Source organism: Delphinapterus leucas, chromosome 8 (genome assembly GCF_059928025.1).
Source record: "Delphinapterus leucas isolate spDelLeu-1000000601 "Yukka" chromosome 8, BTC_Dleu_Yukka2, whole genome shotgun sequence".
NCBI lineage: Eukaryota > Metazoa > Chordata > Mammalia > Artiodactyla > Monodontidae > Delphinapterus > Delphinapterus leucas.
The window spans coordinates 16,633,360-16,921,717 of NC_143136.1; the positions used below are offsets into that span (position 1 = coordinate 16,633,360).

The following is a 288,358-nucleotide window of genomic DNA, read 5'->3' on the forward strand; positions in this document are numbered from 1 at the left end:
CAGTGAGAAGAGTCACTGTTGGAAAATAAAACAGGTTCTTGTTTTTCCAGAACAAACTTAAGATATTTATACTTATCATTATAAAGGTGTCCCTCAGGCTCATAGAGAGGTCATAGGGCACAATGACAAATTGCAACATTTTATTCAGTGCTAAATATTTATTGGATGCTAAATATTTTAGCAGGTGCTTGTATACATTCTTATTTACATACATTCTTATTTAATTCTCACAACAGTCAAGTAATTATTATTATTCTAATTTTACAGAAGAATCAAGGTTGAGACCATTAAGCGATTTTACTAAGGTCACAAACCTGATAAACATCAAAGACAAAATTCAAACCTCAGTGGTCTTCCCAACTGGCCCGAGACCATATTCTGAACTTCTCTAGTGTAGCAGCCACCTCGGAATTCAGCAGCTCCAGACGAGATACATTTGGGCAAAGGGCATTTCCACAAGGAAGAAGCTTAGCTACAATGCCTATAGACTAGATTTTGTCCACACATTTAAGGACAGTTTTCTCTTGGACTAAATCAGAAAAGAGACAATTGCTAAGGCAAGAGATATGGGAGAGAACATCACCAATGCAAATTAGAATTACCCTAAGTATTCCAGCTTCTCTTGGGTTCAATCTGCACCAGACCCAGGGCTCTTCCTCTACACTATTTGCTTCTGCTCACCTTCTTCTCCTGTTAGGAAAGTCATTAATTTGATTTGAAAACCCATAAATTAAAACTCACTGCAGTCAAGGATTCCATTAAAAGGCCCTATGTGAGACTGTGTGAGCAATGTGATAGACATGCAGTTTCAGCAAAGCAATAAAAATAAGCAATTAAAAAGAGCATGTAAATATTTGAATGCAGCCTGTTATGTGTGTAAAGCTATATTTATTTGCAAAGTTACCTTCCACTGCTTTATGCTGCCTGAGAGACCAGAGCAGCCAGTTCCAAGCATTTTATTCCCACTCCTTCCTAGAGATGGTTTCCTTGGATTCGAGTGAAAAGAATTGAGACAAGGCACAGCAAGATACTGATTGTATGTTAACTTACTTTCTAGTTAACTAGATTGTCCCAACTGAGAGTACAGGGAAGAGTTCTTGGTAAGAAAGTGAAGAGTTGAGAGTGGTAATTGAAAATGAGGAGGAGGTCTGTTTGGTTCTTGGTGCACTCTGTGGAAGAGGGTTTTGTATTAGTGGTCAGGAATTATAAGGGTATAAGAGGTAGAAGGAGGCTGTGACAACATAAACCACAGAAGAAGTCTGGGGTCCCTATGCAGTCAAGAGCCTGTGCTATAAGAACATGAAGGAATAAGGATGGAGTGTTATGTTTTTCCTCTCTGTTGATTTTATTTCCAAAAACTATATTTTATAGTTATATTGACATTATTATAACAGAATTTTTTTAAAATGGACTAAATCAAGTACTCCATCAAATCAATAATGTTTCGTGTTTGAAAGGGCTTTTTCTTCAGAAATACCATTTTAGTCTTCCACCAGTTTTGAGAGAACCATAGTTAGTTTTGGGTTTTGACTTTTTCATTCCCTATTCTCTTTAAGGAAAGCCTAAAAGGGATCTCTTCTCCTGGGTAAAGAGACAGGAGCTCCTTCTTGAACCTGTGAAAGATGTCCTCCCATGGATTATAAAAGTCCCACCTCTAGTCTTGGAATCACTTTCAATGATGCTCAATCCTTCGACCCTCAGTCAGTCACCAAACCTTCAAGAGGGATCTCGGATTTATCCCTGCCTTCCTTCTTCCTCTTTAATGAACGTGAGCACAAGTCCTCAATGCTGCATACCTACCTTTCTCTAACTTATCCCCCAACCTATGCCCTGTTGAATCAATTTTGTGCACCAGTGTTGCTTTCATCATGGATCTTCCTTCCAAGAATTTATCATAACTCTACTGCATGTGGCATCAAGTCTAAATTCCTCTGTTAAGTTTTCAAGCTCCTTCAATCTGTTCCCATTATACTTCTCCAATCTTATATTCTACTCTCTTACACTTAAAACCTAGGTTTTGTCAGAAAGGCCTCCTGTCTACACTGCCACTTTCCTATCCCCTAATACTACTGTGTCCTCCCAACTTTTTATTTATTTGTGTTGCTCTCCAGATTTGAAATTACATCCCCTCACTGTGATATACTCAAATGTTAAGACTTAAAATCCAGTTCAAGAATTATCTCTTCAAGGAGATATTCTCTGAGCTTGCCAACCTTCATTTACCTCCTTCTCTGAATTATAAAAGCACACTTAAAGTCCACACCAAATAACTCCTCTCCCTTGATCAGACACCATTGTTTATCCCTCTGCAGTTGTTTTGATTAAATTTGCATTGCCATCCAACCGCACCTAAACTGCTCAACAACAGTATAGCAGCACGTCATCTTCAATATAACCTTTACAGGAAAGAGCACTTAATAGGAGCTCAGTAAATTCTTAATGGTTGACACACAATCCACAGATCCGTAATTTGGACTAATCTAATTGAATCTCTTCAGTATGCCATGTATATTCCGATAGAAGACTTTCTGAAGTTTTGTGCTGGAACAGAGAAGCACTCATGGACAGGAGTTCAGCTGTACAATGTTCTGGAACATTCTTCTGACATGTCCACAAAGACATGCCTTGCCTAGGGAAATTTTCTCCCCTCCAGCCAAACATTGAAGAACAAGTATAAAAGAATTGAGATTTTTTTGTAATGCGAAAGAGAGAAGCATATTCATTGATGAGTATCCTTTGTCTAAAATTGTTTCCAGTTCTATCCTAGATACCACAACCACAGCAGTGATGCATGAGGTAAATATTTGCTCAACTATTAATAGGTTTGGGCAGAAAATCTTCACAAAGTCACTAAATATGCTGTGCCTTGAAAACGGCCAAACAACTGGAAGGTCAGAATGGCTGTGACCTGCAGACAAGTCTTCTGACCATTTCAATAGAGATCCTCCCTCTAATGAGGCTTTTACAGAATATTTGTGCCTTGACAGCTCTCAAAATGGAGATCCCAGAGGCAAAATGAATATTTGGCTGCAAGTGAGAAGCTACACCTCTTCTTAGCTTTTCTGCTTTCTTTTGGAAACTCTTTTTCATTTAAATAAGCAAATTAGGCATTCTGAAATTCAAGGGCCTATACAATGAAAGCAGTTGCTGTTCATGATGGATTAGTCTGATGTCTAAAAAGAAGGCAAAAAAAAAAAAAAATGCCAAACAAGCTGTCACCACTAGTTATATGAGAAATAGATCACAGGTGACACGGGCTTCTGTTTCATCTGTGGGAGGTTAAGAAGAAATACATTCACAGAAGAATACATTTCACTCCAGGTATAACTGGTGGGAAGCTCCTAGGCTGTGTTTGTATATTATTCTTTTGAGAACATATATACACCCCCTGAAATTCTAGCTGCTTAGAATATTTTTCATCTCAAAACTCAAAATCAGACTCAGATTTATTGAGAAGAAACCCCATGATAACCTTCTTCTATAATATGTTTTCTAAATCCTTATACTCTAAAAGACAGTAGTGAGTCACTTTGTTCATAAAGGCTCAAATAGTTTAAGGGGAAAGAAGTCTCTCAATGTTGCTTTCAGGTTCGGAAATGAGTTAATTGCTTATTCCACCAAGCATATGTAGGTCTATAGATTATATATGTCTAGGTTATTGGTTTGAAATGTGAAGTCTAAGGATTTGTGGCTTTTGTTCAGCGTGTGGTAGCACACGCACAAAGTGTGTACAAAGACTTCCGTAGGGTAGTTATTTACCCTCCCAAACACATTGACATTGCCTGGAGTGGACTGTGGCAGCTTCTAGCAACTTCTAAGAGTTGATGTGTACCGCTCTTTGACATCCGCCCCTAGTGAGCCCAGAAGAACTGCCTCCATCTTCTAAATGATCCCTTCTCCCAGCAGCCCATTGACTGCCAGACTGATCCGTCTAAAGAAAATTTCTAACCAGCTACAATGCTATCTACCCCCAGTCCTCCACCTCTATTAAGTTCAAAATGCCTAAAAAGGCATACAGGAACCTCAACCATCTGACCCCAAAACAATTTAGCTTTAGCTCAAGGGGCAATTTAACTTTCTTGTACCCTAGGATTTAGCAGCATTTACTACTGGCTGATCTCTCAACATGCCCTGAATTTTTATGCTTTTGCGTCTTTTCTTATTCTTTTTTTCATGACTGTGGAACCAGAGTCCTAGGTTCAAGTTCTGCTGGTACCTTCCTAGGTATGAAAACTTTACAGATTACTTAACTCTTCTTAGTCTCAAATTCATTAAAATGGGAAGAATAAATCTACCTAATAGACTTCACAAAGGGTTATAAATACTAAATGAGCTAAGGCTGGGGAAAGAAGACATAATATGCTGGAAACATTATGGGTTGGGTTAAGAGGCTACTCCTGACAGACATGCTGGTCAGGTCTACCTAAGAAGAACAGCCCATTTGGAGAGATGGGGATATCAATTTATTTGGGGATGATGGTTTACTTTGTTAGCAAGGGTTTTCAACCTCAGCACTATCGATATTTTGAGCTGGATACTTCTTTGTAGTGGGGAGCTATCCTTTGCATTGTAGGACATTTATCAGTATCCCTGGCCTCTACCCACTAGATGCTAGTAACAGCCCTCCCCCAAAGTTGTGACCACCAAAAATGTTTCCAGACATGGCCAATGGCCCCCTCTTTATCTCCAGGGCAAGGGACAAAATTACCCTGTTAAGAACCTCTGTTAGAGATTTTAGAGATATATTATGTCCACATCAATGTCCTAATATATTGAACACAGTTTTCTAAAAGGACACAATCCTTGCCTTAGGGACATTATGAACTAGGGGGCAGACACAGTTGTAAGCAACTCCTTGTAAAACATGTCCAAAGCAAATGAATGCTATGAAAGAAGCACAAACTCAAGGCATTGGAGACACAGAAGGAATCATCAAGATTTGGACAGTGGAAGTTGCATTCAATGCAAAGCGCAAAGAGAAATTTGCTTCAACATCAGTCTGAAAATTAGAAAGGCAGCCTTTGGCTCCTGGCTAGCTCACCACTGATGGTGAATTTCAATACATTTGTTGCTAAGGGGAGGTTTTTGGGAGACTAAACAGGTGAGAGCTTTTGAAGAGTAACTTTAGGGGAAGCAAGGGCAGAAAGAAAGAATGGGAATGGAAAGGTCCAAGAGGAATGTCAGACTTTGTAAGACTGTCTTTTTCCAATTTTTTAACTTCTGTGCGAAACCAATCATCTCTACCCATTCTGGTAGCCCCTTTTGCTTCCCTTTCCTTTTCACTATTTCTCCTTTCTAAGAAATGATTTTTATATACTTAAAGTTCAGGTTCTTGAAAGTATTGATACCCTACCCTAGCCCAGTCCTTGAAAGTAGTGATAGGCACACACACACAGCTTGGTGGTATTGCAGTGAATCTAAATTACTGGAGGATTCAGGTCAGCCATAGTTGTGGCCCTTCTTGGTTTATTGCAGGCAAGGAGATAATCAACACTGAGTGTGCAGCGTGAGGACAATTGGAAACTCAGGTTTAAGGTGAGTCCTCCATCCTTGTCTATAAGAAACTAGAAAGGTAGTCAGTTTAATATGGGGGGCCAAATTACACAAGCTAGTGCGTAGCAATCCATCTGGTTGTCAGGTCAGGGATTCAAAGAACTGAAAGCTGGAGAACATGCTATACTGACAATGCCCAGCCTGGGGCTTTTGAGGTCATCGCTACATGATACCGGCCTTTTATCCCACCCTGTGCAGAAAATGCTGAGAAAGTCAGGGAGGGTGTAGATGGTGTGATGTAAAACATGATCACTGTAAATAGCTCAGCATGCATCTTGCTGACAGTAGGAAGTCCAGCTCTGGAAGAAACACTGTCAGCAGTAGCATCTATTTATGTGAAAGATTAAGCTAGAAAATGCTTATTCTTGTTGATATTTTTAGTAGTTCTCCCAGAATTTTGAAACAGTTTTCAATACGTTTTTTTGCTTGCTTAGGTTTTCATACTTATAACTGATTCTACTGAATGCATCCCTAAGGGTTGGATTGACCAACAGACACTTGATATCTAAATTAAATAGCATTTGAGTATTTGAGTGGTTAGAAATACTGAAAAAAAGGTCTTGCATCAGTTGTTAGGGAATTTGAGTTTGAACATCAGATGTATCAACTATAAAATGGTTCACTTTGCAAAAGTCACCAATCTAATTTGTAATACCCAAATATCATTCTAGTGGTCCTATTTTTAGGATATCTGTGAAGATAAAGTAAATTGACATATGTGAAAGCATTTGGAGACCCTTCAGCCAGAAAGAAAGAAAGAGAGAGAGAGAGAAGAAGGGAGGAAGGAAAGGGGATGAGAGGGAAATCACCTCACATATTTACCTATTTACCTTTTTTTTTGGTGAGAATATTTAAGTTCTACTCTTAGCAAATTTCAATTATACGATACAGTGTTATCAGCTATTGTCATCATGTTTTCTTTAGATCCTCAGATCGTAAACATCTTATAGATGAAAGTTTGTACCTTTTACCCTTTACCAATCTCTCCCTATTTCCCCCAACCTCCAGTCCCTGGCAACCACTTTTGTACTCTCTGTTTCTATAAGTTCATTTTTTTTTTTTAGATTTCACATATAAGTGATACTATGCAGTATTTATCTTTCTCTCTCTGGCTTATTTCAATTAGCATAATGCCCTCCAAGTTCATCCATATTGTCACAAATGACAGAACTAACTTCCTTTTTAAGGCTGAATGTATAGGGTTGGGCAAAAAGTTCATTCGGGTTTTTCCGTAACATGTTACGGAAACCCAAACGAACTTTTTGGCCAACCCAATACATACACACATACAGATGTCTCTCTGAGCTAATGGCTACATCAAACTAAAAAGCTTCAGCTCAGCGAAGGAAGCCATCAACAAAATAAAAAGGTGACCTATGGAATGGAAGAAAATATTTGCAAACCACATATCCTATAATGAGTTAATAATCAAAATATACAAAGAAGTCATACAACTTAATAGTGAAAATCAAAGCAAAGCAATTAATAAGTGGAGAAAGAACCTGAATAGACATTTTTCCAAAGAAGATATACAGATAGCCAACAGGTACATGAAAAGATGCTCAAAATCACTAATCCTCAGGGAAATGCAATCAAAACCAAAATGAGATACCTTACACCTGTTAAGATGGCAATTATCAAAGAGACAAGAAATAACAAGTATTGGTGAGGATGTGGATTAAGGGGACACTTGTACACTGTTGGTGGCACTGCAAATTGGTATAGTCATTATGGAAATCAGTATGGAGGTTCCTCAAGAAATGAAAAACAGAACTAGCATGGAACTACCATACTATCCAGCAGTACAACTTCTGGGTATTTATCTGAAGGAAACAAAACACTCTTTAGAGTGAGGTCAGAAATATTTCTGAGAGAGCTACTATATCTCGTTTAATCACCATCCTGTCATAGACTGTGCTTATGTTTGTTTGTTTTTCACTCTATTGTCTTCACAACGTTTGGTGGAGAGAAGAGGGGGTAAGCAACTTCCTTTTTATGTCCTAGAAGCTTGGTTAATAACCAAATTGTCAAAACCAACCTAGATATACAACTTGGCTGATGGATCTTCTCTGAATGGATGAAGCTGTTCTACCTACAGTAAGACCATCTGGGGAGACTTATTGTTAGGAAATGCTAATGTTTTATGTGTTTCCTTTAAAGGGTAAATAATAGCTACAGAGCTAGGGTAGTAATCTCATTGCATATGACTGAAAGGGTCAGTTCTGAGTGACACAGGTGGTCACAAAAACAACAGGACAGGCCTGTTTGAGCCCCAACTCTTCTTGAGAGTAATCACCTAGAAAGAACATTTAAATTTTGAATAAGCAAATCTATTGTATTTTATTTGATCATTTTTTATTGGAAGGGGGCACAGAGTGATAAAATTGATTCACAACACCCTAACAGTGGAGGGGTTTTTTGTTTGTTTGCTTGGTTAATTGAGTGAATGTTATGGTTGTTTACATTTTCCTATGATAAGTGACAGAGCACGTATTTTTTTCATTTTTGCCTCCCATCCAAAGGGTTTCTTACCATCAAGCCAATAAGATCCAGATGTAATTTCACTGATGAGCAAGACATCTCTGCCAACTGAATTCCTATTGATTAGCATTTGATTTTGTTTGTCAGCAAAAAGAAAAACTTATTCTTTAATGGCATGTTTTGGTGCATAACCAGCAGGTGTGTGCTGAGAGGGGAGGGTGTGGACAGAGGAGGGGTCTCCTTCAAAAGCTGGTGAAAACATTGGTGTGTCTGATCATTTCTGCTCTCAACCCTGTAAATAACCTCTGTAATCTTAAAGCAGCCAGTTTCTTGCCCTGAAGATGAAAGGAATAGTTGGCTTGATGTTCTTCAGAGTTGGAAGCTGTCATGGCCTGAGATGGGGGACATGATGTACTGACTGTGGGGCCAATGTGTCTCACTGTCCACCCAGTTCCCTGGCTCTTCCTCCCTGGAGGGCTTGAGGGGTTATACACAGCCAGTCATTCTCAGCAGGTGGGAGGAATGACAACTCCTAATAACCAATTACAGCTGTTTGGGGAGATGTGACAGCATGAAGGCAAGTTTCTCACCAGAATAGTCTGGATGGGGATTTTCTGTGGTCAAGCAGAGCAAAGCTAGAATTTTATAAACTATCACCCACACGGACAGACTACAGTTACAGAGTATTAGAGGTGTTTACCAAGGACTTTTCTACATATTATTTCATTTAATCATGACTACAACCCCATGAGGTAACTATTATTGTTATATCTATTTTACGGCCCAAAGATATTCAAGGCCCAGAAATAAGTTACAGACTTGTAACTTACAGACTTAAGGTTTGAGCCCATGCCTCTGGTCCAGTGCTCTGTCTAACACAACAGACTTTCTATCTCACTTTGCTAAAGGTATATATTTTCTATCCTTTTCAAGCAAAACTTTTGCTTCCCATTGGTAAGACTTTTCTTTTTTTCTAATGAGGACCTTTTATTACTAATCATATGAAATTTCAATAATTTCTGAATGCAGATAAGGTGTTACTTAAGTGTCATAAAGAAAGAACATCAGAAATCAGTGTTAATATTACAACTAGCCCATATATCTATCACTTAAAAAGTTTGATTTCTTTAGCAAGTGAATATGCTTCTTTCACATTAACCTGTGTGTCCTTACATCATGAGAGGGAAGCAAAAGTGTGCCCAGCATGATTAAGTAATACAGAAATTTCCAGTAATGACTTAAATGAAATAGATTTTCTTAAGTGATTGACGGAAGGCCTAGCAAGAGTTCCCATTCAATTCCTGTGCAGTCAAGACTGTTTCTGGTTAATTGTAGCCCTCAAGGAATTAAGAGGTCAGAATGTCCTTGCAGTGCTAAGATAAAATACAGAGGAACAAGAGAAAACAGGAAAATTGGCATAAAACTATGGGACTATCCAGTGTGTATAAGCTCAAGATTTTCTGAGAGAGCCTACCTGCTCTCAAGTGGTAATAAGAATTTAGTTAGCTGAAAATGGGCAAGCTCTCAAGCAAATGAGATGCTATTTCATAAAGCAAAATCATGAAGCATGTTTTAATACGGAAAATATTTTTGTAATAGAATTTTTTAATGGAATTTTAACTATGTGGGAGCATGCAGGAGACTTTAATTTTTGATTGTTGATCCTACTCCTGTTCAGATTACCTTTCCCAGTAATTGTGTAATTTACTGTCTTTTAAGCCATCTTCCTCTTAAGAAATTCAGACTTCTCCAAGACACAGCCATTCCCTTTAGGTCTTGAGGGGATTTTACAATGAGCAGTCAATGGCACAATGATCTTCCTTTCCTTGCCACTAGTTCAGAGTCCCTATTACTCTTCTCCCACTGCCCACCCCACTAGTCACATGCCTAGTTCATAATTTCTTCTTCTTCCCATATAATTATAACTGCATCTAATATCTTCTTCCTCTACTTTGCCCCTGAACTTGATGCTAAGTTTGTTTTATCACACTATAAGCATGGTGGCAAAGCACCTGTGACGATTTCTAAGGGGTGGCTAATTATAATTTTCAAGTGTCTTTTTAAAAATTTTGGCCATGCTGCGCTGCTTGAGGGATCTCAGTTCCACTACCAGGAATTGAACCCCGGGCCATGGCAGTGAAAGTGCTGAATTCTAACCACTAGACCACCCAGGAACTCCCTCAGATGTCTTTTCTTGATTCAAACAGTTAGCTAAGGTTCTGGGTGGTAATCTTGATAGAAGGAAAATTCTTTCTAATTAAAAAAGCAAAAAGTTATATATATGTATAGTTACTATATGTAAATATAAAATAATAAATATGAAAACAAATTCATATATTATATTACCTTTATAATTATAATATATTATATATAATATATACATATAATATAACTGGGTGGGGAGAGAGAGACAGAAACAGCTCCTTTATGTACCTAATAAGGTATTAAAAAACAGAGTGTAACATAAGATCTCTTCCCTCAAAGATCACTCAGTCTTACTGATTTGCACTTCAATATTATGTATTGAACTTTTTTCCATATGAATTTCACTTTCGAATTTCTGTGAAACCTTCATCTCCTACTGATACAATATGAAAAAATGTTTTTGGCATTTGTCTTGAGGAAGAAAGCAAAATAAAATAAGAATTTTCTTTAAAAAACCCGCACAAATTTATGTAACCTGTCACATTTCATATTCAGCTTGGCTGTTAGGATCCATAGATCCAAATATTGTGCTTAATTACAACATATATTTAAACTATGGTTGGCATGTTTGTGTCTTGGTTTTTTCTCAACTCTTTTTTTCTTTTCTTTTTTTTTTTTTTTTTTGCTGTACATGGGCCTCTCACTGTTGTGGCCTCTCCCGTTGTGGAGCACAGGCTCCGGACGCGCAGGCTCAGCGGCCATGGCTCACGGGCGTAGCCGCTCCGTGACATGTGGGATCTTCCCAGACCGGGGCACGTACCCGCGTCCCCTGCATCGGCAGGCGGACTCTCAACCACTGTGCCACCAGGGAAGCACGTGTTTTCCTTTTCAAAAAGCAGCTTAAAGTCATTTTTGAAAGAAGCAGAGTATAGCTAAGTTAAACAAATTGATTTAAAGTGTGCCTTTAAGGAGAAAAATCTTAATTAAGGGAAAGTGTTTTTTTATGGGATGACTATATGCTTGAGATGACTATATAGGTTCAGAAAATGTAGAAATAGTACAATTAAAAAGATAGGAGAAGAACAAAGAGACAAGCAAAAAGTTTTTAATTGTTATCAATAGTCATATTGGTGGTAACAATATGAGTATTATTATTTAGAGACTATGTATGTAATGTGGAATAAAGCTAATGAGCAATTATGGAATATTCTAATTCCATCGTGTTCAGCGTCCTAGAGAACCAGGATATAGAATAAAGGAGACACATATGTAACAGATAAGAGGTTAACTGAAAAACGCTAGAGCCTTGAATTTGAACTGGAATCGTTAGTATAAATTCATGAAGCAATTTCTCTTAATAATAATAATAATGCATAAATTCAATATAATTCCAATCAAAAATCCCAGTAGAATTTTTTTGTGGAAATCAACAACCTGACTCTAAAATGTATTTGATAAAGCAAAGGAATGAAAATAGCCAGAGCAATTTTGAAAAAGAACAAAGTTGAACCACTCACAATACTTGATTTCAAGACTTGCTATAAACTACAGTAATCAAGACAATGTGGTAAAGGCAAAAGGATAAATGATCAGTGAAATGGAATAGAGTCCAGAAATAGACACACACATATGTGGATTAATTCATTCGTTTCAAAGTTGAAAAGGCAATTTAGTGGAGAAAGGATAGTCTTTTCATCAAATGGTGCTGGAACAATTAGATATCCGTATGCAAATTCAAAGTGTGATCCATATTTTACACCATACACAAAAAAATTAACTCAAAACACATCATAGACTTAATGGGAAACCTAAAACTGTAAAATTTCTAGAAGAAAGCATAGGAGAAAATCTTGGCTCTGCAGTATCGTCTATATCTCCTCCAGAAACAAGGAAGATTTCAGTCTATTTACATTGTCGCCTGGAATTTGCTGGATGTCTGATCCACGGGTAGTAGAAAATGGTGTTTCTGGGAGTAACCTCTGACTATGGGAACCATGTGGTCCAAAATGGCTCCAAACATGCTTCAGCCTTTATGATCCAGCAGCAGCAGTTGTAATACAGCCATTGATTTGGTGCAGTGGAGAAAATCATATTATCCTCTAGCTTTTCCCATTCTTGCAAATAGCCCTACTGGGCCTAAACAGCCATTTGGAGCCAGCCTACTTTTTGTCCTGTGAGTGAGACGGGGGAGCTCTTCTGGCCCAATGATGGAAGAAACGTGTGGCGTTCCTCATTCCCTTCCCTTCCCCACTGACGCTCTGTTTTGCAGCCTCTCTCTTGCTAGTGCTCTGTAGCAGCTGTTCCTTTTCTTTGCTGTGTACATGTCTCCTTTTTATCTTGGCAGACAGGGTCATTTCTTTGAAATAAAGCCCCCTTCTCTGTTGCAAGTGACCTTGAGACATTCAGTGCTATCATTTCCCAGCTGTATTAGTGACTCCAAATTCAATTGCAAGGATTTGAAAGCTTTCCCTTGTCCACCTTGCGTTCACTTGCCTTCGTTTAAGTGTCCTACAATTGCTTTGGGATCCTTGTATCCATTTTAGCATGTGTCTAACTTAGCCAAAGAGAATTGCAGCAAGCTTGGCTTCAATGCCTGGGGGCTGGCAGTGATCCAGGGCATCATAGTTGGGGCCTCTGTCATGTCTTTGGATGCTGTGAATAGCCAGTGATGGGAAAAGAGGAAAATGTCATGCTAGGACCTCGGGATCCAGATCATGCAAATCATTTAACAATAGATAGTAGAGATTCAATTACTCACAGTATATGGGACCAAGAGTGCTTTCCCAACAGTAAACTGGAATAATAAGCAATTATAAGCGTATTTTAAAATGCAGATGCATGCTTCTGTGGGGAGGAAGGTGATCTCCATGTCTTACTCTTCCACCATCTTCCCGGAAGCCCAGATGCATGCTTCTGATTGATGGGTGGGATGGTATTCACAGTGATGCCATTGAAGCATGCTATTTATGGTTGTCATCAATTATCCTGGTGTTTGTCAAGGAACAGCCTTCTGAAACCTAGCTTCCTCATTTGTAAAATTGGCATTTTTTCAGAACAGGACTTCTAGGCCACCTGCTTAGTGAGTATTCAGAAATATATTTGATTCAGCTGCCCATGATTTTGTGTCTTTTATCCCACAAATCCTATCCAAAAAAAAAATGAGAAATAGGTTTCATCTCTAGTGCCCAGGATAATCAAACAGTCAAGGCTGCCTGGGTTGCAAAGGATTCTAAAAACTGTGCTTAGGATCACCTAGGCACAGGATGGAGGAACGGTAGCAGGTATGTTTTTGAAATGACATCCCATCCTGTGGGTTTATCCATATTACATTCTCACGCCCTGTGTCTGGTCTATCTGATTCCCTACCTCCATGGTTCTCCCTCTTGGTGGAATTCAGGCTGCCTGAATAACAGCTCTTCTACTAACAGAATTTAAAAGACATTCACAACCTCCTATCTGTTTGAAATTTTAACAGATTGTAGTTACAGGGGAGACTGACAGAATTAACAATAGAATTAGGGGTTGAAATTAAGCAAAATCTCAAAAAATGAATTATATGCAGTCTTTATTGAAAAGTAAATGGGCTAGTCCTGTATTCTGATATCTCTAAGAATCCTTTTTTGAGCATTCCTGGGAGAGCCATAAACTCTCTTTTTGCCCCTCTTACACTGTTTCATTCCACTGAAAAGAAGCACCATCACTTAGTACTACAATTTTCTGGACATGATCAAGAACATTAATAAATGTCACTTAGGAGGATGGTCAAGGATCTCAATGTTCAAAGGAGATTAATTTATATTGCAAGTGACACTATAAAGCTAATTACATTTTTCTCCAAATTTAGCTACTAATCTCCTTTCTTTAAACAGGAAAGATCACCCTCAGTCATTATGTGGAAATGTACTCAATACAGAAAAACATTTTAAATTCCAGGATTGTCTAATCAGCCAAAATATCAACCAAGATTTGCATGAAAGATTCACTATCATTGACTGGAAATAATTTTTACTGTCCTTTTATACTAAGTGCACGTACTATGTTTTCTCTGTCCATCAGGGCTTTTGGAGTTTTAAATTTCAAATGTTTACCTGATGACATTTAGTGAAATTCAGTCTTTTGATCTCAGGAAAGTGATGCTATCTCTCTAGTGTTTCCTCATGGATTTAGCTAGCCACTTGTAGGAGCTCAGGCCCAGGTGTAGGCCCACACTCAACGTGTATGTTGAGTGTGTGTGTGTGTGTGTGTGTGTGTGTGTGTGAGTGTCTAGATGCTTGGTGGGGTGATTTTCAGTTTTCCCTAGACAGACACACAGGGTGTTGGGAGGATAGAGGTGAAGATGGGGGAGTGAGCCCTGGAGAATCCCAGGCCAGTATAGGCTTGGCTGTATTCTGCTTTGTCCTGCAAAGGGTTCCTGGACCCAGTTCCAACATGTATGGAGACTTCCCCATACCAACAAGCAATTCTCAGATGCCAGCAGGGTGTCTGAGAATTCAACTCAATTCTGACACTATCTACCTAGAGATAGACTCTGATTCAGCAGGTAAAGGGCTCAGTCCCACAAGGCCACCCTTCACTTCCAAGGTAACAAGCCCAAATTGTTACCTCTGCTTCTGACCAACTGACTATAAATCAGAGGTTCTCACGACCCCTTCCTTGGGTTCGATTAATTTGCTAGAACAGCTCACAGAACTTAGGAAAACTCATTACTCACTAGATTATTGATTTATTATAAAAAGATATTAAGGGATGCAAACCAGCAGCCAGATGATGAGAAACATGGGGTGAGGTCCCAAACAAAGGAGCTAGTGTCCCCATGAAGCATGGGGCCCAGCACAGTGGTACACAGCAGTGTTCTGGTTCCCCAATGTGGAAGCTCTCTGAGAAAGGATAAAAAGCTGTCCTTTGGGTTTTTTATGGAGGTTTTATTACATAGTCATGAGTGACTAAATCATTGGCCAATGCCAATTGATTCAACCTGCAGCCCCCTCTCTCTTCCCTAGAAATCAGGGGATGGGACTGAAAGTTTCAACCCTCTAATCACAGGGTTGCTTCTCCTGGCAACCAGGCCCCACCCTTGGGTGGCATGCAAAAGTTACCTTTCCTGAAGCATTTTTCAGGAACCAAAGACAGGAGACCAAATATTATACCATTGTTCTTATCACTCGGGAAATACCAAGGGTTTTAGGAGCTGTGAGCCAGAAACTGTGGATGAAGACCATATATACTTGGTATATATATGATAAATATATATTTGGTCATCCAAATGACCAGCTATATATTTTTCCTATAAATCACAAAACTGCATACCTCTTAGCCTGACCAGGATTTATTCTACTCATTCTAGTGGCTCTCTTATCAAGGGTGTGGAGCAGACCTCTTTCATATTTCCAGATGCCTAAATGTTACGGGTAAATTCCTAAAGTTTACTTTAAATATGGAGAGCATTTAAAAAATATAATGCAGACACCATTATGGGATTCTTGAAAGTAGCCTTTTTAGATCTTGATATTTGTCATGAGACAGTATCTGTACTTATTTTCTTGCCTAAATTAACAATTCTTTTTAGTTGTAGCCCTAGTGCCTGAAATTTAGCACAGTACAGGGTAGACCGTGAATAAATGTCATTGCAGGACTAAAGTTATTCAATATTAGTAATAACGTTTTTAAATGTTATCTCCTTAAACTCATAGAATTCCAGAACTTCAAGAGAACTTGGAGTTTATCTTGCCCAAACCCTTTATTTTAAAGTAAGGAAACTCAGTATATGCATAACTGAATCACTTTGCTGTACACCTGAAACTAACACAACATGGTAAACTGACTCTACTCCAATACAAAATAAAAATTTAGTTAAAAAATGAGTAAATAAATAAAGGAAACCCAGACTTAGAGAATCTTACTTCTAGGCCTTAATATGACGACAGGGAAACTACTTAAAGATCATCTCACAGACAGAAGTAAATCTGGGCCTGGAGCTCAGGTGTCCTGACTCCTGTTGAGTCTCTTATCCTTCCCTCTCTTTGATTTAGCATCCTGTTAAAAATAAAAGCCATATTTCCATTTTTCCTGGTGATGTTTCTATGTATTGGAATATAGGAAGGCACAAAGGGAACCTTTCATGAAAATGGCCTGTGCCCTAGAAAAATGTGAGGGCTACCCTTATAAAAAGATACTATTTTCCTTCCTATTGCTCTGAAATTATTTTTTATAACATCAAGCCCAAATGTCTCTGTCCTTTGTCCCCCAGACGTCTGACAACTCTGTGGAAAAAAGGTACCATAGAAAATGTCTCCCTGTGAGGCCCTTGCATTGAGGCCACCATCATCAGCCATATTTGGGTAGTGAAAATGGAAAGTTACTTCCTTAAAAACAATGACATGATATCCTACATGTAGCAATCGTATCAGTCAATTGTTCACTATATTTGGTGATAAAATTCAGAAGTACTGGGATGAGGGCATTAGTGAGTTATTTTTGTTTAAACTCTCTGCATTTTCCCTAGAGATTCTGCCTTCTGTCAAGATGGAGTTGTTCGGGCTTTAATATTTGTCATCAAACAAATGGCTTTGATCTCATAGATGCCATAGAGAGACAGGGGGGAAGAGCCCCATTACTCAGAGAGAAAACAAACTTCATGGGCTGCAGGCATACATTCTGAATGTCAAGGCCCTATGCCATTGTCATTCCTAAAACAGAAATCGAAGGACCTGCAGAGAAGTATGTTTCCCTAAAAGGCAGTTCACCATGGAAGGAATGACAGATCAGCATCTACATGGTCAAGTTGGGTTTTCCTGATTCAATGCATTGGCTGGGGAATGATCACAAATTCTTGTGCCTTGCCAGATGTCACCTTAGATGCACCTCTGCGAGTCCACGAGACACAGCTATTTAAGGCCAGAGCTAGGTCTTCTCTGCCTTCCCCCTGCTCCAGCCTGGCACACAGTGAGTGCTAAGCAGAAGTAAGTGCTCAGAAAGAACCCATTTATAGCAAATAGAACTGGAGTCTAGGCCAGTGGTTCCCAAGCGAGGGTGATTTTGCCACCACCCCGAAGGCAGCAGAGACAATTTTAGTTGTCACAACTTGGGAACGGGGGTGCTCTTAGTGTCTAGAGAGTACAGGCCAGGGATCCTGCTAAATATCCTACATCGTGCAGGGCAGCCCCTCAACAAAGACGTATCTGGTCTAAATTGGCATTAGTGCTGAGGTTGAGAAACCCTGCAGACACTATGAGAGGGAAAGGCTATCCCTGACTCCTCAGATTCGCTTTCCACTGGATGTAGTTCCATCAGTTCAACCCCACGGCCTTCCTCTGCTCCCCGACAGAGAAGGGGGAGTGTTCCTCAGATTGGCGAGATGTGGCTGAGAACCTGGGCATGTAGAGACCAGCCCTTTCTTCCTGCCTTTATTCTAGGGGATGCGCGGCTCACAAGCTTCTGCTCTGCTCCTCCACAACGCAAGCACTACAGCCCAGGCCCCAGGAGGTCCCACCCAGCCTGAACCTGAGCAGGTGCGTCAGTCTAATTTTGCGATTCAGTACCAGGGAGCCCATTGTTTCTCCACACCTAAGGCAAGTATAAACCTCTTACTTGGTTCAGAATTCAGGCAGGGAAAATAAGCACTATTTATGGTCACCCAAGTTTCCCAAATAGGCCGTGTTTGTATTCATTAAGACCTCTATATTTGTTTCATTAGAACCATCCTGCGCTATTTCATCCCAGGGCCAAGGAGTGCGGGACGTGGATTTTTCCTCAGTGGACAGTCGCTCCCAGGAGCAGGTTCTGCCTAGACAGATATGCTGTGATACGCTCTTGCTATCAGGAAATGGCCCTAAATTATTGGGAAGCAGGGGACTTAAAGATACGTTTGAACTCATCATCCAGCCAGCACTGCTGTGACAGACATGAGTCATTTCAGAAACGGAGGTTTCTGATTAAAGACTGAACTGGATTTGATAACATGGAGAGTGCAGCCCTCATTGGTAGGTTGCAGGGAAGGTGATGTTTGCTCAGACTGAACAGATGTGGAGGGTGGCAAAGAACAGGCCCTTTCCAGGACATGGGCCTCAGATGTCTTCGCTGTACTTAGAGCAGAAGTTTACACATTTTCATTAGACGCTCTAGGTCTGTGAGAAGATTTTTTCATATTGTCACTCTCCCATAATGATAAGTCTAGGATAAAAACATCTTAAAATGCTCTCGCCAAAATGGACAGAGAAAAATGACATTAGTGATTTCCATTTCTCACAGCTCTGTTTAAAGCTTTTCCCCCTAGACACATTTGTTTTATTTTTAGTGTTTTCCCTATAACGTCATTGATTATATCTGATTCATAATTAACTTAGAAAATATGAGTAAGACTTGGGATTTCCATTTAATACTTAGATTTGGGAAAGACAATATTGACGGTTTTGTCCGCTCAAGTTAGTACCTCTAAGTGGACTTTGAGCATTCTCCAGTTTTACTTTACCCGTTTTACTAGATGGAATAAAATTGATATTTGATGTTGAGCAAAAAATATTTATTTGTTTTCCCCCAATCATTATTGTTCATTTATAGCTCTTTCATCATTTCTTCCAGTTGTTAGGATTGAGCTAACATCGCTAACATCCCCAGCAGCATCATTACTATGGTAACAGCCCTCAATACTTGAGTACCTACTTTGTATCACAAATTGCCCTGGGTACTTTACACAATATTTCCTTTAAATCTTATAATAACCCCATGTAATGGGTGTTATATCCCAGATTTTTCAGGCAAGAAAACTGAATCTCAAAGAAGTTAAGTAGTTTACTCAAGGTCATATAACTATGAGGGAAGAGTCTGGATTCAGTCTGAGGTTTGCCTGACTCTTTTATCAGGGATATAGATATAAGATCATATCAACAAGGCACAGGGCAATTCAACCCACATCAGTTAAGTGCTTTTTCTGTGACATGCCCTATATTAGCTACTGCCAGGAATAATTAAATGGCAACTGAAGAATCCCTGACCTCAAGGAATATCCTCAACAAGGAGGTGGAGAATACAGGTGTGGAGGTACAATGTTTCTCAACATTTTTACCAATCTACTACCGAGGGCAGAAAAGATTATTGAGTAATTCAGAGGATCTGAACATGTGGCCCCGACTGACTGCAATGGGCATGGCACATCTTTGAAGTACTGCTGTAGTTAATATATATATATATATATATATATATTTATTTATTTATTACATTTTGCTCCATAACAGATCCATGTTATTTTAATGTTAAAATAAATTTTTAAATTAGTTACCGTTGACTAGAATGGGTGCTCCCAGTAGATGCAGTACTTTCTCCACGTCATTTCATGTTGTCTTGGAGCATCGCACTGCTGTGACTATCTACAGGGTGAGTCAGAAAATTGGAGACCCAGAAGAGAGGATGGGCTAGAGGATGGCCCTTCGGAGGTCTTGTGACAGAGGTGTGTATATTTTTCAAGTGGGAGGAACATTAATAATTGTGAACAAGAGTGTGAGCAGTAGTAGATTAAATTATTAGCTCCAGCACTTCACTCCCCTCTGCATCTATAACTTTTGCCATGAGACTTTGTAGTTCTTCCGACTAGAGTTAAAGGAGTCCCTCTGCCCCCTGTCATTGGCCTTGGACACGTGACTTTTATTAGCCAATGAGATATTTGCAAATATAACACGAACAGAGGCCTGAAATATATGCAGATAACCCAGAATGCTATCCATGCCTTGGCACCAACCCCAGCTGAGCCCAGCCTCAATCAGATGACCTCACTGACCTACAGGAACATGAGTAAGAACACTATCAGTTCATATCTGCGAGACACAGAACAATTCAACCAACATCCATTGAATGCTTCTTTGTGTGTCCCCTCACTGCCCTGTGCTAGGTACTGTCAGGAATAATAATGTGGCAACTGAGAATTCCCTCCAGATTGTTGTTAACCGTTGCATTTGGGGCCAGCTTTTTCACAGAAAACCTAACAGATCTCTCGAACTTCAAATACTATCCTTTTATTCCATAAATATGTGAGTACCCACCCCATACCAGGACCTGCTGGGGATGTGATCTTAAATAAAGCAGACATGCTACCTGATCTTACAGAGCTTACAGTCATGAACCTATCTTTCTTTGTGTTAAAAAGAAAAGTAATTCTTTCATACTGCAAGTCATTACCCTCCACCATCTACTGCTTTTAAAATTAAACTCAAGTCTTGAAAGTATTCACAGTCATAACATTTCAGGGAAAAAAGCTATGGTGTAGAAACTAGACAATGTGCTGAGTTTGGGGTTTTGTTTTTCATTTTTTCTGCAAAGCAAAGCAGTATAATTGGAAAATATAGTGTCTGAATGCAATAAATAGTCCGTGGCTTTCTGAACGTATGGAGATGAGTGTGTGTGTGTGTGTGTGTGTGTGTGTGTGTGTGTGTGCATGTATGCATATCGGAAATCTCAGTAAATGGCATATCATCTATTCAGTTACCCAACTGCAAAACCCACAAGTTATCTTTGACTCATCTTATCCGAGTTTTCCCAAATACCCTGTGAATAAGTAGACTTTTGCCTCATAGTGTCATCCTAACCAAGCCATTACCATCTGACCCTTGGATTATGAGGCAATAACATCTTAACAGGTCTCTGTTTTCTCTCCGTCTTCTCTCCTTGTCTAGTCTACATCAAAAGATTTATCAAAAATATAAAACTGACCTTTAACTCTTATGCATGATGCCCTTTGATGTTTTCCTATTCCTGTAGAATGAAGTCCAAGCTTTTTAGGACACAAAACAAAACCTTCCATATCTCAGCGCTGCCACCTCCCTTCCTATGACTCTGCCTCACACACGGGCATCAGTAAGTAGACACATCATTAGGGCAGGCATAAGGATGATGCAAGCAAGGTGTCTAAGGACACAAACTTTAAGGAGGTACTGACTCTTGGGATCACACAAGCACACCCGAGAATGAGTGCCTCCCTGAATGTTGTGCCCTAAGGGTCTTGCTTGCTTCAAGCTGGTCTCCTCCTTGAACTTCATGCTGTTTTATAGCTTCCACTTCTTGACTCATATGGTTGCCTTTGCTGGAACACTATTTTCACCTTCCTTTTCCTGCCAATTCTCACTCACATATTTTAGATTGGGTTTAACTGAGCATCTCCTGGAAAGCATTTTCTGACTCCCCAGGTTGATGTAAGTTTACTTATACCTTCTACGCTCCCACTTCTATCTTTTTTCTTTCATTTTTTTTTTAATTGAAGTATAGTTGATTTACAATGTCATGCCAATCTCTGCTGTACAGCAAAGTGACTCAGCTATACACACATTCTTTTTTTATCTTCTTTTCCATTATGGTTTTCCACAGGATATTGAATATAGTTCCCTGTGCTACACATTGGGACCTTGTTGGTTATCCATTCTAAATGTAATAGTTTGCATCTACCCGCCCCAAACTCCCAGTTCATCCCTTCCCCACCCCGCCTCCCCCTTGGCAACCAAAAGTTTGTTCTCTATGTCTATGAGTCTGTTTCTGTTTTGTAGAGAGGTTCATTTGTGCCATATTTTAGATTCCACATATAAGTGTTATCACCATATGGCATTTGTCTTTCTCTTTCTGACTTACTTTAGTTAGTATGATAATCTCTAATTGCATCCATGCTGCTGCGATTGGGCTTACTTCAGTCTTACCACTTACCATATTGGGTGAAAACTGCTTATCACCCCTGCCCCAACCCATTGACTCTAAATTCTCTTAAGATGAAGTGTTTTTATGCTCATCTTTGTGACATAAAGCTCTAGGCCAGTCATCCTTGAAACTCTCCCTCTTCTGAGTGATCTAATCTATCACTAAATCATGTGACCATTACCCCCAGACATCTTTCAAGGCCATCAACCTCTCTCCATCTCCACTCAAACCACAAGGCCGTCATTATCTCTTACCTGTACTATTACATTAGCTTCTTATCAGGCCTTCCCATGTCCATTCACACATACCCCCAGCCCAGCACCTTCATTTGTTCTTTTCATTGTAGCCATGGTAAGCTTTGGAAATTGTAAGCAGGATTATGCCCCCAAACTTTAATGGCTTCTTATTGTTCTTAGGACATGAATTTATATCCTTAGGTTGGCCTACAGCCCTCTTGCACAGTCTGACCCTGTATGAACTCTACAGCCAATCTCACTCAATTTGAGCCATTTTTTTTCATATTCCATGCAGTTGCCCCACCTAATGATCTGGATACAGGCAGGTCCCACTGATTAGAATGTTTCACCCCCTCCAGTATTTCACAGGATTAATAGTTCCTTCTCCTCATGTCAGTCCAAGAATTATTAGGTCAAGCCTTGACTCAATCTAGGTCAAGTTTCCTGCTACTCATTTTCCTAGTTCTATGTTCTTTTCCTTCAAAATACTCATCTCAGTTCAAAATCTCATGTTTCTGGGCAATTATTTTTGTTTAATGGCATCTAATTTTCTTTGTGTTCATAAAAAAAAATAAAAATTTATCATGTAAATTTTCAAGCATGTACAAAGTAGAATATAATGGAACCTCCAGTTCCTTCTCCCTGCCTTAACGATTAACAACATATGTATCTTTTATCTTTTGTATCTTTTATACTGCCCTACTTCCTCCCCAAATATTATTTTATCCTTAAATTTTATCCTTAAATACCGTAGCTTGTACCTCTAGAAAATAAGAACTCTTTCTTTAAAAAAAATCCACAAAACATTTTCACACTCTTAGATTGCCAAAAATTAATGGGTTTTTAAAAACTATCAAATATCCTGTTACTGTTCAAATATGATGTGAGATTTATATTTAATTTTTGACACCCGATCACATTAAGATCAGGGACAATCTACCCAATACAACACATGCCACATAGTAGATACTCAAATATTGCTGAAAGTGACTGAATAAATTGATTGTTGCTTAATAAATATTTATGAATATTTATGAACTGGTCACAAGAGCTCAAGGATACCTGGGGAGCAAGTCCCAAAGAAGACCAGTTAAAGAAACTGCTACCCCTTTCTTCACTCCATGTGGGACAAGCCTCCTCTTCAGTTGGCATTCTGGCCCTTGGAGCAAGATGGCACTCTGGGACAGACTCAGAGGCAAGGAAAGGTGTCAAAGCTTTGCCCTTGCGATAACCTGCGCTCACCTTTGAGCGAGACTAATGAATGACAGAGTGCTTCCTATCACAGGACAGCTTTACTTTTGCAAAAATTTAATAAACAGAAACCTCCGTTAAATAGTCAGGAGACCAGAAGCAGGAGCTCTCCCACCCTACTATGATAGCCAAGCCCAAGAGGAAGAAAAAAAGATTTCTTTTCTGGCAACAACTCAACCAATGAAAAGCCATGGAATTTTTGTTTATTATAGCCTTCTCAACTTTCTTTTCCTCCCTATAAAAAATTGTCTTTTCCTTGCCCTGCAGGGACTTGTGTGTGGCTCGCCATGGTCACAGACCCAGAATTACGATTCTTTGTTGATCCTGAATAAACCCATTTTGCTGGAAAAATAACTGGAAGTCTGTTGTTTTAGGTCAGCACTCTCTTTCTTCCCATCAATCTCTTTTTCCCATTCCCAAAGAGCACTGGACTCTAAAAGTAGTGTCCGCTAGTCAGAGGTGGTTGAACCAGGCATTGTAGGGATTGGTGGCTGGTCAGGAAACTTTGTGTCTCTGTACAGACACTTCAACATGGTCTGAGTATGTTATTAAGAAGCTCAGGTTTATCTCATCTCACCACCGGGGAGGAGAGCAGTTATAGTCAAATTGAGTCACAGGAGAAGAAAAAGCTGTAATGCTTATTACTTCTACTCTCTTTTACTTTTATTTTTTATATATATAGTTTATATATTTCCTCTTATAAAAATAGTACTTACCCCTAGATGTGATTTTTCATTCTTTCATAAGCAGTTTTCCACATTATAATAAACCTTTGGTATTATCTTTTACTCCACTATATTCTATTAAATGGCATTTCTGAACTTTTTATAGTGAAAATTTAGTTTGCTTCCATCTCTGAATTATTATAAATAATGCTTTGATAAACAACTTTGTACATAAATCTTTTTCTGTATCAAAGATAATTTTCTTAGGGTTGATTCCCAGAAGTAGAATGACTGGGTCAAAGAACATGAGCAATTTTAAAGCTTATATAAGCCTATTACCAAATGGCTTAGAAAGCATTGTTGTTCATTTTTATAAAATTAATGTGCCTTTAAATTAAATTTAATTTTGAAGTAACTTTTATTGTTTTTCTATTGCATAAATAGCCCATATTTATTATAGAAAACTTAGACGATACAAATACGTAACAAGAAGTAAATTAGAATCAGGAGCAATTCCAACACTCAGAGTTAACCACACAACATCCTATTGCATAGACTTCCAGATATTTCTTTATGTTTATAAGCAAGGAGATTATATTGTGCATATATATATATATCAAGTTCTATAAGGTCTGAAAGAAGAAACATCACAGATTACTACTTATAACAAGGATATGTTTCAGGGGTACATAGAGACACAGAGTAACTAGAGAAGCTGTTTCATCAGAAATATAGTCATTACAGATCCAAGTGCTTCCAGGACAAGGATTTGGCTGGGCCAAATGAAGAAGCAGATTAGGGCATTCTCTTAATACATCTATTCCTAATCCATTAAATGCTTTTAGCACTTTTACTTCCTGAAAGAGAGATTTGATTGGGTTTGTTTGCTATCCTCCATATGGGCCACTTCTACATCACTTTTGGAGAGGGTTCATTTCCTCTTTTATATCCAGCCTATTTATATTTACCTTGTGTTCTTGCATGGAGGCTTTCAATCTGTGGAGAGAGTCATATGACTGCTTTCACTCCTGCCAGGCAATTTATGAAGCAAAGAACTAATTCAGGCACTTTCCTCTGACATGATCTAGGGAGGATGTATATTTTTTAAATGTCACTCACATTAATGTCAGTATAACATTGTTTTGTAATTCACTTTATTAATTTAACACTGAATCTTCAGCACTAACTTTAAGCATTCCATCATTATGAATGTGCCAGAAATTATTTAGGCCATTTCTTATAGCTCAACACCAGGTTTCTTCTAATTTGAAGCTATAGTTTTTTAAATGAGAAAAGAGAGGCTTTGTAGATGAATTATTTTTGGTTTCTTTCTGTGCTAACATGTCTTTACCCATCTCTTTTATTTTAATTTTTCTAAAGCATTTTATTTTAGGTGTGCATCTTAAACAAATCTGCAATTTTTGTTTTTTAATAGAAGAGTTTTCCTATTTACATTAATTTTAATAACCAAATATGTATTATCTATTTTTTAAAATAAATTTATTTAAACAAAACAAAACCAGTTACCCATTTCTTCCACCCCTATTTTCTTTCCTACCTACCTGTTTTGTTGTTTTCTATGCAGCCTGATTGTTTTTCTCCTTTTAATCTCATTTGTTATATCACTCAAGTCTTATTTGGAAATAATATATTGTCTGATTTGGAAAAATACATTCCACTTTTCTGCTAGTTACCTTTGAGGCAAAAAAAAAAAGCTTCTCTAACAAATGAGAAATAACATCTTTGAATGCTTTTCATAGAGGCTCATACATTTAGGAAGAAAGTAATTCCTTTATCTCCTGAACTTACCAACCATAATTTTATAGGAATAAATGACTTTTATAGGAATAAACAGATCATCATGGATAGACACATTTGATTCCTCCTTGCTCAAGAATTTCAAGAAAATGTAAAATTCCAAGAATTTTAATGTTTTCATTAAGTTTTATAACCATTTTTACAACCATTATTTATATATAAATTATGATAAACTGACTTTATCATCGTCATTTTATATATCTTCCTTATTTTTTAGTGCATTATTTTGTTTAACTTAGTAATCAGCTATACTATTTTTTCATTTAATTTAATTAGGAAAGATATGTGGATGCTCTATTTTTTGAGTGCTTGCTTGTCTTAGAATAGGAAAATTTTTTAATTTAATCTTCTAATACCTGAACTGGTTTTCCGTCCTAGCCAATCTGCTATTTGCTGCCTTCATTTCATTTTAAAATTAAACTTGTATGGAAATCCAGTCTTCTCTAACTTTCTTCTTTCCCATTTTATTATTCAATATCCTAAGGGGTTGTATTGATAGTATACTTTTGGTAATTTCTAATTTTTGGTTTTTTGTTGCTTTTAAATTGGTTCCATATAGAAGCATCTAATCTCATTCCTCAGATTGGTCCTGAGGGTCAAAATAGGCCTTCAGAGTATTTTCAGATGTCTTGTGATTTTTTTTCTATATTCTTAACTTATAGTTGATAAAGTGTGTATTAGGGTGCCCTAATAATATTATATATGTAAGTGTGTGTAGGGGGGAGAGGGTCATCTTTATGTATCCAATTCTCAGAGCTTAGATGGCTTCTTTCAGAGATTCTGTAAGACCCTATAAAAACCCTATTTATGCTCAGTTAAGGGAAAAAGAAACATTTACTTTTGTATTATGTGTTGTTGTTTGTTATTGAATCTTTATGTTTGTTTACGTGTGCAGTTAACTCTGAATCAGAGTTCAAGTTACATGTAGGGATTAAATGGTGCTACAGTCAGAGGCAGACCTGTCAAAACATATTGCAGGGGCTTCCCTGGTGGCGCAGTGGTTGAGAGTCCGCCTGCCGATGGAGGGGACATGGGTTCGTGCCCTTGTCCGGGAGGATCCCACATGCCGCGGAGCGGCTACGCCCGTGAGCCATGGCCGCTGAGCCTGCGCGTCCGGAGCCTGTGCTCTGCAATGGGAGAGGCCACAACAGTGAGAGGCCCGCGTACCGCAAAAAACAAAAAAAACATATTGCCGTGTGGGTTTTTTTTTAAAATAAATTTATTTGTTTTTTGGCTGTGTTGGGTCTTCACTGCTGTGCACGGCCTTTCTCTAGTTGCGGCGAGTGTGGGCTACTCTTCGTTGCGGTGCGTGGGCTTCTCCTTGCGGTGCTTTCTCTTTGTTTCGGAGCACGGGCTCTAGGCACGAGGGCTTCAGTGATTGTGGTACGTGGGCTCAGTAGTTGTGGCTTGCGGGCTCTAGAGCGCAGGCTCAGTAGTTGTGGCGTGCAGGCTTAGCTGCTCCGTGGCATGTGGGATCTTCCCAGACCAGGGCTCGAACCCGTGCCCATTGCACTGGCAGGCGGATTCTTAACCACTGCACCACCAGAGAAGCCCTACAGTGGTTTTTCAGTCGTGGTTTTTGTTGCATTTTTTAGTCATCTGTGGCACCCTTCTGAATATTTACTCTCACTCTATGTTTCATCTACGCTGTTCACATAACCTTTGTATTTTTATAGATTCAAACTTGTTAATTGTTTAATGAAAAAAATACGGAATTTCTTGTCTTGCTTATTAGGGCACTCTCCATCTCAGAAGTTTAACCAATATTTGCCTATATTTCCCTTTGATGTTTTAAATTTACATGGCTATTCAATCCTCCTGCAAGTTATTTTTGGATAAATTATGAGATAGAAGTCCTTCACTAGTTTGTCTCAGATAGCTAGCCAACTGTTCCAATGCTGTATTGAATAATCCATCACTTTTCCATGGGCCTGTCATGCTACCTTTATCATGTACATCTTCACATGAACTTGCCTTTATTTCTGTACTTCAGATTTCAATTATATCCATCAATGTCTAGATTTCAATGCCATATTTTGCTAATAATCTGCCATTATCAAAGTCTTTTGATTATAGCTGCTTTTAATCCAGGGTATTAAGTTATCTCTTAAAGTACAGCTAGTCCTCTACAAAAATTCATTTGTAATGCATAGAATTTATTATCATTATTTACTCTGCATTTTACAAGTCATTATTCACCATTGATTTTTATTGTCTTTCCCTATCTTGCATTCTCAATCTGATTTAATTTTCATTGGCTAAAGTAATTCCTCGGGTCTCTATGAGACTTCTTTGGTGGTATACTTTCTGAAGTTCTGTACATCTGAAAATGTTCTCCTTTTTCCGCCACAGCTGAAGGATGTCTTTGCCGGTTATAGAAATCTTGGGATTTACAAGTGCGTGTACATTGTTCAACTATTATTTTAGCTTCGAGGTTTACAAAAGAGAAATCTGATACTTCTCTGATGGTCTTATGTAAGTAGCCTTTTGTTTTGTTTTGTTTTCTGTCTAAAAAGAGGGCCAAAGCACATCTGGCCAGCTGCTTCTTTCAGTCAATAAAGTTTTACTGGGACACAGCCATAGCTATTTATTTACATATTGTCAATAGTTGCTTTCACTTGCTATAAGGCAGAGTTGAGTAATTGCAACAGGAACTATACGGCCCACAAAACCTAAAATATTTGCTACCTGGACCTTTACAGGAAAAGTTTGCCAACGCCTTCCCTAACCTAACTCACAAGAATAACTGTCCACTGAGAGCATTTCGGACCTGAGAGAAGAGCAGTGGAGAAGATATTTTGGAGCTTGGCATCTTCAGACAGTGCACCATGAATATGTCCTCCTACAAATATAGGAGACCAACCTTGCAAACCCTGCTCTGAAAGGATGAACATGTCAGACATATGATACCCAGATGGGTCTGCAGCAACTGTGATTCCAAACAGCTTACCGGTGCCAACTTCATTCTCTCTGAGTGAGGTAGGCGCTGGGAGGAGAGAGGAGGATGACCTTTTTGAATGGCTTTCTGCATTCTGTGGCAGATCCAGCTGTCATGTTATTGAAGTTGCTGATGCCCTGAGAGTAACACTTCATTTAGGGAAGCACAGTCTTGCTTGTGGAAGAGGTTTAATTTATAAGCCGTCTAATTTAATTTTCTCTGTTTGGACAGACTGTAATTTGGTGCTAGAAAGAAACCCTTCAGAGAGTTTTGTTGTCTTAGCAGACAATGACATGGCTTCAAGTTGCCCTACCTCAGAGCCCCAGTGCTCACACATTTGTGGCAGATATACATGCTTTATCTCTTTAGTTGCTATTTCAAATCAGCACTTGGGTGATAGCAATTTAGGCAGACAGGATAGCTCGTCTAATTCTACTTATGCCAAATTACGTTTGGTACAAGGGAGCAGAACAATTTAAATTATAGAAACCAAAAAAATACAACTTCTTTCAGAGCTCCTAATTGGAAAAGGTAACATATTCAGTAATCCCCTGGGACTCTGGAAGAGCTAATTCATCTCAGCAGAAGGAGCAATTATTATCAAAGACCAGTGTGCTTAGCTCACTCCACACAGGGACAGACTCACCAAAGGAATCGGGCTTTTAGAATACTGCATTTAATCTAAATTTGCTGTCTGTTCCATCACGAATTTAACTTGCCTAAACCACTGAGCAAGTAACACGAGTTTCAAGACCATTCTGTAGTTCACTGTTTTCATATGTGTCTATAAATAGTCCAAGAATCTTAGCAGGAGAAGAAATCAAGCCCATCTGTTTTGGAGACTCAGAAAAGCTCCCCTTTCCCATCACTCAGTGCTTTGCATAGAGCTCTGAAAAAGCAGTTTAATTTGAGTCAAGTCAGGCACTCTTCAAATTCTAATTTATTTTATTGAACAAACACTGGCACAGTGCTTACTTAGATGTCAGGCACTGTTCTGAGCACTTGACAAATTAAAATATTTAATCTTCACAACAGCCCTATTAGGACAGGTACTGTTATTAAAATCCATTTTACAGATGAGGAAACTGAGAAACAGAGAGGTTAAGTAATTTGCCCAAGCTCGTGGAAATAGGAAAAGTCAGGATTGGAATTTGTATTCAGGAAGCCTGGATTCAGAGCCCAAACCCTTAACCACTGCTCCCTTGGCGCCACTTCCTTCAGCATCCCTCACCACCAAAGGGAAATCCTTAAGCATCATGGCTTCTGAGAAAGCAGCACCATCGTGAGCTCTCCTACCACGGATTTCCTAGAGCATTTATCAGTTCCTCCAAATCTCCACTGAGGAGTCTTGTCTTGTGCTGTTAAATAACAATTCAGATGATATGCTATAAATCTTACTCTTTAAATTTTCTTGGGCAGGGTACAAACCCAGTACTGTGCTCCATAAATACATACTGACTTCTTCATTGATCCTTTTTGTTTTGGGGGTTATTTGGCTCTGTGGATATTTTATTTACTAAGAATGGAAGTGTGTCTTTGAGATGTGTTTACCTGGGGAAGTCTGCTGGTATAACATTACAGACATCTCCTAGAAAGATGAAGAAATCTCAATCCAAGCGTTTTGAGGGCTTTGAGACCTCTGATTTCAAGGGCCCTTGCCATTTTCAAATGGACATTTGTGGTTCTGATTATCTATTGATAAGCCAAATTCCATAAATAATAAATAATATTATTTCCCCCCTTGGCATGAACTAGAATCACATGTGTTCCAAAGTTGGTGTATGAGAGAAAATCACTGAGCTAGAGAGAGACTTGCTTATCACCCAGCTTCCCTCTAAATGCAGCTTTGTGCCTTCTTTTTTCAACATACGATCTTATCTAACTCCCCAAAAAACTTGTAACATAAGAACACGAATTGGGGACTTCCCTGGGGGCACAGTGGTTAAGCTCCGTGCTCCCAGTGCAGGGGGCCAGGGTTCGCTACCTGTTCAGGGAACTAGATCCCACGTCATGCCGCAACTAAGAGTTCGCATGCCACAACTAAAGAGCCGGTGAGCCACAACTAAGGAGCCCACAAGCAGCAACTAAGGAGCATGCCTGCTGCAACTAAGACCCAGTGCAACCAAAATTTAAAAATAAATTAAAAACTAACTAAATAAATATTAAAAAATAAAATTTTAAAAATTTAAAAAGATAAAATAAAAAAATAATTAAATATAAACAGGCAGTGTAAATTTTAAAAAAAAGAACACTAATTGTGTAGTGGTTATTTGCAAATACTACTTTGAGAATTGTGAGGGTCTCAGGATACAGTCCTGGAGAATATCAAGGTTCTATTATAGTTAGTAATTTATGGGTTGATTCTACCATAGGCCATGAATCTTCAAACACATTTATAGCAGTGGAACTGTCTCTAAAATGAAAAATTACACAGAACCCCAAAACTAAAAGACAGAGCTCTTCAACTTGGCCTCCACAGACTTTCTAGAACACAGTCTGAAAAGAACTGCTGTAGGTCAAGTACACATACTAGTGCTCTGTGTTGGTTAGGCAGGGGACAGTCAGTAGCTGAAAATGGGCAGACACTCCATTTTTTATGAGTTCATGAGTATGTAGCTTTAATTTTCATTGAATACTTTCACTTGCAAAGATGCCAGTTGGATACCCTGGTGGCACAGTGGTTAGGAATCTGCCTGCCAATGCAGGGGGACAGGAGTTCAAGCCCTGGTACGGGAGGATCCCACATGCTGCAGAGCAACTAAGCCCGTGCGCCACAACCACTGAGCCTGCGCTCTGGAGCCCACAAGCCACAATTACTGAGCCTGCGTGCTACAACTGCTGAAGCCCTCGCACCTAGAGCCCATGCTCCGTAACAAGAGAGGCCACCACAGTGAGAAGCCCGCGCACCGCAACAAAGAGTAGCCCCTGCTTGCTGCAACTAGAGAAAGCCCGCGCGCAGCAACGAAGACCCAATGCAGCCAAAAATAAGTAAATAAAATAAATAAAATTTCTAAAAAAGATGCCAAGAGCAGAATTTGTTGAATCTGCTTAGAATTTAGTTTGGATGGTCACTTAGATGGTCATTTACTTTATTCCTACTCAAATTAAGAGTGTTTTTTATAGCCCAGACAAGAACTCATGATCTCTTCTTTTATTGGAAGTAAATTTTGAAAAGAATTGATGGTAATCCAAGAGACGTCTCTTCAGGATGGTTCCATAAATTCATAATTTGAGATATTCATCCATCCTCTCTGCTCCATCACTTCCCAAAGACTTATGAAAAGCAGAAAGGGGTTAGGGGTGGCAGCATGTAGAGCTGAAACCCCTGGCCTGATGGGCTCTGTTGCTGGAAACCAGCAGTAGTGGCTGAGAGTCCAGTTTATGATGGGTGGTAAGGACTGAAATTACCAAGTGGGCGATGAGAACACAGCATCTGAAGATTAGACATGGGGGAGGCTTGCTAGCTTGTGAAGAGAGACCAAAAAAAAAAACCAAAAAGCTGCCCTACTGAATTCCGGGGTCAGGGCTTTAAAAGAAGTTGTGTCCTGACATTCATGTGACCAGGAATCAAGCTGCTCACTGCACTGGATCTGTGACACCCTTGGCATCGCTGCAGGACAGGTCTCCCCAAATTGCATTTTAAGACCTGGTTCTTAACTGGAAGGAAAGGACTTCAGTGGAGGAAACTCAAAATTACAAGACTGCTAAAGACAAAAAATAGAAAAATGAAAATAAAACAGAAACCAAAACTTCCTTCAAAATGAACCTGCAAAGCCAACTTCCAAACCTAAGAAGAAAACTGATGCTAAGAAAGGCAGACAGTAACAATAACATAGGTTTCCTATTCTGTTCCATGAGGTTCTCAGTCTCTCTCTTTGCCAGTTATATGCTTTACCATATATTTTACCTTATAAGACATGTTCTCAATCCCTTACTGTTCCTTTTCAAAATTGTTTTCTTTTCGACCCTTAGCTCTCCCATCATACTTACAAGATAAGCTTGCCACATTTTATTAAAAATTTTTGGGATATTTACTGGGATTGAATGAAATTTAGAAAGAATTTATATCTTTTTTATATATGTAGATGAATATATGGATATATATAACTGTGGACATGAGCTACATATAAGGCTATTTGGATCATTTTGGAAAAGTTTTGTAATTTTCTCCACAAAGGTTTTACACATCTTTTATTTTACATGTAAGCACCTTACAGTTTTTATTAGTATTGTGAAAGACACCTAAAAAATAACATTTTTCTTTCATTATTATTGTTGTGTACTTTACCTTAAAATGAATGGCCATTAGATTTACAGAGAATTCTTGTGACCTATAATAGAGGCCAGAAGACCAGGAACTAATATCTTCATAGTGCCGAGGGGTAAAAATGGCCAATTTAGAACTTCATATTCTGCTAAATTGTCGATCAAGAGAGAGAAAAAGAGAGAAAGGTATTTTCAACATACAAAGATTATGATAGTTTACCATCTACAGGTTCTCCTCCCAAATTTTAAAATGTTCCCACCAAAAGAGAAATATTATGAGATAAATATTGTAACCTCCATTTTACATGTGAGACCCATGAGCTCCCAGAGGAGTCAAATAACCTATGCAAAGTCACAAAGCAAATTATGGATATAAGTACTGGGCTCTCACCTCATTCCTGCTGAAGCCAAATTAGCTAGCAGCCCCAAGATTGGAAGCTCCTAGAGCCAGTAACTTATTTCTTTTTTGCTGCTAAGTAGGAATAAACTGGTTTCACTCTGCCTTTTGAGAGCCTGGAGAAAAGGAAACTCATGATTCTCTCTAGGACTAAAAGGTGATGGGTCTCTGAGGACAAGTTATTCACAATAGGCTGGTGCATAGTAGTTGCACAATAAAGATTTGTTAGGTTGCACTGAACTGAGCCAAATTCAGTTGAATTGAACTTAATTGTTAGTAATGAAGGGAGATGGTGCAGGAATTCTCCTTCCTGAACATCACGGAAGAAACAGGAACCATTCTCCAGGGCTGGTAGAACCCAGGTATCAACAGCTCCAGTGTAGCACTAGTGAGTTATGATCGCTGGGTAAAGCAGTCCTTTTTCTAATTTCATGGATAACAGTGGAACTTGGAAAAAATAAAAGTGGACTTGAGACCCTTTGTCACTTGAATATTTATTTTATTTTATTTTATTTATTTTTTTGTTCTTTTTTACCAATAAGCTCTTTTCATCTGGGAGCAAATGTGCCAAAGAATTTGTTATTATGGGCTTTTTCATTCTGTTCAAAACAAATTGAGGAAACATTTTCCTTCCAGAAAAAGACATCTTAGGTTTTGAATAAGCATCAGAAAATCTCTACTTTTATCAGAATCTTCCAGTATTTTTTGGCTTGCTCTTCATCCCCTATGTACATCTTTTCCTTAACATGTCATTTTTCCAGGTGACAACTGCCTTAAAGAGGCCAGTTTCCCACAGCAATATGTCAGAAATGATAAGCTTTTTTTGGTTACACACAGCTAAACGTGGACTTTAAAACACTGGTCTTTCCAGTCTATTACATGCTCACAAACCTTTCTTTTGCTGTCCCTCAGGGGAAAAAAAAAAGTGTACAAATCAATTGGGCCAGGATTTTTTTTTCTTTGAATTAACTAGTGAAACCTTTCTCTTACCTATTCTTTTCTACTCACACAAACTCTGTGTCTTAATTCCTCCTAATGGTACCAGATAACTGTATTCCATGGTCCTTCAAGTTGCAGTAGGCTCAAAGCTTTGGGCTCAAATCAGTCATAGCTCTACAAATGCGAACAAACTATGGAACTCCCACTAAAATAGCAAAGCAAATTGTCCCTACTTTTAATAATGCAGCTTTGCACATGGAGCCCATATGGCCTTTAAATTAAGAAATTAGTTACATTTCCTTGATAGCTCACATTCTTATTAGCACCGTTGGCGTCCTTACTTGGCCTCCTTCTAATTATTCATAAAATATTATCTTACATGAGATGTCTCGTTTCCCACTAATTTTTTTCAGTTTAAAAAATTATTATTATTAAATGGCATATTCCCAGTATTTATGTTAAAGGAAGAAAAAAGAAAAGAAAAGATCTTTGCTATGGGATGGAAACTGGTAATTATGCTCTGCTAAGCACATCACAGACGCCCAGCTGGCACAATTAAAGAAATAGCTGATCAGTTCCAGTTATTGATTCTGCTAACATGTTTGTTCACGGTTGCTTCTTGTGTAATTAGTTTTTTCTGCTTTCTTAGTCTAAAAGCATACCTTTCCAGACGGGGCTATTTTCAGACATTAGTGAGCAAGGCTTCCTTTAGTTGCTTTCTAGATTTTTTTTTTTTTTTTGATGCAATAGTTTGCCTATTCATTTAGCTAGGCGACGGCCTGAAAGCTAGACTTTCCTCTGAATTCCTTATTGAATTTCAAATCTGGATCTTACATGCTTCTCTTTTTAAATGGATGTCTCCGGAGCTTTGGTACAGCCCCAATTGAAGCTGTTGTCATCAGGGGATGACATGAGGCTAGGGCTGTCTCCACAAACTGGGACCAACTGAAAATGCCTAAAAGTTGCTGGAAGTCCTATTTGGTGAGGCTTGATACAAGCATTCATTCTCTCTTCTGCCAAAAAGGAAAAATTTTAACACATTGTAATTTCCATTTCCGAAACACAGATCGTGCAGGGAGTAAAGACGTTTTTGCTGTTAACAAAAGGCGGGAGGGGGCAAAATGCAGCACCAGTTTCTAGAAACAAAAGCTTATGATCTCTGTCCTGGAAAACCGATGAATGCCACCCTATTGGAGGAGAAAATGCATATGGTCTGGAGTCTTTGCCTTTGTCAAAGTTTGTGGAATAAAGCTTTAAAATACAGCAACAGATGCTGTATTTTAAAGGCAGAGCGTCTGTGGCCCAGCAGATCAGTTGACTAATAAACCCTGCCCTGGCTCTATGGCCGTGCTCAATAGCAATGGCAGCTGTCACGAAGCTCAGGGACGCCGGGATGCTGTCAACATTTTAATCACTCCCGTGCAGGCAAAGAATAAATGTTGCTCTTTTTTAACACTGCTATTTTTTTTCCCCAATGCAAGGTTTAGAATCAAAGGCTTTTGTTTACCTAAGCATTAAAAATGAGGCAACCTTAGAGTATTTCGATAGGAATTTCTATTGTCTCCGTTAAAAAGGATGGGACCAATCCATTTTAATCTGGTGTTTTTACTGTTAACTGCTGATTTAGTTGGTCCTGTTGCTATAAACCTTTCAAACCATGGAGGATGAGCCAATTTTCCTTCTTTAACAAAAGAGCATCTTGCAGATTATAATATTCCATTAACTTTACAGTTTTACTTTAGCACCATATTGAGGCATTGAGACACTGATTCAAATGATAGAAAATTAATTTTCAGCTTTTTATTACATTTTCAGTGGAAAACTACTGATGATATAGCTGCTGTAGCATAAAAATGACACAAGAAATTATGAATTTTATTTCCTTCAGGGAAAAGAAAGTAGACAGTTAAAAGCTTTGCCACTGCTTGTATCCGTCCTAAAAGTTCACAGAAGACTAAAATTTGACCCCCCAAAACCCCAAAACCATGAAAAACTTTAACCTTTTAAAACTTCTGCTGTTAAAATCATTACATTTGGATGTAAAACATGATACAGAACAGGAATAAAAATGAATCACATCAACTCAACAGCAAATAGTTGTAAGTAAAAGCATCTTCAACAGAGGCAGATTTTAAAGATGGGAATATAATTTGGGAACTCTGGCTCTAGCACCAAATCTGGCCCACAGACTATTTTTGTAAGTAAAGTTTTATTGGAACTCAGCCACACTCATTCACTTACACACCATCTATGGCTGCTTTTACACTACAACAGAGAATATATGGCCTGCAAAGCTAAAATATTTACCTTGCTGTTTATGGAAAATATTTGCCAACCCTTGGAAGAATGCATAAATTTTCTCCCTTGAAAAGCAAAAACTAGAAATAAGATGCTCTCTCTCCCTCTTTGTTGTTTTTTTTTTTTTCCACTAAAATATGCACAAGACAATAATACTGACTTAAGATATCAGGTCATTTCCAAAAGGGAATCCCAATGGAAATCAAACCATAAGGGAAAATTGAAACTTTGGAGCATTCCTGAAGAAATGAATGAGCTGGTATAGTTCATTTACTCAGATATTCAGAAAGCAGTGTAACAAATAGGAGATCCTGTCTTCGCACATTTTATTCAGTTTATTAACAATTGGTAATGCTTTAGCTTCTGTACTGTTGCCGAAGTTCACTCATCTCCCCTCCAACTCCTTCCATAGCTTTTGTCACAACCTGGGTTACCTCCTTTACACCCATTTAACTCTATTACGTGGTCACATAGTCCATGTCCTACTATTGTGTGCCTTGGGATAAGTCTACTGGTGTCATCGAACAGTATGATTGTAAGTCTCTGACTCCCCCTTTTTCCGCCCTCATTTCCACCTCAAGCATTTAGTCATTTCAGACTCTGCTCCTTTTTGCCCTTCAAAGCAAAAGGAGAAGGAGAGGACTCAAAATCCTTTCACTAAGGTATGGTACTGGATAGATGAAGACAACTCACCCTCCCTGCAAAAACATTTGATTATAGTATAGGAGACATAATAAATGCACCTATCAGCACTTCAGGCTTCTAAGAGTGGAAACCCCGCCCCCTGGGGGATGCTGTTTTCCAGAGGGTGATCTGTAGAGGTTGGGGAAGTTCACTAAAGATGAGTCTTACATCGTATTTCTAATGCTTCTCAAAGCATATGATCAAGCTACTGCCCACATCTAGGACTTTTTGCCAGCTATATACTTTCTCTGCTATGCCTGCTCCCAGCCTGCCATGTCCCTTCATTATGTGGCACCAGGGACCAAATTCTCCAATACACTGTGAACCACGTCTGAAACATAGGCTTATCGAATATTTAAATGCATGAGCATACTTTGCTTCTCAAAATGCCCCAAAGCCTGCCCTCTTGACTCAGAGTAAAAGCCAAAGTCCTCACTAGAGTCCAAAAGCCCCAACATGGTCTGGCTCTCCTCTGCTTTCTGAACGTCAATCCTCAGCTCTCCCTTCTGCTCATTCTACTCTGGGCACAATGGCTTTCTCACTATTATCCTTGTTTCCACCTCAGGGCCTTTGCACTTCTTGTTTCTTCTGTCTCGTTATATCCATGGCTTATCACCCTCACTTCTTTCAAGTCTCTGCTCAAATGTTATTCTTTCCCATAACCCTCCATCCTCTTAAGCCAATTTCATTTTTCCCATAGCACTTGTTGCCTTCTAAGATAATATATATCTATTTATTTCTCTCGCCATTAAAACATAAACTCCACAAAAGCAGCAGATTTGTTTTTCTTCATTGATGTTTCCCCAGGATGTAGGACAGTACCTGGTACACATCAGGCACTCCATAAGTCATAAGTCTTTCCTGAATGAATTACTTCCAAAGCTTGTGAACAAGAAACAGATTTACCACCCCTCCCTCTTTCTTACCACTTTGACTGCATTGTAAATATGTACAAATGATGGCTAATTTATAAAAATGTGCTTCTTTCTGTTCCCTCACTTTGAGTCTTCTGTTCCATGGACTTCACCTCACCTTCCCTCTGAAGTCTCCTCAGAGTAAAAAGAAACCTTTCTCCCATCTCCAACTCCATGTGTATTAAGACCCTTGTTACAATGGACTCCTTCAAGTCCACGCAGCATTGCTGCCCAGCTTCCTGAAAGAAACCACAGGAACTATATACACCATGTGTACTCTTGGCCCATCCTACTAGGTCCCAGATGGCACAGATCTTCCAGATAGCAAATCTGATATATGTCGAGTCTGAGCAGGCCACAGAGTTCTGTGCCTACAGAGGAAAGAACCTCTACAGAGTGATCATCATTATGTAGCCATATGACAGTCCTCTCCCCTGACATATGGGCTGGGAATTGGGATGGCTGTCACCCCACTTAGTTCCTAAATTGCTGAAGGGCAAAGAGCATTTCTTCAGACCAGGTTAAACCTCATCACAGCTAGCTAGCATGGTGCTTTTCTTCCAGTAAGCATTCAGTACAGAGATACTAATAGGCAATAGGAGTGAGGAAACAAAAGAAAAATTAGGCGACGGCTTAATTATTTGTTTAGAATTATATCTTCACCATATGTAGGTAATGGTTCCAGTGGAAATGTGGCTCTGTGTATAGAGCTGCTTTGACACAGATGCACTAAGTATACAGAGAGATGCAAATGCAAAGAATATGCATGCACGGAGAGAACTCAAATACTTTTATATCTGAATGACTTCATGCTCTTTTCTTATAACATCTAGTATGCAAAAAATAGTCACAGAAAAACATATTCATCCATTTCTATCATTTTTATTGTTATATCAAATTAAAGTATGTGTTTTTCCGGAATTAAATGTAAGATGTAGAATTTCTAAAAGAGGCTTTGAGTCTCACAACTACTAAATAAATTTAAATTTAATTAAACTAATTCAGCCCTTACTTGTGATGTGGTTTATTTTTTTACAGTTGGAAAAAATGACCACATTACCATTGTTCCTGGTAAAAGAACAAAACACAAAAGTATAAATGATTAAAAAATTATGTAGGGGGCTTCCCTGATGGTGCAGTGGTTAAGAATCCGCCTGCCAATGCAGGGGACACTGGTTTGATCCCTGGACCGGAAAGATCCCACATGCCGCGGAGCAACGAAGCCTGTGTGCCACAACTACTGAGCCTGTGCTCTAGAGCCTGAGAACCACAACTACTGAGTCTGCATGCCGCAATGACCAAAGCACGCCTAGAGCCCGTGCTCCACAACAAGAGAAGCCACCGCGATGAGAAACCCGTGCACCGCAACGAAGAGTAGCCCCCGCTTGCTGCAACTAGAGAAAGCCCGCACGCAGCAACGAAGATCCAACACAGCCAAAAAATAAAAATAAATAAAATAAAATATAATGTTAAAAAAGAAAAGATTATGTAGGTTTACTATGGTGAGCATGGGAAATGAAACTTACATTTAGCTTTGCCTGGGGTAACAACTCCAGCTGCATTGCTACAGAAACTCTCCGTTCTTTCCACTTCTATATCAGCCCCTTTCCTCCAGCTACTGTATATCTTACAATTCTCTTTCCTTCCAAGCCCTTATATCCCTTCCACTGTTCCAAACGCCCTTCTTATCTACTTGTCAGTGATGGCAAGAGAGGTGAGGCAGAATGACGAAGGTAAAAGAGGGGCAGCGTCTGCCCTGTTTCCACATCATGGCTAAGAGCCACTCCCTCCACCGCATCTCTCCCTGTCCACCATTGCCTGCTATTTCCCCTGCACCTGCCTCAGGGTCTCAGTGTGCCCCTCATATTACTTGCCTCATTTCAGAGTTCCTGCTGTGGTTTCTATACTCACAGCATGAGGAACTCTTATCCCAAGCCCTGGATCTTCTTTGTCTGGCCATAGGAAACCCCATCAGTACCTTCAAGCCTACAACCAACAGGCAGCTTGAGTGGTTTGAGAAGAAACCTCTGTTCTCACTTCTAGGCCTGCAGTTAAGGGTAGGTGTGCTCCTGATACTCGCATCAGCTGTAGCAATGCACTTCTGCATAGGAACATGGCAATGTTTGGTGATTGGAATCTTCAGTAACACACAAACAAAGAGCTTCAGTAATTAAGAATGGGGGAAGAGGGGATAACCCTCACAAACATTCACACCCAAGTTCACAAGGGAAGAGAGAAACCTTGCAACTGTTGGACAAAAATTTCCCCCAGCTTTATTGAGATATAATTATGTGAAACATTGTGTAACTTTAAGGTGTACAGGTGATGATTTGATATATGTATCAATATCTATTGCAAAATTATTACCATGATAGGGTTAGTTAACACCTCCATCACCTCATGTAATTATTTTGTGTGTGTGTAGTAAGAATATTTACAGTTTACTCTCTTGGCAATTTTCAAGCATGTAATATAGTGTTGTTAACTATTATCACTATGCTATACCTTAGATTCCCAGAACTTACTCATCTTATAACTAGAAGTTTGAACACTTTGACCAACATCTTTCCTTTCTCCCCCACCCCCCAGGCCTGACAACCACCATTCTAGTCTCTGTTCTGAGTTTAACTTTTTTAGATCCCACACGTAAATGAAATCATATAGTGTTTGTCTTTCTCTGTTGTCACATATGGCAGAATTTCCTTCCTTTTTATAGCTGAATAAGATTCTTAATGTAAGTGTTTTTCACTATAAACTTTCCTCTTAGAACTGTTTTTGCTGCAACACATAAGTTTTGGTATATTGTGTTTTCATTTTTGTATGTTTTAAGGTTTTTGCAATTTCCCTTTTTATTTCTTCTTTTAACCCATTTGTTGTTCAGAAGTGTATTATTTAATTCTCAGATACTGTGAAATTTTCAGTTTTCTCCCTGCTATTGATTTCTACTTCCATACCACTGTGGTCATAAAAGATACTTGGTATGTTTTAAATCTTCTTAAATTTGCTAACACTTGTTTTGTGACCTAATATGTGATCTATACTGGAGAATGTTCCATTTGCACTTGAGAAGAATATGTGTTCTGCTGCTCTTGGATGGAATGTTCTCCACATATCTGTTAGGTTCACTTGGCCTAAAGTACAGTTCAGATCTGCCTTTTCCTTATTGATTTTTCTGCCTGGATGATTTACCTATTGGGGAAGTGAGGTGTTAAACTACCCTAATATTATTGTATTTTTATCTATTTTTCACTTCAGATCTGTTAGTATTTGCTTGATATATTTGGAGTGCTCCCATGTTCAGTGCGTATCTACTTATGATTGTTATGTTCTCTTGATGAATGTACACCTTTATCATTATATAATGGTCCTCTTTATCTCTTGTTACAGCTTTGGAGTCAAATTCTATTTTATTTGCTATAAGCATAATTACCTTTGTTGCCTTTTGGTTTCCACTTGCATGTAATATCTTCTTCCAGCTCTTCATTTTGAGCCGGTATGTATCCTTGAAGCTAAAGTGAGTCTCTTGTAGGCAGTGTATAGTCAGGTCTCTCAACTTTTTTCTTTTTTCCATTCAGCTATTCTGTGCTTTTTTACTGGAGAATTTAATCCATTTACATTTAGAGTAGTTATTGATAGGTGAGGGCTTACTAATGTCATCTTATTGTTTTCTGGCCCATGTTCCTTTCTTCCTGTATTTCTGTCTTTCTTTGTGACTTGATAATTTTCAATAGGAGTATGCTTTGATTTCCTCCTTTTTATCTTTTGTGTATCTACTGTAGGGTTTTCCTTTGTGGTTACCATGGGGCTTAAAACATCTTATAGATATAGCTATCTATTTTATGCTGATAACAACTTTGATCATATAAAAAAAGAAAAAAAAAGAAAAACCTCTACCCTTTTAATCTCCTCTTTTATATATTTAATGAAATAGTTTACTTCTTCTTACACTATTATTTATTTTAAAAATTATTGTAGCTACAATTATTTTTAATACTTTTGTCCTTTAACCTTTATACTAGAGTTAAGTGGTTAACACGTCACCATATTACAGTTTTAAAGTATTCTGAATTTGACTATATACTCACTTTTATCACTGTGTTTTATGTTTTCATGTTACTAATTAGTATCCTTTTATTTCAGCTTGAAGATTCTTTTCAGCATTTCTTATAAGTCAGGTCTAGTGGTGATGAACTCCCTCAGCTTTTGTTTGTCTCTCCCTCATTTCAGAAGGACAACTTTGCTGCATAGAGTAGTTTTGGTTGCAATTTTTTTTCTTTCAGCACCTGGAATATATTATTCTTACCTCTTGGCCGGTAAGGTTTCTACTAAAAAATTCACTTATAGTGTTATGGGGGATAGTTTTATGGGGGTTCCCTTGTAAATTGCAAACTTCTTTTCTCTTGCTGCTTTTAAGATTCCCTTTTTATTTTGGGGGGTTTTTTCATTATAATGTTTCTTGGATTTTTACTTATTGTATTTTATTATATTTTTTATTTATTATAATATGTCTTGGAGAAGACATTTTTAAGTTGAGTTTGTTTGGGGACCTATGAGCTACATGAACTTGAATGTTCAAATCTTTTCCTAGATTTGGGAATTTCCAGCCATTATTTCTTTAAATAAGCTTTCTGCACCCTTCTCCTTCTCTTCTCCTTCTGGGACTCCATCAACCACAGATTGTCTTTTTTAGTGGTATCCCACAGGTCAAGTAGGCTTTATCCATTCCTTTTCAATCTTTTTTCTTTGTTCTTCTCTGACTGGATAATTTTAAATGTACTGTCTTTCAATTCACATATTCTTTCTTCTGCTTGATCCATTCTGATATTGATTTTCTCTGTTTTTCTTTTTCTTTTTTTTTTCATTCATTGTATTCATCAGGTCCAGAATTTCAGTTTGGATCTTTTTTACAATTTCTATCTCTTTGTTAAACTTTTTATTTTGTTTGTGTATTGTTTTCCTTATTTCATTGAATTGTCTTTCTGCGTTTTCTAGTAACTCACTGAGCTTCCTTAAAACAACTATTTTGAATTCCTTGTGACGTAAAACACAGACCTCCATGCCTTTAGGGTAGGTTACTAGAAATTACTGTGCTCCCTTCATAGTATTGCCTTGATTTTTCATGTTTATTAAAGTCTTGCATTGTTGTCTTCACATTGAAAGTAGCGGTCACATCCTGCAGTCTTTACTGACTGACTTCAGGAGAGAGATACCTTCCATCAGCTCTGCTAGGTATTCTGAGGCTTTCTCAGAATTTCTATGGATACACCTGCTCCTCACTTCTTGCTCCCTCTTGTGGCAGAAATCTTGAGCTTGTTTGTATTCTCTAGAACCTGCAGAGCCAGGCCATGGGCTGAAACCTCTCTTTTGCTTTCCCAAGAGTGGTCTCTTCCAGGCCTGCATATTTGGGTCAGCTTTCTGTACATGCTTACCAGCTATCTGCAACAGCTTGCTCTTGCCACCATCTGGAACATGCGCAAGAGGTCAACCATGGTGCAGAGGTATATGGGGAAAGTGTGATGAGTGCTGGAGATGCCCGTGGATCAGCTGGGGAGATCTGTAAGCAAAGTATCCCCAGTGGCTCGTGGGCAGGCCTCCCCATTGAGTCTCTGATGTGGTTAGTGGGATCTACGTCCACTTGATATGTTCTGTTCTGAGCCATGGCTGTTGTTCTCTTACCACTCATGCCCCCAGGCATGCAACACAGTACTCTGGATGTGGCAAGAGGGAAATGGGCCTTTTTGGCAGTGTCTGACAAAGATGGGGAAGCCAGGCGCTTACTCACACAGTATCACTTCCCTGCCCTCAGGAGAAATCACGGGCCAAGAAAAGCTCTCTTGGCACTGAGCTGTGCCACCTTGCAGAAGGGGTGATGCAGGTTAAGTCAAACTGTTCCTCTCACCTGCCTGATGCATCCCATCTTGATTTTTTTCCACAACAGGGTGCTAGGACTTCTCTGCTGGAAGAGACTTCCACAAAGGCTCTCTCATTCGTGGATGATTGTCTGAGACGGTGTTCTCCAGGGGGTCCCAGAGGGGAGAGGGGCTGGAGCAAGTTCATGAGGCACTTCTGTGTTCACAGCCAGTACCGAGGTCTGCGTGCCTATTACCTGACACATGGGTGGGTGGAGGCTCCTCCTGGGTCCCAGGCATATGGTGCTGGTGACAGACCAAAGCCAAAAGGGCCTGTAACTGAGCCCTCAGAGGCAGAGAGCTGTTTTCAGGTCTATAGCTGGGACCACAGTTGGCAGGTCAGCTGCCTGGTGTGGGCCTGTCTTCTCAAAACTGCTCTCCTCATTCATGGACTACACCAGGTCTCACCCTTACCTGGAGCTCTGAGCTCCCACAAAGGCACGTTTGTCTATGGACAGATGCCAAATTGTTTGGGTGGGGTGATACAGGCGAGGGATGTCTTATTTGGTCATCTTGCTGATGTCTCTCTCTGGAAACTTTAGAAATTGTTAAAATAACACAGTTGAAACTTGCTAGCCTGAAAAGTCTCACAAAACTTTCTTTTTCTTTGGTTAACATTTATTTGTGTAGATAGCTACATCACCACAATCAACTAAAACCCTTTCCACACCTGTTTTGGGCTGAATTATGTCACTCTCCAAATTCATATGTTAAAACCCTAACCTCTTATACCTCAAAATGTGACTGCATTTAGAGACAGAGTTTTAAAGAGGTAATTAAGTTAAATTAGGTCACCAAGGTGGGTCCTCATTTTGTATGACTGGTGTCCTAATAAGAAGAAATGATTAGGGCACAGATACATATAGAGAAAAGACCATGTGAAGACACAGGGAGAAGTCCATCTACAAGCCAAGAAGAGAGGTCTCAGAAGAAAACAATTTGGCTGACACCTTAATCTTGGAATTCTAGCCTCCAGAACTGTGAGAAAATAAATTTCTGAGGTTTAAGCCACCTAGTCTGTGGTATTTGTTACAGCAGCCCTAAAAAACTAGTACAGGGACTTCCCTGGTGGCACAGCAGTTAAGAGTCCACCTGCCAATGCAGGGGACATGGTTTGATCCCTGGTCCAGGAAGATCCCACATGCCGCGGAGCAACTAAGCCTGTGTGCCACAACTACTGAGCCCATGCTCTACAACAAGAGAAGCCACCACAATGAGAAACCCGTGCACTGCAACGAAGAGTAGCCTTCACTCGCTGCAACTAGAGAAAGCTTGCGTGAAGCAACGAAGACCTAACGCAGCCAAAAAAAAAAAAAAACTAGTACAAATCACCAAACACTGTCACTCACTGGTTTATAAATGATGTGACCTTAATTGGCAATCTAAATATATCTAAATTTGTTTCCATGTGAAATTTTTATGCAAACTCTTAATCTACTAGGGGAAAACTTTTGAAATGTTATCTCTGTTGGGGACTACTACCTGGGGGGAGGGGGCTGGTATCAAGTACTTTTCAGATCCCAGTCTTGTAATCTGAAAGAAACACACTGGATGTGCGTACTTGGGAAATCTTTCAATCTCTAAATTCAGGGATTAGAGACCTGGCAATTGAGTGATGGCAAAGACTGCAGTCAATCAACAATATTCTTTCTCCCCTTATTCCACAGAATAGAGGCTTTAGAGAGGTAAAACCAGCATCAGATTAAGAGTATATTTTCCAGCCTTTATGCCAGTGGGGAGGTTTGGCCATAAAGCTAGAATCTGGATAATGAGATGTGAGTTGAGGTGTGTAATCTTTGAGGCCTATCTATAAAGGAGAAGAAGCATGCCCCTCTTCCTTTTACCCCTGAGTTTAAGCATGAAAATGGTGATGAATCTACCTTCAGGAAAAAAGCAATACCTTCAAGATTTCAGATACTTCAATGGAGACTTGGTTCCCAACACAGCTGAGCTTCTCAACATCCTGGGCTATTTAGACTGTTACATGAGAAAGATATAATTTCTACCTTATTTAAGCCACTGCATTTTGGGATTTTTATAATGGTAGACTAGACTGTATTTTAACTAATACTCAAATGCCATAAAAGAAGAAAATAGATAAAGATCTGGAAAGAAGGGAAAAAGAGAAAAAGAGAAAAAGAGTGAACAGTTTCCCATGTATATAATTTATCAGTGCATTGATTTATGACTTAAAATGAACACTTCTAAAAAAAAATAAGGGAAAGACAGATGGCCAAATAAAAAAATGGGCAAGATACTTGAAAAGGTGCCTTATAAAATAAGATATCCATACAGACCACATACATGTGAAAGGTTGCTTAGTCTCAGTGATCAAAAACAATACGACCTCACAACTTCTGAATGGCTAAAATTAAAACCTTTGACAACACCAAGTGCTGGTGAAGATGTAAAACAAGTGGAATTTTCCTATGTTGCTTGCTGGTGGTAAGGTAAATGGTACAATCATGTTTGAAAACACTAAGGTAGTATTTACTGCCAAGAGTTGATCAGATGCCTCTCCCATGTCCCACCAACTGTAGCACCTAAAGAAATGTGTGCATATATTTCTTAAAAGATACATACTAGAATATTCATACTAGCCCCAAACTGGAAACAACCAAGATACATAAATTGTAGAATGATCATACAGTGGAATACCGTACAGAAATGGCACGTAACAAACTACTGCTACACAACGCAACATGGAAGAATAATCACAAATATAATGTTGAGTGACAGGAGCCAGAACCAAGAATAGAGAAACCCCCTGACTCATTGCTTCCAGCCTAAGTCAGTTTTGAGTTCTAGTAAATCCTAGCCAGTTCTTCTTTTTTACTTCCTGATCCCTTCACGATATCTATACACAAACATTACTTGAATGAGGACATTCAAGACTTAAACAAAGACAAATTCTTCTTCCTAATCTAGTTTGGCCAAATAAAATAGAAGGAAAGGTTAAGTGATACATTATCATAGGGGAAGAAAACTTTACAATTAGAAAATTTATAAGAGGCAAGTTTGTGAGTGTTAGATTACAAAGCAAAGAAGTTAAGTTTCCAGTGTCTGGGTGTAGGACTGGAAGCCGGGACTCATCAAGGAAGGGCTGAAATTAATTGATAAGAGATGATCTGAGCAGAGAAAAGTGTTAGTAATAAGAATAGAGAAGAAAGGCCTTATTAAGAAGTAATCTGAATACGTGGCAAAAAGGAACCATGCTTAGAAAATAAGGTTTGGGAACCAGATGGCCCCAGGTTCTAATCAGGGAAATTTACTATCTGTGTAACTTTGGGCAAATTACTTAAGCTCTCTAAGCCTCAATCGCAAAACTGGGGAATGTTTGTTTCTAACTTGCAGCAATTTTAGGAGAATTAAATGAGGCAACAGAGCACCTGGCATATACATAATACTCAGTAAATTTAGGGTCTATTTCTATAGCTACTAATAAGTTTATTATTATTACCACATGCACAGCTTAGCAGAGATATTGCCATTAAACTATATGATTCTTCATCGTCCTGTTTAAATGATATATAAAGTGCTCGTATGCTCAACACTGCTGAATCTCAGGAATAGACTTCATGTTTAGAAGAGGTATAAACTGAGGTATCATTGCTCCTACAACATTTTGAACAGGTTATATTCGACTCGTCCTTATCCACACACGTTAGAGGTCCCTTAGCTTATATAAATATAAAACTGTAAAACACCAGCCAGCTTTTGTTTACCAGGTCACAAAGATATTTGAGGCCCCTTATATCTCTGTAACTAATTCTGTGCCACACAAATGAATTGAAAAGGAAAATAAAGACAATTATCCACATAATTCAAGGAGCAAACACTTGCTAGAAGGAAATTAAAAGGAAAATTCTATTGAACTATATTTTCTATGAGGAAGCTCACCATGGAGCTATTCAGCTTAGCAATTTCTTGTATTTGTGCCACTTTTCTATGCCTTCTAATTCTGGTTTTACTTGCTTTTATAAAATGATATTTAGCGTTTGTGTAAATAAGCCTCTAAAATATGGAAATCCTATTTATAGATGTGGCTTTATAGAGAAATACCTGTGATAATGCTTACAGTCTAAGACCATTAGGAACAAAAAACCCTCTGGCTTGCTTGCTACAAATTGGAATTTCTAATCTTGCTTCCAAAGAAAGGTGTATGTTTTTTATTGCAGTCTAAATTTATAGACTTTTTTGGATTCTCACATTTCTATAGTCATTTGCATAGTACAAAAAACATATTACATAATGAGTCAGTCAAGCTAAATTATAGGCAGCTCTTTTCAATCAGGCCACTGCAGTTCTGTGTTGCTCAGTTCAGCTCCTGTCTCCCACTGCTCAAATGTTGCCATGGTGACCAATTTTTGTCATGTACATTCCTAGGTCCCGTGCGGCTCCCTTATTCATAACACTTCGCCATCACTACAGTGACCGCTAGCTGTTATCTGATTACCTAATCTCCCCTTACATATCACCTTGAAGCTACCTGGGTGAATTCTTGAAACCTGAGTGTAAATGATATGTTACATAAACAAGAAAATAAATTCATATGAAATAAGAAGATCATGGTAATAACAAATAAATAAGACTCCTTAAGCCATCCATAAGCAGGAATTCTATGAATTTATACTCTTACTATTCTCCAGCTATATCACCGTCCATGTCATTGGAAGATCGATTTGATTCTTTTATGACAAGTGGAATAACAAGATTGCAAAACTGTAGAGCTGAATTTGATCAACCACGTTGCAATCCATCTGATCGTTGAGATTTCCACTGTTATGACAGCTGAAAAGTACAAATTATCAGTATACTGGAAGAAGGCACTGAGGAGGTGCAGAGACAGTCTAATTTATCCATATGCCTAAAAAGACAATGTCATATGGATAAAATAAATTCCACCTCTTTTTACTTTTTAGATATTGTAGGCTGAATCTCTTTCGAGTAAAAGCACAACCTTAAAAAAATCACAAGAAACCAGATCAAAGACATAAATAGAACAAAATATGCACAAGCGATCTCATCCAAGATCAAAGATGTGAACGTAATTGCCATGAATAAGAAGTGCAGAGCTCACCAGAACAGAATGTCTTCAGCACACAGAGAATTCTACCAAAAGAAAAAGAAAAAGAAAAAAAAAAAAAAAAAAAAGAAGAAGAAAAGGAGAAAAACAAGTCTCTGGGAAATCAAGCGCTCCACAAAGCCAGTAAAATGTCTTTATTTTCCCCTTTGCAGGAAGCAAAATTTCTATGCCGTACTGTTGAAATGACCAAATATGGAGCAATGCCCACCAACTCTGAAGAAGGGAAGCACATTAGAACATTTCCACTTTATGGGCTAAGCATCAAAATTTTATAGTATTTTTTCCTGCCCAAATCCACCCCCAAAACTTTAACCTTTAAAAATGTTTCACTGTAAAACAACCAGGTACAGAGAGGGTTTTCAAGATAGTGAAATATTGACATAGTACCATTTGAGAGAGCAGCTTTGCTTGTTAAAATCATGTAATTAATTTAATGCATAAGGGAAAAAGAAAAAAAAAGTAGAGGGAGTTCCCTTTATTAAATATTTATCACTGGAGCCCTGGGTGGATGCCACTCAGAGAAGCAATCATTAGAGATGGGACATTGATTGAAGTGAATATTAAGTAGTACTCCACGCTAAATAACAACTGCTGATTTCTTGGGAAAAAAAAATTCTTGGGAGTCTTAAACGATCTTTTAGAGAGTCCTATTGCATGCACGTAATTTTAAGTAATTCGGTCTTTTAAAAATGTCTCTGCCTCTGACCTTATAGAACTTTCATCTCATTCAAGCCAATGAACTCAACTCTTTTCTACCATTCTACAGTAACAGGGTGCAGGGGAGAGAGGGAGAGGGAGAGGGCGTGTGACACAGTACGAGACAGGGAACACGTGAGAGCAGATGGTTATCAGAAACGCAAGCTCATACCTTCAGAAAGAGGAGAAAAAGCAAATTAATAATCCATGATTTGGGACTTGCCTGGTGGCACAGTGGTTAAGGGTCCTCCTGCCAATGCAGGAGCCACAGGTTCAATCCCTGGTTTGGGAAGATCCCACATGCCGCGAGCAACTAAGCCTGTGCACCACAACTACTGAGCCTGTGCTCTAGAGCCCACGAGCCACAACTACTGAGCCCACGTGCCACAACTACTGAAGCCCCTGCACCTAGAGCCCATGCTCTGCAACAAGAGAAGCCACCACAATGAGATGCCCACACACTGCAACGAAGAGTAAGCCTGGCTCGCCACAACTAGAGAAAGCCCGAGTGCAGCAACGAAGACCCAATGCAACCAAATAAATAAATAAAATTTTAAAAAAATCCATAATTCTATTTATCCTACTAGGGGGAAGACAAATTTATGATTCAAGGTAAAGTTTGATCAAATAGGTTAGCACTGAAAGTGCTAACTTTATTCTCTGTAGCAAAAAACATTTAGGAAGCAATGTGCTTCCTAATGATATTTAGCTATAAATATGTACATTAACAGATATGCACATTTTTGCCCTTAGAATATAGATATAATAATTGAAAATAATACAAATTTGGGGCAATCTATTTCTATGAGGCTAACGTTCTCCACAAATGTACCAGAATTCATTTTGAGGCTATTTATTGTATTGTAGGGTTATTATGGAGAGCAGTATTTTCCTATCCTTCTAGATCCTGAATATTATCTGACTTTTACTGTGACTGAAGTTCTTTCCATGTTTAACAGGCTAGTTTCCTGGGCTTACTTCACCTGCAAGCAAAATGCAGCCTCCGCCTACATAAAACAAAGCATTATTCAAGGACATAGGATTTCTTGCCGCAGAGATTTTCATTGCACTGTGAAGTAGAAGAAAACTACTGCAGAGTGGATTATGCAAGGGGCTATATGTGGGAGGGGAATACAAGACATTTTAAATAAACCTAGAGAGACACTGAGGCTTATGTCTTCTTAGCACTAAGTATGGTAAAACAAACAAAATTAAAATGTGTCCAGAGAAGGGAAGTCACCTCCCAGTAGAAAATATCCCTTTACTATTTGTTGGAAGGATAAGAGTGGACTACTGAAGAGTGAGTCCACTTCCTGCAACATCTGGAATTTCTAAGGGAAATGCTCTTTTCCCCAATCCGTCTATTTATATCAGCATGCCGTGAGCAGTGTGCTTTGGAGGCTACTATTGAATCCATTTTCAGGGATTTTAGAAATGTCAGGATAAGAAAAAAAAAAAAAAAGGACACTGTTCCATAGCCAAAAAGAACATTATTGTACTACCATTGATTACAAACACCCTTGGGACCATTTTCTTGAGAAGCTAGTAAAATAGTCTGGTAAAACGGAATAGCATTCCTCTGAGGGATGCTTACACAACAGTAGTAGTTCTCAGCTGAGGATAATCCACCATCCCTCACCAGGAGACATGTGGCAATGTTTGGAGATATATATATATATATTTTGTGTGTGTGTGTGTGTGGTACGCGGGCCTCTCACTGCTGTGGCATCTCCCGTTGTGGAGCACAGGCTCCGGACGCGCAGGCTCAGCAGCCATGGCTCACGGGCCCAGCCGCTCCGCGGCATGTGGGATCTTCCCAGACCGGGGCACGAATCAGTGCCCCCTGCATCGGCAGGCAGACTCTCAACCACTGCGCCACCAGGGAAGCCCCGCGATATTTTTGATTGCCACAATTGGGTGGGGAGTGCAACAGGCATCTAGTAAGTAGAGACCAGGGATGCTGCTCAACATCTTGCAATGCACAAGCCAGACTCCCCGCCCGAAAAGAAGTATTCAACCCAAAATATCAACAGTGCCAAAGTCGAGAGACCCTGGATTAGACGGTCCCCTCACTTCCCCTCCACTTGTCCTTTGATTTCATGAGAGCATTTTTACCAAGAGATAAAGCTTACATTTTCTTTAAGGATAATCGAATCACAACTTTTCTTAGGTGACAATCACATATTCATAACCCGTTTACTGTAATGATGCTTCGAATTCGTGTATTGAAAATTTAAAGTTTGATAAATATTCAGCTTGATTTTTGGATTCATTATTTAGTAACTGGGCTAAAGCCCAAACTTTTGTCAGGATGAAGTAATTCCCCACACCGTTATTTCACTCTTGCATCCCTCTTGTGACTAGGAGTCTGACGCCCAGAAATGGCTTGGCAGCTCTATGGACCCACACATCTCCATTTTTCTTTGTGTGTGGATTTTCTGAGAGCCCAGCACACTACTGATAACATTTTTACCTTGGAACTTATTTGATTTTTACAAGTTATGGCCTTTACAAACAGAAGTGATTTTCAATCGCCTTTATACCCCCATTTTCTCCTGTAACACTGTAGACAGACGTCTGGGGATTTTTGCAGAGTGCTCAAGTAACTGTTTTGAATAAGAGAATCGCTATAGTCAGAATTTCAAAAGAAAAAAAAACTCTTTTCTAGTCTTTTTGACTCCTAGAGTCCTGCTAATTCAAATCAGAATTCTAGATGTTTCAGAGTTGATAGAAAAGAAGACTTTGAGCTTGCCTAAGCAGTGTAATGTGGCATCTCGTTAGAATGCAAAATCCTCTTTTAGATGTTTCGTAGTTAAATGAGAGAGATGCACTGGACACCCTTTTGGTCTCAGAAGCAAGCCTTGATCCACTCACTTTGACAAGACCCACTGTACGTCAGTCATTAGGCCATTTCATAACAAGGAATGTCCTCATTATAAGTCATTTATTCTGAAGAATTCTAATTAAAACAGACCAGGCAAGACTTTTACTTGAAAATTTCCTTTATTACCCTTGAACTTGAGGCTAACTTTCTTTAGTAATATTCTATAATCCAAGGTGTTCACAGAATCATTCAAAGATATGTATTGTGTCCACTGCCCATTAATATATATGTAAAGTATGAATTTTTGCCAGGCTTACTTCTGAACGTGGAAATATTATCTTAAAAAGTAAACAAATCATCGAGAAAACTTTTCATTTTTCCTTAACTCAGTGTTTTCCAAAATGTTCTGAGCATAAAACAAATTATCTGGTTACTTATTAAGAGTAAAGGCTCTTAGCCCAGCTTAGACCTCTGTGGGAGGACCCCAGGAACCTGTATTTTTAAACAGCACCCAGAGAATCATATGATTTGGGAAACAGTGCCTTAGGAGAATGCACATACATAGAAGGCCACAACAGACACCATATTAAATTATATATTAATAGATTGGGTAGCTATCTTTCTAAAGGTTGCTTGATACATGCAGAACACTTAGAAGAGTGGCACATAGTAAGCGCTGAAGTGTTAGATATTATTATTTTCCCGTCATACTTGGTGTAGATAAGGATTATCATTTAACTAGGTCAGCCTTCAAAAACCATTAGTCTTCTCAGTCAATGGCCCAGAGCCTTGTCTTTTGTCTTTTTCCTCAGCTATTTAACTAAATTCCTGTCTCTTTTTTTATTAACTTTCCTATTTTGATGGCTTTCTTATCTCTTTCTTTAAGTGCATGTTCCTCCTGATACTGACTTTTCCAAGAGTCATTTAATTCTTTATCTGTTCACACAAGGAACCCTTCCTGGGAATTCTAACATTCCACTGATAATCATCAAGGTATGTACCTTGATCCTACCCTCTAAACCCAATTTACCTGTTCCCTGAGACTGATAATTTAAAATTAATCTGAGCTTTCCAGGCTCTTACCCCCTCTAACTAATGTCACTTCAATGCACAAATATTTGAACATTATTCTGGAATATTCCATTTGAGTTTTCTGGAACAGGTTATGTTGAACCTGGGAGCAACCCAGATGACATGTTGATTTTTTTCCCTACTTCAGAAAAATCCTTATGCTCATTCACTGATTTATCCATAACTACAGCTGGTATTCTCTTTTATACAATGCTTGGAACAATCATAAGAAAGGAACAGAAAAGGCCGTATATCAGTCTGCCCCTTTCCACATTATTCATTACTCATTATTGCAGCCTTTCCTAAGTAAAAGATATTTGTTACATAAATCAGACACGTAAAATCTATGTCACTGAGCTAAAGGGAAAAAGAAAGAAGAAGCTATTACTTTGGCCTACTATCAATTCATGTATGTTTAACCTTTGCACTTAATACGAGTATTCCTAGGCTGAATTTCGCAATTGAGAGATCACTTCATATGGTGCTGTATACATACATTCATGTATGTATACAAATGGGTTTATTCACAAAGAGAATATTTTTTCCTTTGTAAAGAAGAGTTTCATTCTGCAGTGAGTAGATAAAAACCATTGCCTTTATTTTATCCACTGATTCTCCCCTTTCAGATCTTAATGAAATAAATAAGTGGTAAGTCTGAAAATTCCCAAATGGCCACAGAAACTACCATTACTCTGTGATAAAAGAGGTTAAACTGCCCAAAGCCATAATTTTGAGTCTTAATTGAATGCTAGCAGTTCAACCGTGAGCAGGATGTCCAGAAGAATGGCAGGTCCTCTGTAGGCCTCCCACAATGGGGATGCGTGGGTAGACACCATCTGCAGCTCAGGGGTGGGGGAACAAAAAGACATTTGAGGAAGAGGGGATTTCTTACTGATATGATTTAATGGGAAAGAGCTGAAAGTCATCCATCATGACTCTGACACACATCACACCCAAGATCAGCCAAAGCCACTAGATGTCACGTACCGCCTGCAGCGTGTCAGGCCTTCTGGCATCAGCACTTTTGTGCATCCTGCCACCTCCCCTTTCTTGCTGTACTGCATGGGGAGGCCCAGGAATGCCTCTGCCCACCCCACACCAACGTTTGCTAATGCAGGCTTTATTATCGCACACCTCAACAACCACTCAGGACAATTCATCTGGTGACAGGGAGCGACAATCAGAGCTGAACAAGGGTGCCAACGTCACCAGATGCTGCTGGATCTCTCATAAACTGGGTTAGCACGACCATGCTGTTCCAAGAAGGCCAGGACAACATGGGCCAGGCAAGCACACATAGGTGCTCAGAAGGACTCACGGGGACAGCTGCTCAGAGACACAGAGATTAGGCCCAGACTCGCTTCCACTTCTTTCAGTTTTCCTTACAGATCTTACTTTAAAGTAATTATCTCAAATATACAAAATATGGCATTGGGTTAAGACGAGCAAGAAAAACAAATAAGCTATGTCTCCAGATCACAGTATGATGACAACCTGTCCTCACATCCAAGTGTTTTTCATTTAATTTCAAAGTATGAAATGGCATGAAGACACACACATTTGACATTATAATGTGTTATAATTAAATTTATATTATATTCTCTTGTTTTAACTTCTTAAACTATTTGTTTTTATCTCATCTTCCAACAAAATTACAAGCTCTCCAAGCGCAGAGGCCATGGGTAGTGGTGCCCCTTTGGTCCTCACAGGGCCTAATTCCATATTAAACACTTACTGGTTGCTTGATGACTGATCAGTTGGTTTTAAAAGGTTTTGCTTCTGTTTTTGTTTTCAATATTTCCAAAGACTGTATAAGAAAACTGAAGACAGCGTGCAGAGTGAAAAAAAAAACAAGGTTTGAAATTATTGACTTGGACCATATCAAAGAAATATAAAGGTAAGCAGTTTGATTTTGTCACTTGAATCGAGGGTATTAGTAACCTGAAAGCCCTGTGCTTCTTCAGAATAATTTTACAGGTTCAAACCCTAAAAACTGTGCCCACACTTCATGTTCTAGGCTTGTATATACCATAGTAAAAATAGCCCATTTGCAGGTGCATCTAGGTGTATTCGTTACTAAATCATAGGAATACATAAAACTACAAATAAAGGACAGTTCTCTAAGACAGTAACTTGTCTGAGTGCAAAATAATTGGGACTCTTGCTGACTGAATGCATTGTTGTGTTTGGAAACAACCCTATGAAAATACCAACCATATCCTGAAGCTGGCACTGCAAGTTTATCGGGAAAATCCCATAGCACAGTGCTTTCATCACTAATCCCACATCCTTTGAATATACCCATATTAATTACTTTCTTCCTAGGTTTTTATTATTCTCGTTTCTTCTAACATTTTCCACACACACACACACAGAGTTAACTTATATTGTGGTCAAGTTATTGTCTCCATTCCTGAATATATTCTCTTGCTTGAGCTCCAGAAGTTGGTACAATGTTAATATTGTATTGCATCCTGAAACAACTTTTATTTGGGGGCATTGGTGCAATAAAAATATTTCATATTTATCATGTATACTAAGGGTAGAGATTACCTGGTGGAAATGACAAGGTCTTACTCTGTTTGTGAGAAAATTCCGATTTGGTTCTCATTTATAAATTGTGAACCAAAATGTAGGTTGGGAAACGTAACAGAGCAAAATTAAGCACATGATTATTTCTAAGTATTAAGAGCAAATTGATGTTATTCAGGATACAATAAAAATACCATGTATAACCCAGTTCTTAAAATCCAAGTCAAAAAAAATACAAACCTAAGGACAAAAGAATTTATTCACTATATGTTTCCTATAAACAATGTTTTCTTGTTAGAATTAAGCTATAATTTAAATAACCAGATCCAATGCAAGTAAGAGACTATGCTAAAATATTGATAAATTAATTGACATTTTAAATATATCTTCCTTTTTGATCAGGCACTTGGAGACTGACATTCTAACTTGGATGAGTAAGGGTTTAACTCAGCATAAACATATGTATGAAAATGTAATTTATATATTGCGTATGTAAACACTGTGGGCACACCAGAGAACACAGTCCATATGTGGATATACGACCTCATCTGAGCGGCCTTCTCTGACGTCTTACTCCTGTAGCTGCAATGTGCCTCCACCTTCAGCTGTCATCACCTTTTTTTTTTTTTTAAACATCTTTATTGGAGTATAATTGCTCTACAATGGTGTGTTAGTTTCTGCTGTATAACAAAGTGAATCAGCTATACATATACATATATCCCCATATCTCCTCTCTCTTACATCTCCCGCCCACCCCCCCATCCCACCCCTCTAGGTGGTCACAAAGCACCGAGCTGATCTCCCTGTGCCATGCAGCTACTTCCCACTAGCTATTTTACATTTGGTAGTGTGTATATGTCCATGTCACTGCCATCACCTTTATGCATGATGCATAAAGGGATTTGCATGATGTGATTTGCTCACTTGCTTTATTGTCCCTCTCCCCGACTAGAAGTGGCCTCTAAGAGGACAGGGACTTTGCTACTTGCTCCCTACAGCAGTCTTAGCACTTCACATAGTGACTGGCACTCAAAAAAATACGTGCGAATGTTAGAATATATATGAAATACATGTGTTCTTTTGGAAGTAGATAAAAGAAGAACACCAAGAAGACTTTTCACGCGTGTAATTATGATCTTCTAACGTCAGTTGTAATGTAAAATATTTCTTCATTCAAATGAAGTGCTTTACGCAGAGTATTTTAGTATGCATTGCACAAATAATCTTTTTCAGTAAATCATTTTCAATAAGCACTTTTCCACAGAGCAGCTGAAAAGGAGTAGGAAAGAAGGTTATAGATAAAACATAATAAAGCTTTATGATTAAAATTTCTAAAATCCTCAAGGTATTATTCCATGACTCATGAAATAAAGGCCCTTAAAATCAATTAAATGAAACCAAGTTCCGCATGTTGTAGTCGATACTTAGATTCCTGAATTTTATATAGTGTTCACGTTTGCCAAAAAGGATGCATTATTAATGCCTACATTAGATTTGCTGATGGTAAGCGACTACAGTGATGAATGGGGAGATTTTCTTGCACATACACTATTTTAAAAGTTTCAGTGAGTGTGTGTACTTTTAGAATAATTTAAACTGAATTAAAACAATCTGAAATTTTTGTATGTAGTAAACACCTCTAATTCTAGTTAGCTCCAAATGCATAGATAGATGAAAATGTTGATAAAAATGGAAGGTAAATTTCCATAATGAGAGACTTCAGTTGTTAAAAAGTCTTTCTTGTAGGGGACTTGGGATTATACTTTGAACAAACTAAAAAAAATAGATGATTCCAAAAACTTAAAATCTACTTTTCTTACCAATTATGTAAGATACTCCCCTTCAGGACACTTACTTATGACACTATGTTTGTTTAACTTCAACATCCAAACAACTGAGACAGTTAGCAAAAGACCAATTTTGTATAGCTCCACACCCACAGATAATGGGTCTTTAAAACCATGCACAATGCCATTCTAGAATTCTCTCTTTGAGAGAAAACCACAAAAGCATTTTTTATTTTCCAGCTCTTGCCTTTCTTTAAGCAAAAGTATTTAATTTTTTGCAAAAACTAATAATACATTTATATGAGTCAAACATCAAAAAGCATGAAAGGCATATGGTGAAAAGCCCCTTTCTCTTACAAAGTAAATATTTTGGAGTTGGTTTCCCAGTTTCACCAAGAAGTAAATTTGCAGCTTTGTTTTCTGTTCTACCTCTTGCTCTCGGGAGTTTCTAGGAAGAGTTTCTAGTTTCTTGGGAGTTTATAGAGGGATGTTCATCCCAGAAGCTCTGCCTTCTTGCTTGAAGGATCAAACTGGGGCCCGTGATCTTTCTGCAATTCCCTGGCCCCTCTGTTGTCTCTTGATAGCTCCTGGCTGCCTGCCTGAAAACTTTCTCTATTATTTCATATCCTAAAAAGAAAATTCTTTCATCCTTGCCATTTTCCAAGTTGCCCTAGTTCTCCTGTAGCCGTCAGTGCCAGAGTTCTTCAAAAAATAATCCAGACTCATTGCCATCATCTCTTCATCACCACCTACTCATTCCTTAACTTTATGAAATCTAATTTCTGCACCACCACCACCATCAACCCCCTCCGACACACACACACACACACACACACACACACTCTTACACGCACACATGGAGACCTATTCATCATCCTAACCAAGAGCACCTTTCGCAGTGGCAGCTCAGCCACTCCTGGAACCATGGCCCAGCGCTTCCTCCACCCAGCTCCATCCATAGAGATGCTCACATCACCCAACCTAGCTTCCTTTTCCTCACCTCAGGATCCTGCCTCTGTTCCCTTCATTGGTGTTTTTCCCTCTTTCAAGTTCTGCTTACTCCAGAGCTCTGTGGGGTTTTTGTTTGTTTGTTGTTGTTGCTCTAAATCATCACCAGAAGTATCGTCCACTATTGCTTCTTTGGGAGATAATACAAAATCTTCATACTGAGCTCTTATCTCTCTCTGGAATTTCAATTATGCGCTTCCCAGATCTCCTGGATATTTTCACTGGATCGTCCCACTACTGCCTCAAAACCTGCTAAACTCACATTCTATCTCCCTCAGCCAGTGGTTCTCAGTGGAGGGTGATTTTGCCGCTACCCGTCCCCCCACCTCCTGGGGACATCTGGCAATATCTGGAGACCTTGTCACACCGGGAAGAGCTGCTACTGGCATCTAGTGGGTAGAGGTCAAGGGTAATGCTGAACATCCTGGGGTCCAAAAGACAGCCCCCATAACAAAGAATTATCTGGCTCAAAATATCAAAAAAGTCCAAGCTGAAAGTCTGCCCTAATCTAATTGCCACTGAAACATCCCCATTTCTGTCACCTACTCACTTTGACAGAAGGTCCTGCATTTAACCCTGAGCTGTTCCTCTTCTTTTCTGTTTTCCTCAGGTTTCCCACTCCATTCAATATCCAGAGTTTCACTTGGGTTTTTTCCTTGGAAATTTCTGTTCATTGATTATATTCTTCACTCCTATTACTGCAGTATTTGCATGCAAGCACTTGGGTAAAAAAAAATAATAGTTTAACTGCTCTCAGTAGCTCAAGACTCTTTTCCCTCCTATCCTGACACTCTACTGCTAAATACTGCTAATACTGTTTCTCCCACATCAAAGATTTTCAATGGCAACTTTCTGGAGCCTCTTTGTCTTAACATTCCTTCACAGGTCAGCCCTTACCACCACCTTCCTTTTACGCTCTGTGCGAACTTTCCATTCTGCCAGACTGGCCTATCCTTTATTCCATCTTTTGCTCTAAATATGATAACTAAATAAATAATTACACTAGATTAGTAGCTCTATCAAATAGACAGCAAAATAGTTGATTATTTTGCTGTCAATAAAAATTAACCATTAACAAAAACCGGTTTATCTTTTTGAAGATTCTATCCTAGACATTTTGTAACATATCAGAGAATTCTGTAGCCAAGCTAACTGAATCAGTTCTTGTCTCTGCCACTTCTGAGCTTAGGCAAGTTACTTTATTTCCTCATCTGTAAAATGGGCTAACAATAAAGCTTACCTTATAAAGTTGCTGTGTAACTTAGAATAGTCCCCAGCATGTAGTAAGCACTATAATATTCTCTATTATTCCAAAAGAAAGAGAAGAGTGCTCTATTATTCCTTTATAAACCCACATTTGCAGGCTATTACTGATGTATACTGCTAATAATGTTATTCTTATTGGTGTGGTGGTCAAAGTGATACACCCTTTAATACACATCTAATTGTTTAATAAGCTGCTGAATATTTTCTGAAAATAGCAACCAGATTTTTCTTTATGTGTATGTATATATATATATATGTATATATATATATATTTTTTTTTTCCCAAGAGACTTTAAAAGATTCTGGAAACCTAGAAGTTCCTACAAGATGCAAAGCCTCAGTATATTCAGTGTTCCCACATCAGCCAAGTTCTCCTTGTTGCCAGGGTTATCAAGTTTCTGAAGTTCAGCATTCAACATGTTCACTGTTAATTAATACATGGCTCTGATCTACTTGGGGAAACTGTAAAAAGCAATTAAGAGCAAACCAGACTGAAGAATAAAGGACAGGCTTTCTTCTTTTTATCTCTTCCCAGAGTTTCAACGTTTTTCACTGTAGCTCCCCATGGGTGGGTTGAGAGGTGGAACAGTTCATAAGCAATTTATTTTGAAATTGGTGAGGGGTCGGGGGAGGTGTTAGCATTTCTCCCTAAACCTGGCCTTCCTTGTGAAGTTGCTGCTGTCTCCCTGTTCTTTGCGTCTTTCCCCTGGGTGGTCTCTCTCTCCCGGAGTTATGGTAACAGCAGGGAAAACGGGAAATGTGGATCTGTAACTACGTGACTTTATTGCCTGGTGTACAGGCTCCAGATACCATTTGATTTCATAACTCAGATCCTTTCCTTTTGCTATCTCCTCTGTTCAGTATCAAACTCTGCCCAAGTCCTCTCTCAACCACCACCACCACCCCCACCGTAAGTGGAGCTAGTAGAACAAGTGAGGATCTGCCTGTAATTACTGCTTAATTCATTTGCATGTGGATGTTCTCATTATAATGTCATTAGCGTGGGGAGGGAGTTTGGTTGCCAGAGCAACCAGGAGTGGGGCAGGTGCAGTTCAGCCTCAGATGGATTCTCGGCTGTTTGGTCGAACTCCACCTGTATTCCTGGCCCTTATCACTCTTGTGGTTACCAGAAGAAAACATTCCGCAGCTTTATCCTCTTTATTTTGGCTGTGTCTTTGGAGTGTCTTGGTAACCTGTACAGTTCTTCCTGATTTTACTAAAAACTTCTTTTATTTTAACTAGCCATGCTTAGGGATTTAAGCTCCCACTCGCCACATGTGGCTTTTGAGCCCTTGAAACGAGATTAGTTGAAATTGAGATGTGCCATAAGTAACTGTAATATACACAAAGGTCTTCAAAGACTTAATATGAAAAAAAGAGTGTAAATTATCTCAATAAATTTTTTAATTTGGATTGTATATTGAAATGGTAATATTTCAGATATATGGGGTCAAATAAAATATATTATTAGCTTTTTATTTTATAAAATGGCTACTAAAACACTTAAAATTACATATGTGACTCACATATATGTTCCATATTATATTTTTATGGACAACACTGTCCTAGATGATAGATTTCTCTTCTAAACCTCCCCTCTGGTCAGTACTTCCTTCTTTATCCTTACAGACATTTACAATAGCTGGAATCCATGCAGAATTTCCATACCTAATTCTTTCTGGATTGCCTAGCAATTTGCTTGTTTTAGCCATCATTTCATAAATACTCTTAGAGGTTAAAGAATTCTGTTTTCCCATCAATACAGGAATTCCCTCTTAAAGCAATGCTGATGGATGGCTAACCAGGCTCTGCTTGAGTCTTTCCCTGGGGCCCCTACTTTACAGAACATAAGATAGAGGAGAACTCAAATTATAAGAATGCTTTTCCTTACATTGGCAAGAAATCTGCTTCCTTCATAAAAGCTACCCACTAATCTTAGATCTGCCCTTGGAAAAAAAGTAGAGTAAGGGTGCTTCTCATCCACATGTCAGCCCTCCATTTACTTGAAGACAGCTGTCATGGCCTGCTAAGCTAAGCTTCTTTGTTAAACATTACCCACTCCCCTCAACAATTTCTCATAAGTCATGGCCTCGAGGCTCAACCATCCTTGTTGCCCTCCTCCAGACTTTTGTCATTTGTCAATGTCCCTGTAAAAATGAGAGATCCAGAAGAGGACATCCAACTCCAGATGTGGTGCACACTGTGTAGAAACAGTAAGACTATTCCATCTCTTCTACCCGACACAGCCTAAGACTGCATTTGTTTCATCACCTCCTCTGTCCCATTGTTGACACGTGTTGAACTTCTTGTCTGCTCAACCTAATAGATACTTTTTCATATAAACTGTTATGAAGTCATAACTTCTTTATCCCAGACTTACATAATTGATCTTTTAACACTTGAAACCCAAGGCTTTATGTTTACCTCCGTAAATTTTACTTGTGCGCTTTATTACCAGGTAATTTTGTCTGCTTCTTTCTCAGTAAATTAGCTGTGCTTCTCAGCCGTGTGCCAGTCAAAGGCATGATAAACTTGCTTTCGATGTCATCTCACTCACTGATAAATGTACTGAACTAGACGGAGCCACCTTGTCCATTAATAAAGAGACTTTGGCAACTGTTTTTCTAAAATCAGTATGCACTGTGGTGTTATCTGGACAAACTATTCCACCAGAAAACAATAGCAGTCAGTAACGATTTATTGTGCGCCTACAATGGCCAGAAATCTTCTAGACATTGAAGTATGATTTGAATTCAGTGAAACAATTCTGATGCCTAGTGATCACCTCCTCCTTCTCTACACGTTCCCAAGCTGTATCTTTAACAATCTGTTAGGACTGTTAGGACATTTTGCCAGACTTCGTTATTGATCTTGCTGGTTTACAATTTCTGTAGTTCAACATTTTAACTTTTCAAATAACAAGACACCATTTGCAGCTTGCCACTTTTTCCATATTCCATCCATCCTCACGGTGTCTTAAAGGTTATCAGCCACTATTCCACAATCATACCTGTAAGTTATTTTATTTTCCTGGGGAAGAGGTCAACTGTACTTGGAGATTTATAGTTATTTAAAGTTGCTCTCTCCTTTCTTCTTTCTTTCCCTCATCCTGGGGAAACTGTATCTGCCGTGGTTATCACATTAGCCTGGCATCTAATGTAGAGACCAATTTTTGACTGCTTAAATTTTTAATGTTTTTTCCCTCCTCTTTCCAGTTTGAAAGTTATCTCTTCATCTCATTGAAAAAGAAGGAAAATTAAGCCAAATAGGTCTTTTGCCTTCTTTCTTTTATTATTAATGTTAAAGCATTTTTCCCCAGGCATGATCAACAATTATGTTCTTAATTCATTTTCTGAAGGCAAAAGGTACACCTCGTTTTCTAAATAACTTTCATCAAGATAATGAGACTAGATTCCAGGAGACTCTTGGTTTCTATACCTGGATTTACTAGTAGATCATTTAGAAATTTTGTATACTTCTTTTTCTCCCATCTATACTTATAGTATGTTTCTGACTTATAAAGATGTAAAAATGTAGTCAATTAAAATGAAAAAATTATACAAATTGTCATCAGATTTTCTATAGAAGCAATCCAGTGAATTTCTAATTTAGGACTGATTCTCTCTCTCTCTTTTTTTTTTTTTTTTGGTAGCCTCTGCAGAAACATGTAATATCTTGACACTATTAGATGGCCTGGTAAAATATTGTTAAACTCATTATTCATTTAATTCTAAGCCCAGTGTTTACATTGTTACCTATATTACATGTGTGTATATGCCACAGATGCTGGCAATAGTTGTATGGTTATAATGGTCTAGCGTTGCAGGTTGAAATCTTTTTCAGGCTAAAGTATAGCCAGGCTAAAGTGTCCCAGAGAAAAAAGTTCTCAGTAGGTGCTTTTGAAGAAGAGAATGATAAATTGTTACTATCTATGTTGCCAAAAAGTAAGTGATTATATATAATTGAATGAATCTTGAAAGGTACTGTAAGCTATGAGTTTAGTCTTCTGCATTTATAAATGTTACATCCACACTTAGATTGTATCTACTAGCGTAATGAGAAGGCAAACTGTGCAAGAGTAATTTGACTAATTCAGTCATAATTATCATATCAATCATTTGGATATTTCAGAAGAAAGTTTTAAGTGCCTGAATTATGGAAATAATTACTCCATTTCTCCATTGCCTTTACTCTGTGCATATGAAGAGATAATCTGATAGACCGTTTTTTTCTTTTTATAAAAAGACAGCTTTTAAAATTCAGAACCACCCAGTATAATCTCTGAAAACCTTTCACAGTTTTGCATCTGGGTTCTTTTGATAAATATTATCTTCTCATTTTTATAACAATTTTTCCAAAACAAAGGGCATCTTTTTCTAAAGTTATTTGTCAGTATAATGCAAATTAAAAATTGCAGCTTAATATTGTAGATTATTTCCTTACAATATTGCAAAAACAGCCTTGAATTGAATTAGATCATACTGGCTGCTTACTTAATTCAGTTAAAATCAGTAAACATGAAAGAAACTAGATTCTGATGGTAATTTTATTCATGTCTCAGATTTACAATAACCTCAAATTATTTTGTTTGATTTGTTTTTCCACCAATAATTTAGTTTAATTTATCACTTTACAAAACCTGAATAGGCTATCAAAGTATTGAAATATAAATTCTTTTAGGAAACCTGTCATTCTGAGATTGTCCTTATTTTTGCTCCCAATAAAAGATTTGTTACCACCCGCAGGAAAATTTTCTAACCAAAAGATAGCAATAGATTGACTAATTAAAAATGCATCCATCTGTTGGTCTGCTTGTTGCCTTGCTATTTGAAGAATGCAGATCTAAGTGGGTTGTTTTATTTATGAAGACCCTCTAACTGTGAGAGTTATGAATTCATAAGCTTGCATTAATCAACACAATAAAGGTTAACATTATAACAAAAGTTAAATATATAGAGCATTTCATATATTTCTTTAATAGGTTTGAATTTTTAAACATGTAATTTTAGAAAATAGAGCTTTTTTATATAAAATGCAAAATAGGTTTTAACTGTTCTTATAGAATTTTAACAGAAATTAGGATTTACATACAAAAACATCAAACATATGAACCATTTGATGTTTGCTTTTCTTATGAATAGCAGATAATTACTTTGAAGTGACTGAATATGAAGCTTTATTCTTCCTCAAGGAAGAAGTGTGAAAATTGGTAGAACTAGGATTATGTTATTTTAGCATTGAAAGGAAGATGATCCTTTCAATCATCTAGATCAAGATGCTCTAGATTGAAAACGGAGGCTTAAAGAGATGTGATTGCTTGTCCAATATCAAACAATCCAGAATCTAAGATTCTTGCTTTCTTAATGTGGCGTTTCTTTCACTGTTTAACATGTTCTTGTAGTACCCTGAGTTAAATTGTTTGATTTTTATGCTCTGCTTTGTTACGTTATACATAGAATCTACATTCCATTAGTTAAGATTTTGTCATCTGTGTTTGGGAGAAAGAAATTTTGACTGATATCTTTACTTCCATGTAAATTTCAGGTATAGGAAAGAAATCAAGACTCACACTTTGTGATAGCCAAGCAAAGAAGCAGTTTGTGTGTGTGTGTGTGTGTGTTCACCATGTAAGATATCTACATATAAAAACAGATTAATCTCTGCAAGAGATGGTACACAGGAAGAAGACAATTCCCATGGACCAACAGTGCGTCTACCTCTGAATTTAAGACTAATAACAAATGGAAACAGTAAATTTTTGGTGAAAAAGTACTTGTGAGGCTCTTTAAAAACATCTTTCAGACAATTACATTAAATAATAAAAATGTATGGTCCAATTTTTAAAAAATGATTTACTGCAGTTATCTAGCACCTCACCAAATTAAGATACAATAATGTTAACAACAAACCATTATTTTGTGCCAGGCACTATGCCTATGGCTGAATATAGAGTATCTCACTGAATTCCTATAACAATCCTGAAGTGGGCACTATTATTAGTCCCATTTTACAGATGAAGAAATTGAGGCTCTCACTAGGGCATACATTTCCCTCCTAGAATGTGATAAATGTAGAGAGTTACTGTGTGTGAGAAGAAGAACAGAAAACATGAGAGCTGAGATGAGGTTGAATATCAGATGGACAGTTAGGGTCTTTTAACTAAATGATTCTCTCTCCTGCTTTAGCCATAGATGCACAATTTGAATTTGGGTCTCAATAAAGTTACAAATCACATGTCATGGGCAGTCAAGCTTACTCTCAAATGGTCAAACCTTTCACCGTTAAATCTTTCTATGAGTCTATAATGTCACATCCATGGAGAAATAGGTTTTTATACAATGCTTAATTCTGACAGTATTTTTAAAAGTTCAGACAATTCTAAATTTTCTTTGATTCCTGACAAAAAGTGAGAACAGGGGAAAAAATGAAAAAGGATTAGTTTCTCTGAACCTCATTTTAATCACGAATTTGAATCTTCTAAACCACCTAACTTTTAAGCACACTTGCTAACAAATAGCTAAGCCATTTGTGTTTGTTCTGCGTTTTATTTCTCTCTGTGTTGGGGGCAGGCAAATAATCAGCTAAAAAAAGAAGCTAATGCTGGTGGCTTTGGGGGACAGGCTTCAAGCTCCTGAAATCAAAAGTGGACTGCAGAGACAATGGGGAATGTAGTTAGATACTCTGTTTACGGAAATGGGCACATTTGTCCAATATGGTGTAACCCAAGGCCATCCATTTTGGTTTGGCAGCAAGCAAGTAATTGTATGAAAAATCTGCATTTATTCCCCAAATGGCTATAATTAATGGGCCCCATAAAGAAAGTCAATGCAAATCCTATGTGGTCACAGAAAAGAAGCAAACCTCCCAAACTTTTGGGAAAATTTTCACCATCAGCTAGTTCAATTTTATAGCATCGGTTAATTACAACCTGATTCATTGATGAATATACCTAAAGGAAAACACCTGTCCACACACAATATGACTACCTACTGAAATTCATTTTTTATGGTTATTTCCCAAATTAAATACCCTGAACATAAATGGAAAAATGTATGTTTTCCATGGTGAAGAAAGAATTAAGGAGAAATTCAATAATATGGACTTGAAAGGGAAAATCAATAACTTATTTTGAAGTTACAAGAGGCAATTTTATACAGATGCCAATTTTTAAGGAGTTTTTTTTTTCTTTAATCAATCATCCTTCCCCCTTTCCCCTATATAAACTGCTTTTATTCTGAGTTAGAAGGCAAGATGGTATTACTCGAAAGCATATTCTTTATAGAGATAATTAACCTCAGTGGCTTGCCAAGAGTATTTCTAGGCTTGTGTGCGTTTGTTCTGATGTGTATGCGTATTTGTACAGATAATCTCCAAGCACACTTTGTATTAAAATACACCAAACCAACCCAAATTGAATTCTAAAGACCAATATTATTCTTGGCGTTATCTTACCAAGAAGACAATTTATTGAAAGCCCATTTCTATCCACAACCAAGTGTAATTTATTGGGGGTTTCCAAGAGCTTTAAAATATTAATTCCGAGTACTACTTCATTTGTTCTCACCAATTTCATCAGTTTGAAAATTAATCAATTGGCAAAAATGTTGAACTCTAAGTGATATTAGATTTGAATTATGCATGTGAATTTCATCAGAACATGAAGAGCAAAGCATATTACAGAATTATAAATAGGTAAATTATCTTTGAAGAAGGATCTGTGTAAACTGAGAATAATCAATAATATGGCTTTAATTCTAAAAGTTTAAGGCTTTTCTATCTTTGCAACTCTTAGTTTCATGTGTGTATATTTTTCCAGAATTCTTTACATTTAGATTTGTTCTATTTTTTTATACTAAGTACCGAAAGAAGCACTGTTTTTGAAGATTCGCTGTGTTTAGAAAAAAAGAATCACAAAATTATTTCCGTGGTAATTATTAGCTTTGCACTCAACAGGTTTAAGGCATTGGTGAATCAAACATTTGCTCAACATTCCCCATGGATTTGCCAACCATCTGTGTTAACATCCCAAGTAAGCTCCAGGGTTATAAAGTTATTTGCTCAGGTTTATTGGTTACACTCTTGCCCCTGAAAAACTACTGCTTGCCTTTTGCCTGGTAGACCAGAAACCCAAATGTTATAAGCGACAGTGCTCCCAGACCCACAGCAAAACAGATCATTTACACAAGATGATAAGCTATAATATTCAAATCTATACCTTTCATGCGTTTTACTTTTATATCTTCTTATCTCCAAGAAAACAAAAAATAAAAATAGAAACATAGTAAAAGTAAAACTTGAGTACAGCTACTACAAAAAAGTAAGCTATAATATATTACCATGTTATAATATATTAAATATTATAGGTGGTATGTACCTTAATCGAAACAGAGGCAAATATATTTTACTTCCTGTGACAAGGCGAAAATTAATCCGTTTATTTTTAGAGAATATCAGGGCTCCTAGTGATTTTAGAGTAAACTTGGAACATTTGGTTTAAAGATCCTGCAACTTTAGCAGATCAGGAAATATGATGTTCAGTTTTAGAGACTCATAATCAGAATGCAGATGGCACCAAATAAAAACAAAGTAATTAAAATGAGGCTTACATCTTAATCCAGTCTCCCTTTCTAGAGATTGGAATTTTAATTTGTGCTAATGACCTATCTGACTTTTCAGAGAAGTAATCTACTGTACAAATAGAAACATCTCAATAGCGGGGCTTCCTATTGTAGAATGCAAACTCCTTCCGATATTAAGACATTACATTATACAAGATGCAATCCGTGCAAAGTCTCAAGCATAACATTCCTCCAGCTACTTTCCAATTAGCAAAAACAAATGTTCCCAAGTAATTTTATGAAGAGATATCAGTACTTACAGGTCAGCTAAGAATCAATCAATCCGAGAAAGGGGAAGCTAGAACCTCTGATCACTCAAACTAGGAGAGAAACTAGGACTATTCTTGGGCACCAGTCCCCAAAAAGATTCAGCAAGGGAGCTTTATTCTTTGCATCAACAAGCCTTGGAATGCTTGCCTTCCCAGGGTGATTATTACATCACATTGCTGGGCTACAGATGTGGGAGTTTGGTATATGTATGTGTTTGCATTTTTGCCTGTGTTTGAGAAAGCAGTCTCTGAAGGACTGTAGATCAAACCCTCCCTCTGGTAGGCTCTCATCACCAGCTTTTGAAGAAGAATTAGTTATGTGCCCCCCTCCTTTTCTACCTAAATGTAGTGCTGGGCCTCAGGATGCCTTGGCACACAAAGCTTCCATCCAAGGCTGTCACTTGACTGACAGCAAAAAGGTTGCCGGGAGATGGACAGCTGTGTGTAGGTGGACACGGAAAAAACAGAGAGCTGAGCAGATTCAATCAGAATACAGCAAGAGGAAGCTTCTAAACCACAGACCCTTCCAGCCTTAGCAGCCTTGAGAAGCTTTAAAGCCGCCTAGTTTTATTTTTAATCGAAGTCAGGTTTTAAAACAAGTACCCAAGTTTATAAATAGATGGATAGCTATAACACATAAATACATATTGTAAAGTGGCACAATAACTGTATTGTTAAAGAAAACCATAAATGGCAAGACCCAGAGCATCCTGAATTTCCTCTTTGCCTTGGCAATTCAACGTGTGCGGTGATTTCTGCATTGTAACTTTAGTTCTTGGAGTCACTTAACCAGGGTGGCCTGCTAAGCAGTATGGGCACAACTGGGCATTTATCGAAGTGTTTTAAATGATAATAATCTGATTGAAAACTATAAACGTTTCAGATGAGAACATAAGGAGACACATGGAGGATATGCGGCCCCGTTTTGTTTTTTTTTAATTTTTATTGGAGTGTAGTTGCTTTACAGTGTTATGTTAGTTTCTATTGTACAGCAGAGTGAATCAGCTATACGTATACATATATCCCCTCTTTTTTGGATTGCTTTCCCATTTAGGTCACCACAGAGCACTGAGTAGAGTTCCCTGTGCTATACAGTAAGTTCTCCTTAGTTACCTACTTTATACATAGTATCGATAGTGTATACATGTCAGTCCCAATCTCCCAATTCATTCCGCCCCCCGCCCCCAGCTTCACTGAGCTGCCGTAAACTGACCATTTAATGGAACAGACTTGATTAATTTCATGCCGATGACCAATTACCTCTGAGAGGTGTCTATGTAATATAAATAGGCAGGTTAAAGCTTCTGCAATGGGACCTCACTCTTAAAGTTAATGCATGTTGGAATACCTCTCATAATCACCTGTGCATGTTTTGGTTCAAATTTGTTTTAATTCAGAGCTGCAAGAGATAGAGACTTAAAAGTCAGGCCATATATCGTAACCCACATGTTAATCCCGAATGTCAGAGTGGAGTATCAAGTCGCAGGAGATAATTCCTATAATATTTATCAGGTACAAATATTCTCTATAGGAGAAAGATTTATCCCAAACTGGGATGACTCAGTTTCCAATCCAGCTAGAGATGTTTAAGGATGTTCTTCTTAAAAGGCTGTGTTAATAGAGTCACAAATTTAAATAATAAATGGCATGGGACTACCATTCTCTGCATTTTAACGCCTAATTTTTAACTTCTTCTCTGACTGCCCCATCAAAAGAAAACCTGGGGTGCATACACATAGAATTGAATAAGAAAAAAGCCAAATGGTCCAACCGATATACTTTAAATGTCAGTTTGAGTCAAATGATCCGTTACTAACTGAATTTCTTTTCACCTCCCTACTTCAAATAACTCATTGTTGGCCTGAATTTCAGCCAGTTTATTTGTGCAGATATAGGCATGATCTAAGAAAAAGTAATTCCACATATAACTAAGTAAAAGAGGGCTGCTTAATATATTTTAAAGTTGTATGATGTAGGTTTGTGCATAGACTCCTGAGTTAGCATTTATTTTATATGAATTTTTCATTGTTTTTAAACATTCTATGTCCAAATAATGCCAGTTCTAACTAAAGCATGTTTATGAACCTCACCTTATTTCTTTATATAGGGAATTTACTTACGTTCAATTGATTTTAATAAGGTTTTACTGATTTACGTTGGGACTCAAGTAGTATTGTAATTCAGAAAAAAAAAAGCCTATACTATGTTTCTTGGAGTTTTGGCTGAGTTTCCTCTTTAGCCCTTTTGAATAAACAGTCAAAAGTCATAATCTTTTGCAGGCAAAAAGCTTTCCTTATTTATTAATTGAAATAAATTATTAGGTTAAAGAAATAAAATATAAACATAATTTCAAAAGCAATATTTCCTCTATAAATATGCTTATAATATTCCATTAATAAAATAAACATTTAAAGAATTTATATTTTACTGCTGACTGAAAGAAACGCACAAACTAAAAGTTGAGAATTATGTTTTATCTGGGGCATTACCGAGGACTATAGGCCGGGAAAGCAGCCTCTCAGAAAGCTCTGAGGAACTATTCCAAAGAGGTAAGAGAGGAGCCAGGATATACAGGAGCTTTTGCTAAAAAACAAAACAAAACAAAACACAAACACACACACCAAAAAGACAAAACATGTAATCCAACATCAAAAGATTACCGCTAATAACAAAAACCAGACATCTCAAGTTAATCATTTGATTGCTTTTCTATGTATGGAAAGATGCAAGATTCTGGGCATGTTGAAATTATTTCTTTGATATGCACCTTAACTACCTAGGGCCAGTATCCTGTTTTTCTGCATCCCGAATTCCCCTCAGGGTGCACCGCTGGGGACAGCTGCCGTGGCTGATGACTTGATGGTGAGCAGTATTCATTGTTTACTGAAATGGCAGGCAACAATTTTTTGTCCACAGTACATATCTGTCATTTAAGACATTTTTAGAATATTCAGAGATCTTTTAAATTACAAAATAAATATTGGAGGTACAAGCACTCTGTAAATGCTTTAGACTATGATAGGGGAAAGGAAAGTTCCGTTTCTAAACTTCCATTCTCATTATGCACTAAATCATAAATCATGTTCACAATCCTATTATTTTTCTTATAGCATTTCACTGCAATTACATATGGTTTTTCAGAAAGAAAAAATAAAAGGGAGAAGTGGCTGTTGCTGTGCTTCTAGAAATTGGTTCTCTAACCAGATAATTACTTCTCTTTTAACGGGGCTAAAAAAAAAAGAGTTCCAGTTTATGTTATCCCCATATATATTATCATTAGTTTTTCATCATAAAACAACTGTAATTCCAGAGCTCTTTTAATAATCATAAATCAACATAGCTATTAAATATTAAAATATTTAATAGCCAAAATAGTGGCTGTAACTTGCAGCTTCACATTGGCATTTTGAGTAAGAATGAGTGAACACCATTTGCTAGGTGTTGTATCAAAGGGTTCCAAGTAAAAAGCATTCTACATTTCTTCGCGGGCATGGCTTTCGTGCCTGAAAAATCAAATAGTTTTGATGTTTGACTCATGTTCCCAGGACAGCCAAAAACAGATGCAAGTGATCTCCTCTGAATTCTCCTGAAGAAAGGTGCATTGTCTCTGCAAAACGTTTAGTTCTGGATATCTAGAGTTGCTGCAGGACTGAGCTGGGTGGATGTCTTCCTCTCGTTCCACCTCCTTCTCCACAGCTCCCAGGAGAACAAAAGTTTCCCGGTGGTTTCTGTTCGGTTCCCCCAACCCCATGCGGTGGGTGTCGTGCCTGCCCAGGGCTGAAAAGACAACATTCACATCTTAATCACGTGGTCTTTGGCACATAGTAGGCACTTGAGTAATGTTTGAGTTGGACAACAATTCAGATATAGCACCAGACAGACTTTCAGAAAAGTCTTGACCCCTTGAGATCTCCATCCTTATTTTCTTGTCCTTTTCCTCTGGGATTCTGAAGGTCTTTTACTGTGTCTTAGTATCTCACCCGTCTGACTCGTCAACACCTGAGTTCCAGGGCTCTCTTTCCCACTGAGGTGTAAAGGACTAACAAGTGGCCTGCTTCTTATTTGCATAAGAAATAGCAGCAAAGCCTTGACATCAAAAGATAAAATCTCCAACAAAGTTTCCTGGGAGATTTAAGAAGCCCATCAACTATAGTTTCAGGTCATTATATTTCAGGTGGTTGCTAAGTTTAGGGGCATTTTTCTGACAAAAGTTGATATTTCATTAGAGCTTTGGTTATTCATTATCACCAATATCTTGACTTGGTGGTGACATTTTTTATTCCTTACAGCTTGTTTCATTTAATTATTTTTGAAACTATTATATTTGAAGACAGTTACAATCCCTAGGTTCAAATCCCACTGAATCATGTAGGGATATAAGAGTTTAGTGTGAGCTGTAATAAATCAACATGAAAGAAGGGAAGCACTTAGAATTTATTTCCCCTACCTACTCCAGGAGTTGGTGAAATAAAGCCTTCTCCTCTCATGGAGAGCATAAGGTGAATCACAGAGATCGGTTTCCTTATGGAAGGGAAGTTTCAAGCTGAACAAATGATTGTGCATTTAAAAATATTAATAGTTATTAATGAGATATTATTTGAAAGTAATAATAGCTACTGATCATGAACCAGACACCATACTACGTGCTCTACAAAATTTATTCCATTTTTAGAAGAATCACATAACTATCTACAATTCACAGATAAGAAAACCATATCTCAGAGAGGTTAAGTAACTTACACAAAGACACCCAGCTAGTAAAAGAACTGTTAGAATGTTAAACTAGGGATGTCAGTCTTGAAAATCCTGGTTCTGGCAATGACAGGGAGTCATTGGAGCACTGTTGGAGACTCCATTTATTAATAAAGAGACCAAGGTCCAGGGAAGTCCAGCTACACTAGCTAGAAAATCTGGCAGTCTAGTAAAAGGCAGAGCGGATTCCTGTTCTCATTCTAACCTTTTCTCTAGTCTTCCATGCCCTCGCTTTATTGTTGTCTTTTTGTCCAAAGGTCCAAGGTTCTTGTTACTTTGGTAAAATTGGTCCTCCGTTTAGATGCAGAAACTCCTAAGATACTTGGTGTTATTTTGAAAAGTCTTTACAAATTAGAGATACTTTTGAAATTCAACCTTAATTCAAATAAGCATTTAAAATGTACTTTGTAGCTCAAGATTTTATGGTAGGCACTGTACAAAAAGAACAATTATGCCAAGAATTTCAAATTATTGAATTATTATTTTCATTAAGCTTATAAGCATATATGTTTTGACATATCTCTTATTGGATTCAAAATACTCTCAATTTCTCACAGCAGTGGGGAGGCTAGTTTTATTAAAGAGTCAAGCTAATTTATACTAAAAGTAGGTGATTTTAGGCGCTTTTTGTGTGGTATTCTATTGTGTTTTCGACTTAACTGAGTGACTGATTTGTTGCAAATACTCTCAAACGTCTGAAAATTCCAAGGCGTTTTCCAATAAAGTAGGGGGTTTGCATAGATGGTAGACCAGGACCACCATCATTTTTTTCATTTTTGTCCTGTTTTTAAGGAGGAATCATGTCTGTTGGATTAGAGCACTTTTCCTCTAGGTTGTCACAGTGGACAGAGGAATTTTCAGCACCTCATTTCTTCTTTTTTTTTCTACTATAACTTTTATTATGGAAAACATTGAACACACTTAAGCATAGAAAGAATAGTATAATGAATTCACGAGTCCTATTATTCGGCACTTAAAAATATACCCCAAATTTCCCAATTCTGTTTCATCTATTTATTCCTTTACTCTTTTTCTTTCTTTTTCTTTTTTTTATTGGAATGTTTCTACAGAAATCCAAGCTATCGTATACTTTCATCCTAAATACTTCAGTATTCAACAGCTCATTTCTGATCTTCAGCCCAGAAATGCTATAAAGAGGAAGTTATAGTTCAGTTTTCCCAAGTTAGCATTTCCTGCCTCTTGGGTCTCCAGATTATTGGGCTGCTTTGGGTCCTGAAAAGGGCAATGGGAAGAAAAAAGGGGACGGACATCACTGAATGTCCCCTAGCAAGTGAAGCCTTGCTTTCAGGCAGCTGTGGCTAGAAAGACTTTAATAATCAGTGTGCATATACCGGGGCGGGGGGGGGCAGGGAATGGTTCATGTTTTAGAAATTTTACTGTTTCTAAGGAGGCAGCCAGCCGATTTCCCATTTCAACCACCCATACATGCAGCACTCAAATCTTGCAGAGAGGCAACAAGCAACTATTGTTTAAAAACGTTTTAAAAATAATTCGGATTGCTCTTTTTCTCCGCTGAGTCTGTGTACAGAATGACAGGGACCAATATTCATCTCCTTTTTCAATAAACCTCAGGGAGACACGTGAAGGAACCTAGAAATGCATTCCTTAGAAGGACTTCGTGCAGTTATTTTAAATAATTTATACGCACACGTACATATATATCCCCCGCGTGCATTTCTTTCCCCCTTTTTACTTGTGTAAAATCAGTAGCTACAATAACTGAAATCCACTTCCTCAGACTGTGACATTTCAGCAGGTCTTTCACGGAGAAGTCAGAAAGTCTGGAGCCGCACAAGCTGTCCCTCTAGGCCACCGACTCACACGGCTACTGCCCAGCGCCTCGCCAAGCGCGCTCAAGTAAAAGTTGCCCATATAATTAGCCCGGGTCTGAATTTGCACAAGTGGAGTAGACACGATGTGCTATGGAGGCCAATGACCTGAAACCGTGGCCGCGATCTGCTTTCTCCTCCACACCGCCCTACACCCCTCGTTCTTTCTCTAGGATTTCTATTTCAGGGATGGCAGCTACTCAGGCAACCCCTGGGATACTAAGAGTTTCTCCTTGAAACGCTTTTTGATTTCGTCTTCTGCAATCCAGCTGGCGAGCAGTGCGACAGGACTCCCGGGCCCTCTCCACGGCCACCCGCCACCACTCCGCAGGGGTGGTTTGGGTGCTCCGGAGAGGGGCGGGTGGATGAAAAGATACCCCACGGACACACCTACTCTGCGGACTGCGTGCTGCGGTCTTTGTCCGCTCGCCCTTCCGCGGGGGCCTCGCACTCCCTTTTCTGGCCGGCAGGTGGCGCGCTTGGTTCACGATGAGCTGCCGCCGGAGAGGGAAAGGCGCTTCCATCTCCCCGCGGTCGCCTTCCCGCTGGGACCAAGGCCCGGGAGGAAAACCTGGCCCTACCCCGTGCGGAGCCAGAAGAGGGGTGGTTTGGGAGGAGGAGAGAAGGAGGGAGGCCTCGTCAGGAATCGGGGCGTCTTCAAACGTCCGGAGAAATTCACCGAGTCACGTCGGGGGCCGGGCCCCGGGCCGCCTGCTGCGTTGCGGTCTCTGGGCAGCGCTCAGTTGGCTGCGCCCGCGTCCGGGGCATCAGGGGACAAACCAGGGCCCAGTGCTGCCTGGGTCCCCAGGAGGCCCACAGTGACACCCGCAGCACCTCGGCGGGGGCGGCTGCGCGGATTTCTGCGGGTCCTGTCGCTCACCACCGTCTACTGGGGCGGCGAGAGCTGTCCGGACCAGCGCAGGGGAGCAACGGGAGCGCAGGGCTGCAGCAACCGCTCCGGGCAGCCCCCGAGCTCGGGTTTGCGGCAGGTCCCGGCACTTCCACTTCAGCTCTTCGCCTCTACCCTCCGGGCCCCGAACTTGCTAGGCCCGGTTCCAGGGACTCCCCACGGGGAACACACAGTTGTCTCCCGGCAGCCAAGGCCATCTCGGGGCGCCTTGCCGGGGTGGGGAGTCCTGTCCCGGGGCCGAGGAGGTGGAAGCGCCTTTCCCTCCACGGCTGAGCGCGGAGATGGGGCCTGAGGGGGCTTCTCCGTTGCTAGAAAGTCTTTCGTTCAGTCTCTGGAGACAGGCCGAGGGCTGCACTCGACGTTGGGGACTGATTAGGTACCGCTCTCCAGGCAGCTGGGAGCCTGGGAAAAAAGCAGTAATCAAGCCACAAAACTCTCCCCAAAGAGCATTTCATATGTAGATGCACCACAAAGACACAAAATGGGGCCAGGAGCCAGGTAGCAGAGAGAGGCCGCGGCCGCGCGCAGGAGTGAACGTGTAGCCTGAGTCGGGGCGCGCGGGAGGCGAACACTTCGACCCTCAGAAAAAGAGCAATAGCAAAGAGGCAGGTCAACTTGATACTTTTTTTATTGCAATAAAAGAGCATTTTCTTCCATCTCAAACCGCCCGAGGCGTAAGATTGGGTTCCCAACCTTTCCTCGGACTTCCCCCAACCAATTCAGAGTCTTTCGAAGCTCCTTCCGCCGTCCAGGGGCTGGACCGCTGAGATGCGACCAGGGGACCCGCTGCTTCACTCCAGCAGGGGAGGGACGCGGCAGAACTCGCCCCCTTAATCCCGGGGAGACCAAGCGCCCAGCCGAGCCGAGTGGGCGGGGCATAGGGGCGGGCTCTGCTCATCGGGGGCGGAGCAAGGCAACCCCTTCTGCGCTACTATTGGCTGCGGGCCCCGGACTGGCGGGTTCACGTCACGGGCCGGGCCCACCCCCTTGGCAATGTCTTCAGCCTGCTGCACTCCTAACTTAAGCATTTATTCCACTGGGATAGAAGCGGCAGGAGCAGCGTTAGCACCGGCGAACCATGGCTGGGATTTTTTATTTCCTCCTCTTTTCGTTTCTGTTTGGGATTTGCGACGCTGTCACCGGTTCCAGGGTGTATCCCGCGAATGAAGGTAAGAACGGGGCGGCCTTTCTGCGGTCTGGGACAGAGAGGCGAAGATCGGCGGGTGAATGGTCCCCGGGAGCGCGAGGCCGGAGGGTGCAGGGGGATCCCGGCACGAGCGGTCGCCTTGACTCCGGAGAAAGGGGTCTGGAGCGAGGGGAACCGCGAAGGGAAGGCGGGGAGCGGCCGGGCAGCCTGCCTCGGGGCGGTGACCTGTGCGTGTGGCGAGGTTGCCCAAGTTTGTAGCGAAAGGACAAAGTTTATCGGCATCCACCGGCGAGGGCAGCCCGAGGTGCCCCGAGGGTAAGCATGGGAGACAACGCCAAGAAAACAAATAAATAAATAAATTTTGTGGACCTACTCCTACCGCCACTTACCCACTCAGCCCAGGTCGAGGGGGAACGGAAACCTGGAGGTCCCTGAGGGTATGGTGGTGCTCTCGGGTTCTTGCGAAAGCTTTGCGAGCTCTGGTTTCTGCAAAGTTTCCCGAGCCCTGCGCTTCCCGGGACCTGGCTGCCGGGCCTCCGCCGCGCAGCGGTCGTGGCGCCGCTCGCCGGTCGCCGGTGACCTGATTTGATTGCTAGCATCCGGCGTCAGATACCTTTCTCCCAGCCGGGCCCCCGCGCCGTCGGGGTGCGATTGCTGGCCTAGGGGACACCAAGCTCCTCATGTCATCCCGCAGACCTTGGGAACCCGCTGGCAAGCTGAACGTACTCGAGTTTTAGCTTTTTGCCCCTACAACTGTACACCGGGTTAGTTTGAAGGGAACGTGCCGGACCAACTGGATCAGTGTAGGTGCTCAGTTTTATGTGCGTCTGTTTGGACATGCTGGAGGGCTGTGTGTGTGTGTGTGTGTGTGTGTGTGTGTGTGTGTGTCTGTGTCGGGGAGGTGGGGGTTTATCATTTAGTTTCTGATGATCTTAGAGAAAGGCGAGTTGCGTGTGCGTGTGGGTATGCGCGCGCGCGCACGCATATGGGTGTCTGTGGGTGCGCGGGTGTCCGCGTCGACGCGGACAATTGTGTGCCTGTGCTCGAGTGCCCCGGTTGTGTGCGCTTATGTTCCGGCGACGCTCGCGCTCGAGCCTGCGCGCAACTGGCTCGCCGACTCCCTCACCTCCCCACCCTCCCCCATCCATCCATCCATCCATCCATCCATCCGACTGTCCATCTCTCCAGGATCCGTGCATCCATCCCCGTACAATCTATCATTTTCCCTGTTCCGAAGGAGGGAGCCAAAAACCAACTTAGCCTTGGCTGGGCGGGCGGTGCCAAGAGCTCGCCGGACGCAACCTCCCAGAGATTCACACACCTGCCGGCAGACAAGGCTTGGGAGGAAAGAGGCGCTCTGTCACCCTTTCGATCTCCTCTCTCCTACCGACGTGGGCCATCTCGGTCCCTGCTGCCCCTCGGTCCCTGGGGTCGTTCCTCTGAGTGGTATCGTGGATCCCGCGTTCTCCTGACTACTTCGCACTCTTGTTAGGACGTCCCCCAAGACCTCTCTGCACCAAACGCGGAGATTTTTTCCTTTTTTCCCCTTGTTTTTTCTTTGGGGAGCAAAACTTGGGAGCCCTAGACAAAAAAGGCGGTGATGGAGCTGCAGGCTGATGTAGAAAGGAGGGGGGTCAACCCCTCTCCGACCCCTCCTCCCCCTTAAAAATTAATTCATTTTGTTGCTTTTTATTCCCATCACGTTTTCTTTTCTCCCTTTTACCCTCCCTTTCTACTCCCTTCCTTTTTTTGTAAATTGGGTCTTATTGTTCCCTTTGTGTCCCTAATCCACCTTACATAAATCCAAATGGATGTAGCGGGCTTTTCTCTAGAGACCAAGAGGAGAGAAGGAGGGGGGGGCGCAACTCCGGGCGGGAGCGACCCAGGGAAGGCTCTACATTTTAAAATAATTAACAGAACCTAGGAATTCAGGTTTCTCGGGAAAATCAGGAGAAAGAGGCTCATTTTTAACCACTTTGACGTCGGGGTGAAATGAGAGGAGAGGTGGGCAGAATTCAGGGGCCGGGGGGCGAGACTGAGAGTTGGGGTGCGCACGAGCAAGGATGAAGGTTTCCCATTTCCCACCCCTCCCCCAGCCTGAAGAGCCAGCCTCCCTGATCAAATTAATAACCCAGTGGTTCCTTTGAGATGGGCCTTACGACCCTCAGGCCTGCAGATCTCGGTGGGAAAGACAATGTGGAGAGTTTAGGAATTCATTGCGTCGTTTTCAATGTTCTCGGTGCCTAGGACTGTTCCAGCGTGGGCGGGGTGCGACCGCCGTATAGCCGCCCTCCCGGTCCCCCCAAGCTTGGATGCATACTCTTAGGTGTAGCACAAGCATACTAAATCTATTAGGCAGTCCTCCATAACTAAAATTTAAACCAGTGATTTCCTCTTGGGGGAAGGAGTCTCCGATTGTCTTCAAAAAGGCCAAAGAGAATACTTAAGTGTATTTGCATTCTAATTCCACACGTCTGCCATTTCCCCCTTCTGAAACTTTGATATTTAAAAAAGCAGCGGATACCACATCCAGGGCCTATTTATTTGGTGGTGGAGGAAAAAAAAAAAAATGGTAGGGGAGAGAGCCTTTTCATGGCCCTTTTGAGTACTCTCTGATAGAATTCACTTGTGGCTCTGTCACCATGATGATGAGTTATGCGGTCATCTGAAACTTGCAAAAACAAATAACTCTAGTAGATACCAGACAGAGATGAATGCAGATTTTGCTTGGGAGTGTAACTGCCCTACATAGATATATTTATTTTTTGAATTGTACTTGAGATTCTCAATTCATCCTTTTTAGAAAAAGAATCAACTGAGTCCTGGGATGGAATTTTAAATGCTAAGCAAGTTAAATAAATAAGAACCTGCAGATTTAAAGAGGGGAGAAGATCGAGTGAGTAATGATTATTTACATAAGTGAGACCGGGTTTAGGTTTTGATCAGAGTTGGATATGCACACCCTCGGCACATATGGAAACGCTCAGGCAAATGGTTTTTTGTAGTATTGGCTTTTTGCAATTGGAAATTAATCTATTTTTCTTTGGTTTTTTGCAGTTACTTTACTGGATTCCAGATCTGTTCAGGGAGAACTTGGGTGGATAGCAAGCCCTCTGGAAGGAGGGGTAAGTTCCGAATTGCTCTCTGACCCACAGGGTAAAAAGGAGTGATTAGCAACTTTCTGAGAGTCCTAATGGCGTGATTCTTGTTGATTGTGGCCGGGGGTCAGATTTCCGCCATGGCCTATGAAGTGAATTACGCTTTGTTGGAGAAATCCTATACTCCCTTTGGATAGCTCTGTCATGGAAGAACTGGAATCCAAAAGGGGTTTCCAAACTAGGAGATTGGTGGAGGCATTGCCTTAGATGCCTATTTAAGACTAAAACACCAACAAGAAATACGATCTGGGGACCAAATTCATATATATGTCTATTGCTGTGATAGCCATGAAGTCCTGACAGGGTTAATTTTAGAGCAATTGTTCTATTTCCAGAGGAGGAAAATGAATAAATAAAAATACCAGGGAGAGAACATTTCTAATTGTACCAGGAGCAGGTTTAGTTCTGTGTGTGAGCAGCGGGGGGCTCTGTAACTTGCTATGACAATCTTAAATCAACTGCTTTTCACTTGCACGCTGGGAGAAAGCCTTACAAACTTGTACCAAGGGCAACATCTATGCAGAAAAAAAAAAAAAAGCCCCAAGCTTGGCATTGTTGTTACTAAATATGAAAGTTAAAGTATTTGGAATCTTGCATCTTTGGGGACTGGGGAGGCTGGATTATAGAGTATGAGAGTGCATCACTGTTCATTTCTTCTTGAATTTGCCATGAGAATAGAATTAGGTCAATAGCCACATTCTCCCACCCCATCCTCCCCCCCTTAATAATAGGTCAGAATGAATCAGCTTTGGAAAGAAATCAGTACAATGTGTAACTCTGGCATCTGCCAAATTAAAACTCTCAAATCCTTTAAAAATTAAGCATATCATCCTACCTTTACATGCTTGATAGTCTATGACTGAGTCATTTGATTAAAAGCAGTGGGGGTGAAAGATTAGGAGTCCTTATCGGGCAAAAATTGTAATGCCAGCACCCAGTATGGCGCTTCACACCTGGCCATTGAATAAACAATAAAGGACTGAAAAAAATAAAGATTCACAGAAACTGTTATAGAAGATGGGCTTCAAAAATAAGACAAGGCAAGAATGGAAAATTTTAGGCTTTCTCCAAAGCAAGTCTTGTCATCCATTTGAAATAAAATGGAGATTGTCCTGCCTTCCTGTTTTTCTGCCTGAACCTGACTAAAGTTGGTTGGGTCTCTGCTGAAAAATTCTAGTCTGCCCTCAAAACCATTTTTTTTTTAAAGGGAGGGAGAATGATTGGCAGGTCTCTGGCAGTGTAGACAGGCTGTATTCACCGCTGATTGCAGGCAATTGCCCTCATCCTTTGAATGCGAAGAAAGGTACAGCTTTATCTTGTGAGAGTCAGACTCTTGTTAATCCTATACCCTGGAAAGGTCATTGATTCAAGGAGGCTTTCCCATGCTACACCAGAGGTATTGCTCTGTAGGCTGAATGTATTAGAACTGCTGGCAAAACTGAGGATGGAAGGTATCAGTACTTGCATTAAAAAAATTAATGAGCCTTATTTTTCTTACTGGCTGTTCCCAAGTTTGAAGAGAGGATACATCTAGTATGATTTTGGACCTGACTTGTTACACTAAATATACATGTGACCTATTGAAAAGCAAGGAGTAACACATTTTCAAGTACAGTTCATGGTCTATCTAGTTTCTGGGAAGCTTTTATTGCAACTTAATACGCTACAGACATCTCCCTCCCCCCACCCCAGCTCCCAGAGAACTGTTGAAAGAGCACCTGGTCACTTTTTCTAGACACAAAACTTCTTTTGGTTGTCTCCATGTCCCTTAAAAAAAATATATATATATACTGTGCATAGCTGACTGTACACAACCCAGAACCTTTTATGGGCAGAATGTGGACTTCTGAATATAGAATGTATTCCTTCCCTTTCCTTAAATACCGTGTGTGTAATGTTTTAAATATTGTTATGAAACATAAAAAATGAAATTTTATTTGTGTATAATAGAATTAGTCCTTCCAAACTACATAGTAGCCATTGAGAAATTATGTGCCAAATTATAAAGTTTAATTAATTTCTAGATTTTGTAATAAAGAAGACTTTTTTGGGCCTGGAATGAAGGGGTAAATGGATATCTAACAAGTAGGGGGCGGACTGGCTTTCAAAACGTCTTTCTGAGCGTAAAAGCGTATTTGAATCTTTTGATTTTTCTGAAATCTCTACTTACTGTTAGAACAGGTCACATCTTTCTTGGCTGGAAATCTGAGATTATAATTTTGACGAATAATGACATTTATTTGTTTGTTGTTGTTATTTTTAAAAAGAAAAAGAAACCTTATTTGACAATACCACCAGGTCAAAAATGAATTGTAGTCACTGTTCTTTCATTTTTCCATCAGAACAGCTAAGCAGAACATGAAAATAATGGAAAGTGATGGTTTCTGATGGCAACATTGTAGCAAAAACCTAATTTCTTTTCAGTGTTCATTTAAAGGAGTATACTGAGTTTCTGACACTGATTGTAAAACGCAAAACTAAGGGGAGATTTGTCCTTGTTCTGCTGAATTGATCAATGTGTTTAGACAATTAAGTTCGGGCTGGAAGATTCGAATTAGACCTGAATTATGCGTATGAACTGTGGAGATATCCCTATGTGCTTTCATTTACATTGACAAATGTGTTTTTCCATATTTCCTTTGTTCTGAGATGAGAAGCATGCTGAGTAGGTTTTTCTGAAGGTGGGGATCTATTTTTGGATTTACATGAATTTCCCCCAAATAAGTAAATTACTGGTGATTTATTGCTTAGTGGATAAAAAGAAATTTTAATCACCACAGGGCACTTAACTCTCCCAGTTCTAAAACTTTCATAATGGTGGCAGATGAAAGGGATACAGAATTTTATGCATTATGGCCCTTCACATAGTAACATTTCCATCCATTAATAGTTTGCCAATGCACAGATGGGAAACCTGTTAAAAGATATGTTATGATTCTATGTACTTCATTGGCTTGAATGGAGCTTTAAGTATAGCTATTATAGAATACAAATTTTTTTAAACTATCTTTTTTCTTCTAATTATATTCATGTGTTAGATACTTAAGCTGATTTATACCAGATCTATATAAAGGAATTACTGTAGATATTAATGAAGAATTGGAGGCTGTCTATCAGTCTTGTAGGAGCCCCAAATTATCTTGCTGCTTTTAGGATTACTTTAAAAGCCACAGCGAGAATGAAACTACGACGCTAGTCACAGTGAATTTTGCTGAACCCAGATTATCCCACTATGAGAGTCTCTATGTTAGGAAGTAGATTGAAAGAAAACCCTACCATCCTTCTTTAATTTTCTTGGGCTTTGACTCATAAATACCACTTACTGTTTTATTCTCAATATCCACAATCTATTTAGAAGCAATGCACGTGTGCATTTGTGTTTACCTTGTTTTAAAAATGAGAACAGTATACAAACTTTTTGACTGAATACATGTTCTTGAAAAGAGTTCTACCATTATAAATGACAGTGTATTTGAGAAATCTAACCATAAAGTTTACTCTCTATCTTCCCAGGATTACCAAAACCAAAATGGTGAGATTTTCTTTACCCCTTTAAAGAGTAGTGACATCGCCAAAAAAAAAAAAAAAAAAAAAAAAATAGACTTTTTTTTTTTTAGGTATTAGAGAGCAGAGTTCTGACAGGAGCACCACTGATTGACTGATAACTGTCTTCCTTTGGCAGACTCTGCACTTCCTGCTCTTAATTTGCAGGTCTCTGCTCAGTTGTTGAAACAACACGCATACTAGTTCCTTCATTTATGAGTAAGTTTGAACCATTGTCACTTGAACTTGTAGCAGTTGTAACAGGTGAATTTGAGGTTGTTAGGCCACCACGAACGAGGAACTGCTGAGAACTCAAAAGCAATCAATCCAGCAAAACCTCTGGATCTGAGGCAAAAGAGTGAAAATTAAAATACTTTCCCAATATAATATCACCTTGGTGAGGAATCAGTGCTGGGTAGCTTTCTTTCTTACTTCAACAAAAATCATCACTGTGCTATGAGGGTAAAATAGAACTGATAAATCACGGTATGATGAAATTTTTGTAATTGATGCATTTCCTTTGGATCTTTGCAGTGGGAGGAAGTGAGTATTATGGATGAAAAAAATACGCCAATCCGAACCTACCAAGTGTGCAACGTGATGGAGCCCAGCCAGAATAATTGGCTGCGAACTGATTGGATCACCCGAGAAGGGGCTCAGAGGGTGTACATTGAGATCAAGTTCACCTTGAGGGACTGCAACAGTCTTCCGGGTGTCATGGGCACTTGCAAGGAGACGTTTAACCTGTACTACTATGAATCAGACAACGACAAGGAGCGTTTTATCCGAGAGAGCCAGTTTGCCAAAATTGACACCATCGCCGCCGACGAGAGCTTCACCCAAGTGGACATTGGCGACCGAATCATGAAGCTGAACACAGAAATCCGGGATGTAGGGCCATTGAGCAAAAAGGGGTTCTATCTGGCGTTTCAGGATGTAGGGGCCTGCATCGCCTTGGTTTCGGTCCGAGTGTTCTACAAGAAGTGTCCGCTCACCGTTCGCAATCTGGCTCAGTTTCCAGACACCATCACAGGGGCCGATACGTCTTCCCTGGTGGAAGTTCGAGGCTCCTGTGTCAACAACTCAGAAGAGAAGGATGTGCCAAAAATGTACTGCGGGGCAGATGGTGAATGGCTGGTACCCATTGGCAACTGCCTATGCCATGCCGGGCATGAAGAGCGGAATGGAGAATGCCAAGGTAAGGAGAGCCATCTTGTACTTTTCATTAGGGCTGAGTGCACATAATTAAATCAGAGATGAGACTAAATGGAGTAAAGCCAGTAATTAGCAGCCCCTGTGGGATGTGGTGGGACAGAGGGGTCTAATGAGTAAGTGCTACAGCTCCAGGTGGCAAAGCTAAGACGATTCTAATACTGACAAAATAAATGATGCTGCTATAATCAGCAGAAGGGCAAACACATTTGCTAACAGGCACTTAGATCTGAGCCCGCTTGATGCGCCCTCTGAAATGTAAATGAACAAGCTGAAGAAAGGCCTTGATTGATCCTTGCTTAAAGAGGGCCGACACATTTTCGAACCATGGTTCTCCTGTCCGTAAACATCTCTCCTCGTGTGGATGTGTACATGAATGATTTAAAGGTGGAATTAGGATTTGTTGTTCCAGTTTCCTCCTGCTGATTAAAATTGAGCTGTGCGAGGAAAGTGCAGTTTTTCCTGCCTTGTGGACCAGTGTAGACATGGCCCAGCAAAGTGGAGCGGCAAGGTTTCAAGTGCCTTATGTTCCACCGAGCACCCATTGATAGGGTTTCCAAGTGAAATGAATCTTGATGAAAGACCTCTTGATTTCCCTGAGGATGTGCTAAAGAGCTAGGAAGAGTCTTCTTATTCGATCTGTGGTCAGAGGCAATAGTAAATTGTAATCCATTTTGATTATTGAGTTTCTGAAGAAATCCAGATTTTTTTATCATGTTAATTACTATTTATCATATTACTAAGGTGACTTTTTTTTTTTTTCCTCTCACCTAAAGTTCTGTGTCTGCAATTCCCTCTCCCCTTATTTCGCCTTTCTGGGGAGTTTGCAAACTTGTCTTCTTTATAGCAGCTTTGTGTTTGAGGAAGGACTGGGAGTAATCCATATTTATATGGATTGCTCATGTCATGTGTGGATTAAGGTTTAAAAAAAAGCAGTTATTCCAAGATTTTAATTTCTGCTTGGTATTTATTTTCAGTGGTTATTAATAATCTGCTGCTGCCCGTCTTATTATGGTTCCTACTAAAGCGTGTAACTCTTGGTCCCATCTCTGGAACAGATCAGATTAATCTTTTCTCAGGGTAATTGTTGAACTGTAGACTGCATTGCCACATGGTTCATCTGATTTGGCGATTAAAGAGCCCGAAATAACTGACTGCCAAACAATTTGTCTGGCATTTCAACCATCTTAATGACAGGGTGGGATTAACTATGGAGCAATCCACTTGACTGATTGGAAATCAACAGTTATAACCTAAAGAAAGTTGCATTTGGGGTAGTTTGGTGTCATAGAGTTATGCATTTCTCCTTTCAGAGTTCATAAGTGTCATTCTTGATCTGCTATAGTTATTTCTAGGCATAGCTAACAATGACTGTCTTTTAACTGCATTGAAAAGTAAAACAGAATAAAGGCTGGCAACCTTTTCTGTTGACCTAGAGTCAAAAGGTAAACCTGTGAACTTGAAAACTTAAAGGTTGGAATTTCAAGGGTTTTTTTGTTTTGTTTTGTTTTCACAAAGGTTGATTTCTTGCCATTTTGTTAACTCTTGACTTGGCAACTACTAGGTAAGCTGTACCAGATGGAAACCCTGAAGTAGATTCTGGTATTAACATTAGAAAATACGTGAGTGCATTGTTACTGGCACTGAAATTACAATCATCATAGCAGGAAGAGTGAAATGAATAGGGCAGTGACATTGCATCACATTTTAGAGTAAATTATTCTGCCTTTTTGATTTTTGTAAGACAGGACTTGCACATCTTTACATTTCAAGATTCTTATATATATTTAAACACACACACACACATTGTCTTCCATTTCTTGCTCAAACGTTCATGCTTCTGGCATTAGTACATTTCTCTGTATCTAACGTCATTGATTTCCAATTGTCACAGAGCCCAGTAACTCATACATTGCTGCACAGTGAGACTCCTTGACATTTTTACAACCCAAATGAGAAGGAAAAGAGAAAAAGATGGAGGGGGAAGTGAATGTAAAGGCAATTGAACATGGTAGTGGTTGGCTTTATGGAAATAACCTTGGGAATCCAGTTCATCATCATGTGGTCCATGGAAAGGGTGAGGCTTCATGTTTTAGGTCCAGTCCGTTTCTGAGCAAACTGTTCCTAACACAAGGCGAGATATTTAATGGAAAGGGAAGGTTGATTAAGCTATTTTTGAGAATCTTTGTTCTCTGCACTCTTGCTACCCAGGTATTTTCTTTGCTACTTGTAAAATGATTAAATCTTTCAAGAAGACACTTTTTGCACAAAACCTTGCACTTTGCTTGTATTTAAGACTACCAGGTAAGAATCTCTGATGAATTTAGGGAGGAAGAAAAAACTTGAATGACAACAATTCTAAAATTCCAAATTTGAGTGAGAATTTTTAGGGATAACTCAAGACTGTAAACATCTTAAGAGTAATGAAAATGGTTTCCTCCATCCGTGCCATCATTACTGGAGTATCAGGATTATCTAGGAAGAGCAGAAAGAACATCGACACAAGGAAATGTGTCTCAGTTTGGTCACTTAGCTGCAAGACCTTGAGCATTTCTTAAGCCCTCTGAGCCTTGGTTTGTTCATCTATAAAATGGGTTGATAATGATTGTACTTAGCTTAGAGACTTGCTATGAGGACACAGTGATGTAAAATTAGTAAAAATCACCTTTTAGATCATAAAGCATTAATCTGATGTTAATGCTAACATTTCCTTTATCACTCAGCTCTTACCAAGGTCATAGCTGTTGACTTTTAAGGTTGTTGAGTTAAAATGGTAAAAGGGAAGTCCATCTTACAACCGCTCTTAGAAGTCAAGGACAAAGATAGGAAGCATTGCCTTTGCCCTAACAAAGAATAACATTCATTTGAAAATGATATTTGGACAGTGTCATTTTTTTTCCCTCCCCTACAGGACAGAGAACTTTCTTCTGAGTGAAAGAAAAGTGATTTGGAAGTGGGACAAGAAAGACCAGGGCGTAAAGGGAGCTTAAGAAAGGATATAAAGGAGAATGGGCAAGTCTTCAGAACTCTGGCAGCAGGTTCCTCCCCAATTGTCTTTTCAATGGGTCTGCTGTGGCAGGACAAATAGAAGAACAGGTGAAAGGTCACCTACTTCCTCATCCATCTTCCTTGGGGTCTGGGAGGTCAGAGTGAAGATTGATTAAGATCTTAAATGTTTGACAAAAGATCCTTGGGCAAAAATGGCCAGGGCGGGTGGGGGCCTGGGGTGTGCTGTTGTTTGCATCTAACCCTGGTCATCGGCTGGAGTCCTCAAGGGACCCTGGGGACAGGACTACACTTCCTCTTGGAGTTCTTACCTCCAAGCAGTACATGCAAATGCAGACGGAGGTGAGTAGCCGCGTCAAAAGTGTCAAGAGCGGCAGGGCGATGGCGGGCATTGCCCTCTGAAGCAGCTGCAAGTTCATTCTGCCCTTGAATACCATTTTCTGAAATGATCTGGCTCAGTCTCAGCAGGACAAAAAAGAGTGTAAGCCACTCATCTGTCTTCTCCAGGAGAATGTCTGCCTGGTGTTAGCAGTAGTTTGAACTTGCCTAGTGATTGGGTGCAGCGGATAAGTAACTGTTCTAGTTAGTAGGAAAAAGGAAACAAAATCCTCCTGAGACATGTCCCCCCCACCCCCAGGAGGGAATGTTCCAGATGTTTTACAGGGTTGTTTTATTACCTCAGAAATATTAAGCAGGAGGAAGAGAGGAAAAGATTCTTTATTAACTTATTCTTTGCTTAATTAAAGAGCTGAACAATGAAAGGAAGTCACAGACTTACTCTTTGTGAAAGATTAATAAGCAATATTTTCAGAGAGCATGGATAAAAATAATACTAATGAAAAGAAAACATTCTGATGGAGTCACTTAAGGCCAAATAATGCTAGGTAGGAATTAAACCTTGCTTAAATACATAATTTTGCTGTAAATTGTTTGGGGTCCTCTATATCTAGGACCTATATTATATATCATTACATATATGATGCCTTCATATCAGCGAAAGGTATCTTATTAAAAGCTCTTTTGAGAAAGAACGATACAGAAATGCTTTGATGGCTGTAAAATATTTCCCATCTGTGCTCTGAAAAGAGGGAGAGGGCTGTGTTTAGACAAAAATTATTACTTTGTTTTCCTAATATATTATAGAAGGACCGTGGGAGAACGCAGTATGGGAAAGGAAGCATTTAAAATATAGTTCAGAGAGATACTGTTATATCCTTTCCACTTCTGAAATTTTTCTTCTACCTTTGAATCATGTCTTTAAGAATCAATTGCTCAAGTCACATGGCTGCTTTTATCTCTGGCTTTGAAGCATGGCTGTGATCATTGAAAGACACGATTCTTTACATCTGAGAAGAGCAGGGTTTAATTATTGTCCTTTTCCCGTTATACTTTTTTATTTTCCCTTCTACGTGTGACCAGGCTTCTTTTGTGAGTGTGAATCAGGCAATGGTCTCTATTTGGGATTCACCAAAGCACCACGTAGGAATTATCTCAGGGATGTTTGAATCCGATATTTAAGATTTGATGATTTATTTTAATCTGACTGAACTTCCTTGTACTTTTCAAAAATGAATTAAGACACAATTATTCTGTTAAGACTTGAGTCTTTAGGAGAAAGACAGATTAAATGGCTTTTCAGTTACTACAGCGCGAAACAGAGGTGGTCATGATACGTGTTTGACTTTCACATCGTTGAATTTTAATACTTAGGTTTTTGGGAGGCAATTTTTTTTTGCATTTAATTAATGAATTTAACATTACCAAAGAACTGTATGCTTCAGACTCTTACTCCAACTTATTTCTGAGTTCCCACTCTTTATGATTTGACAGATAATGCAAATATATCTATATTCATGTATTTTAAATTATAGAAATGGAATCATCTTCTTGTCATCTTGTTTTTAAGATGCTTGACTGTTTGTCATGGACATCATTCCATATTAGAGAATATAACTTTTTTTCATCCTTCATAATTGATAATTAATATTCTGTGGTATGAATAGATCATACTTTAATTTTTTTCCTTGTTGGTTGATAGGGTGTCTTAGTTTTTCCTGGTAATATTTTTAAGCAGACACTTTAATTTGTGAATCACACGTGTACATTTTTTTAAAAATTGGATTCACCTTGCTTTGTTATTTTTCTGGCTTTATCTTGGACCAGTGAATTTAGTAAAACTTCTTGACTATGAGCATGTATGTGGAGGAGGTCAGTCTAGGATAACCAGACAAGTAACACCACTGACAATTAAGGAACACAGTGGAGTCTCATTAAATGTTCATTGAATGAACGAATAAATAAATGCATAAGGTATTGTGGCCTGTTTCATATTAAACATTTATTTGGTGGAGTAGTGTTTCATGGAGTCAACATGATATATCAGAATCTTTGCATGTGACTAACGTATTATGAGGTCCTTTTTTGTAATTCCTACTTCAGTTGGGTCTTAACTATTTTCATCATGTTTATGAACCATCTCTATGATCTGAATGTTCAAAAATCTCTGCAGCCCATGAGTTAACACAGTTATTAGCACAAAATGGCTAAGACCTGCCTTTGACGTTTGAGACTTGGGTTTAGTTTCTAGGTGTGCTGCTTAACCAGGTGTGCAATCATGGTCACTAACTTAACCTCCCTAACCTCAAGTTTACATCTGCAAATTGCTGACAATGGTATGTTATTATGTATGATACACACATATCAGCATGCATGTACAAAGGGTTTAGCACAGTGCCTAGAATGATTAAGCACTAATGAAGTGGAAAATGTTATTGTTAATTTTATTGTTGTTCGATAGAAATATGGTGACAGTATGGGCTATTAGGTCATTGTCTGTCCAACAGTGGAAACCGGTTTAGGGTTTGAAGTAGATTTTTTTTGGCGGGGGGAGAGGTGAGGGCAGTGGTGACATATGCAAGGGTGTAGGGGATGGTATGAAATGACTGTTCTTATCTGCATTGATCAAGTCCTCTGTTCTCCAGCCTACTGCAGTGATTCTCAAAGTGTGTTCCAGCTGGGTTCCCCAAGACCCTTTCATGTGGTCTGCAAGGTCAAAACTTTAATACTGATATGTCATTCGCCTTTTCCCTCCCCTTTTCTCATGAATGGAGTTTTCCAGAGGCTACCTGATATGTGATAGCTCATCTCATCAAATTGAATAGAGAAGCAAGTATGAGAATCCAGCTGTCCTCTGTTAAGCCAGGCATTTAACGATGTCACTCTTCTCACTAATTTTGTTTTAGAAAATAAATTTTTTTCATTAAAACATATTGTGTTAACATGTAATGGGTTTATTATCGATACTTTTAAATAAGTTCCTCTCAGTTTCAATTTCTAATGGTAAATATTGGTAGCTTTAACCCACATAAACAAAAGCACTTTGGCAACCTCAGTTGTTTCTAAGAGTGTGTAAAAGGGTCATGAGACCAAAAAGGTTGAGAACCGCTGCACTGGTCCATCAGCTTTTTGTTTTTCTGGCAGGTACAGAGAGTGTACTTCTGTCTTCTGTAGACACTTAAAGTAAAATAAGAAAGCTCTGGAAACTTTCAGAATCTGGGAGATTTAGGTAGCTTAGAAGAATGACATTTATTCAACCCTTTAGATGTTTCTATAAAATTAGGCAGCAATTAGCCCTTAGCTTTTTAAAAACGGTTTATCTGTGTCCGATAACATGCCTCAGTGCTCTCAAGTTTTACTGTGCTTGTGAGAAGGAATGATTAAAGAAGGCCTCAGCTGGGCCCTGGACCCTGAGAGACTGTATCTTTTTCACTTAGGGCCTAAAACCTTTCTCACTGTGTCCCCTTCCAGCTGGTACCTCTGAGCTGTTTTTGGGGGAGGAGAGCAGGTGAGGTCACTGGGTCCCATGATCTGGAGGGTAATTAATAGTCCCATGACTAAATGGACATTTTATGAATATTCAGAGTCTGTTTGGGCTTCTGGGGAGACAATCGGGTTGGTACCGCTGACAACTCCCTTTGGAGACACGGAGCGTTTTCTGCGTGAATGCGGGTCGTCAGCTGTCCGCCTAGGGTTGCTTTTGCCGGCAGCAGATTCCTCATTTGCATATTCTGTACGCGCCCTCATGCAAAACAGCACACCCATTTCCCCCTTTCACAAAGGCTAGAGGGCTTCCTTTGGAAACTCCAGCCAAAATCTCCTTCTGTTTATGCAGAGCCCAATGATTTAGACACTATGCAAATTAATTCGGTTTTGATTTGAATGCTTCCAGAGATTGGGGGTGTAGGCGTAGAGTGGGGTATTTGTACAGGGCCCTTTTTGTACACAACTCCGCACCCTCCCCGCTCCCCCCCGACCCAGTGTGTCTGGTTGTCACTCCCCGGGCCCCTTGCCCCATGCAAAACAACCCACGGTCCCGCTGCTCTTTTTTTTTTTTTTTTGCGGTACGCGGGCCTCTCACTGTTGTGGCCTCTCCCGTTGCGGAGCACGGGCTCCGGACGCGCAGGCTCAGCGGCCATGGCTCACGGGCCCAGCCGTTCCGCGGCACGTGGGATCTTCCCGGACCGGGGCACGAACCCGCGTCGCCTGCATCGGCAGGCGGACTCTCAACCACTGCGCCACCAGGGAAGCGCAGGCTGCTCATTTTACTGTGACCTTTGGAAAGGAGCCTAGTCTTGGTGAATCCCTTGGCTTGTCTGTTTAGTGACAGTTTCAGCTGGAATCTTGCTGTTCTTTCTGAGGAGGGAGGAGATGGCACTATTCAGATTATGCTAGGAATGTTTAGAAGTGGCCCAACAAAGGGCTTAAAACATTGTCAAGTAAAAGATAAAATTCTTGGAGAAAGATTTGTTAAGGTCTCAGGAAATTCCAAAAATAGGCTTTAGGTCACTAGTGGGCTGGAACCTATTCACTCATTCAACAGATAGAAACTGAAAGCGTATAGTGTACAAATCACCATTGGTATTTTCATTGTGTTAGTGTCCTTTATCTATGAATGAACACAACCATCTTCATACCTAGAATCATGATTAAAATCTCTTATTTTCACTTATGTCCCAGATAAATTTCTTTCAAAGGCGTAGTAACTGTAATTCTGTTCCTTATTCTATATGTATATTCGCTTTGGGTTGAATATTGCCTTTTGAATTCCTGTCTTCCCATCCCACCCAGTGTCTCCAAATTTACTTAACCTTTGCTTTATTCCTTTAGAATGGTAATGCGAGCACACTTATATTTAACCCAACAAACTTCACTTTCCTCTTGAAAACAGCACTGTCTTCAGAAGGCCGTGATCATATGTATTCTATGAACTAGAAGAAGGGGACTGAGCATGAAATGTTTTTGAAGTTCAATTAGTTTTGAGTTCGCACTGATTCACGGGGCAGCATAGCCAGACTTTGCAGTGTAATTAGGCGGAAGGGCTGGGTCAGCTAAAACAACATGGAAATGTAGAAGAGCTTCGGTTTAGCTCCACGTGGCCTGACAGAATTTGATGATGCTGTTCAAAGTCGATTTGGGATGGATTATTAGGATTAAAGAACACCAGAAGGCTCTGTACTTGGTGTAGTCTCTCGTGTCATTAGTGGATGAGAAAATTCAGCTGCTTCTCTGGCTCTGGTTTCCAAGAATGGATTTAAACAGACCCACACTTCTCAAAGGTGATCTTACTAACCTCTTCTTAATAAGTTACAGATCTCCAATTGCTCAGAATCCTGAAAGTACCATTTGAAGTAAGTTGATTGATAATTATCATTTCCCCTACGTGTACAGATATTTGCCACAGCAGTACAAAGCTATGGTACAGTTTCTTAATTACCCAGATAATCCTGTTCGCTTGTATTTTTAAACTGTGAAGTGCTGGGTAATTATTCAATTCTTAATAGAAGGCAAATGGCAATGTAAACAATAATTAGGATGTTAGACAGACTAATGCGCTTCAGAGCAAATTGGATTTTTTTCATACTGTTCAGCATGAAGTCCCATAAAGCTAACAATTTAGAAGCAAGGCAAAAAAGGTTCCATTGGGTTCATATTTATGGCGTTATCTCTTCATGGCTTGTTTCTGTGAATAGCAGTTTGCCCCAATGAAGCTGGCTGCGCCCAAGCCAACTGTTTCCTCTGTAACAATCGCTTCCCTGCTGTTTGACATTTGGCGATGTTCTCCCAGGCCTCCAGATTGGTCCTTTGTCTGCTGCAGATCCGAGGGGTCAGAGGTTAACAGAATACTGATTTCCTCTCATAATACCATAGCAGGTAAATATGGGCCAAACTCATGATTAGTTAAGACGCAGCTAAGTAAGGAGTGCTTTTCTCATGGGCTTTTGTCCTTAAGAACTTCCCTGATTTGAGATGCTGAGTTTCCCAGCTCTTTCCTTCCACAGCGGCATCTTCATTACCAGAGCTGCTGTCTCTTTTATATAGCTTTTTCCGTTAATAACCATTCACAGCTAACAATATATCCCCAGAAATACATGACCTGAAAACGGAGCAAATCATCACGTTTGATGAATTAATTTCACCAGCTTAACAATACTTTGCAATCTTTACACATTTAATTATGTCTTGTAGTCTTATCTGTACTGTGTGTTTCATGGATGAAATAATAAACTGATAACAAAGGTGGTAGACAAAGATCTTTTAATAGTGGTGCTGTTACCCGCCGTCCATTTCTTTTTTCAGTCCAGCCTTCATGGTGTGTTGCCAATTAGAGGTATAAGTAAACAAACAATTTTATTCCCATTTTCACCATTTATGGAGATGTTCAAGCATTCATCAATATGTTATTAATATTTTACATTTAATTTAATGTAAATTTACATTTACATAATTAATATCAGTTTAATTATATCAGTGTTAATTTTTCTCCTAAGGATTAATGTAAGCTACTCAATAGGTTATATCTTAATTGTTCATGTTGGACACACAGGCTGTAGAAGTTTAAAGTATCTTTCAAACATTCTGTTACTATCAATTAATTAATGCAAAGGCCACCTTTGTGTATATCCCTATCCCATTTCTATTTGGCCAACCTCCTTCACATTGCACTGTGACCTTGATGCTTAGATTCATTTGTTTTCAGTTTTAAGTGTTTGAAAAAGACATCTCCACTTTGAAAAACAGTTTCCTTTTGAAGTGTCTAGCTTGGCACTGACTGAAGCAGCCCCCGGGCCAATTAGCATGTTAAAAGAATGGGCCAATACCTTTCTGCTTCCTCCACCCTCCTTGCTCTCTTCTGAGGGGGAAGAGTTTTGAAGAACCCTAGGAGGCTCTTGACAGATGTGCCAGGAGACTTCAAGAGGATTGTCGATTGCCCTGAGTAGGGAACACTGACGGTTTGATCTAGTGCCCAGACAGCTTCTCTGCTGGCCATTTGAAAATGGATGCAAGAGGCACTGACAGCTTCAGGAAAGCTCTAGCAGTTCATGTAATTGTGGAGAGGATTAGAAGAAAAGTGTTGGGAGAAATAAGAGATCAATACAGGGGCACTAGTTGACTTGAACTCACCTTTAGCTGTTAAACACTACATTTTGTAACATTTAGCCTATGCACATGGAAGACTATTTTATAGGTTGGTTTTTTTAAGGGTTGTGTAAAGCCATGCATTAGAAAAAAACCAAAAGCAGCCGCTGATTTTTGAGAGCGGACTTGTAGGTAATTAACACTGTAACACTTCTAGTACTTAAGATGCAAAGGTGCTAATTAACTAATGGGAGAAATTGAGATTTCATTACTCTGGTCTCTAACGAGGAGCCAGCAAAGATGTGCAGCTGAAAGTAATATTTTGAACATTCAGGTTTCTTTTAAAGCGTTTGCTTTAGGAACTGCCTCTGTTTATCCTAGAGTTTTCAATTAGCACTAATGCAGGGCTACAGTAAAACAATATAAAAGCGCAGTAATTTTGCACCAAGGAACTCTTGTTGATGGAAAAATGAGAACGTTGTCTTTGCATGATTAAAAAGAAAAGCTTTTAAAAAGTTTGAAACTCACCACCTGAGGGGCCCAAATGGTCTTGCGTTAGGAAGTTATCCTTCACAGGACAAAAAAATGGCTACTGTACTGAGCTAAACAAAGCCCAGTACATACTTTTTTCTAAACTTCAGGAAGGATTCTGGGATCCTCATTTACAAAATGTGGCGCTGTAACTATTTCAGTAATTTTTAAATGGGTACTTGATAAGGCAAGAATTTTGCACTATGATTTCAGCAATTGTACTGAACTATTATTGGATCTTTCCTTTTCTTCTAGAGAAACAAAGTCATTTACTGAAGAGAAGTAATGCCTGACCTTACAAAAATCACAACTATTATTGCAACTTTAAAAAATAGATACACTAAAAAGAACCCCTACCCCCCTCAAAAGGATCGTTGACTTCTACTACAGATAATGATTGAAAAACAGAAACCTATTGAGTTTTCCCAGTATTTCCCATTATATTTTCTAGCTGGTTATCACTGATCTACAGGAAAGCTATTGATTTTTCTATGTTTATCTTGCATCCAATCTTTTTCTTGAACTGCCTTGTGAATACTAATAGGTTTTCAGTTAATTCTCTAGGTTTTCTAGAGAACTAAGGGTTTTAGGTGCAAGCAATCATATATTTTTTCTTAAAAAAAAATTAAACCTCTTATTTATGATTTCTATCTTACAAAATTGGCCAGAATTTTCAGGCCAGAGAAGAATAATAGTGTAGATTGTAAGCATCTTTATTTTATGCCCAATTTCAGAGGGCATAATTTAAGTATGCTGTGAGATATATTGTCTTAATATCATATTTCCAATTTTTAAACATTTCTAAGGAAGAAGGGCTTTTGAATTTTGCAATGCCTTCAAGTATCTCTTTTAGCTATGTGACCTTTCTGACTTGCTGTGTTTATGGGATTGAATATATTAGTAGATTTTTCTGAAAATAATCCGTAAACTCTCTTTGCATTTGTGGGAAAAAATCCTATTAGGTGGCAGTAAATTTTGATAAATAGTTCCTTAAATTCTATTTGTTAATCGAAAATGGTGATGAAGAGCCAGGATTTTGGAATAAGAATTTAATTTTAATCTCAGCTTTATTTACAATGTGACAATGGGCTCTAGGTACTCAACTTTAGCACTTTTGTTTTCTCCTCTGTAACAGGAGAATAATGATACCTACCCCATGGGTAGCCTTAGGATTAAATAAGGCAATGTATGTAAGCCTTACTAGGAAGTGACATCTATTCAGTGCTCAGTAAAATGTAGAAATTTGTATTATTTTTATTTTGAATTTTTAATAAATAACCAATTGATTTTAACCTATATATTCCCTTTTTCTCTGTCTTTCTCTAACTGTATCTCTTTCTCTCTTTCTCCCCTCCTATTCTTAGCAGGTTTTAGGATTATAATTGAGTCATAAAGTTAATTACGATAGTTTTCCATTTTTTAATTAACATTGGGAAAGTTAGTGTGCAGGGGATCTAGCTTTACTCTGCAAGTTTGAAAGATTTCGCCATTAAAACTGGGTCTAGACTGTGCACTTAAGATATGGGCACTTTTCTGTATATTTGCTAGACTTCAATAAAAAAATGCAACAACCCCAACAGGAAACTGGCTCTGGAACCTCATTCATTTGCTTTTCTAGTCACATAAGTGACTCTTCCAGTCCATAGTTAGATGTGTTTTCTGACTCTGATCTGGGCTATTCCCAGCCTCTGTTGACTTCAGGGCTGAAAGCACAGATGCCACATTGCTCTCCTTTGTAATTACATCACTGAGATTTCTCATTACTTGTGTAGATCTTAAACATATAAGTTAAAGGCAATAGGATCGTTCAACCTGGAGTTAATGCATAGGTATGGTTGAGCTAGTCATAAATCAGGATCCTGGCTGTTAATGAGGATCTAGTTGAGATGATACTTAATATCTCATTAGGAAAAGCTTCATTTCGCTGCAGAGTGAATGTGGACGCAGCTCCTCTGAGCTGTGGTGCTTTGCTCTCTTTTTTTTTTTTTTTTTCTTTAATTGAGAGAGAAAGAACTTGAAGTGACAGATTCCCTGTTCTAGAAACGTCTGGTGTTCCTTAGAGCCGCAACTTTGACATCATAATCTGTCAGTCTTTTATATTGGTTTTGAGGATTGGTAAGCTTCATTTTTTTTCATTTCAAATTATTCTGTGGGCCTCATGCAAGCTACACGAGGACCAGAGGACAGATATCGCCTCAGTATAAGGAAAGACCCGTCTAATATTTTGAACTAGACAAGAGTGGAATGTGATGCCGTTTGAGAGGATGAGTTCCCCTTTGAAGCTGGTGTTCACACTGGCTGGATGACCCCAGGGCATCTAACTGTATCCCTCCAGTAAGAGACTGGAGGCCCCGTGTTCCTTAAAAGGTGCACCATTGTCATTTTGGGCAGGATGATTCTTCCCTGAGTGTAATATTTACCAGGCACTGCGGGTCCATCGTGTGCACGGTGGGCATGCACTTTGCAAGGCATTTGGTGTCCTGAGTAGTCCCTGGGCAGTAAATGCCTATGTCATCCTCCAGTCACTGTGACAGGCCAAAACCTCCCCTCACGTGTCCAACTGCCTCAGGTATGTTTACTAATCTCAATTGCAAGCTTCTAAACTAGACAAACTATAAGGTAACTTACAACTGTTGAGATTCTAAGATAGTAGGGTATTTGGTCCCCTGTTACAAATGTTTCATGTTTCCTATAGGATAGGTAATTCAGGTCTAGGATCTTTTTTTTCTTTTTTTTAAATATTTATATATTTGGCTACGCCGGGTCTTAGTTGTAGCACGTGGGATCTTCGTTGCGGCATGCAGGATCTAGTTCCCCAACAAGGGATCGAACCAGGGTCCCCTGCATTGGGAGCACGGCGTCTTAGCCACTTGACCACCAGGGAAGTCCCAGGTCTAGGACCTTGTAGCGTAGAAAAGACGGAGAAGCTCTTCAAACACTCCCGGCTATCAACCTCTCTATTTTTAGTTTCCTTAAATCTAAGTGTACACCATAGCATCATGATCTGTTTCCCCAATAGGCACCAATTAAAGGAGATGGGGAGTGTCTTCTGGAAGAAATTGCTCACATGTTATAAAAGCATCTGTAATGATGACCAACAACCAGGTTCCCTACTGACTTATTTAGTCCTAAAACAGCCTTATAAGGCAGGTAGTGTTATTATCCCCATTTTATAGTTGGGAAGGCTGAGGCATGGAAAGGTGCCCAAGGTTATGCAGACTACTTAAAACAATTTGAAACCAGGTAGGCTGGCTCCAGCCTCCAAGTTGCCAACTCTATACCATACTTTCCCTGGGTAGGAAGTGTTAGAAATCAAGAAACGTCTCCCCAAGGTAACTAACAATATGGAATCTGCCTTGTATTCTGACAAGGTAAGAAAAACATTTTAAATGCCTGAGTTATAAACTTATGTAAACAGCACCCTGTATTTACTCCAAGATTTGTAAAACACTCATTTGCCAATGGGTGGCCTTTATATTATTTCAAATGGCCTGGCAAAGAGCAAAATGTGACCTTGCAATTATTAAAGCTGAAGACCTTGTCATAGTGTGTTACTGAACAAATTATTCTTATTTTGACTCTGAATCACAGCACAGAGGGAGGTTATAAGCATAGATCCAAGTTTACGTAAGACAGAACATCATCTCCTCTTAACTGGAGGACAGCTGAACCAAATGAGAACTTTTTTGATTTCTCAAATGCTGTACAATAAATCCAGAGCTATTTAGAAGGAAAATCAATCTAAAAAGGAGGATGAACTTTTCATAATCTAAATGTTGGGCTTGTGCTTTTATGCTGGTTCAGGTAGAGTATTTATTTGCAAATGTATGCAGAAAAAGAAAGAAATGGCAACAAAATCATTTGTGATGCAATTCATTTCTGCAATAAAGCAAAAGGAGAAAAAAGGTGAGCTAAACATTGCAAATGGTGGTATATGTGATTCCTTCAGCATCCACACAGCCATTCTACTTCCCCCACCCCCGCCCATTGTGTTGCTACCTAGTGGCTTCAGTGGAAATGGCTCCCCTTTCAGCACCTAAAATCAGCTACATCCTGAATTGTTCTATTATGGAAGTCTCAAAAATTCTTTTTGTGGGGGGCTAAGTCATTTAGAATCAGGTTTTCTGTTGCTTGCATCACAACCCTAATTAATAAAAGAGGTCATTACTTTAACTGAAAACTAGTCTTCTATAGACAAATGTTTCACATAGGAAGCATAATGTGTTTGCCCAAGTTGAGTAGTTACTTTTCCAAGAGATTCCTTTCTAGTCCTATAAACAACAAAAACATATTGGATGGCTATATTGTCCTCCCTCCTCAGCCCGATGGCAAGATAGACTAGTTTGGGTTCTGTTGCTAATTGGAGAGAGAACCCTCTTCCGTACAGTGGCTTTGTGAAGTGAGATCTCTCTCTTCTGAGTGTTGAAGAATATTCAAGCCCTAACGACCTTAGAAATCCTCTATTTAGTTCATGCTTCTCATATTACAGATGAGAAAACTGAGGTTCATATTAATAAAGTATGTAATAAATTAATAAAGAGGTACAAACTTCAGTTACAAAATAAATGAGTCACGGGGATGAAATGTACAGCGTGGGGAATATAGTCAGTAATAATGTAATATCTTTGCATGGTGACAGATGGTCTGTAGACTTATCGTGGTGATCATTTTGTAATGTATAGAAATATCGCTACGTTGTTCACCAGGGACTAGCATAGTGTTCTAGGTCAATTATACTTCAAACAAACAAACTTACAGAAAAACAGATGAGATTTATTGTTACCAGGGGTAGGAGGTGGGGAGAGAGGGATTTTATAGATACATACTACTCTATATATAAAAGATAAACAACAAGGACCTACTGTATAACACAGAGAACTATATTCAATATCTAGTAATAACTTATAATGGAAAAGAATCTGAAAAATAATATATATATATATAACTGAATCACTTTGCTGTACATTTGAAACTAACACAACCTTGTAAATCAACTAGACTTTAAAAAAATTAAACATTCAACTAAAAAAAAGTGAAAAAAAGTAAAAAAGAAAGAAAAAAATAATTAAAGATAAAAAGACTGGCTCCTGAAATACGGAATTTTAGAGTCTTGCCTTCTTGACTGTGTCAAAGAAGGATAATCCCAGAAAAGATGTAGGCAGCCAGGGTGAAGTAGCATCTACATACCTTTGAAGTTGGCCTTGGAGAACTAAGTCCTATATACTCAAGTCTACTCCCCAAATTAGGCTTTTGATATGAGATCAAACTTGGTCCTTGATTGCAATCGTTGGGGTTTCAGTAAACTGTTTGCCCCCCACCCCCATAAAAGCTTGAAACCCTCGGATACGCTCTGACTCTTTTTGTCCGCATCAATACATTCTGAGGTCTCCATGCCTTTTTGTGCACTATTTCCTTTGCAAAAGAGTTTGCAGTCTAAGGGAGCAGGCAGCCCAGTAAAAATATTTATGATGTGAGATAAGTGAAGTTTGAGGACCTGGAAGAGGGAGATGCTGAGTGCTGCCGGAGGTGTGGTGTAAAGGAAGGTTTTTGGAAATTTGGACATTGCATTGGTCCACTGGCGGACTCAGTGGCCAGTGGGATCTAGGGGGTGTGTGAAAGGGAATGTTTTGAGTAACTTCAAGGTTGTAGGTTTGGTGCAACAATGCTTAGTGATTCTATTCTTAGATTAAGGAAATCCTAGGAGATGAGGTAATTTTTAAGGGAGGGTGGTTTGACCTGGCAGGATAGAGGATTAGTTTAGTTTATACTTGTTACATGTAGAATATAAGAAAGGATGAGGCTAGTGGTCCAGGAAGGGAAGGATGACCATAGTTCTATTTGCTTTTCATTTATGAATTTGACCTTATAGAAAAACAAGGATTTCCTTAGTCTAAGAATAGAATCACTATGCAATTCATTCCATCACAGGAGATGAAAAATGCCTTTCTCCTTGATCATTAAAACTTAACCTTTGTGTCAAGGTTTCTGCCTTCATATCTTCGAGTTTGTTTTATTTATTTATTTATGCCGTTGTGGGTTTCTCGCGAAGACAGTGTGGTTTGGTGGCCTAGGGCTTGGGCCCAGGGTGGGGTGACTAGGGCTCTTCCAGGAGTGTGGATCTTGTGCAAATCACTTAACCCCTCTAGTTTCTTCTATTCCTCATCTGTGAAATGGGCGTACTGTTACTACTTTTAATTTTGCAGTATAATTCGTCTGATTTGTATACATGTTACATTTTTAATATATCTATTGTGTCTTTGGTTAAAAAAGATACTTTAATATTTCATTTTTAAAATATTTCAGCTGATTAATACTTCATTTGACCAAAACATAGGTTTCGTATGTTAATTGTACTCTGGTTTTATTGTGTTTATAGCAGCTAAGTATACCATGGGAAACCCTACTTATTGGAGTATGAAAATATGGTTTTAAGCCATGTTGAAGGGAACTGATAAATCACAAGGTTATTGGGGTGAGAAAAAAATCATGAGAAATTCCTGTTTTTTTGTAGAAAAATGTGGTAATACCATTGGCAAGTAAAAAGACTGGCACGGTCATCTATAATGTCGCCATATAATGAGAGTCATACTTATTGTTTTGGTTTCTATGCTTCCAGACTTTCTTTGATGCACACATTGCCACACACACTCACTGAGTTATTGATCGTATAGCATGCTGATAAAAAGTCTTTCCAGATCAATACATATAACTTGATAACATCATTTTTAAAGGTGACAGAGATTTCTGTTGTTTGGATGGACCACCGTTTCTTCACCCACCCTCTGCTTTTGGGCTTTTAGGTTGCTTTTAGTGTGGTGCTTTTTAATAACATTGTCTTGAATATCCTTACAGGAACATCTTAAAATATAGGCTTAATTATTTTTTAATAATAGTTGGTTTGAAAAATGTGCAGTTTTAGATAGAGGCTTTGATATTTATTGGAAAAGACTCAGTTTTGAGATACATGCTTACCTAAGCTTGAAACAATGAGAAGTAACATGCCTCTAGTGACTTCATATGACCATTTCCATGCAATACTCATTAATGAAGTGAGCTCCAAAGTGGAGGTAGTTTTACTCATTAGCACGTGCATGTTAGAAAACTTCCTTTAAGGTTTATGCCAACAAACCCTTTCTTTTCATCCAAAAAAAAGCAATTAGCTTTTAAGCTTTATTTTAAACAAATGTAGGATTCATTGGCTATGTGATAGCTGTTAGCGGGAACCCTTTAATATAAAGGATAGCCTTTACTATAAATGATAGTATAGTTTAGTCACCTGACAAACATTATTGCCTCTAAACCTACTGTAAATTTTCCCTCCCACTATCGAAGGAACATCACTGCTCTTAAAACTCAGAGAATCACTGCCTTTCATAAAGACATTGTTAAAGTGAGCTTCATGAGGCTGGTTGTTTTATATAATCTCTTCGATACTGTTGTCTTATAGTTTTAAAGAATGCCTTCAGGGCTTCACCAACTGGAAAGGAAAATGACTTCCTGGATTATGAGTGGGCTTTAATAAAAATAACTACACACACAGAAACCAGCAATTCAAATTCCTGAAGGGTTAGCTGATTCTTCTTTTTTATGAGTTAAATGCATTGATTGCTGTGTAATCAATTGTTTCTGTGGCCTTAAAATTCATCTTGCTACACACCAGAGATTTAACACCTTTAAACTGGGTCATCCAAGTGCCTATACTAGCATTCTCTGCACTTATCTCCCAGTACCCACTTACTCACCATGGGATGTTAATTATGCAGTTCAGTTTTGCACCTTCCCCTTTTTAAAATGAATTAAACATCTTGCAAGTTATTTCTCCAATTGCATGAATGGAATATAGAAAAACATTGCATCCTTTCTTTCCCACTTCCTAGACTCCTTTTGCCTCCATCTTTCTCAGTGAAGGAATCCTGTACATGTTGACTCTTAGCTGGAAGATCTTGTCATTTGAAAATTGAGTAGCATCTCTAAGGACAGTGAAACCTTGCACGCATGTCCTCATACCGAAAATATTCATTCTTCTTTGGGCAACTCATCTCTTAGCAATGTGAAAAATAAAAACGTGTTATTTTTTAATTTATTTTTCCCTATTAAATGAATTATCACATTTTATTCATGAAACTAATACTGTTCATTGTAGAGCATTTGGAAAACAAGAAAAGGAAACCGGAAGTCACATTTGGGATCATCCTCGTACCCGTCCTCTGGTTTCTTGCTGTCCCTGCCTAAGCGTAGAATGGTGTTTCTCTGCCTGGTGGCACTTGCCTTTTCCTTTTTCCTGCCAGTGCAGAACAAGGAAGTGCTTCATTAGTAACCTCAGAATCACCTACTTGCTGGGTGGGTGATTTGTTTTGCTGTTGTAGGTGGCATTCCTGTCCTGCTTGGAGTGAATATTGGCATCTACGTGCCTGTGATGTTGCAGCTTCCCACGTACTTTATTGGCCCAGAAATTCCAGCTACTCCTTTCTCTTTTCAGCTTGGCATTCCAGATCCCCAATGGGACCAGCACCTTTGGCTGTAACCCCAAAATCCTCTGTGAATGAGCTTGCCGATCCCTTCCCCTAGGATGTTACAGCCTGTTTCTCAATTCCACAGAATCTTGTTCTGAATCATCAGGAACTTGAATGTGGGTCGCCTACCTGACTTCTAGGGTGGTACCTTCTTAGGACCCTCTCTCTAGCTGCTTCTGACTGGGAGTCCTGAGAGTTTGATGTTGTCCCAAATCAAGACTTAGTTCTCCATGCTATTTTGGACACTAATTTGGCCCTACGTCACTTTCTTTAGATGTAGTCTCCGCAGATTCATCTCCCTCTGCTGCCTGTGTCGGTGAAGTTTTACATGTTTGAACAGCCAACACTTCAAAGACAAGCAGCTCTATGCCATGGAAAGTGTTTAAGCAGAAACTAGAGGGAGTCTTTAGTAAGAGAAGCTTCAGCAAGTCCCTCACTGGAAAGAAGGACTGGAATAACTGCTCTTATCCCTTATAATTTTGAGATTATTATAATTCAACAGTAAATGCCTCTACCTATCACAGGTTCAGTAAAAATTCTCTCATTTATTTTTCTGATCCTATGCCGAGAGCACTGATTGCTGTGTGCCCATTGAATGTAAAATCACATTTTAAAAAGGTCATCTCCATACAAAAGGAGGGAAAAAAATAATAACATGTTAATCAGAAGTGGCTGTTTGGTAATTTAAATTGTATTGGCCAAATTATTTAAATTACATATCAACCCTGTTTATTTCTGTCAGATATGAAGACAACTAAGAAAGGTTTGATTCACTGGATACAATGTTTCACCAGCTGGATGTATATTTGTTTTGTTTTGCACATGGAAACTTGAGTGATCACAAGAGCCCTGGCTGGATATTTTGCTTGACTAGAGCGAATATATTGAGTTTATTAATTAAGAAAAGTATCTTGTAAAAATGGACAAGTGCTAATAAATGAAGTAGTATTTAGGCAAAATTGACAATTGTTTTCCCTCTTTTCTCTGTTCCCCTCCTCCAAACCTATCTAGCCATTATGATATAGGTGGGATTATATAATTATAATGGGATGTAGGCTGAGATTATAAATCTTCCTAAACCTGAGTGTTGATCATGTGACACTCCTACTCTGAAATCACCCCTGGCTTTTACCTATGACCCTGCAGGGAAAGGAGGTTCAAGCTCTTTCTTTAATGTTGCTTCACTGCTCTAAGAATCCAGCCTCCAGGGCTTTTGCCCACACCGTATCCCCTGCGCCACATGCTTTCCTGCCTGTCACTATTAGACACATTCTTCGAGGCCCTCTCAAGCAGCATTTTCTTTTCCCTTTGAACTCTCCTGAGTGTTTTGATTGCATTCCTTTTTTTTTTTTTTAATACAGCAGGTTCTTAGCAGTTATCTATTTTATACATATTAGTGTATACATGTCAATCCCAATCTCCCAATTCATCACACCACCACCACCACCCTCCCCGCCACTTTCCCCCCTTGGTGTCCATACATTTGTTTGCTACATCTGTGTCTCTATTTCTGCCATGCAAACTGGTTCATCTGTACCATTTTTCTAGATTCCACATATATGCGTTAATATACGGTATTTGTTTTTCTCTTTCTGACTTACTTCACTCTGTATGACAGTCTCTAGGTCCATCCACGTCTCTACAAATGACCCAATTTTGTTCCTTTTTATGGCTGAGTAACATTCCATTGTATATATGTACCACATCTTCATCCATTTGTCTGTCGATGGGCATTTAGGTTGCTTCCATGACTTGGCTATTGTAAATAGTGCTGCAATGAACATTGGGGTGCATGGTGTCTTTTTGAATTATGGTTTTCTCTGGGTATATGCCCAGTAGTGGGATTGCTGGATCATATGGTAGTTCTATTTTTAGTTTTTTAAGGAACCTCCATACTGTTCTCCATAGTGGCTGTATCAGTTTACATTCCCACCAACAGTGCAAGAGGGTTCCCTTTTCTCCACACCCTCTCCAGTATTTGTTGTTTGTAGATTTTCTGATGATGCCCATTCTAACTGGTGTGAGGTGATACCTCACTGTAGTTTTGATTTGCATTTCTCTAATAATTAGTGATGTTGAGCAGCTTTTCATGGGCTTCTTGGCCATCTGTATGTCTTCTTTGGAGAAATGTCTATTTAGGTCTTCTACCCATTTTTTGATTGGGTTGTTTGTTTTTTTTAATATTGAGCTACATGAGCTGTTTATATATTTTGGAAATTAATCCTTTGTCCATTGATTCATTTGCAATTATTTTCTGCCATTCTGAGTGTTGTCTTTTCATCTTGTTTATAGTTTCCTTTGCTGTGCAAAAGCTTTTAAGTTTCATTAGGTCCCATTTGTTTATTTTTGTTTTTATTTCCATTACTTTAGAATGCGGGTCAAAAAAGATCTTGCTGTGATTTATGTCAGTGTTCTTCCTATGTTTTCCTCTAAGAGTTTTATAGTGTGCAGTCTTACATTTAGGTCTTTATTGCTTGCATTCCTTAATGTCACTGATACTTTCTATTAACATATTCTTACTTTTTATGGGCACAGAGTATTAGTGAGTAAACTCCCTACTACTTATTAGCTGTTTGACTTCTGGCAAGTCAATTTGTTTCTCTGTGCTTAGTTTACTTGTATATAAAATGCAGACAGGGGCTTCCCTGGTGGCACAGTGGTTTAGAGCCCGCCTGCCGATGCAGGGGACGCTGGTTCGTGCCCCGGTCCAGGAAGATCCCACATGCCGCGGAGCGGCTGGGCCCGTGAGCCGTGGCCGCCGAGCCTGCGCGTCCGGAGCCTGTGCTCTGCAACGGGAGAGGCCACAACAGTGAGAGGCCCGCGTACCGCAAAAAAAAAAAAAAAAAAAAAAAAAATGCGGACAGTAATAGTACCTCCTCCACAGGTGGTTGTTTGGATTAGACATGTAAATACTTGCAAAGCACCTGAACCATACCTGGAACATAGTAACTACTCAATAAATATTACCTTCTACTACTACTACTACTACTGCTACGACTGTTACTGAGTCCAGGCTCACTCTGTTCGTCGCAAGACAGGCCAATAAATCAGAGACGAGGTGTTGAGGCAGGGAAGACGACTCTATTCGGAAAGCCGGCAGACCCAGAAGATGGCAGACTAAAGCCTCAAAATAACCATCTTATCAGGGTTTGGATGCCAGTTTCTTTTATAGCACAGAGAGGCGGAGAAGATGAGGAAGTGAAGTAAAAAAGCCATAAGTTTTGCAAATATCCCCTGGAATGGCCAGCCTCGGGGAGGGGGTGTGTTAATTTCTTTCTTGCAGTCATCCACAGGTGGACAGGGTCTGGATGTTTCCCTGAACAAATGCACTTTGGTTTAACATTCAGGCGGAGGGGCAGGGTTCCCCAAGGCAGGCCATTATGTATAGACAGTATCCTTTTAGTGAACAAAAGCGACAGGAAGCAAAGGTTAAAGTAAAAGAAACAGATCCAACATGGAGTCAGATTTGGCTCTTCCCTGTTACACAACTACTACTACTACTACTACTGGGTTGTTACGGTCCTGTTTCAGGGCCCTGAGCTTGGTGAGCAGAGTTTCAGCTGCATTTCAGACCCCACTTTCCCCTTCAGTTTGACGCCCTTGTTCAGTGAACAGCCTATATAACTGTATACGACAGTTCAGTATCAGAATCTATGTTCTCCCAGGCCTAAGTATATATTCCACTTATCTTTGCATCCTTTCTAGTGCCTAAAATATAGTACACAGAGTTCTATTCTGTTCTGGTACTCCATATGTGATCACTGAAATGAATGAATAAACAAATGTAAAAAGAAAAATGTCACTGCAGTTTTGTTTATTTATAAGAGGCCCATTGATTTTTGAAGCATGCTCACAGAGTGTATCATGTATTTTCAGTAAGAAATCACCATTTTTCATCATCTTGTTGCAATACTGGATATGTCATAAATTTAAAGAGTGAAATTGAGGGTAAATTTTCTGTGGGTTGATTTACTAGATCAAAGAGTGACTTCAACTTTCAGCACTTATTTTATTTGCCAGCATAAACTCAGAGGTTTAGTCAAGTGCCAAGAAAAGAAGTTAATTATCTGAATTATGCGGATCCTGGCAAATCAATCTTTCTTTTTTGGGGGGGAGAATAAGAGCTTTGAGTCTTTATCTCCCTTCAGCAAATCCAAATGATTATAAAAGTAAGAATAAAACTCTAGTAATTAATCTAATAGCTCTAGGCTGCTAATCATTTCAGAAAAGTGACATTACCCAGAATATACTGGTTACCATTATTGCATGTCATTGATATATAATTCAGTTGATTTTCACACTTTTTACATTCCAAAATGAAATACAGCTTTTGCCATGTCACTAGATTGGAATTCTTTGACAATACATTAACATGCCAAAAATAATATTACATATAAGAATAATGTAGAGATAAATTACAGGTAGAGCTGTATCCCTAAGGAGATTTTCATTTGTGTCTTAGAATAGAAGACTTATAACCCTACTCACACAACTATTTCATTCTAGTATGTTTCAGGCTCTTGGCTCAATTCAATAAATTACTCGCTTTGTGCTTGCTGTATGCTAGACGCTCAGTGAGGCTGAGCAGTGTACTTACACAAAAGTCAGTGTAACTCTCAAGTACATCCTGATTGTATCCAAAGAGCCTATAGAGACTTTTATGCAAATGAGTCCTTGAACTGGTCACCTTGACAGTTTTATAGGATTAGTATAATGCTGCCATGACTTTGAAACGTTTTTGGAACCGTCTTTTTAAAAATGTCTAATGTCTTCTTTTCAAATGTGCTTAGTACTGGACAATTCTGTGCTTTAAGGTGGATTTCATTTTTGGAAAGCACATAATTTATAGACAAGGTTGTTGATAGATGAGAAGATCAGTCATGCTGTGTTATACATATTTTTTAATTCAAGAACAATGAGTGATTGCAATGTAACAAACTCTTTTCATGAGTAATCTTACTTTGAATGCAGCCACAAAAGAAGTATTTGGAGCATATGGTTAAATTAGTAGGATAAGGGTGTGGTAGGTCTCCAGCATTCTTGGGTTTAGCTGTCAATCGCAATGTAACCTCTAAGAAGTCAAGTCTAGTTTGTTCCCTCTTGAATCCTCAGAATCCTGGAACTTGCTATTGAAATGAATGAGCGAGTGAATGGAAGCTTGCATGGATGAATGTTAACAGCAGTTCACAAATGCACTCACAGGCCCTTGGACATATAGCAGTTTATCTTGTTTATTATTATTTAACTTTCTGGCATTCCTTTAAATAATTTGTGTTAAGGTCACTTACCTGGTGAGAATTTGGTTCTATGTTAACCTCTTTTCTTGCAGTATTTCTTTGTAGCGCTACAACCTGGTGAAGTAGTGACTGTCATTATTCCCTTTTTCATAGATGAGGAAACCAAGGCCTAGAGAAGCAAAGCAACTTGCCCAAAGCCAAAGCCACACAGCTAGTAAATGAGTCTGGACTCAACCTGAGAAGTCCGGCTACTGATTTGCAATCTTAATCAGGATTCTATGCTTCCTTTCAGTGTATCTGTTTTTCTGATTGGATACATGTTCTCACATAATGCTTTCAATCCTCCTAAACAGGGGATATAGAAATCCTTTTAGAGATAAGGGATTTGACCAAATTATGTTTTATAATAGAGATTTTCTAATTTAGGAACTAATGGGGGTTTGGGGAAATATCTTTAAAGAATGTCAAGGGTCTACTGCAGAGCAACCTTAGCCAGGGAATATGATGGGCAGCTTTCAATGAAAGGGTAAACCACCAGTATATTTATTTAAAATAATTTCTCATCTAAAGCCCAAGCTCCCAAAAAGGCCTACAATCTTCTTGAGAAAGGAGTACTTTAGGGTGGAAACACTGAGCTTCTAATCTCTGTTCTGAAAGTATCCAATTATCTGATCATGGAGAAGTTCCTTACCTTTCCCACATCAATTTCCTCATCTAGAAAATAATCAGCTGGAATAAGTCTTTTACAGGACGCCTTTTAGCTCTTAAGTGTCAAAATGTGTGATAGGATATTAAGTGCTGGTTCTCTGGAGATCAGGGGGAAAAAAAAATCTATGTTGACTGGAGCTATCTGGAAAGGCTTCCAGGGAGAAGAGGAACTTGATAAAACTTAGATAGTACAGGTGGTATAAGAGGAATAAATGCCCCTTGAGCTAAGAACAGGGAATTAGCTGTCACACCCTGGGGCTGAGTAGACTGGATTTTTGGAAGAATTTGAAGAGCAGAGGAGAGATTTGGTCTCTTCCACCTGGCTCATTCATCATCTAGTCCTTGATTGCATGCTCTCTTCTGGCCATTGAGAACCATTGATCTTGGAAGATTCTAGATATTTCATCCAACCAAAGAGAATGTTTTGTCGTTATGAAGATTTTCATGTTTACCGAAATCCTTGTTCTACTATTAAGGCATGCAGAAGAAAGATAAGGAAAGCCTCCCAGGAAAGTTGACCTGAAGGTTATAGTTAAAGGATAATTTGCTTAATTTAAGCAAAAGGAGAAAATGACAAATCAGTTGTTTGAAGAGCAAAAAAACAAAGTGCCCTTGATTTGGCATGATTGTTTTATTGCTTTGTAGATGGGTAGTTTAGGACAGTAAACAAATGATGATAATGTTTATTCAATTTGGAATTTGGAGCTGTTCTAAAAGGTTAACACACGGCTGTTCATTTTTTTTTTTTTTAGGTGTAGGAATGGCATAAAATAAGTTGGTGGAATGTGATTGCTTTGAGGCTTTTCTCTCTGATGATGAACCCCAGTGGTTCTGAAAATGAGTTTTGTACATTAGAATCATTTGGGGTGCTTGCTACAAATATACATGTTTAAGGTCACCTCCCAAGAGTTTTGAGTTTTGAGTCTGTGACCTAAATTGTTAACAAACTCCCAGGTGGTTCTGGTTAAAATTGTGGATGGAGCCTACACCCTTCTAGGCCCATGAGGTCAAGTTCAGATAGACAGAAATTAGCCAATACCACATTGTTTTGGTTGGATGCTGTAAATAATATTCTTTCTGATTAATACAAAAATTAAATCATGTAGATGCTCAAGCAAAGAGCAGTTCTGTCTATTGGAGAATTGTGAGTTATTTACCTCTTTTTTATGGAGACTGTTTCTTGGGGGAAAAAGTAGTTGGAAGGACAACTACACAGAAGTGAAAGCCTGTTCAGTTTGGATTTAGGCATCAAATTATCAACTAAATGTGGCAGCCCTAGTAGAACAAAGAAGAGCCAATCAAAAAGTTATCAACTACTAAGACTTTTAAACAGGAACCAACAGATTGACCTTGGGTTCCAGGGAGAATCATAGCTTGCTGATTGTTTGTTCTCTTCCTTTTAAAAAGGTAGGGAAATTCACTCAACCCCACCCCTGCAGCCAGACCAGTGAAGAAGGCCATTTCAGGCTATCAGGCAAGAGACAGTTTTTCTGGGAGGGAGATCCTTCCTACATGCCAGTGTTAGAGCGTTTGCAGATAAAGAGTCTCCGAATTTTCTGGAGTCAGCCTAGCATGCTGGTTAAAAGGAAAACTTTGTAGAGCAAGGCTGGATGTGGATTAGCCAAGAAGATCAACAAATGGAAGTAGAATCAGGACCAGCACCAGAGCTGAGACCAGGGCAGAGACATTTTCTCAAACCACTGGTGGGTACCTGGGATGTCAATGATTTGTTTATTCATTAGAGGTCTGTTTTTGCACAAATTCATTCTTTAGTCAAGAATGAATTTCTCGGAAGAGGCACAGTCCCGGATGCCATCATTATTCCATATTTTTTGAAACTCCATAAACTGGAACTCATTCAGTGCCCTATAATCTGTGTGTCTAGAAGCTATGTTAAATTTTGGAGTTACAGATGGGTGTCGACCAGGGTTTCAACATTTTTCTCTCAGGGACACACCTATGAGTCTATGCTTTGAGCACATCAGTTTTCTTCTTTCAGAGTCATCAACCCCCTTAATCAAGTGCACATCTATGTCCTTTATTGATACAACTGGGGGTGGGTGGGGCAGGTGACTACCTTTCCTCCATTTCCTCGTTCAAACATTTAGCAAAGGGCCACAAACCGAAAGAGAAACCAAGTCAAAAAAGACCGGCCAGGCTTATGATTTGTTGTAACACGTTTTGAACAAAAAATGCCAGTGTTTTGAGAAGTAGAGCTGCCAGATGATAGGATAAATAATGAGTTTACTATAACGCATGTGTATTGTTCAGTGAAACTCCTTTATAGTTTCCATGCCAAGGCCATTTGTGTGGCTCAAATAAAATGTAACAGGCATTTAACTAACAGCATAAAACATGACTGTAACATGACTGTTAAATGTAACAGCATAAAACATGACTGCTTTACTTTTACGCTGGTCTTCTTGAAGCTCATAAATTGGCTCAAAGTTTTGGTTCCTTGAGCAGGAACTGGAAATTAATAACCTGCCCTTAGAATGAGAAGGGATTTGGGTAAATCATGTCTACTTAGCAAGTTAAAGGTGGCCAACAATCAGAACTCATTGTGAAATCTCAACAGGTGGGATTTTTCCCATCTTTCAATAGGATACATTTAACTATCTCTGTAACAATGTTTGAAATTTACCTTTCAAACACCTTAATGAGGCTGGTTTGTCTCAGCAGGGTCCCACTTTGAAAGAGCATTGGCCACACCTTGAGAAAGGAAAAGGGTCAATGATGGCCGCTAGAGGTTCTTTCTTCTGACACATTTTCCTTTCTGGCTTTGTTTTGTTTTTGGCTGTACCATGCTGCTTGTGGGATCTTAGTTCCCTGACGTGGGATCGAACCCAGGCCCCCTCCAGTGGAAGCTCAGAGTCCTAACCACTGGACCACCAGGGAATTCCCCTGACACATTTTCATTGGGAAATTCTGCACATGGTCTCTCATTTATCCTTCCCTTCATTCAGCAGACATTTGTCTTCAGTCTCTGCTTCCCTGAGAGGACCATTAAGCCCTGGCCTTGGCACAGATACAAAATTCTGTTTGGGTTTGAATAGCTGCGATGTAAAAAGTAAAAATAAAACAGACATCTAGATAAAATGTTTTTGTCTAGACTGTATCTAGATACATAAAAATTGTTTAGACCAGATATAGGTGTGATACAGATAGATGGATATAACGTGATCCTATTTGTACTACTTTTGCTCTTTAAAAACAAGAAAAGAAAAAAGCTTTTCACATACATCAATGAAGAAAAAGGATATCATTAAAAATCAGCCCTGAGTTGGAAGGCAAATGTACTTATTTGTACAAGAAGTAGATTTTTATATTTTTCCTTTCTATCATGGTTCAGTGTTGAATTAGAATATCTTTATTTTTTTTTAACTTCCATGTGTGATTACTTTGAAATTCCTGCCTGAGGACTTCCAAGAATTTTATTAAAATTATACAATGTAGAAGTTCTTTAAAAGAGGATTTTGAGTCTCAGCCATACTGGCTCTTTAAGCTTAAAAAGTACACATGGCTTTTGCAAACAGAAACAAGTCTAATGCTTTGAAGAATGTAAGAAATGATTGGTGTTTCAGGCATTGAAATGGTTAATCTATTAATCTATACTAGAGTAATAAACCCCCCAGTATAAACCCTTTCTAACTGGATTTGGTCTTGCAAGCTTATCTAATAGAGAGTTGAACATTACTTTTCTAATTTTGCAGTTTTAATACTAAGCGGGTTTAGAAGCCCTCGTTGGACTTTTCTAGTAGTAATTTTTTCTTGACCTTGCTTTCTTGAGTCGTCTTAGAACATACTTATTTGCTGCAATTGAAGCAGTTGTATCTTAACTGATGCTTTTCTTAACTTGATTGTAGGTGGGTACATGGGCTGATTATGTGACTCTAAATTAACATTTATAAGTTAGTTCCCAGGCCTTGGAGGTGTCATTCTGTCTTCAGCCACTTATAGCTAGTATTTGAAGGACTTCCAAGGTACTTGGGGGTGGCGGTAGGGGCTCAGAGAATCACATTTACCCACAGCACAATGGAGGAATGGACAACAAAAAGAACTGCCTTCCTGCCCACTGCAACGTCCTGCTGTAATTCTTCCCTTCCTGGCTCCCACAGGGCTACGGATGTACCCAGCAGAGCTGGAGAACAGAATTTCCCCTGTCCCCCATTCCCAAATCATACGCATCAAGCCCTCAGCCCACATGTTTAAGGACGCCGAGCCCAGCAGCTCTCCTGAGAAGGATGCCCAGGGGTCCACGTGTCCCAGTACCCCTGCAGGATTCCACTATGTGACAGAGTCACCACTCATCCCATGCCAGGCACAGGTATTCACCCATCCCTAAGTCTATCAGTCCATCCGTGGTTACCCGCTGCTGTGTTGTTTTATTTCAGAATTTGCTTCCAACTGTGCTCAAAGGCTTCACTGTTTGTTAACGGCCATCTCCTCTCTGATGGATGATGCTGAACACAAAGGCAGTTGAAAGTAACAGTGTGATCAAATCCTTTCTCTTCCTGTTCTTCTGCATGAGTCAGTCTCCTGGCCTTAATGTTTATATGGATCCTTAATAACAAACAGCTGATGGCGACTTGCTGAGACATGTACAGTAAGGAAAGAAATTACGTATTAAAGATTTGGGTCTAGTCCCAATTTTTTTTTCAAAGAGGAAAAAAAAAAGAGGGAGAGAAAGAGAGCCTTGTGCTAATAACCAGTTTGTGCAGTAGTGTTCCTTTTTCAAACCTAATGAGGTCCGATTCTCACACTTGTTTTGATTTATTACCTGCTCCTGCTGGTCTGTTTTGGTTATTATTTTGACATTTAGCTAATATCGCACTTGAAATCCTTTCACTTTCTTTTTTTAAATTTATTTATTTTATTTTTGGCTGCATTGGGTCTTTGTTGCTGCGCGTGGGCTTTCTCTAGTTGTGGTGAGCGGGGCAACTCTTCGTTGCGGTGCGCGGGCTTCTCATTGCGGTGGCTTCTCTTGTTGCGGAGCACGGGCTCTAGGCGTGCGGGTTTCAGTAGATGAGGCTCACGGGCTCTAGAGCGCAGGCTCAGTAGTTGTGGTGCACGGGCTTAGTTGCTCCGTGGCATGTGGGGTCTTCCCAGACCAGGGCTCAAACCCGTGTTCCCTGCATTGGCAGGCAGATTCTTAACCACTGCGCCACCAGGGAAGGCTCTCCTTTCACTTTCTGAATCTGTTTTTCACCCTTTTCATGAGCGGTTTTGTGGGAGGTCAGATTTCCTCATGTGAAAATAATTCTCAGGTTAAAACACCTTTTCCGTTTCTAGTGCTCTGTCTTCACGTTGAGGAAACCGTACTTGCAGGTTTGCCAACTGAAGGAAAACGGTTGCTGGATTTGGGTCCAAAAGCTCCGTGTGTCATGCCTAGAAACCATCACAGTTGACGACCAAAGTTTCTGCCACCTTCAGTAATATGAATGCGGAATCACTGAAAGTTGAAGAGGTTATGCCCTTCGGCAGCAACTCAAATTTTGCTTTTAAGTCTGGGCTTCAACACCAGGTGTGATGACCTCTGAGATGCTTCTGAGTCAGAGATTTGATACCAGGGGGATCTCAAAGCGTTAGTTCAAAATAATTAGCTCTGCCTACAGGATAATCACCTCCCTCTCTCCTCAGATCCAAACAATCTTTAAACTTGTTTTAGAGGATAGGCGTTCTCTGTTGGTACAGGTCAGCGTGTTGTGTTTAGATGTGGGAAGGGCTGGTGGTCCTTAGGGAGGGGCGGCTGTTTCGCAGAAGTCACAGTCCCCGGTGGAGAGAGGAAGCCGTCCACTCAGTTACCTTCATGTGCTCTGTGGATGGTGGCCACCACATTCACCCCACCTTCTCCACAGCCCCCTTGGGACGCAGCAAAATAAATCCCTTTCCTTCCTTCCTCAATTGACCCGACACCTCAGTGTTTTCATTGCTTAACATTTTTAAAATCATTTTTCCCTGATGTCAAACAGTGTGTGATATATATTAATAATAGAAAATTTAGAAAGTATAAAGTATTGCGTGAAGAAAATTACCCACAATCCTATCATTCAGAGAGACCCACTATTACTAGATTATGTATATTCTTGAGGTATTTTTTTTTCTTTTTCTTCTTTTGTTTTGGTGGAGGCGGGGGGTGCATATGGACAGACTGTTTTTAATGCTCTCTGCTTATAATTTATTTGAGACTGCACAAGCTAATTCGATTCTTGATCTGGTTCTATCAGAGGGGCGTATCTGACCAAGGCTAAGAGCATGCCTTTAGTTGTGTGAGCGTTTGAAAACTGAATTGTTGAGCTGTAGCATATTTGGGGATGACACAGAAGAACATAGGACCAGAGAGCTGGGATAGAGGAGGAAGGGTGTGGAAGTGGCCATCAGAGGGACCAAAAATGGTGAAATGGGAGCAGCACTGGATTTAGAATCAGAAGATCAGCTTCCTGCTCTGCTGGCTGGCAACCTCCCTGAAGCTCTATTTCCTAATCTGGAAAATGGGAGAACTCCAGCTTTTCTGGGTTGTATTGATGATTCAGTTCATTATACGAGGTACTGTTTGTGAAGATGAATTGTAAGCAAGCACTGCAAGAATCAGATAATATTATTATAATAAAAAAAGGTGTTCGGACTTGGTCGTGGTGATTCAAAGGGAATAAGAATAAAGTGACCAAAGGTGGCTGGGAGTTGTAGGTGGGTGTGCAGGTAAAAGGTTTAATTGTCTGATTTGATTTTATTGTTATTGTTGTTAATGCATTTCATGGTTAATGTGGACTTTCTGTGAAGGTGGTTATCCAGCCTGGAATTAGGATGACTTCCTTTGCTATTTCACTGTGGTCACTCTTCCTTCTCTCATCTGTGTATTTTTAACTCAATAAGTACATTCTCCTGTAAAGCTAATATGTTTGCTCTGTCACCTAAGAGACCCTTATCAGACTTTTGCTGCGGGATTACAGACCTCCATATCAGGAATCTTGCTGCATTTACACAAGGGTGAACCAGACAGGCAGAGCTCTGTGTTTTAAACAACAGATAAGGTTTGTGTTTCATGTGTGTGGAGAAGGAGGGGAGGGGAAAGAGGGAGAAATTGGGTTGGGGTGGGAGCTGGGAACGATGTCCAAACGCCTGTAATCTGTGAAAGAATTTCTTTGTCTCTGCTCCTGAGCTTCTGGAATACTAAAAGAAGGAGTTTGCAGGGCACCTGCGAGAGCTCTGGAGTCAGATTGCCTCAGTCTATACCCTGTCCCATCCAGTCCTTAGCTACGCAAGTTACTTCATCTTTATTTTATGTTTCAATTTCCTCTTAGGTAAAATGGAAATAACAATAGTATCTAACTCCTAGGGCTGTTGTGGGATAAGGATAAGCCATTAATATCTTTAGGACCGACCCATGCCAACTTTGCCTTGACTCCTCTGGAAGGATTTGACAAGTGGTCCTGAGGCAGTGTGGGCCTCCAGGTTCCATGAGTGCGGAGGAGACCCAGGTGGGCCTCCCTTCCTGTGCTGGGGGCCACCATGCTGGGCTGTTCACTTCTAGGTGGGGATGAAGGTGGAGGGTCAGGGCTGCACTTTGAACTGTGACCCTCTTCATCCTGTGGGGCTGAGTCCTTGTCCTAAATCTGGACACTGTCAAGTTCTGTCCAGGGTGTCTCTCGAAGAACACGCCTGTTCATTTCAGCTACCTCTTCCCAGTGTCATAGTTTCTCCTTTCCTGTTCCCTCCCTCTTAACATTTTTCATTGAGAGACTAGGCTGATGGGCCTGTGAGTATGGACGTTAATCAGAGACACTTTGCTCTTGAAGAGTTGAACGTGTTTGTTAATAAGAATCCTCTGAACCAAGAGAAGATGGGGACATGTTGAATTTACCCGATTTCCACACCATTTTTTTTTCTTATGTTGTTCCAAGACAGATCAGTAACTATGACTTTAATGCTTTTTCTCATTTTAAATGTGTGTGTGTGTGTATGTGTATGGTGGGTGTGTGTGGGTGTGTTTATGTGTATGTATGTGGTAGGTACGTGTGTGTGTGATGGGTGTGAATTTTTCTTGACCCTGGATCCTATTATTATTCCCTGAGCACACAAGGGAAAGACAAGCTTTTGAGGCATGCATAGTTCTGGAATTACGCTTCTTGGTTCGAATACTGACTCTGAAATTTATTACCGACAAGCAATCTAGCATTTGCCCAACTCTACATGCCTCAGTTTCCTTAATTTAAAATAGAGGTCATGTGTTTTCTTATTTATCAGGTCATCTTAAGTATTTAGTAAGATTACCCATGTAAAGTGCTGACCGTACTCATTCAATAAATATTAGTTATAATTATTTTTAGAATGTGGAAAACCTCAATTTGACTTTCACTTTGGCCATTTTTAACTAGCTGGAACCTTTGCCTGAACCTCCATTTTCTCATCTAGAAAATAAAATGGGGAAAACGGTATCTAATTCTGAGTCGTAAAGAGGATCATGCACTTCAGCATTTTGGGGACACAGAACCTAAAAGTACTCGATAGGTTTCTTCTTCCTTCCCCACTCGTAGCCTCTTTCCTTGGCAATGTTTTTTCAGGGAATGCCAATTTCAGGAAGAAGCACTTCTGTAGAGAGGATATAGGTGCCACGTTTATGTTTCCTGCTGAGGACCTCAGGGCAGCGTGGTAAGCAGTGTATTTTGAGCGCTGTGCCATGTACTTGGTGGGCAGTTTTCCATTATTTCTCACACAATGTTGTCCCAGTTTCACTGAGGAAATCACAGCTGGGGGTTAAGTCTCACACCTCACTGTCGAGCGTCAGCTCCATTATTCAGGTCTGTCTGACTTCCGGTTGTGTGCCTAACCCCTGAGCCGTCCTACCCGCACTGAGGGAACACGGTGGAGCCGGGAGCACGGGTGTCCCCACCGCCGGAACTAATGGAGCTAAATAGAGGACACATCCCTTTCTCACCTCCTTATCTTGTTTCACTGAAAGGTAATTTAGGGAGCATATGATAATTTGTTTACCTCCACAGCCCTAATATCCAGGCCACGAGTCAGAGAATTAACCTTTTAACTTAATATATATGTCGTACATGGAGCCTAGCACCAATTTTCATCCACCTAAATGGTAAGTTTCACGCAGCATAATGGATGTCCTCTCTGTGTACACATTGTAGGGGACAAATGTCTTGCAGCTGCTTTGCCCTGAGGCCATTGTGAATGCCACGTTTACTTGACAGATGGGTCTAGTTTACATCATCAATTTTTATCACATTCTTTTATGAAATAGAAATTTCTATCATGGGCATGTAATTTGCTGAGTGTTGAAAATAGTGAGCTCTTTCAGAAGGCTATAAACTAACATATTTGTATGAAATTTGCCCTATGTCTTCTCTCTCTTTCGCACTTATCCCAGAGGAATGAGACAACAGATAGTACAGTTAGGGGAATTTAAAGGGTTATAAAGTCATAATCATTACTTGAAAAATTTTATTTTAAATCTGTATTGGGGGAACAAATACCTTAACTATGAGCACGTTCCTAGTAATTCATTGGCAATAGCCGTTAAAATGTGTTCAAATCAAATCTAGGTTTGGGATACTAAGAAAGATCAATTATGTGGCAACAGATTTAGGTTGTGTTTACTAACCTGGACACTTGAGATGTTGAAAGTATTGAGAAGTCCAAGTACAAATTTCTTATATGTTGTATCTTTCTGGCTTAAGTCGTTAAGATATATTTAAATTTTATGTAGATGGTTAAGCATTTGGGAAATTCTGAAAGACCACTCTCTAGAACTATATACTTCCTTATCTTTTTTAGTTTGCCTATTCATTTGACATAGGCTTCATTAGGAAATGACAATTGTACTTCCCAGGTAACGTTCATCCTTACATAAAACTGGTTATAAGTCTGTCTTCGGTGGGTCATGATGACTTACAGCTATATTAAGATTTAACATGGACTGACCATTGCCCTGCATTCTCATTCTCATTGTAGAAAAACACCTGCAAAGATAGGCAAACACCTGAGGAATGATCATTTCATTTACCACTTGCCTTATTGGCTATCTGCACGTGATTATGCTTTCTCAAGTTTCATTTTCCTTTCTTCCATTCGGAAGCCTGGCATGAAAATGCACTCAGACAGAATCTGGTGGGTTTAATACTTAAACCTTGGGGAGTTCTGGTGCTAAGGAGGGAGGGTAGTACCTGGCAGGAGGCACACAGGAGTGGCTAGAGCCTTTGCTCTGGAGCCATTCTCTCTGCATCTGACCTCCCATCCACCACTTAATAAATATTTTATTGCCTCTGCAAGTCAAGCACTGTTTGGGTGCCTTGGTTTTCTCAACAGAAATATATCTTTTTGGAAGCATATTGACGATACTGAGGTTCTCAAATTCTAGGCGGTAGTGCACAGTTTTAAAATAATGTAACAATGAGAATTTTATTTTTATTATCACCTTCAATTTATGGCAAGGGATATTGGCTTTTGAGTTAAGAAATTAAGAAAATGATTGAACTTTCAGAAGATACAACTCCTGAAAATGGAACATAAGTCTGTGAAGTGTGGGAGACCCTGCTAGAGCCATGTTCTGGAGTGGGTGTTTATTGGTGTGTTGATTGGGTTTAAATCCCTGTAATACTGAGCTTTGTTGTAACAGTAACCTACTGTCTTTATATAATTTCTAGACTGGTCATTGCATAGGTATATGGTTAGCTAACTTTTTGACTCATTCTGCTTTATAAACTGGACCAATCCTACAATTTAGCTGCTCCCACATCACTCCCCTGTTACTGTTCTCAAAGAATACAGACGTCTTTGACATTGACAATCTGTCCCTTCCTAGGCCTCTTCCTCCTTAATAATCACCTTGACTGTTTGAAATTCTGATCTCCTTTAGCTTTTTTCATGCACCCTCCTTGTTCTTCCACAGTGAATGTAGCATTTGATCTGTAGCAGTGGACACTGAAATTCTCAGGTGCCTTTCATGCACAGTGGGCATAACTGGCAATGCCTAGGTCAAGAGCAATTGGTTGCTCTTGGTTAAATGTGATCACGTATTTAAAGTGCGTGGCCTAGTGCCTGGTGGTGGCCAATAAATTCAAGTTCCCTTCTTGCTCTGTTCTGTTGTCTATCCTGCCTCTTTTCCAGTTGTCTTTGAAAGATGGTATTTACAAGATTCCTTCCTGAGCTTTTTCTGAACCTACAGCTTCTCCACTCCTGTGATTCTTGTGTTCTTTGCAGCAATTTTCCAAATCTCTGTCTCTAATTGTGCTGACCTCCAGACCTGTATTTCCAATGGCTTCCAGAACATCTCAATTTAAAGGTCTTGAATTCAGTGACCACCTAGCTGACCTCATGCCCTTCCTTCCAAAATCAACTCTTCTTCTTCTAGTCCCTCTTTTGGTTATGGTGTCTCTTCTCTCAGGTATTTGGTTTGGAAACCTTATAGCTAGTTTCAATTCCACTTTTTCTACATCCTGCAACATCTAATTAGACCTATTGGTTTGGTCTTGGGTAGAGCATTCTTCCTTTCCTCATTCAAGGGCAAGTTTGGAAGTAAAGTTAGCTGCTTGAAGTTAGGCCAAGCAATGGCTACTTGATTGATATTCACAGTTGTAGGTCACAGAGTCTGTGGGGCTGAGAATAGGGAAGGAATGATTGCAAAATGACCCTGGTTAGCACTGCATGGACCAGGCCAAACCTTGCTGTATATGGAATAACCTGTCTCTCATAATCTCTATTTTTCAAATACATGCAGGTGCTACTATAGTTAATAAAATGCAAATGTATTTTAAAGAGTTATTGAATGTGTAGTAACCTTTTGTCATTGTAGAATTTTTCAAATAACGCATACTGAAAGTGCAACTGTTGGGAGGTTTCATCAAATGTTATGATGTCATATGATGAAACATGGATTTCAAGGATTATTGACTTTCATTTGTTCAGAGTCACAAATGCATAGGAAAAAGAAAAATCAGGGATTACATGAGCTTTCAAAAATTAGATTTGGGGGAAGAGAAATCATAATTGAAAATCTCAAAACACTTGACTAGTAAGTTTAGAACTCCCATCTGTTATAATCAAGATGTGTGTGTGTGTGTGTGTGTGTGTGTGTGTGTGTGTCTAGGATAAGTCCTGTCTTCTGGGTTTACCAATTGCTTGCTGGATAACAGGGAAATAAATATATGTGTAAATAAGCATGAAGATAAAGGAGTGTAGTGTGCACAAAGTAAATGCGAGGTCTGATTCCCGAACGTAGTAACGCTTCACAGAAGAGGTGGTGGCTGACTTGATTTAGGCTTAGAAGTGCCCACCGAAGAAAAACACACAACCTAAATGTTGTGAGTTATGTTTTATTCGGGGACCTTAGTGAGGACTATAGCCCAGGAGAGTGAGGAACTTCTGAAGAGGTAAGGAGGAGCCAGGATATATATGAGTTTTTATTGGAAAACAAAAAACAAAAACAAAAAATACAACCACGTAGTTGAACGTCAAAAGGTTACTGCTAATCACAAAAAAAATCTTAAGTTAACGACGTAGTGCTCTTCTATGTGTGGGAATATGCAAAAGTCTGGGCTCATTGAAACTATTCCTTAAATATATATATATCTTAACTATTTAGGGTTAGTATCCTGTTTTTCTCCATGCTGAACTCCCCACAGGGTACACTGTCATCGGGGGCTGATGGCTTGATGGTGGGCAACATTCCTTGTTTACTGAAATCGCAGACAACACGTTTTTGTTCTGCAGAGGAGAGGTTAAGATTTTATTATTCGGAAGTGACTGAGAACTTGTGAACAATCCAAGTAAGAACAAATGCTACACGGTCTAGTTTGACTGAAATGTAGGATATATGAGGAACAACTGGGGCTGGATATGAGGCTTTTGAGTGTCTCTACTCTTCTGTTCGAATTTGATGGAGTACACAATGGGGCCCCTTGAAAGATTTTAAACACAGGCATGACACAATCAGCGTGGACATTGTATTTTCTTTATTACACAAAATGGGTATTTAAAAATTACGCTTAAATCCAGATAATGGCCAATGAAGAAAGTGGAAGCAGAAACTAGAGGAAGGGAGAGAGACAGAAAAACTGAGAAACTACAGGGGAAGTAGAAGGATCTTGGTCGAAGAGCTGGGTAGGACATGGCTGGAGCTCTAGGTTGTGCTGGAGGTAACCTGCTTTTGTTTACTGGGGCTGGGAGTTTAGAATGCTATCCTTGCCTTGTCTCTGAAAGTTTACTTTGGTTGTTCTACCACTATGCCCAGGTCTTTTCATGTTTTTTTATCCTTAAACCCTGAGAGGCTCCTTTCCTAGTGGCTAGTTAGCTGTAGTATTATCTGCGAGTGGCAATGCCAGCAGCATGAATACCATCCAGGACCAGTCTCCTAGGTGGGATGTCTTTATAGCTGGAGCAGAAGAAAGAAGTTCTGTTGGACGAGCCTGAAGAGCTGAAGAAAAGGAAATGTTTCCTTGATGTCCCTTCCTGTTCTCCACCTCTCTCTTTCCCTTGGATTCTTGCTCTGAATCACCATCTGTTTTCCACCTCACAGGGTGTTGGGGTTAACATCAGCTCTACAGTCTGTGACTCAGGGTCCAAACATCCTTAATCAGAAACTGCATCATTTCAAGTACGTTGAGGAAACGGGTTTCCTTTGTGGCCATAGGACCCTAGTAATCTTAGTATTCTCATATTCTCAAACCGTGGATCATGTTTTGTTATATTCTACCCTCTTTGATTTTTTTATTTTATTTTAAACTACATTTATAGGCACCCTAGCTGTGACACTGCACTGTTTTGTTTAAAACATGCACCTGCTTTGTTAGTAAAGGAAACTTTGCCAAGAGAATTGTATGTAGGTGGGTGTGACTAACTCAGCAAAGAGACTTATCTCTCATCCTATCTGCCCGAGGTCCCAAGGCTGCCTTTGATAAGACTTATTTCTTCCCTCACCAGCCCCACCCACTCCAACCTGTACTGCTCTTTCCTCCCCCAATTTTTATCTAAATAGTTTAGCTTTTCAAAACTAGTCAGCCCTCTGGATTTATTTTCTGTTGCGTGACCTGAACCATGGGCTTCCTACTCCTTTGAATGCCAGGGGCTCACAAGCCGAGAGCATTCACATTTTGCCTCTCCACTTCCCCCACCCTTTAAGTATTACCAGCAGACCTTCTTGCCTGCCTGCGTTGGGGTTGTACTCTTTCCCTCTAGGCAACTTTCAGCACAGCCTGTAATGTTGCGAGGCTGTTTGAAGGGAAATCTGAGTCCCAGTGGCCAAGAAACATAGGAACAGGAAAGGGAACCCAAAATGATCTTTGTAAAGCTTGGTTCACAGAGCCAGGGGTGGTCTGGTCGTGTGTCCAGCCTTCTAGAGCTGGTCACCAAGGTTTAGATGCTACAGGCAATTCATCCGTCCATTTATCCAGCCTACCAGTATGTCATGAACAGCTACCAAGATGCTATACGCAGTGCTGGAGATTTCATCGCAAACAGGATAGGCACATTTACTACTGCTACTGATCAAGAGATGCATTCTACATGGGGAGATGGGCCGGGAACCTCTAAACACACAGTTCATTACTGAACTATACTTGTGCAGAAGGCGGGGTTGAGGAGAGGGTCTGTAAGAGTGAGGCTTTCCTTGTGGCTGGTACCGGCATCCCAGGAGTCCCTTCTTTTCTTATAAGCTGAAGATGACTGTTTTGCACTGTAGGCGAAGGACTGAGCTATATCATCACAGGGTCTATCAGGAAAAGAGGGTATGAATGGTACCAAATCTGAAAATTCTACTCTCATGTTTTCAGTTTTCTGGAAACCAGCTAGCTATCTGCGGTCTCCCAATTAGGTCAACGTCAGCTCTGTGCGGAAACAGGAAAGTAAAGACCCCACTTGAAAACCAACAGAGCCTGCCCACACCAACAGCAAGCTAATGTCAACTCAGAAGCTAACGGCTCTAACTTTACTTCTGTTGCTGTTGACACATTCTTGTCAGTTGCACTCCTGGTTCCGGTTTCGCGCTCCGGAATCTGGCCCTCGGGCAGGCTCCTTGTCAGTGGGTGCTGTCGTGCAGCTGCCATCAAGGTGTGGCTGCTGTATGTAAGTGGTCGGAAACCTGGGCCTGGTTACCAGCCTCGTAGAGACTGTTGTGTTGGTGGGAGGCGTTCTATCATCAGCGGGGGGAGTGATGGCCCAGTCTGCTCAGGTACATCTAGACATGACTCATTTCAAAGGACACAGCCAAGGGGAAAACCAAAATTTACTCCTCATGTCACTTGTCTGGTATCTTAAGTCCACATCCAGGAATATTTTGTGACCTCACTGGAGAGCAAAGCGAGTCCTTTATGTCATTTACTTGGAAGCCAAGCTCTGATCCCTGCTCCTCTATCCCCACCCTGGTCCAGGTCACCATCGTCTCTTCTTGGTCTCCCTCAACAGCCTCCTCACTGGTGACCCTGCTTCTACTGGTACTTCCCAACACCCATCTTCCACCAGCCCCCAAAGTGATCTTTTGAAAAATCTCTACCCTGCTCGTCTCTTGGAGCTCAGTGTTGGCTTTCCTCCTCAAGCTTTCCCTAGAGACAGCTCTTCTCTAATGGATGCACACCTCATCAAGGACCTTTGCAACTTCCTTTTTCTCCTGGAATGCTTTTCTCACATAAATCTTCACATTTGCTGGCCCTTTCTTAATTCAGAGCCCAGCTCATGGGTCACCTATAAAAGACCTTCTCTAAGCACCTGCTGTAAGCCCTTTCCCCAATCTCTTCCATGTTACCACTTTGCTCTCTTGTAATTATACCTGAGCCACTAGAGTGTGTGCTCTTCCAAGGCACAGACGCCCTCTCTGTCATCCCCTCCCTCTGCCAGGCATGTGCAGCTGCTCAGCTGTACATGTGGAGTGAGTGAGCCTTGATGCCATAGAGAAAAGACATCTGTTTTCTTCGTTCTCTTTTCTGATTTTAGTAAGTGGCAAAAGGAACATAGGCATAGGAACACTCAGAAATCTCTGCTAAGACAGGTAAGAGAAAGTTCAATAAAGAGTTTAAAGTTATGAATTTATGGGGGAGTGGGTTGTTTTGATAAGCCCGTAACTCAGACCCATGGCTGGTAGGTGGTCGAGCTCAGGTCCTGAGTTCTGTGGATGAGCCCACACCAGGCCTGGAAGGGAAGGTAAATGTACTGGAGTCATTTGCTGAATAGCATTTGAACCAAACCATAAATGACTTTAATGTTTATTAAAACATGTTAGCGCTTTCAGAATCATTGAGTCTATCAGATCCTGGGAGGAGTATAGACCAGAATTTTAGAAGTTTAAAAAGAAATTTTATAAATTATGTAGTCTGGTGTCCTGAGAGGAAACAGAGGCCCAGAGACCTTCAGTTGGTAAATATTGGGACTAGAACCCAGTTCTGGTCCCCACAGAGCCTGGCCTCTGGATTCACTTCCTGCACTTACACATATGCTAGGAATGAATTCTGACATACCAAGTGTAACCTTGACATAGCCTTGAGGAAAAAAGCTTCATTTTGTTCATGGAGATGATCATCCACCTGCCAAATTTTTTTAATGCTTTTCTTTTTTTTCTCTTCTGGGAGGAGGATTTATGACTTCAGCCTTTTTTTTTTTTACTTCTTCAAATCTGAACCTCATTCAAAATGATCCCACCTCAGGGCTAGGAAAAAGTTTTCTATTCTAATAAATAAAATACAGGTCTTCTCATGGCCTCAGCTTTCCAGACACAAAACTGATCTGCTTTTGACAGTTCTGTGGAAGGACTTTTAATGTTTCTCAACTGCTTTGTGATATACAGAAAGTAAGAGTAATTAGCAAAGAAATTAAACCATTTTCCAAAATCCAGGTTGGTTACGATCTTGTAAATAGAATCCTAAAAAACGTTTTCAATTTCCCATGCTGCTTATAATCATTTTTGAAGGTTAGTTCAGAAATTTGTTTTGGGCCAGTAAAGATTTTTGTACATCTGAGATGAATTTAGGTTATGTTAGTGAAATTCAGTTCTTCTGTTTGGCAATATGCCTGATTTGTTCTCCTGCTGGCTTTAAATGGCTCTCACTGTCACCCCATCTATATTTTACAAACAAGAGTTGTCCCACTCTTCCTTCATATGACCCAACACTGCGGGAACTTGTCAATATCATGGTCTTGTTTTTGTTTTTATTAATATCAATTTTCATCGTGATTGCCTGTGTTTGATATTTGGGATGAGATACAAATGAAGAGATTATGACTTGATATTTCCCCCTGGCATCCCTGTTTGTGATTTATAATTTATACCTGGGAAAGATTTACTGACCTAACTGATAATCCTTCCCAACAAAAGATAAACACCTGTATAAGTCATCAGTGTTAAGTCAGATGCACTTGAAAGGGACAAAGAATTCACCTGCAAGCACTTTTGGCATCTTGCCCTTTCCCATGAATTCAGACTGCTGACAGAGAAAGCTGATGCTGCCAAAGCACTTTCAGCAGGAGAGCTCCTGAGGGAGGGACCAGCCCCACCTGCCATACTGTAAGGACCATCGTAGAGGCCTGCCCTTTGTGCTTTCATTAGCGGAGATCCGGTGAAAGCAAAGAAATTGTCCTAGTGCTGTGGGGCTCAGATCTATGAATGTGCAGCTCCGCAGCCTCCCTTTTGTCCAAGTGGTCCTGTAGGAAGCTCACAGGTAAGCCCTGACCAGTTGCTAGTCCTTCCTTGTCAAGGTGGGTGCCCATGGGCTCTCAGTGTCACGCTGCACATTCCTGCTAGCTTTAAACTGATTTCTTGGGACCGTGATCTGTCAGCCTGATGGGCTGAAAATGCATTAGATAAAGGATCAAACCCACCCCACCCCTGAAGCTTGCATGAGTGTAACTGAGTCAGTGGGAGAGAGTGAGTTGGTACTAGCACTATTTTATTTAATAGTGAAGTCATTGGTGATCTCAAATGTTTGGTCTGCTGGTTCTTGCTCTGATCTCTCAGATTGTCTCTATACAGCACCAAACACAGACGGTGCACGTGCCCCATGAATTTCACTTGGTCTAGACTAGGACTCTTCAAGGAGCTGCTTGGGAATTTTTTGTTGTTGTTGTTCTCCTCGGACGTGAGCAGTGTTGGAATAGTCAAACACGTGTAATATTAAATGCTGGCCGATAGTTGTATAAAATCACTAATCCACTAATGCAATACCAAAACCAAAACAAATGTTTAACCTGCTCATATCCGTTTAACATAAATCCCCTTTTTATCATGAGTAACTCAGAATTTTAAAACTCTCTCCAAAAATTCTCCGTACGATAATATTCAGAAAGGAAACAGTGGGGCCTCCCTGGTGGCGCAGTGGTTGAGAGTCCGCCTGCCGATGCAGGGGACACGGGTTCGTGCCCCGGTCCGGGAAGATCCCACATGCCGCGGGGCGGCTGGGCCCGTGAGCCATGGCCGCTGAGCCTGCGCGTCTGGAGCCTGTGCTCCGCAACGGGAGAGGCCACAACAGTGAGAGGTCCGCGTACCGCGAAAAAAAAAAAAAAAAAAAGGTAAACAGTGAAGGGGCCCATGATCAAAACCTCAGCAAAGAATTGTAATGCATCCCTAATAACGTTAGCAGTGAGTCTTTTAAAGCTTCTTTTTCTTCTTCTGAGCTCTTTGGGCCCCATCAACATAACAAAAAAGAAGAGGGAGGCACTGAGCAGTTATTACCTTAGTCATTTCAGCCACATAAATCGTGATTTGTGACAACTCAGGCTGTAAAGCCGTTTGGATGACAATGACCAGCGACACTGCCAGAGTTAATCAAATATTTGTTTAACATGTGTTTCTCTTGGTCTGGCCCTGGCTTCAGAACATATTTCATTCATTCCCAGTCTTTACAATCTTTACTTTTAAATGGAGAAACAGCAAGTATAGGATGTACCTAGAGTTAATGAGAGAACCTCCACTTGGGCTGTGATCTCCCTAAAAAGAGGGGCCTTGTCGAAATCAGCCTGGTAAATACCCAGAGTGCCCACTTCCGTGATCTGTTCCTGGCTGGCAATCACTAACTCTTGTTTTATTTTCTTCTGGGTAGAATCAGCTTCCTGGCCAAACTCTTTTTCCTTCAGGAACATTCTACTCAGGGGTCACCTGTTCTTACAGATGCCATCTTTCTACTCCATTCCTTCTATATGCAGACAGTCTTGGGACTTCCCTAGTGGTCCAGTGGTTAAGACTCCTTGCTTCCACTGCAGGGGGCGCAGGTTCCATCCCTGGTCAGGGAACTAAGATCCTGCATGCTTGCGAGGTGCGGCCAAAAAAAAATAAGCAGATAGCCTTGGGTTAGGTGCGTCAGAAAGGTCCCCATAGAAGCCTGCAGGTACCCCTGCCAGAGAGCGTCCTGAAGATGGGAGTGGGGGCAGCAGTCTACTCTCTTCCTGAAGGCAACATTTCCCAGATTTCTTAGGGCTTAGTATGTGCTCAATGAATACTTTCTATCATTGTTCCTATAAAAGCTTAACAAAAACATTATAATAATGCTTAATAAATGTTTGCTAAAACATGAACAGCCAAATGAATGAAAAGGTGTGCATACCTGCTGGCGGATGATCTCTTTACATAATAATGCTGATCACATGGATTCAAGTATTAAATTCAGAGTATGAGGAGTGGGATCCTTTATTCAGTGCTCTGACCTCTTATTTGAAATCAGTGGATGTGTAATGAACCACTAGTCTTTATGTACCCCAAAGATCAGAGGCCGAAGAAGGCGATAGCACAACTCATTGGAAAGTTGGTCCCTCTCTGAAATGTCAGGGGTAATCAAGTTCAGTGTTAATGACTTCAGAGTCGCATGCCATCACTGTGATTAATGTACTATCAGTGGTGAGGATGGAGCCTATATAGCTGCACTTATTATGTTCCCATATATTATCAGTAATTTTATATTCAAGTTCAAGGCAGGGATTAGGTGTTTTTAAGAACATGATTAGGAAATTCCCTGGCAGTCCATTGGTTAGGACTCGGAGCTTTCACTGCCAGGGTCCAGGTTCAATCACTGGTCGGGGTACTTAGATCCCACAAGCTGCATGGCACAGCCAAGAAAAAAAACAATAATAAAAAAAATTTTTTTTTAAGCCGTGATTAAACACTTTGTATGTTTAGCTCATCTTAAAGTATTTGTTTTTCTTGACTTTTTTCTTTATATTGTAGACATTTGTGATTTTTAACTTATATTTGTTTCCTAGTATAAACTTTTACATATTAGAAAAGCAGATAAACTTAAATTTTGTCAAAGCCTTAAAAACATTATTATAAATCATTCAATTAAGTTCTGCTCAACCTATGCAAATTTATATCTTCAATACGATCAATAAATTGAAAAAAAATCAATCATTAATCTCAAATTTTATCGAAGAAAGTCACAGTCATTGATATGTGAAATTTAGTATGAAATAAAAGGAAAAGATCCACAAAATTTGTAGAGCTCTGGGGATTAGATTGTTTCCTTGAAATAGTCTCATTGTTTTTCAAGGCAATATTGAAATCCGTGATATGTTTTTTTTTAACATAGCAAATTTTCAGTGTCCTAAATGGGAGCATAAGAACAAGGGTTAGAGGTAAGAATAAAGAATCTTTATTTAACAAACTACATATTAAATATATACATATATATATATAGAGAGAGAGAGATTACAGTTTGTTGTGCTGCCTTCTATTTTAAAATTGTTACCCCCTATAAAATTGAAATAACTTATTTGTTTCTAGCAATGCTCTATTCTAATTTATTATAAATTCATGTTAACTCCCATCTTAGAGAAAATTGTAAAGATCAAACTAAGTTAAAGTTTCTAGCCTCACTGTGGTCAATTCTGGTAGCAACCTCTGGGCTTTAGATCAGAATAGATTCTGTCTCTTTCAAAAATACTGAAGCCCTTTATTTGTCCTGTCAAGTCACTTACATCTAAATTTGGAAACCTAATTGCCTTTGTTGGAGCCCTTAAAAATTCCCCCATGAGAGAGAATCCCAAACTGATGTAGCCAGAGATTGGAGCTAGCAACCTACATTCAGGTCAGTACCTTTACATATATACAGAGGAAGGCTTTTTTTTTTTTTTTGCGGTACGCGGGCCTCTCACTGTTGTGGCCTCTCCCGTTGCGGAGCACAGGCTCCGGACGCGCAGCCTCAGCGGCCATGGCTCACGGGCCCAGCCGCTCCGCCACATGTGGGATCTTCCCGGACCGGGGCACGAACCCGTGTCCCCTGCATCGGCAGGCGGACTCTCAACCACTGCGCCACCAGGGAAGCCTCAGAGGAAGGCTTTTTTAAAGCAGTTTCTGGCAATGGAATTATGCCTTATTAATATGTTGAATCTACTAACTCATTTTCTTCTTTTCCATGTTTAGTTGAACTTTGTCTTTGGAATTTCTTCTGTTCACGTTGACTCCCTCCAAGTTTACCAAAGAGAAATAGCTCCTCAAATAATTAGACTGTGTGTTTTTAAGGCAAGCAGGGAAAATAATAAGTTATTTCTCCATTGCATTCTTTTTACTTGTGTTCAGTAATTTTTGTGGAGTTAATTTAAATTTAGCAGGCTTTATGTGAACTTGCTTCTAGAGGATTTACTGCATCTTATGTGAAAACCGTCTGCATCTGACATTTTAGAATTACCTACCTATTTATGGAATTATACTGCATTCTGTTGAAAGAGCAAGTCAATTTTCAGTGTAGATTTTTTCTGTCATTTTCTTCCCCTTTGTCTATTTTTTGTGAAAGCTAGTTCCAAGATAAGAGTGGAAACAATGGAAGGAGCTGGAGGGTAGAGAATAGGATGGAACAGTGGTTTGCTGAAGGAGATGGTCTGCATCATAAACTATTGATGGAAAAAAGAAACCTCAAAACCCAACCCAACAATTTACTTAATTTTAAAAATGTTCTTACATATTTTTAAAATAAAAATAAAACTTTACCTGAAACCTATCTTGTATATGATCACTAAATAAGTTGCCGATGCTATGAGACAGAATTCAATCCAGGGTTTTTCACATCATGTTAACAAAGGAAATAAAACAATGAACACGTTATCTCATAGTGTTTTTGAAATTATATCCAGTTCTGTTCAAAAACAAAACAAAAACTTGAGTTTTATTTATTTATTATTTTTAAAAAATATATGGATTATCTGCACCTTTGCAGCCTGTTATATCCCACTGTAGTAATAATGTTACCCTTTTAGTGAGTAGTTACTACAGACTGGGCACTGTGCTTCACTGCGTAGGTATTGTCTCATCTAATAAGTACATCAGCCCCCAAGTCAGGCTACATCACTTTCTTACCATTGCTGCAAAAGAGTAAACTTCCCACCAACCATCTTACTGGAAAAGTAATTTGACTCAGTACTATAATATGTACGTTCACTTTAAATTGGCTTTCAGGGAAGGGTTTTTAAAGGCAACATTTGGGGTGACTGCTGCAGGATATATGACTTTCTTCTGATTGGTTAGTGATGAGGTAACAGGGTGGTGTTCCAGGAATCTTAATTATCAACTTTCTGATTCCAACCAGTCTGGGGTCTCGTTGTAGTTACTATTTACCACCTGGGTGGGAGTCATAGTTCCTACAGAACTCAAAGATGTCTATCCGATTGTCATGTATAGCCCTTGAGGAGGAACTAGGGCTCTGTTTTATCTCTGAGCTATTGTTCAAGCTATCTTGCTTAAGTGCTTTTCCTTTGTTTCTCCATTCCATCACTGCTCTGAATAGTAACTGCTTGGAACTCCGGGAGACACTGCAGGGTAACAGAGATCAAGGAACCTTAGATTCCAGGCTTGATCCTGGCATACTCTAGAAGGAATGGTGGGCAAGTCATTCATCTCGAAAATGAGTGTGTTGGACTAGATTTAATATTGGCAAAGTATGACCCCCAGGCCTGACATCTGTTTTTTATGGTCTGAGAGCTAAGAATGATTTTTATAAGACAATGTTTGCAATCAATTTGATAATAAGGCACACTTTTTTTGAACTCCAATTAAGTGGAATATCCCTCCAGACAGGAATTCCATTCTTCTCATTAATAAATAGCACTTAATTGTTACTATTATATTCTGAATTTCATCAATTAAAAATTTTTGTAGAAATTTCTTAGAATTTTATCTTGTTATGTAATTACCTTCTTAATATCCTTGGTCTTCCTCTTGGCCTGCAAAGCCTAAATTTTTTACTATCTAGCGCTTTACAGAAATGTTTGCTCGCCCCTGGATTAGATGATCTCTAAGCTTCCTTAAAAAACTCAATTTCCATTTTTTTTTTTCTTTCCAACACGTATCAGGAAAACCAGTCGTGGAATGCAGATGACTGACACAGTGTGGTTTTGCCAGTGTTTTGCTATTTATGAATGGAATAGTCGATGGTCCCAAAGCAGAGCCCAGTTTCCCTGTAACAATTGTCCATCTTTACCCTGTAGATTTCAAAAGCATGAGGAGATCTATAAGCCTGATTTATAGGTTAAGCTACACTGCCTGGGTTAGAAAACCAACCCTGCCTTGGGCAGATCGTTAACCTCTCCGCCTCAGTTTTCCCATCTGTACTATGGGGGATTTGTTGATGTTCACAACTTCCCCAAAGATGGCTGGGGATTGCACATTTCTGTAAAAACCTGAAAGCAGAAACCTTCTTTAGAGACCTCATTTTATTTTATTTTTAAAAAATTTTTTTATACATTTAATTTTTTTTAATTAAAAATTTTTTTTTGTTGGGCCTAACCATGCAGCATGCGGGATCTTAGTTCCCTGAGCAGGGATCAAACCTGTGTCCCCTGCATTGGGAGCACGGAGTCTTAACCACTGGACCACCAGGGAAGCCCCCAGAAATTCTCTTTGACAGATTGTTTTCCCCTTAGGAAAACCTCTTATGTTATTCATATAATATACAGTCTAGCAAGTGAACAGTTAATCAGAAACTAATTTGATAATGGCCATTACGTAACTTTGATATTTCTAAAATAAATTCCTAAGCATACTGAAAATACTGTATATCCAGTACACCAAAGGCAGAGTTCCCCATAGTACCCATCTGGAAGTGTGTGCCTAATATCCTACCCACATGATGAGGGTAGAGGGACCCACAGGCCTCCCACAGCCAGATGTTCCCCCTGGACCAGTTTGCATAAATGGCTCAGATTGCCCCAAGGGAGCCACTGTTGGAATTTCATCTTTAACCTTCTGGAGACTCCAAATTAAAATGCAAATTTGTTACCCAGGAAGGTAATTTTTAACACATTAATGTTTATTTGTTAGTACTTTAGCACAAATTAGGTTTTCTCAAATTAGCCAGCTGCCTGAGAGCAGTGCTTAAATAGAAGTGAATCAGACTCCCAGAGGTGGGTTCGGGGTAAATTTGAGTAAAGGTCCATCCCCCATCACTGTCAGTACCCAGCATTTGCAAGAGTGCCTGTGTGTGGTCACACATGAGCACACACACACACACATACACACACGTGCGCGCCCGCGACTTAAGATTCCAGACTTTAGCATAGCATTATTCAATAGAAATACAGTGCAAGTCACACAGATGATTTTAAGGTTTTTAGTAGCCACATTAAAAAATGTAAAGTTTCAAAGGTGAAATTAAATTTAATGGTATTTTATTTAACTCAGTATATCCAAAATGTTGCTTCAATATATAATCAATATAAAAATTATTAATAAGTTAGTTCTCCTTTTTGAGTACGAAGTCTTTGAAATCTCCTGTGTATTTCACATTTACAGTTTGTCTCAATTCGGACCAGTCCCGTTTCAAGCGCTCAGGGCCCGCTTGTGGCCAGTAGTTACTCTGGACAGTGTAGACCTGGAAAGTGGGTCACAGACATGTGGTTGACCGAGGCAGCAACCTGGTGGGCTGGAGGGACAAATGGAAGTTGGGACCACCCGTACTTCCCCATCACTCAATTATATCAGTGTCACATTTTGCTGGAAGTCAGTCTTAATGCTGACTCCACCACTTAGCTGTGTGACCTTGGGCAAGTTACTTAAAACCCTCAGTTTTTTCATTTGCATGTAAACACCATAAATGCTCAATGAATATTTGATGTATCATCACAATTGATATTATTAGTAGCTATTTTTACAAACTAAATTAGTTTAAACGTGAACTATAAAGGCAGTCAGGTGCGATCAGTCTTTCTGTATTTCTCTAAAAAGGAGAAAAATGACCAAACATCTATATATATAATATCTTTTAAGAGTAGGTTTCACTAGTTCCTGATATTGGGCATTCCATCTCATGCAAATCACCTATACACTAAGAAATCCTGAAGATACTACCTTGCCTTAAGAACCATTTTTGTTTTTGTTTTTAACCAAAAGTAGTTATATTTAAATATTCCACAAAGAAACTTCTACAGAAGACTGTCCTAAAATACAACCTCATTATAGTAGTGGGTGAGCCAATGAAACAAAAGTTTTTCTTTCTCTTCTTTGTCCTCATTTATCTTCCTTTATTTAAAGTCAGCAGAAGGAACTAATTAAGGCAAAGCTAAAGGAGAAGAATTCAGAGTTTTGCATGGCACATGTGAATTAATCTTCCCACAATGGCATATTTGAAAGGTCAAGTAAGGCACTCCTTCTCTGTACCCCATCTAGTGAACCCTCACCAGCAACGGGGCAGAAGGAAGGCATGTCTTGGGTGTGCAGTTGGGCTCTCTCCAAACTTGCTTACCAAGTCACTATCATTCAAAACTACAGTGTAATGGTTTTCACCCAAAAGAGAATGATGGAAAATCATAACACGTGTCAATGCTTGCTCTACACGTTTCATGGGGGTTTTGTTTAGAATGAAAGATGTAGTGAAGATTTTAAGACGCAAATAAATGGTGATTAAATATGGGCTGTACTTACACATCCATGCACCGAACGCTGCAAGGCTGTGAACCACACAGAGCAAAGAAATGTACTTAGCCATCAGTTTAGAAGGTCATTTTGAATGTAGGCAGCAAAATGGCTGTGTGCATGAAAAACCACTACTGTATTTTGAGAGATCCTTCCTAAGAATCCTGAAATATTAATAATATGGTCTTAATGTAGTTGAAGACACAAGAATGTGTTAAGGGTAGCAAGGGTGGCTGAGAATAGCACAATGACAATTTTGTATTTTCTGCTTGCGCTTGTAAAAGCAAGAGGAAAAGAGAGTAAAAATAGTGTGTTTAAAGAACAGCAGCCTTCAATTTCCCAAATAGATATAAAACTCTGTATTCTCCAAATGAATTCACAAATACTTACTCTTGGTAACATTAATATACTAGCTTCAAGGAAACAGAAAAGCAGTATAAAACTGAAAATTCATTTTTCCCTTAAATAAACATGTATGTATACAACTAATGTTTGAACTTTAGGAAATTCAAGATATCCTTCAATTTGATTTTTGTGAACTAGGAATTCAATTCTTTAACTGGAAGTAGTCTTATTGGAATAGAAGTGGAGGAAATAGCAATGCTTTTTTTTTCTTAACAAGTTTTTGAATGTGTTCTGTTTTCACATGGCAATGAATCAGTCATAGGCCAATTTTGTTGCCAATCTCCCTCTCCCACTGTGAGTTTTTACATTTTGATGCCTGATGAAACGAAGGTGCACAAGGATTAGGCAGGAACGTGGAAAGTTTTCCTCCAACATCCAGATGTGAAAAAATAAAAGCAATTTATCCCTTATTGGCCGTCCCAGCCCCGAGCGACCAGGTTTCCACAAGTTGCCTTTGTGGGCTGTGACTGACTGAGTGAGACACGAGACCCAGTGGGTTTGTGTCAAGTTCAAGGACTCATCGTGTTTGAAGTGGGAAGAACGAGTTTGACCCTCTGTGCTTCTTCCTGCCAAAGCCACAGTTTTTGATTTTAATCGAAACCCTAGGGCCATCTTAAGCGTGACCAAGAAGCACCTTGCATGTTGAACCTTATCTAATGATATGATGCGTATCATATTGAGACACATAAATCTCAGTCATAGTCATTGGAGCAACTTGTTTTTCTAAGATGCTCCGGTCCAGTGACAGACGAAAGCAAATAAGGGAGAGATTGATCTCCGAGCGCTTTTATTGTCGGTGCTCCACACGCCATAAAGTTTTGGCTTGTTAAAGGAAATTCCATAAGCAACTTTAGTTAATAATGGTGAAGTAACTGCGTGCTTCTCTGGAGCTTCTGCTGAACTCCGTTTCCGCCTGCCGTTACCAGAGCATGATTAAGAAAATACCAACAGGATGTGCTGGATGGGGGAACAGACTTCAACTTGAAGCCGTACAGATGCTTGATGGATGAGTAACGAGACAGGGAATGTGGCCATTTCTCCTCGGAGAATCACATAGTTCTGTGGATCTCTTTTTATCTACTGGTTTGAGTAAAATCTGCTGGCGCGGTTGGTCTCTTGCGGTGGTCACGCTGATGGAAAAGGCCCTTCTCCCAGCTGATATTTTTGATAGTTTAGAAATACCCAAAGTGTGTGATAAATGGAGAAAATTGAGAGTGAATCGTACTGGAAAGATTGTGGGTAACTGTAACATTTTTATGGTACCTCTGGTCTTATAAAATAACTTTATTTTTAATGGCCTTGTCACTGTGGGTTTAATATGGATGGTGTCAGTCAATTTTTATTTGAGGTTGAGACAGATTTGGGAGGTGATCTTGAAGGGCATAGGGGAGAAAAAAAAGGGAGAGAAAGACGCTATTAATTATTATTTATAGTGAGATTTCCCAGAATTACTGAGTCTTTCCACATTAGTCAAAGCGGTCCTCGGTGTCAGTGTGATGTTAGATGAGGTCATGGAAAGCGTGTCAGGTGCATAAGGAACTATATGGCCCTGGCCCATGTTCTCTCTCCACCAGCCACTTGGGCTGTGTGTGCAGAGGGAGGGCGGTGTTGGAAAAATGGAGGAAGGGGGAAACATGAGGGTTTTATGAATTTGAAAATGAACGCAAAATATCTGCCAATCTTGAAAAAAAATCTGAACATATTATATTCCAGAATCTACCGTAGGTAGTTTTATATTATTTTCCCCTGAAATCATGATCCATGTCTTACCAACTCTTTTCTTTTATGCTTGGTTGCTTCTGTTGGTCTTTCACTTTGGTTCTCTCTGTAGCTGAGCGTAATTAGGAAATAATCACCTACCAATTTTTTGTTGGCGCTGGGACACACTTCCAGCTATTTGGTTCAAAACCATGCTGTCAGATTCCATAGCATGGGGCCAAGAGTACAGGCTTTGGGGGCCGAGCACTTGCAGTCAGAGCTGGTCCCTGACATTTACCAGATGCATGGTCTGGTGCCGACAGTTTACTGCTCAAAGCTGGTATTCCTCATTTCCAAGGTAAGACTAGTAACAGTGCCTGTGGAAAGGGGGCGCCGTAAGGATCAAACGGCATCATGCATATAAGCATGTAGGAAGCGCTGGGTAAACTTTAGCTGTGCTTTTATTGACACAACTGGTTTTAAGAAATTTTTTTCCACAGGGCTTTGCCACCTGACCGTAATGTTAATGGCTCTTAAAGAGTGACTGTTATCAACAAATGTTTTGAGTTGTTTTACCTGCATCTCAAGCCAGATGCTCACTAGTGATTAGCAAAAATGTCTCTTTCTTCTGAATCAAGGAGGTAACATTTCGCTTTGCTATGTTATCAGGGGTTTATGTTGATTTTTTTTCTGCTTTCCTTTAGCTTGCAAAATTGGATATTACAAGGCCCTGTCCACGGATGCCAGCTGTGCCAAGTGTCCACCACACAGCTATTCTGTCTGGGAAGGGGCCACATCGTGCACCTGTGACCGAGGCTTTTTCAGAGCCGACAGCGATGCTGCCTCCATGCCCTGCACCCGTAAGTTGTACGCTCATCTCCCGTTTCTTAGATGCCAACAGCTTTCATTTCCACCTAGCAGGGCACTGCTAGGCCTTCTCCCAGGATAACCATGCAGGGGGCAAATGAAATGAAACATGCATCTTTTCTCAGTCAGAGCAGGGGCAATCCTTAGGAAAAGAAAGGCTCTTTCTCACTGAGTTTGTCGCCTTCAAGATGCACAGCTGCCAGCAGATGACTTGGTGGAGCAGAGATTGAACATTCAGGGGTTGTCTGACACAGTGTAATTAGAGCTGAGACTGGAATTTATAAACGGCTTTACCGTTTCATCTAGGACTCCTGGGGAAGAGTGACAGCTGCAAGGGAAACAGGTATAGGATGGGATCACATGTGGGCAAGTGGTTTCAGTTCTGTGCACAGATGTCATAGCTTGCAATGTCATTACCCTTCTTCCTTCTTTCCTCAGAGTTTTGTGTTCATAACATTTAGACCCGGATCCTAATAAATGCTTGTTTAATGATAGGCACTGAACACATGCTGGGTTAAGGAATGGATGGGGTTGGCACCTCGGTATGCAGGGGAATAAAGAACTCCTTTCTCACACTTTACATGGACAGTGTTTCCGGGGGTTGACATTCCTTTCATGCATACTCTGGGATTCATAGACCCTGCAGTGGCTATGACCTTGACCAGAGCAAGGAGTGGTGGGCCCGGGTGTTCCACCCCTGTATTCTCATTGACTGAGACTGTGTTTGGAGGGACAGAGCTGAGCGGCCAGGCACAGGGGCTTTCCACGGGTTTTGGCTTTTTCTCGCAGCCCACCATTTAGTGCCCAAATGACTATTTAGCCTTTTAATTTTCAGCCTCCTCATCTGTAGAATGGTCTGATAATAGCACCTCCCTCATGGCTGTTGTTACTCAGTACACATGTTATTTACATACTATGTAAAATGCATAAAATCATGCTACTTGACAGATGTTAGCTTTTACTGTCATTAGGACTTGCATTATTTTGTTCCTTAACTACCGTACATTCCATCTTGGCTGGCCTGTAAACATCACTGCAGATAGCAGGTTGTTTTTCTGGTTTGGAGTCAGTTGGGTCAGCTGGGGGGCCATTGTCTAGCCCAGTCAAAGACCACCTTTAAAAGGAGTGAGCGGAGAGGGCTTCCCTGGTGGCGCAGTGGTTGAGAGTCCGCCTGCCGATGCAGGGGACGCGGGTTCGTGCCCCGGTCTGGGAAGATCCCACGTGCCGCGGAGCGGCTGGGCCCGTGAGCCATGGCTGCTGAGCCTGCGCATCCGGAGCACAGGCTCCGCAACGGGAGAGGCCACAACAGTGAGAGGCCCGCGTACTGCAAAAACAAAAACAAAACAAAAACAAAAAGCAAAACAACAACAAAAAAAAGGAGTGAGCGGAGAAACTTCAGGGCCATCCCAAATTTGTACTGAAATTGCTGTACCCTCCGGAGTTCATTTCATAACCAGAGAGGATAATAATTATTGTCATAATAACTACAACAACCATTTTATCATTATACCCAGGTAATGCATTAGGCACTTTTGATTAACTTTATCATAGGGCTCATATGATAACAATCTACGAGATAGACATTATCTTTATTTTAGAGATGAGGTAACTGCTAGCTCAGAGATGTTAGGGGTCGTGACCAGGACTACGCTCCAGCTTGATGATGGTGCTGCAAGACCAGAAGACTCACACAGTTTCTGTTTATTGGGAGGCACTCCTGCCCTCTTCCTTAGCTCATGCACAAATTTTCAGAGGGAAGGAGTATATTAGGGCCAGGCTTAGTTGTAAACATAACTGGACGAAGATTTCCTCATCTTCTTTTTCTGTTCCTTCCATAGACTAAGTACTTTCTCTGGATGCCACGTATATTTGATATGCTCAAGCCCAGCCTGTTTCTTTTCCGATCTAAATATTCTTCTCTTATGTTCCATTGTGTGCAATTAGTTTAATAATAAACTCTCCTATTCTGTCCACACCCACTGCCAACATTTCTCCAGTTGAGATTTTAGGGCATAATAGCAAGCTCAAAGGGAAATATAGTGGGACGACAGTGTGATAATTGCCCTCAATTTGCATCATGCAGTCCAGCACCTACATTCCACACAGATAAGTCTTCTCTAGGCTGGGGCTTGATTGTGAACCTCATAAAATTCACCTCTGATGGCAAGACAACCTGGCTTTTTCTCCCAGGTATTTTTAGTCTTATGATTCTGATCTGTTATCTAGCACTCTAGGGGGCCATGGGCCAATCACTTAATTCTTGCAGCTTGCTATGTGGGAGCTTAGGGAGACCCCAAAGGTTGCCACATGCCTGAGTTACTGGTATGTTTACCATATGTGTAAAAGTGGTTTCTGAACCCTTGGAGTTGTATGTTTCTGTAGGAGTAAATTATTAGCTTTACCCTGACTACGCAAATGAGAGAAAGAAAATATTGATTTTAGCCTGTGGTTAGACCTGAAAGTTTAACATGAAAGTAACTTTTGCATTTTTCAGAGATTGTTTTCAACAATGTAAGAGAGGTGGCTTTTTGTGTCATTGATAAGAGACCCATGAAAATACCAAAGCAATATGTGATCCTTAACACTCTCCTAACAAGATCATTGCATTTATTGTATCTCTCCGACTCTGAGTTAAGAGGAAACACAGTGCTGATGTTAATACCACACACTTGAGAGGCTATTTAATCTCTCCAAGCCTCAGTTTACTGACCTATAAAACGGGATTCTCACTATCTACCTGTGAGGTGGTTTTAAGAATTAAACAAGAAGGGACTTCCCTGGTGGTCCAGTGGTTAAGGCTCCGTGCTCCCAGTGCAGGAGGTCTGGGTTCGATCCCTGGTCAGGGAACTAGATCCTGCATGCTGCAACTAAAAGAGCCCACATGCCTCAATTAAAGATCCCACACGTGGCAGTGAAGATCCTGCGTGCTGCAACTAAGACCCAGAGCAGCCAAATAAATAAATAAATATTTTAAAAAAAAAGAAGAAGAAGAATTAAACAAGAAGATATTTGCAAAGGTCTGGCACATGGTAGGGATATAACGAATGTTTGTTCTCTTCTTTTATCCCCAGCTGGTCACTTCCTTCCCCAAATGACCTCCACAGCAGACAGCCAGTGCATCTCACTGCCCCTCTAAAGGGATTGTCTCACTTGACTACATGATTAAATTACCAATGTCTGTACTGTACTCCAGAAGCTCTGGGGGTAGGACTGAGGCATCAGTATTTTCAAAAGTTGCCCCCATAATTCTACTGTACAGACAAGGTTGAGACCACTTCTCTACAGAGTTGAATTTTTAAGTTTTATTTTTTAATTTAATAAATATTAACTACACAAGACTCTTTAAGACCTCTTTGAGATAGGGGTAATCTGGGAGGTGACCATATTTTGCTAACAGATAGACTAGTAAATTAAACAGAAGAATTAGAATCTATTCTAGTCTACGGCCCTCCTTCTAGATTTCTTCCATCCTGGTGAATACAGTGGACCTGCATTGTCCAAGACGGTAGCCACGAGGCACACGTGACTGTTTTAATGGCCACATTTCAGGGCTCAATAGCCACATGTGGCTAGTGGTGACCATACTGAACAGCACTGCTATAGAATATTTCTATGATCACAGAAAGTTCCATTGGGCAGTGCGGTGGTAGATTTTTCAATAGAGAAGACAGTGGGAGTTTCTCAGCGAACCCCTTGATCAAATAACCCAGAAAATGAAGCCCTTCCCCCTCGCCCCACCCCCAGCTTTATCGGCTTCTCCTGACAAGATGTGGGGATGGAAAGGAACATAAACATCAGGGATCCTTTCAAAGTGATTCCAGCCTCTAATCAGTTCTTCCCAGTTGGTTAAGCCAGGTGACAAACCCAATCCCCTTGTGCTGACAGCCATGATAATCAGGGACTTCTTTGTTCATTATGCTGTCTTTAACCCCAACATTCTTATGCAGCCCTGAGTTTAGTGATCGCTCACTGTGACGGCACACTAATGAAGAAATAAAACACACTCTCTGAGACTCATTCTTCTGGCCAAAGAGAGACTCTGCTCCACTGGCTTGTAAAATCAGGTTTTTGTTCACTTGGAGAACGATTAGACCCAGAATACAAGCAGCATTGGCTAATTTAGAAGGAAACACCTAAGAAGTTCTTCACACCGTCGACATTGCTGGAGAACTTCAGAGAATTTAATGGAGAATAAACTTTATCTCTAGGAGGACTTTGGATGGAGCTTCTGGTTAGGTTAGGTTAGCATAAATGGCTGTGCGTAAGATAGGCAGTTTTCAATGGAGGCATCATGTGAACATTTTCAAGAAAATAATCTGTAAGAACAATGCTTCTTAAACGTGAATGTGCGTAGAATCACGCGAAAGACACCTAGGGATTGGTAGGAGATGTCAGGCTTGACATTCTGCATTTTTAACAAGTCCCCAGATGCTGCTGGTCTGTGGACCACCTTTAGCCAGTAGGAATTTAGAGCCTCCCTGATGGATCGCATGTGATAGGAGACCCTCTCTTCTGTCCTTGTCACTTCCAGGCCATTTCTTCAGCTCATTGATGACTCTAGAGAGAGATTTCAAGGGTTCTGAACATTCTCCCTTAATGGAAATCGAGTACTTCATTTGTCTCCCAGATGAAGAAAATCCAACCTGGTTTGGAGTTGCATAATCAAACACAGGCACTGTGGAGTCTCTACTATGTTACTAGGTTACAGCCAAAGAGTGGAAATGTCAGTGTTCCCTTTAGGCACAGACATCAGTCAAGAAAGTCAACAGGGTTTTTGGAGACGTTGCCAGCAAGGCAGACACGCAGGCCTCCATACATATAAGGATGCCATCTAAGCTGATGAAGGGATTTTGCTTTCATGAACCGTTTCTTAGAAGAAATTTCAATGTGATTTTTAAAAAATGGAGTATAGTTGATTTACAGTGTTTTAGGTGTGCAGCAAAGTGATTCAGTTATATATATATTTGTGTGTGTGTGTGTGTGTGTGTGTGTGTATTCCTTTTCAGATTCTTTTCCGTTAGAGGTTATTACGAGATATTGAATATAGTTTCCTGTGCTATACAGTAGGTCCCTGTTGTTTATCTATTTTATGTATAGTAGTGTGTATCTGTTAATCCCAAATTCCCAATTTATCCCTCTTCCCTCCTTTGCCCTTTGGTAAACATAAGTTTGTTTTCTATGTCTGTGAGTCTATTTCTGTGTTGTAAATAAGTTCATTTGTATCATTTTTTTAAGATTCCACATATAAGTGATATTACATGATGTTTGTCTTTCTCTGACTTACTTCACTTAGTATGATAATCTCTAGGTCCATCCATGTTGCTACAAATAGCATTTCAGTCTTTTTTATGGCTGAGTAATATTCCACTGAATATATGTACCACATCTTCTTTATCCATTCCTCTATGGATGGACATTTATGTTGCTTCCATATCTTGGCTACTGTGAATAGTGCTGCTGTGAACGTGGGGAGCACATATCTTTATGACTTAGAGATTTTGTCCTTTCTGGATATATGCCCAGGAGTGGGATTGCTGCATCATACAGGAACTCTATTTTTAGTTTTGTAAGGAGCCCCCATACTGTTCTCCGTAGTGGCTTCACCAATTTACATTTCCCCCAACAGTGTAGGAGGGTTCTTTTTTTGCCACACCCGCTCCAGCATTTATTATTTGTAGACATTTTAGTGATGGCCATTCCGACCAGTCAGTGTGATTTTTATCAATGAAATCAATGTCCTTTAACTCTGATGATCACCAACGCTTCTCCTCCAGATCTCTTTCCCTTTCCCTTTCCCTTTCCTTGTAGTCGGGGAACGTAGTCTAGTGATCAGCAGTGCTGGGAGACCTTGATGCCTTAGTCATTCAGTTGCTCGTTCAATGATTCTAGTCGGTGTTCTTTTCCCCCTTTGGAAGAAAGAACCAGTATTACATTTAAGGTAACTTTCCAATCCTTCATGGTGTTTCAAAATGTACTGGAAAAAATGCCTTGTGAAAAAGCAAATTGGCTTTGTATATCTGGAAAGAAATAACTGATTTGTTATTTTGCCTCTTCTACTTCTGAGCACCATTACGGTGCTCTGTACTTTTCAATTGGAAATCTGTCCTTGTGCTGTTGGGTCCTCTTTGTTTAACTTGTTTGATGAAACTTATTAGAGCCTCATGATTGGGGGCACTCTGTAAATAAGAGATTATTATTTTAGATTGCCAACTTGAAGGGCCTTCACGAATCTGTCTGTAAGTAAACGGCCTTGAATAATTCAGTCAGCTATGCCAAACAAACAAAGAATGATTGATTGATACTTAGATGTGGCCTAAAATATTCCAAAATTGCAGCTTTTAAGACAATTTGTACTGGAGGAGCTCAGTGCTAATGAGGGCAAATTTACCAAGATCTGTGACGAAAGGTCCTGATTTGAGGAAAGATTTCTGCAGGTTTAGGTTATCAAGAAATTGAAACAGCCTAGCTCCAAACAGCAAAGCATCACTTACTTTGTCTTTACATTTGCCTTTTCTAATTGAATTTATCGCACCACTGTATTTCCTCTAGAAAATGTATTGTTTTAAAATTACCATTTCAGTTCTATTACTCAAAGCCCTCCCTTCTAATGCTTTCTGACAGTTATCCACATAATGAACCATAATGAAATGATGAGCAATCTTCAGTGGAAACCCAATGTGGATCCCAGTGGTGCTGTGTGACTGGGCTGTTAACATTTGAATGCAAATTAAAATAACATCGTTCTTACTTGTTTCCAAGGTCAGGAGAAGAGAGAGACTTTTTTCTTTTTCTTTTTTTTTTTTTTTTCGCGGTACGCAGGCCTCTCACTGTTGTGGCCTCTCCCCGTTGCGGAGCACAGGCTCCGGACGTGCAGGCTCAGCGGCCATGGCTCACGGGCCCAGCCGCTCCGCGGCATGTGGGATCCTCCCGGACCGGGGCACGAACCCGCGTCCCCTGCATTGGCAGGCGGACTCTCAACCACTGTGACACCAGGAAAGACCTTTTTTCATTTTTTAAGTGCTTAATTTTGGAAATCTCATATCCATTTTCCAACAAGCCCTTGAAGGTTCCACTGAAGTTCATCTCATATCCATTTTCCAACAAGCCCTTGAAGGTTCCACTGATGTTCATCTCATATCCATTTTCCAACAAGCCCTTGAAAGTTCCACTGAAGTTCATCTCTGCCCCAAAGACTTACATGCTCAACAGCCCAGCTAAGGGATTTTGGAAGGGATGTCTAACAGGAGACTTTGATGTTATAAACCACAGGATAAAAGGTAGCTATCGGTTTCAAGTACACTACGTTTCTTCCCCACCCAAAAGCATATTTCTTTTTGCTTTGGAACTGCAAGTAACTAATAATATAATGATGGAAGGAAGGACGTTCTGTGCAATTGATCAATGAGAGTGTAATTGACTCTGGTGACAGACTAGTTAGTGGAAGAGTGAGAATAAAGGCCAAAGATTCCTAAAGTTTTGTTCACGAAAGTGTTTCAGAAGATCCATTGGTTGATCCCTAACCGCTTCACATTTTATTGTCGATGTTATCAATCCTTTTTTGAGAACATACTTTTATGAAAATTCTTGAATCTAAGGTTTGGTTATTTCATGTGATTTATAAAATTTGCAATATTAGAGTGTAGTTTCATACTGCATTCCATAGGACAAAAAGTCAATTAAGACACCAACTCCCCCTTTTCCAGATCCTGTGACGTAGTTTTTAAGGCAGAACATACGGTCCCACTGCCTGTTAAGCCAGCTGATAGGCCACCAAGTGTGCCTGTCCTCTGGACCATGAAAACTGATCAAAACAACCAAAGCCATTTTCATGATTCAGATGCAGCCTTCCACCCATTCCATTTTTAGGCTGCATCTTTAGTTAGATCTCTAGTTCAAGGTCTGACATCAGTTAGTGAGCAAACCACATCCTTGTTTCTTCCTTTTAAGTTATCTTTCAGCCTTTTGACTGTGAATAGAAACAATTACCTCTAAAGAACCCAAGTGCATGATTCTTGTCTAAAGACAATTAAGGATATAAGGGGAAAAAAGCATCAAGTGTGCTTAATGGAAAGCACTAGACAGACCCCAGGCTGATCACTTGCCGTTTGGTAAAATTTTAAAAGTTCTAAGGTATTCAATAAAGATCAGATATCAGCTCGTTGAGTTATTTTTCAAAAATGCTACTTTAGCCTCAGCATTATCCTCCAACCTTATTCTAGCTTTATATAGATAAGCAGTCCAATGTGGACATTTTATCGGGATTAATAGTACAATGTGGATTCAGCCGAAAAATGCATATGTTTGAGGAACACGAATGTGTGCCCAAGTGAAAGACTTGACTCTTCTGCCAGCGTCATTTAGCCAGGTTATTACAATTTTTCCACCACCATGAATAATTAAGAATGGCTTGTTATCACCCGAGCCCCATCATCTCTAGATAGCACTTTTGACACAACTCATGGAAGTCCTACAGTGGCTGTGCGCAGCATGCTTCTGTGAAACAAGGTCAGTTAGACACTTTCCTGAGATCCCCTGGGGTGAGAAGTGGATGCCTTCTCTGCTATCAGCATTTTGATTTTCCTGTCATAGCTGACTCTTGCTCTACATGCCGTCTACAGCTCGGCAGAAGATGGACTGAGGGGAGAGCCCTGTTGCATAGATAGAATTGCCCCCCACCCTCCCGTGACCTTCCACCCAGGAAAGCATCTTTAACAAAAACTCCTACTCTTGAGTGGAATGTAGGAACCAGGCAGAGAGGACAGAGCACCATCGGGGAGGTAATGCCAGCGAACTTCAGCCTGAAGGGCAGGGCAGCCAGGAGAAATGTGAGAACACTCCAGCTGGGTCCACAAAGAATTCGTAGATATGCTTCATTTTTCCTTTGAATTGTCCGTATCTCTGGGAAGGGGGTCGTTTTAGCCTTTGAATCAGGCTTTCTGATCCTATCTTCGCACATATCGGCTGTGTGAATTTGGGTGAGTTGCTTCACTTTTCATATCTTAGTTTTGGGTCATCAGATTGCTTGGGGTAACAAATACTGGGGCTTAAATGGGATAAAGGATGAAAAAGGACTTTGCAAGAGATGAATTCACAGGCTAGCTAATTCTAAAGCAAAATACTTAGAAATTTCTTTAAAAAATTACTTTTCGTGGTCTTTCATATTGTAACTTCTTCACGGATAACTGAGAGTTAACTGTATAAAGCACTTCAGCCATAAGCTAGTCATCTTAAAATAAAGAAACTCCAACTGCAATTAACCTAGTAAAGAAAAGACAGATGGTTCCTGGGTGTAGAATAGGAAAAATAAGATATACCGAAAAAATAGGTGGTAGCAAACTTTCAGCAAGGAGTTACCTCTACAGGAAACCAAGAATTTTTCGTGACAGTAATAAGTGATTGATGTGTTGGAAGGGTTCTGTTTTTTAATAATGGGCAGTTCTGCTGTGACTCTATTCGTTGTTAAACACATAAACTGCCGCTATAAAAGGTTATGCGCTGTGCATACATCTTGGAAGAGGTGTCCCAGCAGCAGTCTTCGTGTAAACTCACCCACAGCAGCAAAGTCTGAGAGAAGGCAATTAGTAGTGACACGTATATAACTGTCAGGGGGGTTGCATGGGCTCGGTTTCAGAGTCAAAACTTACACACCCCAACTGTTTATTCTGCCTTATAACCTGCCTTTCAGCTGGAGAGAGATTAACAAAGGCTTATCTGAAGGGTTAGACGGTTTTACAGCTAAGGCACTGAAGTATTATTGACAGTCCAAAAGTTGTACATGATTAATGAAGCCTTACGAAATGGAACTCAAGACCCGCGGTGCCTCTTCCTCGGAAGCTCTGTCTTGTCCTGGTTGCCTCGGCATTTTAGTAGCATGACAGTAGCGCTTCAAGAAATTGATCATTTAAGAATTATGTTTCTGCCCATGCTCTGGGGGAATGTTTCTTCCATATCCAGAATTAATTTCATGGCACAGGCATTGAATTTTAAAATGGTGATTAAAAATCAGCTAAGTATTAAAAGTGTGTGATAGCTTTGGAAGCTGCTTTATACTTGAGCCTGGCTACTTTGGTTTCCTAGCAGCTATCTCCTAGCCCTGGTTGCAGACTTTTTTTTTTAAAGCTTTTAGCATGTAATTGCCGTTTTTTCCTCCCCCATCACCTTTGCCTTTTGCGATGTGATATACCGAAGTGCTGTGGCTGTGACGCTTCTGAGGGGTGAGCTGGGCTGGGCTTAAAGAATCATCCTTCATTCACTTGTTCAGCAGACATTTAGTAAACATCTACTACACCTTTGGCATTTTTCTAAGGGCTGGAAGATGCTCATAAACCAGAGAAAAGATTCCTGTTCTCATAGAGCTTCTGTTTTAATGGGAATGATAAACAAGATAATGTAAAATTCTCACAAGAAAGAAGAAACAAAGATCATGAGACAGGGTTAAAATAGAGGAAAGGGAAGAATTTCACTTCGCTGAGAGTGGTCAGGTGAGATTTGAGCTGAGACACCCCCCCAGGGGGCAGGGGAGGCGGGGAGGGGGTTGCTCTTGAAGAAGCCAGGGGACAATTCCAGGCACAACTACCAAGTCTAAAGAATTTGAGTTGCAGGATTAAAGTTTTACTGACAATGTGAGTTTTAAACTTGACTTATTTTTACCCTTTGGTCCTGGAGTCTGCTGGCACTTCAGTTGTTGTAAGTAACAGAAATTTCAGGTTTATGTGGCACATTTCACCTTGTGTCCATATAGATTTAAACCCTTTGGCAGAACCTACTTTTAAATGCATTTCTCAAAGTGGGTTTCCATCATTTGCTGAAGTTTCAGTTACTTGCTCTAAGAATAAAGAAGTGAATTTTACCTGACTTGTGACTTTGGAATGGGGTACATAAGGTGCAATTATCCTGACCTAGACTTTCCATGGGGTGGTTTATAACAAACACCCAAGTTCACAATGGAGGTATTTTTGACTTTGGATTTACTGTTGGCTGATCCTTTTTGAACCATTTTATTAAGCCTCCTACAGATTTCATGTGTATTTGTAAAACATCAGGTTGTCCTAAATGGGCTACTTTAAATCCTGGCAATAAGCCATCAAGTATGTTTTCTAAATTACTCAGGAATTACACTTTAGTCTAATACATGGGAGGGAAGAATTATGATTTGTGGAATTACTGGAATTTTCTTTGATGCTTGGAATATTGCCCTTGTTAAATGTCACATTCATTTAATTTCTCTAGATAGTGTGTGCTTCATTTCTGAAAGCTTGTCTTTTCCCAGAGGAAAACACATGATAGGTTAAGGAAGATCAAGATTTCTTTTATGATGTAACAGGATATGATGCGATAGTCCTTTGCTTCTGCTGTAATTTGGCTACAGTTTCTTGGGGACTTCATACTGTCAAACTCCTGTCAACTGAATGCAAGTTGACATCCCACTAGAAAATAATAATTACCCATTGTAGCACCTTCCACCAGTACTTGCTGTGCGATACAGAAAGTCTTTCACACCCGTGAAGCAAATGGATGTTCATTAAATTTATCCACGGTGGCAAGAAATGCAGAGGCCATTTCTGTCAGAGCAATGAGAAACCCAAAACATAGGCCATAATATTTTCTGTATTTTATTCCTTGCTTAATCAAAGAAAGTAGGTGTAACTTGGACTTCAGAAGCCAGAGTTGTTACCTGACCTGTATAAGTGTGTAAATCAGGGGTGTGATCTCCCTAGATTAGTTCAGAGTATGCTTGAAGTCCCTAGAATTATGTGCAAAATTACGAGTCATCATCTTTATGGGAAGAGAGTGCTTCGCTCCTATCAAAGTCCCTGTAGCAGGGCTTGGGAAACTATGGTCTGAGGGTCAAATTCAGCTGCCCTTGTTTTTGCAAATAAAATTTTCTTGGGACACAGTCATACGCATTTGTTTAGGTATTGTCTGTGATTGCTTTCAAGGTACCGTGCAGAGCTGGACAGTTGCTAGAGAGACCATATAGCCCATAAAGGCTAAAATATTGACTATCTGACCCTTTACAGAGGTTTGTTGAATGTTGTTCTAAAGGGTTAGTAAGTTAAGGGTTATTGCCTTTGACTTCTTGTTCTAGTAGTTAAGCTATTACCCATGCCACTAAATTATGTTAAAAATGTGAAAGGCATTCTAAACATGAGAACTTTAAAACAGTTTAGCACGCTAGCCCCATTCTTTGATGCAGGAAGAGACAACCTTAGGCTTCTATGTGAATATCAAGCAGGTTTTACAAATAAAACCAAAAATGTAAAGGAAGGATATTTATTATCCCCTTAAATATACTTCAGTATTTGATTGATTTGTATTTTAAAATGTCTTAATTTTGCTCATAAAAGTAAAATTAAAAGAAAAACCATACTTCTATAAAGGCTAATAAGGAAAAGGCCCATGAAACCGTTAAAATTAACTGTCTTCAGAGATAAAGTTTCCCAGAGCTTCATGCCTGAAGAAATCATCCCCTGAAGTCAAGATGGAGGAAGAAAAGTCATAATAACCAATCCCAAATTAACAAAACTTCAATTGATAGAGCCCACATTCTGAATTTCCAGCCATACTGGCTGGTTGTGGAGCTAGAAAAACAAGAGAGGAAAGAGTACTTGCCCTTCCGTCCTCCTGATGCTCACATGGTCCATATTTAACTTCCTTTAGTCTCTTCCTTCCCCCTTTGATTTCCTGCCCCTTCCTTCAACTATCCAGGAGAGCATCAAAATGAATCAGAATATTTCTTTTTCCTCCCTCCTCTAGAGCAGGTGACAAATACTGGACACAATAAATATTTGTTGAGTAATTGAATGATTCCACAGTCCCTCCTAACAGAAGAAACCACCTCTATATGATACATAGCCCTCCCTACTTGTTCCAAAGTATTTTTAAAATGTAGAAAAGAAGAACTTGAATTAAACTAGCTACTCTGAGATACTCCTTTACAGGGCTTAATGGTAATGAATCAGTATGTGAAAAGCTGGCTAGTACAGCCTTATCTCAGAGAAGCTTGTATTAATTCACAGGCTTAAAATAACATTGTAGGTAGAAGGGCAGAAGATGCATTAGAGGACCATGTTAGTTTTCCATCCAGTCATTCATGGCTCCTCAAAAGTTTATTGAGCTTGCTCTGAACTAGGAATCATAGGAGATACTGGGAAATGAGGAAGACATCAATTCTTCTCTTGAGGAGCACACAGACTGTGATAGAAACAGATATGTACTGGGTGTCTGATTAGCAAGACCCCTTTACATGTTCCAAACAGAGTAGGAAATAGAAATAATGCCCTGAAATATGGAATAATCTCATAAGCAGGATTACTGCCAGTCCTACATTGAGGCTAGTAGTGGGCAGTTTGGGAAGACATAAAACCCTATAATTCACAGTGACCTGCAGCTACCTGATGTTGGTGTATGCTTGGTACATACGATGTCAATATGGAGACTAGAAAATTAAATGGTACGATTATCCCTATTAGTTATAAATCTCACATTGGAAATTGGAGACATTTAGAGGTGGGCATATTTCTGACGAGAAAGGCAAGCATTTGTCAGAAATTTAATTGTTCCTAAGTATCTAGATACGATGCTATTACCGAACCAAGCTTGGGCCTGCTCACCTGACCTGCGGCAAAACCAATCTACTGACACAAGGTTGTGGTGAAGGAAAGTACAGCATTTATTGCCAGGCCCCAAGTGAGGAGAATGGACAGCTAATGCTCAAAAGACTGGAACTCTCTGATGACTTTCAGGGAAGGGTTTCTAAAGACAGTGTGAGGGAGAGTCTCAAGGTATGTGATCTGCTCGTGCTCAATTCTCTGATTGGTTGATGATGAGGTAACAGGGTGATGTTTCGGGAATCTCAGTCATGGACCTTCTGGTTCCAACTGGCCTGGGGTCTAGTGCTTGTGTCAGCATGCAATTAGCTTCTTTTACCTGATGGGGGTTTTAGTATCTACAGAACAAGTCAAGGTTATGGTTCAGGATATTAACTGTAGCCCTTGAGGAGGAATTAAAGGTCCTTGACTTTGTTTTACGGCTAAACTATTATTATTTTGTCTCGCTTGACTGTTTCCCTTTGTTTCTGCATGTTCTCACTTCCCTGATTAAATTTGCTCTTTGGAACTCGGCGAAGGCCTAGGAGGCTAAAGCTTTTCCACACACAAGAGAGAGGGGCCATGGGGATCTGTCCCCAGGAAGGCCCTACAGAGTCCTGCTGGGTTTCAATACTTTAAAAAAAGAGTTAAGTTTTTTCCCTTCTGGATGCCTTGTGTTTATTGAGAAAACTCAGTGTTACTCATGTTGCCTGTATTATTCTCTTTAGTCCTCTCTACAGGTAATTATTTTAAGATGCTGCTGTTAAGTATGACCGTTGGGCCCAGATTGACTTGGCTGTATTAAAGGCCATGCTTTTTTTTTCATTTTCTTGAGAAGAGGATACTTTCTTTTCTGAGGAAGAGATGGCCCTTCCCTATACATGGAAACACACCTGATGTGTTTACCATCTTTTAATTGGCAAAGTTTTTTTGAAAAGGAAAAACTCAGTACAACCACCATTGTGATTTTAATTTATAAAGCAAGTGTGCTTTCCCAGGTTTACGCAGAAGCCAAAATAATCATCTACTAGGTGCACACTTCTATTATTCCTTCCCCCCACCTCAGTTCTCTGGCTATAGTCAGAGAATTGTCAGAGAATTATGTAAGCTGCTGCTGTGCCCCCATGTAACCATCACTCCTTATGGCAACAAAACATAACACATACGCAGTACAAGTCACCAAACCATTCATGAAGGCAGCATTGAACTTGAACTTGCTTAGTTTTCTGTCTTCCGTTGAGCATTTGCCCCAGGGTAGATTCTTTAAGAATCACTGACCCAAGGAAGAAGGCTATTCCGCACTGCGTCTTGTTTTCATGCCAGCCCTCCATTTTGAAACCCTGCAGCATCTTTGTATTTTTTTTTCACGTAGCAGCGTTATATCTCTGAGTCCTGTGACCATTTAGTTTTCTGCTCCATTTCTTCTCTGTTTAGACACTGCCATGCCCCGTCCTACATACTAATTACTGACTTTTTGCTTCTGTGCTTGATTCATTGTGTCACATTTTCCCATGTGAAAGTGGACTAGGAACCTTGGCAAGGAGGTTAATGGATTTGAGAGTCACTCTTATTTAACCCTGAAAGTCACAGCAAAATAAGAACCAGTGGCTTGACCCATTTTATGAACCAAGCTGTGGTCAACTTCAGCGACAGACTAGCAATCAGTTTCACTATGATGGAAAGAAACATCTACAGAATTTGAACAGGATTGAAGATACACCTTCCCTTTTCCTATCTTTACCTCTCAAACTTTGGCTGAAGCTACTGATTTTGTTGTTATTTTACCTTTAATGTGGAAATAACCCCAGAGCGTGGGAGTTAGTACTTTGGGATTTTAGTTGGACTCTGTCACTAATTAGGTTGCGTGAACTTTCAGTATTGTCAACTCTGCTTTCTGGCTCTCAATTTCCTCATCTATAAAATAAGACTATTTAGCCAAATGATCTTTAACATCTTATCTGGCTCTAGGAGTCTGTGATTTCAAATAGCTCTAATCATTTATTCAAAAAAACATTTACTTAATCCTGTTGTTTTCCATTACTCTACTAAGGACCATAGATATAAATTTGGAATCTAAACAAGAAGGAAATTTGTGCTTCCTTTCTGAGGACTTCTGTGGGGGCAACCTTACCTTTAACACAAATTTTACAGCACTGTCTTTCCTTTAAGGTTCTCAGGATGGGGACCAGGTCTTAACATTAAGAGAGCGAGGTTGTCGGTAATTAGTCTCCCAGGGAGATTGGGAGGTCCTGCTTACCTTGTTAAGATAAAGGCTTCGGGCTTCCCTGGTGGTGCAGTGGTTGAGAGTCCGCCTGCCGATGCAGGGGACACGGGTTCGTGCCCCGGTCCGGGAAGATCCCACATGCCGCGGAGCGGCTGGGCCCGTGAGCCATGACCCCGGAGCCTGCGCGTCCAGAGCCTGTGCTCCGGGAGAGGCCACATCACTGTTGTGGGAGAGGCCACAACAGTGAGAGGCCCGCGTACTGCAAAAATAAATAAATAAATAAAAATTTAAAAATAAAGGCTTCAATTAAATTGTATAAAGAGAAAAGGAGAGTGAATTACCCTTATTCAATATTATTACCAAAATCCTTTAGCCATTCATCACTGTGAACTAAGTAATAAATACTGAATATGACCCCTTATTCGTAAAAGTTACCTCTTCCAATTCTCTGGCAATGGCTAGTCTGGAACAGTATATTCCGTTATGGTTGACTAGGTAAAGCTTCTCCTGACCTCATGCAGGCTTCCGGTTAACCTCCCTTTTCTGGGGAACATGGACACATTTCCCTGAAAGCAGTCATTACAAATATATTAGAAGTAGAATAGAAGCAATAAGCAAGAAGCCTCAGATTGTCACTGAAACTTGCTTTGGCTCTTTTCTTGGAACACCAAATTGGGAAAGAGGAAAGAAAAGAGAGAACCTTCCAATTGTTGCAGTGAGTCAATACTTTTTCCTAGAGTGCAGCAGGTATCTTTTAGACCTTTGGAATCAGCTCAGACTAGGAAAATTCCCCCTTTTCTGTTTCACCCTGGTTCTTCTCCCTGAAGACAGTTTGTGTCATAACATCTTGGCATAGAGACTAATCTACAGCAAGAATCGAGATGGTTCATCGTGAGTCTGTGGTCTTATTTATCGTTACTATTTCTAAACCAACCATTTATGTTGTTTGCAATCAGTTCTGTTTCAAAACAGCCACTGCCACCAGACATATTTTGGAAACCTTTGATGTCGGTGGAAATGTGTATCATAAGCAGAGCCTGGTGCAGCCCTGGTCAGTTGAAGGACAGGACATGGGGTCTTAGGAGTCTTTGCACAATCCCTGCCCTGGAGTTGAGATTTCTCAACAACTGTACCTTCGACATCTCTGCAACCAGGTTAAACCAGTTGCTACTTAATTACCCATAAACAGCTTAACTCTCAACTGCCATGTCAGACTGACGAGGCGCATCTATACAGTGCAGTTATTTTTATTCCATATTGGTGACGCACTGTACTTAGGAATCATCATTTATCTTCAGAAGTGGTATATAACTATTAATTTACCAGAGTCCCGCAACAGCCCTGGGAATTAGAAACACATTCGTATACCCATCTTTCAGATGATTAGATTAAGACTAGACAAGTTATGAGAAAAAAAGCCTGGCCACTTCAGATGGAAAGTCAGGCTTGGAGCCCATTTGATATAGAGTTGTTTCAAGTCTCAGAGTGGCAGTCAATGCGACATTTGTTTGTTCAGGAAGGAGAATGACACTCACACATACAGCCTTCAATCATATTGCTCTTTTCTTTTTTTTTTTAATTTTTTTGGCTGCACGGCTTGTGGGATCTTAATTCCCCGACCAGGGACGAAACATGTGCCCGCTGCAGGGGAAGCATGGACTCCTAAACACTGGACCACCAGGGAATTCCCTATCATATTGCTCTTTTAAAAGATTTTTGCTGGCTTGATTTGTTTTTGGCTTTCTTTGCCAAACAGGACTGTCTTGCTTCTTGTGGCTGCAGAGAAGAATATAAGCTCCACGAGATTCCAGAGGCTAGTTTCAGTTCTTGATGTGATTGTATGTTTTGTTTGTTTCTTTCTTTTTCCAGGTCCACCATCTGCTCCTCTAAACTTGATTTCAAATGTCAACGAGACTTCAGTGAACTTGGAATGGAGCAGTCCTCAGAACACGGGTGGCCGCCAGGATATTTCCTACAACGTCGTGTGCAAGAAATGTGGAACAGGTGACTCCAGCAAGTGCCGACCCTGCGGAAGTGGGGTCCACTACACCCCGCAGCAGAACGGACTGAAGTCCACCAAGGTCTCCATCACTGACCTCCTGGCTCATACCAACTACACGTTTGAAATCTGGGCAGTGAATGGCGTATCCAAGTATAACCCTAGCCCAGACCAATCTGTGTCCGTCACTGTGACCACCAACCAAGCAGGTAGGGATTGGCTCCACTTTATTGTTTATCTAAACATTTATGGAGAAAGAGCTTGTGTTGATATCCATGAAGGATGCTAAAGTTCTCCAGTTGAAGAAGAACTACAGGGATCTAATCATAAACCTGTGAGCTGAATTATAATACAAAAGATACTTAGAAGGATGTTTATTCATTCAGCAGATATTTTTTTGGATACCAACTGTGTAACATGCATTGTACTAGGTGGTGGAGATTAAATGAAGGCTAAGACAGTGTCTGGTTGAAAACAGATGACATTGGGTTGGGTCATTCCATGCTAGACTTCTCTTGTAAGAGATGCGTCTTGGCCATTTTAATCACAAGGTCATGGTCAGATATCAGCACATTTACATATTATTTAGGAATATAAAGTTGATTTTTACCAACACAGAGTGCTATATTGGCATTTGCTGTATTTTCCAACAACAGCATTAGTGGATGTAGTTTTGATCTTGTTTTTTTATTTTAAAAATTAAAAAATAACTGACACGGGTCTTTATTGGAATCACCAGGTGGTAAGCCTGTGAACGATGAATGGTTTAATGGGTAGCTTGCTCTGTGTGGTTGACAAAATGTTCCTTCAAACACATGCTACTTTTGTAGCCACTTTCATAGTTAAATTCACACTTGACAGGTGGAGGAGGAGAGTTAATTTGCCTCGTTTCCTGCATCACTTTCCTCTTCTAATTCAGATGACTGGAAAGCATTTTCTGTTCATGGAGAGTTTCTGCTGGGGTAATTGCAGAACTGTTATCCAATCTTGAATATCAGGTATTCCGAAGTGTGAATTAGAATCTAGATTTCTAGGCTCTGCTGCTGACCCACTTACTCCCATTCTGCCCCCAAAGAAGTTTCCACACTTTCTCATGATAATTTTCCATTCTGGATTTCTACCACATGTTTCACATTGCCACCTCCGTGTTATTTATTTCTGGGGATTTAAAGGGGAGGAGGAAAAAAGGACTGTGGTTTATCCTTTTGTGAAGCTCTTAAGAACAACCCACTTCATCAGAAAAGGATCATAAATTGCCAACAGTCCTATCGCCTCTTAGGGCACTGCTCCCTCAGATGAGAGCTTCAGGGAGCGCACTCAGTAGTTAAGGAGAATATATCTGTGCTGATTGACTCCGTAGTGAGAAATATTCCAGTATCCCAGTCCAAAGTCATTCTTTTTCCACTTTTCCCTGAACTCTCTAGAATAAATAAAAAGTTAAGACTGAGGGAAGATTTTGAATTGGTGCTAGACTGACAGATCTTCCCAGAAGGTAGTTTCAGTCACACAGATGTGACCAGTCTGTAAAAACATGTGGTGTGAACAGATCCTCTGGTTATGTTTTTGCCTTTTATTTCTGCACTTCTAGGATGTGAACACTGTTGTGGTCATCGCTTTTATTTCTCTACAAAGGCTAGTGTGATTTAGGAGGTTTTGGGGGGTTTTTTAAATTATTTTTTAAATCAATTTATTTAATTAATTAATCTATTTTTGGCTGCTTTGGGTTTTCGTTGCTGCGCGTGGGCTTCTCATTGCGGTTGCTTCCCTTGTTGTGGAGCACGGGCTCTAGGCGCACGGGCTTCAGTAGTTGTGGCACGCGGGCTCAGCAGTTGTGGCGCACGGGCTCAGTTGGCTCCGCGGCATGTGGGATCTTCCCGGACCAGGGCTCGAACCTGTGTCCCCTGTATTGGCAGGCAGATTCCTAATCACTGCGCCACCAGGGAAGCCCAATTTAGGAGGTTTTGATAGCATCACAAGGACTCTGTGAATGCCAGCTTTTAATTAGTTGTCTTTTGGAAGAAGGCAATGGAAATATTGCACATAGGTCCTGGGAAACCTAGGATGTTGAGTGTCTCTGAGTTACAGGGAGCCAAGAAGGTGCAGAGTGGTCTTTGCACCCCTAGAGAATCTGGTTTATGATTCAATCAATATTCTTATGTTCAGCCCCCCCGTATTCTTCCGGCTATCCTCCAGTACATCACTACTTTGTGTTCTTAATGGAATTAAAACTAGGAATGGACCTTTGAAGCCTCAGCTGTACAAGGTGAAGTCATTCTCTTTGGCGAAGGGTAGCCTCTGGGAGATGTGCTGAGGACAGGCTTGGCTCCCACAGATTTTGTGGGGAGACTTCTCTGACTCTGTATATTTAAAGATTTAAGCCCCAAGGGACTGTGTCAACCCCTACCAAGCCAGAAGGCACAAAGAACACAAGGAAGACAGGCCAGAAGTCCTCCAGAAGAAGAAAATGTGCAAAAACATTATGCCTGGGAAGGAAACAAAGTCAAAGTTTTATTTAAAAAGTAGGTGTAATTCTTCTAGATCTAGAGAAATGGTGGACAGGGAATTCCTCTGACACAATGAGGTTTTCTCTGACACGGCGAGCAGTCCTGCCAGGAGGTTTGCTGAATAGGACAAAATTCCAGCTCCTTATTTTAATTTTCGTAAAGGGTAATGCTGGGAAGCTGTTCAAAATTAAAAATAAATCTTTCAATAAGGAGACCTCCTATGTGGCCAGCCAGAAGGCTACTGCTTAGCAGAGAGTCGTATGTGTGCACAGTGCCGCCTCGTTATCCCACAGCGATTTGGAGTTCACTAATTCAAAATCATCGGGATGGTTTATCTTTGGTAACAAACCATTTCTTCATAGTAGTGCAGGTTAATAATGTAGGCCAAAATTCTGGATGAATGTAGCAACCATAAACTCTATCAAAGTTCCCCTATACATATTTACGTACACACAATTATATTCTAATTGCTGTTGTTCTGATCATTTCATTAAATTAAATTCCTTAGGGACCTCTATAGGCAATGATGTCTCACTCTATAAGGAATACGTAGAATAAATGAATGTTAGCTTTAACCGCCTGGAGGCCACCAAGTTTCATGGCTCTGCATTTTTGCTGTTTTCACAGGGTCCTTTCTCTCACTGGTGGTAACGTATTTAAAAACAAACACAAAACCTAGAATTCCTGGTTTTATCATCACCACCTCTGAGACCGTCACAGTTGAGCAGCACCGTGAAGGTGAAACTCACCTAGGCTCGTATCAGAGCCAGCACTTGAACTTGGGGAGAATCCTGCCCCCAAAAGGAGAAAGTTGCTTTCTTTTAAAATTATGAGATACTTAATAGCATTCCTGTAGTCAGCTTGGCATCTCCCCATTTGTGAGACCAGACCCTGAGTATCTGAGCCTGGAGATGGGGGTCTAACTGGGCTTTGATCATGCAGTTGTGGGATGTGGTGTGAATGGGCCAGTGTTCTCACGTGGTTATTTAAACCATTCTAACCCCAATCTTACAGTTGGTGTCTTAAGGAGCTAATAACACCCCTTTCCTCCCCTCCTGAGTTCAAACCCAACTGACACAGAAGACAAGACAAAGGGAACTCAGAGTGCCAGCTTTATTGCCGAACAGCTGATGAAAGGATGTGAGCTTTGTATCTATAGCCAAAAGGGCTGGATCTGGTGACACGGCCCCAGTGTCACCCAGGGACAGTGTAATCCAGCTGGCTGACTGCAGGCTCCTTCCCAGGACAGAGCCTCCTCTGCTCAGGTCACCCGAATGTCTACGACTTCTCCCAGATCCTCTTCCTAAGCCTCCACCCGCACCCCAGGCCAAGAGCATGAAGTAGAGGCGAGGAGAAGGCAAGGATGGGGAGGCTTCAGCAGAAGTAGCCCCGGAGGAAAACATCGGACAAGGAAAATGGATGTTCTCCCTACACTTACTTTCCTCCATTGCAGTCCAAACGGAGCAAAATGAGAATCCCTTGAAAACTCTTTCTCCTTCCTCCATCTTCCATCTTTTGTTTTGGAAGAGACGGTGTTTGTTCCGTCTTTTGTTTAGGAAGAGATGGTTTTGATGCTTATGAAAAAGGAATAAGCAGACCGCTGGGTGATTTGTTTTCTAGATGACTTTCCTTCAGTTTACTTTTACTTAAGTGGACCATCTCAGGGAAATGAATGCAGGATGTGTGTCTAGGAGAGAGAAATGCTGTATAAATGAAACAACGTTTTCCTGACCAAGCAACAAAACTGTGGCTTTTTGCTAGAAATGCTGTGATGGCAGCCGGCAGTAGACCTTAATCACCGAACCAGTTTTCACTCTGCACCCCCTAAACCTCCCCCAACACCTGTCTCCCAGCTCTGGGGCTGGACCGAACTCTAGGTTCTTTTGTTTGTTTTAAATCGTGATGAACCCCTATGGCTGATATTCTCTACTTACCCCAAGGTGCACCCAGGACAACTATAACATTTGACTTTTACTTTGCATATGATGCTGTTCTAGATGCTTTACAATGAAATACGTCTGATCATCTCTCTTTAGCACGGATGTCATGTGCTAGTGACAAAACATCTTTAACACGCTGGGTTTGGACAAGTTCAGATATTCAGTGGGTTACATAATTATCTGAACCTAGCTAATCTCTAAGATCTTTTCCAATTTTAAAATTCTGTGATTCCAGGAATATACCCATGAGCAATGAAGTATGGGCTTGAAGTAGGGCTTCATTTCCATATGTTGTTCAGAAACTGGCTCTTAAGGCAATTCCAAGAGTGGGAAAACCTTCCAAAAATGCTTCAGCAGAATTATCAGAATGCATCTGAATCCTGCCTCTCCTCCATCCTTTCAAGCTGTTCTTCTAGGCTAGGTGTTCCACACCCCTCCCCAAACATTAGGCAACGTTGGGTGACATTTTTTGGTTGTCAAAACTAGGAGGATGGGGAGTGCTAGTGCATCTACTGGGTCAAGTCTAGGGATGCTGCTAAACATCCTAGAATGCACAGGACTGCCCCACGACAAAGTATCTGGCCTGAAAAGTCCATAGTGCCAAGATGGAGAAACTCTGCTCTAGTGCCGTGCTTGAAAACCAGATTTTATGACTTCATAGCAATGCCCGCCTTCTCAGAGTTCCATCCCCCAACCTGTCTTTGTTTGGTTCCATCGCTCCATGCTGGGAACACAGGGCTCACAGCACTATTCTCAGAGGATAGACAGTTATAAAAGGCCCTCTGGGGCCTCTTGTGAAGAATCCTAGTTGCTTTGTCATCAGATGAATTGGTGCTGCTTGTCAGACTGGCCTTGTTCCCTAGGATGGACCATTAAGAAAGCTGCAAGAAAAAAAGAAAAGAAAAGAAAACTGCAAGAAAATACCACATTGACGGTAAAGTGGCAGGAACCTCATTGTAATGCCACTGCACAGCACAGATATTCAATACCCATCTGTTGATTAACACATTTATTTACAGTAAAAACAATCAGTGAATGTTCTTTGTCAAGTAGTGATAAAGTTAATAAAACCAAAATAATGAGAAGAGAAAAGAAAATAACTAAGTACAAGAGGCATTCTGTCTTTTATTACTCAACTGTTAAGTTCCCATTCTCTCTTTCTTGGCTGTCTTTTAATTAGACATAGTATGTTATTTGAGTGGGATAATGGGGAACGGTGGGAATTCTCATCCCCACTGGGTATAATTGCTACTTGTCTTCTAGATGGTAAGAGGACAGCTTCAAGGAGATGTTGGAAGAAAGGGAAACATCTTAGAGCAGTTGTGTTAAGCAGTGCGCTCCAGGCATGGTAGAGTGGGGCAGGTTTGGTGGAGTCTGAAGCTTAGACAATTTTTGTGTCATTTCAGAAAAAGACCTACAAATCTACACATATCCAATGAAGAATCAAGCTTTGGAAAGGGCCCATGCAAGCTTCCTTAGCTTCAATATATAAAATCCTGCCTCTTAGTTTTATGGGACTACTGTGTAATTATGCCTAAAAGTGCAAAGAAACAAGAAGAAAGTAGAGATTGCAAGAAGTCCAGTTTGGCTTACTAGGAAAGGTGATGTAGTGCAAGGGTCATACTGGAGTGGTTCTGGCCTATAGCTGGTGGGGAGGGACAGCGCTGCATGGACCTCAAGTGTGGTTTGAGATCAACTTAACAAGCAGAAAGCACAAGCAGAATGGTAACAGGTTGCTAAACCCAAATGAGATGTGAAGGATCTGGATTTCCTATAAGCTTAAACAGGAAGGAGCAGATCGAGGAAATATCTGTTGATATTTTTGAGGGACAAATATCTGGCTTCTGTTAGTGCTTTAGAGCAGGGGTTGGCAAACCAGAGCCCAAATCCTGATCCCCCGCTTTGAAACCCCCTAAGAATGTTTTTTTCTATTTCTAAAGGGCTGAAAATAATCAAAAAATAATATTTTGTGAGGTTTGGAAATTATATAAAATTCAAATGTCAGTGTCTGTAAAGAAGTTTTATTGGAACAAAGGCCCACTTATCTGTGTGTATGTGTTGCCTAAGACTGCTTTCCCAGAACCACAGCAGAGTGGAGTTCCTTTGGCAGAGTTGCCTGCACAGCAAACATTCACCATCTAGATCTCTCCAGAAAAAGTTTGCCATTCCCTGCTCTGGAGTACTAAATCAAAAGAGGACGACATTGCAGCACGCAACTCTGCATTTGTAAAGCAAAAGCAGCCATAGACAATATGTAAATGGGCGTGGCTGTGTCCCAATAAAACGTTATTTACAAAATCAGGCCCTGGGCCAGAGCCAGTCCTTGAGCTGGGAGGTAACTGGCTTTAGGGTCCATGTTCTTAACCACATCACATCGGCCTATTTAATCCTCACAAGTTTATAGTGAAGATCAAATGTGAAATCACATGCCCAGCTTCTAGCAGGTATCCAATTAACATTGCCTTAAAAAAAGTTTAAACTCAGTATTTGGAAATCTTACTTCAAATTGTTACCCCTCTAGTTGGAAAGGACCAATGAGAAGAGGTTGAAATGCTGGTGTCATTTGTCAGAAACTACTCCGGCAAAGGATGGGATGGATTGACATTTAGGTTCATCTCACATTGGAAACAATTTTGATATTTAGCAAGACAGCTTCTTTCTAGAGGTTTTGACTCTATGAACAAGATTTCACAAAAATAATTAGGATTTCAAACACGCCTTGACTTTCTTGTACCACAGATCTTTTCCCAATGACATCAGGTTTTTTTTTTTTAACATCTTTATTGGAGTATAATTGCTTTACAATGGTGTGTTAGTTTCTGCTTCACAACACTCAGGTTTAAATATAGAATGTGGCACATGCTGGAGGGACTGTTCCGGTTCTCTTGAAAACATGCATTCTTAGCACTGCTGTATGGTTCCTAGATACTGGCAGCATTTTTTAAAATAGTCATCTGTGCTGCTTTTTAAGGTTGCTTCCTCACTGAGATGATGTCTCGTTTGCCTTTGATCTCAAAAAAGTGATGTTTTTTTTTCTTACTCCTAAGAAATGTAAAGGAAAAACACATGATGAAACTAGTGAAGTCTTTAAGTCAGAAATCTTTCTAAAGACACATTTTAAAATTCTTCAAACGAATTGTAAGCAATTCCATTGAGAAATTTTGCTGAAAAGTTGTTTGTACATCCTCAACGGTTGGTATGCAATCGTTAGGACCTCTAAGGTGGAAGCCGGTTGGAGAGTCCTTTCTGTGCCGGGGTCATTATAGGCCTAAACAAGCACACAGTGGGCTTCAGAGAAGCCAGGCTGTGGTTTTCTCATTAACAGCTCTGATCCAGCCATGGGCTCCTGGTTTAATTTCATAATGCCTAGGAAATATACATTTTAAAAATATGCAGTACACTTTTTTTTTTTAAAAAGAGAACAGTCTCTTGATTCTAACTTTATACATAAAATAATTTCATGCCTGTGGAATATTGTTGCCACCCCGATAATTATTACGCGTGCTCACTAGTTATGATCACGATGAAGAATAAAATAAACCGGTAGATAGACAACGGTACAGCTTCTTGTGCGTGGCACCAGGGTCCAAGAATTTGTATTCAGGGTGGGTGCCACAGTCCTGGTGGGGAAAAAAAATAAAAAGCCTTCCAAAAGAACCTACTAAATTATCCAGCTTCAAGGTTGACTGAACAGCATGGACAAATAGTATGTCTGTAGAGCCTAGTGGTAATTACTGCATATACGTAAAAAGTGGGTTGCATTTTTAAAGAGGTGAATATTTCACTCTAAGAAAATGAAAGTTTTATTTACACACCCAGAACTGAGAGCGCTATTCTTCCTAATTCTTTTCCCTTCACTCCTACATAAGTATACACACATGTTCATTTGTGAGAAGGGAAATCAGTTCACCAGCATTCACCCTAAACGCTTGACAGTCTTAATGCTGATTTGCTTTTCATTCCTTAGTGTTATGCTTGTTCCTTCGGACACCACGGCCAACTTTTACACCCTACGGAGAAGCCATCGAGAGATCTGAAAAATAAGTACTCTACTGAGATGAGAAATGAATAGCGCAGGGCTAGCAAAGGTTCTGGATGAGCTTCTAAATTGTCTAGTTGTCACTCCAGCTGGCTGAATGAACGGCTGTCTCCTCAGAGGAGCCAGAAGAGACTCTATAGGGTCCAGTTTGCAACTAAACATCAACAAAAAGATCCAGAGAAACTTCTATCAAAGCTTCACTCACCCCATACTGATGTCTTTAAAGAGTTGTTTTCTTTAAACACGGGGAGAACCAAGAGCCATGCTGCAGGACTAATCCTGCATTGAGAGATCTTAAATCTGCAGAGACTATTAAAACACCTGTCCCTGCTGTACAGAGCCTTCTCTGAAACTCAGTGGCCGTGTGCTGTTTTCATGCTGGTATACAGCAAGAGAGCATTTTCTGTGTTTCCTTCAGGTAGACTCGTGAGGATTTCTTTTAGGTTTTACACTTTAAATCTGTCAAGATAGGCATACCTTACGTAGCTATTTCTATGAGTATTAAAAATATATTTTTAATGGATCGTCCCCCTCTGTCTACCTTTCACCCCCAAGACACACACAGGCAGGCGCACACACACAGGCGGGTGCACACACACGCGCACACGCACACACACAAATGTTTTCCTCCTTGGCTTGTGCCAGAAGAATGGAAAAGTCTCCATTGGTTGCCCCAAAACTGCAGTAACAGAAACAGAGAGATGGTGCCACACATCACTTGCCTCGTGAATACCGTGGCTTTCATTGGGAAAGGTCACTAATGATTTTGGTCGCACATGTGAAGGTTGGTACCCCAGAGTGCTGGAATCTAGCTGAACAGTCAGTCGAATGGCTGCCAATATAGACCCATAGCTGAAGAAACAGCTCTGACATTAAATTCCTTCTTTCCCTATTCTGATAGATTGGTCAGCCCACCCACGAGGAGCTCTGCTGTGGCTCTCCTGTGCTTTATGACAAAGCACAAGAGCTACTCTCTAAAACATAATCTATCTAAAATATCTTATGGGGAAAATGGTAGGGATTTGCCACCCTTCTTGGAAGGGAAGGGGAGAGGAAGAACAAGAGGAAGGGTGGGCCACTCCTTTTTGCCTGGCATCTTCTAAATGATAATCTATGTACGTGAATTTCTCAGGCAGTTTGGTCCAAAAGCCTCTTTGATGAAAGCTGGGGGGTAGCTGAATTTAAAAGTTTCTTATCTAGGAACGTTTTGTCGGTGGTGTGTGCATACAAACACAACTTCAGTGTGTAGCTTCAGCTTCACAGCGGGTGCTAAATAGGGACCCGCCTCCAGCAAGTTTGCTGTGTGTAACAGGCTTGGATAAGATCCATCCATTGGAACAAGCACTGAAAGGGGCAAGCTCACAGTGGCTCCCTGGAGAGTTGGTGTTGTTTAGGTAAGGTACTGCAAGCTATAAGTCTGCCTCCTGAATCCCCCCCCCCTTTTCTAAAAAAAACACACACACACATAATAAGTGTGTATTTTGAGCATAATACCGTGAAGGTGGATGAGAGCACAGCTTCCTCCATGTCCCTTTATCAAAGCCAGGGCAAACATATAAACAGGCCAGGGATTTTGAATATGCAACTAGCTGAAAGCTTAATCAAGTGTTCCTTCCCCTCTCCAAGATAATCAAGGACTTTTTTCTTTTTATATATGAACGTTTCAGGTTATCCTAAGCGTTGCTGGCGGAGCCCTTACTTGCATTGAAACCCACTGAATTCGATCCCGATTCTACAGGGCTTCAGGAGAGCAAGGTTTTAGGAAACTTTCTAGGAGGATGCTTTTGGAGGCTTGGGAGTTCTTGTTGCTAACGTCAGCGGTCCCCAACCTTTTTTGGCAGCAGGGACCGGTTTCGTGGAAGACAGTTTTTCCACAGGGGATTGCGGGGGAGGGATGATTCAGGAGGTAAATGCGAGCGATGATGGGAAGCAGCAGATGAAGCTTCGCTCGCTAGCCCGCCGCCCAACTCCTGTTGTGTGGCCCGGTTCCTAACAGGCCGCGGACCTGTAGCGGGGACCAGACCCTGGGGTTGGGGACCCCCTGGCTAACATCATCTCATTTTCCCCATTTAAAATAGGGGTAGGATTGCCATTACAGTATGTAATCGGGACACTTCTTGCTTTGTTTTCCACTGAAAGCAAGAAGTACAAATACAGCAGAATCTTGCCGTACGAACATTGAGTGTCTTTATAACCAGAACAGTGGTCATAGTTTTTAAAAAGCATAAGTTATCTTCACAGCCCTCCTTGCGTACATCAATACTGATTAGCCAACTTATTAAGGCGTGGCTCTAAGAGGCTGGTAATATATTTAAGGAATCTTGATATAATGTAAAAGTGTATTGTTTGGGGAGATAGATAGATGGGAAGCATCTCACTGTTAACTCTTCAAGGGTATAACCTTAACTGTATGAGTTTTTTGGATGATGGCTTTCACTCTTTCTCTTTTCTTCCTTCCTTCCTATTTTAGAACACACACGAAATAACATTCATAAAACTGCTCATAGTATAACGGAGCCCTGCTCCAACATCTTTCTTAGAGACCACGCTGTGGGACTATTTCTGGGTGAAATGTTGTTCTAATGAGGTCCTTCTGATACTTACAGATTGATTTCTGGTTGGAGCTAGTAATACTGAATTTTACCCTTCAGCAAGTTGTGTTAGAAAGGCCCCAGTGAGATGCTGTGAACCTCCTAGTTTTAAAAATAATCGGGTCCTAAAACAGTTATAACTTTCCTAATACATTCTTTGTTATTCTTCATGACTACAAAAGTCATCTTGGATTCTCAAGCACAGACCCAGTTCGAGACACCTATTGGCCTTAATAACATTTTAAAACTTCACATCTCAGTCGTTCTCGGCCTCAGTCTTATAATGCCTATAGGAGTTTAAACTCTGGCACATACAGTTTAGTTTCTAGCTGATACCCCCAAATTAAAACAAAATTAATTCTTTGGTTGGCAATTCCCAAGCTTAAAATTCCTTCTCATAAATTATGCTCTTTTTTTTTTTAACCTCTATCATAGCTTTCAAAAGAATTGCCAAAAAGATAGTTTCAAATAGGAGGGCTGCAAGAATACCATTTCATTGCTACATTTTTGGAGAGCATAGCATGTGGTGACCGTTTATATATGAAGCATTTTTAAAACATGCTGGTTGTAATTTAACCCCAAGGTCTCTGTATTTCTACCCTCCCCTTACCAGTCACTTCTGGGTGCTTGTCTATATAGCCAGCAAGAAACTGAACGAGAAAGGTTTGGCTACAAATAAAACGAAGGCTTCCTTAGGTAGTATTAAACCCCAGTTCCTCAGCATGCTGTGGTTCGTGGATATTGTCCCCTGAGTATGATTCTGTGTTCAGAACTTTCCCAGACTTCCATATAGTGAAACCAAACTGAAAATAAGATGGAGAGCCTCAGTACTTCACCTGATTGGTCTACTTCCTGTTTCTCTCTCTGTCTCTCTTTCTACTTGTAACCTTCTACTTCACCATCCATGGCCATCACTTCTCAGTATTTAGCCATTGTTCTTTCAGCCAAGCAACATTTGGACTTGGAAAAGTTCCGAGTTCCATACAACACATAGATTTGCAACCAAAATTGTATTGGAATGTTTCCTCTGCCTACCTCATCCTGTCAGGGATCATCTGTAGCCTATAATTTCATGCTCCACTTTATTCTTTGTCAGATATTTTTCATCTCTGTTTTTTTCTCTTTTCTGCCTATGTGTTTCAAAATGCAATAACAGAAAGAAAGATGAGTTACTAAAAAGTAATTTCAAAGATAAAAATAACAATGGCTGGTGAAAATGCTTACCATTTATGGAGCTTATATACTCAATTTAGGGTCGCCATGACTTTATTTTTGAGCAGCTCATGAGGTCTTTTAGAATAACCATTTGGAAGAATAGGTATCCTGTTCCAGCTGTATATGTGATGGGGAATTGGATGGCTCAGGGAATGACTAATGGGACTCTGGACCTTTCTGTCTTTAAGTCATCTTCTTGTATCTGGACTGCATCATAAGTGGTCCAAGGCCTGACCATCTGGCAGCCACTGAATGGCTATGGTAATGGAATTGGTCTCAGTCCAGGTCTTAGTCGACAGGTGCTCACATCATAAATGACACTAATTGACTTCCTGTCTTTCAACATGGAAGACAGTGGACTGTCACTGAGACAGTGATGGGGAAGGAGTTATTCGTGACATATTCAGGCTCCATTGAAAGCCAAGGAATTCAGTACCTTGAGCTGGCACCAACCTGGCACCTTGCAAATAGTGTACTTGTCTCTTACGGGTTCCATTAACCTCAGAAATAAAAAATAAGAATCTAATTGCAACAGATTTGCCATAACTCAGAATGGCGAATGCTGTTTTTCTGAGGTTACGTGAGCCTCATGTGTTGAGGCTTTTTCCCTTTATTTTGTACTAGAGTAATTAGGTGCCTCCTATGAAAATTTTATATAAGGATGAAAAAAAGAAATTGGATTCTTGGCCTGTATGATGGTGTCAGTCAGGCTATCTGCTTTTATTTTGTAATTTTTTTCTTTGTTTGTTTTGGGGTTGATTACCAGGGCACTTACTCACAGCAAATGATACGGATGATACCCTTTGATGGAGAATTTAATAAGGCTATCTTAAATGCCTTTGTGAAATGGAAACCAATGTGAAGAAGTAACTCTGAGGCTTTCATTAACATAAATTTCAAAGCATAGAATTCAAGGGGCTTCATCCAACACATACCCTCTTCTGTTGTTCCAGGTATCTGAATCATAATTTATTCACTGTCACTGGGGCCATGACCTGAGGGTGACTTGGAGGAGATTATTAGTATTATTTGTATTAGTGTTATTAATATTTTGTTCCTTGAATTTTCCTAGGTTTATCTAAGGGCTTTTTTTGTAAACTACGCAGACGATTTGGATATCCCTGTAGCAAGTGGCAAAGCCATACTCCTGAATTAGTTATCACACTTAAAAGTCAAGATGACAACAGCCTCAGTGGATCTATTTATTGAAGCAGACAGCCTCTTTTAGCAGAATGATCAATGTCTTACCTCTTTCTGAAAGGCTTTTCAGGCACAGGAAATCGTCAAGCATCTGATAGAGAGTAATGAACAAGGCTTTTTATTGGTCAGTTTCTGGAGTAGGCTTTTAAGCATTTCTGCCTGCAAATGTAGAAACCTGAGTGTGAAAGTAAAAGGCAAGAGCAAAGATTTACTGGGTGCATCTATCATCCTGGCTTTTAGAGTCTTTGTGATTAATACATCTTTAATTGGGGACTGATCTAGGTGCCTTGAATGTCAGAAAGCTAAATGTTACAGCATTGTCTCATTGGTTCCTAACACAGCAGGACGATTAGCAGCTGTCTGAGTAACAAAAGAACCTGAAGCCCACAGCACAGCTTTTATTTTCCAGATTTGGAATGCCTGAAGCTCTCCAGTGGAGCTGACAGCTAAAGGAACAGAAGCCTTCGTTCACAGCAGCTAACCCTTTTCCGCTCTCTGTGCTGTATTTCTGCTCAATAGGAGAAAACTTTTCCTTGACACCATCCTTCATATTCCAGATTAATTTCAGAGGGCATTGTTGGTCATGGAGGGGACTATATTGCCTAGGGCTCTTCATTCTAAGCAAGACACATAAAACAATTTCAGCTAAGAGTTTATACAAGATACTTTCCCACATACTGAGGCGCAATGAGAAGATTCATCTTCCTAGAGGTGTTCAGAGGAAACATATTTATTTAATTTTTTTCTGTTGTTGCTAGATTTACCCTGTTCTCTTATCTTAAAAAGGCTGTCTTGCTTAGACAAATTCTTACAAATCGCCTTCCAGTGGAAAGACTTGTTTTCCTGTTTGCCTCAAACTGGCATTCTTACTTAACAGGAAATACACACTGAATCCTGCCATGTTTCTGTTGGCAAGTGTTGGACTACCCTTGTCAGAACCTGCCAACAGATTTCTTAGTAAGCAAGTAGAAAGTAAAACAAGCAGCTCTCAGACGAAACAGAAGACACAATCGTATTGCATCAGAGACACTCGGGTTCCCCCTAAGTCATTCCCAGTTAATTCTGGGGGGTGTGGCCTTGGTTTCACATTGAGACATCACTCTCTTGTAATTCTACACTAATGGAATGGCTATCCATGTAGGAATGCTAATTCAAAAGAGTTATTTTGAAAAGAAAAACAGGCATTTAAATAATGCATTTTCCTTACTGTGGAAAGCAGCAATTGCTGTATGGCTCAGGTATTAAATATAGCGATTAAATAGTTATAAAAGCCCTAATTTGCAAAAATGTGCATCTTTCATGGCACTTTCAGATTTTTTACCCCAGAGGGTTAACTAAATATTGTGAATGGGTCTTTCGATTATTAATTTTAATATTCCATCTTTTATACTCTTAGCTAACACTTCTATTTGTTCTTTAACCTTTTTATTGAAAAATATATACACATACAGAAAAATAGACAAGACAAATGTATCGTCAATGAACTATCACAAAACAAACATCTCTGTGACCAGCACCCAGGTCAAAGAATAGAAGAACATTGCCAACCTTCCAGAAGCCTGCCTGCCTTTTGCCCCCCACTTCTTCCTTAACTCCAAATACTATTATTTTATTTTGTAATTAAATTTTCAGTTTCAGGTGATTCTCTTCTTAACTCCGTAGGTAGTTCTGAGATGATTCATCACCAAAGCTTTACACTTTGTCTATTAACGGGGATCATGTCTGATTTATCTCTGGATTTCTGGCAACCAACAATGTACATAGATGGCCCTGAACCTAACATATAGCAGACCTAACATTTGCTCTGTTACTGATGCAGCATATGCTGTGGAAGAAGAGGCCATTTAGCCTTCAAATCTCTAATTTCTTATCAGTGAAAGAAGGGGAGAGACTAGAGGCTTTTACAGATCAGTGGTTGAAAATGTGGGCTCTAGGACCTGACCGTTGAATTCATCACTTACAAGCTATAACTTGGGGCGAGTTGTTCAAACTTTCTTTACCTTGTTTTTCTAATCTGTAAAATGGAAATAATAATAGTACGTTGCCTCAGAGGGTATTTGTGAGGATTATATGAATTAATCCACGCAAGAGATTGAAAACAATGCTTGGCACTTACTAGTTACTCCATAAACGCTAGTTGAGTGTGTGTGTTTACAGACATGTGATGTGGAGAGAGGATCACATACATACTTTTAAGTCAGGCAGACTTGGGTTTAAAAATCTCATTTTATAGCTTTGGTCAAATCATTTCATTTCCTTGTGCTGCAGGAGTTTCCAAATAGAAAATCAAAGGTGCTAATGATAACTGTGGACTTGAGAGTTGCAAGGATTAAATGATGTTAAGTGTGTGGAGGTGCCTTGCAGAGGAGGCCAAAAGCATATTTTTGTTCATTTGTCCATTCTTCTCTGTTTAGCTCTGATTCACGTGGCCCAAGTCTTTACCTGCATGAGCTGTCAGCTATTCAATGAAGACTAAACTCTTTTCTAAAAAGAAAACTAAACCAAGCCATTTTGAGAACACTGCTGTCTTTTCCCATTAAAGCAAGCTCAGCTGAATCTTTCTGCCCAACATTTCGTGATTCTGCGGAATTCAGTCACTGTTAGAAGATCTGGGGCTGTGCTTGTGTCTTGTGTCCGTGCAAAGCTGCACAGTCTGTTCCTGGCATTGTTGACCCCCAGGGCAGCGCTCGGCCAGTGCCTCACAAACAAGTGGCTCTCCGCTCGCTGTGGGTGCCCAGGAGCTGGAGTTTCCAAGAGGGAGACCATTCAGGCAGCTTTCAAGTACGGCTCAATCTTCTGCAGGCCACGGTACTCCTACACTTATTTTAGTTAGTTATTGTATGAAGATGTTACTGCAGCTCTTCCTCGACTTATAATGGGGTTACTCCCCAATAAACTCACTGTAAGTTGAAAATACATTGAATACACCTAACCTGTCAAACATCATAGCTTAGCCTCGCCCACCTCAGATGTGCTCAGAACACTTAGGTCGGGCAGAGGTCATCTAACACAAAGCCTATTTTATAATAAAGTGTTGAATTTATTGAATACTGAAAGTGAAAATCAGAACGATTTTCTGAGTACGTCTGCTAGCTCGGGAAAAGATCAAAATCCAAAATTTGAAGTACAGTTTCGACTGAATGCGCATTGCTTTCACGCTATCATAAAGTCGAAAAATAGCAGGTCGAACAACAGTCATCGTAAGTCTCGGACCCTTTGTTCCCTGAATGGCTCCACTTTACCTGAATGGGCTGCTGTCACCCCAAATGTCAGTTAGCAGGTTAACACGGTAGAAAATTGTTTCCTGCTCCAGTCACATCCAGTTGGTGGCGAAGAGGGGGAGGGTCTATGGGGAGCTTCCAAGATGGACCCTGAGCACCAACATGGAGCTGGCAGACTGTGGGTTAGAAAGGATGGAGAGTCCAAGGGAGCTATTTATGTGATAGATCTAGAAGGGGAGTCACTACTTCAACCCACACCCAGAACTCAGGGATGTGAACCATCCTACATGTGAAGAGATCTAGGAAATGTGGACCTTGTCTAAGCAGCTCCATCCCAGAAACACTTATGGGAGGGGAACTCCCATTTTTGGGCAGTTAGCCACAGAGGCCTATCCCAAGACCTTCAACTTCTGCATGCAAACACTTAATGTAAAGGCTAAGAATTGCATCGCATTCCTTTATTTAAACTGTGGGTGATAGCTCTCTGTAAAGAATTTGCCTGAGATAATCTGCCACCCATTTCTCTGCAGAAATAAGAGTCTGAGTTAAACGCTTTGTAAAGTCTTGCTGTTGGATCACTTAGTTAAAGCACCATTAATGTCCCCAGAACAGATTCTGTCCCTCCCTGGAAGCACAGGTCTGTTGTATCTTTTGGTAAATGTTACTGTACCCTACTTTATGTTATAGTATTTGTTTAAAATAGATGCTGTATGTACTGACCTTGGAAATCATTTTATGGGAAAAAAAGTGCATCCCTCATACATTTTAAGTATAAGCTTAATATTAATATTTCCATATTTCAATATAAATGAACTTGATTTAATTCAGTCTCCTGAAGACTTTAGTTGAGAATCTGGCTCCACGTCTCTTGTTGAATAGGAAAAAAATTCCATATCAATTTTAGAATAATCAGGTTTTTCCATACCTTTTGTCTGTTTGTTTTAGAAACAATTTCACTTCTTGACTATGAGAAAATGTGCTTAGGTACTTATTAATGGTACAGCAGCTAAAAGCTGTGGGGTGCAGAGCTGAGCTCTTACATCAGTGATATATTCAGGGAGGGTGGATAGGGATTGAGTCTTTTAATGATTTTTATCTAAGGATTAGCAGAGGGCTAATCCAGCTGATTGATTGAATGTAGTGCAAACAAGATCGTGTGTCTAGGAAAGCACTCTGTGCACTGTTGAGTGCTACGAACTACTGCAATATCATAGTAAAAAGTAAAAGGTGCTCAGTGGTGTTTGGTGCCATAGGTAATACAAAGCTCAGAGGAAGAATCCTGTCCTCCCTTTGGTGCGATGTGGAAGACAGCAATTCATATTAGCGCCCGAGTTCTTAGCATCTCTGCGATGGCAAAACCCTTAATCACAAGGATATCATTAGTGCTCTGAAGCATTTAATTTTGATGCTTGACAGCATTTTAAAATGCACCAACCTTTGGTAAAGAGCAAATCAGAGCTGTGGCGTTGAAATGAGAAAGAAAGAGGGAACAAAAACCACCTTAAGCTCCAAATAATTCAATCTAAATATGCTATTTGCATTAAGCAGAGCTATGTATAAACTGTAGGTTTATTTTTCCTATCAGGGAAAGACCCCTTAAGTAAACATCGCCTCTTTAAATTCAGATCTTGGGGAGGGAAACAAAACTCTGCTGAGGTTAAAGACAACTTCCCTCCAAACGATGGGCTTGAGAACCACAGGCGTCCTTGGCTTTAGGTTTCTTAAGGTCCATAAAGGGCCATTTTCACTCTTCCCTGTCCACAGGCTGGAGACCTTTTGTTGCATCTGTTTATTTCCTGCCTTATTCCTTTCTTCCCGCTAACTTGAGCCAGTAATGAAATGCAGTGGGTAGGTCCCCCAAACTCTTTATAATTCAACGCTTGTGATGCAGGACCCAAGAAGACAGTTTTACAGCCCACAAGTGAAGGACTATAGTGACTCCTTCCTCCCTTTCTTTTCTCCGGGTCTCTTTTTCTCTTCATCCTATTGGGGTGTCACAAGGACCAAACTGCTGCAGTAAAATGACTTGTAGGTGTTTGATGGCAAGTCATTGAGGAAGTGAATAAAAGAAAATTGCAGCATTCACATCGGTGGGGAGCGGTTAGAACTGCTGAGCTTTGAACCAAAGAAGGTGAAATTTACCATTTTCCGAAAAGGAGCCACCTCTGTTTGACATCAAAGCACCTCCTGTAATTGTTCATTGTGAGACGCACGACTGTTGGAAAGTCGTGATGGAGCCCCGAATCTAGGCTATTTCTGTTTATCCAAAGCACACAGAGATAAAACCCACCTGGGCCTTCGGAATGCGCCGTGGTCTGCTCTCAAACCAAAAGTAATCACAGGTACATGGCCAATGCGGATTCTACGGAGAAAGCATTCTCAGTTTCTCGAGGGTATGTATTATTCTGAATACATAATTATTTGATGGGGAGAGAATTTCTCTTGGCTTCCTAGTGGAAAGCTCAGATCATTCAGCCTCAAGCTTCGGTAAAAGTTTCCTTTTATCCTCTTGAGTTTTTGCTCCATCTTTAAAAAGTAATATTTTCCTACCATTTTACTTGTTTCCAGTGGGTGCGTGGAAAAGCAGTCTGTTTCACACGCTTAATCTTGCTGTCCCTACCCTGACTGCAGAGGGCACTGTACTTGGTTACCCTGACACTTCAACAATGATGTCCTTTCCGTGGGATTTCAAGGATATATGCGGTACTAAGGGCTGCCCCTGGTGGTGACTGTGCTTACGCTAGTGAGTCTTTAGAGATAACTCTGGTCTTGTCAAACTAGGGGTCTGCTTGGGGCTCTTTCTGGATTTAGGATTCTAACTTGAAGGGAATCTCAACACCACTCACCTTTGTAGTTAGGAAGTCCGGAAAACTATGTGCATATGCCCTCCAGATACAGAGGAGAAATACCGAACATATTGTCAACGCCCTCATCCAGGGAAAGAGCAATTTCTCAAAATGCTATATGGAACAGGTGCAGTGAAAACTAGTTTTAATGTTAACTTACTTTTTTTTTTTTTTTCCGGTACGCGGGCCTCTCACTGCTGTGGCCTCTCCCGTTGTGGAGCACAGGCTCCGGACGCGCAGGCTCAGCGGCCATGGCTCACGGGCCCAGCCGCTCCGCGGCATGTGGGATCTTCCCGGACCGGGACACGAACCCGTGTCCCCTGCATCGGCAGGTGGACTCTCAACCTCTGCGCCACCAGGGAAGCCCTTAACTTACTTTTGAATGACATTTTACAGCCTGTGTGTTCGACAGAAGTTCAGAGGCGCCAAAAAAGCCTTAGGAAACAGAGACTCCATTTAAAATTAGAATTGTCATTTGCTTCACTCCTGACTGTCAATATCTTAGTTAACCTAAATAGCAACACCAAACCCACAAAAGGCCATCTGAAACAGGTGCAGATATAAAGTTGTTTTAGGGATGACTTACTTCTGATACTTTATATTTAGAAAACATCTCGCTGGCTACAAAGAGTTTTTTTAGATCTATTTAAACATTTAGTTCACCTCTATTCATTCGACAGATTTATTGAGCGCCCACTGTATGCCAAACAAGATCTTGAATAGCGGGCATATAGAGATAAGTCTTGTGCTTATAGGTTGTACATTCTAATAGCCTACATGCTTGTATCTGAAAGGAGCGTGTTTTACAGATGGGAGAATGGAGGCAAGGAAACTTGTCCAAGATGGCAGCTAGTAAATTTCAAACCTGGATTTTTATCCAAAATCCTTTTTAAATTCATTGATTTTTTTTCCCATCAAATTAGTAAAATGAAGACTACTCCGCGTGGCTAAGGATGCTTTTTCATCTTTACCTCATTTCATGTGTCCTAGATGAGCCCTCTGCCCCCACAGAACCAAGGGGCTAGTGATTTCCTGAACTTTCCAGTCACATGTGCAGCAGTGCAGCTCTGATCAGCCATCCTCTCCCCTTTCTGCTTCTTGTTTGCCCCAACAAATCAATCTGGCCCACACTTCCCCAACCTTAGTCCAAATCCTCCATGGTTCTTTGTGTAATCCACAATGCACTCCTCCACATTCTGGCTTCTTATCCCAGTTACTGTCTGTTTAGTCAAGTACTGTTTAAGTTTTAAAACATAAATGCCTATTTAGCTCTACTTTAAGTTCTCCTCAAGCAAAGGCTTAAAGGACATTTGTAGAATGATTGAATGATGATTGATGTGTCAGCATGATTTGTAAGTGAAAAGAAGAGGAAATGGAGGCCACGTTTTAGATTCAAAACTACTGAAATCCCCTTGAGAGTAACAGGAAAAGGTGGTCTCAGACATCTGCATCTCAGGACAGGAAAATGGACAGTGAAAATTCTGCTCTAAAAATTTGAAAATTAAGGGCTGATTTGAATTAAATCACAAATCTTTCTTTAGAAAGTACCCTTTAGGAGTTCTTGCCTTTGTGATTTTTGCATCCATCCATCATGATTCTCTAACCACACTGCTGTCAGCTAGCACGACCAGCTCTTCTGGTTGTGTGTTATGTCAAAATTCTAGCCATTAAAGGAAGGCTGCTTATGTCCAGGGGCACAAAATTTCCTTAAAGCAAACATCTCTTTTATGAAGGAAGTCTGTGGGTAGGGAGGAATGCCTTTCAGTCTAAGATGTGCCCTTTTCCTATAATGAGCATACCTACATCGACCCTCAGCTTCCTCCCAGCTTCTCTCACTCTTCTGCAAGTGTATTACATGTCTGAAGACACGGTATAATGAGGAAGTCTCTTACTTCTCCCCATTGCCATGATAAAACTTGGATAAGAAGGTTAGCAGGAACTGTTTCTTGAGTTCTAGAAAATGGATTCTCTGGGTTGACACTAAAGAGTGTCTTCTCTGTAAGACTATTAAAAAATTCTCTGTCTTCTTTTTTTTTTTTTTCAGTTAAGAGGCTAAAGGGATAAGATGGCACTTAATTGGATACCAAAGATTGTACTTAATTTAGCTTCGTTTGCCCGTTTCCCTCTTTGCCGTGTTCCATTGGTGCTCATTAAGTTTGTGGTTAGTGGATGCGTCAGTACGGAGGAAGAGCCAGTCTCCATAAGGTTTGGGAACGTAAACTGGGAGGCAAGCAGGACCTTTCTTCTGCTTGGTCTTTTTATGTGGACCAAAATTCCCGGTATGATGAGAAGCCTTCTTTTGAACTAAGGCACTGATTTGTCAAAGCTCCTATTAAACCATGTATCTGGGACGAGTGTTCAATCTGTTTTTTTATTAGTCTTTTATCTCCTCTTCTCATTCTGTTGGCAAAGGGCAGAGCCCTGAGGTACTGGGACTCAGGATCCAAAACACTTCTAAACCGAGTAGGGATTGGCCGTGTTTACCAAAGTGTGGAAACATACCAATGGTGGCATCAGAGATGATTTTAGGGGAGACCCAGATGGGACATTATGTAATACTGAGTTGCTCTGTGTGAAAGTTAGTTCCTTTTCCATTCTCTCTCAGTTCTGATTTCTCTAAGGTCAGAATCTCAAATTGGTGTCAGGATTATCCTTAATGCTTCTCTAACACTGGCTAATCTCTTTTTTTGGCAAAGCATAGAGAGGCAAGAGCATTTATGCAATTTTTTTACATTGTATTAATTATACTATTATTACATATTCTTTAGTGTATATATTATTTTTATTTGTATGGTTACCTGCCATTGATTGCACGTGATAACTCTAGAGGGAAGTTTTCTTTCGAGAAATAAAGTATGTCATCTTAAGAAAATTGTTATTTAAATCATAATCCAAGTTGCAGAGAGATGTGGTAGCAATTGCTTGGGTGGCATGAGAAGACTGATGCTTGGGAACCACTGAGGGAGGGAAATGATTGAGAAATGCCATTGCCAAATGCCTCCTCTAGCGAAATGAGCCACAGGCTGGCACACAAGGCACGGTGATGGCTTCTAGATGTAGAGTTGGAGGCTGTATTGGAAGCAGGGTAGGAAAGGCGAGGAAAGAACCCTTATGCGGCTTGTAACATGGAGGGCATCTTCTCTCCAAAGTGGCAGTGTGGCAAAGCCCAGTTTTTCCCAAACTGGTGCTTTTCTTGCCAGAGAAGTTAAGAAGCTCTTCTCCAGGGGGAAGAATAACTTGCCCTATTGACTATAACGCGCATCCCTGTTTTAGGTCTGATTCTCAATCTCACTTGGTCATGGGTTGCTTTTGTCACTGTGGCCTGATAAAAATGCTCTTCTGAAAAAGAGCTGTTTGGAAAGAATTCAGACTTTACAGCCACACAGCATCATACTTTGTACAAATTACAATGATTTATTCTCCTTTCCTCTTTCATCTCATTTTCCTCCGTTTTTATAACAGCTGAGCAAGCATGCACTCTCGGTTTATTTTCACGTTCGTGCCTGTGCATTTTCCAAGTAGGGCTGCATTAGGAATATCCGATTAGTTAACACGATGATATTGTGAACTGCCCGTCTGAGATGTTGTGAGCCCTCGGTGGAGCTCATATGCCCTTTGAATGGCCACAGGAGCACCGCCTCTCCAACTCCCGAAGTGGGAATCAGGTTCATTTCCCACATGCGATAATTTAGGGATAACCCAACCAGAGAGAAACCGTCTCAGTTCATCAGTGCGCTCACTCCAAGGGCAGCCAGGCAATTCTTTCCCGAGACATCTGTCTGATCAGGTTCTGATATAGAACATTTCTGAGCGTAAGTTCATTTTATAACTTTATGATTTTCCTCCCTCCTGCTTTCTTTCTAACAGCCTCCCTTTTCTATTTCATTTCCCAATCCTGAACATGACAGTTGGGAGAGCCCCTTTTTATGGAGTGGATGCTAAAGTGCTCTGTTAGACCGTATATTTATTAACTGGAGTGAAATGGCTTTTCACAGCCAGGCAACCTTCCTAGCCTCCTTGCTACCTCTATATTTAAGAAAGTCACTCCTTGCATTGTGCTGGACAATGGCTCAGTGTCAACCAGTAAGGAAAGAGAGAGAAGGCTTCCCTGGTGGCGCAGTGGTTGAGAATCTGCCTGCTAATGCAGGGGACACGGGTTCGAGCCCTGGTCTGGGAAGATCCCACATGCCGCGGAGCAACTAGGCCCGTGAGCCACAACTGCTGAGCCTGCGCGTCTGGAGCCTGTGCTCCGCAACAAGAGAGGCCACGACGGTGAGAGGCCCGCGCACCGCGATGAAGAGCGGCCCCCGCTTGCCACAACTAGAGAAAGCCCTCGCACAGAAACGAAGACCCAACACAGCCAAAAATAAAAATAAATAAATTAAAAAGAAGGCTCAACATTAAAAAAAAAGAGAGAAAATGTGGGGGGCTGCAGGGGAGCCTTGACACAGCTAATGAGTGCATTTCCGGTTCTCATTATCCACAGGTGTTCCGTGGCTTTCATATGTCTGCTGCGTGTCTCTCTGTTCACTCAGTTTGCTATTACTAACATTTGGGTTGCCTTTGATGGAGGATGTATGTACTTACTGTATCGAAAATTTACTTGTGTTTATGCCTGAGATCCAATCTGGAATAGCTTTGGGAGCGGGGGTGGGGGGAAAAGGAGAAGGAGAAATAGGGAAAAGAGTGTGTGTGTGTCTGTGTGTGCGTGTGTGTTACCATCTCAAGGCACCCCTAACAGAGATGCCAGGCTGTCAGATGGTCCCCTCCAAGAGGTGCTCTCTGCTGGATTAGCTTTAGCAGGAAGATTCCCTTGTGTGACATGTAACTTTGGTGTATCTGGTTGCATCCCTTGCCACCAGCATACCTGTCAGATGTGATCAGAGGGTTTGCAGCTAGTCCCATTCCATTTTCAGATAATTTATTTTACTTTTTCTCTTTTTCTTCCTCTGAGTTAGGATTTGGCAGTTGTGTGTGCCGGGGAAGTGCAGGAGGATAGCCCAGCACTACTCTGTTTTTCCTCAGTGGCCGCTTTTGGACGTTTGTTTTCATATATATTCACAATTTGAGAATGAATAAAAATATACATTCCATTAAGGAAAACCTCTGATACCTGGTTCTATAGCAGCTTGGTTAGATAAGATCACAGATTTCGTGAACGCTCCCTCTTCTTCCTGGAGATGGCACATTTGTGCCATTGTTGGTCACCGCAGAGCTTGATAACGGCTGGCTGGAGATGCGACCACCACAGTGGAGAAGCAAGGGTTAGGTGACCTGGGTTGATAAAAGTTTCTGCTCCCCAACCCTGATAATACAGCCGGTGGAGGACGGCTTTTATGTCTTTCTCAGAAGAAGGTTTGCTACTCAGCAGGCAAAAGCAATATTTCAACTCTTGTAAAAGAGCTGCAAAATGCCATATATGTCCAGAGAGACTATCATAGCTTTATTTGTGTTCTTCATTATTTGCCTGGTTGTGTTCGAACTGGAAACTCTTACTGTAATTAAGCAATACTTTTATTTATATTGGAAAGTATGTAAATTGTTTGCCTTCTGGCATTCCCTACAGTACCCTTGGAAGAGTTGCAAAGTCTCTTGTCTAAAATTAAAGACCAATAACACGACACTCAATTCTTTGGAGGTAGTATGAGATGCAGTTTCTCTGAGCTTAAGAGGAGATTTTCCAAAGGTTTTCATGGCTTGCAAAAAAATAAACAAGCGGATAGCATTCTCTATACCTACGGCCTTTCTGAGGAGTGGCTGCAGGTGCTGTAGAGGTAAGGCCTGTGGACTTACCAGACTACTTCAGAGATTGTCTTTTTAAGACAAACCATATACAAAAAAATTTTGGAAAGAACCATAAAATGGTATATGCTTTTGTACTAGGGAAGAGGAAAACGGGGATTTGTCAGAAGACAAGACAATCCCTCACAGTTTTCTAAAATAAGATGCTATTATTGACTGATGCCACCAATTTTTCCCCCTAAAGTAAGATATCTTTTTTTTCCCCCCAATAGCACCTTCATCCATTGCTTTGGTCCAGGCTAAAGAAGTTACAAGATACAGTGTTGCTCTGGCTTGGCTGGAACCAGACCGGCCCAATGGGGTGATCTTGGAGTATGAAGTCAAGTATTATGAGAAGGTATTACTTGAATAAGCAAGGTTCTTCTCCTTTCTTCCCCCCAACCCCTCTTTCCTTCCCTCCTTCCTTCCTTCCTTTCTTTCTCTCTATAGTTTTGGTCAGTTATAAGTCCTGGAATACTAGTAAATCTCAAAACCAAACGCATTTTGCTTCCCAATCAAATCCAATTATGAATTTTATGTATTAAGTTGCTAATCTTAAAAAAGAGAGAAAACACATTATGTTCTAATATAACTGTATTTTTTCTTTCTAGTCCTGCAAATCAAGATAGCTAAGCTAAGAATGTCTTATCTATAAACCTTCTATCAGGAAGAGTGACTCATAAAAGTTGAAATAATGATCTGTTTAAGTAGATCATTGCTATTCAGAATCAAGGTGTGGATTTTGATGACTTTTAGTAGAAAATCAAGGAAAGAAAATTACATTCTTCAGCCTCTTAAAGTTATAGAAAGACATTATGTTTTACAAATAACTTGTCTCTTAAAGGACAGCATTCTGAAGAGAGTTATTTGCATTCAAGTTTGTCTAGAAAATGAACAATTGTCTCTTTCTTTTTAAAGGTAATCACTTATTGGCTTCCTTATTAAAAGCAGAAAGGGGACAGGATTTTTTTTTTTTTTTGAGACCAGATTATAACATTTTTGACATTTTCTAGAATGGAAAATAGAAAAAGAAAAGGGACCTTCTTGCAGTAGTTATTTCTGTGAAATTGCTGGGTGTGGAGTGAGAAAAGCCATCAACCATCATCTAATGTTCTTTTCAAAAAAAAGATTATGGGTAAAGATCTGGATATGGTCAGTGTCAACAGCGATCATACCTGAACTCCACGTTTCTTTCAACATCTAAGTAACAATAGTACTTCTAACATTGAACTGAATATAGTGTTTAGAGTTTATCAATCTCCATTTACTTTCAACCTCTGAGTGGACTGGCTTGGCTGCTTTAATACTGTATCGGAGTAAGTGGGAGATTTATTTTGCCACCTTCCTTAATTTTATCCTCTCGTAATGTAGGATCAGAATGAACGAAGCTATCGGATTGTTAGGACGGCTGCCAGGAACACGGATATCAAAGGCCTGAACCCTCTGACTTCCTATGTTTTCCATGTCCGAGCCAGGACAGCAGCTGGCTATGGAGATTTCAGCGAGCCCCTGGAGGTCACAACCAACACAGGTAACGAGTTCTGAGATTCTTTGTACAATCCAGGGCAAATCCCATTATGGTGAACTAAGAAGCTATACAAAGTTTTGGTTAGGTAAACATTTTGTTGCAAAGGCTATTGCTTGAAACTAGATAGCCAGTGTCCATAACTTAGCACACCTCTTGCTATTTAGAGAAGAACATTTTTCATAACGGTATCTGATCTGTCTTTTCATATGATTGAAAAATGTCTATCTTTCTCCTGTGTTGAGCCTTCCATAAACCATGAAAACTGGGATTGCCAAACTGACTAATGGACAGTTGCATAACTAACTACCTTACATTAGGCTAAGGAGTTTTCTCCCTGGGAAGATTAGAGAAGGTACCAATTTTTTTTTTTTCTCTCCTATTTATTTCTAGGAATCTGTTCAAATCAAGTCAGATCAGTTTTTTTAAAAGCCCCTCTAGACAACTACATCAATCTTTCAACACTGTGAGTTGGACCAACTGGATGATTGAATCAAAATGTTAATAGAGGGCATACCTATGAATAAGCAATTTACATAAGACATCTCCCCTCCATAATTAACAAACCAAAATTGAGCCTACTGGATAAGGAGCTGGTGGGGCAGAATTTCCTACATTAGTTCTAGAAAGTAATTTTATTCACAAATTATTAAATAGAATATGAATGAAAAAAGAAAGAAAGTACTCTAGAATAAAATCTGAAGGGGTTTGACATCCTTTGTGATTCTCCTGGAAGGCTTCAAGGAGGAAGTGGCTTTTTGAGCTGGGCAATAATAGACAGGTTTTTTATAGATGGGGTGTGAGGATGCAGTGGAGAGGTCATTCAAAACTGCTTGTCCTTTTGGCAATTTCCAGGTGTCTTTCTCACTAAGGAATTCATCAGATCCTTAAGTAAGAGTTTGGGCTGAGACTAGAAAGGAAGAGAAGAAAAAGCAATGAGTGAAAATGTTTACCATAGGATTTCATAAGAGTCTTCTGGTTGGAGTTCTTCATGCAATTATAAAAAAGAATGTCTTTGTCTCATTAAGGCTGTCTTAGAAGATGCTGTTGTGTGAATACTTAACGTAGAGCAAAATAGGCTGTGAGCATTTCAAATGGCTTCAGAAAGTTGAAACTTGTGACAGTCAGAAGTTCTAGCGCTTAGGACCTTGCCCAAGGTGATCCTTGTGTAACTGTCTTTGCCAGTGCCTTCCCGGATCATTGGAGACGGGGCCAACTCCACCGTCCTGCTGGTCTCCGTCTCCGGCAGCGCGGTGCTCGTGGTTATTCTCATCGCCGCTTTTGTCATCAGCAGGAGGTAAGCACTTAAGCCACTCACTGCCCCTGACCCCCTTCCCAGTTTTTATGAGGGAGCTTTTTGTCTCCTCCACACAAAGCTGAGGCTTTTGATTAGCATCATAAACATGGCATTTGCAGCACAAACTCCCTCCTCTTTGCTTTGATCTCCCTACCCCGCTGCTAGAGCTTCCGGCTGGACCCTGGTGGCAGCCCTCACCACTGAGGGTCCTGGAAAGACCCAACTGATTGCAGGAAACTAAGCTGAAAAGCAGGCCATTGGGAACTTTCTAGATATTCTAGGCTGTAAGGTGTTACATTTATACCTCTCTTAAGCCTGAACTGACTGCTAAAGGCCAAAAAAAAAAAAGCCATATAAAACAGACCTCACATTTGAGCTCTATTTGTCAACTGTGTTACTTCACCTCTTTGAGTCATTGTTTCCTTTTTGTAAAATAGGGATAATAAAACATCTGCCTCTAAGAGTTATTGACAGGAGAGTCTTGATAGGCAAAGTAGATAATCTGTCACACAGAGAGCACTTCACCATGATATTGGCTCATAATAACAGTAACCAAAGCAAGGAAGTGGGCATTCCATCTTCCCTTAGGAAAAGCCATCGACATTTCCAGAGAGTATCCTTTGAGCACTTCGTGGGCATGGCATTGTTCTTGGAAATGGATCTAAAACAGCAATTACTTATTCTATGAGAGTTTACGCTCTAACTTGGTACTTGGAAAACAGTCTAGAAAAGAGAGGCATAGAAAGAGCTTGACAGCATATTCTTTTGTGTGTGTGTATGTGTGTGTGTGTGTGTGTGTGTGTGTGTGTGTTACAATAAAACTTTATTTACAAAAACAGGTGGTGAGCTGGATTTGGCTGAGGGCCATACTTTGCCAACCCCTGAGCTTGAAAGCATATTCTTTTGATCCAGTTTTTCTTATTATCATTGCCTCCCTCAATTATTAACACTGCCTGGAGCTTCCAGAAGAATGGGGGGGAGGGGGTTTGAGGGGACAGCTGCTCATCTTCAATGTGTGTCCACATCTAGGTCCTCTTTGTCTCACGTGTGAGAATCTTCCCCTTCTCCAACCTTTACCCCCCCACCCCCACCCCCCCATGCCGTCAACTGTTTTACAAGATGGGGCTTTTAAGAAAAAAGCAGAACCCGGGGATGTCAAAATGATCCTCTTAAATATAAATCTTTCCATGTCATAGAAGAGGAAACTGACACTCAGAAAGGTATAGTCCTTCTCTGGAGTCACTATATTGCTTTAGTGGTAGATCTGTTACTGGACCCCCAGTAGCCGTGCTTGGATCTCAGGCCACTGTCTGTTGCACTGTCTTTTCCTGGCTCAACAGTTGATGAGCTTATTGATGTCACAGCATAGCCTCTAGCTATTTCCACTGACCTGGGCAAGCCACCATGATTTTCTCTCACTTTGTGGTACATTATAATTAAGGTGATGACCATATATCTTAGTTTGCCTGGATGGTTTCAGTTGTCACCCGTATTTATTAATATCATGTCTCTGCTCTCACTCTTCAGAATGTCCTGGTATATAGAGATCAATCATGATCCCTCTCGCACGGTACAGCACAACTCCTTCTTGTGTGCGGGCACCTCCATTTGTCATCGTGTGTGTTCTTTTTGGTGCAAAGTCTGTTTGATTAGAGCAGTGAATTTCGTCTTGAAGGAGTCAAACCCACCACAAACACTCACTCCTGTTGCTGTAATACACACACACAAACATACATCTAGACATGCCCACTGTACCCTATATAATATTACAGCTCAGGCTTTGGAAACTTCAACTTGGCCTGAACAGGATCTGAATTCCCAGAGTTCTTTCCTTTCCTGGCGTTTGATTTTGGAAGTCAATCAGGATGGACCTCTTTCTTATTCATCGCCATTAGACTTTGTGCATGTACACATGCCAGGCTCATAAACACATGGGAACTATAGGCATTAATCTGTATCCATCTGATAGCCAGGAGGAGGGAGTGGGATGAGGATTGTATAGAAATTACACGGGCTTTTGCTTTCGTTATTACGTATTTCTGCATTGAAATTTTTACAGTGTATTATAAACAACTTGTGTCATCAGAAAATAAAGTTGTTGAAAAGTCTAAAACTAAGGAAAACATTATTAATAACTGCCACTGCAAAAAATCTTTGAAATCCAGCACCCTAGAATGTTCAGAACCATTTGAGAGAACACTTGTTCACAGAAAGTGGGTCTCGTCTCGAATCTCAACCAAGATATTGGTTGGAAGAATTCTCTAGTTGTAGTCTGGCTTTCCTGCAGAGTTACTTTTTTTGTTTGTTTTTTGTATTTTAAGTTATCCTAAATACAGCAGTCAGACAGGAGTAATTAGAAATAAGTCACCTCGTTATAAGTTTTTTTTCAGATTTTTTTTTTGACAAAAGAAAAAAAAGAAAAGCAGATGAAAATGTAATACAGGAAGACAAGTTTATTAAAAGCTGTAGCTATAGAAAATAGCATCGCAAGCTTGATGACTTAATTTCCTTTCTGCTTTTATTGATCACTTTATTATATAAGGCAGGATTGATCGGATTTCCAATGATGAGTCCCCACCTTAGAGAACTGCGCCTGTCAAGTGACCCAGCCGTGATCTTGTCCCTTCTCCCCCATTAAAAAAAAAAAAAATGTTACTTCCCAAGGCTGATAAACACTGCTTGGTGATTGGTCCTCAATGGATCACTTCTTAGAAAATGAAATTGTCAACCCCTTGGCCTCCTATTGATTCTTCTTTAGTGTCGGACATAAAGCTGTCACGGAAAGGCTGCCTGGAGCCAGGTAGCTGACAGGCTTTGCAGCGGCCGATGCGCACTCGGCTGATTCTTCTCCGCAAGCAGGTTGTGCGCTCTGGCATGACGGACCGCAGGTGTTTAAATGGGACAAGAACAGGTGAGAAGAGAAGAGACAGGTAGTGCAGACAAAAGTCTGGTCCATGCTTTTAGTGAGAGTACAAATGAAAGATGGTAAATGGTACCCCTAAAATCATCTCACCACCCTGCAGCCAGCCATCTGGAAGAGCGACAGAGGAAACATCCTAGCCTGGAAAATGATGCAGCTGCTTCTTGCCTCTTAGAGCCATGGATAGTTGATGGCAGAATGGATGCGAGGGACGGACCCCTTATAGGGCGATTCCCCACACTGCTGATGACATGGGAGATTGTTTTAAGAGGTAGATGGGCAGAGATCCACACAGTGAGAAAAGTTTCAGTCCTTCCTATTACTTCAAAGGAAAATCTGTTTGCTAATTTGTCATCTAAGAAAGAGGAAATGGCCTCAGGCTCGCAGCTAGTATCTTGCTGGATTTTTTTTTTTTTTTACAGCAATGGTTTATTTTATTATATTTACTTTATATGGAGAAATATGAGCTTTAGGCAAGCCAGAGTAATCTTTAATTTTTCCAATGAGAAGATCCACTTTTTTCTTTTGACCAACTTGGAAGTGTAAACATTTGGGGATCTCAGTGAAAGAATGAAATTCCTAAATTCATACATTTTATTTATATATTTAAAATAATATACAGAATACATTGACTTAGATTTATTGTATGTTTTTACCATCCACATTATGTTGAGGAAGTTAACTTACATTTTTTATAGGCATCTTTGATCAGTGCCCTCCTGTGTCACTTATCACATACGTTATAATTTAAGGATTCTGTCAGCTTTTCAGAGAATGTAATTGTGCCTGCCATCTGGGTGGTCTAAGGTACAGCATTTCTTGTATTTATGTAGTGCTGTCTCTAGAAGTCTTCCTAAACTGCATATGCACTCTGTTGGCAACATAGCACCATCTCCTTATACTCCTGTGGGTACACATTTGTGATCTCCACGGTGTAACCACTTTATTGCTTTTAAAAGTGATTTTTGACTGTTAACAATGACATCATAAAATGCAACGATAAGGTCATAACCTCAGGACTAACGAACTTAGTGATCAACTGTGTTAAATTCCTCTGACAACTACCTCCCCCTTTTATATTAATGATTTTTTCAGTTTACCTCCAAGCATCCTAAATAGTTTTAATTCAGGTTGCTTTGGGCCAGTGTGTCTTCCCCAAATAGTATTTTATTGTTCAGTATGTATGAGAAACACTTTTAAGAAAGAACTAGAATGCAAGATGAGTTCCTCTTTTCTAAAGGACAGTTTGGTGACCAGAGACAAGTACTGCCTGATAACCAGCCATAGGTGGCGTTTCTACTGACCTTCTTATGGTCTCTGGTGCCGCCGGGTTTCCATTTATGTTAGGGTTATAAAGTACCCCTTTTACCTGAATTAAAGAAGTGAATTAATTGATTTTAAGAAAAAAATGAAATGGCTATGGCAAAATTTGTGAAGGAGGTACACATACGGCTCAAGGTAGGAAACTACCGGCATCTTGTATATTAGGAACTTGAGGCCTGGAGAGGAGGTTAAACAGTTAGCTGCACCAGGGTCACACATCTAGTTGGTCGCCTGATCAGGACAGGAGTCCATCTCTCCTGACTTCCAGTACTGGCCTAGATAGATTATTTTAATGTCTTCTGGACTGAAAACATTGACCTACATCAAAAGTTAGCATTGACAATTGTAGCAAACCAGAGCTTCAGGAGTCTCCTTCACGATGTACCATTTGTGATGTGTGATTTGATATGCAATCTAACACATGCTATAAAGTCAGACCTTGCAAGTTAGCTTTATCTTCTTTGCAAGGTTACGATTTTCCACTTTGGAGCTGAAACTGTTCCCATAATGCTAAAACAGTCACCATTCAGACTCTATCTCCCCCGGTGTCCTAATTGTAATATTATGGTCACATAAGAATGAATACGCTTAAATGTTAGCCTAAATTGGCTCTGATGAAGTCGTGTAAATTCCTACAATTGGCAGATGGTACTGCGGGAACATTTCTAAACAACCTGTGTGCACTCGTGTGGTTCAGTTCCACCCATGTCAAAATGTTGCTCATGAAGAACATGTAGCCGTCATTTGGTGCAAGAACAATGACAGCTTAAGGAAGGGGAAAAAGAATAGCTTCGATGCATCTTCATAGGTGATGCCGTTAAACGCTGGAAAGTGTCCTCCTGGAGCTATGCTAGTTATTACATTGCTTTATCTTCTTTAATCTGCACTTTAGCTGAATAAATTACTTACCTTTTGCTAATTCGTTTTGGAACAGTGAGCCCCATCAATCAAACCTATCGACTTGATCAGGGAAGTCAGTATTTTACTAAAAGTGGGGTGTGTGCTGGGCCCTGTCACACTTCGCTCCACTATTTTGTTGGTTTTATCGGGTAGTCAGGGTGCCAGGAACAACACATTGGTTGGGAGGGCAGGGCTGGGGTCTCATGCTGTCCCTGGACAATGTCTGTTAATACCCTGATTCCGCCTCCCTTTGACAGAGGCGAGCTTAGTCACAGGCTCTCAAAGTTTCACCTGCAGAGGAGTCTCTACCTCCTGCAGTTAAAAGGTTCCATGTTTCCTTCGGCAGCATTCACTCACAAACCACTCCCCTCCTTCCCCCCTTTTTTTAATCAGCTTGCCCACGTCTCAATAATTAGAAAATCTTCCACAAAGGTTTCCTTCTGTCATTCAGGTGATCTGCCTTGGATGTCAATTTAGCACTCTTTTAGGCGATGTGGTTTCCTCTGGTCTGGCTGACCCAACGATAAGCTTCCATAGGCTTTCTTTCTCTGGACAATAACGAACACATTGTCCCACCCTGAGCCAAAGGAGAAAGGGTCATCAGGTGACAAAGGTAGAGCAGGACTCAGGCTTTTTAGTTTTAAAGGTATTATTAAGTAGCTAATAGGCTACGATTAGCTTTTGAACAGTAATCCCTGTCTTTCTTTGTCAGCATTCCCTGTACTCTACCGGGGTCTTCTCCAAGTAACACTCCAAGTAAAGTTTCTTGATAGGGAGGGTGGGAGGGAGGGAGACGCAAGAGGGAAGAGATATGGGAACATAAGTATATGTATAACTGATTCACTTTGTCATAAAGCAGAAACTAACACACCATTGTAAAGCAATTATACTCCAATAAAGATGTAAAAAATAAATAAATAAATAAAAATACACCTTCTACCAGAAAAGCTGTCCTTCAGAGTTGAAGGAGAGAGAAAGAGTTTTCCAGACAAGCAAAAGTTAATGGAGTTCATCACCACTAGACTGGCCTTACAAGAAATGTTAAAAGGACTTATTTAAGCTGAAACAAGAGGGTGTTAATTAGTTGCAGGAAAACATATGAAAGTATAAATCTCACTGGTAAAGGTAAATATGCAGTAAAAATCAGAATAATTTAAAGTTGTAAGGTTAATTACTTACAAAGCTTATATGAAGATTAAAAGACATGAGTAGTAAAAACAGCTATAACTACAATACTTTGCTGAGATGCACAAGATAAAAAGATGTAAATTGTGACATCAAAAACATAAAACAGGGCTTCCCTGGTGGCGCAGTGGTTGAGAGTCCGCCTGCCGATGCAGGGGACACGGGTTCGTGCCCCGGTCCGGGAAGATCCCACATGCCGCGGAGCGGCTGGGCCCGTGAGCCATGGCCGCTGAGCCTGGGCGTCCGGAGCCTGTGCTCCGCAACGGGAGAGGCCACAACAGTGAGAGACCCATGTACCGCAAAAAAAACCAAAAAAGCATAAAACATTGGCGGGGAGGGAATAAAAATAGAGAGTTTTATTAAAAAAAACAAACAAAAAAACACCTCCTCAAATTTACTTCCTCCTTCTATGTTCGGAAGCCTGAGGAGGGGATGGGCAGGTCAGCCTTGTAATGGTCCCTGCCATTTTACCTCTCCTCTGGCTTTGCACAGATTTCATGAATATGTTGATGGAAAATGGCACTCCTGGGCTGCTTGAGGCTGCTCCTTTCTTTTGGTATCTACAAGGGTTTTTTGTTTGTTTTTGCGGTACGCGGGCCTCTCACTGTTGTGGCCTCTCCCGTTGCGGAGCACGCGCAGGCTCAGCGGCCATGGCTCACGGGCCCAGCCGCTCCGCGGCATGTGGGATCTTCCCGGACCGGGGCACGAACCCGTGTCCCCTGCATCGGCAGGTGGACTCTCAACCACTGCGCCACCAGGGAAGCCCTCTACAAGGGTTTTTGATGAACTCTCTGACAGTTTCAAGTTGGGACAAAAGCTTCCCTGCTTGATGCATTTTTTCTTCTTTGAAGGAAAGAAATTCAAATCAGTATTCGAGATCTAAAGTGGTTTAAAATATATACTTGTAATTTTAGATAATGCTTTTAGGAGCTCTGATAAGATACAATCTCCCGGGCTGGCAGGACCCTATCACACCCTTGGGACCTAGGCACGCATTTCCCTGACATAAAATGCTATTTTCATAGTCCCTGACCTAACACTCTTATATTTCCTTTAAAAGGAGAGGGGAGGGGGAGTTTTGGAGGGGACTACATCTTTCATACATATGTTTGGTTTCAGGATGTTTAAACCTGTTTAGCTTCTTTGATGAAGCAATGGAGTTTGAGAGCAAGTGGAATCCAATTTAAGTGGATTTACTGATATAAAATGTACTATGACTTATAATTAACTCACCAGCTATCATCATATAACTTCATCCATGCTGGGAGAGGCACGTGAGGTAGTGAGCTAGATGGGGCAGACACACTCCTCCTGTATTTGCTAGGAGGGTCGTGGTTAAATGACTTGCCCTCCTGCCTCCATGTTCTCATCTGTACAATGGGACTGAACATTTGTCTGTCTGCCTGATTGCTTTCACGGGGTTGTTGAGAAGATGCCATGAAATGTTATATGGGAAGGCTCTTTTAAAAGTTAAATACAAAGTAAAAATGCAAGCTATTATTTGGGACTGAGTGACTCGCACTTTGAAGTGAACTCTAGTAACTGAGGTCTCTGTTTACTGAGCTGGTTCCTGCTTTGCAAACAGTTAGGGGAAGAGATAATATATGTGATGAGAGCACTTTGAAAAGTTAAATGCAATGTAAAAATGCCAAGTATTATTATTTGCAAGGGAATTATACACACAGAGGAACATCTGTAGGCTCTGAGGGTCTGATTGCAGAGCTGGTTCCTGTGTTGCTGACAATTAGGAGAGGAATGTGGGTGAAGGGCTGGGACACGTGACTGTGACTGGGCTGCTCTCTGGTGGCACTGCGTGGCCCTCTCTCTTTTCCATGACCATCCTGCCCTTCTTGACTTGTTCAAAGTGCAGGGGTTCAGGTTATCAGATTCAGACAGGACCACACTGCTGCGACCCCCTGTGGCCACCAGGGACTCTTGTCACCACAGAGCCTGTTTCCTCACATATAAGAGTCTTGACTGACCTCATCTTTAAAGCTCTAAGAAAATTACAAGATGATTATAAAGTGCAATATGAACTTGACATTTTTGACAGAAACATACATGTACATATTTTATTCACTAATATGGTCTCATCTTCCAACTTTACAGAGTTCTAATATGGACTGAGTTGATTTTCCAATTTAACATACATACACATAGACACATATATATGTGTCTATGTATAATGTATCAAGATGACTGATTCAAGAATTACATATATTCAAGCTTTCTTTTTCCCAAGACTTTTTATAACCAAGCCTGATCTCACTCCTATGGGACACTGAGAGCAGAAGGCCAACTGTAGGACCATACACTGTTTTTTGGAGAAAAGAATTAGGCGACAAATGGAAACTTATTTTTTGTTTTGTTTTGTTTTTATTTGGTTGCATGGGGTCTTAATTGCGGGATCTTCGTTGTGGCACGTGGGGGGTCAGTAGTTGCAGCACGCGGGCTCTAGAGCACACAGGTTTAGTTGCCCCACACCATGTGGGATCTTAGTTCCCTGACCAGGGATCGAACCCAAGTCCCCTGCATTGGAAGGCAGATTCTTAACCACTGGGCCGCCAGGGAAGTCCCGGATCCTTATTTTTACTGCTGCAAGTTTTCTACAAACTCTGTTTACCTTTTAAATTGTCGTTAATCATTTAGGAATTTGTATGCAGCAGCTGAAGCCAATAACCACAAAACTATTGTTTTAAGAATATCATATAATAGGATAATGAGTTTTTTTGTGGTGAAAGCAACAGGGCTTACTATTACTTATCACATACTACAATTGCCTTTGATGTATGCAGAATTCACCTAGGGAAACTTATTTTAATTCAGAATATGTATGTGGGGAAATTAGCCAGTAAACTTCTAATCTATTTTCAATACAATAAATTTCTCCTGGGGATTTAAAATTATAATTGTATTATAAAATATTTGCTGTATCACCTCAGTTTAATACTGTGGTTACGAGCAGAGACTCTGGACTCTGCGGTGACAAGTTACTTACCCTGTTATTTCACCTCCCATAAACCTTAGTTTTCTCATCTGTGAAATGTGCATTACATATCTGCCTGACTTATATTACGGTAGTAAAGAACTTGTGGTTTACAGATTTTGAAAATATTGTTTTTTATCTTTTAATAGACGAAGTAAATACAGTAAAGCAAAACAAGAAGCAGACGAAGAGAAACATTTGAACCAAGGTACAGAAAACTGGATTAAAAATAATTTTATTTTTAGAGCATGTCTCGTGTTTTCAGTTTAGAAGTGTCTAAATAATATTCACATGGCTATTAATATTATATTCCTTTCATGAAATTATCCAAATAATGTACTTCAGGGTTTCAAACTGAAATAGGTGATTGGTATTTTTTTTTAAGTGAAATTAAAGATGGAGGTTGGGTAATTTCCTTAGATGCTTCTTTTTCCTTATCTTATCCTCCAACCTGAAAAAGTATTGGTCTAGCTGGCTCATTTTTGTAGCTGGGTGGCAAGATTTAGAAGGCCACAATTTTTCTCTTATTATAAGGTAAACATTTTGGAGACAATAGAATAAGAAATTGAACACACCACAGAATATGTGCTGTGGAATTCAGGAGTATCAATATTTCTTTAGTGGATTTTCCTTATTTTGATATTCCAAGTGGAGTCAAAGACTAAATTCAAAGAATCGGCTCTGAATGACTTGAGCAAGATAGAAAACTCTGGAATGGACAGTGGTTGGTGTCTCTCCAGGAGTTCTGTCCACGAGAACTTTCTGAGGTGATGGCAGTGGTCTTTATCTGCACCATCTAATGCATTAGCCAAGGGGCCACAAGCACCACTGAATACTTGAAAAGTAGTGAGAATGAGGAAGTGAATTTTAAATTTTATTTAATTTTAACTGATTTATATCTAAATAACACCGAGTGGTTAATAGCTACCTTATTAGCACAGGGAGGTAGAAGGGCTGGAAGAATAATCCTGAGAAAGGTTTTCTTGGCTAGAGCATGTGAAGTGATGAAGGGTCATGGAGTGTCTGATAATTTTCCGTTTGTTCATCTTGTTTCCTTTCTAAAACCACACTTTCTCATTTGCATGTGGTATATATTTTTAAAAACAAAAATGATGTATTTTTTTGAGATGAGGACAAAACTGACAGTCTTGGAAAATCAAAGGGTTTGAGCCAACTGGTATCCTACACCTCTCAGCGCCCCAAAGCCCCAGGAGCTCGAGCAGGGAGAGGCGGGGTGTAAATGCCAGTGGGAAGTTCCCAGTAATCTCTCTTTTTTTTTTTTGCATTACACGGGCCTCTCACTGTTGTGGCCTCTCCCGTTGCAGAGCACAGGCTCCGGACGCGCAGGTTCAGCGGCCATGGCTCGCGGGCCCAGCCGCTCCGCGGCATGTGGGATCTTCCCAGACCGGGGCACGAACCCGCGTCCCCTGCATCGACAGGCAGACTCTCAACCACTGCGCCACCAGGGAAGCCCCCCAGTAATCTCTAATGCATCTTGTCCCGGACATCTCTGGCTGCCCCAGAGCTCACATTCCGAATTCAGTTTACCAGTGACTATGGGGTGTGGCCGAATTACCCTTCTTAGTATTTAAACCATTGATTCGCCGAAGCTTCCAGGTGAAATTCAATGTCTTTTCTTACAGCACTTTCTTTCCAAAACAGAATAAAAGTGGAACTCCAAAACAGAGTTTGTATTTTCAAATCAAATAGCAGATACTATCCCTCTCGTACACTTAACCTAGGTTTAATCTTAGTTTGTTCATTGTTGTCAATTGTTGGTCCAGATATGAGGCAAAAGATGATATCTTGTAACACAGGTCATTTGAGAAGGTTTCTATCATCTTCCCTAAGGGAAGAAAGCTGGAGATGGTGGGTAGGATGTGAGCAACTGATTGGGACAACAATATTTACTTATTTATTTTTTAATTGTGTTTAGTTTTTTGTTTTTGTTGAATTTTATTTTATTTATTTTTTTATACAGCAAGTTCTTATTAGTTATCCATTTTATACATATTAGAGTATACATGTCAATCCCAATCTCGCAATTCATCCCACCACCACCACCACCACTCCCCTCACCACATTCCCCCCTTGGTGTCCATACATTTGTTCTCTACAACCGTGTCTCAGTTTCTGCCCTGCAAACCGGTTCATCTGTACCATTTTTCTAGGTTCCACCTATATGTGTTAATATGCGATATTTGTTTTTCTCTTTCTGACTTACTTCACTCTGTATGACAGTCTCTAGATTCACCCACGTCTCTAAAATTGACCCATTTTCGTTCCTTTTTATGGCTGAGTAATATTCCATTGTGTATATGTACCACATCTTCTTTACCCATTCGTCTGTCGATGGGCATTTAGGTTGCTTCCATGACCTGGCTGTTGTAAACAGTGCTGCAATGAACATTGGGGTGCATGGTGTCTTTTTGAATTATGGTTTTCTCTGGGTATATGCCCAGTAGTGGGATTGCTGGGTCATATGGTAGTTCTATTTTTAGTTTTTTAAGGAACCTCCATACTGTTCTCCACAGTGGCTTTATCAATTTACTTTCCCACCAACAGTGCAAGAGGGTTCCCTTTTCTTCACACCCTCTCCAGCATTTGGGACAGCAATATTTAGATAACACATTCCAAATTTCCTTATAGAGACTCTCTTTTCTTCCACGGGATAGGTTGTTTTTAAAATTTCATCCCTGAAGTGTGAAGACATTCCAGGAACTCAGTAGAGCTACAGCCTCTTAAGTAGCAAACAGTTTTTGTTTACCCACTAACGAAACCCGGAGCAAGAATTTAAACATTTTCTTATGTCTACGCTAAGTATTTTTCTCATGCTAAGAAAATTTTTTCTGTGCTGAATATTTTTAGACCCAGAGAACTTCAGTGTATTAGTGGTTCCTGAGAAGTGTTCTGCCAACCTTTTGCATGTTTATTACTCAGGTGTTAGAACTTACGTGGATCCCTTTACGTACGAAGATCCCAACCAAGCAGTTCGAGAATTTGCCAAAGAAATCGACGCATCCTGCATTAAGATTGAAAAAGTCATAGGAGTTGGTAAGTGTCTGTGTCTATAAGCCTATTTTCTTTGTGGATATTAAATATATGTGTGTGGATTATATAAATGCATTAGAATGTACTGTATGTGCCTGTATATGTAAATATCTGTGTACCTGAAATTTCCTTGATCTACATAAAACACCAGCACAGTGCCTACTGTATAATAAGCACTCAACAAATGTTAGCTATTGGCTGTTATTCCTTCTCCTTGAACGTGTTTCTGGTTCAGAGTCAGTTCTTTTTCTCTCCCAAAGGTGAATTTGGTGAAGTATGCAGCGGGCGTCTCAAAGTGCCTGGCAAAAGAGAAATCTACGTGGCTATCAAGACATTGAAAGCTGGTTATACAGACAAACAGAGGAGGGACTTCCTGAGTGAGGCCAGCATCATGGGACAGTTTGACCACCCAAATATCATTCACTTGGAAGGCGTTGTCACCAAATGTATGTGCGTTGCTCCCTTTACAAAGCCAAGTTAGAAGTAACTGGCAAATTAAACACACATTTTCTTTCCAGGGAAATGACAGATGGAGCAGACCCACTGATTGCTAATAGGAGGAAATCAGTGCAGGACAAGTCATTAATCTTGTAGTCATTTCTAAATGGGTGTATGGTGTAGGCTGATACCCTATTTCCAAGGCAGCTTGTGTGAGATTTTAGCGAAATTAATATTGCAGATTTTTGGTATGCCTTGCCATCTTTCAAATCTTTGCTAGACCAAACTGATTGTCACAGGATAGGCGCAAGCAGATGGTAAGCAAAATAAATTTTAAGTACTTTTCATATAAAACAACAAAACCTCACCACACCTTATGTTCGAAGCTGGGGTTCCAGGTGCAGGGAGTGCACCTTGGTAATCTATTATTTTGGGGGATTTGCTTGTCTGCTCTGCCTGATTTATGGCAGCTGCAGTTGCAGTCCAGCACCTATTTCCAGTAACACCTGGTTGCACCTTCCTTTTTTAGTCCATTAGCATTCGCTCAGCCCGTGAACCACGCTTCAGTTAAAATACGACACAGCTCAAAAGATGCATTTTGCGAAGCAGACCCTGAATACACCTGTAAGACTGGCTAAGACCAACTTGTAAAGCACCACATGGACAGGGCAGCTGAAATGGTTACTATTGAAGGTGGCTCTGTTCCAGAAGCCTTAGTACCTATTATAGTTACTACAAGTCAAGGATCTTGTAAGCCTGGGGCTATGTCTCCAGGACGGCCAAAGTGCCATTTAATTTGATACCAGGTGCCTGGGAAAAGCGTCCTCCATCAACCGGTACAGAGTGGCTGCCTCAGTGGGTGAAATGGAGGTGTAAACGTTGGATGTTAGGTCTGGGGCAAAGGGGGCAGTAAGACACAAGGGTACACAATCTTTAGGCAGGGAAAATTTGGAAATTACTAAAAAGTGAGAGCAGATATACACTAATTTAGAGGTCCTCAAACTTAAACATGCATCAGAATTCTGGAAAACTCATTAAAACACTTTCCTGGGCCTCATCTTCAGAGGTTTGATTTAGTGAGTGGTTGCCCATGAGTTCACATTTCTGAAGAGCTCAAGGTCAATCAAGCTATAGTCCCTGGAACCACACTTTGAGCACCTTTGGCCTAGTGACCAAAGGTTTACACATCATCTACTGCTAGTAAATTATGAGGCCTTGACTAGTTGCTCAAGTTCTCAGTTTCCTCATCTGTAAAATAGAGATAAAAATGGAATGGAATATTTAGCGTGTTTGGCATAATGCTTATTTAGCAAATTTAAAAAAAAACAACAACTATGTGTTAACTGGCATTATTATGTCTTAAAAAGTACATCTTTCCCCATCTTTGGAATCCTTCAAAAAAGGAACCTTGGTGCTAAGGGTATATAATTTTTCACCTAAGGTGAAGTCTGTAATTAGCATAGAATAGCTCTATTTGCTTTTTAAGATGAGTTTTACAGACAGGATATTTTTCCTGTGGCCTGTGGAGCTGCCCAGAGCCCTTCACTACTTTAATTAAAAGATAACATTCCCTTTAAATACTTCTGCAGGTCCATTTTCTCAAAAGGAGGCTCTGTTCAGCTTGGGGTGTTTTTCCTGCGGCAGACAGTGACTTTTGTAGCACCTCTGCAGAAGAGGGAAGAAACGGGATCTTTGTGACCTCTAAAACCCGTGGCTATTACAGCTGTAACTGTTACAAACGACTGGATGCATTTGCATAATGCACTTGTCACTGAATTAAAATGGTTTAAAATTTCCACCAGAGGAGCCATCCCCTTCCCCCCACCTTTCCACTCCCCATTGCCTCCCTGCCTGTTCCGGGAAAGGGTCTATCTCTACCCTGGAGCCCAACCTGGACCCATTTCATAAGCCCCTCTGTGCTTACGGAGACATTCATCTTTATTTCTCTTGTAGAGCTCATAAATATTCTGACAAATGGATACTTTTCATAAACAAAAAACTGGGGAATAATTGTGAAGATGGTGCCAACAGTCAAACTAGGGAGGTGTGAGGGTGAAAGAGTGGGAGAGTGTGAATTCATGACTGGACTTCCTTGAGTAACTTTGTAAATGGACAGGGAGACTATAAATTCTTGCCCGTACCCCGCGGGTCTTCTCCTTGCTTCCCCACATTTCCAGAGGGATCTTGTGAAATGGAAGTAGGTGTTAATGCACCATCAGGGGAGTCACCCCTTCTCATGAGTTGACAAAGTATCATTTGATTGAGGCAAGTTAATTAAAACTCATTTAGATGCATTTGTTCTATGTGGTCACAGATGCAGAGGGTAAATGAGTCTGAGGACTAAAGGCTTCCTAATAATATTGATGGAGGATGGAAAGGTGTACTGGGACCACTCCCTCCAGCCAAGGGGAAAGAGATTAGAAGTGGTTTTGACTCATCCTTTGGTCTACACCGAGATTCCTGCTTTTTCTGCCTGCTTTCATTCATCACTTGAAAATTAAATGTTCGTGGTGGTGTTTTCTAATCCAACATTTTTGCCTCGGAAACATTTCTTAGGCACGGTACCAAATGTTCAATCGAAGAACATATTGATAAATGGGACTTCACTGAAATTAAAAACGTCTGCTCTTCTAAAATTTTGCCTCTGAAATGAAGACATTTCTCCTTTCCCCACACCAGTACAGAGTCTCATCTGATAGGGGCTCTGGGTGGGAAATGTACTCGTTTAGAATAATTCTGGGGGCTTTCCAGCAGTGGCACAGCCCAGCCCATTTTCCCTGACTGGATGTCTACATCCAAACAGTCCACAAGGACGGCAATGAATGTTTTTGATTTTTCAAACTAACATTTTATTTTCCTCACAGGAACTCTTCTGTTCTCTTGGCTTTACCCCTTGCCTTAGTAAAATATCGAAGATTTACACCCCACTGCCACAAATACCCTTTAGAAAGAAGGAATTTCAGACCTTGAGTGCATTGCCAGGGATTAAGAAACTAAAGAATGATCCTTATTTCCTAAGGTCCTCAGAAAGAAAACCAAAGTGAAATGAAAGTGTTTCCCACTTCTCTCAAACCTTAAAATCATTCTGATTTCTTTGCTTAGAAAAGGGAGAAAGGCACACAAAGGTTCTAGTCCTGAATTAAAATTGCTGCCTAGGATGAAATCACTTATTGACCCTTTTCTGTGATTTTGTTGTTGCTGCTGCTGAGGTTGGCAGCTTAAGGAAGCAAATAGACTGAGTTTATTTATAGATAGGAAAAGGGAAAAGAAAGGATATAGCCCCTGACCTGAGTGATGCAGGGGGAAAAGCTAAGATGGTACATGCTTGAGCTTTAAGATGAGTCTGGGTAATGAAGTATCCAACATAGCTCCCAGAAGCTTGGGTTCCTCTAAATAGGTAAGAAAAAAAAAAGTTTCTCTGTCATTGATTCCTTTAGCATTGTACAAGTGGCTCTTCTGGGGACAGAATTAATTAATTATCTTAAAGATTTTTTTCTCCTTTAAACGGGCCATTTATCTTCTTCTCCATTTGCTTGAGAGAGCAAATACCCATCCACGTGCTCCCTGGATACCAGAGGCCACTTTATTAAAGACCTTGTCAACAAGCCGCCCAAAGGGTTAACCTTCCAGATGGAATTTAAACCTACTCGTCCTTTTAATATTTCATTCCTAGCTCCCCACAGCTGAGGCATAAGCTTGGCTTGTTTTAATTAAATTAGATCGCACAAGACAGGTGTCCTGGCAGGAAAATTGCGCACAGCCCATTTTTATCTCATTAACTGCAGTGCTCATCAAGGGTTTTGTGTTTTTCTTTCTGGAAACTCTAGGTAAACCAGTAATGATCATAACAGAGTACATGGAGAATGGCTCCTTGGATGCATTCCTCAGGGTATGTGACTACTTTATATTAAACCCAAGAATGTTGGTATTTAGAACAGACTTCGAGTATTTGTTCTGTTTGGTTGTATTCATGGACTTTTTTCTAATGAGGCAAAGGAAGAAGAGGAGAAATAGAGAATGATGTGATTTTTAAAGGCTCTTCAATAATCCACGTACAAGGAGGGTAGTATTTGATTTATTCTTGTATCGTGGGGCTGTTTGAGCCATAGATTCATTACAGTTGGATAATTTCCATCTATTACAGGAAGCAAACCCAGCTCGTAGGATATACTCTACTCATGAATTAGTGACTTTGGTCAAAAAGGCCCGGAAATCATATTGAGTTTCACTGCACACCGGATACAGATATCAAAAAAGATCCAAGTAATAAATGCCTGGTGAAAACTAATTTGGCCTAATGCTAATGAGATTGTACCTTATTTCTTTCCTCTGCAGAAGAATGATGGCAGATTTACGGTCATTCAGCTGGTGGGCATGCTTCGTGGCATTGGGTCCGGGATGAAGTATTTATCTGATATGAGCTATGTGCATCGAGATCTGGCTGCACGGAACATTCTGGTCAATAGCAACTTGGTCTGCAAAGTGTCTGATTTTGGCATGTCCCGAGTGCTAGAGGATGATCCAGAAGCAGCTTATACCACCAGGGTAAGAAAGATTTGTGACCTCTGGGCTTTGACTCTGATGAAACTGTTCCTCTCACTTTGATGTTTTAAACGCTTTGTGATTTTTACAAGTTTCCTCATCCTTCAGAGCCCCTTCATAGCCATGCATCCATTTTTAAACCATGTTTCCAAGAGGGATTTTGAAACAGCCTCTAGATGTGTGACCGCTTTACAAAGCCACAAGTTAGAGCATCACTTATTATTGTATTTTTTCACACTTAATCTACCTTCCTTCCTTCCTTTCTTCTTGTTTGTTTTAGATTTTCTACTTGGTTCCTTTTTATTATTTTAAAAAAATCTTATTTTAAACAGGACAGAACAATATTTCTAGTCGGCTGCCTACCGAACCTGAGAATGTATATACAGGATTTATAAAACATTTACAGTACGCAAGGTTTCCCAGTATCTAATGGCCTGCGTTTTACTACTGGTAGATAAGCCAGGATTAAGGCACAGTTAAGAGTTATCAGTATACAGTTAATGGCTATGCTATCTTAGCCGGACAATCTGAATATAAGATACTAATGGAATAAACACAGAATCATAAAAGTTATTGGCCATTAGGGCTGACACTGTTAAAATCAACATGAAGCAGACCAGCCATTTTCTTCTTTTAATGCTCACCATTTTGCATCTACAATGGTAAGCATTGGGGTTTTTTGGTATAGTTCGTTGGGTGTGTGTGTGTGTGTGTTTTCTGGTAGTGTTCAGTTTCTTTGGCTGTAGTTTTGATTCTTACACATACCCTCTTCTGAATTCAAAGTCCATTCATTCAGGAAAGAATACATCCTTGTCCATGCTAAAGACTTTTTATTTTTCCCCAGTAGTTGGAGAAAGGAAAGTAAAAGGAAGCTTCTAGAATGATACATTTGTATAGCCAAAATATTTAAGGAAGGCAGAAGGCAGCACAAGTGTCTTGCTGTATGGAACAAGCATAAATGTAATACAGTGTATTTTCAGAGTAAACTGCAGTGAACCAATGCAATTTGCAGTACAATTTACTGCCCTGTTTAGTAGCTCTAATAAAGCAAACTTTTAAATGATGTCCTCTTGAACACCTTAAGGGTCTGAATTGAAGTTGAATTAATTTCCCCAGATGGAACCCTAAGAAATTTGAAACTCCATTAAAAATACCTTGCACATAAGCATAATCAAACAAGAGACATTTGAGACCTTTAAACTTTTCTTGGGTAATATTCAATTGCTTTACCATTTTTGCAGGGTTTTTTTAGAAAAGTAAATAATAATCAAAATCTGGCCCTCCTGCCATTAAAGTTAATAATGGCTCTAGCATCTGGTATTATTTGACTTCCTCTAAGAGCCTGTTTAGCGTATTATCTTCTAGCTACGTTGGTCATGTTTCTCGTGCTCTATAGGAGTTGGATGACAGTGGGATGGATAGAAATGTTCATATTTAACTTTTTTAGGTCATGATTTTCAAAGCAGTATTAAGTATTGCCTTTGTACTGCTGGGTGAGAGAATCTGGCAAGAAGTCAAAATTACTGTCAGCTGCACACCCATTGATATATACCACGGATAACATGTGTATTTTGTAAAACCTAAAATGTCCTTTCTTCTACAGTATTGCCTTAAGTAGAGCTCAGATAATAGGTAGGCTTTTTAAAAAAATAATTAAACATATTAGTTGCTTACTTCCCTGCGACTAAAGAAAACATATGAGAACTGTCTCAACCTGGAAGATTTTAGTTAGAATAAACAAATATCCTGTTATTGTTTGGACAGCTATCTCAGGAATGCTGTTGCCCTGCTTAGCAAAGAGTAACAACATTCAGAAACTAAAATGGCACATCAGTGTACTTGGGGGATAACCTAGAGCTTGGATGTTCACAGGGTGGCAAGATTCCTATCCGGTGGACTGCACCAGAAGCAATTGCCTATCGTAAATTCACATCAGCAAGTGATGTATGGAGCTACGGGATCGTCATGTGGGAAGTGATGTCGTATGGAGAGAGACCCTATTGGGACATGTCCAATCAAGATGTGAGTCTTTATGTTCTGAAATATATGTCTTTGCATTAATGTATGATGGAGTAAGTGTAGAGCTTGAAATGATACATTAAACTTAAAATTCTTAATACAGATGTGTCTAGTAATCTAGCTAAAACTTATAGTCCTGGATTTCCAGGACCAAAATTACAAAGCCTTAATGGTATAATATGGGAGATAGATAGATAGATAGATAGGTGCATAGCTTGATCGATTAGTGATATGGAACAGTACTTTTACTTTGTTAACTTTCAAACCCATACTGAAATAAAATTAAACCTTGAATTTTAAGAAAATGCAAGGATATCTGAAAAACACAAATTTCACATGAGATGAAACTGACATGAAAGGTTTATTGGAAGAAAATTAGTGAATATTTTAAAGCTGGCAAAATTGTAATTAGAGCTTGCCCCTTGAGGACTCTAAAATAAAGCTTCACTAAATGACCCCTTGTAAATTATACACATCCCTTTAAATGTACCATCTGGACTACTTTGTAAGGGAGTATCCACAATGCCCCCAATTTTAGAAAAGCATTCAATAATGACACTAATAAGATTCCAGAGTAATAGAATTTAATTACAAACATCCCCAGTGAGAAAGGAAAAAAACAAACCTAGACCAGGGGGGATCTTCCTAGAACACTTATTAGCTAATTCTGGGAAGGTGTTAGTTAGTTCTAGAAGGGTTGGAAATCAGAACAACATGAAATGGCCATTTCTTGAACTTCCCTAATTTTTTTATATGAGAGGTAAAGTATTATCATAGAGTGTGTTTACGAATGTGTGGTATTCAATTTATCAATAAAAATTGTATTTTAAAAAAAGGTTTTTTAAAAAAACTTTCTCTGATGTGGAATGTTACCTGATCATCTGGCTTATCCTGAAACAACAGGATGTTGCAAAACCTTGACAATTAAGTGAAAAACCAGGTGCACTCAAGAAATAGGATGTTGCCTTATCCGTAGAAGAATGTTTAGAGCAATATAGAAGCTAATGCATTCTGTGTCCAGTGGGGCAAAAAGAATTCTCTAACCAGAATAAGAGGAACAGTAGTGTTGATACTGTAGTATCTATACATTATAAAGGAAGGTTCATAGCAAATAGCAAGAAAGACAGCAGCTAGCATAACTGATAGATAATTACAGGCTGGAGACAGACTATGGGAGTGAACAGTGTGTAATCTATTGTTTGATGTGATTATGCAGACACCATCAGGTACCTTTCTTGTATAGTAACATTTGGTTTTGAGTTAGAGACATTCAGAGGAACAAAGACCAACAACCTAGAAGAAGGAGTAGCGCCCGTATTTACTTATTCGATTATTGGATATTTAAGCTTTTCTTTATTTCAGTTGAGAGCGGTCCCAAATGCTCATAAGAGCAGAATATCTAAAGATGTTGTCAGTTTTCCCACTCTAAATATTTTCAGACCTATAGCTTTGACAGCTTCTATATTATATTAAAATAATTTTGTTGGTTTAAACTTTCAGTTGTCTGCCTTTATCCATGAAAAAGCATCTGAAGCCAATTCTCTCCCACAAATAATATTGATCTATCATTCACGTGTATTTTGTCTCTGCGTTGGAGTCTGTATAGAACAGGAATCTACAGGAAATGTAACCGGAGAATTACTTTCATGGGTAGAATTCATTTGGCATATGGTGAATGGAGTCAAAGTAACTGTTAAGAAGATGTCAGATTTATCAAGTTTTTTGTTTGTTTTAATCCTCGGCCTTCCCCCCCCCAAAACATTCAGCAGTAAACTGAGAAAATATGCTTTGTTAACCCACAAGCCATCTTCCAAGCTGGCAGTGGATCGGGAGCTAATGAAAGAATACTAAGAAGTCTGAGGGTTTGTCACAAATCGTGTTAACCTGGCATCAGCCCAATGTTGCTTGCATTCTCATCAATTCGATGTAAAAAGTTTTCATCAAGTCCAGAGTCAACACCATGCACCTGGAAAGAGAAAAGAAAGTCAGAGGATCAAACTGACCTAATGTCATTGCCAGAAATAAATAGAATCACGTTCAGTTAGATAGCATATAGAAGTCTACTTTAGACGCAGAAGTAAATTAATACTAATACGGTAGGAGGTTGGCAAAAAATACATGGGAGAGAAGGGTTCAGAGGGCTTAATAAATCACAAGATGATTGTTAAACTGAAACGGTATCCTGGTTAAAAGAACCACAGTTATACTGGTACATATAAACTGGACCCAACTGAATTGATTATTTTCTCTTGAAGGCCGGTCATTGAGCAGCAATAGACCCGCCTCAGGGGGACTCTGTCATGAGCACTGAGACGGCTGCAGCCAGTGGTGATCTCGCTAGGAGCTGTCATTTTAGTAGGGGGAGAAAAAGGACTGATTTAAAACAATTAAAACTTCTTAAAATCCCCAAAGAAAATCCCCTCCAGAATCTCATAGGGTACCAGTAAACCCAGCTTATGAGGAGCCAAGAAATTAAGAAGTTATTCTGCTTCTTAAATTTGGCATGAGTCATATCATATTGTGTTATTGGAATTCACACCCTGAAGAAGGGGGATTTAGAGAAAAGCCAATAAGAAATGCTGTAATACCTGTGAAGATAGATTAGAAAAATTAGAATTAGAAGAAAGCCCGTGGAATGGTTTATGGCTTATTAGGCAGGAGGCCCGCTCTGGGCGGGAGGCAATTATCACCTATCATTATCACTTCTTTCCTTAGATGTGCAAGGGTCCTCTTTAAAATATAAATGCCCCAAGGAAGGTTTTTGTTAATTATTTAAAAATTTTTAAATCTAGTTTTGAGCGCCTTTAACAGGGTCAGTTGACAGCCAACTGAGACCAAGAAAGAGATACAGAATTGGTAAACTGCTGTATTTTGGTCTTCCAAAACTAAAAATGGCGGCGCGTCTGGAGGGGTTGAGGAATGTGCCATTTCTGAGAGAGGTAGTGCCTTCTGGATTGGAAGGTCTGGAAGTTGGGCTCTGGTATTGACCCACCAGCTGTCTGAGTAAGATTATAGAGGCTTAAAGTGATGCAAAGGGACTCCTGTTTTGTAGGCAACTATTAATGCTTCCTAAGGAATGCCTTCAACACTAAGCTAGAGTCTCTTTTGCTAGGAGTGTTTAGCTGATAGACGAATGAGAGGGTCATCGCCCTGTGGTCTCTGGAGGCCAGGCCAACACCATGTGGTTGATCTGATTAGGTTCTAACCGCTTTGAAACATTGATGCTTCTTCACTTTGGAGTTTCAGATGGGCATTGTCTACCCTTTGAGAACCCCTCATAGCAACAGCTGGCTTCCCTGCCCTGTGGCCAGCAATACTCAGGTCCAGCTCTGGCTTCTGTGAAAGAATTGGAGCTGTTCCCATGCTCCAGCTCGCTGGCAGCTTAATGGACAGGAAACCTGCTGAGCAGGAGGGTGAACCTCTAACAACAGCTTGCTTGGCAGCTTAACTTACCATTCTGGGTTTTTGGTTTTGTTTTGTTTTTTCGATAGGTGATTAAGGCCATCGAGGAAGGCTATCGGCTGCCCCCTCCAATGGACTGCCCCATTGCCCTCCACCAGCTGATGCTAGACTGTTGGCAGAAGGAGAGAAGCGACAGGCCTAAATTTGGGCAGATTGTCAACATGTTGGACAAACTCATCCGCAATCCCAACAGCTTGAAGAGGACGGGGACCGAGAGCTCCAGGTCAGCCGTGCTTACTTAATACTGATGTATGAAAGAATACATCAGAGATGGCAGGCAAGAGGTGACTCACTTTAATTCCCGCCTTCTAGTCAGAGGCCACTTCACAGCTGTCTGCAGCCTGGGTGGCTTCTTCCTCCTTGAGTATTTATGGTAGCTCTTTTCACCATTTTGAAGACCCTAGTACTTGTCAGGCCTCAAACAGAAGTCAGAAAAACAAATTTAAAACAACAACAACAACAAAGGAATAGCTCAAGTGCTTATTTTGTGAGGCTGGACCTGAAAACTTAGGAAGATGGATGAAATGTACTTTTGTAAGATGGTCAGGTTACTAGATGCTATATTTTGTAAGGGGAAGCAACACGGAGTTAGCAAAAAATAAGAATTCGAAGACATCTTTAAGTCGACTTAATAAAGTGTGAATTGTAGCAAGAGATTCCCGGGTTTCAGTTCTTAAAGTTGCTCTTTGCTGAGTCTTTCAAGAGGGGGAGGAAACAGGACCAAGATAAAAACTGATCAAGTTACAAAGCATTCAGATGAATATTTGAGAAGAGTTTTAAAAACTAAAATGATTGAATCACCTGTAAAATAGGTAGTTACTTCATTGAAAAGAGCAAAAAGAAGCATTTCAGTCCAGAAAGAAGATAAAGATACCGCAGGTCTTATAATTAATTCAGTAGGAACTTTTCTACCTGGAAATTGGGCTTTACTGGTATAAGATCCAGGATACCTAGGTACCAGTCCCATTGACCATTGTTAGGAGTTAAATGGTTTAAGAAGACAGGCATAATAAGATTAGGTGATTCAGGCCCGCAGGAGGAGAGGCATCTACTCATCTCCAGATCTGTGCTTCTCAAAGTCTTCTCTTTCATCAAGACCCTGAGTTAAAGGTAGGAAGACATTTTCCCCATAGCATCCAAGCCCTTCCAGTCTTGGCCAGCACTAGGATGCTCTCCTCCAGTCTTTTTCTTGAAAACTTAGCCTACAGATTGGAGGAGAAGGAATACGCTTACCATTAACATATGTGAGGAAAAGAATTGCGAGTGAACAGCAGAGATACCCTGTGTTCTCTCAGGCTTTCAGATCCTGTACCACTAGCCACCATACAAAGAGTTAATGACCATGCTCTCCTGAAATAACACTGGGCTGAATTCACATCTTCCTTCTGCCACTGGTAGCTATGTGACCTAAAATAAAATCCCCCATCATTTCTGGTCTATTTTTGGTTCTTCTCTTCTCCAAGAGGGTGAAAATAGATGGCACTAAGGCCTCTTTTCCAGGTGTAGCTAGTTTCTTTTATTCCAAAAGCTAGTTTCTTTTATTCCAAAACTCCTCCAGCTTTTTATCTCCAGCTACAGATGCCACGTTATTTTGTCTGAAGGTTCTTTGGTACTTGGGGCTTCTCCTGCTGGTATAAACTCTTCAGTTGCTAACATTGTAGAATGTGTGATTTGCACCAAAGTACAGAACAAATTGGGCACACTTTTCTCACTTCTAGATTTTTCTCATTGATGGTACTTAACAGCTTTGATGCTTCTTACTGCTTGCTGATAATGGAAGGTAACATGGTATGTGATTCAGCACAAAATTAGGCAAATGTCACAGTGCTCCACAAAGAGCACAAAGACTTCCAGAACAAGCTTGGGAATGACCCTTAGAGTTCATTCATTACTGAGTAAGGGTATTTTCATTCTAAGGTCATTTTGACCTTGTCAGGTACCTAGAGCCTCCATGTGGCCCTTTTAATGCTTTGGCTTAAAGTTAGAAGTAAATGCAAACTTTTGGTTTTTGTTCATTCATATTCCTGGTAAACATTCAACACTAATATCTAAAATTCTATGTGGCAGTGTTTGTTATTGGCTCAAAATTGGGAAAAGAATGAAATCTTGATATTCTTACCATAAAAATCTGCAGAATTTTACTCAGAAAATCGGATTTAAATGAAATAATGGACAAAAAAACAAAGGTCACAAAGACAAGCTGTTATTTGAACACAAAACTGATTGATAAAGCAAGTCTTTCTTAACATATCGATATAAAAAAAGAAGTAATGCGAATCAAGATAATTTAGGTAACAATTAAAATGAAAAATGGATTGGATTAATTCTACTATGTAGAAAGTTAAGCCACTAGAGGGACTTAATTTTGTTTTTACAAGAAAAGGATTTTTTTGGTTGAAAATTCAGTAGTGATGATATAATTCCGATTTAAATGTTCGTATTCAAGCAGCGTAGTCTCAGGGTGAAAATCAGGTCAAAATGTTAAGATCAACCACATTCTATAATTTCTAGGGAAAGGGAGTTCAAGAAAATAGAACTTAACAAGTAGCGAGGTTGCTATACAGGTAATTATAATAAAGGTGGTATAAAATACCCTGTTAATGTCTACCTTATGATTATTATGTAGTTTGAGATGAAGATGACTATAATTCTCTTAATAAATACTTCCCAGAAATACATTATTTATTGTGTATCAGTATCGTGAGGGATGACAGAATACTTGCCTTGAACTCTAGTCCCTCTTGACAGTGATCTAATGTAAAACACCTGGCCTGAGAAATGCATCAACTAATAAATAAGTTAATAAGAAGTGCTTGGAATTTGTTGAAATGATTCTTTTAGGAGCCCCAGCAAGGGAAAACGAGAAGCACATTCCACAATCCAAACAGTGATCAAAGTGGCCATTCTTCCTGCCAGTCTTGGCACACGTGCTGGTCAGGCTGCATTGATTAAAGAGAGGATTAACTCCCTGCTGTCCCAAGTTTGTTTGAATGCACTGAGCCTGCCTGCAAACCTGGCTGGAAGCATGCCGGACTGTTTTCTCTGCTTCCATCAAGTCTGGCAGGTTGCAAGCTCACAGTTTTCCTTACTCATCCTTCACTAGGGTTTCCATAGTTGCTGAACTAAAGTCTGTGATATTCAATGCTGGCAGGGACTGGACCCTTCCTTCAAAGACTGAGCTGGTTTCAGCCACAAGGGCTCCCCCAATCTTTACCACAGGCTAGGATGTTAAAAGACCTGCTCTGATCCTTAATGCATTAAGAGGTCCACATAAAACAAATGTGGGAAATGAAGTTAAGAACAAATAGGGTGATTGAGACATGCTTTTGCAGCTTTATGAAATCAGGGGCGAAAAATTACATGATGACATTTGACGTTGGTGATTCCATCTAAAGCCCATTCTTGGTGCTTCGGTTCCCCTCGCCTGTCTTAGACCATTTGACTTCTGAGTCAGGCTGTCTCTCTAATAATTCTTGTCTGTCTACACTTGCTCGTTCCATTTCCAGACCTAACACTGCCTTGTTGGATCCAAGCTCCCCTGAATTCTCCACCGTGGTATCGGTGGGCGATTGGCTCCAGGCCATTAAAATGGACCGGTATAAGGATAACTTCACTGCTGCTGGTTATACCACACTAGAGGCTGTAGTGCACATGAACCAGGAGTAAGTACTCAGCGATGTAACACAAAAGGGTAAATCTAGATTTCATAGTATTTTGCTTCTTTTGCTTTGAGCTGCATAAGCATCCTACTCATTTTTTAAAAGAAAAGAAAACTGGAATGCCTTTCATTTTGATTGACTGAGTGTAATTTTGCACAGCCTCTATAAAGCACCTACATTGTTGCATTCAATTGCTTAATTAAACATTTTAATACACCTGCCTTGTTGTGCTGTATTAACTGTGGCTGATTCAAATGCATGTCTGCATGAAGCCCAGAAACGAGATTCTCAGCCCTCATCACGTTTTCCTCTCCCACTTTTTTCTCCCCCTACTTACAGTGACCTGGCCAGAATTGGCATCACAGCTATCACACACCAGAATAAGATCTTGAGCAGTGTCCAGGCAATGAGAACCCAAATGCAGCAGATACACGGCAGAATGGTTCCAGTCTGAGCCAGTATTGAATAAACTCAAAACTCTTGAAATTAGTTTACCTCATCCATGCACTTTAATTGAAGAACTGCACTTTTTTTACTTCGTCTTCGCCCTCTGAAATTAAAGAAAAAAAAATATTTGCAGTGTTGCTTGGTGTACAGATTGCTGAAACTGTGGGGCTTACAGAAATGACGACCATCATTTGAATTAGACCTGGAACAAATTGTTTCTCAGAAGTCCATCCATCCATCACCAATTTGTAAAATACATGTACCTATATAAATAGAACACCGCCTCCGGTTTCAATGCCGTATTTGCTGCCAGACACTGAGCTTCTCCAAGACATCCTTGATCTTCTCTCCATTTGGAATTACAACCGTAGTGTTTTGTTTGTGGCATAAATTACAGTCCATCCTTCTTTCACTGGAATGAAGACCATGTCCATTTTTGAAGGACTCAGTTAAACTTTTAAGGCTTGGTTCGTACCGGGGATAAAACCTAGGTGAACGTCATGTGACTCATCGGTGTTGCCGCTTGGTGCTCGGGCCACCTGGTGGATTATGCAGACACGCGGGGCTGGAGAGAAAAGGAAAGTGGATTTTAAGATAATAATAATAATAATAAAACCCAAGCACCATACCCCCTACCTGGACAAACGAGGTCTGTTTCTTTGGGCCCGAGGCTGTGCCATATAAGCCTTATCTGGGGACTCTACAAACTTATCGTAACTACCTTATGGATAGTGGATTGTGACAATCTTGTGTAGGGAAGTTTCATACTTTCCTCCTTTAAAGAAGCAAACCCAAATCTACAAGGTAAGACAAAAGAACCAGCAATGAGTCCTTCTCCAATGAAAGCTTTTTTTTTTGAAACTTTCTTATTTGAAACACTGAGCAGTAAATATCTTTCATGGCTATCAGGTAGTTTGGGTTTTTTTTTAAGATTTCAGTCCTCTTGACATTGGGAGAGGAGACCCAAAGCAGTATGGCTTCTCTACTGTTCTTCCAGGAAGAAGTGAAATAGGAACTATATGAGGTCAGGTTGGCATCTAGACCTCCACTGGCTGTGCTTTCTTTCATACTATGAGGGTCCTCTTGTCCTTTGGTGCCCTTCATTCCTGCCACAGATGCCTACTGAGCATCTTTTGGGTACTGGGTAGTAACCTCTAACCTTGTTGGGTCATGCACATGCCCCATTCTTTGGAGAATTTGCTTCAGTTAAGGAGTACTGGAGGGTCTTTCCATGAGTTTCATTTTTTTTTCCTTCTTTTTTTTTTAATTTAATTTTTATTTTATATTGAAGTATAGTTGATTTACAATGTTGTGTTAGTTTCAGGTGTACAGCAAAGTGGTTCAGTTATACATATACATATATCCACTGTTTTTCAGATTCTTTTCCCACAGAGGTTATTACAGAATACTGAGTAGAGTTCCCTGTGCTATACAGTAGGTCCTTGTTGGTTATCTGTTTTATATACAGTAGTGTGTATATGTTAATCCCAGCCTCCTAACTTATCCCTCCCCCACCCCTTTCCCCTTTGGTAACCATAAGTTTGTTTTTGAAGTCTGTGAGTCTGTTTCTGTTTTATAAATAAGTTCATTTGTATCATTTTTTTAGATTCCACATATAAGCGATATCATATGGTATTTGTCTTTCTCTGACTTACTTCACTTAGTGTGATAATCTCTAGGTCCATCAATATTGCTGCAAAATGGCATTATTTTATTCTCTTTATGGCTAAGTAATATTCCACTGTGTGTGTGTGTGTGTGTGTGTATATATGTTTATATATATATATACACACACCACATCTTCTTTATCCGTTTCTCTATCGATGGACATTTAAGGTTGCTTCCATGTCTTGGCTATTGTAAATAGTGCTGCAATGAACGTTGGGTGCCTGTATCTTTTCAAAGTGTGGTTTTTCCGGATACATGCCCAGGAGTGTTCCTGTCCTGCTCCAGTAGCCCCTGTACCAAACTGGGTCAGCCAAGGAGGATTTACCTAGATGTCAATGGTGAGACTTGGAAGTCACCTTGACTGACTCATTATCAGAAAGTGACCTACTAAAAAAATAGGCTTTTCATCCATCAAGCCCATTAGCCTTAGGTACTTCTATTTTAATCCCGGAATTTCTTCTTAAAACACGTGAATTTAAATGACTCTGTTCATTCCTAGAAGCAAATAGCCTAACTTTTTTGACTGGACAAATTTTTAACTCTTCCATTTTCATCACTTTTAAAGAAAAGCTTGGCTGATTTTAATGACCTTTCTCCCCCCTTGGTTTTATCCTTATAGAGCAAGGAATGTTAAATTTGATGCTGTCAAATCATGACAGTTTAGTAAAAACCTTTTTGCAACATTAGTTGTGAAAACTTTTCTGTTCAGAAGGAATGTGAAATTTGTTTTTTAAACTTCTCCAAGAATTTCTGTTTTATCACCGCTTTTGCTGAAGTCGGGGAGTTCTCGATATTCATGTTAAAAGTTGACAAATGTTGGGGAGGTTCGCTTGCTTTTAAAAAAAATTATTTTTTTTCCTTCTGTAAAGCTGTGGGATATTCTGTTTTCAGTCCCCACAGTCCAATTCAAATAAGGTAGCATTATAGTGTTATCTTGTGAGTAAAAAGAGAATGTTACCTTGTACCCATTGAATAATTAAAAGTTTTGCTTTCTTACAATTAACAGCTTAAGACTTGAGGTATTTTTCTAAACATTGAACATAGTCAAAGCAGAACGTTTTTAAAAATAGAGTGTGTCAATTCTAAGATGTCCTAACATGTTAATGTAACGTACGGTGTTGGAGTGGATTTGTTACATCTTAGCAGGTATCTCTGCAAATGAAATATTCAGTTGAGAACTGAGGAAAAGGTGGAATATGAAATTCATTCAGAGATGGCTTTCTGAATCTTAATTTTTACACGTTGTCTGAGTTAGAGTCCAGGCCAATGGAAAGACCAAAAAAAGGCTTTCTATGTGTCTAAAATAATATCCAGTAGCAGTAAAAGTGGAACTCCACTGCTTCCAGGAAGTCATGCACGTTGAAAGAGAGATGTGAGGACAACAGGAATTTGTATTGTTTCCCAGGGTGTGGAGCCAGACTCTGGCATCCAGACAGCTTGGATTCCAAAACCAACCGAGATGTTGACAGTGGGAAGTTCACTCTATGTTTCTTTATAACTCAGTTCCTCCACCTGTAAATTAGCGATAATGACACTTTAACAATAACACCTTTCCTAACACATGGTGTTGTTGTGTATATGAACTAATCCTATGTAGAACACACTGAACTTCACAGAAGAAAGGAGTACTCTTCCTCCAAGGTTTCCCAAGTGTTATTCGCCCATCTTTCACTTGTGAACCCAAACGTTTTATTGCAGCAGGCCAGAGCGGGGTGAAATGAAGTGCAGCGGTAGGGAGCTATCCAGATGAAGCTTCTTCACTTTCAATGGATGTATGAGGGTTTGGGGGTAGATGTGTATCTATACAGAAGGTGGTAGACCTATCAAATCACTCCTGTATTATTTAGCCTTGAAATGTATGAAATTGTTATTTTATAATTGGGAAGAGTGAAATGTACAAGTAAGACCCCATTGCAATGAAAAGAACTGGATGATAAAGACACTTTGATGTCTTCATGACTGACTCAAAGGAACAAAGCTTTTGTTTATTTAGTCACCATGAAAGTCACATCTTTCACTCCTGATCCCACACAGACCACATGCTTTGTCTGGTCTCTGTTCAAGCAGTTCCTCACGATAAAGGGGTTGCTTGAATTCAAGGAAGAAAAGGTTTATTTTTCTCCCTTTTATTCTGACATCAACTAGATATAAGCCTCCACATTCCCACACTTTTTTCATATACGCACTGAGTATCCAAATAGCCCACTGAATATTACAAATATATTTATATCCAGACATTTAGTGAAGAAGGGAGTTGGCAGACACAAACAGGACAAACGTGTTTTTGAGATGACCCTTTCTCCTCTAAGTAGCAAAAGAAAATCACCTTCAAAAAGTGTGTATATCCACATGGAGTTGGTTATTCTCCTTCAGAGTCTCTAAGGTCAAATTTGTGTTCACTTTGTCTTTCATGTAAATACATGTCTGTCTGATGGAATCCCTGCACGTTCAGGTTTAAAATACTATGTTCGATAGAGTACTGATTTCCAGAGAAGAAAGAGTTGGAAAAATAGATCTGATCCTTTTTCTTTAATTTTTTTCATAATTGTCAAAAATGAATGATGTTTACAAGTGACTACCTGAAGACCTTGGTAGTTATGTCCTTACCCACATTTATAATTTTAAGTTGCTTAAGAAGTAATGTCTATCTGAATATTTTATACAAAAATTTTATTACTTTCTCCAGGTAGACTAAAGTATTTTCTACAAGTCTAAGTAATGGTCATTTACCTCCAAGAAACTAAATTTGATGTATCTCCCTCACACAATAAACAACGCACATATACAAAACGAGCAGATAAATTGGTTTGATAAAATAAGGAAAATTATCTGTAATAAGATGCACTTTGGTCTGAATTTTTGCTCTACAGTTGAGGCCACCAACTGCTAAACACGGCCACTGTGGTGGAAGATATAGTCCAAGAGCAACCTTGATGGAAAGTTATCAAAAGGAAAGAAGAGGAGTTGCTTCTTTTGGCTTGAGTTGATTATTTGATGAATGAGAGGACAGTGGTTCCATTGCATTGTGCCAGCCTTGTGAGAATCTAGGCTGATGGGGCGGCTGCGACTGTCTCTTGGTGGACTTCAGTCCCCAAGACCTCCCTCACTGTGCCCATGGCCCCGGGTTCCCTCTCTCTACCTGTTATATGCAGATTGCACGGATCCTTTACTAATTAGATACTCCCATTTGTTGGAAGTTACTTTCTCTTTACGAAAAACATCCAATGCTTTTTATTTCGTAGCTGGCATTTTTTCAATCATATTGTTGAATATTGGTGGATTGGGATGTTTCCAGATGTGTCCCTAAAATACACAATTTCCCTCTTTGGAACAACTGACTTTTTAGAGTAGTACAATTTGCATCCTTTCAGCAGCTCTAAGCCCTTCTTGCACAAATGAACCATAACAGTTCAGAATTTCTATTTCAAAGAAAGGCTGTTTCCATAGTGGGTAAAGCTTGGCTGTTCACTCAGACTGTATGGATTCTAATCCCAGCTCTGCTACTTCAGAACGTACAAACACAGGCAGGTTTTTTAACCTCTCTATGTTTCCATATCCTCATCCATATAATAGGGATATGAATAGTATCTTACTCTGAGTTATAATAATGAAGCTGTTAATAAACATTTTTATTATTATAGTTATCATTTTTTCAGAGGAGGAAAGTAAGAATCTATGATCTTCTCCCTGGACTCCTTACCGAGCCATCCTGCCTTCTCTGTACTTATACGGGTTGACAACTGGCTGGCGAGATAGGTTGATGTTTTGTCTGAAGTCTTGTTCTTTTCTCTCCAGGGAGTACATTCTGCTATCTTGGCCTCACAGCCCTTCCTTTTGATTACAAAGCCCACAGAAGCAAACAGAACACACCCTCCTCAGTTCCTCCTAAACGTGTTTCTTCTGCTTCTACTATGCCAGTTCTGGAGCAAAGACGCTGATGAAACAACACTCATTCCTGAAAAGAATACATTTCTGACTTTCAAATCCCCTTTCCCGGTGAAAGGAATGGCAAACATTCAAGCTTCAGCATCTGTTCTCCAATTGCACTGAGGAATGTCCTGTCTGGCAGCACCAGCTCTGCAGAGCCCCTGTTCCCCAACTCCTCTGGTTTTATTTATATGTATTTCCATAGCTCATTTCTGTATGTCCCTGCTGCATTGGTGTGGCAGCAAGTGACCGAAGGCTACAGGTTTTACCATGGACACCAGGTCCGGTGCCACCACACAAAACAAAGCCAGTTCCCGTGAGCTGCCTACGATATGCATTGCTGAAGTAACGTTTTACCCAGGGTGTGCCATCGCAGTGATATAAATATATTTTTTTCCTAGACTGAATATGAGCTGACTATCTCTTTTGATGTGTGTACATAGGTGTGTGTGTGTGTACGCGTGTGTACGTGTGTGTGAGTATATAACCTCATGCTTAGAACTGCCTGTGAATGTTGTGGAATGCTACACGTGGAGAGGTCTGGTTTGCCACCAGTTCTGAGATGAAGAGCCACGTGAGATAGTGGGCCTGGAAACCGTGCCCCATCCCCTTAGAAGGACAGCCCGGAAGTGTTAAATGTCCTGTATCTATAAGTGTATTTTGTAGCAGCCACGCTAACCTTAGTAAGTCATCCTACAGCTTTGGACAGAGGCATTTTCACCTTAGCGGTGGAGTGATTTTAGAATATAAATCCATTCAGGTGACAACCCATCATCAAAATCACGAATTCTGATTGAACTCCTCATCTGAATCACCAGTTCCTTGGTGGAGGGAGAGAAGGGGATGGAATTTGTCTAGTAACCCCAAATGGAATACAAGTAGCCTTTGTTTTCCTGCATAAATGGACGTGTTGAATGCGAACAAATATATGCAATTCATATACTTTTGGAGATGAACGTAGACGCGTGTGTCGGCTTTGAGATGATGTGTCCTGGATTAATACTTTGTCTCCCAATATCACAGAAAAATACATGCCAGTGACTCTTGAGGTTAGCATAGTAGGGATGAAATGACCTCAAGCAACTTCAGGTTCCAAATTTACACGGAAAGTTCGACTGTTATGAATATGCAGCTAACTTCTGTGGCCCTCAAAAGTGCATCAGCCTTCCGGAATCTGAGGTCCAGTGTGTGATGATTCAGTTTTGATCTGATAATGTATACCAAAATCCAGCCAACATACTGCCAATTTTCATAATCGGAGTGGCTGCCTTGCTTATTCTAAGCTATGGTTGCAGAAACTGTGGCCATTTATATAAGCTATAACATCAAATCAGGGAAAAATGGGGAAAAAAAAAAAGATTCCAAACCTTATATTGTTGGATAAGTAGAGAAAATCATCAATAAATATTTATTACATTCTGACAGGGTGTATGGCATTGTATTCTCATAACTATGCCAGAGTGACAAAGTTAATTCACCCCTTTTTGGGGACTTTAATATATTTCTAAAGGGATGTGCCTATGCATTGATGCCTGAAAAAATATGTATAAAGAAATGAGGTTGAATCTCTGAGTGGGTTTTCTTTCCCCGGAGGTCAGGGCAGGAGACCAACTTCAGGTGCTGTGTTTAGCCCCAGGAATGAATGCTGCCCTAGTGAGCTCAGATGCGAAGTCATACTCAGATGCTAAATCATTAGGCAGCATTAAGCTGTTCCCCTGCACCAAATCAAGTAGCTTCACCATGTGTTCGCTGGCCCCCCAAATTATTTTTAACAATCTTAAGAATGAAATGTTTCGGTGTGTTTTAAAAAGTTATTTTAAAGAAAAGTTATGCTCACTACACTGCTGGTGTGTGTTTTCGAGACCTCTTGTATTCAATCTGTGAAGGATATGTGTATTAATCCATACACACTTATAGCCTCAATATTTGTCTGAAGACACTTAAATTCTGACAAGTAAAAGAAAGTTCTAGAAGCAATATTTTCACTTCTTTAACATTCTCCAAACAACATCAAGCATTGGTACACACTGAAGAGTGCATTTATTTTTTGTATCACTCCAAGCATGTTGGAATATGCAAGGACTGTGGTTAAAATTAGAATGTATAAGGCATATTATAATTTAGTTCATACTGAAGAAGAAATTAACAGAACAATGCTTGGTTCAGACATGTTCCAAAATTTGAGCGATCTCTTGAGTTAGACATAGAGATTTTTCTATTTTGTTTTAATTTGTCAAGGTATTTTTTTTCCCTTCATGAACTTTAGGTACACATAACTTATGTCATTTATTTATGGTCTTTTATACCTAGTTTGTAAAATTGTAAAATAGCAAACTAAATGCAAAGAGTTTGCATTTGAAAATAATAAAGTAGTTGCCGTATACAAACGTGGAATCTAGTTGTCTCTTTTCAACAACTTTTGCCACATGCATCGTGTTTCTAAATTAATCGCTTGTTGTCATTTGGTTAGAACACAAAATCTTCAATTCTAATTTTGCTTATTTAGAGAATGAAAAGCGTTGATTTCTAAATGGCCCTCGCCCTTGAGAACAACGTATTAGCAAATCTAACTTAGATTCCGTGAGATCCTGTATCCCACTGTAATTAAGACTGAACTTTGGTTAGAATTCAGTCTCCACCTCTTACTCATCATACAATCTAGGGCAAGTTTCTTAATTTCCCTGTGCCTGTTTCTTTGTAGAATGGCAATTACAATGCCAAGAGCTTTTATGAAGACTATATTCAAATGTTAGTACAATGTCTAGCATCTAGCCAGAACTCAACAAACAGTAGCTCTTCTGAGGATACAAGCTGTCTTTAACATTCCCAATTCTACACCCACTCTAACACCGTTGCTACTGATCCAAGTGGCTAGCTACGCGTCCCTACCATGAGCTTTTAATCCAGGATCCATGGACCCTTGACGACACACCACTGGAGCTCCAAGGTGTCGAAAAGTTTTCTTAAAACATGGTGCAGTTGTTAATGACTGTATGTGTGGTTTGATGGGGAGAAAGTTAATAAATTATCAAATCTTAAATTGGTGTAGGATACGAAAATATTAAAGGCCACAGTTTTAAGAATGGATGCTCTTCACATTATTTCATTCAATAAGCTACCATTGGCTAAGCCTTTGTTAATTGGAAATCAGACTCGAAGACTTACTATAATAAATTAAAGCACTTAAGTGCAGCTAGCTTCAGAGAGTGGGGCATGCCTTTTAGTGTTACCAGGGACATTTTAAAACATGGGCCTTGAAATGAATCTGGGTTACATCTGGTTATTTCGTGTTTATTTCTCACTGAAACACCTCTCTAGAATCAGCTATATTGATATGTAGAGTAGCTGACAACGTATTTGTGATTGGAAAGAGACTAGGCTTGACATTTTCTCCCCGATTTGTTCAGCGAGATGGAAAAGCAACTGTGATTCTCCAGAGAAATAACTAATAGGAGATGTATCTCTATCTATATATGGAGATATAAAGATATAAGTATATAAAGACACTTTATGAGGAAATGGCTCACAAACTTATGGAGAGTGAAAAGTTCCACAGTCTGCAAACTGGATACCCAGGAAGGCCAGAGGTGTAATTCAGCCCAAGTCCAAAGGCCTGAGAACCAGTCAAGCCAATGGTAAATCCTTACCCAAGGGCAGGAGAAAATGAGATGAAATGTCTCAGCTCAAACAGTGAGGCAGGGAACAGGGGCGGGGTGGGGATTCCTCCATCTGTATCCTAACATACTGGGTGCTGCGGAGCCACAGTGGGGAGGGCAAGCTGCTGGGCCCACTGATTCAAACGCGAATCTCAACTGAAAACACCCTCACCAGCACGCCCAGGAACGATGTTTAACCTGGGCACCCCATGGCCTAGCCGTTTGACACATAAAATTAACCATCACGTTGTCGGTATTTTCCTCTACATTTTCTGGAATGAGCTGGTAGAGTGGTGTCAAAATTGCCACATGTAATCTTCATAATTATGAGATTTATTTCAGTGCAGTGCAAGCTAGCTTCTGACCCTATATTCTCAGCGGTGAAAACACTAAAGTTTTATTTCCAGCTCACATCACAGCCTGGAGAAGATTCAGAGGATCTTCCTGGCAACTTTCCAAGCAGTGACTCAGGAATCCAAGCTCTCCCCCTCCTGTGAGGCTGCCACGTGTGGTGTCCAAGGCAACGTGTAATGGGAAGAGAATGTGGAAGATTGTCTTGAGGCTTTAAGGCCAGGCTTGGAAAGGGCTTATATTCCTACTTCCCTTCTTCGTTGACCAGAACCCAATCACATGGGCCTAACCTGTTTGAAGGCTGGGAAGTGTGCACAGGAAAAAGAACTAAAATGATTATAGTAGTTAGCCAGGCTCTATCACAAGTACAGCAGCCCCATGCGCCTAGGGGAGGTCAGGGAAAGCTTCCGGTAGAAGTGAAGTGCATCCGTAAGCTTTGCCTGATCTCCCATAAACGTGCCCCATGGTCATTTCCCAGAGATGCAGACAAGCATCAGCAGACTTGTTACAACACTTGCATTGTCATCCTTGTCTATCTAGATGCTTTAGGGATTGCATTTTCCTTTCTGCATCACAGATCTCTACACTTTGGCTACACACAACCTTCAGTTAATACACAAAAGTACCTGCCTCTTAGGGTTTAAATTGCCTTAGCCACTCAGTTTCCCTAGGAGGAAAGGGGGGTAGGGAGCATAGAATAAAATCCTAATGCAAGCAACAGATTTAAGGTGTTATTTTTTCCTCCAAATAAAGACACAACTAGAGTGTGTAAAACCGCACCACCTTAACCCCTTGATGCCTATCAGATGGACATAACCCTGAAGACTTATTCTGAGACTTCTTCAGAATTAGAGACAAAGTGCAGGCTTAGAGGATTTCATTCCTCTAAACATTTGTGAACACTTAACTGCATGCCTGCCATGTACTAAACTCTGTTTATTTAAGTACAACAGCCTATGACAGAAGCACTCTTACACCCATTTTGTAGATGAAAACACTAAGGCATAAGTTGATTAGACAGCTAGTCCAAGGCCACCTTGCTAATAAGCGTTGGAATTTGGGATTTAAAGACAAGTAGTTGGACTCCAGAGATTGCTTGTCGCCTCTACTCCCACTGCCATACCATGTGATGAACCCCGGTTGCTCCCTTCTATCTTATTAATCAATTTGTCCGGTGGGTATGTTCCAGTTTGATGATGATGTTACACGCCATTGTGAGCAGTATATCCATCAGTGCATTCTTCCCTGAACACCACTTGCCTATTCTGGTGCCAGATGGCTTACTTTTGACAGATTTGTCATGTTAATTATTTTTGATAAACTCTGCTGAAACAAACTATACCTTAAGCACAATGTTCACCTACACACTTTGTTTTGTGAGAATTAATTTTCAAAGTCTACTTTTCACTAAAAGCAGAGTGTAAGCTATTATTGCTAAGATACCACCTGTGATATATAGTGGGGGAGGAAGTGGTGATTTTCTTTAATTATCATTTGCATGTTCTAAGCATAAAAACCATGGACAGCGTTTCTCAAATGCCATTCTTCATTTGATGATGACCTGTGACAAAGAGGCTAGTTATTAACCAAATAGAAAAGAAAGATGGGTCCAAAGACGAGAGAAAAATTAACCGAAGTAAAGACTGAGCATGATGGAATAAAAAAGTGCACAGATTTGATGTGGACCCTGCCTTGGCTACTCACTATCTGTGTGACCTTGGGCAAATCACTTAACTGCCCTGAAACTCAGTTTACTCATCTTTAAAATGGGAGCCTACTTTGTCAGGGTCTTGTGAGAATTCAGAGTCATCAATTCTAGGGAAAGCCAGAGCTGCAAATATGGATGTCTACATAGGTCAGTTAGACCACGTGAATAAGCCATGTTGTCCAAATGTGACACAATAGAGAGTAGGTATTTCGATAAAACATTAGGTTGATAAGATGTTAATGAGTATTATTAAATAGATGGTAAGTTGGGGCCAGAAGGTTTCTATGGTCAAATAAGATTGGAAAATAATGATACATTTCACTACTCCCTTTTGGAGATTCATAAAACATTTTAATACATTAATACATTAAAGGCTCTGAGAAGTCCTGTGGGAAAGGAACCAATTTTGCTACTTTAACTGCGCATTTTCCAAATACATTTGATAATGAAACCCTTTTAACATCTCCACAGAATGAAAGTTCTCTGCAACACAATTTGGACATCTATTCTCTGGGGATTCAGATGAGAAAACTGAAGGAGGGAGAGGCCCACAGATGCACCCCATGTTGCACAACTCTGATGTCCTGTTGCTTGACTCCCAGCCCATGGTGTATCTACCTCCACACCCCAAGGCAGAGTCCAAGGACTTACCTGGATTTGCAGCTGCACGGAGATTTGCCTGTTGTTCACTGGTGGTCTAGGGGCTGCAATGAACTGACTGGGGTAGAGCGTGTGATGCAGGAGCATAGGTTGGAGAGATTGTGCTACTGGAAAGTATGACTGTTGAGTCCTGATTTCGGAACCCATATAGGAGGTTTTAAGTCATGAAATGACCAGTGTGAAGCAGTCATGACCTGAGCTTAATGTCTGAATTCTCCTAGTCATAGTAAAGGACCAAATGGATTTTGACAATGAAAAAATGTACCACACACTTAACAACCTAATTAAGACTCGTAGCTATATTATGGGCTTTGGCCTCAATGATTTTACCCTTTCCCTTTGGAGGAAGTGCCTTGAGCCATTGACTGCTCCCAGCTGAATGGGTAATAGACCCCTGACATATCTTGTTTCAGGCAATCACCCTAGATATAATTCTTTGTTTACAGCACTGCTGTGGAAAACTTGATGAATGCTTAGAAGAAAATAGAATTAGGACCTAAGGACCTAGTGAAAATCAACTTAGCAGAACATAGACATTGCTTTGTGTAGAGCTGGAAAAGATAGCCATGAGAGAAAGTGTCTTTAACATGCATCCAGAGAAACTATATATTATACCCATAATATGTAAGAGGCAATTACTGCTTAGTAATCTGCAGTGTATCACTACCTAGCAATCAGATTGACGTATTCTAATGAGACCCATGTTGTTTGTAATCAGACTGGCATTGCTTATTCAGATCTCTGTTCCATAAGATGCACTTTTAAATGGCTCAGATTGCACCAGATGCTATAAGAGATAGCATTCCATTACCAGCATTTTTCCCTCTTTCAATTAGCATAATTTAAAATCAGCCAGAGGCAAGTGTGAGGGGCTGGAAAGTTGCAAAGAAGTTCAGGAACTACTTGATAGAAAAAGGCAAGAAGACACACATGCACAATTTTTTATATGGGCAAGGGAACATTACAATTAATAGAGTTTTTATTCTTTAAGTTGCCCAGAATTTATTTCCGTGACTTACTGAAATATTAGAATCTCTCAGGGGGCTAATTGCCCGGTAGGTTCTTCTTGCTTATGCATTATCTTGTGGATGACATAATAGAATCAGCACAGCATTTACTCTTCAGTTAAAGTTTAATTGAGTTCATCTTTTTCTCCCCCTCGAAATGGTCAGGAACTTGGACAATCAAAACAAATTCTCTCTTGTAAAATGAGAAGATCCTTGTAAATTGCTTCTTTAAAGGTTAGGTCCTGGCTGTTTATAAAATATCTGATGTTAAAACCTGAGCTAACGTAATACACATTTTTCCCTGATATAATCTGCCATGATGCCAGAAACAGGGCTTTTTAGATAAGTTTTTAAAATAAGGATTGTCATCTGATATTGGGAGACTACATTTCCAATGATTTGTCTCCCCAGGATTTTTGCATCATCCTAGCAATAAGGTATAAACTCCCCAGGCTGTGTCTTGGGCTTTTGCTGGTAGCTCAACCAGAATTCACTCCCCCTTGGTTCTCTTCCTAATAGCACCTAACTTGAGGACACATGTCCTCTCTTTATGTCATTTGAGTGGGACTGACCTATCCCCAGCTATAGTTACCCTAGTGGGTCTGAATCACAATAAACCCTTGACACAAGGATTGGTTCAGAGGAGGTCCAATCAAAGTGAAACTTGAGACTCCTTTCCCATAGGGTGGGAAACCACCTATCTGAAACCCTACCCCACTGCTGCATGAACAAAATGTACCATTTCCTCTAGCAGCCATTCTGGGATCATGAGAAAATTCACCTTCGGTATGAAAGTGACACACATAGGTGAAAAGAATCTCAAAGAAACAGAGCTGGAGCCAGTGGTCTCCTGGAGCCGGCTAGCACCAACCAGCTCGCGAGAGCCAACGGTTAAATTTTCAGGAAACTTGTGAGCCGGTCAACATGTTGGTAGCTTAATATTGGCCACGGTGGAAGTATTCACACCACAGAAATCTGCAAACACTAAAAATCAAGGGCTGCTGCTTCTTTTTCTCCTTCGCTTTTCCTCCTCTTTCTTTTTCCTCTTCCTCCTTCTCTCCTTCTCGCTTCCAGATCTAGTTGTTAAACATTTACCAGCTTTCCACCGGCTGGCGCTCTGACTGAATCATGCCTGAAGCCTTGACTCACTCCTGCACTTTCCATATCAGAAGTCTAGAAAGTCTCCCCTTATTGTTAAGTCAGTTTGACCCAGATGATTTTCGGTTACTATTAACCAAAGGCATATCCTCCGTGACCTGAAAAGTTATCCGTGATCTAAGGACCAAGAGCTGTGCTAAGTGCAAATTTACTTTAGCTCAAATAAAACATCCAGGTCTACAAAAAAGGGTACTTTTATTATTTCTGATTCACACATGAAGAAACTAAGCCTCAGGGTGCAAGCACCACTTATCCAAGTTTCAAAGAGACCTACTACAGTTTTCTCAAACTACAGTAGTTTGAGACTACTACAGTTTTCCAAACGCACCAAGCGTTTTCATGCCTTAGTGCCTCCCCTGTGCTGTCTATTCTTTTTATAGACCATATCCACCTGGTTAATGCCCATCATCCTTCAGGATCCTGAGTCAGTGCCTCACAGAGGTCTTCTTCATCCTCTCAGTCTGAGCCGCGTGATTCCTCACATCACCTTGAGCCTACTTTGCCGACAGTGTTTTTAACAACGCCAAGTACTTATTGATTTTCTTTTTTCTTTTTGGAATTCTCAATAGGTTCTTTATTTTTTTACATCTTTATTGGAGTATAATTGCTTTACAATGGTGTTAGCTTCTGCTCCACAACAAAGTAAATCAGTCACACATACACATATGTTCCCATATCTCCTCCCTCTTGCGTCTCCCTCCCTCCCACCCTCCCTATCCCACCCCTCTAGGTGGTCACAAGACACCGAGCTGATCTCCCTGTGCTATGCGGCTGCTTCCCACTAGCTATCTACCTTACGTTTGTTAGTGTATATATGTCCATGCCTCTCTCTCGCTCTGTCACATCTCACCCTTTCCCCTCCCTATATCCTCAAGTCTGTTCTCCAGTAGGTCTGTGTCTTTATTCCTGTCTTACCCCTAGGTTCTTCATGACATTTTTTTCCCCTTAAATTCCATATATATGTGTTAGCATACAGTATTTGTCTTTTTCTTTCTGACTTACTTCACTCTGTATGACAGACTCTAGGTCTATCCACCTCATTACAAATAGCTCAATTTCGTTTCTTTTTATGGCTGAGTAATATTCCATTGTATATATGTGCCACATCTTCTTTATCCATTCATCCATTGATGGACACTTAGATTACATCCATGTCCTGGCTATTGTAAATAGAGCTGCAGTGAAGATTTTGGTACATGACTCTTTTTGAATTTTGGTTTTCTCAGGGTATATGCCCAGTAGTGGGATTGCTGGGTCATATGGTAGTTCTATTTGTAGTTTTTAAAGGAATCTCCATACTGTTCTCCATAGTGGCTGAACCAATTCACATTCCCACTAGCAGTGCAAGAGTGTTCCCTTTTCTCCACACCCTCTCCAACATTTATTGTTTCTAGATATTTTGATGATGGCCATTCTTACTGGTGTGAGATGATATCTCATTGTAGTTTTCATTTGCATTTATCTAATGATTAATGATGTTGAGCATTCTTTCATGTGCTTGTTGGCAGTCTGTATATCTTCTTTGGAGAAGTGTCTATTTAGGTCTTCTGCCCATTTTTGGATTGGGTTGTTTTTTTGTTATTGAGCTGCATGAGCTGCTTGTAAATTTTGGAAATTAATCCTTTGTCAGTTGCTTCGTTTGCAAATATTTTCTCCCATTCTGAGGGTTGTCTTTTGGTCTTGTTTATGGTTTCCTTTGCTGTGCAAAGCTTTGAAGTTTCATTAGGTCCCATTTGTTTATTTTTGTTTTTATTTCCATTTCTCTAGGAGGTGGATCAAAAAGGATCTTGCTGTGATTTATGTCATAGAGTGTTCTGCCTATGTTTTCCTCTAAGAGTTTGATAGTTTCTGGCCTTACATTTAGGTCTTTAATCCATTTTGAGCTTATTTTTGTGTATGGTGTTAGGGAGTGATCTAATCTCATTCTTTTACATGTAGCTGTCCAGTTTTCCCAGCACCACTTATTGAAGAGGCTCTCCTTTCTCCACTGTACATTCCTGCCTCCTTTATCAAAGATAAGGTGACCATATGTCCGTGGGTTTATCTCTGGGCTTTCTACCCTGTTCCATTGATCTGTATTTCTGTTTTTGTGCCAGTACCATACTGTCTTGATTACTGTAGCTTTGTAGTATAGTCTGAAGTCAAGGAGCCTGATTCCTCCAGCTCCGCTTTCCGTTCTCAAGATTGCTTTGGCTATTCGGGGTCTTCTGTGTTTCCATACAAATTGTGAAATTTTTTTGTTCTAGTTCTGTGAAAAATGCCAGTGGTAGTTTGATAGGGATTGCATTGAATCTGTAGATTGCTTTGGGTAGTAGAGTCATTTTCACAATGTTGATTCTTCCAATCCAAGAACATGGTATAACTCTCCATCTATTTGTATCATCTTTAATTTCTTTCATCAGTGTCTTATAATTTTCTGCATACAGGTCTTTTTTCTCCTTAGGTAGGTTTATTCCTAGATATTTTATTCTTTTTGTTGCATTGGTAAATGGGACTGTTTTCTTGATTTCACTTTCAAATTTTTCATCATTAGTGTATAGGAATACCAGAGATTTCTGTGCATTAATTTTGTATCCTGCTACTTTACTAAATTCATTGATTAGCTCTAGTAGTTTTCTGGTAGCATCTTTAGGATTCTCTATGTATAGTATCATGTCATCTGCAAATAGTGACAGCTTTACTTCTTCTTTTCCGATTTGGATTCCGTTTATTTCCTTTTCTTCTCTGATTTCTGTGGCTAAAACGTCCAAAACTCTGTAGAATAAGAGTGGTGAGAGTGGGCAACCTTGTCTTGTTCCTGATCTTAGTGGAAATGCTTTCAGTTTTTCACCATTGAGGATGATGTTGGCTGTGGGTTTGTCATATATGGCCTTTATTATGTTGAGGAAAGTTCCCTCTATGCCTACTTTCTGCAGGGTTTTTATCATAAATGGGTGTTGAATTTTGTCGAAAGCTTTCTCTGCATCTATTGAGATGATCATATGGTTTTTCTCCTTCAATTTGTTAATATGATGTATCACGTTGATTGATTTGCGTATATTGAAGAATCCTGGCATTCCTGGAATAAACCCCACTTGATCATGGTGTATGATCCTTTTACTGTGCTGTTGGATTCTGTTTGCTAGTATTTTGTTGAGGATTTTTGCATCTATGTTCATCAGTGATATTGGCCTGTAGTTTTCTTTCTTTGTGACATCCTTGTCTGGTTTTGGTATCAGGGTGATGGTGGCCTTGTAGAATGAGTTTGGGAGTGTTCCTCGCTCTGCTATATTTTGGAAGAGTTTGAGAAGGATAGGTATTAGCTCTTCTCTAAATGTTTGATAGAATTCGCCTGTGAAGCCATCTGGTCCTGGGCTTTTGTTTGTTGGAAGATTTTTAATCACAGTTTCAATTTCAGTGCTTGTGATTGGTCTCTTCATATTCTCCATTTCTTCCTGATTCAGTCTTGGCAGGTTGTGCATTTCTAAGAATTTGTCCATTTCTCCCAGATTGTCCATTTTATTGGCATAGAGTTGCTTGTAGTAATCTCTATGATCCTTTGTATTTCTGCAGTGTCAGTTGTTACTTCTCCTTTTTCATTTCTAATTCTATTGATTTGAGTCTTCTCCCTTTTTTTCTTGATGAGTCTGGCTAATGGTTTATCAATTTTGTTTATCCTTTCAAAGAACCAGCTTTTACTTTTATTGATCTTTGCTATTGTTTCCTTCATTTCTTTTTCATTTATTTCTGATCTGATTTTTATGATTTCTTTCCTTCTGCTAACTTTGGGGGTTTTTTGTTCTTCTTTCTCTAATTGCTTTAGGTGGAAGGTTAGGTTGTTTATTAGAGATGTTTCCTGTTTCTTAAGGTAGGATTGTATTGCTATAAACTTCCCTCTTAGAACTGCTTTTGCTACATCCCCTATGCTTTGGGTCGTCGTGTCTCCATTGTCATATGTTTCTAGGTATTTTTTGATTTCCTCTTTGATTTCTTCAGTGATCACTTCGTTATTAAGTAGTGTATTGTTTAGCCTCCATGTGTTTGTATTTTTTACAGATCTTTTCCTGTAATTAATATCTAGTCTCATAGCGTTGTGGTCGGAAAAGATACTTGATACAGTTTCAATTTTCTTAAATTTACCAAGGCTTGATTTGTGACCCAAGATATGATCTATCCTGGAGAAGGTTCCATAAGCACTAGAGAAAAATGTGTATTCTGTTGTTTTTGGATGGAATATCCTATAAATATCAATTAAGTCCATCGTGTTTAATGTATCATTTAAAGCTTGGATTTCCTTATTTATTTTCATTTTGGATGATCTGTCCATTGATGAAAGTGGGGTGTTAAAGTCCCCTACTATGAACATGTTACTGTCGATTTCCCCTTTTATGGCTGTTAGTATTTGCCTTATGTATTGAGGTGCTCTTATGTTGGGTGCATAAATATTTACAATTGTTATATCTTCTTCTTGGATCGATCCCTTGATCATTATGCAGTGTCCTTCTTTGTCTCTTCTAATAGTCTTTATTTTAAAGTCTATTTTGTCTGATATGAGAATTGCTACTCCAGCTTTCTTTTGGTTTCCATTTGCATGGAATATCTTTTTCCATTCCCTCACTTTCAGTCTGTATGTGTCTCTAGGTCTGAAGTGGGTCTCTTGTAGACAGCAAATATATGGGTCTTGTTTTTGTATCCATTCAGCCAATCTGTGTCTTTTAGTGGGAGCATTTATTCCATTTACATTTAAGGTAATTATCGATATGTATGTTCCTATTCCCATTTTCTTAATTGTTTTGTGTTCGTTATTGTAGGTCTTTTCCTTCTCTTGTGTTTCTTGCCTAGAGAAGTTCCTTTAGCAGCTGTTGTAGAGCTTGTTTGGTGGTGCTGAACTCTCTGAGCTTTTGCTTGTCTGTAAAGGTTTGAATTTCTCCATCAAATCTGAATGAGATCCTTGCTGGGTAGAGTAATCTTGGTTGCAGGTTTTTCTCCTTCATCACTTTCAATATGTCCTGCTACTCCCTTCTGGCTTGCAGAGTTTCTGCTGAAAGATCAGCTGTTAACCTTATGGGGATTCCCTCGTGTGTTATTTGTTGTTTTTCCCTTGCTGCTTTTAATATGTTTTCTTTGTATTTATTTTTTGACAGTTTGATTAATATGTGTCTTGGCGTATTTCTCCTTGGATTTATCCTGTATGGGATTCTCTGTGCTTCCTGGACTTGATTAACTATTTCCTTTCCCATAATAGGGAAGTTTTCAACTATAATCTCTTCAAATATTTTCTCGGTCCCTCTCTTTTTCTCTTCTTCTTCTGGAACCCCTATAATTCGAATGTTGGTGTGTTTAATGTTGTCCCAGAGGTCTCTGAGACTGTCCTCAGTTCTTTTCATTCTTTTTTCTTTATTCTGCTCTGCAGTAGTTATTTCCACTATTTTATCTTCCAGGTCACTTATCCGTTCTCCTGGCTCAGTTATTCTGCTATTGATCCCATCTAGAGTCTTTTTCATTTCATTTATTGTGTTGTTCATCATTGTTTGTTTCATCTTTAGTTCTTCGAGGTCCTTGTTAAATGTTTCTTACATTTTGTCTATTCTATTTCCAAGATTTTGGATCAGCTTTACTATCATTATTCTGAATTCTTTTTCAGGTAGACTGCCTCTTTCCTCTTCATTTGTTAGGTCTGGTGGGTTTTTATCTTGCTCCTTCATCTGCTGTGTGTTTTTCTGTCTTCTCATTTTACTTATCTTACTGTGTTTTGGGTCTCCCTTTTGCAGGCTGCAGGTTCATAGTTCCCGTTGTTTTTGGTGTCTGTCCCCAGTGGCTAAGACTGGTTCAGTGGGTTGTGTAGGCTTCCTGGTGGAGGGGACTAGTGCCTGTGTTCTGGTGGATGAGTCTGGATCTTGTCTTTCTGGTGGGCAGGCCCACGTCTGGTGGTGTGTTTGGGGTGTCTGTCAACTTATTATGATTTGGGGCAGCCTCTCTGCTAATGGGTGGGGTTGTGTTCCTGTCTTGCTAGTTCTTTGGCATAGGATGTCCAGCACTGTAGCTTGCTGGTCGTTGAGTGAAGCTGGGTGCTGGTGTTGAGATAGAGATCTCTGGGAGATTTTCACCATTTGATATTATGTGCAGCTGGGAGGTCTCTTGTGGACCAGTGTCCTGAAGCTGGCTCTCCCACCTCAGAGGCAGAGCACTGACTCCTGGCTGCAGCACCAAGAGGCTTTCATCCACACGGCTCAGAAGAAAAGGGAGAAAAAGTAGAAAGAAATAATTAGTAGAAGTAGAAAGAAAGAAAGAAAAAGACAGAAAAAAAGGAGGGAGGGAGGGAGGGAGGGAGGAAGGAAGGAAAAAAAGAAAGAAAGCAGATAAAGTAAAATAAAATAAAGTAAGATAAAATATAATAAAGTTATTAAAATAAAAAAAAATTATTAAGAGTAAAAAAAAACATAAAAACGGATGGATAGAACCCTGGGACAAATGGTGGAAGCAAAGCTATACAGACAAAATCTCCCACAGAAGCATACACATACACACTCACAAAAAGAGGAAAAGGGGAAAAAATCATAAATCCTGCTCTCAAAGTCCACCTCCTCAATTTGGGATGATTCGTTGTCTAAAGGAGGGAAGGAAGGAAAGAAAGAACGAAGATAAATTAAAAGAAAATAAAGTTATTAAAATAAAAAGTAATTATTAAGAAAAAAATTTAAACAAAAAACGGACGGATAGAACCCTCAGACAAATGGTGGAAGCAAAGCTATACAGACAAAATCTCACCCAGAAGCATACACATACAAGCTCACAAAAAAAGGAAAAGGGGAAAATATAATAAATCTTGCTCTCAAAGTCCACCTCCTTAATTTGGGATGATTCGTTGTCTATTCATGTATTCCCCAGATGCAGGTACATCAAGTTGATTGTGGAGATTTAATCCGCTGCTTCTGAGGCTGCTGGGAGAGATCTCCCTTTCTCTTCTTTGTTCTCACAGCCCCCTGGGGCTCAGCTTTGGATTTGGCCCCGCCTGTGTGTGTAGGTCGCCTGAGGGCGTCCGTTCTTCTCTCAGACAGGATGGGGTTAAAAGAGCCGCTGATTCGCGGACTCTGGCTCACTCAGGCCGGGGGGAGGGAGGGGCACGGAGTGCGGGGCGGGCCTGCGGCGGCAGAGGCCAGCATGATGTTGCGCCAGCCTGAGGTGCGCCGTGCGTTCTCCCGGGGGAGTTGTCCCTGGATCCCGGGACCCTGGCAGTGGTGGGCTGCACAGGCTCCCCGGAAGGGGGTGTGGATAGTGACCTGTGCTCACACACAGGCTTCTTGGTGGCAGAAGCAGCAGCCTTAGCGTCTCATGCCCGTCTCTGGGGTCCGCGCTTTTAGCCGCGGCTCGCGCCCGTCTCTGGAGCTCCTTTAAGCAGCACTCTTAATCCCCTCCCCTTGCGCACCAGGAAACAAAGAGGGAAGAAAAAGCCTCTTTCCTTTTCGGCAGCTCCAGACTTTTCCCGGACTCCCTCCCGGCTAGCCGTGGCGCACTAACCCCCTGCAGGCTGTGTTCACGCCGCCAACCCCAGTCCTCTCCCTGCGCTCTGACCGAAGCCCGAGCCTCAGCTCCCAGCCCCGCCCACCCCGGCAGGTGAGCAGACAAGCCTCTCAGCCTGGTGAGTGCCGGTCGGCACCGATCCTCTGTGCGGGAATCTCCCCGCTTTGCCCTCCGCACCCCTGTTGCTGCGCTCTCCTCCGCGGCTCCGAAGCTTCCCCCCTCCGCCACCCGCAGTCTCCGCCCGCGAAGGGGCTCCTAGTGTGTGAAAACCTTTCCTCCTTCACGGCTCCCTCCCACTGGTGCAGGTCCCGTCCCTATCCTTTTGTCTGTTTATTCTTTTTTCTTTTGCCCCACCCAGGTACGTGGGGGGTTTCTTGCCTTTTGGGAGGTCTGAGGTCTTCTGCCAGCGTTCAGTAGGTGTTCTGTAGGAGTTGTTCCACGTGTAGATGTATTTCTGGTGTATCTGTGGGGAGGAAGGTGATCTCCGCATCTTACTCTTACACCATCTTCCCGGAAGTCTCCTCAACTCCTATTTGTAGTTTTTTAAGGAACCTCCATACTGTTCTCCATAGTGGCTGTACCAATTCACATTCCCACCAGAAGTGCAAGAGTGTTCCGTTTTCTCCACACCCTCTCCAGCATTTATTGTTTCTAGATTTTTTTGAAGAATGTGTTGAGAAGATTAGAAAGATCATTGGCTTTTGTGTCAAATAGACTGGACATGAATTCTAGCCTCACCATTCATTACCAGGGTCATCTTAGGGAACTTGCATACTTTCCTCATCTGTAAAATGGGACTGATATCTAACATTTAAGGTTGCTGTGTGAAAGTAAATAGTTGTTACGTGGCCAGGTACATGGTGATAGACACTTAAGAAATGGTAACTCCTTACCTTCATGCCCTACAATCTTAGTCATATAATATATATGCCCCCAGGACTGTCACCTAAGATTTAGTGTCTGACCTTCATTTTCTTAGTTTGGATATTACAAACTACTACTTCATCCTACTAATACTAATTATAATCATAAATAACAATAGCCACAAGTATTACTATATATCATGGGAGACTGGAGTCTTTTTAAACTGAAAGTCTATTAATTACGGGTTTGTAAGAAGTTTCTTATTTTAGGTTTAGGCTGTGATTTATCTCTAAATCCATTTCATTTTTCTTATTAGATCCTGTGTGTGTGTGTGTGTGTCACTGAGCCTTGCTGACAAGAGATTAGAATGTGAGACCAGGCCATGACAAGAGTGATGTGTACTTTGTCATGTTTTTGTACTTCATTTTGGAAAAAATACTTTGAAAAAAAATTTTTTAAATGCTGGGTGTGTCTTAGCAACTTGGACTGAGTGACTCTTCTCCTACATGTGTTGTTATTTGAGACTGAATATACCAGACTTTGGAAAATATCCCGTTGACTCTAAGGAATGTCATAGCTGAGCCATCTGGCTAGACCACACATGATGGGTGGTCATTTTGACCTGGATGCAAGGTTAATCACTATCAGTTATCCTGGAAGTAGGAAGTTCTAGGGCTGGACATGAGCTAGCCCTTGGACTGGTGGAGAGGATACTTTTCTTTTATGGGTCCCCGGGTGGGGAAGTGAAGGTTGTCCCAGACTCAAGATATGGGAGTATGTGGAGAATTTCCAGTGGTGAGAATTAGTGGACCCTTGTGCAAGGAGGCAGGCTGGAAGGTAGAATGGGTGTTGACCTAATAAGTGGAGCTAAGGTAGATTTTGGGCATGTGGGATGCTAGCAGTTGTGAGTTATTCCCTGTAACCCTAAACCTCAGTTGAGGGTAAATCACATCTTCCCTAATCCTTTCCCGGTTGTAATGTGGGGAATTGGGTTCAGCAATAAGCTCACGATCAAATCAGGGAGGAGCAGTGGGGGCCTGTGGTCAAGAATAGCTTCCCAGAAGGGAAGTGCTATCAGGAGGATTGTCAGCAGCACAGGAGAAGATGCAAGGGGAGGAAACTGACAGATTTGTTCTAGACCACGTGGAAGGCAGCATGCTGGGAAATACCCAGAAAACTTTGAGGAGGTTTTCTGTGCCAGGAGTTAGCTGTAAAGGGTTCAGATCATAATAGTCTGGGCCTGAAAAGAAAATGCAACATCATTTTGTAGCCACAGGCAGGTGAGGCTGATGACTTATACGTAGATTTCTTATTTAATTTCCACAACAAACAGGTTGCAAGTATTATTACTCCTATTTTGCAGCTATAATACCAAGAATTAAATTCAGGTTTTAACTACTTATGAAATGGCCACACTGAGATTTGTGCCATATCCATCTGCCACCGAAGGTGATGTCTTCCTATAAGACCATCATGCCTGCCTCCTGAAGGAGTGAAATAGAAGTGAAGAGAAATGTGGCTCACTGGTTAATTTCCTGTGGTATTTCCACAAAGCAAACCTGTGAAAGTATTGCTTTCCATCTGTTTCATCCATTCTTTTGGTATAAATTGCCTATCATTATTATCTGTCCAAATGTCTTGATGGGGGAGTGGGGTGTAGGGGAAATTTGTAATTTTCGTAAGAACCTGTAACATTTCACTTCTTAAGTAAGACTTTTAATTCTCTGGTCTATGGCCTGAAATTGATTTTCCCCCAGCTGTTGACCAATGTGATAGAAAATCTACTTAGTGTAATAGGTACTCTCTCCTTGAGCTGTTGAAAAAGAATATTGTATAGTTTAAAAGATACTCCATCTAGCCTGAACTCTGACACAAAGAGCTTTATGAGTGCAGGTATGTCGCTCATGACTCCTTATTCTAAAAGCAGGATTTGTGCTTCCTAAGCTCTGTCTTTCTGCTCTAAATTTCAATGTATAATTTAAATTTCTTGGTTCCTGTGTATGAGTTTCTGAATTAAGGAATGTTTATACACAGACACAGAAAAGAAAGGCAGCCAGCACTGCCTTTATTTAGCAGATATGCACTGGTATTTCTGTAGCAGTTGTATATTTAAGTACTTTCATGCTAGTTGGTACCTGGCTTCTGTTCTGAGACACCCTGAGTGGCTCATATTACCCTAGCTGTATGCGTTATCCCCTGTGCAGCCCCACAATCATTGAGTCAAGGTATTTCATGGAAGTTTATTATTTTTTGAAAGGTTTAGAAATATTTTCACATGTATAAAATAAAAATAACTCTAAATAGAGTATGCAGACATAAATTTAAAAAGACACCTAGGATAGAGAAAGAGAGAGAAAGAGAGAGAGAGACAGAGAAGCAATGGCTATCACTAAACACCAATAAGAATGACATGAAAACTTAACACTATATTAGACATGTATAGTCTCCTGTGTCATTCTGTCTTTTCTTTCTTTTTTCCCTCCTTTCTTTTTGTTTCATCTTTTTATATCATCTAAGAGTTAAAGAAAAGAAATTTCTATTTTCAGACTTTTTCTGAATCTTTTTCCTAGAATTGTCAATAGCACAGAGCTTTGAATAGGTAGCTATCTTTCATTAAAAAATTAAACTTTCAGTACTTTGAGACTGAAAGCACATAGAAAGAAGAGAACATTTCTTGTGCTATTAAATAAGCTCAAAGTGCTTCTTTTATTCATTCTTTTATTCAAAAAATGAGCAGAATGGTCTGTGGTGTTTTGGATGGTAAAAAGAATGAGGTACTCACAATGCAAGGTCTTTTACTGACCTGCAGTCACTGTTCCTTGCAAAAGGTAATCTAATAATCCTCTATTCCATTTAAGGACTATACAAGCTTGTACATTTCCAGACATCTCAAATGATTTGCCCAATGACCCTTCAAGCCCTTCTGATCCAAGTATTGTTATTACTCTTGCTTGATGGGAATTTAGGTGGACTGAAGTTGAGTGAGATCTTGGATGCTAATATATGCCCTGCTGGTGTGTGGTTTTCTTTCTTATAAGTCGGCCACATTGTCCAAAAATGTCCCCCCAAAATACAAGCGCATGGCTCTGAGTTTTTGTTTTTCTGATTGACGTGAGTAACTTTCAGAAATCTCTCTGAAGTTCTTTGAGGATCTATTGCTATTCTTGACAGAGTTTTGTAGTTGATTGCTTTGAAGCCCACTTATCTTCCTTAGCTGATTAAAGATGTCACTAATGTGCTTTTTTAATTAGTTTGTGAAGTGGGTGGAGATGGAGCAAAGTCAATTTCATCTTGCTAAAATCCAATCAATGCTAGTTGACTGAATGACTTTAGTTTATTTAGCCGATTGACCCTGGACTTCTTCAAAAGTTGTTTTCTCTTATTTTCAATTTTGATGATTAAAAAAAATGATTTAATTACAGAATTCACTTTTATGTTGCTTAATATGCTGACAGGAAATTTACCCTACTTTTCCACCTTATGTACAACTCATAAGGCATATAATAACCCTCCGCTGAATTCAATATTTGCTGTTCCAAACTATAAATGAGACAACACAGTTTTCTCTTTTGACTTTTCATTTCTCTTACTGTGCAGACAAGTATTTATAGAAAGAAAAGATTGCCCAGACCTTTGCAAAAATATTTACAGTGTCTAACTTTTGTTGAATTTTCTTTAGGGTTTTTACGATGCAGTGTTTTGCAAATCCTTTCACTGGTTAAACTTCCTTATTGAAGTAATGAATAGAAAAATGGTGGTTCCCATTTATCTGGAGAAGAATTATTGTGACTGCCTGCCTGGGCATCAAGCTGAAATGCTTACAAAACCATTTCACATCTCAAACAACAACCAACCAAATTTTATTTCTGTCAAAATAATAGAAACAAATGGTTCCAAAGCAGAAATGCTGCTAGTAAACGTTTTCATCACAATCAAGCACTGTGGCTATTAAAATTCATCCAAATTAAATGTTTATTTCTGAAACAAATGCCTTCTTTGTAAAATATTTGCCACCAAAGACTCCATTGACCCTGCAGGGAGAGTTCACTTATGTGAAAGACCTATGACTCATGAAAGCCTAATTAGAGAAAACTTCAGTAAACTTCTCTTTCAAAGGAAATGTTAAGCCTGAATTTTTAAGGGGGCAATGAAATCTCTTTCCAAAGTTTTATTTCCAAATGCCATTTTTAAGAAATTCTACAAGCTGACTCATGAAGAACATGGGCAGGTCACTGTTTGTCAAATGTACCAGGAGATCCCAGCTGAGTCCCAAACTGGATTTAGGTCCTTGTTTCACTTTGGTTTGATCCTGGAGGGTCTGAATGGAACAGAGGAGGAGGAAAAACAGTGGGATGGATGGATTGGTGTCTACTCCCCTGGCTCAGACTCAAGGACTGATCTTGAGACCACAGAAGAGGATGAAACTTGCCTCTTGATGCATAAAATCTGCATACAAGTTATCCTAAAATGCCAAGCACATTTCAAACTTCTGCATATACCTTATACACTAATATCTCCTCGGTAAAAACAAGTTACATGGGTGAATTCAAGACCAAAGTGTATGGAAGTCCATTCACCCACCATGAGGTTAAAACAAATCACATGCCTAAGACCAACATCGATGGGAAGGACACATTCTTCCATCGTGAGGGAGGGGGAAGTGAGTAAATATTTCCTGAACAACATTATAATCTACTGCAAGTGGTAAAGCCAGAAAGTAAGGATATGTGTTCACGAAATATTCATGAGTGTTAGTCCAAACAGTGCCAAAGATCATAGTGCAGCTTTGACACCCAGGGTTTAGAGTTGCCACCAGCAGGTAATTGATGAACGTGGTGGAACAGTATTTGTCCAGAGGCCTCTTGCCCGTAGTCAGTGGCCAGGTGCCTTGGTAAGATGTTGGAGCAGTGAAGCAGGCGTGTTTTTGTTGCTGAGCACACACTAGATGCTACTACCCCTGGAGAATCTAAGAACTACCTGGGAGAGACTTTCAGTGGGGCTAAACTTCTAAACAAGCAGGAGCATTGGTACAGATTAATTTGTATTTGTTTCCTTTGGATAGCGTTGTTTTGTAAATTAAGTGGGAGATTAACCTCACTTTCTAGATAATTCCAAAATAAAGCCCCCAATGAGTCTTATATCCATATTGTGAAGAGAAGAGAACATATTTTGCCTGCAACTATATATTTGTGTATAGGATGGCCTACACAACATATTTTTAGACACATAATGGAATGGATATATGTGTCCAGTGGTGGTTTTAGTCAACAAACAATTGAACATTTAAAAGAAAATCGGAAACAATTTGAAGGTATACCATGTGGTTTTGCCATTGTATTCTAAAAAGACACAAAATTTCTATTTGTGGAAGCAGTTTATGATCCTACCTGCTCCTCCATCTGCCATTGTTTTCCTACTAACACATGTATGTGGATGTTGTCCCATCACAGTGACTACAAGCATGAGCATGGGGGTTGTGTGTTGCAAAGGGCTAACTTCTTACCAAATCCATTTCCTCTTCTTCCTGAATACATAGCTAGATTACATTTTGCAAGTTCCTTGAGCGTAGTTGTGGCCACGTGACTGAGTTCTAGCCAATGGAGTGTGAGCAGAAATGATGCTATGTCATTCCTAAGACTGACCCATAAAAACATCCCATGTTTGATTCTCCATCTTCTTTCCCTTTCCAGGGCTTAATGTAGACAAAAATGCCAGTCTTGGAAGCCATGTATTGAAGATAGTAGAGCCATAAAATGAAAGGATACTGGATCTTTGAGCTACCACTTGGCAAAGCATCCACTGATCAGGAATTTAAATAAGCAAGAAGTAGAATCCTATCATGTTTGAGACTGTGTGACCACAGGTAAGTTATTTGCCCTCTACACACATCAATTTCCTCACCTGTTAAGTGGTGTGCAGTTCTAAAATATGTACACAAAACTCATGGACACTCCTCCCTTCAAGAGATGGAGTATAATTTTCCTCCTTTTGGGTGTGCTCTGGACTTAGTGCTTGTTTTCTAACAGAATATAGTGGGCGTAGTGGTGTGTGGCTTCTAAGACTGGGTCATAGAAGGTGTGGTGGCTTCCTGTTTACTCTCATTCTTGGATCCTTTCCTCTGGGGGAAGTTGGCTGCCATGTTGTAAAGATACTCAAGCAGCCCTATGGAGAGGTCCACCTAGTGAGGAACTGAAGACTCCTACCAATAGCCATGTGACTGATCCAACTTAGAAGCAGATCCTCCAGACCCAGTCAAGCCTTTAGATAACCATCGTGCTAGCTGGCATCTTCATCAGAGATTCTGAATCAGAAATACCCAGCCTCTCTCTGATTTTGATCCATATAAACTGTGTGATCCATGGAATCTAAGTCGAGCAATGAAAGGTATGAGCCCATTAGGGGGACTGATAGGCAGATTAAAGTCAATAGATTGGAAGTTCCAATGAAGATCAAAGAATGGTTGGATTGAGACAGATGTTAGACTATGTGAGCTAGAGAGATAGAACTGATGATCAGAGTGTACAATGCTTAAAATCAAGATAGTGGAAGTAACATAACCATGGGTGTGGGATTATAAAAATCTAAGTTGTTAAGATCATAGGAGTTAATATCTAAGATGAACTGAAGGATAGATTGTTGGAAGTGAGAGGCTAGAGTGATGGGCAGATTATTTTGTTAGACGTTGAAGCTGCCAAGAATATGACAGGGATGGGGTTAATTTTGTCAAGAAGGGCAGTGAGCTGGATGCTAATATTTTCAATGAATATGGAGGTCGAGTTGCATACTTGTTAGATGAGTAAACCAAGGAGGGATGGTTGGTGGTCCTGCCTGACAGATGTGGGTCTAAGAGGCCTGCATGTTTGAGGAAGAAGGGATAAGAAATTGTATAGAAGTGGCCAAGAGGAGCTAGGAAGATACCATGTGATGCCCAAGCCCTAGGGTACATGGGAGCAGGAGAAAAACATCATCGTTGCTGGTGAAGGCTGTTGGGGGGAGTAGTGCTGTCAGACAACAGCCAGACTGCTGCTAGAGAAAGAAGGAAAAGGACGCACCTGGAGGAAGTGTTGTAGATAATGGGAATTTGGCTGATAATAGACTCTAAATCTCAGATCAAAGAGTGAAAGGGTTTGTGAGGCAGAGAAGTGGTGGGAGATTGGGTCAGACTAGGGGATTACAGGGCTACAGGAGAATAAAAACCTGAGTAATGATGGGAACTTGGAAATCCTGAACTTCTGTCAGTGATTGATTTAAAAGCATAATTGGCTTGACTGTGATGGCCTATCAGATGAAGGTGAAGGCCTCTCACTGTTGTGGCCTCTCCCGTCGCAGAGCACAGGCTCCGGATGCACAGGCTCAGCGGCCATGGCTCACGGGCCCAGCTGCTCTGCGGCATGTGGGATCTTCCCGGACCGGGGCACGAACCCGTGTCCCCTGCATCGGCAGGCGGACTCTCAACCACTGCGCCACCAGGGAAGCCCTCATAGCCTTTTCTTAGACTTGTTCTTGGTCAGGTGGTAGGGGTGAGGTGGGTGGTGGCATGGCTGCCGCAAAGGCCATCTTACCAGGAGTCCATGGAGTTTCGTGGGCCTCCCTGAATTTCCCGAGGGTGGGGCGGGGTGTCAGGAGGCACTCTGAAGGCAGTGGGTGGTGCTACAGTCCAAACAACAGGGAGGCCCACAGCTGGCAGTCTCCATAGAATTCTGGAAGTCTTACTTAAATTCTTGTTTGCTGAGTTTCAACTGTCTGCCCTATTGAAAGATCAAAGCACCAAATACCCTTAGGATTCAAAATGGTAGAGTCTATAAAATGTTGCTTCACTCCCGGTCACCACTTGATAAGAAAGGGAAATTGAGTCAACATTTTAGACTTAACTGCTTCTTCTTCCTTATCGCCTCTTAAAATAGTCATTGTTTTATTATTATTAAAACTCTACAACGACTGCAGCAGTTGTTTAGAATTTAGCTCAACTAAAGGTGCTTTTCAGGGAGGACTAGTTTAGCACTGTTGGAACTGCCAGTGCATAGTGATAGTATAAAGCAGATTGAGGGAGTTCCCCGGTGGTCTCGTGGTTTGGATTTGGGGCTTTCACTGCCCGTGGCCTGGGTTCAACCAGGGGTTCAATTCCTGGTCGGAGAACTGAGATCCTGCAAGCCGAGTGGTGTGGCCAGAGAAAAAGAAAAAAAAAAGAAAAGCAGATTGACTTCTAGTTGGTTTTATTATTTTTTTTATTTTTTTATTTTTGCGGTACGCGGGTTTCTCACTGTTGTGGCCTCTCCCGCTGCGGCCTTTCCCGCTGTGGAGCACAGGCTTCGGACGCGCAGGCTCAGCGGCCACGGCTCACGGGCCCAGCCGCTCTGCAGCATGTGGGATCTTCCCGGACCGGGGCACGAACCCATGTCCCTTGCATCGGCAGGCGGACTCTCAACCACTGCGCCACCAGAGAAGTCCGGTTTTATTATTTTTAATATTTATTTATTTGGCTTCACCAGCTCTCAGTTGCAGCATGCTAGATCTTCGCTGAAGCATGCGGGATCTACTTCCCTGACCAGAGATTGAACCTGGGCCCTCTGCATTGGGAGCGCAGAGTCTTAACCACTGGGCCAGCAGGGAAGTCCCAGTTTTTAATGTCTGCAGACAATGCCCCCTGTAATGCCTTCACCTAAAGTGAATCACTCCCATTTCCCCACCATTCCTACTCCACAATTACTGAAGGAAATTCTAGGAAAAAGCAAAATCCAGACAGCAAAGAAGATGCTTTCCCCCTTGTTCACAGACCACTGCTCAGTTTTGTTACTTAGGGTGTCCCTACACTGCTTGGGGGGTGATGATTGTGGTGGACCAGGGGAAGTGACACCCAGAGGGAGAGGCAGGTGAGTTCACAGAACTCAGCAGGGCCATGGTGCCTGCCAGACAAAGCGACACTATTGGTGATTCGCAGAAATGCTTTGCAGGCAGAGGGGCTGCTTTGCAGAGGTAGGACCCTGTGCCAGCAGGTTAGGGCAAGAGCCAGCACTTCTAGATCGACCCCAAGGTGGGTAAGAAAGAAAGAAGGTCAGTTCTCAGAGAACGCACAGCCTAAGTAGAGCAAACGTCAAATTAGTAAACTTCATAATAGAAAAGAATTTATTTTACTATAGTGTATAATCTGATAAGCAGAATGCTAGGCAAATGTGTACAAAATGTATGGGAAAGTTTCCTGGGAGAAATGACACCTGAATTGACTCTTAAGACTAGGAGTCAGTGACCTGCTGAATTTGTCCTGTTGTGACTTCAGAAGTGGCTCTTGGGTAGATGAGGTATTTGGAGGTGGAGGTGCTCCCCAAAATCCCTTTAAATGAAACAACATCATAATAGCCCAGATTTATTGAGCATCCACAGTGTGCCAGGTAGACTGCCCAGCGACTCGTCATCTAATTTTATCCTCAGTGCAGTCCCTGGGGTATGTGCTATTATCATCCTCATTTTACCAAGGAGGGAAACTGAGGCTTTGAGCAGCCAAGCAACTTGCCAAAGGTCGTAAACTACTAAGTGACAAAGATCAAATTTGACTACAGTCTGACTTCACAGTCTAGGATTTAATCTTGCAATCATCTCCCAAAAACAAACCCAGGGGGGCCCGTGGATCACTCTTCACTTAAGCCCTCAGCTACCCATCCCTGTAAGCTGCGTGTAAGACTGACATTGCTCTAATGGGACAGCCCCTGCAGGTATTCATCTGAGCTAGGGTTGGCGAAGGTAAGGGTCATCACCAGTGACTATCCCGAGGGGTAAGATCCAGGCTTTGTGCTCAGATTTCATCTCTGTTACTTCTTGGCCATATGACCTTGGCTAAGTCACTTACCCTTTCTGAACTCGGCTTCCTCATCCATAACAAGGGGCTAAAAGACCTATGTCTCAGAATTGTTCTGAAGGTTAAATGCAAGTAGGAGAACTAGCCACTGACACATAGTAGGCACTTTTCACGTGCTACACTGACATATGTCAAAGTTAACTAAACAGGGCATATCACAACTGGTTTCTGGAGAAAACACAGCTTACATTCAATTTCATTCTTCCACAGTGACATATTTTGAATCTTAAGTAAAAGACCCCAGGATCGCTATTTATTTTAAACAAACACCTGTCATCGCTCAAATTAGAAACACTTGCCGAACCACGCTACAAAATATTTATAAATTCACAAATGTGTTTTAATTGCTGCTAAGTAAAACGAATTCAGCTGTAGTTTTTCACTTTATGAAAAACGTGCCTTCATTCCTTTCTCCCCAATCAATTAGAACGGTTGAGTATTGGATTTGCACGGCCAATGGTATGGTATTTGTGATAAAGGAAAGTTTGGGGATTGGAAGAAAAGGGAGTTGAAGGTGTCGGAGAGAGATGGCTTCATGTGAAAGAGGCACTTGACATTTCAGACGAAAGTGAGGCAGACACTATATCTCTATTTTACCTTGTAACTCCTACCCACAGTGGGAAATCCATTACCTAATTTGTGTAATGTGTTTTCCTTTTCTTTTGATAACGTAAGTCTGAAGGTATCCATGCATTTACTCATCATACGTTTTGTTTTTTTACTAGAGTCCAGGGGAACAATAATAGCAGTTTTATCTAAAACTTATTAGAATAAATAATGCAGTCTACTTTCATTGGTGATGGCTCTTCAGGAATTGTATCCCTGACCCAATTTCCTACTAGATTTTTCAGCATTAAGATTTTGAGTGTTATTTCGATCTAATTTAGCATAATTTCTGGCAGGAGAGTAATAAACCAAGAACACTCAGGTCAGATTCTACCTACACATATGTTACATTTGGTGTTTGAAAACTTTCAAGCAAATATTTTTTTAGAATTGGAAGATTTTACGTGAAATCTGGGCTTTGGCTCTCTCTTAGCAAAAATGGAGTATCAAGCAAACCGGTACCACTCTACCCTATGGCAGTGGTCCTCAAAGTGCAGTCGCTATGTCAGTATCACCCAGAAATGCAAATTCATGGGCCCTCCCAGACCTCCAAAGTCAGAAACTCTGGGGTTTGGCACAGCAACCCATATCTTAGTCACCCTCCGTGTCACTCTGAGGCACACCCAGTGTGAGACCCTCTGCCCTACAGCAGCAATGTGCTGGAATTTCCTGGAAGCAGACATCTCTCACTGGTCCTTGATGGCCCAGTTGGCTGTGGACCCAGTTGTAGAAATGATGCACGTGCCTATACTCACTTGCCTCTGACCTTATTAGGAACAATTTCCTAGCAAGTCCCTGGGGCCAGCCAGCTTCATGGGTCTGTGATCTCTGCAGTCAGAGGGCCCCACTCTCAGAAGAGTCTTGAGTTTGATTTAATGCTCTGCTAGTCTGTCTTGAAATTCTTAATCCTTTTATCTTTGATTTTGTGTTTTGTAAGTGAAGTGTGATGAGACAATGGAGCATGCCTGTGAGCAGAGTAGATATACCTGTCAGCAGCATGTATGGGCTCAGGCTGATGGACACAGAGGGGCAGTGGGCAGCTTACGTGCTGTACAATTGGCCTGGGTGCACAGTGTCCATGTTCATGCCTAGGGCAGTCCAGGGCACCATGGATCTCCAAATAAGTGATGGGATGCACATTCATTTTGACTATATACAACCAGCACAGGAACTACTGGCACTCAGGCAGTAAACTTCGTCAGTAAATTACTACAAAATAATAGTGTATGCATAGACATTGCAATAAGGCATATTAACAAGTTACTAGCAGACTTCCCTGGTGGCGCAGTGGTTAAGAATCTGCCTGCCAATGCAGGGGACACAGGTTCAATCCCTGGTCTGGGAAGATCCTACATGCCGCAGAGCAACAAGCCCGTGAGCCACAACTACTGAGCCCATGCTCCACAACAAGAGAAGCCACCGCAGTGGGAAGCCCGAGCACTGCAAGGAAGAATAGCCCCTGCTCGCCACAACTAGAGAAAGCCCGCGTGCAGCAATGAAGACCCAACACAGCCAAAAAAAAAAAAAAAAGACGTTACTAGAATTCTTCAAAAACTTTAGAATCTGTGTGCTTGAAAACAGTTGTACCATTGCAAAGCAACTATTCAGAAGCTTAGAAATAGAAATTAAATTTTAAAATGATCACATTTGATAGAAAAGAATGCTATTTTCATTTGAAGCTTTGGATTAACCAATTATTAACAAGAAAACAATTTTATATGAATGTTTCCTTGTAATTGAAGATACAGCAGTATAATACATAAATAGGCATTTGAATTATATACACACCGTGAAGCCATCTTCAGTTTCTTGTGTGACCTCTGCAAGTTACATAAAATGTCAGAGGAAACATTTAAATGCCATCGTATAAATTTACACTTAAAATTATATTCAGGCTTACACAACATGGATTTGTACAAAGAGAAATCTTTTTAGAAAAATTGTTTCTCAAGAATCATTAGTCTAGATATTCTAAAATTTGTATTTCAAAATGTCTTATCAAAAATTTCTCCCCATATTGTGAAGCATATAAAATACTCTTAACAGCTATAGTAACAGTTGCATCGGCGTAAATAAAGTCCTTCTCAAAGCTAAAAATTATAAAAAATCATTTGCTACATTTCATTTGCCAACAATGATTATTTTCAATTATACTGATTGAGAGTGAAGTTGCTAAAACTATAAATTTGATTGATCTAATAAAGGAATAGGCAGAAAAGAGAGCCAGAAAAATCTCATGATTGATCAAGATACCATAGTAGTCCTTATTAATAAAGAATTGGCTTTATTAGTATTATTATTTATTGTATAAAAATATGACATGAAAATTTATTTTTGTAATTTATAAGTTTATGTTGTTTTTTATGTATTACTGCTACCCCATTACATTTCACAGTAATAAAATATTTTTAAAGATAGAAGCTTTATATTTTAGTATCTTAAACAGCATTCTCCCCCCGCTTTTTAACAAGAGGTCCTAAATTTTAATTTTGCTCAGTTTCCAAAATTATGTAGCTGGTCTTGCCTGGGACATCTGAGGTAGCCACACTTAAGAGTAGACATGATAAACATGAACAAGAGTAAAGTCAGGAGACTCACTTTCAAAACTCAGCTCTAGGACACTTCGTAAGGTATTTTGTGCTTTCAATGTCCCAAAGGCAGAAATAGTTCTGAGACTGTTCAAGAGTAAAGAAGACCAAAGAGCCATGACAAACAGAAGCAATACAGAAACACTGATTATATCATGGATGGAGAAAAAAATTAAAAAGGAACTTTGGGGACATTGGGAAATCTGAATGTGGACTAGATATTAGATGGTGTCGCTGAATCAACACTTATTTTATTGTAATAATGGTAATGCGGTTATATAGGAGAATGTCCTACTCTTAGGGAATGCATGAAATTTTTAGGAGCGAGGTGTTATGATGCTTCTCAAATAGCTAAATGAGAGAGACGATGGGAGGGAGACTGCAGGAGCAAGGGGATGTGGCTACATGTTAACGGTTGAGGTGGATGAATCTAGCTAAAACGTGTGTCGTGGTGATTGTATTATTTCATTTCTTTGAAGGTTTGAAGTTTCTCAGATTAAAGAAATTGAGAAAGTAAATGAATGACAGGGTGTAGGGGGCTTTCTGGGAAGTTGGTAATGTTGGTAATGTTGCTTATTTAATTAGACATGGATCCTTGTTGCAAGGATGTCTTCAATTTCTAATCATCTACCCGCTATTCACTTATGGTTTGTCTGCTCATTAATGTATATGCTATTTGTCAGTTAAGAAGTTTTCAAATGATGCTCTATAATTGAGCAAGCATTCCCCAAGTGTGATGTACTGCTCTACTGCTGAGTGAACATATGTCAGTGCTTTCGGAGTGCGAGAGTTTTGCCAGTTAATCAGATGATCACTTTCCTTCTGTTTGTTTTGCACATCAGATTCCAAATTTCACATTCAAAGTTTAAATAAAAAGTTTAGTATGGAAGAATATGAGAAAATGTAACTAGAAACCACTTTCACAAGGGTGGACCCGGGTCTTATGCAGCTTGAAGCTGGTATGATTCTGAGGACCCTCCTTAAGGAAGATAATACAAAATTCAACCTGAAAGTAAATATTGCTTTAGAAAGTGTTTAGGAAATGAGGGCTCAGAAATTTGACTATCTTTGTCTTCAAGAGAAATCTGCCTCTGGTGTTTATTTTTCATTATTTTAAGTTAGGACAAAGGAAAACTTTATTCCTGTTTCGATTCCTCTTATTTCAGTCATTATTATATTTACTATAATCTTGTTGCTTCTCCTGGGCACCTCCAATAACAGTTCTTTTTTTTTTTTCATGACCAAGGGAGCAAAACTTCTCTGTTTGCTTCTAAACAATGGCTGGAAGAGAAGTATTCAATCTATATACTAGTAGGATGGAAATGAGAGGATTAGAGTAGAATCTCTGACTGCCTCCCCTGTCTAAAATGACATAAAACGATACACATCCCACTAGTATCACCAAACTCAGGGCCTAGCACGTGTGCCAGATACCACGTAACAGCTTACAAGTGACCAAATTGATTTTGGTTTAGTCCTCCCAATGGCCTTCTGAGGTGGGACTTATTATTCCCATTATGTAACTGAAAACATTTCCCCCAAGTTCAACCAGAGAGTAGTGCCTGAGACAGAATTTAAATTAGGATTTTGCGCTCCCAAATCCTGTGCTCTAACCATTACACTCTGCTGTCCTAGCCAACAGGAACAAGTTATTCCACACCCTGGGGCATGCAAATGATTGCTCTCTTGAGTTCAGGATGTGGCATTTGCTTTTCATGCTTCTAATAAAAGAGGGAAATACAGAATAGTTGAATGTTAAAGTTGAGACTGTCTATAGCAACAGGGCAAAAGGAATAAGCTCACTGTGGCTATGTGGCTTAGGTTCTTGCTTCTAACAAGACAAACCTTTCCTACTCAGCTCATGTAAACTCCCCAGAATGCCAAAAGTGAAACAAGAATGAATAAAAAATGCCTCTGGCTGATGTACACTTGCTTTTTTTTTTCACATTCATTTTCATACTTAAGTCACTAAATTAATGCAATTTCCTAGTTCCTTTTCCTAATTAAATTATTTTCTCTTATACCAGCCAACTAAGCTTACGAAGATAGTTTAGGGACATCATTTTGGTTTTTTAAAACAACTCATTTTGCCCCATTTTAGAGAGGTTTTATGAAACTCATGCTCCAAAGGCAATCAACTTCTCTTTCTCTCTCCCCTCTCTCTTCCTTTCTCTTTAAGGAACTGACAAACATAGATAAATATACCTCAAGATTTCACTTATAAATGAACATATCCAGGTTCAGATTTTTTTCTGTAAAAGATCATATGGAGGGCTTCCCTGATGGTGCAGTGGTTGAGAATCCACCTGCCGATGCAGGGGACGCGGGTTCGTGCCCCGGTCCGGGAAGATCCCACATGCCGCGGAGCGGCTGGGCCCGTGAGCCACGGCCGCTGAGCCTGCAAGTCCGGAGAGGCCACAACAGTGAGAGGCCCGTGTACCGCAAAAAAAAAAAAAAAAAAAAATCATATGGAAAACTTATGCACTCTTTCTGCCTTTTATAAACTCCAAATCAGCATCAATCAGTCTGTCTTGATTTGGTATCAATCCCCAGAAATTTGACTGGCAAAATTTAAATAGGTTTCAGGACCAGCTGAAAAGGGACAATCAGGGAGGGGTGGATAAAAAACAGATAATCTTTTGAAGGCAGCATCCGAGAACATTTGGTAAAATCAGGACACCCTCGCACCGCCAGCAACCTCGGGTCTCATTAGACCTTTCTTTCTGGCTTGAAAGGCCTCTGCCTTCATTTCGTGACACTGTCCATGGACCAGTTTTCTGCAGTACACAAAACAGATATGTTTTCCTTCCAGTTCTGGCAAACAAATCTTGTCTTTCATTATAAAGACATGTTTATTGATGTTGAGACAAGCCGAGTTCCTACTTCCACTTGTGTTTGAATTCCTGGGCTGTGGCTGAGGCTCCCTGGAAGGAGGCATGGAATCGCTATTGGCTGCTAGTTCAGAACTGATTCTTTGGAGTTCAAGCTTCTTTCTAGTAACTCAAGACATAGATCAGATAATAAGTACATCAACTTTTGATAAAATGGTGTTTTACCTGGGAGTAGTGGGTGGGGTGGCTGAAAATATTTTCAGCTATTGTCTGAAATTGAAATTGCAGATAATGTCATCAATTTAAAAGCCATTTTTGCAGTGTTAGAAATATTTGGGGTGGCCAAAAAGTTCGTTCGGGTTCCCCCCTAAGACGTTACAGAAAAATCCGAACGAACTTTCTGGCCAAGTCAGTACCTCTAGTATTTATTCTCTCTCTTCCACTCTCTCCTTTTGGGAGGACTCCAGCCCCATATTTCTTGGGAGTAGAGAATGAGATCCTTTTGGATTGCCACCCTGAGCCACATTTATGATGGACAGGAGTAAGGTTTCTTGAGGATCATCTTTACATGTGCCTCTTGGAATACACCTTAACTAAACTACACTTGGGAAACTGGACAAGACCCTCCCCCATCCAGGGTGCAGCCAAGATGCCTCACAGCTCTTTGGAGAGGGGTGAAATGCATTTGTTTTCCTACGATAAAAATCTTTTAAGGATCAATCTTACAGTTTTCTTTCCTGTTGGAGATGCCAAGGTAAAATTTAGGGCCCAATTATTAGGCAGTCATTCATTGTAGCTGATAGTAAAAGAACTCTATAAAATACTGTATTGTCTTTCTTTACCACTATTATGTCCATGCAATGGTAGTAAATGACATTAACAGATAAAATTTAACACTAAATTTGGTAGAAACCATGGACTTTACGTGAGCCTATCAATTCTCCCTAAGCAAATTCAGTTATTATTCAACAAATTTTTGTTCAGTGTGACAAAATGAAGAAAACCGACTTAAAATTTGCCTGAAACCTTGCTCCAGTGACCAATCTACCTCATCAGAGGCAACGGTGAGCAGTGATTGATGCTAAACACTGAATACAAGAAGCAGATGTTAGAAGCAGAGAGTACTGAAGCTTACAAATAAACAGTGACTAATTAACCCTACGTGATTTAGACTAGGCCACCTGGCTATTGTAGAGGTTATGAAATGGAGGCAGTGGGGAAGGAAAAGGATGAACTCAGCAACCTCAAAGAGCAAAGTGTGGGATTTCGTATAGGTAGCCCTCTACGGTTGACAAACTATGCTTGGAAATTATGCAAGCACAGCAGAAGCTGGAGCACAAGGGAAAAATGGAGCCATGAAACTGTGCTTCTAACTGTCTTGACTTGTTTGTTAAACATGCAAATAATTACAGGCTGACTGGTGACAACAAAAAGAAATTTATCTTTGGAGTCTCAGACTACTGCTGGTGGAAGGAGCATGGACGATTTCCTGGAGGGGTTGTCTCCCTCTCACCTTAACATTTATAGAAATAGCAACTGGGATTCAAGATGTTTTCTGCCTAAGGTCACATCTCAAGTGAGTAGTAGGCGCAGTTAGAACCCGTGTCTCTTCAATTCTTCTTTTAGCATCCGGTCATCCTCCAGATATAACCAAAACTTGGCACAAATGAAAATGGTAAATGTCCATATGCAAAGCCTCAGACAAAGCCTGTAAATATTTGTGAAATTACACTTACCCTGGCTTTTCCCAGGGTTACATTTAATTATCTTTTTGATGGATTATATGCAGATGTATGATTATATGAGACAAATGGGAAAAGGAAAAGGGGAAAACGCATGAGGTGCGTATAGTTTTCTGTAACTCTTTTAAATGTCAAACTCAGATTCTGACAATAGAAACATAATGAGAAATGCTGTGATTTTCTGAAAAGAAGCTTTTTTTTTTAAAATTTTGTAGCCATAACACTGAAAATGATAGAACTGATCCTGTAGAAGCTTTTCAAAATGTGGTCAATTAAAAACATACTGCCCAGTAAGTAGGAAAACTAGACATCATTACCAATGGGGGTTGGTCAGGTCAGTCTGGTACTGGTTAGGTTATCTTGTATGGAAGCCCTGCATGTGATATCCGCTCCAGATGGAGAGGTGAACTGTGGATGGATATAATGTATGCCTTACTGTAGTATCTTGCTCACTCATCTTAGATTATTTTATTAAAAAAAAAAAAAAAAAAGCAGCTGAGCTTGCCATCCTACCTCCAAAATGATGAGATTAGATTTATGTTTGGATGTTTTTTAAAAGACCATGCTAACACATTTCTTATCAGAGACATTACTTTGGGTTTCTTGGTTTTTAATCAGTTAGATAGGCAGATTTGTTCAGAAAATGCAGAATGATTGAGTTACAGATTGATGGAATAATTGAATGGGTGAAGGTTGGTACTGCCAAGTAATACTTAGAAAGTAGTATTAACCTTATCGGACTTTCTGGTAGTTTTATATAGTAAATTGTTAGCCAAATGCATGCAATTAAGCAGGGCCTAGAGAAGACAAGGTGATTCAAAGATTTGTCCCCTTCTGTATTGCCTCTAGCTAGAGGTAGAAAATAAGAGTGAATAAAAAATTGACAGTGGCAGCCAATCAGAAGACTTTCTGATGGAAACTTTCTCTCTGAACTCTAAATAAAGGTAAGCTTGATTGTGTATCATCAAACTTACCACCCAGAGAGTTTTATACACATGCCATGCACTGCTTCATCATAAGACTCCACAAAAATTATGTCTCCACAAGTCAAGGGTTTTATAGCCACTTAAAATTTCTACATCTAGTTGGTTAGTGTTTTTCTCTTTCAAAAACCTTTTCTCTCTAACTGCTCCTTTTTACTTGTTCTTCTAGTAAGGAAGAAAGTGGAGCAGAAAAAAAATGTTACATCAAATAAAATGGTGCGATGCGATTCAGTTTACTAAGTATACTTTAAGTACTGCCTGCAAGGCCTGTGCTAAATTCTTGAAGTTTGAGTTTAGCCATTTTCGCAGACTTTAGTTATGCAGTTCTTGGGGTCCTGACCCTGGAAATGTCCAGATTCTAGCAGCTCCCTCTCTTCAAATTCAAGAAAAAGTAGTCCCAAGAAAGGTCTTCAGTGTATTCTAGGGTTTTGGGAGGGCCTGTTGAAATATATTCATTGAAGAGGAGTTTAGGAGCTCTGCTGACACATATGTCATTGAGCTTGAAGTTCTCTTTTAATGGGAAATAATAAAGGATGAAACAAAAAGTTTACACTGAAAATATTCTTGATAAAAATTTTTAAGCCTCTGCCCTTCTAAATGTTATCCATATGTATGCTGTCTACATGAGATACTTGTTCCAAACATTCTGCAGGAGAGAATAATTTAGTCAGTATGGAACCATTAGTAACCTAAGAGTGAAGAATCAGGGTTCTGCTTGAAGTAAGGCTCATATGAACGTAAAGAAGGGAATAGAGAGGAATTTGAGATTGACTGGACATGAGAGACAAAGCAGTCTGCTGCATCACAGTTTTAGGCCAAGATTATTTCAAGAGCCTTCCAACAAGCTTCCCTTCTTCCTTGTTACTTTCTCCAAGTTATCCTAAGCTTTCACTCAGTATAGTAGCTTTAAGATCCTCTTTAAAACTATTTTTTAAAATCATATGTGACTTACAATCTTGGAAACCTCGAATGAATAAAATGCGAAAAGTTTCTTTAAAATACCCCATGCACGTTCTCATAACATCAGTTTTCCCATTCTCACCTCCACACTTCTGCAAAGCTCTTCTCTTCCCCATTACTTTATGTTCATTTGTAGGCTCCCCTAGTGCTACCCACTTTAAAAGAATGGAGGGCTTCCCTGGTGGCGCAGTGGTTGAGGGTCCGCCTGCTGATGCAGGGGACGCGGGTTCGTGCCCCGGTCCGGGAGGATCCCACGTGCCGCGGAGCGGCTGGGCCCGTGAGCCATGGCCGCTGAGCCTGCGCGTCCGGAGCCTGTGCTCCGCAACGGGAGAGGCCACAACAGTGAGAGGCCCGCATACCACAAAAAAAAAAAAAAGAATGAATAACCAAGGAAGTGGATCCAGACCAAGGTTAACATCATTTTCCTGTCTGGTAACTCAGCACCATCCCCCTCGCCACTCTTCTCTCCACTCTCTCTGCCTTGGCAGTTTTCAAAATGAATCCTTTCACCGAAATCTTCAATTACATCCTCTCATCATTACCATTGTTAATTAGCCCACAGAATCTTCACCCAAATGTTAGATATGCAGAGACTAGTTTGTCCCTTCTGCTGTTTAGAGACTTGTGTAACCCTATTATTATACAGATTGTCAACATACAGGGAGATGCATTGTACTTGTTAAGAATCTCCTTTAGATGTCAAGCCTTAATTTAATGTGTAGGTACATTACCTTGCTGGAACAATCCAGCTCTGCTCTTAAAATACACCACACACACACCTGAATCAACATGGCTTACTCCTGGCAAATAGGGGTGTTGCTCCAAAGTTGGTGATTCACTCTCTATTAACAACTTACTACAATGACCTAATCAAAAGAGTTTGTTTCTTCTAAAATAGAAACTGTATCTACAGTTAGCTTGGAGTCACCAAAAAGAGAGAAAAAAAAGTTGAAGGAGTAAGTGAAATCTTCCTTAGGGCATAGATTCTGTAGTACTTAGAACAGAACAGGGAGTTAGAAGATACGGTTTTTAGTGAGAGTATAAGATAGAAGACCAGAAAGAGAAAATTAATTTTTTTGAAAGAAAGATGATGAGCTACAACTACACACCAATTCAAATGACGTAAAAAGTATATACCTACAATACCTGACGCTGGAGAGGATGCAGAGCAACTGGAACTCTCATACATTGCTGTTGGGGATGCAAAATGGTACAGCCACTTTGAAAACAAAAGATACAATTCTCATATGATTCAGCATCCCATTCTTAGGAATTTACCCAAGTGAAATGAAAATTCATGTTCGTATAAAAACCTATACGTGAATGTTTACAGCAGTTCTATTCATCATTACCAAACACTAGAAAACTCCAACTGTCTTTCAATGTATGAGTAAACAATCCATGATGCATCAATATAATGGAAAACTACTCAGCAATAAAAAGGAATGGACTGCTGACACATGGAAGAGCTTGGTTGGATCTCAAAACCACTATAATGAGTGAAAAAAGACAGCAGTTTCAAAAGATTGCATACTGCGTGATTCTTTTTATATGAAAGTCTCAAAAGGCTAAAACTATAGTGACAGAGAACAGATCAGAGGTTGCCAGGGAGTAGAGGTGGAGGAAGGAGTGATTGTAAAGAAACAGCATGAGGGAATTTTCGGGTGTGCAAGAGCTGTTTTGTATCCTGATTATTGTAGTGTTTACTTGAATGTACGCATGTGTTAAAATTCATAGAACTGTACATCTGAAAAAGATAATTTTACTGCATATTAATTATAAGTTCAACTTTAATAAAGAGGTAGGAAGATGGACAGAAAAGAATATCAAACATTCTTTCTTGAAATTTAAGTACAATTTTTACAAAAGAAACCAGTGCCAAAGGGATTTCTTTCTAGTTGCACAAAGAAGTCAAAGAAACTACTGAATCCCTACCAGACAAGCTGCTAGGAATTCATGATTTTATTTTTCAAGCTGGAATAAAACTCGTTTTCTGATCTACAAAGTGGAGAATTGCAAGAGGAATTTATGTTTATATTATGATAGAAACCACAAAACAGTCACATCCCCTCTCCCCCCTTGCATATTCATTGCTTGAAAGAGAGGCTTGACTCAAATGTAGACCTATAAAAAATATTTCCTGAAGAAAGTTGAAAGTTTAAATCAACATATTATCTTTGGAAATGACATTTGCTAATGAAAAACCATCCGCTTCTTTAACAGGCAAGTTTCTCTTCTGCCCTTTCATGGCTTTGAGAGTGGTTACCATGGAAAGAGACCAGAGCAAAGTAAGAGGGTTGCATTTTTTTTTTTTTTTGTCTTCGCTCTTTGGCTTTTGCTGTTTCTGCCTAACATTCCCAAGAATTTATGGGCTTAATCAGTCGTCAGGAGACACAGCTTTGTTGCTTCCCTGGATAGTTGTGACTTTATGTAGCGATACATTGCAAATATTCATCAATCCACATAGTAAGGTAGTTCCTTTATGATTTTTATACAACATCATGCTTTTCACTGTGTGCATGGATGTGGTCTTATAATTAGGCTACACATTTACCAGATCCTTATTGTAAGTTCTTCATACCGAGAGTTTACCATGGTATATGTTTTCTCCTTTGTGATTTTTTTTTTTCTTAACATGGGGAAGTGTTTGTTTACTAAACAACTTAATTTGTTGTTTGTTTAGCAATCTGATGCTTTTGTACGGAGCTAGGCATTTCACAGTTCTAACGGCTGTATCCATCTTCTGAAATCTATTGTCTCTTCTCTACTCACGTCTAAAGACGGCTACTGTTGTTTTAAATACAACACAGCAAAGCAAAACAAAGATATCTGTGACAGAACATGAGAGCCTAGAACAGGAGTCAACAACCTGTGACCTGTAGGCTGGTTGCCTGTTTTTGGAAATAAAGTTTTACTGGAACACTGCCACACCCATTTGTTTATATATTGTCATTGTTTATTTCGTGGTCCAATGGTAGAGTTGGGTAGTTGTGACAGAAGCTGTATGGCACACATAGCCCAAAATATTTACTTACTGGCTCTTTACAGAAAAAGTGTGTTGAGCCCCAGACAGAACATTTATCTTAACCAGTGCTTCATTTTTGTTATGACAGATTTTATCTTAACCTTTTAAAAAGCTCAAGTTATACACAAATGAAAACTCAGTTCGTTCAGTTTGAAAACACCTTGAGAGGACATTAAACGGAATTTGAAATTAAGCATTGGATTGATCCATTGAGAGGCTGCTTCTCAAAGCCTGAATGTAGAAGGACTAGAGCTGGGTTTCCACAATGAAATCCACATGCAGTGTTCACAAACCTGAAACGTCAAAGGTCCCTGCTATCCTTAGCCCTGCTAAAGCAATGGGGAAAGCATCACCAGAAGAATGGGCATTTGAGTAATGACAGTGTGCTAGGTAACTCTTAACCTGGAAGATACATATATATTTTCACCCTAAGTCTTAGCATATATTTTTTAAAAAAACAACCCTTCCATCTCTGAGGCATAAATTGGAGACTATTAACAAAAGGAATTTTGGACATTCAAAGTCGTCACTCAGAGGAATTAAGTCTTTAGGATTTCCTTTGTTGGGCAGATTTGTATAATAGCCAAAAAAAAAGAAAAAAGCACCAACCAGTATGAATGGAACCAGTTAACCCACCCTTCTCTCCTTCTCTATTTGGGATTATGAGTGGGTTACATTGATTTGAATCCCCAATTTTCATTGGCTCCAAAACCTTACCTGATTGATGTCAAGAGATACAGTCTGTGTAAGTCTCCCATTCCCCTAACATATCTAAGGTTTCCCAGGATTGTTTATAAAGTCCATACATCAATCCTGGGTGTTGCTGCCCCACAAGCTGTAATGCCCAGTGCCAGTTCCCTACAGCCCCAGTCTGGAGGATGCTGTGAACGTGCCCCATTGAGGCAAGACTTACCTTCTGTCCTCTGGCTGCTGCTGTGGTACCATGCGTGATGTCTGGGGGACCCGCCCCTCCTGTTTATAGAAGGGTAGCTGCCTATGCATCCTCCTCCGTTCTATGATGCACACGCTGCTGGGTGGCTATACCAGGCTGGGCTTCAGGACCACCTGCACACTCTACTAGGGGCGTTTCTTGGCTCTCTTCTGTGACCCTCAGGCCTAATGTTATCTGGCTGATGTATGCACTCTCATCCTTGTGAGGTCACCTCCAGGACTTTTCTTGTCTTTCCTATAATCTGGGTTATTCGAAGAATCAGGGATGCATGTTTGAATCTCTAATAGGAACAGAATGTAATCTTGGTTCCCCCCAGCGGAACTCCTTTTTATCTATGTCAGTTAGAAACAAACAGATTCTTGGGAGGAGGGATCCAACCAATTCTACTCTCATCAAAATCCAAGCCTTAAACTCCGGTGGATTCTTTAGGGTAGGAGTTGTAATTGAATTCTTTTACCACCATGTTTGAGCCTCCCAGCTTCTCCGTTCAAGCACCGGTGAAGTAAAAATGCTTCTGTTGAACTCCAAGTAGTAGGGGTAAAAAACTGCATATGTTCACTTTTGAACTTAGCAGTTATCAAAGTTGAGGGTTCAAGATGTGGCCTCAGGACCATCTGCAATAGAATCTTCTGAGCATTCTGAAAATACTGATCACCACCATGTTCCCTAATAACCCAGGGTGGGACCCAGGAACTTGTTAGTTAGAAAACACATCAGTAAATAGCAAGCAAGAGTACACAGTAGGTATATCTATGTATTATTAGCAATTTTCTATACATATGTATGTTTGCTAGAAAACTGCATATAATTAATTCTATAACATGCACCTGATTCTTTTCAATCAATCTTTTAATTTCCTATAAATCTATGTCCCCAGGGGATCTGTCCTGAACTAAGTTTGACCATCTTGGAACATTCCTTCTAGCAATATTCCCACCAAAAGGAGTATCTTAAATTGAAACCCAATACAGACATATATCAACAAACATCTAAATGTTTTAAAAATACCCACCTAAAAGAGCATTCTTCAGATTTCATCATCCAGTTGGTTGATGCCATATAGATACTGAGTAGAAGGCTCACTGACACACAAAAAGATTGCCTACAGAAGTAAATGGAACCAAAAGTAGTACTTTTCTGATAAACCATTATGTACTCAAAAGTATTGGGGGTCTGGGCTTGGGCTGAAAGCTGAGATACAGACTGTTACAAACCCCAGTCAATTCTGTAGTCTTCTTTTTTCCTCTGGTTATTTTATTTATTTATTTATTTTTTGCGGTACGCGGGCTTCTCACTGTTGTGGCCTCTCCCGTTGCGGAGCACAGGCTCCGGACGCGCAGGCTCAGCGGCCATGGCTCACGGGCCCAGCCGCTCCGCGGCATGTGGGATCTTCCCGGACCGGGGCACGAACTCGTGTCCCCTGCATCGGCAGGCGGACTCCCAACCACTGCGCCACCAGGGAAGCCCTCCTCTGGTTATTTTGTGGTCCTTATGTTGTCTTTTAAACCCAGAGGTAGTGAGAGTGAAAAGTTTGGAAATCATCTACTTGTCAAAAGAAAGGCAGAGATTTAAGAAGATCCAACAACCATAAACTCTGGATCAGCGTTCTGGGAAATTCATGTTCTTCAATGGGATATCTACCCATACGTCATGAAAAAAATCTTCACAGATTTGAGATGCCTGGTATTAATCATCTAAAAAGTTGGAAAAAGTAGATGAGATAAAACTTATCTCCCCTCCTGCAGTTTTCACTGGGTTGCTGTTTTGGTAGACAGAGAATTGGACACTAGTGTACTGAAAAGTGTAAATTTCTATTCATAAATATAATAATAAATATAATAAATATTTGAATATTATAATAAATAATAAATATGATAAATATTTAAATGTGTAATCTTTATTCCATGTTTTGATCACCTATCAAAGAACAGCTTTAAGGCAGTCAGTCTGTCTGCTATATTGTGTTATAGTATTTCGTTCTTTTTTTTTTATTTAAGTATAGTTGATGTAAAATATCATACTTTATTCTTAATTGTTTTCTGATGCCTTTTCTTCTTCTCCCTCCATGGCATCACACTTTTTTTTCTTTTTCTTCTTTTCTTCTGGCTCCTTCTGTCTGCCTCTCCTTCTTTTTCCTCATTTGTCACTCTTGTATAGCTTTGTGCCTGAAACTAGGTCATGAGACTGTCAAGATGTCAGCTTCAAATTTAGTTCTCAATTCCCTGTCTTTAAACCACTTTATACTTCGGGGATGATTTGCTCTTCTTTGTGGTTAGATGGAGCAATTTGAATACCCTTCGTATTGCACATGAGTTTTTCCTTATATATACCTGCTTAGATGGCTTCTTATAAGTTATTATGCATTGGTATTCACACATTACAGCACCTGGGTTGTCTTTAAAAACCTTCAGGTCTTGATAAATTAAACGAAAAAAAAGAGAAAAGCACTTTACAAAAGGAACATAAAGTTAATTTTTGTCACCACATTTATAAAACAGTTCCACTAACCGAATACAGCCTAGTTCTTACAAACGCAATTATGGTTATGCCTCATTGAGGGAAAAGATTTTTAAATATTAAAAATAAAGTAAGCCACAGAAAACTCAAATATCCTCCCCTAGGAACAAATAGTAAAATCTGGTGTTCATTAAAATACTTGAATGTTAATGGAAGAAAAAATGTCAGCCCTGGGTCTCCATTTCTTTGGACAAAGACAGTGTGGTTTCTCAGTTTTCTCAAGGCCTGGCCTACTTAGGATCTGGTGAGACTCTTTGGAGACAGGAAATGTGAGGTTGGATGTAGAGAGCAAATGGGTGAAATGGTTTGGGGTACATCTCCTTGACCTTCCCCATGGGAGTACAATCAGGCACCAGGAGCCCACTCCCCTTGTGGGTCTTCTCTATTTCCAGAGATCTCACTGCCACTGAAGTGGGACAAAAGGTCTACAGAAAAACACGACAAAATAAGACAAGACCAAATGTGGAGATTTTAGAGGATCTATGGGTTTCAAAGTGTAGGTAGACAAGGAAGATGTTGCAAAACTCAACAGCATGTTAAAGAAAGTGGTCCTCCCATCCCCTCTCCCCCAACCCTCCCCCCTACACACACACACTTGCCTTCTTGCCCTTCCCTCCTGCTAGACCCTTAGCCAAAGCAGGACAGTCCACAGGCATCTGTCTGGATTTTTTCATTTTAATTGGCCATACTAGTTAACATTCCACCATTAAGAGTCATTTTTGTCGTAGGCTTCCCTCCCCTTTTACATCTTAATTTTATTTTCAATGCAAATAACTCCTGGAAGATCAAAAGACTGTCAGCTATTAATACTTCAGAATAAACTAATTGAATCAGATTGCCTTCCGTATGATTCCTAGATAAAACCAGCTGTGCTAAAGAAATAAGACCCCTGCAGGGTAAGGAGGGGAATTTTTGGAGAGAACTCTGGCTGGAGGGAAGGAAGAGGAGGTCTTTGTAGGTAATAGAATCTGAGGCTGGGGGTTGCTTGCTGGTTCTGGGTATCTAGAGGTGTGTGGAGTGGAGCAAAAAAGGCGGGTAGGGGGCTGTCAAGGTCAATACTGGATTATTTGAAATGTTTGCCCCTGGCCATGGAAGGGAGGAAAGCTCCCAGCCTGATGACTTCCGGGAAAAGAGCTGGAAGAATTTTATGAAAGAGAGTCAACAGTCAAATTTCCGACTTGCCAATTAGGTGAAAGGCAGTGATAACTTCATTCTGTGTTCGTTGAAATATTTGTTGCTAGTTCCCTATCCTTCTAAACTGATGTACGCGTGTGCCAAATTCTGGCACATATTATATGCTAAATAAATGATAGGCATCATTATTAGTAATATGTTTTTAAAATTATAAATGATCTCTTATTAATGTATATAAAATTTAATTAATTAATTGACTAATTTCAGTTAATTAATTACATTTTATACACATCAGTAAGAGATCATTTATGATTTTGAGTAGGTAACATATAAAGAGAATATACAAGCTCAAGAATTAATTGAGAACAAATATACATAAATAAAATGATTACTTTTTTAATTATAGAAACAGTAGTAGATAGAAATATAGCGGTTAATACAAAAAGTTTTCCAAAAAGGGAATCATCCTACAATGACATTTTATATTTTTTTCACTAAATATTTAGTAGACTGAATAGTCAGTAAATAGAGGCACATATCATTTTTAACATCTGAAAAGCATTCTATTATGTAAAGTCACATATTTAACAAGTCAACTTTTGATATACTCTTAGGCTTTCTAGTTTTTAAAAAAATATTATAAACAACACTGGAATAAACTTCAATGGTTCTATATTTTTGTTCTAAAACCTTGGTAGTGGACAAAGACTTTCTAAACATTATACCAAAGGCAGAACCGTGAAGAAAAAGTCTAAATTTCTCTACCAAAAACACAAAAATTATACTACTGAAAAAAGGGTGGAAACAAATTCGATCTTATATAGAATTTTAAAAGACAAATGACAAACTGAGATTTGCAACATAAGTAGTAAAAGTAAATATCCTCAATATAAAAAGCATATCCGTGAATCAAAAATATGACTCTCTTAACAGAAATATGGGAGAAGACCTTATACAGGCAGGTAATAAAAAATCAAGTTGCTGATAATGAGATGCCTTCTTTTTGCCAAAGATCGAACACTATTTTTAAAATAATTCTCAGGGTCAGTGAGGGGATGGGGAAATTAATGTTTTTAACACATTTTGCCCTTTCTTTTTCTACAAGTTTTCCATATAATTGCATCTATCCTTATCTTTAAATATCATATATATTTCAACTACACCTAATTATGTACACCTTGTCACTGGGCTTCACAGCCATACAGAGACCTGCCTACTTGAGTTATCTAGTTCATATCTGACAAATATCTGAAAATTTACAAATCCAAACAGCACTTTTACTTTTCTTCTCAAGCCTGGCCCTTTCCCAGTCTTTATTCATCCAGGGGGTCCAAGTCTCAGAGTAGAATTATTCTTCATACCATCCTTCTTTCTCTCCACACTCAGTATCGCCAAGTCCTATCAGCACGTCTCCAAGTATGTTATCAGTAGAGCCACTTCTTTGCAGTTCTATCAAGATGGCCCCAGTCCAGGCCACCATCCACCATTTCCTGAATTACAGAATGAGCTTCCTAATTGCCCCCTTCAACTCCATTCCCATCCTTCCCCACTGATTTTTCCACTGGGCAATCAGAATGATACTTTTCAAATGTAATTAGATCATGCTTCTTCCAGGCTTGAAACTCTTCAATGGCTTTTCATTACCCTTCCATTAAATTCAAACATTTGGTACCTAGAAGAGCACATAGTAGGCACACATAAGTATTTACTGAATGAATGGTAACCAAGGCCCTACGTGGCATGGCCACTACTCACTGTTGGAGCCTTACTCGAGGCAGCCTTTTGCTCTGTCTTTCTCCTCTTCTTCCCTTCTCCTCCACCTTTCTTCAGGGTCCCCAAACGTGTCAAGTCCTTGCCTGGGTCAGGAGCTTTGCCGCCACACCTTCCCTGTCCCTGGAATGCCCTTGCCCCGCTCTCAGAGGGCTGCTTCCTCCTTGCCATTCAGGACCCAGCGGAGAGGTGCTACCTCCTCGCAAGGCCTTCCCTGAACACGTCGTCTAAAGTAGATTCACTCTGTGGTCCTGTCTCATACTGCCTGCATTGTTTTCCTCCACGTGACTTAACAGAGCCTGTATTTATTATCTAATTGGGAGGCCTCTAGGGCAGTGACATCAACTGTATTTGGCTCCAATTGTATCCTTTCTTTTTTTTTTTTTGATTGAGGTGTAGTTGTGTTAGTTTCAAGTGTACGGCAAAAAGATTCAGTTATATATATATATATAATATATACACACACACATATATATATATTATATACACACACATATATATATTCTTTTTCAGATTCTTTTCCACTATGGTTTACCACAGGATACTGAATATAGTTCCCTGTGTTATACAGTAGGTCCTTGTTGTTTATCTATTTTATATATAGTAGTTTGTACCTGCTAATCCCAAACTCCTAATTCATCCCTCTACCTCCCCTCCTCTTCCTCTTTGGTAACCAGAAGTTTGTTTTCTATGTCTGTGAGTCTATATCTGTTCTGTAAATAAGTTCATTTGTATCTTTTTTTTTTTTAGATTCCACATATAAATGATATCATGTGATGTTTGTCTTTCTCTACCTGACTTACTTCTCTTAGTATGATAATCTCTAGGTCCATCCATGTTGCTGCAAATAGCATTATTTCATTCTTTTTCATGGCTGAGTAATATTCTATTGTGTATATATGTACCACATCTTCTTTATCCATTCATCCATTGCTGGACATTTAGTTTGCTTCGATGGCTTAACTATTGTAAATAGTGCTACTAGGAACATTGGGGTGTACGTACCTTTTCGACTTAAGTGTTTTCATCTTTTTGGATATATGCTCAGGAGTGGGGTTGCTGGGTCATATGGCAGCTCTATTTTTAGTTTTTGAAGGAACCGCCATACTGTTCTCCATAGTGGCTGCACCAATTTACATTCCCACCAACAGTGTAGGAGGGTTCCCTTTTCTCTACACCCTCTCCAGCAGTTATTGTTTATAGAATTTTGAATCATGGCCATTCTGACCCATGTGAGGTGATACCCCACTGTAGTTTTGATTTGTATTTCTCTAATAATTAGCGATATTGAGCATTTTTTCATGTGCCTGCTCCAATTTTATTCTTCATGCTTTCCATAATAGTGCAATCTGTAAGCCAAGAAAGAATAAGTGACAAAATCATAGAAGTTAATAATTAGTACATTTTGAAAACTTTTTCTCTGCTGGGCACTCTGCCTTGAAAGCAACAATACACATAAATACAGGTAAATCATACATGGAGTTAGAAGAGTACCTGATGCCGACTGAGCTGCAGTGATATTTCTAAGCTTATATTCTCTTGTTGAATCTTCCTAGTCACCCCACACAGAAGTCTTTACTTCTTATTTTAGATGTGAGAAAACTGGATGGGGCTTAAAAAAGTTAAGGAAGTGCCAGAGTCTGGACCCAAACCCAGGTCCGTCTGGCCCAATCTTTCTGTCTCCAGTTAGGGGTGCCTTTGGTGTCACACCATTTGTTAAGGAGTCACCATCCCTGTAGGGCTGACCTTGACCTGAGACACTGCCCAGTTGGAGCAGGATCTTCTACTCTTTTCCCAGACTCCAGAGTTGGATGGGGAAATAGGCATAGACACTCGTCAGGGAGAGAACAGCTAAAATGAAGTTACTCTCATTTTCTCTCCTGATATTGCCCATAACTAGAGCAACACTCCATCCTGGTTTGTCAGAGCAGTCTCAGTTTTCTCTGGTTGTATAATTATTAATAGTGAGGGTCCCTGTGTGGGCTCTACATCACTTGGTCACTCTGTCCACAACTGTTCCAGGTGGCTGGTAGCTGGTCTGCTAGCCTCCACTCTCCACTTTCCTTCTCATTTATTTTTGGTGACTTGCTCTCTGTGCTTTAATACATTGGCTTTCCCAGATGGTGGCCAACTCCTGCAGGTTCCCAAGTCATCTGCCCTATGAATCCACCTTTGAGCGAGGTCAGAGCCCAGCCATGGTCGGAAAGAATTGTGAAGCGTCAGGACCTGGGCTCAGTATCTACTGTCCTGCCTACTCAACACACAGCAGCTGACACCTTGCCTGTGCACTCACAGGGAAGAGGGCTTACCACAGTTTCCAGCAGCCACTCCAATCTTGATCATCTTCCAGCTGGGTTCTCCCATAGTTGACTAGCCTTGAAGATGCTTCAGGAACTTCAGGGAGTCTAAGTGCCCTCCCCCACTCCCTTGCCCATGGGGACTGCTTGGTGTCTTCAATGGGCAGATTTATTTCACTCTGTCAAGCCCTTATAGAGAGGGCAGGAATCCTTGTGCTGCATCTCCTCAAACCCCTGCTTAGTATGTGGTTTTGAAATGATAATGAGCCGCTGGTTTCCTTCCCTGGTTCATAGACTCTTGTTTCTCATAGGCTGAATAGTGTGTCTCTTGATTCATCCTCTAAGGAAGATGATTGCCATGTGTCGTAACGATATAACATCATCTTGCCTACCTCCTTGCTCCAACATAACCGTCAGCGGATAGATGCTGGGCAGCTTGGATTTATTTTTTGCTGCATTCAATCAGGCACATAACATCAGGGAGAGAATGTCAGTTTATTGCAGCACAAGGTGAATTTCTCTCTCCTCAAGGCAATGACACAGAAGTTCCCCAGTGGGCAGCCCCTTAGAGACCGGCTTGATTGTATTTTTCCTCCTTTCAGGGGGAGCGTCAGGCTCTGGCTTGATAGAGCCCGCTGGACTGGTGATGGGATTGGATATTGTCACCCCATGTTCTCTTCCAGGGAAAGGCTGGATTGATTGCATTATTTAGAGTTAGCAAAACCCAAAAAAGCGAAGTGCTTGACTTTCAGGCTTTTCCTTCAAAAGGGGAGGGCTGATGGCAGTTTCATTTAAAAAGGAGGAAGTGACTATTCGATCCATGGTCTGTTCTCTGTTCTAGAGGGATGTCATTTTTGCTTATTTTCCATCCAGTTGCATTCATTCATGATGCCGAGCACACGCCCTTGCCAGGATGGCTCTCCTCTCTGGGTGGGGAGGCTGGCAACATTTCTAAGAAGGGGCAGTCAGAGGCTAAGGCAGCAGTGGTTTTTAACTTGCACTCAATGGAACTGTAGGTTTTGTAGGGGGTCAGCATTGAAGCCTGGAAAATAATTTCAGAATGTCTGATATTTCACTTGCCTAGCAATGCCGGTCCTTTGTTTTTGTGTCTTTTATTTATGACAAAACATACCAGTAGAAAGATCTCCTAAATCTTAGGTTAACTAAAGTATATAGGGAGTGCAGATCTTCATAATAAAAAATATAAATTGAAAAAGAGAAATCTTCCCAATATGGATGCATGGTATTTTATCTGGAAGCAGTACTTAGAGATATTCATAGGAAAAGAAAAATAGATGTCTAAAGTAACTCTTGCAAATATACCTGAACTAGTAACCAAGGGATCTAGTCTTAAGAGTAAGGATTTGATACCTGTATCAGGAAAAACCCAGTTCTTCCCTACTATGTAGGGAAAAACCTAGTTCTTTCCTCCCATATCTTTCTTTCCTGCGTGTCTCTTTACTGCTCACATAGAACCCTTCACTTCTGATACCTGTGGTCACTGGATGTGTGGAGGTTTTCTCCCACCAACAAGCTGGGTGTCCTGCAATTTAATTCATTTCTGACACCATCTACTTGGAGATAACGTCAGATCCCACAGGTTAAGGGCTCAGTCCCACGAGACTGCTCCCCACTTCAGATGCCAGTTGCCAGCAGTAGGTCTCCAGGTTACCCACAACTGCTATCCAACTTGGCTACAAATCAGTTTCCCATGACCCCCTGCTCATGTTTGATTAATTTACTAGAGAGGCTCACAGAACTCAGGGAAATGCTTAGTTACATTTGCCAGTTTATTAAAGGATATGATTAAGGATACAGATAAACAGCCAGATAGACCCTCTGGGAGGGTTCCAGGCGCCGGAGCTTCTGTCCACAAGGAGTTGGGGTGCATCATCCTCCCAGTATGTGAATACGTTCACCAACTGGGAGGCTCCCAGACCCCATATTATGGAGATTTTTATGGAGGCTTCATCAAGTAGGCATGATGGACAATTAACTTCATTTTCATTTCAAACCTTCTCCCTTCTCAAGGGAATGAGGGGAGGGGCTGAAAATTCCAAGCTTCTGATCATGGTTTCTTTCCAGTGACCAGCCCTCCTTCAGGAGCCAACCAGTAGCCCACTAAGAGTCGCCTCATTAGAACAAAAGACACTCCTATCACCCAGGAAATTACAAGGGCTTCAGGGGCTCTGGGTCAGGAACAGGGAGCAGAGACCAATCTATATTTTCTATTATCTCACAGCCTAGATGGCCCCTCTCCCCCACTCCCTCACCTAAGAAAGCCTTTGTGAGAGAAAGAGCTCCTTGGAGCATGATTCCTTTCTTGATGGTCCTATGGTATCAGTGAACAGGTGGTAGGTGAGGCCAACTGGGATGGGGCAGGATGAGGAAGAATAAGGCTGGGGAGTGATGGTGCAGGACCATACTCTCTACACCTTTCTCTCTCTGCTCCATTTCTACCCCCATCCTCAACTCTGAGCTGAACACGAGGAGGGTCCATGAAACACCACTCCTGGCCACTCTGACCTGCTCTTTGATGAGCACGGAAAGTGTCCTGAGTGTTGCAATCCAGTTCCCATACCCTGGAAGAAGTTATCTCCTCAAACTTCTGAGCCTCAAACTTCTTTTGAGGCTCCTTCTTTTCGACACAATGGTGGCTTTTTCTTGGCTAAAATTCAAAGAAACCTCCAGAATGAATGAGGAAAAACTTTATATCACTTTGTAATCCGCAGCTTGTCTCTACTGGTTCTATAAGTTTATTGTATTGTTTTCAGAATGTTTACTTAAAACGTGTGCAGAGCTGGCATAGAACAACGCATCTATGTCTTCTATCACCGGGGCCACCGGCAGGAGGCTAAAAATAGTCCACCGAATGCTTTCTTTCACCAGAAGAATTGTTTATTTGCCAGAAGAAGAGAGAAAACAGAAACTCACTCTTCACCCCTCTCCCTGAATTCCTTCTGAAACCGAGTGAATGTTTTGCTCCAGAAATAAAAGTTCTTTGCCTTGAAATGGGGGCTAATGAGGAGTTGGCACCTTCAGTCTGTTTCTGCAAAGTCGAAGGTTACATTGTAAGGAACGGCACCAAAAACAGAGGAGAGCTTAAGCAAGCTTTATTTGGGAACGCTCCCGGGCGAGGTTCACTGGTCCGAGAGAAAGGGGCCAGAGAAGTCACACCCGGGTGTGGGCGCGAACAAAATTTATAGGGGTGGATGCAGGGGAGGCGCTTGCTGTGTGAAGCAGCCCTTTTTTGGTAATCTCTCGGGTGTTGTGGCAATGTCAGGTGTCGGTTGCATCAGCCACTTTGGCGGGGGTTCCTTCTGGCTCCCTGGGCCCTTCCCCGGACCTGCTGGCCTTACAGACATGAGTGTTCTGATCTTGTCACACACTTGCTATAGAACTTTAGCAGCTTGCCATTGCTTATAGGACAGGGGCTGGATGCACTGCATTTGGTATTTGAGTCTCTTTTTAATCAGCTCCCCCGTCACCCTGCATTATTCTCTGCTATTCCAGAATTTTTAGCTTCGGACTCATCTCTTTAATGTCCCCCCGTATCCCTGGTGTTTGCCTGGTCCTTTGATCATACTACTTTCTCTACTGAATGCCTGACTCTTATAAACCAGTCTGGTTCTGCTCGTCTTTCCAGGAAGGGTACCCAACTCCCCTCCTGGAGAAGTGCTTCCCTGGCTGCCCAAGTTATGAAGAGCTTCCTGGGCGCCTGCAGGACTCAGAGTCCACAGCAGTCTGCTCCTTTTGACACTTGGCAAATGAGAGTCTTACACAGGCATTTATCTTTTTATGTGTGCAAGTTTTATTTTCTTAGTATCTTGAAAATTTCTGGGAATAGTGACCGTAGGTTTTAGTCTCTGTATCCGATGCAGCAAGTGACAAACAGTGGGTGCTTAATTAGTGTTTAAGGATTGATTTAGGGATCTTTGCTCTGTTTCCACCAGGTGAGTTGAACATCCAGGATATCATCCAACCTAGGGGCTGGGCTCTCCAGGGTTTTTGTAAAGTGGAGTTTGATAAACACTTCTTCCCCTAAAATGCTTGCAGGGGGAGGGGGTGGGTGTTGTGAGGAGGAAGGTCACCTTTGTGGTTTAAAAAAATAAAAGAAAGAAAGAAGCTGTTTTGCACAATGTCCTTGTGGAGTCACCAGACACCTGAACAAATTAAAGGTGCTGAGAAATCCTGCAGTAAAGAAAGCTTTTTTATTTTGTTGAATCTACCATTTCCCAGATTAATTTGGCCATGGAACTCTTCTGATTTTTTATTTTTTCTGAGAAGTAATGACATTTAGCATCCAGAAACACTAGATGTCTTAGCTCGAGCTGCTCTAAGAAAAATACTACAGACTGGCTGGCTTAAACAGCAGAAATTTATTTCTCACAGTTCAGGAGGCTGGAAGTCCAAGATCAGGGTTCCAGCATGGATGGGTTCTTAGAAAGAGCCCTCTTCCTGGCTTGTAAAGTGTAGGCTTCTTGCTGTGTCCTCACCTGGCAGAGAGAGAGAAAGACAGCTCTGGTCTCTCTTCCTCTCCTTTTAAGGCTGCTAATCCCACCCTCATGACCTCATTTAAATCTAATTGCCTCCCAAAGGCCCCACCTCCAAATACCATCATCAGGTGTAGGGTTTCAGCGTATGAATTGTGGAGGGAGGGAGCAAAAAAACTTCAGTCCAGAACACAAAGCTTCTTTGAACACAGCTTGAACAGAAGTGGCATCTTTCTCTGTCTTCTCACCTACCCTAGCTCTAAGCCACACTCTCAGTGAGTTTTTCCTTATCTATGACTCTGGTATGGTCTCTTGGGTAATTGGGTTTCAATACTCTGTTTATTATTTTGCCCAATTTGCACTAGAACAAACTCCTTCCATTTCTTTCTTTCTTTTTTTAAAATTTTTTGCCTGCACCACGTAGCATGCAGGATCTTAGTTCCCTGACCAGGGATTGAACCCACGCTGCCTGCATTGGAAGATGGAGTCTTAACCACTGGACCAACGGGGAAGTCCCAAACTCCTCCCATTTCTGGTGTCCTGTTTTGCATTCTTTTAGGTAAGTCCAAATGAGGATCAAGAAATTAATCAATATTTCTGGGAACTTAAGTAACTACTAGTCTTAACACAATAGACAATTTCTTGTGCCTCTGCCCTAGCCAGCTAGGTGAACATATTAGAGATTTTCTAGTCTAATCAGATTTTTAAAAGACACATGAATTAACTAAGGACTTGGAAAGTGAGTAATGCACCCACAAGTTGGGGTAATGTTGGAACTAAATCCAAGTCTTCTGGCTGCCAGGTAAGTGGACTTTCTCACGCACCTCTGACTTCTCAATCATGTGGTGTCTCCTAAGTCTTAAATTTTCCTTAATCTCTTGAAGTCAGCTGAGATCAACCCAAACAGAAAAGGTTACTTCTCTTTTCTTGACTTTTCTGGTTTACATGTAACCAGACCCTTCAATTCTTCCTTGCAGGATATACTTTTCCTTCACTTTTCCAGTCTGGTCAGTCTCCTCTGGGTGTTTTCAAGTCAATGCCCTTTGAAAAATGTGGCACTCGAGACAAAACCCAGCTCTCCAGATGTGACCTGACTTGACAAGGTGTAGTGGGGCTCTCCCTGCTCCCTTAATCCAGGCCCACTTTTTCATTTGCTCTGGGAGAAGGACTCTCAGTGGTCTCAGATATTATTTTGATCATGCCCTTGCCTGCCTCCAGACCTACTCACCATCTCTAAGCCCTCCCACCATTCGGTCCCTCTCTAATTTCATTCATGTCATCTCTTGTTACACCCCCGGCTTTTGTCCTCCTGTCAGACAAACCTGCCTGGCACTTCCCTATACCTGTTTCTGCTTCATTTTTTGAAAAATCGCTGACCTCTGGTGGTGGTTACTTCCCTCAAATCATCCTTTCTTCTTTCTGTATGCTACATGAGGACTCCCTCCTTCCTCAGGTCTTTGTTCAAGTCTCATCTTCTCTATGAAAACCTTCTAGACCAAGCTCTCCCAGCTCTTACCCCTCCTCAAAGATACATTCTCTTCCCTGTTTTCTCTCTAAATGTTCAGCACTAGGGGAATACTCTTTGTATGCCTTGTAATGCTCAGTGTAGTTTTCTACCACTTGTGTCTGTAAATCAACTTTCTTTCTCTCTCATTGCAGCACTGATTGCAATGGTGAGCATTTGTGCATCAACTGAGTTGTCACAAAGCACTTATACATACACTGGATCATCTGACTCACCTCAATCTTGTACAGGGGAGGCAAGTATTAGCACCCCTTTTATTTTCAGATAAGGGCAGTGAGCCTCAGCTGGGTTACATAACTTGCTCAAGGACTAATAAATACATCTCTGATTCTGAGAAAACTTCCCCCATTGGCTGCTGAGATAAAGTTTGTATGAGTAGAGAGCAAGCTCAGAAGATGCGTTATCTTACACAGTAACCTTTGGTTTTGAAGTTTTCAGGCAGAGGCAGCACTCTTATAGCTCTTCTGCACTGGACTGGTGGATTTGCTCATCCTGGGAAGTACTGGCATCTCAGTTGTTTTATTTATTTATTTTTTTGGTTTTCATTACCTCTCCTTTATTTTGTGCCATTTCTGTATTTTTAAATTCCGTGTTCTTTACTTGGCAAGTAGGTTAGTAATATACATAAGAATCAACACTTTAAAAATCCCTTGTGAAACATTCATTGAAAATGAGAACAATCTTATGTTGCACAAGTTCTAGAATTTTCTACCCCTGAACAGATAGGTTAAGGGTTGGCTGATGTTTTCCAGGAGGGACACAAAATAATGTGAGCACAAGGTGAAGAGCAAATTGATACTATTTGGAAAGAAAATAACCATGAGGCCACACCATTTTGCCTCACTACTCCATTGCAGTAGACAGGGGAATCGAATTCAACAAAAGCTGTCTGAGTCCTTACTATGGGTTGGTGTCATTCTAGGGACTTCAGAGAAAGGAATAAACAATACAGACACGATTCCTGACCTCACAGAGCTCACATTCTAAAGGTGAAAACAGCACAAATAAACAAATGATATATTTCAGACAGTGGCAGAAAATCACATAGTACGATGTGATGGAACACAGCTCAAGGGTGGGGCATTAGAGTGTGGTCACAAAGGTCTCCCTAAGGGGGTGGCGTCTGAGTCGAGATTTGCATAAGACATAGGCATCCTAGTAAAACTGCGGGCTGATTGTTCTGGGCAGAAGGACAAAAAGACTGTAAGGGGGGAAGGGACTGCATTTGAGGTTTAGAAAGAAGACTGGCAAGGCTAGCATGTCATGAGTCAGGGAACAAGGTAAGGAAACTGCAAGCTTACATAGAATTCTTGTAGATCAAGGGAGCCATTGGAGGGTTCAACGGGGAAGGATGATGTAATCTGATCTACATTTTAGAAATGTCACACTAGCTGCTCTATGCACAAAGGGGGTTGTTGGGAGGCAAGAATGGAGGAAGTGAGGTTATTACATTAATATTAATCCCAGTGAGAGAGGATGGTAGGTTTCATCAGGTGTTAAGGATGACAGAAATATAAAGAGATTCAGGATATATTTTTGAGGTGAAAATGATATAATAGGCTCATGGATCTGGCATGGAGGTGAGAAAAAATGAAATCAAGGATGACTTCTATGTGCCGATACTAAGTAGAAATATTGGCTAGTGCTATGGAGAGTTACTAGGCAGAATTTGACGTGAACCTCAGCACTACTGCTGTAGTCTTTGCTGCCAGGACACCCCTACTGGTAAGCTCCATGGATGGGAACGTCTCAGACATTTTAAATAAATAATTTATATTCCTTCCTTATAATAAAGATTATATTATTTCATTACAAATTTAAGTCAGAAACAATCCAGAGGAACATAGTTTTAGTTTAAAAGCAGAGAAACCCCTCTTAATGGTGGAAATAAACAGCATTCAGTGTGCACAAGGAGTCATATACAAGGAGTTGAAATATGCAGTGAGTTGGGTCTCATTAGTGGGGCTCACCCAGTGGTGGGATATGCAGCTATTTCCCCTGGTGGGGAGATTAGGCTTCTTGCATTTAAGCAGAGGCAAGGTCTAGCTCTCACATGGGTGGGGAGGGAGTCGATCTGATGTCAGGAGTGGTTAGAGGATAACCAAGTGTTTGGTAGTATGACCTAGAATATCCAAAAGACATTTTCTCAGTGTCTGACGCTGAGTGATTCAGAGTCTTATTTTGATATGACTTTCTCTAAGTCTTTTTATCATGGTTTTAGCCACTGTTATGATGCCTTAAGAACTGTAGAGAAGGGATTTCTTCTAGAAAATCCACTAAGAAGGAGATGTCCTCTTGCTCCTTGAAGAAAATGTACAGCACATTGAGCTGGAATATTTGAAGACTTCAATAAAAGTACTCTTGATAAAGAGTCAACCAGTGATGCTGAAATAACCCAAGACTTGCAGCGGTGGTAAACTCTTCATGGTCTATGGGAGCAAGGGATGACAAAATTGCTACCAAACCTGAAAGGGATCAGAGATGTGAAAAAAGGGTCCCTGAAAAGAAGCTATAGAGACCACGGCCACCTCCACAGCCGAACCCCAGCAGGGAGGGAGCAAGCAGGGAAAAACTATTCCCACCTTTCTCTTCCTGTTCTCCGATCTGCAGGGTCTCTCACTGGCTGATGCTCAAATAGGAGCCAGAAGGTCAAGGACCCAGGCCTCATACTCCTGGGGCCCAGGGCAGGGCAGAGAAAGGTAGAGAATGGATTAGGGGGTGAAACTAACACTTATCTCTCTACGGTCAATTTTGGTTCTACGATTTCAGGTTTATATTCATTCTTCTGTTAGTTTTACGCACCACCTTTTACATGCTGAGCACACAGGTAGAAATCACAGTTGTAATCACTGTAGAGGTAGATGGTAGTTGACTATTGATTCTGAGAGGCGGCAGGTAGCAAATGGCCATAGAGGTGCAAAATTTCGTTTCTAATCGCACAGATTGAAAGAAAAACCATCACAAGCACACACAGAAAAGCAGATTCAATTTCCAAACCACATTATCAGAGTATTTTTATCAGAGTAAGTGAGAAGTTGATGTGTGAATACTTACAAGAAGGCTGTAGGACCCACTGCTACTTCTCATGCCTCTTCTACTTCTTTGGCACTAGAGAAATGCTTTAGGCATTGGATCAGCAAGGATTTGGTTCCAGCCGGGAACTAGAATGAATGGAACATGGTCCAGATCAAGAATGAAGGATTCTACCCCATGCTGCTTGATCTTCATCCCTACTTAGCTACTAGGTGCAGCCTAAATCCCCCCAGCTTCTTCCCTCTCATCTGAACTGCACTGTGGTTATTAAACAAATTGTGGATCTATTTCACATCCTCTCTAATACTTTGAAAACTACACAGTATGAGGCCTAATGAAGATGGCAGGCCTCAGAATGACTTAGAACTGAAAATATGACTACATCAAAAGTCTTTAGTAGACAAGATTTTAATGGCTGAATGATATGCTGGAAGAGAGGAGTAATTTCTTCTCGAATGCTAGGATGAATTATTTATGCTTTGACAACAGTATGTGTCGCTAAAGCAGCTCTTAGTTATTTGCCACTTCTGGCTACAGTTGATCCTGCTGCCCATTCTTGTAATTACATTAACCTCTTGACTTTACATGGCAAGCTTTTCCTGTGTGCTGCGATCAATAGCCTATAACTATACCTCTTTAATAAGGCCATAGTTACACTTCAGTTCAGATACAATTAACTTTTTTCCCCCTTTTCTTTTTGATGGGGCATGGAATAAAATGTCTTATTTTAACATCTGAAACAAAGGAAACCATTTTGAAGAAAAAAATTATGTAAAAAAATGCAGATCCTATGGGAATAAGTGATTGCAATGATAAATATGCCAGTTGATAATCCATTTCTGCAGGCACATGAGATGAGAAACCTTGGGAGAAGCAGTGGATTTCAAAGCCCTAAATTGGTGTGGTGGCCTTTAAATCTCTGTTTTGATAAACTTTTTATGTTCAGTAGGATTAAAGGCACTGTGGACCACCTACTTTCCTACTCAGGCTATATCAATTAATTATAGTGTATGCATGTAAATAGAGAAAGCATAATGTTAAATGTTGAAACACCTTTGAGGTCAGCTAGTTAAAGCCTTCTCTTTGACAAAGAAAAATTGAGAGAAGTAGATATAGCATGTATGTGTTAGAGCCTGCCAGCTCAGGAAAGCAGATTGTGTGTATCCAGCCACATCGGTAGATTTAAATCAGCCTTTGTGGGAATACTTACACCACGGAAATTGGCAAACTTTACAAACCAGTGCTTTTCCCCCCAAAGAGCTAAACATCTACCTGCATATCTATAGCTATAGCTGTATCTATATCTACATCTTAATCTATATCTATATATCTCACACATATATATGTCATTATGTGCTATATTATGTAGGCATTCCATTTATATTTCTCATAAGAAACAGTCTCATAAAACTTTCCCAGATATTTTTGTGGTTACAATTTAATGTTTGTTTGTTTGTTTATTGCTTTATAATATATGAACACAAACACACACACCCAAATTAGGTACCTATACAGACTTGCAGGGAGCTGTACTTTAGATTAGACTGCATGTGGCCCAGAATACTTTTGAGCCTACAGATCACTTTGAGAAACTCAAAGGAAAGCTCATGAGAATCAGCTCTACAAAGATAAGCACGACGGTCAAGGCTGCAACCAGACACATTTGAAACACTAAAGGTTTTGGATGTGAACTGAACATAAAACAATGTAAAGAACCTATATGAGCCAAGAGGGAGGGGGAGGGATGGATTGAGAGTCTGGGATTAGCAGATGTGAACTATTACATATAGAATGGATAAACAACAAGGTCCTACTGTAGAGCACAGGGGACTGTATTCAGTATCCCGTGATAAACCATAATGGAAAAGAATAGGAAAAAGAATATATATGTATAAATGAATCACTTTGCTGTACAGTAGAAATTCTAACACACCATTGTAAATCAACTATACTTCAATAAAATACATTTTTAAAAAAAGAACCATTATGATTATTTCTATATTACCAGTGAGAAAACTGAAGCTCATAAGTCAATCAGTTATCCAAGGCCACACAGAAGAATGGGAACTTCCATGCTGACTCCGTGTCTCTGAGCCCAAAGCTTCTCCCATCACTTTACACTGCCTTGAAATTATATCTGAAAACCCTGTTCCTCACACTAACTCGGAGCCTGGCAAGCCTCAGAGGACGAGGTTGCAGAGGGGCAGAGATGGGCAGGAGGTGGCTCCCTCATGTTCTGGAAGAGCCTTGGTGTCTCCCATGTCTTCCTCCCTTGACGAAAAGCTAAAGTACATTCTAGATTAACCTCAGCGCATGCTAAAACCCCCTATTTCTTAAACTTTTCTCACTAGGGAATAAAGCCCGGTAGTAGTAATTCCCAATTTTGAGTATGCTAAGAATCACGTAGGGACATTTGATTCAGTGGGTCGAGGACTGGGGCGCAGGTATTTGAATATTTAATGAACACTCCAGTACCTGTTGATATATGTACTTCCACTCCCCCCACTGAAACAGAGGCTGCTCTGGCCCTAGGACATTGTAAATTCTCTCTTCTTAGCTTCTCTTGGTGATAGCCGCATTCTAATTACCTCCTGCTGTTTCTGCACCCACTCGAGCTACTATGTTTTCACGCTAAATTTGCTGATCATGTAATACGTGTAGGCATCAAGCATCTATATTACACAGATTACTTTCCTGCATTATAACAAGTCTGACACTGTCATAAAAGAAAATTAGAGTCGTCTGACAGGATTGAAGCAGCCATCAGCTATTTCTTAAGGTGATTTTAAACCAGATGCATTGTCTATAGGGAACACTGGATGGGTCCTAAATTATTGCTATTAGTAATGGGGAGTTTTATTTTATTATTTCTAAGATATATGGCTCTGATAATATAGTGCAGAAGATAGTAACAGACTTTGCTCCTTTACAGCATTATACAATTAGAGAGAAAGTTGATTCAGTTCACATCCAAAACGCTTCATGTTTCAAATGTGTCTGGTTGCAGCCGTGACCCTCATGCCCGTCTTTGTAGAGCTGAATCTCATGAACTTTCCTTTGAGTTTCTCAAAGTGATCTATAGGCCCGAAAGTCTTCTGAGCAATCTGCAGTCTAATTTAAAGTACAGCTGCCTGCAAGTCTGTGGGTGTGCGTATTCACGTTATAGATTTGTTCCGAGAACTAAGGGAGATACACGGAATGTAAAATGTTAACCCCAGGTGGTTGGGTACAGGGTCATGTCAAGTTTCCCACGACTTAATTCTGGGACTGCATCACTTATTCTGAAATGGCTTTATAGGGAATCTCTGTTTTGTGGTCAAGAGTCTAAAGCTCTGAGTGAAAGGTATCAGAAGTGGAAGGTGAAGTAGGTGAGGGTAGCTTTAAGCACACACATAATTACAGGCGGCAATTTTGGAACACTTACCATGGTAAGAACTTTACATAAATAATCTCATTTGCTTCCAAAAACAATCTATTGAGCATGCACTATTATAATCACCATTTCCAGACGAAGAAACAATGATTGATTATATGATTTGCCCAAAGCCACACACCTTGTAAATGGGAGTCTAATGTGGATCCATCAAAAGTAGCATGGAAGTCAGGCTGGCAATGAGATTAGATTAACCCAGTACCAGCTTCTCTACCCATATGTCTTGGGCTGTAGGATCACCTGGGCCTAAAGGTTAGGAAAGATAAAGTGTGAGCAGTGTAAGTACTTCCCTTGTTTCCTGGAATAAGTCAGAAACCATAGTATAGGGAGGATGGGTTGTTAATACTCAGTAACTCCAAATAAACCCAATTTCCTTTTCATTAAGGGTTTGTAAGAATTAGATTGGATTAACAATAATGATTATATAATCTGCTTCACTAGTGAGTTTTCTTTTCTTTTTTGTCTTTTTTTTTTTGCGGTACGCAGGCCTCTCACCGCTGTGGCCTCTCCCGTTGCGGAGCACAGGCTCCGGACACACAGGCTCAGCGGCCACGGCTCACGGGCCCAGCCGCTCCGCGGCATGTGGGATCCTCCCGGACCGGGGCACGAACCCGCGTCTCACGCATCGGCAGGCGGACTCTCAACCACTGCGCCACTAGGGAAGCCCAACTAGGGAGTTTTTAAAGTGCTGGATATTTTATTGGTTAGAGTCATTGTAGTATAATCTGTTCCCAAGATGATAAGTGGGATGTAATAGAGCACTTTCTTGGGTCTTTCTGATTCATCTAAGTGTCTTTTGGTTTAGTTCAGTGGGGTAGAGCCAGTTTTTGTGAGGACATAGTATCTAATAAAGTAGTAAAAGTTTACACTTGGCATTAACTCTAGGGATGGTCCCTTTTTTTTAATGGGTGGCCCGTAGGAGCCATCAGAGCAACGGTCTCCAGACCCATCAGGATGGAGCACATACATTGCAAAAGCATGTTGCCTTGCCAATGGGTTTAAATCACATAGAAACAAAATCCGAGCCCTTTCATGTAGATGGAGCTCAAGGGTCTGGTAGCAGTCTACAAAATAGCACTTCGCCAAAAAAGTCCAGATTCTTTCAGATCCAACACAAATTCTCCTGAAACATCTGGATCCATTTCCAAATGAAAAACTCGTAGTTTAATGCAATTGCCAGTTGTGACTACTTGCCAAAATATTGAGATGCTCTTGTTAGTGAGTCCCTACTTTAGGGGAGCGCATGATAGGGGCTGAATTATTGTTCTGATCTTATCCTTCTAAACAACTTGACACTTTCAGGTTTTGCAGGCAGATATCACTATTTGAAGTTTATACCAAAAGGGGTTTTTCTGCTTCACAGGTGAGGTAGAGAAAACCCTGATTTTAAAGTACCTTTCTCACCTTCACAATTGGTTATCCTCTGTTCTGCAGAAGTTATTTATGCACTCCCCGACCCATCTCATGCCCCAATATACCTCTTGATCATTAATGTATGAATCAAAAGAAAAAAATCTACTTGAGGTATCTAAATTCAGAGATGTCTAGTTTTAATCTTGTTTCTCTACCTTAGTTTCAATTGTCAACATTGTGAAACAATTTCTCTCTGCTGGGGAGAGGCAAATATTTCCTTCCTGAAAGGTGAATCACTCAGAAAATAATAAATTCTACCCTGGTGCTCTTTTTTCATGTTGTAATTCCTTCATTAATGGGGACATCTGACCCCCATAACCCCTCTTCCCATTCTAAAAGTACAACCTCAAACCCAAATAAATAACTTCTACCTTCAAAGAGCTCAGAAACAAAATGTTTTTTGAAAAACAATGGTGGCAGTGCCTTAAGACTTACTGTACCAAATAACTTTAACACGATCCCTCTGAAACCAAGCAAAATGTTAAGACAGTGATGCAGACAGATTAGCAGAAACAGACTCTAAAAGCAGGTTACTTAAAAGATCCCAAAGCTGTCCTGAATGGGCCCAGAGAAGGCTGAACAATAGATGGAATCTCAAAGAATGAGGGAATTACTTATTTTGATCTCTAGTAAGAAAAACAAAAAGGGAGTAGCAGATAACGACAAATGACCTGAAGATGAGGCCATGGTAATATAGCCTTGCCTGCTGCAAGAAAGAGGTTTGTCTGTCCTGGAAACCAGAGCAGACTGCTTTCCTGGGGTGGGAGGAATAGGCTGTCTTTGTCACAATGGGGAGGTTTTTTCACGTCTTTGAAGCAAATATGCATAAACTGTATCTTGTCGGTTAGATGGGTTTCTTCAGTTTCAGGGGTAAGAGTCTCTTCTTTAAGGATGGAGTTGATACCAGCATAGAAAACTATATCTGAACGAAACCAGGAAAGGCCTGTTGTTTAGGAAAGAGAAGCTGGAAGCCTGGGTTCTAGCCAAAGGTCGGCAGTCTTGACATAAGGGCCAAGGTTATTTGTGGTTTGCAGTACAGCGTAGCTTTACGAAGGGGTAGATTTATGAAGGTGTAGCTTTACGAAGGTTTAGCTTTGTATAATGGGCAGAGAATCAAGAAACCTGTGTTCCGTACCCCACGAGTGCCGTTTCCCCAACTGCAAATTGTGATACTTGGATCTAGGGTTCTTAACTTTGTTTCTCTTACTCTTTATTCCATTCATTTTCTTTAAATTTTTTGGACAGGTGGAATTTCCCTTTTTTTTTTCTCTTTTGCTGCATTGCGTGTGTTTCCCTTTTTTGTGGCGGTGTTACATTGTGTGTTAGTTTGGGTCTGGAGGTTGATTAGATGTGTATCTTCTAGATGAAATCTCTAGTGGTAATGTTCACCTGTTAATTTCTGTTCTGCGTTTTCCCAACATTTAAAAAGCAGGGGAGTATAGGACTTTTCCTGTTCTTAGTTGGATACTTTAAACCTCTATAGAACAGATTTTCCAGAAGGAAAAAAATCTTGGTATGATTCATCACTTACCCTAGTATCTAGTTTGCTACACCCAATCTTTAGTTCTAGCTTAAATTGAAGGTCCAAATACTTCTTTAATCCTCAGTCTGATATTCAAATAATGAGACAATAACACCTTCTTCCATCCCTCTTTTTTAATCTAAAGTATTTGGAGACCTTCAGATGAAAAACAATTCCAGACTAAGTAAACTGCATTTTTTTTTCCTTACCTCAGATCAAAACAGTGCATCCTTCCATTTATTTTCTCTGCATTTCTCTCTTTTTGCCTGGACATCTCTTAAAGACATCGAACATTGAACTTTGGTTTTTTCATATTCTTAAAATGCTAAATGTTCCTTGGAGGGCTTCATACAAAGAACAAGTCATCTTTCTTTAGAAACATGGACAATCATTTTCTTTTCAGACAGCTGTCTCAAAAGACCTTGCTATTACATACCTTGTAAGTTGAAGAAATAACATTTCTGTGAAAATAAATGACCAAAGCCACTTCAGAAAGCAGCAAACTTCAAACAACTTGGTAATTTGTAGACCCCCTCTGACATCCCAAGTGCATAATGGATTCTCAAAGACATTGAGGATTAAGTAAATTAACTATGAAGTCACAGCTCTATTTAAACATTTTCCCTTTAAAATCTTTATTTTTTTTGGAAAATATATTTGTTGATAAATATTCCCCCCAAAACCACTGTGGTTTTCATTTCTGTCCCAGGTAGTCCATCTATCCCAAAGATGCAGTTGATAAAATCCACAGGCTTACAGCCAAATTTAGCCCTTGTGGGCCATAAAGTCTTATTAAAAAAAACCACAAAAAGCCAAAACTCAGATCATTTGGGAGGTTCCTTGAAATAACATCCTGGAAAGGATATTTTCTGCTTGGGTTATAGGCACTGGAAAGACAAAAAAAATCCGTGGTGTATCCAAATGTGAATCATTTGAGGCTTCTGTTCCGGTGATGGTGCCACTTTATTGAGTACTGTCACCCACATCGGATTTATGGCCTCTAGCAGAGAGCTGGGGACTGTAAATTCTGAGGCTTGCTTCTTAGAACCCCGGAGCATTTGACAATGCACGTAATTAATGATCATTTGCTAAAAGTATTTTGGGGGATTTTATTCAAACAAAGTAAAAAAGAAACACATTAAATATTAGTCCTGTTATATATTATGGGACATTATATCCATTTGTGTGCCCATAAATCATTTAGCTATGCATACTTAAGAAGAGCAAGAAAGTGATACCCTATGTACACTCTGAGAAAATATTGGCTTAGTGTTTGATTACAGGCACAGTGTCTTTAATGGACAGATTCCTGCTCTATATCCAATGTCCAGTCAGAGCTGGGACACTAAGGAATGGTAACAGGAGGATTTCAGGGCAAGATCAACCAGAGTTCAGGAGTGTGAACTTGGTGATGAAATAAGACTTTTACTAGCCTTCTCAGAAGACTCTCTCTGTCTCCTTTATTGTATTGCCTTCCAGTGATTGGTTTTGTTGCCCCAGTGTGTGTGTGTGTGTGTGTGTGTGTGTGCATATGTGTACTTTTGGGGAGGGAAGGTACTAAAAATATTTGGCTTGGTTTTACTATCTTTTTATTGGGTCAAAGAAAGAGAGGAGGGTAGTGGCTGCTTCAGTGAGAACAGGAGGAATAAACCTGACTATTAAAACAAATAGAAGATTTATTCTTTTTGAAGAGCTACAAAAAGCCATTTCAATGAGTTAAACCAGAGCTGAAGCTCTGTCTCCATACACAGGGTCAAGTACAAAATTTAAGAAGAGGACGAGAAAGAGGAACAGGGGGAGGAGAAGGGGAAAACAGAAGTATCGTCTATGAAATTCAGACACCCAGTGCAGGATCTCTGGAGCGATTGTGGAGTCAAGGGGCTTATTTTAAGTACTGACTGCCATGGACATGTCATGTGATTTGGTACATACCACTTAAGCTTTCTGGCCTCAATGTACAATTCTAAAATAAAATGAAGGAAAATCAATCATTAAGATCACTCGGGACTTCCTAATTGCAAATATTTATGGTTCCAAATTGACATTTTCAGGAGACACATGATCACAACGAAGTGTGGATTTTTTTTTGTCCAAGTGATCCATATAATTGTTTTACGTCTCTGGTTCAGTAGACACAGGCATGATATGTCTGGCTGCCACTGTATATCATTCCTAGGTGCAAAGTCTAAGCAGTTACTGCCTGCCTGGGAAGCAAAAAGTGTCTAAAAGAAAATTATTTAAGATCACATAAGCAAACTTTGGGAGAGCTTTACAAAATCTTTGAAAAATTGGAACTCAGTGCCAATCTTTAAAATTTGGCTGAAGAAAAAAAGGACTTCAAATATTTGTTGAGACAAGTTAGTACACACAACTTGATGAACAAAATTGACGTTTTTGGAGATTGCTGTTGGTATTTCTTGTTAGTATCTGGATGCCAAAAGTAGGCAATTTGGAACTCAGGACCACTAACTCAAATTGAATTGTATTCACAAGTTTTTAATTTTATGGTGATTTAGACATAATAGTCCAAATGAAAGTTATGAGAATAAAGCTATACCATTTAAAAAATTTTAATGTAGTAACAAATAAATAGGTTACTTGTCCAGTTTCATACCAACTATTTGAAGAGAAGGTATACAAACGTGTATTTTTGTCAGCGTCTGCTACTGCTCTTCCCTAGAACAGTCCTTAGCCTCTCAGCACAGTATTAAAAAGTGAGTTCAGGGGTCGACCAACTAAAGCCATTTTCACTCTTATTTCTCAAATTCTGGCCATTTTTGGTTTAGAAAAATTCTTTTACTTTTTGTGGCTGCCCAGAATGTCTACACGAAATAAGATGTGGAAGAAGATGAGAAATGTATTTCAAATCAGCACTTAACTCATGATTGTGAGATCTTGAATCCACTTTAATGTCTTTTTTTTTTAATCTACAACACTTAAATTTTTTTTCATAAAATTTACCACCCTAACCACTTTTAGTGTACAGTTCAACAGTGTTATATATATTCACATTGTTATGCAACAGATCTCTAGAACTTTCTCATCTTGCAAAACTGAAACTCTTATGTTTAGGTTCTTAACCCACTTTGAGTTAATTTTTGTATATGGTTTTAGGTAAAGGTCCAACCTCATTCTTCTTTAATAACACTTTTATATTGAAAAATTCCTCTTACCTACTTTAACTTCTTAAATTAAAATTTTCACTATCAGATTTAGATGAAAATATTCACTTCCTTAGAAAATGACACCCTTGAAAGAGATATTCTCCCATCCTGTCTTATTCACATTCATCCAAATTGAAGGGAAAAAATGGCCAATCATACATTGTTTTGAGTTGCAAGGGACTCTTTGGGGGTGGAGGTGGGGCAATGGATACTTACCCTCATCAGAAGTTGGCAGATGAACCAAAAGCTGAGTCTTTTTTTCTCCAGGGCAGTATTAATGTTTTAGTCCCTAACTGTGCTTGCAGGTAGACCAAAGGAAAAAAGGCACAATGTGTTTTAAATGATGCAGTCCAAGCCATTTGGGGTAGCTAGAGATTTATAAGGGAAGGCAGCCAGAAAATCTCTCTGCTGGTGCGGTTAGAAAAAAAGCCATAGTCCATTTGGTTAGTCTGTTTCCATCTCTTAGACACCAAAGAGGCACTAAGAGGAGGCAGCTCAGGGTATTGGTTAGAGCACGAGAAAATGTTAATATCTGTCAAATCTCAGTGGTGAATATATGGCCATTTGTTACATTAATCTCTATGTCTTTCTGAATGTTTAAGAATTTTCATAATTAAAAAAAAGTGAGTTGAGTTTGGGACCAAGCCTTGGGTTTCAAATCCCTATCACCTTACTCTCTAGCTATGGTGGCCTTGGACTAGTTATTTAACTTCTCAGAGCCTCAGGTCCCTCATTAACATAATATGAATAATAATAACCACTAAGTGGGTTAATCTGAGGATCCTGTATAACTAAACAATACCTGACAAGTGGCTGGTTTCTCCTTTGGTAGCAGTCGGCACCCAATTCTAAATTAAAACTCAGCTGAGAAAAGCAATCTCTAAGGAACATTTCTCAGAAGTGATGTACTGTATCTTCATACACGTTCTTCTAGAACTTTATATTTACTTCTGGATTAAGTCAGATCGCCAGAGATCTGTGTGTCTGCACCATATCATTTATACTGGGGCTTGTCAAGATGTTTATACTCCGTTGTCCTTGGGAAAGATGCTGTGGGCTTTCACTGGGGAATGCTGTTCAAATAGTCCTATTAAAATTTCTGTGTACTCCCTTTAAGCGTGCTGTGGGGATGTGGTTCACTGCATGACACTGGACTCTTCAATGGCTCCCAAGGGAGACGTTCGTCTCTGATCTCAACATAACAAATAATTGTTTCTTCTGAGTTACTTCTTTGTTTTCTTCTTAAAACACTGTGAATTGTTAAACTGATTGGGTTTACCTGTGGGGATGGTAGCTAGGAGCTTGCAAGTCAAATTAATGATTTACCCAGAGCAGCTGGATAGGTCCTTATGCTATGGCTTTGTATTCACTTTATTTCAAAACCCATAGTACTTCTGTACTCTTGTTTTGTTGACCTGTTTTTTTCACTTATTTTAAATTTATGTCATATTGCTATATCTTAGATATTCTCGTTAAGTCATCTTAAGTTCTTTGGTAGGAACAAATAACCAGGTAGCATGTAAATAAATTAACGAATAATATGTAGCAATCATTATTATTGATAATAATAGAAATATGAGGTGCAGCTGAAAAGTAAGAAGGTTGAAGGCAGTAAATGTTTCTGAAGAAGATGGCTGGTATCACAGCAAGGCTGAATATTCTTAAATGGCTTAAAACAATTCAACATCTTACGTACTGGGTTCATTAAGAAAAATAGTTAATTTAAAAAATATTTATGGAGTCCATGATATATACCAGGCACTATTATAGGCTATAGTGAGAAGACCAAGTTGACAATTTCAGAACACTTTGTAGGTACAGGAAATTGATTTTAGAAGCTGAAATTTGGGAGTAGGTATAACAGAGGACCATGCGTGTGGAAAATGGTAGAGAAGAGTAGTTGGGTTGTTATGTTGTTTTGCAAGGAAAGGAAACAATGAAAACACAACATAAAAAGGAGACACAAGTTATGTTGCTGTATGGAGAGGAATGGGCTGGGCTGCATGATGAATGCCTAAGGAAGAGACCTCGTCTGAAGCGCAGCCAGAGGAGCTTGGCTAAGGACGGTGGTCTCTGTGGTACAGTTTTGGGAAGAAAGCTGGGGAGCTAGCTGAAGGCCAAAAACTTGGCTAAGAGTGGAAATCCCCAGGTCCCAAAGTTGAATCTCTTTCCTGGACACATAGGAGATGGCAGCCATTTCCCAACAGAGGTAAGGTACAGGACCCAGGGGTCAGTGGTATCTTGGTTGTTCTCTACTATTTTCTACTATTTCCACGAGAACTGAGAAATTGCAAAGGCCTTGCCTTAGCTTTTGTTGTGCAAATTCTGAGCTGGTTAGTTTATGGTATCCTTTAGTATAAAGTTGATGTGTCAAATATCCCCTTAATACCATCTTATTTCAGAGTTAAGGAGAGCTCTAAATACTTCTTGAAAGATTCTTTTTTGTTTTGAAGACTCATTTTTATTTTAGATCTTGGTTGATTACTGACAGCCCCTTCAGATGATCTGGGCTAATTTGGGAATATACTGGGCCTCAGGAAGCCGTCACAGGCAAAAGCTGGGGAAAACCCTCATGTTTTCTACAGAGTACTGTTATTTACAAAACCCTTTCACTGTTATAAATAATATGATCTTCTCTACTGGCTCAAGGTATAAATATAGTCCTCTCTATATGTTTTTAAATCATTTGCTTACCTGAACTATGCACATAGAAAAATCTAGTACTTTCTTTATGAAGCCGACCACCTCAGAATATTCCAAGGATGCTGGAGCCTATTTATTTGATAGGGATTTCATGTTTTTTACAGTGTCAAAGAGAGTAGGAGGCAGAGGAGGAGGAGGAGGAAAAAGAAGAGGAGAGGAAGAGAACATGAGAAGCGGATCTGTTGTTTCTTGGAGCCCCAGAGTGTTCCCTTTAAAGACTAGTCATGAACATCCACGGTAAGGCTTCCCTGCTGCAGCTGTTGACTCTCTCTGTCCTTTCCCAGGACACAGCAGTGACCCAATTTGGGTACAAGTTTGG

The 288,358-nt window shown here is 40.2% G+C and overlaps 1 protein-coding gene across 2 annotated transcripts; it reads left to right on the forward strand.

Annotated features, from left to right (window-relative positions):
- Window positions 1–77,863: 77,863 nt before the first annotated feature.
- EPHA4 (EPH receptor A4) lies at window positions 77,864–221,011 on the forward strand. 2 transcript variants are annotated; one of them, XM_022567790.2, is made up of 18 exons: window positions 77,864–78,002; window positions 81,038–81,105; window positions 85,216–85,879; window positions 139,934–140,089; window positions 157,779–158,117; window positions 183,479–183,603; window positions 184,617–184,776; window positions 185,956–186,067; window positions 195,531–195,589; window positions 198,322–198,435; window positions 198,693–198,878; window positions 202,698–202,759; window positions 203,206–203,415; window positions 205,285–205,434; window positions 208,923–209,116; window positions 212,400–212,555; window positions 212,892–213,803; window positions 218,463–221,011. In XM_022567790.2, the coding sequence occupies exons 1-17, from the start codon at window positions 77,912–77,914 to the stop codon at window positions 213,004–213,006; spliced, it is 2,961 nt and encodes a 986-aa protein (XP_022423498.1). In that variant the 5' UTR covers window positions 77,864–77,911; the 3' UTR covers window positions 213,007–213,803; window positions 218,463–221,011. The 2 variants fall into 2 exon arrangements, with proteins under 2 accessions (XP_022423498.1, XP_089772453.1); XM_089916327.1 differs by lacking the exon at window positions 218,463–221,011 and having other exon boundaries at window positions 212,400–212,979.
- The last annotated feature ends 67,347 nt before the right edge of the window (window positions 221,012–288,358 follow it).

What these genes read in the sequence shown, in the direction of transcription:
- EPHA4 (XM_022567790.2), top strand. Translation starts at nt 77,912, where the DNA reads ATGGCTGGGATTTTTTATTTCCTCCTCTTTTCGTTTCTGTTTGGGATT. An exon ending in CAAGCCCTCTGGAAGGAGGG is followed by an intron (nt 81,106 to 85,215) that starts GTAAGTTCCGAA and finishes GGATCTTTGCAG; the next exon opens with TGGGAGGAAGTGAGTATTAT. An exon ending in GTAGTGCACATGAACCAGGA is followed by an intron (nt 212,556 to 212,891) that starts GTAAGTACTCAG and finishes CCCTACTTACAG; the next exon opens with TGACCTGGCCAGAATTGGCA.